Source organism: Erpetoichthys calabaricus, chromosome 12 (genome assembly GCF_900747795.2).
Source record: "Erpetoichthys calabaricus chromosome 12, fErpCal1.3, whole genome shotgun sequence".
In the NCBI taxonomy this organism is placed as follows: domain Eukaryota; kingdom Metazoa; phylum Chordata; class Cladistia; order Polypteriformes; family Polypteridae; genus Erpetoichthys; species Erpetoichthys calabaricus.
This window is the reverse complement of record NC_041405.2, coordinates 15,161,847-15,450,204: the sequence shown is the minus strand read 5'-3', so window position 1 is coordinate 15,450,204 and position 288,358 is coordinate 15,161,847. Positions and strand designations below refer to the sequence as shown.

General features: G+C 38.1%; 6 protein-coding genes and 1 long non-coding RNA gene across 15 annotated transcripts in view; 2 read left to right on the top strand and 5 right to left on the bottom strand.

The window, feature by feature from the left end:
- The window catches only part of LOC114644124 (uncharacterized), a 16,231-nt gene extending 10,625 nt beyond the window's left edge, over positions 1–5,606 (top strand). The window contains exons 2-3 of the mRNA XM_028792363.2: positions 1,134–1,343; positions 4,570–5,606. Coding sequence (XP_028648196.2) covers positions 1,285–1,343; positions 4,570–5,479 — 969 coding nt within the window. The 5' untranslated portion in view covers positions 1,134–1,284 and the 3' untranslated portion in view covers positions 5,480–5,606. The remainder of the gene's footprint in view (positions 1–1,133; positions 1,344–4,569) is intronic.
- A 3,568-nt stretch (positions 5,607–9,174) lies between these two features.
- Positions 9,175–15,999, top strand: LOC114644120 (uncharacterized). Its single transcript, XR_003714892.2, has 4 exons — positions 9,175–9,390; positions 10,142–10,283; positions 14,986–15,068; positions 15,771–15,999. It is a non-coding gene; the product is annotated as an uncharacterized LOC114644120 (long non-coding RNA).
- Positions 16,000–46,500: 30,501 nt separating this feature from the next.
- Positions 46,501–69,730, bottom strand: LOC114644119 (uncharacterized). 2 transcript variants are annotated; one of them, XM_051934422.1, is made up of 9 exons: positions 69,644–69,730; positions 65,964–66,551; positions 64,459–64,554; positions 60,724–60,957; positions 59,929–60,088; positions 55,707–55,751; positions 52,605–53,222; positions 51,845–51,896; positions 46,501–47,899 (listed from the first exon to the last, which is right to left on the bottom strand). In XM_051934422.1, exons 2-9 carry the CDS (start codon positions 66,534–66,536, stop codon positions 46,705–46,707), a joined length of 2,973 nt encoding a protein of 990 aa, XP_051790382.1. In that variant the 5' UTR covers positions 66,537–66,551; positions 69,644–69,730; the 3' UTR covers positions 46,501–46,704. The 2 variants fall into 2 exon arrangements, with proteins under 2 accessions (XP_051790382.1, XP_051790383.1); XM_051934423.1 differs by having other exon boundaries at positions 65,964–66,546; positions 69,644–69,720.
- A 32,100-nt stretch (positions 69,731–101,830) lies between these two features.
- On the bottom strand, positions 101,831–240,301 carry LOC114662955 (interferon-inducible GTPase 5-like). 4 transcript variants are annotated; one of them, XM_051934431.1, is made up of 4 exons: positions 203,681–203,720; positions 195,557–196,163; positions 106,761–107,354; positions 101,831–103,097 (listed from the first exon to the last, which is right to left on the bottom strand). In XM_051934431.1, the coding sequence occupies exons 2-4, from the start codon at positions 196,154–196,156 to the stop codon at positions 101,937–101,939; spliced, it is 2,355 nt and encodes a 784-aa protein (XP_051790391.1). In that variant the 5' UTR covers positions 196,157–196,163; positions 203,681–203,720; the 3' UTR covers positions 101,831–101,936. The 4 variants fall into 4 exon arrangements, with proteins under 4 accessions (XP_051790391.1, XP_051790388.1, XP_051790389.1 ...); XM_051934430.1 differs by lacking the exons at positions 106,761–107,354; positions 195,557–196,163; positions 203,681–203,720 and adding exons at positions 222,332–223,118; positions 227,688–228,897; positions 240,164–240,301 and having other exon boundaries at positions 101,839–102,304; XM_051934428.1 differs by lacking the exons at positions 195,557–196,163; positions 203,681–203,720 and adding an exon at positions 169,441–169,582 and having other exon boundaries at positions 106,761–107,970.
- Positions 134,573–210,022, bottom strand: LOC114663014 (apolipoprotein L2-like). Of its 2 annotated transcripts, XM_051934464.1 has the most exons (5): positions 209,962–210,022; positions 159,365–159,419; positions 158,726–158,815; positions 141,582–141,680; positions 134,573–139,488 (listed from the first exon to the last, which is right to left on the bottom strand). In XM_051934464.1, exons 4-5 carry the CDS (start codon positions 141,638–141,640, stop codon positions 138,528–138,530), a joined length of 1,020 nt encoding a protein of 339 aa, XP_051790424.1. In that variant the 5' UTR covers positions 141,641–141,680; positions 158,726–158,815; positions 159,365–159,419; positions 209,962–210,022; the 3' UTR covers positions 134,573–138,527. The 2 variants fall into 2 exon arrangements, with proteins under 2 accessions (XP_051790424.1, XP_051790425.1); XM_051934465.1 differs by lacking the exons at positions 134,573–139,488; positions 141,582–141,680 and adding an exon at positions 149,213–150,708.
- A 7,131-nt stretch (positions 240,302–247,432) lies between the features above and the next one.
- On the bottom strand, positions 247,433–252,522 carry LOC114662288 (apolipoprotein L3-like). The gene is made up of 2 exons (XM_051934467.1): positions 252,128–252,522; positions 247,433–250,078 (listed from the first exon to the last, which is right to left on the bottom strand). The coding sequence occupies exons 1-2, from the start codon at positions 252,166–252,168 to the stop codon at positions 249,247–249,249; spliced, it is 873 nt and encodes a 290-aa protein (XP_051790427.1). The 5' UTR covers positions 252,169–252,522; the 3' UTR covers positions 247,433–249,246.
- A 29,029-nt stretch (positions 252,523–281,551) lies between these two features.
- LOC114662968 (zinc finger and SCAN domain-containing protein 12-like) overlaps positions 281,552–288,358 on the bottom strand; it is a 25,903-nt gene continuing 19,096 nt past the window's right edge. The window contains exons 2-3 of one of the 4 annotated variants that reach the window (XR_007936342.1): positions 287,402–288,358; positions 281,552–287,200 (exon numbers count right to left, since the gene is read on the bottom strand). The exon at positions 287,402–288,358 is cut by the window's right edge and continues 2,646 nt beyond it. The gene's annotated coding sequence lies outside the window, so the exon portion shown is untranslated. The other 3 variants (XR_007936343.1, XR_007936344.1, XM_028816716.2) reach the window with 3 other exon arrangements.

Genomic DNA, 288,358 nt, shown 5'->3' with positions numbered 1-288,358 from the left:
CCTGCCTAATGTTTGTAAGTAAGCTGTAAGGAATGAGCCTGCCAAATTTCAGCCTTCCACCTACACGGGTAGTTGGAGAATTAGTGATGAGTGAGTGAGTGAGTGAGGGCTTTGCCTTTTATTATATTAGTATAGATAAAAAGTTTTGATTTTAAGTGCAGAAGTATATAAAAATTCTTCAAGCACATCTAAGGGGTACTTCAAGTAAATTATGCATGGCAAGTGGCAATATGTTGTATGTTGGCTGGACACGCATGTAATAATTTACCTGTATTCTGTACATGTACTGTAACTATACTACTATGTTATAAACAGTTCCATAAATATGATCATTTGCAAATAATTACAATCACCTCCATGACTGATTCCTGCCTGGTGCCCTTTGCTGCCAAGTGGAATCAAATTACTGGAAGTACTGAGTTTATGACAATACCATTATTAATGGATTGAATAGAGTGAAATTGTCCTTCCATGAAATATTGAGCTGATCGATACAATGATATGCTAACAAAAGGTGTCGGTATTCTAGATAGTCCCCCATGAGACTTTATGAGCCATAGTACAATAAACATATATTGAAAAATGGGTTTGGATCTGCAAAACAGTAATATTTGATTTTTTACTACTGTACATTAAAGTGAAAATACTGTGCACAAACCATTGAGTCTTCAAGGCAATTGCTATACATTATATTGCATGGAACAGTTGGTGGGGGTTCCACTTGTGTCAAACCAATGACAAATCAAAGAGTAGGGGTGGGATCCCCAAGTGGAGTTTCTTATGAGTCATTTGTATATTATGATTGAGAAAATGCCGCCCATCCTAAACAACTGGCTGCTCTAGTCGATCATCTAGTTTACCTATATTGTACAGCCAGCCCTGCCAGTACACTAAGAAAACTTTCTGGTACTTTAGGTTGAAGCGCTGCTTCCATCTCTCCACACACCTCAACTGAATTAAATGGATTTAAGAATGATGTGTGCTATGATGGTTGCTAACTAACTCTGTTTTCATTAAGAGTGTGTGTGTGTTTTCAAATATACAAACTACTTTTTTATAGCAGGATTATGTTTTTTGATTTTTTTTTGACTCTCTTTAATTTATCTGAATATATACTGTTTATACTATTTTAGGAATTTGCAACCCTGATGAGAGGTTAAAGTAAGAAAATTATTCAAGAGTGGAGAAAGACATTTAATTGGACAGCGGATTGCACCACAGTATATGAATATATCTATCAGATTTTTTTGTCATCAAATTTAAATTTTTAAAAATTACACCATCATGGACAACAGGTACTTTTTTGAAATGTACGATCACCTTCAAAAACTGGAGACAATAAGGTATTATATCAATTTTTACTGGATTAACTAGTTCATATTTTTTCTTTTAATGTTAATACATGGTAATTAATATAATGAACTTAATTAACACTGTCTGTACTTAAATACAGCTTTAAATTCCCATACATAAAATGGAACCAGAAAGAAGCCCTTAGGACAGTACACTTGGGTTAATATTCCAAAGTGGGGCCTTTGATGAGTACAAGTTCATGTTCAGAAGAATCAGAGGCATATTCCTAGGCAGCAGCAGAAGAGGATATCTTCAGTCTGTCTTTTTAAGATGAGCTTAGTTCCAATAACATTGTGACAGCCATTTAAATCCATCCATCCATTATCTAACCTGCTATATCCTAACTACAGGGTCATGGGGGTCTGCTGGAGCCAGTACCAGCCTACACAGGGCGCAAGGCAGGAAACAAACCCCGGGAAGGGCGCCAGCCCACCCCAGAGCTCGCACACACACACACACCAAGCACACACTAGGGACAATTTAGGATCGCCAATACACCTAACCTGCATGTCCTTGGACTATAGGAGGAAACGGAGCACCTGGAGCACTTGCAAACTCCACGCAGGGAGGACCCAGGAAGTGAACCCGGGTCTCCTAACTGTGAGGCAGCAGTGCTAACCACTGCGCCACCATGCCGAGCCATTTAAATTTTCATGACAATTCTTGATTTCAAAAATGTCAATAAAATTAGATTATACTTTCTGCTAAAAATGCTGCATATGGAATTCTTCTCCTAGTGAAAATCATTCTTCAGCCATTTGCTGACCACTGAAAGAGTACTCTTCCTTCTGAGTAGAAATCTACCTGTTAAACACATTAACTTTTTTTGTGACCTCATTTAGTATGTTCTGTATTAAATATAGTTTATTTGCCAATAAGTAATTATGTGTGCACTGTATAAAAGGTAAGCATTTGTGTACTACAACAGCCAAGCTCATACATCACTATGTTACATTGATAACTAGTTTTTTTTAGCTCTAGACTAAACCATATAAGTCTGATATTTGTTATTTTTTACAAAAAAAAAACCTCTTTTTTGAAGGAAAGGGCATTTTACATTTGGCACCCTCTAAATGTACAAAAAGAAACAGTACAGATGAACACAAACAAATTGTGTCCCACTGTTGAAAAATTTACTGCAGCATGCTAAAACAGTTTCTTCTAAATCATTTTAGGAATCACAGCAAAATCCTATAAATTTATATGGATGCAGAAAATGAATGAATGAATGAATGGAAAATGATAATATGTAACTATAAGGAATTTAATATCTGCTTCTCAGTATTTTTGAAAAGCAGTCTAAAAACAAGTTTATTATTAAACATAGTGTGATAGATGGCCGGCAGCTCAGCCCGGCCGGGACGTCCAAAGAATACTTTGAAACACTGCCTCCCCCAGAACGCTAGATGGTGATTTCCCTGCAGCATAGCGGTGCCCTGGATTCCCGCATGACACCATGGGATATGGAGATCTGCTTCACAGCCCTGCTTGGTACCGTGGATGTTGCCAGGAGACGATGCAGGGAGACACGGGGATTTCTGCTTCCCGTATAGCCCGAAAGTACTCCCAAGTCATGGGGACGGAAGCCCCAAATTAGTTCGGGGCTGAAGAAAAAGACAATTCTCCACTGGACCCAGAAGTGCTGACAAGTTTTCGTGGATGGGAGGACAGAAGCACTTCTGGGTCAAGGACTATATAAAGAACTTGTAGAGACCCAGCAAGAGAGCCGGAGTTGGGAGGTGGTTTGACAGAACTTGCTGGGAGGAGAGGAGGAAAGTATTGTGTTTATTTGTATTATTATTATTATTATTATTATTATTTCCTTTGTATTGTGGTAGAGGTGCTTCAAGGCACCACTATTAAAAGAGAAAGAATAAAATATCCTTCTGGTGCTTTTACCTGGTGTCTAGGACGTTTGTCTATTGGGTTTGAGGAGTGCCAGAGCCCTCTAGTGTCACAATAGTCACAGTTGCACGGTGGTGTGGTAATTAGCACTACTCTCTCATGAATCCTGTATGCTAGGTTTGATTCCCATTCCAAGTTACTGTCCTTGCACATTTCCTCATGTTTGTATGCTTTGTTTTCTTCATGTACTCTGGTCTTTCTCCCAAAGATGTCTGTAATAGACAGATAGAACTTTATTTGTCCCCATGGGAAAATTTGGGTTTTTACATAAGCTCTTAAATAAATTATCAAGTAAATAGATAGATAAATGAATATATATACACACACCAGAATAACTAAATTGGAAAAAAGATTTTAAAAGAAAGAAAACATCTGACTTGGAAGTCACAGTCATGGTGAGGTGCTACACAGGCACATCGCTGTTGGTATAAAGGAGCCCCCAGTAGTGTTTCTTCACACACTTCTATTGAATGATTCATTGACTGAACGTCCTCAGTATTAGTGTGTCACAGAGAGGATGTTCCGCATTGTTCATAATGTCACTCAGTTTGTTTTAACTCTCTCCTCCTATATGACCTTTAGGGTGTCCAGAGTGTGTCCTATAACTGTGCTTACCCTTTCAATTAGGTTGTTGATTTGGTGGTCCTTTCTTGAAATTATGTTTCCAACTTGAACACCACAGCATAGAAAATCCCACTGGCCATCAAAGAACTGTTGAAGATGTGAAGGATGTCACTTCCCACATCAAAGAAACACAGTCTCCAAAGGAAGGGAAGCCTGTTCTGCTCTTTCTTATACAGTTTCTCTGTGGTCTGAGATCAGTCCAACCTGTCATTAATATGAACTCCCATGTACTTTTAAGAGTGGATCTCCTCATAATAGTGAGCAGACATAGAGGCTCTTTGGTGCGATGAAACTCAATAAGCAGTTCCTTGGTTTTGCTGATGTTAAGTTACATACAATTCTCTTTGCACCACGAAACAAAGTTCTCCACCTGACTCCTCTCCTCTGTCTCATCTCCTTTATCGATACACCCCACAGGTGCTGAATCATCTGTGAATTTCTGCAAACATTTTAGGCTGTTTAGAAACTCTAAATTCACCCACATTTCAGAGTGCATACTGTATGTCCTGATGAATTTGTGTCCTGTCAAGTGTTGATTCCTGCCATGCACCTAACACTATTGGGATATTCTCTGACTCAGCATGAGCATAAATGGGTTTTGGTAGGTTTGAAATTGTACATAGGTTTGAATCTGTTAATATTTTACACATTAAATTTAATGTTTTGTTATTGATTTTCTCAAAACAGAAACATCAGAGAGCTGAGGACTGGTCTGATTTACCAATGTTTTTCAATCTCCTTTCTGAGCAACTTTTCAGAACATGTGAAAACACTGGAAACCTGCCTTACAGACATAGAGAAGATTGCTTCAGAGATGGACACAGTTAAGAAAAATGTTAGCATCACCAATGTGGCAGGAGGCACTGTTGGTATAGTGAGTGGTGCGCTGTGTATCACTGGCCTGGCCTTGGCACCTGTGACACTTGGAGCCTCCACAGCACTCACTATAGCAGGAGCTGCAGTTGGAGCAGCTGCAGGACTTGGAGGTGCAGCAGCAACCATCACTGAGGTTACTCTCAATAGATCAGATCAGAAAAAAATTCAGGAAATCCTAAACAAGTATAAACATACCATAGCACGTATTGAAGGATGCATTGGAAAAGAAGAATTAGTTTTCAGAGAGGTTTCTGAATTAAATGAAGAAAATTTAATAGAGAATATCCAAGAAAGGAATCAAAATATAGTTCAGAATGAAATTCCATATACCGAATTAAGAGCTGGTGTTCAAATTGCTGGAGCTGGAAGAGCTGTAGTAAACATGGTAGATGACATTGTCTCTTTGAGCAGAATGGGAGATGTAGTGGGTGATGTTGCACGTGTTGGAATGAGAGGAGCAGGGCAAGGAGCATTAAGAATAGCTGGCGGAGTTGGTAGTGGTATTTTTATGGTTGTAGACCTTTACAGCATCTGCAAAAACAGCATTGCTCTGGCAAAAGGAAAAAAGAATGAAACTGCTGAAATCATGAGGAAGATAGTAGAGGAGCTGCGGTGTGAGCTGGAGACATACAAACAACTTTATGATGTCCTGCAAAATGGGATGAAAGATACAATGAAAAATAAGGCAGCCTTAGAAAAGGATTTCATCTTAGAGCGGTAAGCATTTAGTTCTATAAGATGTTGATAGTATTTCCCAGAATTGTCAATGATTATCACTTAATACCCCTTACACCCTGGGGGTATTTTTCAGCAATCTCCACCTAGTGGAAGGTACCCCAAAATAAAGCTTTATAATAAAGCCCTATTATTCAAAAATAAAGCCAGGATAGCCTATTTTCACTAAAACCTTACAGATAAATTCTCAAATGTGATATAATCTATGCTTGTGTGAAATTTAAACATTAGAAAAAAAAAATAAAACAACAGGCACTCACAGTTATATTTTCAAATTTTTGTTTTCTGATATAATATATCTCATGTACAAGTAATTCCAGGGCATTTTTTTTTACCTCTGAAGTGTCCCCAGATATGTCAACTGTACCTTTCTAAAGTTCAATGTTGATAGCTGCACATCGGCGAACTGGAGATAGTAATAACAGTGCTGTGGCCACAGGAGGGAAAAATAAGAAAAGATCAAGGAAAGAAAGCATGAAGGTTAAATCAAACGAGAAGGAAGAGGCAGGTAGCATGGCTGAGCTGGTGCAGCAGCAAGAAGGCAAATGGTCGGGATTGATGTCCCGTGAGGAGCGTGTGGCCAGCACTCAAAAAAGCAGGGTCACTCCTTGCTGAGCATTCTGTGTGGTGGTAATGAATGGAAGAAGGGGCAGGGGCCGTAGGTCCCTGCAGACCCCGAGAATGGCATTGAGGGACATGAGTCAGCCTTTGGGCACCCCGATGGTGATTGAATGAGGTGGCTGAGGTGTAAGCCTGTGTGACGGTTGACTGCGATTGTTGGCAGACGTGTCTGTGAGCTGAGTTGATGTTAACCATTGAGAAGCAGAGACATGGTGGAGAAGGAAGCACTTCAACTTGTGCTGTTTTTTTCCAAAAGACAGCACCTGCCAGTGATTTTAATTCCGTTTTAATGATTTATTATTAATTATGTGTGTTTTTAATCTTCACTTTAGCACTTGTTTTTACTACAGATAGTTTTAATTATGTATTATGGATTAAGACTTTGCACTTCACTAATTGCACTTTGCGTGCTTAATTCTTGAAAAATAAAAGCACAGAGCACCTTTCCACAATACCTTTTGGTTATTTGTGTCTTGATTTGCCTATCCCATCCTTGTCATGTTATCTACTGTTTAGGGTTCCGAATTTGTGGGAGCTGGAGTAACTCTAGACTGTCACACACAGTTAGTTTAGATAAGTAATGGTTAACAGATTGGGACTTTTGTCTCTGCTTTTTGAAATTGTTGTTTATGATGGCACTTTCTTGGTATTCAAAATTTTGTCAATGAAAACTCTTTGGGCCCATTAACACCCAAGCATTTTTGTAACATTTTAGTGCTAGACCAGACTGCCTCTAAACTGTTTGAGAAGTTATTTCCCACTGCTTCTAATGACACTATTCAAACTTAAGCTTTTTAAGCTGTGAGTGATTTAGAAAACTTCTCTATGCAGTATTTTTCAAGCCTTTCCAGACAAACGCTTGTTCCATTGATATCAGTTGTAATGTTTATAAAATAATGATTAAAAAAACAAAATTAGCATTTTTACAACATTTTGAAAAGAATTTGTGGCCTCCTCTGGATGAGCCAGGATTGAAGCAGCACATTAAAACTAAAAAAAGTAAGAATAAAAAATAAATAAAAAATAAAATGTTAGTGTCATCTTACATGCGGGTGCTTTGGTTGTCTAGTGACAACTACTGAGGGAGAAGTCAAGTATACCGGCCATTAGTTGATAATAATTCAACAAAAGTTTTAGGTTTACATTTAGTTTTAATCAGATTAAAGTCTATTACAGATCTTTAAACATATTGAGTGGTAGCACAGAGCTGGCATTCCTTTCTTACAGCTTGAACTCTAAGAAGTTTGCATGTTCCGCCTGCACATTTCTGGATTGATTGGTATTAGTAAGCAAGTTTAACTGAATATTATTACCTGTTTAAACACTAACCACTGGAAATGTGTCAGTAATATGTCTCGATTAAGAAAATAAGTTTAGTCTTCTGTTACGTAAATATCATCCATCCCCTTTTTCTATCCCTAATCTGAACCCCATGTGAATATCGAATGCTGTGCCACCAGAATCCCACTGTGTTAAAATATGTTTTAGCAAATAACCGGATTTAAAGTAAGCATACATTTGACTTATAGGTTTCTGTTGCTAAATTGCATGCAGCACACGTTCTTCGGCTTGGCTGTGCAGTTGAGCACATCATCCATTGTATCTTGCCTCATACCTAGTGCTGCTCCAATAGTCACTGGATCCAAGAGACTCTAAACTGGATAGATTAAAGTTCTTCCTCAGTACATGTCAGATCAAGTGTATATAAATTCAACATATGTTCAACTCTTTTAAATTAATTACCGCTGTGCAAGATAATCCCTTCCTTAACAGCTGTTACTAGACAACTCATTCATACATTTGCATACGGTTGTACCAACAGTATTTTTTGGAGAAATAATGCAAAGTTGTTTTTTTTCTTCACATACCACTACTTACATGTTTATAGACTTATCGATACCTCTGTGTAATCTTGGAATTTCTCAGGATGCTGCCTGAAATCTTCAAAGTGAGTCCAGAATTGTCCTCTTGACTTGCTTTTCTGATGAACAGGATAAACACAATATGTGTCCTTACAGTACATAAGACATCTGCTCTTCTGTACTGTGATCACTAGGATTTAAAGCATAAAGTCATAGAAGACATTCTGAAAACACAACAAACACCTCACACCATGACAAAACCTCACAATGGAAATGATGTCAATCATATTTTCCCTATAAAACACTTTCAAATTATTGAAAACTGCTTGTAAAACACATGAAAATGGGTGATGAACACTTGCAAATAGCCATTAAAAAACTTGCAAAACACTAGATAAATGCTGGAAATGTATAATGCTTGAGTGTGAATGGGCCCTTTAAATTATGCTGTATGGCTGCTGCTACATAATTTTCTGGGTGACATTTATGGATGCTCTCTGGTGACCTGAGAAGAAGACTGGAAACTTTCGGTACACTGTCTCTTTCGAGAATCTTTTGGTACTGCTGGTTTGACTTTGTGTTACTCACGGAGTCTTGAATGAGGCACATTACCTGCATTGTAAAGGAACATCAATTACAGCACTACTGTATGGTCATGTGGCACAATTCCCCGAGGGTGATCCAGTTTGCAGGATCCTCATTGTTGGGGACCCGAGTGGCTGGAGCAGGCCAAGGGGATGCATACATAAGACCTGGCTGCTGCAGATACAGGGTCATTTCCAGAGGGTGGGACTGGACCACATGTCTGCTGGGGGTGTTGCCAACTGGGATCCTGAGCTGTTTCGTCGTGTGGTGGGTGCAGTGCATGCTTCCCAACCTGACTTGACCTGACATTTATAACTTAACCTATTGACAAGTACTTACTTTTCATTTGTGTCCATAATAAACAGGTTCATATATGATGATGTCCTGTCCATTAACATAGTTAACATTCTTATCAGAGGTCTTCATATATTTCATCCCATAGTGAAATCTCAAGTATAGAGCTGAAATAATGAAGTTTAGCTGCAATCCACGCATAACATAAGTTTTAGGTCTTACTGAAAAGGAGCTTATTAGTACATAATAAGGCATATTATTTCACATTTGGGGAAAATTTAACCTTTAACTTCAATTTTACATAATATTATGTTTATAGGATGCATGGAGATGGAACTGAAGGACTCAGATTTATAAGAGAAGTAATATTAATGCCTGATGATATAATGAACCATACACCTTCAGAAAATGTTAGAGCCTGGCTTTCCTCGTGTGGACACATAAAATCAACTGTTCAATTCAACAAGCAATGGGAAGAAGACTCTGTCATTAATGCTATTAAAAAAGCCTTTACACCTCTCATTGATGATATTAAGTAAGTTATATATATGTGGGTGTCTGTTTCCTTGTAATTATATTTTTAACTTGAACTTGAATTTGAACTTTATTGCCAAGATAGGATTTCTCTTGGTGTTACAGCCATACACAAAACAAGGCACATATAATCCAACAATGCAGCATACAATACATGACACCACCATAACATTACATACAGTAAACACAGACATACAAACTATATAGCAAATGAGAATTGCACTCCCACCGAGTAATAAAATAGGTAAGTCCTATATAAAATTAACATAAAATTAACATAATTTAAATTGAATGAAGGAGAATTCAAATCAGAAACAAAAAGATGAATCACATACTGTGTTTAAGCATAGTGTCTGCAGTAAGAAAAAAGCTATTTCTGTACCTTGCAGTTCTTCCCTTTAGTCACATTTCCTTGATGGTAATAACTAAAATATAAGTTTGCCCAGATGAGTGTAGTCTATGCTTATATTTCCATCTTTTTTCCTGACCCATAATGTATATAGTACGTTAATGAAGTCCAGTTGTCCAAATAACATGCTGAAGTTTATGTTTCAAGTGAGCAGATGCATTGCCACCCCAGCCTGTTATAGAGAAATTCGGGATGCTTTCAATGATGGCTCTATTGTACAAGCAGTGATTGGGACAAGTTAAATATTTGAAGTAAATGGAGGAAAAACATCTACTTGTGAGATGATTATTATTTGACTTTATCAATAATGTTGTTAGTCATTATTGTTTTTCTTTTTCTTTAGAGTGGAATTTTTGGTCAAATTCAGTAGAACGCTTGTTCCAGCTTCCAGAACTGTACACAGCCACAGCAAATTGAATGCTACAAAACTTGAAAAATTATATAAACATGGAACAGTGTACTTGCGACCAGATAGACCTTTACTGGTGGGTACAGACAAATCATGTCTATTTGTACATGAAGGAAAAGACTATCCTTTTTTTAAAAAGAGATTAAATCATAAAATTTAGTTTTAACTGGACAGTTCCAATAATGCTGTATTTTAAAAATATACATGCAAATAAATAGTGAACTTTAATCAGACATACATAACCCAAATCTAAGGTCATAAGGTAAGTAAGTAAATAAGTGTGTTTAAATTTCTGAAGTATTAAATATTGTAAGAAAAATGAAATTTACAATGTCTATGCTGGACAGCAAGAAATGTATATACATTTTAATATTTTACAGTAATATTATAAAATTATCCTTTCCTCATCTGGTTATTTTCTTTTATTAACCAGCTTTATTGTTTTCATTTTTTAGATGTTTGTATGTCTGTGAGTGTACTCGTTTATACGGTGTCATTCTGATCTATATCTCTTAGCAGGTTTTGCTTCACTTGCGCTCTCAGTACATTTTACCAAGTGAGACAAAGCAAGCTATGAAATTTACTACGAGGAACATTCAAAAAGTTTCTGCACCTTTTAAATGTATTTATTAAGAATTTCAAAAACAAATTACATCACTTTCCTACATACTCCCCTTCATTTATGATGCAATTTTCCCAGTGTTGTACCAACTTTTTAATGCCCAATTACTACTCTTCACCATTTCCAATGAAAATATAAAAGTGCAGAAACGTTTTGAACGTCCCTCGTATTTTTACACTATATGTGTAGGGGAGGAAATTTATTGGTAACACTTTAATTTTGGTAGTGTATTTATTACTCATTTACTCTAACATAACAATACTTTAAAACAAAGGCTTCTTTTCCTGATTAGTAACATTTACAAGGCATTCACAAAGTGGTTATTCATCTAGGTAATCTATAAAGTTCTATCTATCTATCTATCTATCTATCTATCTATCTATCTATCTATCTATCTATCTATCTATCTATCTATCTATCTATCTATCTATCTATCTATCTATCTATCTGACTAACAAAAAATGCTTTATTTGATAAAGGCTGTTTTAAATCAGTTTTTAGAAGACAATGAAATGTTGACGTATTAAACACACATTTGCCTAGAAAATACATGCAATGTTTAGTAAAATTTCATGTAACTAAAGAAAAATAACTAACTTTTTTAATCGAATTATTGATTTTTTAAGTTAAATACAGCAATTATTCTTTGATTCACTGAATGCAATTGTGTACATTATAAAAAAGGAGCAAGGTATTTAAAATACAGTAATCCCTCGCTATATCGCGCTTCGCCCTTCGCGGCTTCACTCCATCGCGGATTTTATATGTAAGCATATTTAAATATATATCGCGGATTTTTCGCTGCTTCGCGGGTTTTTGAGGACAATGGGTCTTTTAATTTCTGGTACATGCTTCCTCAGTTGGTTTGCCCAGTTGATTTCATACAAGGGATGCTATTGGCAGATGGCTGAGAAGCTACCCAGCTTACTTTTCTCTGTCTCTTGCGCTGACTATCTGTGATCCTGACGTAGGGGGTGTGAGCAGGGGGGCTGTTTGCACACCTAGACGATACGGACGCTCGTCTAAAAATGCTGAAAGATTATCTTCACTTTGCTACCTTCTGTGTGCAGCTTTTAAGTATGCTGCACGGTGCTTCGCATACTTAAAAGCTCAAAGGGCACGTATTGATTTTTTAATCTGTCTCTCTCTATCTCTCTCTAACTCTCTCTCTCTCTCTCTGCTCCTGACGGAGGGGGTGTGAGCTGCCGCCTTCAACAGCTTTGTGCCGCGGTGCTTCGCATACTTAAAAGCCAAACAGCCATATTGATTTATTTGCTCCTTTGAAGAGGAAGATATGTTTGCATTCTTTTAATTGTGAGACTGAACTGTCATCTCTGTCTTGTCATGGAGCACAGTTTAAACTTTTGAAAAAGAGACAAATGTTTGTTTGCAGTGTTTGAATAACGTTCCTGTCTCTCTACAACCTCCTGTGTTTCTGCGCAAATTTGTGACCCAAGCATGACAATATAAAAATAACCATATAAACATATGGTTTCTACTTCGCGGATTTTCTTATTTCGCGGGTGGCTCTGGAACGCAACCCCCGCGATGGAGGAGGGATTACTGTACTAACATAAAGCACATAGCGTTCTATAAACTATGTATTAAACTGGCTGTTGTGTTGTGCCAGAGTCTATTTCAGCAGAACTGAGGAAGGGCACCATTCACATTGATGTTAATCTAGACTCACCATTTAAGCTTACATGTATATGTATTTGGGGAATGAGAAGAAAACTAGACAACACAAAAGTCCATAGAGACACAGAGAGAACATGTAAACTTCACAGAGATAATGGGCATAATAGTTACACCCAGGACACTGGACCATTGAAACCACAATGCAAGCCAATAAATTAAAATTAAAAATATGAAAATGAAGTATCTATAAATGCCTGTTTGTAACAATATACAAGGAATGTTCAAAATATTTCCTCACTTTTTTAAATCTCTACATAGTCACATTCATGTGCAATGCAATTTTTTCAGTGTTGTACCATCTTTTTAATGCCCAATTTCTACTCCTCCTGCCTTTACCGTTTCCAAAGAAAATATAAAAATGCGGAAACTTTTTGAATGTTCCTCGTATATTGTTACTAAGAGGCATTTATAGATACTGCATTTTCATATTTTTAATTTTAATTCATTGGCTTACATTGTGGTTTCATGGATCCAGTGTCCTGGGTATAGCTATCATGCCCCATCCATCCATCCATTTTCCAACCCGCTGAATCCGAACACAGGGTCACGGGGGTCTGCTGGAGCCAATCCCAGTCAACACAGGGCGCAAGGCATGAACCAATCCCAGGCAGGGTGCCACCCACTGCAGTATCATGCCCCTTGTTCCTCATATTTACTACAAAGTAATACATAATCTTCCTCTTATAATTTGAATAATTTCATTCGTATTTGTTTTAAAGAGTTATTTTTTTGCTCATTCTTTATCCACTATTTGTAAAAAAAAAAATCCTCAGAATTGTTTAGTTTTACAAAGAGTTAAGCTTCTTAAGTTAGAATTGCTTTAAAGGAACAAAACGAACTCTATTTCTCTAAATAATATTTCATTGTGGATCTATAATGACAAAATGGTAATACTTAAATAAAAAAATGACCAGTACTAATTGTCTTCTGAAATGTTACGGGTTTATAGGGTCATTACTAAGCATAAAGCGAGAAGAAATAAGCATCATCTAATCATGTGACCATATCTTAAAATAGGGAGTCCCCCTCCCCCTACTCCATTATTTTGTATAAGATTTTTGCCTTTCACCACTCAACTATAAACATTAATATGGGTAAAAAAATCAGACAGCTTCTCATTTTGTATCTATTGCTTTCTTCACTAGTCTTAATCTTTCAATATTCATAATTAATATAAGGATGTCTGCAGATATAAAATTACCAAATGAAAACCTAAAATAATTCTCGGATGCCTTTCAATGTGAAACTAATATATCAAGTAATGTGGCTCTTCAAGTGCTTCCAATTTTGTTTTAAGTGTATATACTGTACAGTAGGTATTCGATACACTGTGAAGTAAGGGGCTCTTATGGCAGTCTTTTACACCCAGAATAAGACCAAGAAAGCCAGAATTTGCAATAATGTCACCTGATTTAATAAACTTAGACAAGATATGGATAAGGACTACAAGAACACAAAGTAAAATAAAAAACAAAATAGCCACTTTGCACCCACTCCAGAGCTGCCTACTGTATATAGGGCATTTGGTTCTCGTTATCAAGCAGATGGCTCACCTCCAAGTTAGCACCATGTCCTCCCTGTCAGAACAACAAATACACATATCTCTTTCTCCAGCCAGTTTCTTTATCACAAAGTTTCTTTCCCACTACAGACACATTAAACCCCTGAGCAGGCATTAAACCTCGCTCCCATGCTACTAGTGCTGTTCATTTTTATCTACAGACTGGCATTGCCTTACTTTTGCAACAGCAACCTCAGGCTTTAACTTCTTTTACTTTTAACTCGGAGCCTTACGTTAACCAAGAAAGGTCACATTTTCTATGCAGCTCCACAGCCGCCCCTTCTACAAGAAGGACAGCATGGTCCATGGTGTGTTGTCCCGTAAGACTTAACTTCTCTTTAAACAAAGGGTCATGCATCCCTGCAAACTGCTGGGTTGCAAGTATTCTGTCATTACATACTGTATTATTAGGGAATCATTACATACTTCATCCTAAGTCACCTCTGCCTGTCTCTTAACACCCTTTCAGGGATACAAGTACATGTATTATGCATATCAGTCCCCAGCGGCCTTCATGTACTGATACTGGGAAATTTAGAACATATCCTGTTGCTAGTGTGGCTGCATCTCTATCATGGGGTTTTCCTTAAGACCTAGCACTGAAATCTTCATTATGTTCACTTTCTTGGCAACATCTTGCCAATAGGACAATCCTTCCCTATATTATTTTAAACATGTAGTACCAAAATAGGATAGACATTAACAAGTGGCATCATTGAGAAGAATGGTTCCTTGATGTTTTTGGTGTTATAGTCATTAATAAAGTAATTTACAACTTTTTAAGTTCAGGTTAATCACATGAAGTATCATGTCCATTCACTAGTCATGTGACACTTCATTTTGAACAGAATTCAGTAACCAATGATCACTATCAAATTGTTCTTTTTTCATGACAAGGACAACATCTATTTGACTATAAATGATGAAGATGATGAATAATGAAACCTCAAATATATCATTGAGGAACTAATGACTAATGAGTAAGTATTTTGTTTTGTCTTAACCTCCTGTAATCCATTATCTTTTTGTTTGCAAATTATATTTTTTGAAAGTATTGAAACCAGGTATATTGCACTGGTTTATTCATATTGAACTTACCAATCTTTCACTTAGAAGAAAATATTTATCTCAGTCTACAGAATTAGGTCTTTTTTAAGGCAGAACAATTCAGAGAATATCCAAACTAATGTTGAGTTCAATATGTAAGTCAATAGTTTCTCGAGTTATCAAGGAAGGATCAGCGTTATGTTTGATTTGGCACTGTGCTAATCACCAAATTAATTTAAGCACCATTAAACATCTAAACTTAAACTTAATTTCAACTTTTCTGTAAAATATAAAATTTTGTTTAAGGTTATATCCATTGATTTTGTGAAGTGTAGAGTGCCCTGTTACCTCAGGGTAATCTGCAAGCTCTTCTATAAGCAGTTGGTTTTTGAGCCTCTTAATTTAATGTAATAATATACTCTCTATATATTCAAAATAAGTCAACATGACTTGAATGTGTTTTACACTTTTATACCTCTTTATTGTTGAAGATTAAAATAAAAAGTAATTTTATGTTCCATCATATTTTCTTTCAATTTAACACACTTCATCTTACCTGCCGCTGTCAAAATTACTAAAAGAAAGATAGTTTAAGGTTTGACTATTTATTTATTTAATGAATTTATTTATTTTAGACTAAGCAGTTAATACTGCTGCCACAAGTATCCCGGATGCTGGACTGAAATCTCACTCAAGCTGTCTGTGTGGACTTCGAACATTTTCTTCATGTCTTTGTGTGTTTTGCTTCCCACTTTTCAAAGACTTACATCTTTAATTTGTGTGGCATTTCTAAATTTCACACATGTGGGTATGTGTGATTGCCCCCCTGTGAATTAGATGAAATGGGCTTGAAAATAATAATAATAATAATATTATTATTATTATTATTATTATTATTATTATTATTATTAAGAAGAAGAAGAAGCTACAGCTACTTTTGGGCATTTACTTTTGCATGTTAACTTTTGCTCTCTTATCAATTTGTAGGCCTAGCTATAACACCTAGCTCTGTTTACATTTTTATGGACATTATATAGCTGTCTTTTCTTCAAGAGTTGTTTTCTTTTTGCCTTATCGTTTCACAGGAAAGATCCATTATTTATCCTGTTTTCATTTTAATAATAAATTGTCCAGCATTTCTTCATATTTCTGATGATTGAGTTTACTCCTTAAAAAATCTGTGTTTTTGAAAATAAATTTAATATATACTGCTGTGGTGGGTTGGCACCCTGCCCGGGATTGGTTCCTGCCTTGTGCCCTGTGTTGGCTGGGATTGGCTCTAGCAGACCCCCGTGACCCTGTGTTCGGATTCAGTGGGTTGGATAATGGATGGATGGATTTAATATATATACACATTTTTCTAAATACTTATCTGAATAGCCAAATCACTTGGACAGTTTAGATTATCCTAATTGTAAACTGATTAATTATTCTCTTTATTCGTGTTTCTTTTGAAGTTATTTTCATCTCCGATCATGAATTTTGTAATACAGGTCTCTGAAATTCTCTAATGCAGAAATTAAGATTATCTAGATTATTTTTGGTTCAAAATATAAATCCTTGCATTCAAGAACACTTGTAGAAACAAGGGGGAACATTTTAGGTGGAAACTAGGAATTTTTTTTAAACAAGAAAACAAATTATTGTCTAATTTAGCTTTGTATTTGCTAATCAAAAAGACTCATCTTTTATTTGCAAACTTTATTTGTATTTAAAATATCATGTAACATGATCACGAGCAAGAGATTGTGGGAAATGAAGTTATCCAACATATTTTTACAAGGGTGGTGGTTTGGTGGGCACTGTATTGATTTCTGCTGATAAAGCTGGAGCTGGAAAGAGACCATGGAGTGGACGCAGTATACATTAAAGAAAGCAGTCCAAATTGAAAGGATTACTTTAGGATTTCTAAAGAGGAGTTGGAATCTGATGGTGAACTAGACAAAAGTTATTCTGGTCTACCCTGCTCATATCCTTGATCACAATGGTCCTCATCAACAAAAGCAGAGTAAAAGTGAATGGTTGGAGTATTTTCTTAATAGTAATTTAACAAAGACACAAAAAAAACCATTTAAAAAGTCTTGAATTAAATTTAAGATTTTTAAAAGTCTAGATTTACCAAAGGGTGGCACGGTGGCGCAGTGGGTAGCGCTGCTGCCTCGCAGTTGGGAGACCTGGGGACCTGGGTTCGCTTCCCGGGCCCTCCCTGCGTGGAGTTTGCATGTTCTCCCCGTGTCTGCATGGGTTTCCTCCGGGTTCTCCGGTTTCCACCCACAGTCCAAAGACATACAGGTTAGGTGCATTGGTGATCCTAAATTGTCCCTAGTGTGTGTGGGTGTGTGTGCGCTCTCTGTGGTGGGCTGGCACCCTGCCTGGGGTTTGTTTCCTGCCCTGTGTTGGCTGGGATTGGCTCCAGCAGACCCCCGTCACCCTGTAGTTAGGATATAGCGGGTTGGATAATGGATAGATGGATGAATTTACCAAAGCCGTAACCACTTGTTCATTTTTTAAAAAAAATAGTGTCTCTTATTAATATTATTTTGAATTTTTCTACTGCATTTCCATCATAATCCTCTTTAATAAAATCCCTGTGTGCGTCCAGGTGTCCGTGTGTGGGTGTCTTCTGGTGAAGTGCACATGCGCGGGGCACGGTGCGACTCGTGATATTACTGTCAGAGAATGTTAGAGGCATTTTACAGAAATACAAACCAGTATTACTGCGAGAGGAAATTAAATGTACACAATACAGTGACGCATATTACAGCCACATACAAGCCAGTATTACTGTCAGAGGAGATTAAAGGCATATTACCGACGCGCACAACTGTATTACCGCCAGAGAAAATTAAAGGTATATTACGGATTTACAAGCCAGCGGACGTACAAGACAGTATTACTGTCACAGAAAATTAAATACACACAATACACGGCGGCAGCCCACGAAGAACGGTCAGCTCAGCAAGTAAACATCAACAAAAGAAAGGCTGAAAGAAAGAAAAATACGACCAACAAAAAGAATGAGGTCAAAGTCCCTTGCCATTGAATATAGACTGTTCCTACTAATGTTTATGCACTACTGTTCTAGCACCCGTTATTAATGACTTAATGACTAGTATAGTAAGAATATCATCTTGCTGTGGTGCAAAAAAACATTGACTTCCTCAGAGCTTTAAATCATACATATTACATTATTTTGGAAGTGGAATATAATTCTCATCAAAATCTGAAGAAAGAGAAACCCAGTTATCATGTATCGCAAGTTATGCAGGATTTGCGTGAATGGGCCTAAAACCAAACATATGTCCCTGACAATGGTGAAATTAATAGTTCTTCACTTTAAAAGGTGGTCACTTGTTATGCAACCAACCTCTTATCATTAGAGATTTTTTCTCTTATCGAGATGTGTACATTTTTCAACATACATAGTGCTGTACATTGTGCAGCATAAAAATTCAGCTCTGCAGCATTCATTCAACTTTAATGATGATAGTCTCAGTTCAAGCAAACCAACGACTGTGAGATTTTTGATACTTATAGAAAAGGATAGCAGCCAAACAATGACTATGTTGTGATTCATATTTATGAAGAGCGGGTTTTTGTAGGATGTTACTGTGTTTGTGTTTTATAATTGAGTGCAAAGCATATGTAGGCTATTGTGTTTTTCCCCAATTGCGAGTTTGTCATACAAAGCACACAAATCCCAACTCAAATTATTAATATGTAAATTATGCAGCATGTGATATCCACCCGACTATAATGAAGTTATCACATTATGTTTGAAGTCTATAAATGCAAATAAATATTAGCGATGGGTTGAACAGCTCACATTTATTTATTGACTCTGCAAGTTGGTTCTAGCTTGTGGAAGGGGTTGGGAGAGGAGAACCATTGTCTTGTCTGGCTTCGAGGCCTATAGATTCATCCCTAATTTGTTTCTACATCATACTAATGCCCACTAGTCTCTATCTATTGATCTTCTACCACTAACTCTTTCCTCTATAGTCTCCATACTTTCCTCACTTACTCTAGTCCCCTTTAGCCCCATGTCTTTCTCTTGCTGGACTTTTCACCTCCAGTGTTGTGATTCAAGATCAGGAGAAGAAAGGAGAAGCTGAAGAAAAGAAACAATAGTTTGTAAAGATAACTAATTATTAGCTTACTTAGGGAAAGAACTGGAATCAGAAGGGTTTAGCTCACATACATTTTATGAACTCAAAATTGTAATTGGGCTTTTTGCAAGGACAAGTTCCTCAAAAATATGTTCCAAATCAAAAGAAATGATAAATGCCTAGTAAAGCATGAAATTAAAAGGTTTAAATTAATTAATTAATTAATTCATTCATTCTCGATATTTTAGAACATAAATTGGAAGAAACCCTTAACCTTTACACAAAATAAGATAAACATAAACCTATAGGCTTTGCCACGAAGGAACTCTAAGTCTAATGTAACTATAAAAACACTAAACATGAAAATGATGAAAATAAATAAAAACAAAAGTCAAGGGTAAAATGGGTCAGTTTCAGTGTAACTGAGATTGTAGCATACTAGGACTATATCAAAATCTGAGAACATAATATGGTACTGCCATGGGATGATCCTCAGGTCTAAGTGTTGTTGCAGTGGACAAAGGAAGGAGATGAGGGTGGAGGGAATTTCATGTAGCAGGCTAAAGCCAATGTAATATAACATACGTTTTTATAGTAGGACATGTCAGATTTAACAATCACAGTCGTTGATCTTGTCACTGAACCATGTCAAATTACAGATGTGAAAATTTCAGCCCATTTCACATTTACCAACCAACTGCCAATCTCCCAGCACAGTCATGCTTGCCCCTTTTCTGACAACCAATTGCATGTCACCTGATCATGTTGCATCCCTTACGTGCAAAATCATTGACTTCATGGAGAATTATAGATACCTTTTTTGGCATATGTGACAATGTGTCTTTAAGGTACACTGACCTGCTTGGTGGTTTCTGCAATATCTTCAGTATCTGTTATTAGCTTTGATCCAAATCAACTATCTCTCCATATTAAGCTTTAAGAAAGTGGACGCATTGAATTAGGTATATTATAATATTAGGGGCCTCTTGTATAATGCCGTGTGCAGAATTCTCACTAAAAAATGGCATACAGACAAAACTAGAAATTTGCATACTCACTAAAAAATCCAGATGCGTTAAACTGTGCGTAAGCCAGCTTCAATGGACTTCCCATTTATAAATCCCAATGAACATGAAATCTGACGCATGTGCATGCGCCTGCTGTCCCGCCCCAACTCCTCCCAGAATTATGCCTCTTTGAATATGCAAATCAATATAAATAGGCCATAAGCTCAGCGTTTTGTGAAAAGGCAATGGCAAAAGCGCAGGGGAAAATAGAAGAGTTTCAGTGAATACAAAGTGGAGGCAAGGAAAAATGTACTATTTGTTGGTTTAAACAGTGGTATAAACAACAAAAGTAACTTGATCGAGTGACATAGAGTGCCAGAGAAACTCGAAACCTCAAGTTCACAAAGTCACACGGTGTCTGAAATAAAAAAGAACTTGTCAGATATCAAAGTCGCCATGAAAAGGCGAGTCATAGCCCACCTTCTGAGTGTCATATGAAAGCTTATTAGGGTACAGAGAAAAGAAGAAAAAATAGGGACACAGTGAGAAAAAAGCTCGAAACTTCAACTTTAATCTCGAAATTTCCACTTTAATCACGTAGTTTATTTTGTCATTAAAGTAGAACATCATAAACATAATCTTTAAATCATTTAATTTACTAGCTTCTCAAATACCATCATAACTAAAGTAGTATGCTAAATACTTTGTTTTGTATGTGTTCTTCTATGTGCAATATGTGTGTGTATCACTATGTGCTTCTTAAACAGGCTTTCTCTTCCTCCGACTGGAAAAATTAAAATACTGAGATGTATACTTGATATCATTTTCATGATGATAGGAGTTAAAGCATGTTATTAAACATGGGAACACGGTGGCACAGTGATAGTGACAAGCTGGCGCCCTGTCCAGAGATTGTTCCTGCCTCCTGCAAGAGGCTTGCTGCGCCATGCGCGACCTTTGATGAAATAATTTATTGCAGCAGTACTGTCTCTTTCAAATGTACTAACCTCCAATTCCTGTCCTTCCTTTTCTTTCTCCAAGTAATCAGTCGCCACACAATCAGCTCTGTAATAGATGTTAAGCCATCTGTAAGCTTAGAATGCCGATTCTTCAAAACGTTTAAGGACCATTGAAATATCTTCATAGTACATGTTTAATTATTCCATCCATCTATCCTTCCAGTGTTGCGCCAGCCCCTGCAAGAATACAGCATGAGGCAGGAACAATACGTGAACAGAGCGCCAGCTCATCGCTAGCGCTGCAACACCGTGTCCTCACATGTTTAATTATTAACAATATAGATTATTTAAATGATATTAACATTTTATTTGTATAATGTAATAAACATATTTTGCTGCATTTCATCTTAAAAATGATATCATCATGATATGTAAATACATGCTTTATAAAGTGGCTCAGGTTGTGCAATATTATAACTATCGCAAGTTTGCAGTGAGGTAATTTTACTAATAAGTACAAACAGTTCTGCAAGGAGCACATGATGGACTGATTGAGTGCGTTTATAGTTCTTGGGATGAAGACTCTGAAGTGTTTGCCGTATGAGAGCAGTTCAATAGACAGCATGGCTGAGGCAGAGTGTGCTAGATGCTGTATACCAATAATTCTCTTTCCGATAAGTCTCTGTAGAGCTGTGATTCCACACTCAGATACAGTGATATAAATACTCCGAGTGGTGCAGTTAGAGTAATATGGAAAAAGATGATCCGCTGTGGCAACCCCTAACGGGAGCAGCTGACAGAAGAAGAAGAAGGTGCAGTGAGAGTAACAACGCTAAAGCAATTATGTTATTTGGAATAGTTTGGCCATTCCGTGGACCATTATATTGTTACAGGTTAATTACAATCAGATGCCTTAAATTAATACACAATATTTGGTTAATTTCAGTATATATGATAAAGCCTCATCAGGGATGTGGATCTAAAAGAGAAAGGGAAACCACACTGGAACAAAAGCACTGCTTTGATGCTGGGTGCCGCCAGTTAGCAAAACCGAGGGTAGAATTTGCGTATGCCAGGGTTTGAGCTACCATGAAAATGTGTGTGGCATTACACCAAGTTTAGGTTTTATACATTGTGATTTGAGTGTAGAAACGGGAGTACGCAACATTTTTGTGCGCATGCACCATTTATACATGAGGCCCCAGGTGAGTAGTGAAGGTGGCAAGAACTCCAAGACACACAAGTCAATTCAGAAATCTCTTCAATACTCTGACGACAATTTTCATAAATTGCATTGCAAACTTTTTCAAGACTTTCATCATTCCTAATTATGGAAAGTCGGCCAGATCTTGGTTGGTCTTCAAGTGACATTTCCCCTCATTAGAAACATGAAAACCACTTGTAGACCTGCATTTTACTTAAAGCTTCCCCTTTAAAAGCAGTTTCAAGCAATACTACAGTTTCAGCAGCTGTTTTCCCTAAGAGAAAACAAAGTTTAATGCAGACTCGCTTTTCTTTATGATCACCCATCACAAAAATCGTAGAACATGTTTAATAAGCACCAAGAAAAACCAACATGGAATACCGTATGAACAATACAGAGCAACACGGCATGGCAGACTGCTACAGAATACTGTAAGTATGCAACACCTAGCGGCGACATTCGCAGCTAAGTCGAGATTGAGCTCCAGGTACAGATTCCTGTTATTTTTGGGTACCCCGTCATATTCTATAAATAGCTATACCCACCTATTGTTTTCATTCAAATGGACACCCAGGCAAACACATTTGCCATATCGCAACTTATTACACTGGGGACAACTAATTAAAAGGTTTGTAGTGAACAGTTATGAAATCCTGTGCTGCAAAGGCCACACCCACAGAGCTTGTTCCTGAAACACTCATCCTCTATTCCTCCAGTCCATGCATTTTAAACCATCTTCAGAGTTCAGAACAGGAAGAGGGTAAAAAAGTGAAAAAAGACTTGACACTGAGATAAAATAATATGCTACAATTACTGTTTTCAATTCATGAGCTCAACAACACAAGGTGACTGAATCTTAATGTTTCATTTGTACATTTTAATGAACACTGAGACAGAAGAGAGAGCTACTTGGCTGCATGCATTTGAGATATGCTTCTGTCTGCTATGATATCTAACAGCAAACAGATTCTCGATAAGCATTGTGGTCTACAGATATAAAATGTGTTAAAACACTGCAGCTATTTTGTCATGCCATGTTTGCATTATCAATTAAACAGTAAATGTTAACTTCTTTTAGTTATTCATTTACACCTGCAGTCAGAGAGTGGATGCTGTGCTGCCTTGCTCATGTTTTGAGTACTGAATTCTTCATCTCCTATGGTTCTTCGTTATCAGCACTCTTAGTGGCAAGTCCTTTTGATGAGATTTGACAGATCATTTCCTTCAAATACATATTTTGCAGTTTATATTTTCATGATTATAACTGATAATTCTTTCAAACTTACATTGACTCCTACACTCCTGGTTCCATCTCCCTGAGCCACATCTTTAGACTTGGTACTCAAGTACTAATGGTGCGGTGAAGGAGATCGATCACATCCTCTTGGGAAAATGTTAGAGGCTCCTACAGAACTGCAGGGCCAACAGATGTGTCAGTTTGTGAATTCTGACCACACACTTGTTGCTACTCTGAAGATCCAGTTTAGGTCCAGTAGGCTACCATCTACTAGGAGAATGAGGCTGGACCTAGCCGGACTCCAAGATCAGGCTGTTTCTAATGAGTTTTCACATTGTGTGAAGAACTTGCAGACTTGGGTGTGACTGATGATCCTAATGTGATGTGGGAGAACTTCCATGACAAAATCCTGAAGAATGCTGAGGGTTGTGTCAGTGTTGCCGGTGTTCCCAGAAGGAGGTGTTTTATCTTGCAGGACTCCCTAGATATCATCGAGAGGAGTTGCAGCGCATGGCTTGGTGGCAGCTATGGTCTGTACCAAAAACTGAGAAGGACAACTGTGAGGGCACCTAGGACAGCAAAACAGGTGTTTGTTAGAGGATTCTGTGAGCAAGTGACACACCATCTATGGTGTAGTGACCCACATCCTACTTACAGAGGAATCAAAGCATTACGCAAATCCAAATCTCTTCCTTGGAGAGTCACAGTCAGGGCGGGTGATGGAACAGTCCTTACGGATTATGCTGCAATTATGACACATTGGGCTGTCTACTTTGAGTTGCTGTTTAAAGCTGATCCTCCGGCTAGGATGTTGGACATTTGTGGGTCCATGGTTCTTGAGGCTGATCCTTCAATTGGCTGTGAACCACCCAGTCTCATTGAGATTGCATAGGTGGTGAACCAGCTGAAGGTAGGGAAGGCTGCAGGGATCTGTGGTTTCCTTCTTCATGTTGGTGGTAAGACTGTTTGCTTCCATTTGGGGAATGGGCGTCATCACAACTGACTAGAAAATGAAACTTGTCATCCATGTCTTTAAAGGGAATTGTGATCACCTGGATTGTGGCAACTACAGGAGGATTACACTGCTCTCAGTGCCAGGTAGTGTCCTTGCTGGGGTCATCCTCAATAGGATCCAAGATCACTTGCTCACCTACCAGCAACCAAAGCAGTCTGGTTTTAACGCCTAAGAAGTCTACCATTGACTGCATCCTGACACTGAGAGATCTCATGGAGCGCAAATGTGAATATCAACAATTTCTTTGCAGACTTTTTCTATTTTCGTAAAGCATTCGACTCAGTTGGTCGACCTTCCACGAGGTTTCTGGATGTCATGGCCGGCCTGTACACTGGTACTAGGAGTGCTGTGCAGAGTGGAGGAAGAACCTCTGCATTTTTCCCAGTTGATTCTGGGGTTTGTCAGCAGTGTGTTCTGCTCCTAGTCTGTTCAGTGCTTGAATTAACTGCGTGTTGGGCAGGGTCGTGGGGTCCAGTGTCTGTGGGACATCTGTTGGTGAAGAAAGATTCGCTGATCTTGACTTTGCCGACAATGCTTTGATCTTTGCGGAGTCAGTAGAGGCACTGTTTGGGGCTGTCGGGAGACTGAGCGAGGAGTCTGAGTGTCTGGGCTTGCAAGTGTCCTGCAAAAAAAACAAAGATCCAGGCCTTTAATGACCTCTTGGGCATGGCCATCAGCAGTGTGTCTGTCTGCGGAGAGAGTGTTGACCTTGTCAAGAGGTTTACTTACCTTGGCAGTGACATTCATGTCTCTGGTGACTCTTCCTATGAAGTCAGTAGCCGGACTGGAAGAGCATGGGAGGTCATGAGGTCGCTGTGAAGGGGTGTGTGGCGCTCCTAATATCTTTACAAAAGGATGAAGGTCTAAGTCTTCAGAGTCCTGGTGTTTCCTGTCTTGCTATATGGTTGCGAGACATGGACGCTATCCAGTGACCTGAGATGAAAATTGGACTCCTATGGTACTGTGTCTCTTCAGAGAATCCTTGGGTACCGCTGGTTTGACTTTGTGTTGCTCATGGAGTCCTGAATGAGGCACATTACTTGCATTGTGATGGAGCTTTACTTACAGCACTATGGCCATGTGACGCGATATCCCGAGGGTGATCCTCCTCACAGGATCCTCATTGGTGAGGACCCAAGCAACTGGACCAGGCCAAGGGGATACCCACATAACACCCTGGCTGCAGCAGATAGAGGGTGGGACTGGACTGCGTGTCTGCCTGGGGTGTTGCTAACCAGGATCCCCAGCTGTTTCGTCATGTGGTGGGTATGGCAACATGCTGTACTAGTGCATGCTCCCCAACATGACCTGACCTGTTTTGTTAATGTTAAGATGCAGACAAATGTCTTAGCACCATGATTTTATACAGATTTTTCTATTGTATTATTTTGGAATTTCCTCTGCACAGCCTTCTCTAGCACTTCTTTTACAAATTCTGAGCAATCCTAATTAAGCCTGTAATTTGTAATAACCTTTCATCTCACATTTTACACCCTTTCAAAAAAATAGCCTAATTATTACTTTTATAAGTATTACTTACATGAAGGCCAATACAAGCATTAACGACCAAGGATTCATTAAACATAATTTTTCTCCAGACATTTCTTATTTCTCAAATTACTGAAACTCAGAAAAAAAATAATATTTTATTTTTTTGCTTCTGAATTCCCAGAAAAATCTTTTTTATACTCATCTTACACCATTCAGTATCTCCCTTTTAAGTCGTGGCATTCTCTGTGCAATGATACACTAATTATTCAGCCTTTGATACCTGCTACTGCATAAAGCTCACCAACTTTACATTTAACAAATTACCATAATTCCAATGCTTAAGATATGCTTGTTTCTATTAACAAAGATAATACATGCACTAATAAATATCACTCTTTCAAGTCATTGCCACATGTATCATATTGTTATTGAATATTTTCATTTCATGATTGGAATTTTATTTTGATTATATTTATATATTTTATTTATATTATGTAACCTGTGGACTTTCTTCCCTGCACCAAAATGTCTGCTAACCATTGGTTCTTTCCCTGTGCTACACAGATTTTCTTTTCTTGCCTGTTACCTTTAAACTCTTTAGGAGTTCTGCAAAATCTCACTGAACTTTCAGGACGTAGAAACTAATTTTTCCAGTAAGTGAATACTTAACAATTCTCTAGACTTCAACTTTGACTGGAAAAATATAGGAACACAAGTCTGACAAAGGTTCTACTGAAATAACTCTTGTTATTTTCACCTTGGCCATTAGATGTCAGTAATGCCCAGTTTTTCCTATCTAAAAGCAAAACATGAAATCCTGTTTTCCTTGAAAATGTCTGTCAACAGACAATTTGTGAACACTTTCAGCAAACACCCAGTTGACTTAAAAAATCGAAGTTCTCCTTGTACTTTAATTTTTAATCACTTAAAGAAATACAAGCAATGCCAATTTTATCAGAAGATACTCTGCCTATCACTTACAGAACGTCCAGCCGTGTTTTTCAGCAGCTCTTCAATTCACTCCACCGGGCTTTGTCTCTTGACTGCACTTCAGTACCTTAAAGACGTAGAAGCTTTCTTTTTCACTTTTTTACAGACGCCCCCAAGTTTATGATATGCAGCAAAAAAATAATTTTATAAGGAAAAGGTTCACTCTCATTTATCAATCAATCAATCAATCTATGCACTTCAACAAGGCACCTTCTAAAGCCAAATATAATTACAATTTAATACTTACAATAATAATAACAGGGCCAGCATGGTGGCGCAGTGGTAGTGCTGCTGCCTCGCAGTAAGTAGACCCGGTTTCCTCCCACAGTCCAAAGACATGCAGGTTAGGTACATTGGTGATCCTAAATTTTGCTGGTGGTGTGTGTGCCCTGCGGTGGGCTGGCGCCCTGCCTGGCGTTTGTTCCTGCCTTGTGCCCTGTGCTGGCTGGGATTGGCTCCAGTAGAACCCCGTGACCCTGTGTTAGGATATAGCGGGTTGGATAATGGATGGATGGATGGATGGATGGATGGATGGATGGATGGATGGATGGATGGATGGATGACACTTTATTTTGAAGTGAAGTTACAACAAACACATGCCTAAACTGAAAAACAAACAAAAAAATTCCTTCTACTTTAACATAAAATATTCAGTTTAGGAGAAAAACATAAACAGATCTTGAGTGAAAAATTCACAAAGTGAAATCCATAGAAAGAAGCTTACAGTATAGCAACCATCTAAGGCAATAAGCAGATCAGTCCAAGGAGATCTAAATTGTCTCACAGTTATACAAGTAGTGAGGAATGGAAGAAGATGTAAGTGTGTACATTGCCTGATTTTTATAATAATTTATCCAGCAGACAGATCATGTGAAAATTGATTGGGTGTACTGTATAGACAAAATCAGACCACTAGAGGCTCTCTGTTCATTTTGTTACAGTGCATCATTAGTTCTGCAAACTTTTTTTTTTTTTCTTTATGGAACAATTTTTAATTTAATGACAAAATATCAGCACCTACACTACTCTTCATAACTCTTTAAATGCTGAATAATTCTTCCATAAGTAGTTTATTTTTATACTACAAACACAAAGTTTTGCATTCATAAAATGAAATAGAGCACTATGAGAAAATGCTTGAACATGTCACTGACAATTTGTTATCTACAGTGGCCCTGGGAATATCACAATGTTATACCACTTCTCTTTATAATACACATTGGACTTATTAAAAAAAAATCTTTAAATTATTATTTAAAATGCTGCTTTCTAATAACTTCAATTGGTCACAATGGTTGTACTCTCGCTTGCTGCTGGAATCAAATCACACACTACTGAAGAGTGCAATTTTGCAGTTTAAATAATTAAGTCTATTAAGCTCTATTAAATGTAAAGCATTGTAAATTACATATTCTTTGACCACTGTGCATCTGTTTATTGCAGTAAGAATTTAACTTTTTCCTACTTACACCTTAGAGAGGGTATCAGTAAAGTTCAATAAGAAATAATGTGTACTGAAGTGTTTTGTTCTTTTCAGATAACATTATCAATACGGATTTTCATTTTTCAAATGCAGTGGTATTTATATTTTATATGGCTAGACGTGTTTTTAAGATTTAGATCTGAATTAGTTTAGCTGCTGCCTCGCAGTTGGGAGATCTGGAGACCTGGGTTCGCTTCCCGGGTCCTCCCTGCGTGGAGTTTGCATGTTCTCCCCGTGTCTGCGTGGGTTTCCTCCGGACGCTCCGGTTTCCTCCCACAGTCCAAAGACATGCAGGTTAGGTGGATTGGCGGTTCTAAATTGGCCCTAGTGTGTGCTTGGTGTGTGTCTGTGTGTGTTTGTGTGTGTCCTGCGGTGGGTTGGCACCCTGCCCAGGATTGGTTCCCTGCCTTGTGCCCTGTGTTGGCTGGGATTGGCTCCAGCAGACCCCCGTGACCCTGTGTTCGGATTCAGCGGGTTGGAAAATGGATGGATGGATGGATGGTGTTTGAATGTGAGTGCTTTAACATGCAATGTGGTCCAGTGATGTCCTTGTTCTTATTTTTGATCAACTTCTCCTAGAATTAGGGTTTGTAATGGCAGCACTAGAAAGGGAGGAAAAAATCAGACGTGCACTGGACAGGGTCTAGAATATAGGTTGCAATTTATTGATTATTTTATTCTTTAAAGGAAATTACATCTGATAAAGAATGTGTGATGATTTAGCTCTTAAATACAACCTGCTCAATGCAATAAACACATACAAACCTCAAGCTGCAGTGTGTTGTGTGTGTGTGCCAAGTAATAAATCCTTGATTCAGACTAATCAATGATTAATGAGCCTCCATAAATTAAATTCAATTCAATAATTACATTAAATTAAATCCTTAAAAGCCTCCATAAATTAATAATCCAAGATTTTTGTTAGATTTAATTTGAATAACATTTCAATTAAAAACTCAGTTGCAACTTGCCATGGAAACAGCAGAATTCCAAAATCCCATATACTGTATTTGGTTTTGGCAGATTTTCTTTAATCTGGTAAAAAAATCCAAGGGTACTTTTTACTTTAACAGTTGTGAGGTGCGTCAGCTGCACAAGTTCAAGGATATGTTTATTATGAATATCATTGATGCTAATCTCATTGTAGACAAAACCTTTATCCTCTAGCTTTCCTGATCCTTACTATGAATGTAATAAAATAAAAAATATACAAAGGAGGACAGTGATCTATTATTTATCACCAGAATTACCAATTACAATGGTTCAACAGACACACCTTGTCTTAATCACTGCCTCTGGATCATTTCTCTATTTGAATATGATAAACAGCTTTCTTAGATTACACTAAGAACTTGCATGAACGCGTGCTACAAAATATGTATACAACATTGTATTTACTTATTGAGCTGAATAGTCTATACTGTATATTGTGCAGTTATGACAACCAATTTAAATGAAAATATTAACATTTACCTTACTTCCATATGAGATTATTATATACATAGTACATTTTTCATGTCTTGATAAACATTATATGATTTCATAAGGTTTATGCAAGTAATTTGGACTTGTTAGTTATCAATGTGCAGTGGGCTATTACCTTTTTAGGCTTGAATTTTTGCCATTTTACTTGTAGAATTGACATAAGAAGCAGAGCTAAAACCAAATGGCTAACATTACAATTTTATACAAAAGTGGTGGTTTCACAGAATGACCTTTGAGTACACTTACAGGGCCTTCCACAAACAAAATACTATGCACATACAATGTAATTATGTTTACTGTCTGTTTAAAAGAGATATTAAACACTAAGGCTTTAAAGAATTGGTTTTCTAATTTTGTGTAAAAGGTACTACCAAAATGTGTGCTGTGTGTATTATATAAGATTTTTGACGTAAATTGGGAAACACAGAAAATAGATGCAGAAAAAGTAATGAGAACTCTGGAAGCATTTATTATTATTTACTCTATGTGTATGCTGTAATGGTTATTACAGAAGATGTGTGGCTCACAATATGACACAAGAAGACATGACTAACAGATATTTTTTGAACTCCAATATATGCTACATGAGAAAACGAAATAAAGTATGTTATATTAAAAGAAGAAAATCACCATGGTTAGCCTTAGATTATCAAATAAAATCCCATATATTTTGAAAGATTTCAACTCTATTGATAGACAGCATATACAATTTCAAACATAAAGTGAAACACACAATGTATACTGTATGTTTATGATAGTTTGCAAAAAGTAATATATGGTGACTATTTTTTTGAAAATGTCCCTTTTATTATAGAGCTCTCTTTACCACACTCATTGCAAATTCTACAAATGCATCAGTCATTGACCCCAGCAACTTGGAAATTAATTGGATGATAAACTGGACTGGACTGCCAAAACTAATTCTCTATGCAAGAGAGGACAGTGCCGGCTATACTTCCTTAGAAGGCTGGCGTCCTTCAACATCTGCAAAAAGATGCTGCAGATGTTCTATCAGACGATTGTGGCGAGCGCCCTTTTCTACGCGGTGGTGTGCTGGGGAGGCAGCATTAAGAGGAAAGACGCCTCACGCCTGGACAAACTGGTGAGGAAGGCAGGCTCTATTGTTGGCATGGAGCTGGACAGCTTGACATCTGTGGCAGAGCGACGGGCGCTGAGCAGACTCCTGTCAGTCATGGAGAATCCACTGCATCCACTGAACAGGATCATCTCCAGACAGAAGAGCAGCTTCAGCGACAGACTGCTGTCACCGTCCTGCTCCACTGACAGACTGAGGAGATCGTTCCTCCCCCAAACTATGCGACTTTTCTATTCTACCCGGGGGGGTAAACGTTAACATTATACAAAGTTATTGTCTGTTTTTACCTGCATTTTTATCACTCTTTAATTTAATATTGTTTTTTGTTTCAGTATGCTGCTGCTGGAGTATGTGAATTTCCCCTTGGGATTAATAAAGTATCTATCTATCTATCTATCTATCTATCTATCTATCTATCTATCTATCTATCTATCTATCTATCTATCTATCTATCTATCTATCTATCTATCTATCTATCTATCTATCTATCTATCTATCTATCTATCTATCTATCTATCTATCTATCTATCTATCTATCTATCTATCTATCTATCTATTACCACAGAAGACTTTGTAAATGAGGTCTCAAGTGACTCTGTATGTTATAAAGAATTAAAGAGGTAGAATAAGTAAGAACATTTTGAACAGAGGTTTTATAGATGGAAAACACAAACGGTTCACTTAATTCTGCCTTATAATCTTCCACACTTTTTCCCACTTTACAGGCAAGTTGGTTAAGGGACTCATCATCAAGACCCATGTAAAATTCAAATCTTGACGCAATGCCATGAAGTCAAAATCATTTCTGCAGTGGCTCGACACATGAAGACATGGGGAGAGTCTATCACAATTTCTTTTCAATGACTAATGCAATAATCTTTAATTTTCTCATACTTGTCATTACTTCTGTATTGATTATCGTTCTGTTCACATTCATCATTTTCATAATCCATTTTACTGAATACAACATAAATATTTTGCTTCGTGTTTTTTATCCTTTTCACACAAAGTTTACTGTTGATCCCAAGTATTCAAACTCATCCACCTTCACCAACTCTACTCCCCTCATCCTCACCATTCCACTGACCTCCCTCTCAATTACACACATATATTCTGTCTTGTTCCTACTGGCCTTCATTCCTCTCCTCTCTAGAGCATATCTCCACCTCTCCAGGGTCTCCTCAACCTGCTCCCTACTCTCGCTACAGATCACAACGTCATCGGCAAACATCATAGTCCACAGGGACTCCTGTCTAATCTCGTCTGTCAGCCTGTCCATCACCATTGCAAATAATAAACAGCTCAGAGCTGATCCCTGATGTAATCCCACCTCCATCACCCCTACTGCAGACCTCACTATGGTCACACATCCCCTGTACATCTCCTGTACAACTCTTACATGCTTCTCTGCCACTCCCGACTTCCTCATACAATACCACAGCTCAGTGTTTGGGATTATTTTTTTTTTTTAAATAAGCCCAAACACTTAAATATTACAAAAAAAATGTCACTATTTGATTTTGAGTGATTGTTAATCTTTGCACATAAAGCAGCTCTAGAGACAAGGAGTATGTTATCATCATTTGAGCTGGCCCTTGGCAAAGGCAAACTAAGCAACTGCTTAGACCCACCACAAAACCAGACGTTGTGTATGGCACCTAGTTGTGGTTTTGTAGAAAGAATGTGATATGTAGAACAGGAGGAACATTTATTGCAGTCACAGCAGGGAAGTGCTTGATTCTTTTAAATGTAACCTTCCTACTGTGAAAAGAGTCATTCTTAAAGTTGGAAGTTGATTAATCAGATTTTGGGTTTGCAAACTAGAGTTCCCATCCCAGAAAAAAAAAGCCCCTCAAAGAGTATGACAGATAAATAAAAGGCACTTGATATGCAATTACTGCAGTAATGGGACTTGATTTACACACAGTTGCACACTGTAACTATCAGATCAATAACAACAACAACATTTAGTAGCTTAATGTGCTATACATGATGAAGAAAAGAGAAAAAAAGAGTAAGAATTAAAATAAGACAACACTAATTAACATAGATTAAGAGTAAGGTCCGATGGCCAGGGAGGACAGAAATACTAGAGTAGCAATCAGCAACATTTAGCTAAATGTCATGTAATGGGGTACAGTATTTCCAGAGTATAACCTTGTCTAGTGTCCCAACAACTCTAGGACTGGCCCTGGTCATCATTATCATCATCATTAGAATAGGAATCCTAGCCTATCTGAAAAAGGAACATGAGGGACATGGTAACACAGTCATGGTGACCATCTTACTTAAGATTAAACTGCATGTTCAGGTATAGTATGATTTTTTTTTTGGTAAAGGAAAGGAATTCCCTATTTCTAGTGGAGAAATGTCTCTTCTCTTATACATTTCTGGTTTTGTTTTACTGCCCACATGCTGATCATTAGTCTTTTCAGAGTTACAACACTGCTGTTTCATAATTCTTTTCCAAATCACCTTGAAATAATCTCCACCATCTTTCCCATATTAATCCTTTTACTAGTTTATGGAAAGAGGTAAATGGTCTTGAAAAGATGAAAACGCACTCAGCAATAGAGAAGAAACTCATCCATGCTCCTATTTTCCTATTGTTATTGAGACTTCGAAACGATATACTGATGTATTGTGAATTAAATACTGTTGAAAACCTCTACTCCAGGACAAACAATACAGAGATTTCATTAAACTTAAAGAGTTTACTTGAAGTTAAAAAAAGAACTAGGAAAAAACAGAGCAAATATAAAGGTTCAAAAAATATTTTTTTTTTTAAAAAAAGAAAGCAATCCATAAAGTAGTACCTTCAAATGTGAGTAGGGGGTCAAAATCCTGAAATAAAACACAGGAATTAAAACAAATCATTGCCAAAGCTTGGATAAGTACTTCAGCTTTGGTTTAAATATTTGCTGGGTTCAGTACTCCAGATTAAGTGGCCCTGCCTCCTTAGGTTCCACATTAAAGAGACAAGACAGAAAACAAATCTATTTATCTTTCTATCTATGCACGATTACTGTATTGTTTTTGTTGTGTATAATTGTACAATGGAAAATGGTAAGGAGCAAAATGCAAATATTTGAGCACTCCAAGATATTTGAGGTCTCTTCAGCTAACTTCATTAGCTTGTTGGGGCTATGGTTAGGAACCCCCCAGTGATGTAAATAGCAAAGCTGTATAAATTATCTGACTCCTCAAACCTTGTCCTAACAATCAGCAGCCATTGGCTCCTCTAAACACTCTAACACTCTGAAAAATAAAATAATTAATGCTTACAAACTAGGAGAAGGCTACAAAAAATATAGTAAAACATTTTCAGGTAGCTGTTTGCTCAGTTCATTATGTTATTAAGAAATGGAAGGTAACAGAATTAAAAGCTGAAGTCTGAAAGACCAAGAAACAAATCTGAAAGAACTGATCATTGGAATGCTAGAATGGCCAATAAAAACATCTTTTTGATCATAAAACCTTCAAAAAGATTTAGCAGACTCTGAAGCGGTGGTGCTCTGTTCTACTGTTCAGCGACACTTGAACAAAGATGACCTTCATGGTAGAGTCCATCCATCCATCCATTTTCCAACGCGCTGAATCCGAACACAGGGTCACGGGGGTCTGCTGGAGCCAATCCCAGCCAACACAGGGCACAAGGCAGGAAACAATCCTGGGCAGGATGCCAACCCACCGCAGGACACACACAAACACACCCACACACCAAGCACACACTAGGGCCAATTTAGAATCGCCAATCCACCTAACCTGCATGTCTTTGGAATGTGGGAGGAAACCGGAGCGCCCGGAGGAAACCCACGCAGACACGGGGAGAACATGCAAACTCCACGCAGGGAGGACCCGGGAATCGAACCCAGGTCCCCAGATCTCCCAACTGCGAGGCAGCAGCGCTACCCACTGCGCCACCGTGCCGCCCCATGGTAGAGTCAATGGAAAAAAACCTTACCTACATCCTAGCCACAAAATTCAGTGCCTAAAGTTTGCAAACATCTAAAGAACATCTAAAGAAGCCTGATGCATTTTGGAAACAAGTCCTGTGGACTGATGAAGTTAAAATAGAGCTGTTTGGCCACAATGTGCAAAGGTATGTTTGGAGAAAAAAGGGTGCAGAATTCCAGGAAAAGAACATGTCTCAAACTATTAAGTATAGCGATGGTTCAATCAGGCTTTTGGCTTGTGTTGCAGCCAGTGGCACATGAAATGTGTCATTCGTAGAGGGAATAATGGATTCAAATAAATACCAGCAAATTCTGGAAACAAACATCACAACATCTGTAAAGTTGTTGAAGATAAAAAGAGGATGGGTCCTACAACAAGATAATGATCTGAAACACACCACAGAATCTACAATTTAATACCTCAAGAGGCGCAAGCTGATGGTTTTGCTATGGCCCTCACAGTCCCCCAACCTAAACATCATTGAAAATCTGTGGAGAGATCTCAGAAGAGTGGTACGTGCAAGACTGCCCAAGCATCTTACAGAATTAGAAGCCTTTTTCAAGGATGCATGGGAGAAAATACACTGGTAAGAACTGAAAGACTATTAGTTGTCTACAAAAAGCAATTATAACCTGTGATACTTGCCAGAGGGAGGTCTTACTTAATACTAACCATGTTGGGTGCCCAAAATTTTGCTTCAGGACCTTTTCATTTTTTTGGTATTTTGTACCCGTGAATGAAGGAAATAAAAAAATAGTCTTGCTTAAAATATTGAAGAAATGTGTCATCTTTAACTTTATGGCTTTTGGTGATCAGTTCAGCTTTTGTTCACTTAACTATTCATTTTAACAGACATTTTAATCAATGGTGCCCAAACATTTTCATACCACTGTATACCACTGGTGTTGTAATAATAATAATAATAATAATAATAATAATGTAGCATCTCAGCTGCGGTGAAGTTGGGAAGAAAAAAAGGGATTGTTGAGTCTAGCGGGAATGGTGGAGAGTGGTGTGGAGGACTGCTGTCGGGATATGATTAGCAATAAAGGAAGAAAAGGAGTGGTGCCCTGACCAGAGTGACTGAGGTATGGAGGTGGGAATTTCTGGTACGGTTAGGGGATTCTGCGAATGGAACCAAAGTTTTCTTCTTCTTCTTCTTCTTCTTCTTCTTCTTCTTCTTTGATACCATCTCTCAGGGCCATGACACTGAGTTGTTTATAGATAATTGTAAATAGTTCTAGTTCTAATTTTGTTCATTTTGTTTTATATTCATGTATTCTTCTTAGACAGTTACCAGTAAATTGTTCTGCAATCACTTCTTTGTTCTATGTATCTTCCTTTTCCAACCTGTTATGTAGAGATCACTACAATAATAATAATAATAATAATAATACATTGTATATATTGTGCTTCCCATGTTAAAAGTGCTTCACAAACATTCAAAGGAATGCAACAGATATTAAGTGAAGATAACATTAATAACATAGGTTATAAACTAAAATCAAACATTAAAAACCAAGTAACAATAAAATACATGACGTTACAGTTCTGAATTAGATTAGAAAAACATCCATCCATCCATTTTCCAACCCGCTGAATCCTAACTACAGGGTCACGGGGGTCTGCTGGAGCCAATCCCAGCCAACACAGGAACCAATCCTGGGCAGGATGCCAACCCACCGCAGGACACACACAAACACACCCACACACCAAGGCCAATTTAGAATCGCCAATCCACCTAACCAGCATGTCTTTGGACTGTGGGAGGAAACCCACACAGACACGGAGAGAACATGCAAACTCCACGGAGGGAGGACCCGGGAAGCGAACCCAGGTCTCCTAACTGCGAGGCAGCAGCGCTACCACTGCGCCACCGTGCCGCCCATTAGAAAAACAATAAAAAGAAAAAAATTATTAAGCATTAACACAATCTGCATATGCTTACATGTAGGTATATAGATGTAGATGTTACAATCACCCACAATGATAATGAACAATGAAAGATAAGATCGGATTTTATTATCAGTTTTAGACCAAACACTTGAAGGACATCAACTATTCAATGGCTATTCGTGTGATGTTCAGTTCAGACTTGACAATTCCAGCCAGATCACTACCCTACATTGAGCTACACACTGCCTCAAAGTAAGCAGACCAGATGGAGTGGCCTCATTTAGTTTTTGGTTTAGTTTGCATTTAACAATGTATTTTATTATTAAAACAATTAATTTTGTCTAAGTGAAATGTGGTACTTTGGTTATAAGCTTAAGAATTATTCATAAAAATGCATTATTTCCTGATTACTAAATACTTTCCTTGATTACTGCAGATTCTGGACAGGCCAACTAACACCAAAATAAAAATAATACCTTAAAAAAATCATCTTTACTGGAGAGAAATCACGTGATTTCTAAGAAGGCCAATGCTCTCCTGTGGTATGCACATCCTGTCTCAGTTTTACAAGCAAAAGGGGCATACTGTAGATATTTGTTAGCAATAGAAAAATGAAAACAAAACAATCTTGTATTACTTAAAAACAGGCTGGTTCAGATTCCCCTAAAAAACTATAGAAGTGATATGATTAGTAAATAATAGTAAGGTATTTAAAAAATGCTGAAAACATTTTCAAGAGGTGAGCTCCTCTAAACCGCACCCTATCACTGAAACATAAAAAGATATTGTGTTTTTACATTTTCAGATTTTTGTTTCATGAAGACAAGATTTCTCCATATGTAAAACTTATATAAAAAGTGACATTTTATCTATACATTTCTGAGTTTTATAAACTATGAATTGTTCTTAGATATTCCTGAAAAATAGAGTACTTGAGAACCTTATGCATGGAATTACAAACAATGCTAGTGAGATGAAATTTTAAAGCCCTTTGCTGATCTTCTGCTACCCTCTGCCTCCAGTGACCAATTAGAGTGCTGTGCAGGTGGTCATCCAGAACTCCAGAATGCATCATGTCAGCTTGATATAGAAAATAATGAAGGTCTACCACTAGATTCACTAGCAATGTCATCATCAGTCCAAGGTCCCATTTTGCAATCAAGAGAGGTAACAGCAATTTAAAAAACAAGACAACATGTAACTGCTCAATACAGGATGAAAAAGAGAAAGATAAATGAACAGAACTTTTCTGGAAGGAACACAGCTTTTCTTGTAATGTTTACAAAGTGTATTTTCACAAAGACACTTTATTCCTTTTACCCTGGACTGAGTCAGCTTCACCCTAACTTTCTACAAAATAAGTGGAGTCCCAAGCCTAGGTCACTTCTCCTTTTTTCACATAACCATCACCAATCAAAACCATGTTGACCCTTTTCGCTTGTCCACCATGCCTATGGCTTGTGGTGATCTATTTATTATTGGAGGATCGATTGTGTGCCTCCTGAGCTTTCAGTTACCTAACCGCCACATTTTTGAGTCTTGTTTCCCTGGTGCATGAATGCAAGATGTTAAAAAATGAACCCCAACAGTCATCAAGAAGCACAAGAATATGGCTATTGGGACAATATGACATTGTTAACAACATTCAATATGAATATGAACATTTTTTCTGAAGACTGACTTTGCATCCCTGATTTACACTACGAAGTAAAAGACAGTAGGTGCAAGAATATTTTTTTTTTCTGGACCACTGATGGTGTTAAGAAAATTGGATGAAGCCTACAGCCAGCTTCTGGCCTTAAACACATAGATGAGAGTCTTCTGCAAGAGGCAAAAAGTCAACTCTGTGAACAACTGGTATCTTCTTTGTGAGTTTGTGTTTTTCTTCAGACATAATGCTCTGCATCTGAATAGATTTGGTCCTCTCAGAAAATATGTCTAAGGTTATACATCATTCATGACCACCTATCTTTAGAGCTAATGTTAGTCATAAACTCATATTAGGATATGATAGTGTTGGGAAGTGTGTTTACATAAAGATGTGAACTATATTAGCACTATAATTACTGATCAAAACTTAGCTAAAAGGTCTGGATGAATTGGCAAAAATGCAAGTAACTTAAGTGCCATCTCAAGCTGCCTGAAAACGGAAATGCAGTTGTGCTCTTCTGTGACCCTAATGTGATCTTACCTAATATCACAGCAGTAACCAGTAATACACTTTATGTTCGTTATAGGAAACAGACCTTCTAATACTAAATGAAACATCGGTGAGCAGTGACTAAACACAATGTTAATTGAAGCAGTACCACTGAATTATAATTTTGTTCATTCACCAAGGTAAGAAAGGCATCAGTTTAGTCATTATTTTCTCAAGCCCCTTAAACTATAAAGATAATTGTTTTAGTACTTTTAAGTATCATGTTGTAGTTATTTATGGAATATCACAGTCTCACAGAGTGATGGATGCTAGGCTGAGAGGAGAGGTGGTGATCTGAGAGCAGCAATATGGTTGCATAAAAGGAAAGTGTATGACAGATGTGATGTTTTCTTTAAGAGTGTTGATAGAGAAGTACAGAGAAGGACAGAAGGAATTGCATTGCGTGTTTGTGGACTTAGAGAAAGCATATGACAGGGTACCAAGAGAGGAGTTATGTTACTGTATGAGGAAGTTGGGAGTAACAGAAACGTACGTGAGAGTGGTGCAGAATATGTATATGGACAGTTTTGCTGTGGTGAGGTGTGTGGTAGGAATGACAGCCTGGTTCAAGGTGAGGGTGTGATTGCATCAAGGATCGGCTCTGAGTCCTTTCCTGTTTGCAATGGTGATGGACAGGTTGAGAGATGAGATTAGAGAGGAGTCTACTTGGACTATGATGTTTGCAAATGACACTGTGAACTGTAGTTGAGAGTAGATAGCAGGTTGAGACAAACATGTAGAGGTTTAGGTACACACTGGAGAGAAGGGGAATGAACGTCAGTAGGAGTAAGATGGAGAATATGTGTATGAATGAGAGGGAAGGTGATGGAAGGATGTGTCTGCAAAAGCAGAGGTAGTGAGGTAAATGAATTTAAATACTTGGGTTCAACAGACCAAATCAATGGAGAGTGCACCAGAGTGGTGAAGAAGAGATTGTAGGTAGAGTGGACTGAGTGGAGAAGAGTGGCAGAAGTGATTTGTGATAGAAGAGTATCTGCAAGAGTGAAAGGGAAGGTCTATAAAATGGTAGTGAGACCAGCTATGCCTTTGGTTTGGAGATGGTGCCACTGACATGGCAAAGCTGGAAGGGGAAGAATTGAAGATGCTGTCATTTTTGCATGGAGTAACAAGGGTAGACAGGATTAGGAATGAGTATATTAGAGTGATAACACAGGTACGACAGTTTGGAAACCAAGTGAGAGAGGCTGGATTGAGATGGTTTGGACACGTGTAGAGGAGAGATGAGGGGTACATTGGGAAAAGAAGGTTGAGAGTGAAACCGCCACGCAAGATGAAAAGAGGAAGTTTACAGATGTAGTGAAGGAGGACATGAAGGCAGTCAGTGTGGCAGAAAATTCTGTTAAAGATAGGGACAGATGGAGACAGGTGATCTACTGTGGCGACCTGTAAATGGAAGCAGCCAAAAGAAGAAGATGAAGAGAGTCTCTTGTGTTAACCATTTATCAATCTCCAAAATATAATGCATTCTTTATTGAGTAATTCTCAGACTTAGCATACATAACAATAACCAGTTATAGCAGGTTTCTAATAGTAGGCAATTTCGATTTTCATATAAATAACCAGTGTAACCACAAAGGAAGATTTTTTTTTCTCTTTGTGGCTATTTGTTTATTTTATTTAGCAAAGTCAAAAGGAAATCAATTTGTCAGAATCAGAAACAATCACAATGTGAAAACAACTTACATGGTTCCTCTCACCCATCCCTCATACACTGTTTCATGTTCCTTACTATACCACCATCTGAAGCACAGCAGATCCAACTGACGAAACCACCACACACAATCAAGGGAATGCATGTATCACAAATGTCTTCACATAAACAATTTAACTGTAGAGTCAGGAGATTCTCTGTTATGAATGCATTCAGTAGATGCTCCATTAATCCATGATGCAGACAACTCCAGAATGATTAGATTGTAAAAGTTAGATAACTCGTTCTTCAGTGTAATTAGACCATGGGTCATCCACAAAGAAACAAGAAGTAGTTTAGCAGCTACAGTACCCAGATATTATATATTATGGTGGTGTACCTGCAGAGAAAAATTTGTTAACTTACTACATTCTTTTCATCTTAGCATGTCAGCCAGCCTACACACAAGAAAGGAGACATGCTTGATTTAGTAATTTCAAAAGGATTTAAAATTGGCATGCAGTAGGTGATAGATATCTGTGTATCTGACCAGTTTTGCATTTTATTTGATGTAGAAATATTGGTGGCTAGAACTAAAGATGAGTATATTGTTAAAAAATATTACTTTGAGGCAACAGCAGGTACTAGGTTTGCTAATATTCTGAATAATACATCTGAATTTAGTGCTCATCTTCATAAAGGAAGCAGTGTTACCAGTCAGTCAGTCAGTCAGTCAGTCAGTCTGTCAGTCAGTCAGTCATTTTCTAACCAGTGTAGTCTGCACAGGGTGGCAAGGGATGTAGGAGCCTATCCCAGCTAGCATAGGGCACAAGGCAGGAACAAACCTTGGACATGCAGCCAGTCCATCGAAGGGCAAAAAACCCACAAAAACCCCAACCACACATTACAGCCAATTTAGAATGGCCAGCTCACCTAACTTGAATGTATTTGGATGGTGGAAGGAAACTGTAGCACCCGGTGGAAACCCATCCAGACACAGGAAAAACTTACAGACTCCACACAGGGAGCACTCAGGATGTGCACCCTGGTTTTTTTACTGTGATTCAACAGAGCTATCACTGCATTAAAACTTTTAAAAAATCTTCAATCAATAAAATACTTTGGAACTCTAATATTGTTACTAAATTTAAGAGAAAATACTACAAGGCTGTGCATGAATTGAGAAAGACTAACTTAATATCCCCCTATGAAATGTTGAAGGCACATTTAGCTGAATATAACAAAAGCAGTCTGTCTTGAGAGGCAGTATATCTATATATAATTATAAATTATAATGCAGAAATTCTGAGTTTTGTTATAAATTATTGATCATCTTCTAAACCAAACTCAGTCAATGTTGAACCTCCTTTAAACTTCTAATGAAAAATTAACAGTATTATTCCAGGCAGCTCATTTAGGTAATCCTAGGGTTTTACTTATGTCTTTAATGCATATCAAGGCACATCTTTTAAATAATATTTAAAAGGCAAGTTTATATGTGGATGTTATAGTCATGGGGGATTTCAACTACCTGAATATTAACTGGGATGATCTTGCAAATTGTGCAGCACAAGAACAGGAGTTTTTAGAAGCAATCGGTTCCTGTTTTTTTAACATAGTATGTTAAAGCACCAACATGGGGTGAAGTCTGTCTGGATTCAGTATTTTTCAAAAATCAGAATAGAACTGAATGTGCAGAGGATTGAAACACTAGGGTCAAGTGACCATAATATAATACAATTCTCAATGTTTTGGAAGAGTGCAGATGCAAAGACCAAAACTGTTAAGTTTAACTTTGGTAAGGCAAATTTTGAGCAGATGCAGCAAGGATAGACTGGGATAAACTGTTAAGTGTGAAGGTACAGTCGAGGATTAGTGGAACAATCAGTCAGTCAGTCATCATACAACCCGCTATATACTAACAGAGGGTCACGGGGGTCTGCTGGAGCCAATCCCAGCCAACACAGGGTGCAAGGTAGGAACAAATCCCAGGGAGGGTGCCAGCCCACCGCGGGATTAGTGGAACACGTTAAAACCATTTTAAATGTAATGCAGGTACATACCTAAATTTAGAACTTGTAGGATATTAAAACAAAAAACAAAAACTCTTCAGTAGGTAAAACAAGAAGTTTGAGAAAAAAAGCTGCAAAGGAGAAAAACAGCTGTATAAGGAGTACAAGATTAGTAACTCCAATGTGAATCATAGGGCATATGAGAACATGAGGGCAACCTTTAAGAAGGATATTGGGGAGGCTAAAAGGCAGTTACAGAGGAATATAGCAGATAAGGAGAATGATGACCCAAAGAGATTATTTCAGTATTTTAGTAGAAAAAGAACATCAAAGGAGGAGGTGAAGTGCATCAGAAATACCAAAAGGGAATTTAAAATACAGACAGTGTAACAGCAGATGCTCTAAAGTCACATTTTTCTAAGGACTTCACAAGTGAGGAAGTAGGTAACCTCCCAACCATAAATGGGACTACTAAGGAGGTACTGAGTGATATGGAAATTGTAGAGGAAGAAGTGTGTCTTAGATTAAGTAAGTTGAAATCAAACGACTCCCCAGAACATATAATACATATATAGGAGAGGAACCATCTTGATGCCAAATGTACTGTTGGAACAACTGTGGGTCAAAGAGCACCTGGAGCACTTCCGAGTGCCTTATAAAAGGACCCAGCAGCCACTACTCGGGGAGCCAGAGATGAGAGGAGGAAGACAAAGCTTGACTGGAAGAGTGGAGGAGAAGAGAAAGAGTAGAAGAGAATTGTTTGTGCTTGAGCTTTAAGACTGTGCTGGGACTTGTGGGATATGGGGAAGGCATTTCCCACGAGGAAAAAGAAAAATATTAATCGTGTGTGCCTTGAACTTGTGTCCCACGCGTGTCTGTGTTGAGTTTTGGTGGTGGTGTCAGCCGGGTGGTCCACAATATATATGTATATAGTTAGGGAGTTAGTATATATATATAGTATGTATATATATATATATATATATATATATATATATATATATATATATATATATATATATATATATATATATATATATATATATATATATATATATATATATATATATATATATATATATATATATATATATATATATATATATATACCTCCTGGAGAGGAGGGTCCGTCGGATAGTCAAACCTTGGATTCAGGAGGAACAGTGTGATTTTCGTCCTGGTCGCGGAACAGTGGACCAGCTCTACACCCTTAGCAGGGTCTTGGAGGGTGCATGGGAGTTCGCCCAACCAGTCTACATGTGTTTTGTGGACTTGGAAAAGGCATTCGACCGTGTCCCTCGGGGAATCCTGTGGGGGGTGCTCTGGGAGTATGGGGTACCGGACCCCCTGATAAGGGCTGTTCGGTCCCTGTACGATCGGTGTCAGAGCTTGGTCCGCATTGCCGGCAGTAAGTCGAACCCGTTTTCAGTAAGAGTTGGACTCCGCCAGAGTTGCCCTTTGTCATCAATTCTCTTCATAACTTTTATGGACAGAATTTCTAGGCGCAGCCAGGGTGTTGAGGATGTCCGGTTTGGTGGACTCAGGATTGGGTCACTGCTTTTTGCAGATGATGTTGTCCTGTTTGCTTCATCAGGCCGTGATCTTCAGCTCTCTCTGGATCGGTTCGCAGCTGAGTGTGAAGCGGCTGGGATGGGAATCAGCACCTCCAAATCTGAGACCATGGTCCTCAGCCGAAAAAGGGTGGAATGCCCTCTCAGGGTTGGTAGCGAGATCCTGCCCCAAGTGGAGGAGTTCAAGTATCTCGGGGTCTTGTTCACGAGTGAGGGAAGAATGGAGCGTGAGATCGACAGGCGGATCGGTGCGGCATCCGCACTAATGCGGGCTCTGCATCGGTCTGTCGTGGTGAAAAAGGAGCTGAGCTGCAAGGCGAAGCTCTCAATTTACCAGTCGATCTATGTTCCTACCCTCACCTATGGTCATGAGCTATGGGTAGTGACCGAAAGAACGAGATCACGAATACAAGCGGCTGAAATGAGTTTCCTCCGCAGGGTGTCTGGGCTTTCCCTTTAAGATAGGGTGAGAAGCTCAGTCATCCGGGAGGGGCTCAGAGTAGAGCCGCTGCTCCTCCGCATCGAGAGGAGTCAGATGAGGTGGCTCGGGCATCTGATCAGGATGCCTCCTGGACGCCTCCCTGGTGAGGTGTTATAGGCACGTCCAACCGGGAGGAGGCCCCGGGGAAGACCCAGGACACGCTGGAGGGACTATGTCTCCCGGCTGGCCTGGGAACGCCTTGGGATTCTCCCGGAAGAGCTAGAAGAAGTGGCCGGGGAGAGGGAAGTCTGGGCATCTCTGCTCAAGCTGCTGCCCCCGCGACCCGACCTCGGATTAGCAGAAGTGGATGGATGGATGGATGGATATATATATATATATATATATATATATATATATATATATATATATATATATATATATATATATATATATATATATATATATATACAGTATCTTTTTGTACCAGATTTGTCTTGTCTGATTATTTCCACCATAGTTACTGAAGAGGTATATATATGGGTTCAAGTTTGTCCTTTATTTAAACAAAGAACTCAATCCCAGGGAGCAAGCATCCCCTGCTGAATCCCCAAGTACTTCTAAAAGTGGACCACCTCTATATCCTCTCTTTGAATAGTGACTGGACATAGAGGCTGTTTGGTGTGGTGAAAGTCAATAACCAGTTTCTTGGTTTTGCTGATGTTAAAGTACATTGCAGACAATTTTCTTTGTACCAAGAAACAATATTCTCCAAATGACTTTTATACACTTCCTTGTCTTCCTCATCCCCCTCATCAATATACCTTGTAAGTGCAGAATCATCTGAGAATGTCTGCAAGTGGCATGACCTGGTGTGATATTTATAGTCATAGGTGCAAACAGTTCCTCCATCTTATTTTACAGTGAATGAACATTGTCTATTACAATGACTGGTAACCAGTTTTAAAATCTTTTAACTTTGCTTTTACTCTTGCACTGACATATTGTCATCTCCATCTGTGGATAAACAGCTCCAACTGTAATGTGAAACTGAGCTGCTTAGCTACACAAGTAGCTGGTCACAGGAGGATTTAATATACCTTTTTATTTTCTCAGTGTTTCTTACATTTTCCAGGTATTACAGATATAAAACAACCTTCTGGTCCTCCTTGCTACTCCATCAAATCGGCACCTGTATTTGTGTGCATTGCAGGTCAATGGTAAATTGAAAATCCATTTATTATCCATTTATTGGATTTCTAGTGGCTACTATCATTGACAAGCCAGAAGCCAAACCAATTCTAATCTTAAATAAGACTAGTAACTAGTAAAACAAGTTCAGAAACAAAAAGAAAATCAGTGACAAATACAGAGCTTCTATAAAAGGCTGCTGCTTGCACAGCAACCAGAAGTGATCACTGAGGCAGAACAAAATTTCTGCAACAATCTGTTCAGAAAATAGGGTTAAAGTAGATTAATTTTGAAACAATTCCAGAGGTTATGTTCTTTTTGAGTAGATATCTCTTCAAAACACAACATACTAAAATACTGTACAATCATCTGACTAATCACACAAATATACACTAAGAAAATGTAAATGATGTTTATTGATCAGTTCAAAGTGAAACAAATAATTTAAAAAAAGATCATGTGCATCGTAGAAATAAAATGTTAAAACAAGAAAGTCCAATCTTTCGAGAAAATGGACTACATCATATATAAAGGAAAAATACACATTTAAGACATTATCTAAAGCTGTGTAAGGATATCATAATTGCAGAACAAAAAACCTTAACAGTCCAGTGCCTTTATCATTACTCTCACCGCTGAATCTGTAAATGCATTAAGTGACTCCTTCAGGATTAAATAATCACTTCGAAAAGACAAAGGCATTGCACAAGTAGAGCCAAAGAAAGGGAATAAGTGAGCAGCTTCATAGGCAATCATTCGAGTAACAGTAGCATTACTTTGAAAGTGTCTAGAAACTGTCTGAAAATTAATGTCAGAGATTAAAGGATCAGTAATTTCAGCTTTCAGCATTTCCAGTGATGTCCCTACTGTATCTGCAAGTCTACTAAGTGATTCATCATTAAGGCCAAAGTTCTCCCGTATATGACTAAGCACTTTTGTTAAAAAAGGAATATTTAGGGAAGGCCCAAAAGCAGGCACTGCTCCAAAAAAAGCTGAAAACGCACCTCCAACAATAAAACTTCCTACTAAAGAAGAATGCTTTTTTCTAATCACAGATGTAAAAAAACTGGGATGAGAGAGAAGAAAAGTATGCCTTTTATTCTCATTTAGCTCTGATTCAAGAGTGCTGCAAAACTTATAAAAATCAAAATCATCTGGACAACTGCTAGACAAAAGGAAGATCTCATTTGACTCAAGGTCATTCTTCTCCAGGTTCTTGATGTGATCTTGTCTAATTTCTTCTAATACTCTATCTCTCCCTTCCTCACGCTGCTGTCTTCTAAGAATATCCATTTCAATATCCATTTTGCTGTGCACAAAGTACAACCGTTTGCGTGCTGTCTTCATCTGCTTTGCCAGATGGAAATCAGTTTCTGTAAACTCATTACCTATTACAATGATAAGTAAATCATACTTAGTAAGGTTAAGTAATTCAGAATATTTATTGGCTTGGAACATCGGTGTGCCAAACCCAGGAAGATCCCAGAAACACACAGTAGGAATCATGGGATGTAAATAGGGTGTTGCAACTTGAGTGTGCTCTCTTGAACGATTGCCCATCTCACTGGCCAATTCAAGTGTGAATCCTTTAATTGCACTGATTAAGGCTGATTTTCCAGTATTGTGTCCTCCTGCAACTGCAATGTTCAAGGTCCGTTTCTCCAAATCATTTTTCATTTCTTTAACTCTGAAAACCAGAGCTTCGATTCCGTTTTCATTATAAAGTGATGCCAGTTCTTCTGCTTCAGTTTTATTACAAAAACTTGAAAAAGCAGGTATTAAACTGTCTGTTTTTCTAAAAACAAGGAAAATATTTTTTTATTAGTTTGGATTGATCACTAGGCATGTAATGGCTATTTATTTCTACAGTAACTTAACATAAGTACTGTAAATAAATAAAACATTTAAATCAGTATAACATGAGAGGGTGGCCAGAGAGAAAACCACTGAGAATGGCAAGTACAGCACAGACTTGTGTTGGGCCAGACTACTGTTGTGCCATATTGAAAATCAGGAAAATGATAATATACTTTTTTCTTTATTATTATTATTGTTGTTTTTTTCCATCATTACCACTTATTAAGAAAATTCTTGATATATACAGCATCTCACAGAAGTGAGTACACCCCTCACATTTTTGTAAATATTTTATTATATCTTTTCATGGGACAACACTGAAGATATGACACTTTGCTCCAATGTAAAGTAGTCAGTGTACAGCCTGACATATAACCTTATAGCCTACGCCATCTTTATGTAGAGCAACAATTCTTGTTTTCAGATCCTCAGAGAGTTCTTTGCCATGAGGTGCCATGTTGAACTTCAAGTGACCAGTATGAGAGAGTGTGAGAGCGATAACACCAGATTTAACACACCTGCTCCCCATTCACACCTGAGACCTTGTAACACTAATGAGTCACATGACACCGGGGAGGGAAAATGGCTAACTGGGCACAATTTGGACATTTTTCACTTAGGGGTGTACTCACTTTTGTTGTTAGTGGTTTAGACATTAATGGCTGTGTGTTGAGTTATTTTGAGGGGACAGCAAATTCACACTGTTATACAAGCTGTACACAGACTACTTTACATTATATCAAAGTGTCATATCTTCAGTGTTGTCCCATGAAAAGATAGAATAAAATATTTACAAAAATGTCAGGGGGGTACTCACTTTTGTTAGATACTGTATAGATGAGTTAATGAACACTGAATTACACTTTAATTATTTAATAAACAGTTACCATTAATGTAGGTGTATCATACCCATATCTGCAGCAGGTTTCTGGCTATACTGCCACAGAGTGAAGTGGTATGACAAATTTGTAAAGGCCAGGAAATGACAGACCGAAGGTTCAAGCCTTTTTAAAGCTTGCCAGATGAAGAGACAACATCATTGAAACCAACCAATCTCCACAACTCAACAATGTGCAAGTGAAACACCTCAGCAAAAGAGGACAAGTTTTCACTAAAAACATTGTCTATCTGGAGGTATTTTCTTGAGACAAAGATTAATAGGACTCATATTCCAGTGATACAGCTAAGATACGGTATCACCAGTGTCTATCTAGTCTACGTGATGTTTAAATATTTAGACTATTTTAAATACATGATCTTTTCATGATCTTTAAAAATTACAAACAGATATTTTGCCATTTCTCTCTAGCAGCACCACTTCACTAAAGCTAATGAACCAGTTGCATTTTATATTGTCACAACCGTACTTTTCCATATTCATAGGCTATCCCAGCGGTTCTCAAACTGTGGGGGTAACAAAAAAGGGGGCGTGAATGTTGCCATACTGTATGTGGCGTAATTTCGCTATTTGTAGGAAAATGTAAAACTTGTAGTGATGTATCGGCAGCAAAAAATATAGGAATAAATTTGATCAGGGTTTCAAAAAACGTTAGAGGGGCATGATTAAAACTGTTATGAAAACCCGGGTCGCAGATACTTAAAGGTTGAGAAACACTGGGCTATCCCAAGTCAAATCATAAATTGTTAGTAAGTTACAATATAACCTAAACAAAATATGTTTAAAACTTTTAAATTTTGAAAAAGTACATAAGTCCCGTTAATAAATTTGTAGTAGCAGAACAATTTTTTTGTCTGTTTATTGTACTTGAGACAACATAAACACGTTCAATTTTTTAAACAAATTAGAAAAATGCATAATGTGTTCTGGGATTGGGCTAACTGTTTTGAAAGACATGCTAGTCAAGTGGATTTGCGATACTAAAGTAGGCAGTGATGTTTGTGTATGTGATTGTGTGTGTGTGTTCTCCCTGTGATGGGCTATCATCCTGTCCACTGATTGTTCCTGTCTTGCGCACAATGAACTTCCCTGCATCCCTGCTCTCTGATTTTAGAAAATGGATGGATTGATGGAAAGCTGAAGAACTTTAATTTTTACATTTTTGCCATCAAAGAGACATTTTTCTTTACTAAATATTTTGCCACAAGGTGTGTGTGATGCCTGGTTGAGGTTTGCTCAGACTGCTTTACCGCTGTTTGTGCCAATAAAATCCAACTGCAGAGCCAGAGCACTGTACATCACTGTAAGTCTACTACAGAAGTTCTAGACCAGCAATTATAGGAGGGAAGCTGAGGTCAGGAGTTAGTATGGTTTGCGTATAGGATAAATGGTTAAAGATAGAGGTTATTTAATGTTAGGGGTTAGTTTTGTTAAGGTTAGGGTTTTGTATGGTTAGCGTGTCAATCAATTTGATTTGTGACAACGTATAAACATTTATTACCAATAAATCTAAGTGGTGTATGGTGCTGGCTCTGCAGGTCAATACATCTATTGCACATGTGGACATATGCATGCGCACCACTTTTCTGCCATTTAAACAACTGCTTGAGGGTCCGTTTTGCCAATAGGAATGGCTATATGACATGCTAAAGATGAAAATACCAAATACAAAGTAACCTCCCTCAAGCTAAATTTGAACAGTAAACTAGTCCACAATTTATGTAGCAGAGAATGTTTCTCTTTATTAAGGATATGTGGGGTGTGGGACATGGCCGGCCTTTTATCCCGGCCAATACCCCCAGGCCGCCAGATGGAGCCCTTCATGCAACATAGAGGTGCCCCGAGTTCCAGCAGGGCATCATGGACAGTGGAGTTTTTCATCACAGCCCTGCTGGATACCAGGGGAACCTCCAGGGGACGCTGCAGGAAGGCCCAGAGACTATTATGTGCCCTATAACCTGGAAGTATGTCATAGTCATAGCGACAGGAAGAATGACGTGCTTCCGGGGTGAAGAAGAAGAGTTTTTATCTGACCCGGAAGTGTTCCAGGTCACGTGGACAGAGAGGGTGAAACACTTCCGGGTCAAGGACTATAAAAGGACTATGGGAAATCCTAGATGTCGAGCTGAGCTGGGTGGAAGGGTGGCAACACGTCTGGGAGTGTGGAGGATTGTATTGATTGATTATTGGTAATTTATGAGTATTGTGGAGTGGAGGGTGCTTTGTGCACGTTATTGTTCAAATAAAAATAATATTTGGACTTTTACCTGGTGTCTGGAGTCAAGTCAGAGGGTTCAAGAGGACGACAGCGCCCTCTATCTGTCACAGGGGTTTAAGTGAAAGATTTATATCCGTTTATTATAAATTAGCTGTGGCATTAATGTGGCATTAATTAATAAAATACAAACTTTTGAGGAAAAAAAAAAACTGTATTGGAAATTTATTTTAGTAACATAGTACATCCGTTTTCATGCCCTACTCCTCCACCCAAGATCCCTATTAAAACTACACCTATGCCTATTTGTTAGTGTAAGTGCAAGTTAAAAGTCTTTAGTAATACCTTACCGTTAGGCCTTTAATCACAATATATTCTGGTTTTGAATTTAGGTTAGGGTTTCTGGCTTGTTGTATTGAAACAGTTTGCTTTCATGGTACTTTGAACCTTGCCTGCAATGACTCAGTTTGGTCAAACCCTTCTTTTGTTCATTTCCTGGTCATACATTTCTCCTTATTCTCACAAAGATCATAACAATAAGATTCTTTGAGAAAAAAAAAAAAAACACCTGGGAGCCCATATATTCTTTGTATGAAAAAAATGTCAGACATGCTATCTTGCTACTGAAACCCTGAGGAAACACACTAACAATATACATGCCATTTATAAAAGAGCACTGCAGAGAGAAGCAATTGGATATACATGCATTACTTAATATTTATTTGTAATAATAAGGATACTGTATTTAGAATAAGAATAATATAACTCACTTCTGACATCTAGGACATTTATTTATCTCTTCCATTGGTAAATTAGCCCCAACTAAAAAAAAAGTACAAGCGTTAAAACAGGGTCACGTCATGTTGCACTTTGCTATACAAACATACGCTGAACATTTGCTAAACACAATCATTAAAGCATCTGTTTAGCAAGAAATCCAAAACGCATGCAGTTAACTATAACTGCTACAATAATGCAGTGCTTCTGATTATCTTGCATTTAGAAGCAAAAGTAGTGTAACCGGTCTTTCAAGAAACATTTTTCACAGTTCTAAAGTAGTCACATCCAAGTAGGAAATTAGTCTTCCACTTCACCTTAACCCCAATTTAACAAACTCCCTTAAAACTGTAACCATTTGGTATTATTTAGTCATGAATCTTCAGGGAGGAACCCACAACACCTGACTGCTGCAGACAAGTTTTTAAAATGTGGACATAGATAAGACTGTACATTACTCACTAAAGTAATTATAAAATCTTTCATTTGCATAGGCCATGTATTACAGAAAACATGGGGCTCACTCCAGCTGCCTGCTTAATGCCTCCGTCATATTGTTGACTGGTGCCGACAAACCTGCATATATCTCACTAGAATGGTGTTAAAATAAAAAAGAAAGACAAAACAAAAAAACGAGTTCATGTAATATTTTCATAATTACAAGTTCATTCAATGATGGTTTAAGATCAATAAGAAAAAAATCCCTTTATCCTACTATATATGATCAGATTAATTTTTTTAAACTGCACTCACAGTCTGAGGGGTCAGGAAGGCTCTTTTCCATTTGTTGTTCCATTTTCACCTCCAAGTCATTTTCCTGGTCTGCTATATAGTATTGACTTTCATTCAGCTGCATCATTTGGTCGATTTTCTCCAAAAGTTCATTCCTCTGTTTCTGGTCTTCTTCCATAGCGTTGTCAAAAATATGATGTCTGTTACTACACAAGTCTAGAAGCTGTCTCAGGTCTTTGTGCCAGTGACTGAAAATTTTAACAGATTTGCTTGACAGTTTATCTCCATGAGTAAACATGACCAGGGTGTTTTTGAAAACTTTCTCACCAAAGATCTCCTGAAGTACTGTCACCATCTGCTTCTCTTCACTTGTAAAATTGTCAAATTGCAGCACCATCAGAAACACATTGGGCCCAGGAAATGTTAACTCAATGCTCTTTTTGACCTGATAGGTTATCTTCTCATTAAATAAGCAGGGTGTATCAATCACAGTAATGTTTCGATCATCAATGATGGCCTCTCTTTTTTCACATTCAGTAGAGCTAAAGTTGCCAACACTGAATTCATCATTGCCCAGAATTTTGTTCCCTACAGAGCTTTTCCCAACACCACATTTTCCAAGCAACACTATCCTTAGATCTAAAACAAAATGAATAATTAAAATGAGAAAAATTATACTAATTTCAGTTTTTTATTCTGTGGTTGTCAATAGCCTTTAACACCCCAATCCACCAACAGCTAGTACATTCTTGCTTTGTTGAGTTGGTGGTATTTGAATTTTAATTTACAATTCATATTGCTTTTCTAGGTAAAGTAAAATATACCATTAGGTATTCTTGTGACCTAAGAAAAAATTGGACATAATAAAAAGAAAAGGGGCTCTCTTATGGCATACCCAAATTCCAAATAAACACTAAAAAGCTATCTTTAGTATACACTGAAAAAGTACACTGAAAAAAGTATAACATTTATCTTGTTCATTTAATGTAAATTTTCTCGTTCAAGCAACTTAAGATTAGTCATTTAGTGTTGTAGCTTGAAATATTTGGTTTTAGATCTCTTATGATGGAGGGAATAAACATAAAAATCCTATTTCAGTTAACCTAATATTTTAGGGTGTTCGTGTGCTGTGTGCGAGGGGCTGTTTGTATATTCGCCTGGTCGAACTTTCCAGCATGTTGGCTTTCCAACTGCCAAAAAAGAACACTTTCCTGAGTGGAGTGGACGTGGCTATACAGGTCTGGTCATTTTCAGAAGCAGACTTTTATAACGGAGGATTTCTGGTAAGTAACCCTGTTTCTCAACTGTTAATTTTAAGTATAAGGACTCTTAATAAAACATACTTTCAAGAAAGCTGTAGAAATGTTTAATAATTTTTGTTGTATATTTAAGATTTACACTGAAAAATGCTTGTGTATTTGCACTAGATTTTTAAATAAATGTAGAAAGTACAGCATTGGATTGTGTTATGTTCATAATATTTCTAATAGCATAAAAACAGGTTATGTTCATAATATTTCTAATAGCATAAAAACAGGTTATGACCAATAAACCATTTTAAATTGTAACAACTTAGAAAATAGAAAACATAAATTCTCTCATTTGTAGAAAGATGTTTCTATTCCTCATTCACACACATGTCTGGAAAATCTCTCTGCTTATGAATGGAAACCTTTTTTCATCATTGTATCTATTATTAAAAATAATGAATTTGGGTGCCTTCAAGCACAATTAGTTTCACCGTTATAAAGTGAGAGGCTAAATATAAAGCTTATGGGCTAAATGTAAATTACAGTCCTGGAACAACAGGAAACTAACTGGCACAAATAATGAAAGATTGATTTTTGCTGAATTTGAGTTCACAGCAAAACTTGAGAATTTCACATCACAAACATTTTGTGAAACTATAGTGCTTTGTCACCAGGGATATTAGCAAAATTGACACAGTAAGAGAGATAGCTCCTGTTTGGGAGCCACCCCAATCTCCCTTGAAAGTGGGGTGATGTTGAAGGCCTCTCCCAGTAGTCAGTCAATATGGTTGAGGTAGATATGGCCACTAACACCCTCTCCCCCCCACTCCCACTACATATGGTGCCTGCTTCACTTGCTAGTATGCTCTTCTGAACAGCTGCAAGGTGAGATCTGCATTGTAGGCAACAATAGTACCATATATTGTTTTGTGCTCTGCTATAGCTTTAAATGCTAGAACCAGTGCCTGATACATTTTGTTCTTTCACAGTTTGGGAGTGACAGATATTTATTACATACAATTTTGTGTTTCATAAACTGTGAACTTACATGCAATTTTAATTTTACCATCAATTTCAAGAAACTGTATGCTGAACAAAACTGGTCTGTTTCATTCATCAATAACTTACAGTCTGATTAGATTAACTTGATAATTGCAGTCTGGGATAACATCTGGAAGCATCCTTTTGATTATTTCTGGGGTCAGCACTAACAACATGAGTTTCTGCGGCTGTCCTCCTAGAATTCACCTTACACACTGTAGATGTTCCAGCAATTCTGCACCAATGCACACACTTAGAAGGCTATAGCCAGCCTGCAAGGTATCCTGTATACTGTAGCAAGATTTACTGCTACTTCTTTACCCAGCAATGGACACATAAAGGGGAATGTGCTTTTTTAGAAATGCAGCTATATTAGAACCATGATTTCCTTCCTAGTCTTAAGATAATGAAATATTATATTAAAGGAAATATATATTTTACTTGATTTAAATGCAGCTTCCACTCCCACATACAAACAGCTGAAACAGCTGAAGGCAGTTCTTCGGTGGGCCTTTCAGTAGTTAGAGGAGTCATAGCCACTAGGCACAGGAAAGGCAGAGAAGGCCATTTGAAGTCCTGCCAATGTGGAGAATCCCACATGTAGTATGGGTTTCCCCTTCAATAACCAAATTAGGTAAGCTATATTTTGCAAACAGATCAGTTTTTGAAAAAGCAATAAATCCTGATTAATGAATTAGATGAGGAAATGGAGCAATCCATGACATGTAACATTACAAATGATGTTTACTAACATTAACATATTCTTGAAGCTTTGGTTAATTACTAGCTAATAACAGCATATCCAACCTTTTTCATAATAAAAAGAACATACCTTTTTTGATCACCGGAGACACATTAAAAGCAATTATTCCATTCACTGCATAAGAAAAGTTAAAATTAATATAAATTAATTCTTATTATAAAACTAGTTGATTTCCAAATGACAATATATGGCAATATAGTTTCTAATTCTCAAATAACATGTACATTATACTTATATAGGATTTTTTTTTTTAATTTAGTCTAACTTTAGTTCTAAAGCAATGACTTCAAAAGTTTTTTTTTTTAATCACAGTAAAGTAGCAAATGTTTCATTCATCCATAGTTTCATTTTTTTTTAACTTTTAAATAAATTGTATGTGCCTGGAACTGCAGGCAAACTTAATTAAGTTGCACAACCCCATCATTCTAATATCATTTTATGTTGCTGAATTTAATACATTATATATATATATATATATATATATATATATATATATATATATATATATATATATATATATATATATATATATATATATATATATATATATATATATATATATATATATATATATATATATATACATACAAAAACCAGTTCCATGACTGACTGACAGACAACGCACAGACCAAACCGCTGGACCTAAAGGGCTGAAATTTTGACAGTGCATTCCTATAATGACATGGATAACAGCTAAGAAAGGATTTTTTGAAATTCCATCCCTAAGGGGGTGAATTGGGAGGCATCAACTATATCCATTCTCTTGCCACTGAGAAGAGGGGCGAATGACACGGCGCGCATGCGTGGAATGAGGAAGGGGATGTTTCTGTTTCTGCCTGACGGTAAAGTGAGTGACAGCCGTGCATCATTTGCGCGAGCGACCTGATGCTATGCACTTCGGTCTATAAATGATAACCCTGTAAAACGACTTAAGTTCACAGCAAATCTTTTGAGTGGTCATTGCCGCCATACTGCTAGAAGGTGGTCGAACTGCACATGCAGCTTTTAAGTTGCCGCTCCACCTAACACGTGTAGAGACCCCCATATGCAACATATCGAAACAAAGCAATCTTGGCAAAGTATTAAAAAATACTAAAATAATTGTCTGGGATGAAATTACAATGACACACAAGGGAGGCGTCGAGGCTATAAATAGGACTCTACAGGACATTTGCGGTAACAAAAACCTGATGGGTGGTGTGACAATGCTGTTGGCAGGAGATTTTCCACCAAACTTTACCTGTAGTACCTACAGGAACCCGAGCTGATGAAATTAAACCCTGTCTGAAAAGATCTGTTTTGTGGCCCTCAATAGAAATCCTCAAACTTACCAAAAATATCAGAGTATATCTGAAAGGTGATGTATCAGCTGCTCAATTTTCAGATATTGTAATGAAAATAGGAAACGGTGATTATCCATCAACAGATGATATAATTGTTGTCCCGGACGAGTTTTGCACATTAGTGACTACCGTCCAGGAACTGATAGATCACATTTATCCAGGCATTGCTCAAATACAGAATAAGCCCATAGAATGGTTTTGTGAACGGGCCATTTTGACTCCAAAAAAACGATCAAGCTGCATTCATTAATGACATGTTGCTGAAGTCCTTTGACGGAGAAGAAATGGTCTACAAGTCGATAGACACTGTCTGTAATGCAGATGAAGCCATTAACTATCCGGTAGAGTTTTTAAATTCCCTTAAACCACCGGGTCTTCCATACCATAGGCTTAGTCTGCGGAAGGGCACACCCGTAATGCTCCTTCAGAATTTAAAACCACCTAAAATGTGTAATGGCACTAGACTGCAAGTCAAAGCCCTGCATAAAAATGTAATCAAAACCATTATTTTGACCGGGTGTGCTCAAGGACAAAAAGTGTTTGTGCCACGCATTCCTCTAATATCCAATGACATCCCCTTTGACTTTAAGAGACTGCAATTTCCCCTCAAAGTATGCTTCGCCATGACAATAAATAAGTCTCAGGGCCAAACTTTGAAATACGCTGGCATAGATTTAAGGGAAGATTGTTTCTCCCACTGTCAGTTTTACGTGGCTTCCTCAGGCGTAAGTTCGCCCACGAGCCTGGTAATATTAGTGCTGCCCAATAAACAAACAAAAAATATTGTTTATAAGGAAATCCTCTAAAAAGCAATTATATATTTACACTCCCACGGCGTCAGAAGTTCCACGCAAAAAAAGTCACGGGCAATATCTATAAATTCATATATATATTTCTAAAAAAAAAGTACTGGTCCCGCACGGACGAAGTCGCAGGTAAAAGCTAGTATATATATATATATATATATATATATATATATATATATATATATATATATATATATATATATATATATATATATATATATATAATTTAGTAGTATGAACTAAATGGACTTACATGGATACATTACAGCATTTTTTTTACTTAGTTGTAGATAGCATTATTTATGAATTACATCTTGTGTAATAAATATTCAAACTTTATTGATACTGTTCGGTTTATTAAGTATTTTGGTATTCACTTATTACTGAATAAGGTAATCAAATTATACTTTGGTTAATTGTATTTCTTGGGTAATTTTAACATTAATTAAAATGCTGTTTTGGAAATAAAGAAAAAGATGCTTTTCTGATGTAGGGTGAGCAATGTAAATCAAAAAAGTTTCATAAATTGGTTTCTAAAGTCACACAAAATCCATAGCATTTATAAAAGAAATCAATTTACCCAAAGTCTGTAACTTTCTTTCTAATTGTACAAAGGGGTGGAGTTCCCTCAGAATGTGTTGTCAACACAAGGGGTGGTCCTTTAGCAAAAAGATCACACTTTATGCAAATATAGAATAGTCATGTACATAACTAATTTAAATGTATAAGGAAAATTTTGAAATCTTTGATCATACCAACAACTCAAAGCTGACATCACAATAGAAAAAATCATCAAAAACAATAATGGCAGTACATTAGCACAGTGGCTGTTGCTGCTGCATTGTAGTTTCTAATGTTCTGTACTTTTCATGCTTTTATGTCGATGAAATATATCTCTCTGTAAGACTATATTGTTCAGGGAAAATCCTACACTGTTTTCATCTTGATCAATGGAAAAAAAGAGAGAAAGAGAGACATGACTCAACCATTGAAAATTTCTGATAGACAAAACCTAGTTCTGGGCTATAAAGGTTGAAGGCCGTTATTAATTGAGTTTTGCTGTGGGTGTCCATCTTTGCTAAGGGATAGTGAGGTGTGCAAACAGGAAAGAACTACATAAAGCAAAACATTCTTCTTAGTAAAGAAGAAAGTTAACTAATTACTGACTTCCCAGCAGACTTTTTTATGATAGCAAAAGAAGACTACAGTGTGTGTGAAATCATAGACTGGAAATTGCAGTACAGTCTACAGCTGCACGGTGTAAGAAGCCAAGACTGACTAAAGCATCTGGACAAAAAAAGCTGAATGTTATTTCCAGAGAAATTCTGCATGGACACTGAAGGAATCAGGACAAATCCAGCTAGTTAGGGTTAGACCAGCCTTGAACTGTTAAGGTGAAAACAAAACAAGTTCATAAATTCAACAGATCTCCTCATAGTTCTGGCATCTTGACTAGAAGATGAACACAGGTCTCCCACAGTAATACTAGGGGTTAAAGCAAAACTTGAATTCTATATTATAAAACTATCCTAAAATTCTAAAATAGATTTATTTTCTTTAGTGAAGAAGCTAAGAGTCATTACCTTCTTAAGTTTAGACAAGAAACACATCTAACCCACATCCTTATATAAAATGGCATCAATTACATCACGAGTGAATATACTGTATGCACAAAAAATAACAGGCAATGGAAAAGGTTTTCCTAGTAGCAAGCCAGTCAACCTAAGAGCATGTGAATAAAACATCAAAGATAATTTGAAGTGAATATAAAAACTAATGAACTAAAAAAATATTTCTTAACTAAACGAACAACCAAAAGGAACACCAAAAACGTTATAAGAAGAAATACAACCTGACAATATGCCCCATGTCTACTCAGGTTTTCCTCTGGGTGATGGAGTTTTCCTCCCTCATCACAAATATGTGAACATAAAATAAATTGACAACTCTAACTTAGTTTCGGTGTATATGTGCCCTGGATTAGATAATAATAATAATAATAATAATAATAATAATAATAATAATAATAATAATAATAATAATAATAATAATAATAAAAGAAGAATGAGGTGTTTTTGAACCAGAAGGCTATTGGTCAATAAGTACTGCATAATAAACTGTGTTTGTTTGTTTTAATCTTACCTATTTGTCCAATTTCTTCAGATTTCTTTTTCCACATTTCATTAATATGATCTTCAATGTCAGCAGCAGGGTTTTTGATGGTTTTAAAGGAGAAGTCCATATTGACAGTAACACATTGTGCATCTTCATTGGCTGGTGGAGAACAGACATTTGGAAATTCCTACAAATAGGAGTTTTGATAAAATATAAATATTTTGTGGACAAAGAAGAGTGATTTTTGGGTGACTGTACCTACTGGAAACAAGCCTGGGCTAAATCTGTACAATTAGCTATCTGTGTTTTGTGTTGAAAAAATACAAATTAGTAATGGTTGCAGTCTACAGAACTGAGAAGAAGTGCAGCTGAAGGAAAGGGTTTGCCTATTTCACTACTACAGTGGCTAAAGCATCTGTAGGATTTACAAAAAAGCCGCACCAAGAATTCATTGAAGATATTACAAGGAATATATATTTTCAAAAATAAATTTCTCTGGATACTACACAGATCTGAGAAAAAGTAAAACTATATAGATTTTGAACTCTCCATATTAAATTTTGAATTGTAATGCATAAAAATTTGACATATTATACCTAATAATTAATTGACAGGAGCAGTTTAGCTTTTCTTTTTTTTGTGTGTGTATTAATAAGACTTAAGTTTTTCAAAAGTTAAAGAATTCTTAATTTATTTCTAGTGTGAACTGTTGCAGAGTTTCATTTTATTCCAGAATTTAGCACTTGCACCTGACTCTGGAAAACCTCAAAAAAGGTATATTTTAATATTTATTATGTTGAAAGTTTGACATTCTAACATTACCTGCAGAAAATGGATATGGTCATCTGCCTTTGAAAGCTCTGCAAGTTCTGTGTTTCTCTTCCTCAACTCCGCTAATTCTGCACGCAGTTGTTTCACAAGATTGTCAGTTTGGCTTATTATTTCCATTGCTTTTCTTTCAATCATTGTGGAAATATCTAAGCCAATTTTGTTGATTGCCTCAGTCCACTTCTGACAAAGCACTACAACATTATCTTTCTCGTCCTTTTGAGAGTTCTGTTTGAGAGACAATAATAATAATGATGATGATGAAAAGAAAAGCACTTCAAATAAAAAAAAAAACATTCACAATAATAAAAAATAGCAAATATATTGTTGTATGGAGGAAAAAAGGAAAATCATCTATCCATCCATTTTATAACTCAGGTTTATCCCATTTTAGGTGGCAGGAAAAGAAATAGCATGAAAGGCAGATGATTTTAGTACACAAGGTGTTTTAAAATGGAACACTGGAAGGATCTCCTGTATATTAAGCGTTTTAATAGCATTTGCTACTGTTGTCATGGAACACCATGCTGCTAGGAGATGCCCTTATAACTTTGCCTTTAACATGCTTGTCTATCATGTTCTTTGTGCTCTCTTCAGACAACTCTCTCCTTTGCTTTCTCTGGTTCTTGTTCAGTGTGGGACACATGATAACACCAAAGAATAAAATTGTTACTTTTCTCCATTTAAATCAGTTGAATGACTGATTGAACGATTGGAGGCATGTGTGATACAAATTTAAGAAAACAGTTAGTTTGAAAAAATCTCTTGAATCCAATTATGTGTGACCTTTTTTTAAGGAGAACCAACAAATGTGGGTATAAAGGGATAAAGGGGACAACTGGTTTTCCTTTAGTCACTTTTCAGGAGGCACACAGTACTTTTAATGATATGCTATAAAACATAGACTTTGTTTTTTGTATAACACCTTTCTATAGAGAACACCACCCCAGGTCATTATACAGAGTAAAGACACATGGTACAATTGTTCACATTCAGTATGATTATTTACATTCAAGGGTAACTGAAAGACTTGCTTATGCCCATGGTCACATAGTGAGTGAATTGCACCAGCAACCAAAGTGTCTTAGAGTCCACTTACTGAACACCTATGTGTCACTGCCTACCTGATTGTGAATTTCCCCTTGGGAATAATAAAGTATCTATCTATCTATCTATCTATCTATCTATCTATCTATCTATCTATCTATCTATCTATCTATCTATCTATCTATCTATCTATCTATCTATCTATCTATCTATCTATCTATCTATCTATCTATCTGATACTACCAATAAAGAAATGAATAAGAAACCAGCTAGAACCGGAAAATATCAGAAAAGTTAAAAATTTAGAGAAAAGAAAAAAAGAATAAACATGGTAATTGTTCCTTACAATATGTGCTAACTTTTATATTTTGTCCTGATATTACAACTACTTTTGTTAGATGATTAAAATAATTTCATTAATATTAGGTTTAGGGTTATATTGTTTAAAGGAAACTAAAAACCAAAAGTGACATATGGCAAATATGTATGTTGCTTCTTTTGAATGGTAATATTCACTCTCATGCTGTAATGAGATCTCTTGATATTCCGTCTCATATAAACAGACATACTGTACCTGAAAATCAGGTTTAACTGATCACTCTGTGTTATGTGTTATGTTAAAGCCAGGATATGTTTCCTGGCTCAAGGACGTTTTTAATTTATTTAATGTTTGTGCTGTCTTTCAATATTATTTTTCATATAGTGTTAATTTTGTTTTGAATGTATTCGCATTGTATGTTATTTGCTTAGTATCATTTGTTCATTCCTTTATTTTTAATGCTGTTTTATGTTAAGATTATATGCATTAATCCCCTTTGTTTTTTGCTCTATCTCGTGTATGTGAACAAGGGCCACCTAATATTACAGCTGGGGTAGTAGCTTTAGTATTGCATTCCTGACAATGACTACTGATTAAAAATATTGGAAAATTAAGACAGTTTCAACATAAGCAAGATTCTGATAAATTAATTAATTACATTTATTTCTAGAATTGATTACTGAAGTGTTATTATTATTATTCAATGGTTGTTCAAACAATTCTATGTGCAGCTTTAAATTGTCTTAAACTAATGCTGCAAGAATACATACTAGAACTGGAAAAGCTGACAGCATAACTTCTGCTCATGTTTTTACATTGACTTCCAGTTCAGTTTAGGGATGATTTAGAAAATTCCAAATATAAAGCTTTAAATGACCAAACATATCATTATATACACACCAGAGTATGCATTAAGATCTGAAGAAGCCAATCTGCTTAGAGTAAGGAATAATAAAACAAAAGGAGAAGGTTAAGCTTTCATCTATAAGCACAAAAGCCATGGAACAACAATGTGCCTAGTTGTATAGAACATTAACCATCAGTCTTAATTTTTAAATCCAGGCTGATCAGAACAGACCATTCAGCCCAATAATCTCACCAGCCCTGTTCACCTGTTTTCTGAAAAATATCATCAGGTCAGCTTTTGAAGATGTCTAAAGTATTACTCTCTATCAGATCACTACGTAACTTATTCCATGTCTATGATTCCCTGTGTTAAGAAAAACTTTCCATCTGTGTCCCTGTGTTCTTGGCAGATAATTTATGTAAAAGAAAATGAAGGAATCTGCTGTACTAATTCCCTTCATAATTTTAAACAATTTAATCATGCTACCTCTTAATCTAAATTTGCTTAAACTGAAAAGGATCAACTCCTTCAATCGGCATAGCTCATACCTGCAGTTTTATAATAAGGACATTAAAACTATACACAATAATTTAGGTGAGACCTTATTAGTGTTATATATGGATTAAGTATGACGTCCCTTGACTTGTATTCCACACATTAGGCAGTGTAATCAAACTTGTATTTAGCCTATATAACCAATTCTGTCCACTTTTCTGGATGTTAAAAGACAGTATTCCAGCATGACTCCAATGTTCTTCACATAATGTATTCTTTCAGATTTTAGACTCCCCATTTTTTATTTAAATGTAACATTTTTACTTTGCATATAGTACTTTACATTTATGTACATTACGGACATATGTCAATATTAAAGGGCATTCAGTGCACAATATTATTACTATCCATCCATCCATCCATTATCCAACCTGCTATATCCTAACTACAGGGTCACGGGGGTCTGCTGGAGCCAATCCCAGCCAACACAGGGCACATGGCAGGAACCAATCCTGGGCAGGGTGCCAGCCCACCGCAGTTATTACTATCCTTATATATTAATTAGTTTGAAATTCATATCACTATGTTCATGTATGAAATATGTATTTTACCTTTCAATTTGATATTACAGCATTCTGAGTCTTTATTCAGTGAAGAACACAATACAAAATAAATAAATAAATAAACTGAAGCTTAAATGCATATTATACTGTAAAAGCAGGTCAAAAAAATAGATTTTGTATTTTGGTGAATGGGCAATGAAGTAAAAACAGGAGAAATATACAAACTTCACACAGACAGCTTTTGAGCTGGAAATCAAACTCATGTTCACGAGTGGTGAGGTGTTAATGGTTGCTGTTGTGATCATAAAAATGAATTTTATATTTTATCATACATCAACATAAAAATGAATTATAACTATAAAGTGAAAATTCAGAAATACCTGAAGACAAGGTTGAATGATATTGATGAACATATACATTACAACAATGCAAACAAAAAAATAAAAAGTTAGTCCCACCTTAACAACTTGAATCATGTCCACGAGGTCCTGTAACTGCTGTTTCCTGTCCTCTATTCTCTGCAGAATTAATTTCTGAGTGGCCTCACATTGATCCTGATTGAAGATACAAGACAAACATTTCAAGACACCTTCAAGTGAATTGATCTAAACTGTTTTTTTTTCAGCACTACCATCTTCATTTTACCAAATCTCTTTCCAGTAGGATTTATATTTATATTTCACTGTGCTACTTATAAAATGGGTTCAGTTCTTAAACTGAAAAAATGTAGACTTTGTATGAAAATTAAAAAAAAATAAAGCTGAGCATTAACTTGTTACAGCTAACTTTTTTTCCAAAAATGAAAGCTAAGTAAATATAAGTATTATCCATCCATCCATTTTCCAACCCGCTGAATCCGAACACAGGGTCATGGGGGTCTGCTGGAGCCAATCCCAGCCAACACAGGGCACAAGGCAGGGAACCAATCCCGGGCAGGGTGCCAACCCACCGCAGGACACACCCAAACACACCCACACACCAAGCACACACTAGGGCCAATTTAGAATCGCCAATCCACCTAACCTGCATGTCTTTGGAGTAAATGAAAAATTGTATACAACTATTAAGGATATTTGAATAACATGAAATTGCAAATTCCACTTGCCACATTTGTGTTCCCTTTGAAATTTAATTATATTTCTCCTTTTATTTCAAAGCTTATATATTAAGAAAGTTCAAAGTTAAGTTTTGTACAGTATGAATGTAGCATTGTATTATTTGAGGACAAAAAAGTTTTTGTGGAGCTTTGTGCCTCCTGCTCTGTCTCCGTTCAGTAAAAGAGGAATGACAAAAAATCCAAACTTAATGGAAAGTGAATGCTTAACTATAACAGGACTGAGAAATTTTTAAATGAATCTAAATTAATTAGATTAATCCAACAATGAACCAGACTATATTTGCTTACACCAATGAAATAACAGGAAACTAATTGCAGTGGGTCAGATCGAATAAAAACAAATCCATTGAGTAATGACTGCTCATGTTCAATTCTTTCTGTTTATCTAAACGTCCATTCATACACCTGTTTCCTCCACTATGGCTTTCATGAGTCAGTGTCTCTCTTGGCTGAATAAGGAGCAAGAAATTTCTCTTAACTGGCTCATAGCACAATCACACTTAATCTCCAAACAAAGTAAAATTAAAGATTCTGATTTTTGGTGGATGGGCAACCAAGTCAAAACAGGAGAAATAAGTATACTTTACACTAAAGGCTTCACAGTTAGGAATAAACTCATGTTCAAGATAGGTGAGGTGTTAATGGTGGCTGTTGTGACCATAAAGGTCAACTTTGTACTTTATCATACAGCAAAATACAAATAAATTATTACTATAAAGTTCTAACCCAAAATGAATGCTTATGATACCTTGCCAAAAAATGGATAACTACGTGATACAGTTTTTAAAATGAATTTTATGGAAGATAAAAGCTTACATTTTTTCAATGGATCCTGTAACTCATTACCTGTTTTCTGTTTCTTTCTTCTCCAAGTGTGGTAGTATTGTGGCCCTTATGTTCTAGGATTAGGCACTGTGAACAAACTAACCTCTGGTCAGTTCTGCAGAAAGCTTCCAAATTCCTTTGGTGTAGAATACAGGTGCTCCTTTCAAGAGGCAAAGAGGAAGTTTGAAGATTGTGGTTCTTCAAAGCCTGAACCTCAAAGTGAGGCTGAATATGCTTCTTACAGTAAGATGTTCTGCATGTCACACATAATATTATAGCTTTCATCTTTTTTTCAGGACATATATCACAAGTTACATCTCCTGGTCCTGCAATTTGACCTGATATGGGCTTCGATTTCATTTCCTTGTATATTTTAATGACTTTTTCAAGTGTGGTATTCTTTTGTAATTTTGGCATCAGGACAAACAATTGTCTGCACTGAGGGCACATATACTTTCCATTAGTGTGTTCCCAGTACGTATTTATACACTTCATGCAGTAATTGTGTCCACATGAAAGTGAAACCGGGTCCTCCATATCCTGCATGCACACAGAACAAGTAAACATGTCGCCTGACAAATTGCTTTCTGCCATGTTTCTTGAACTGCTCTGACAAAATAAAAAAAAATAAAAAAAAAACTAGTTAGGTCACAAAGCTGTCATTTTTAACTTTATGAGGTACAGAAAGAACAATTTTCAGAGAAACAGGTCAAATTATAATTTGTCTGAACTGTTATGTGAAAACAAAGGAAGACTTCGAATAGTCCATCCATCCATTATCCAACCCGCTATATCCTAACTACAGGGTCACAGGGGGTCTGCTGGAGCCAATCCAGGGCGCAAGGCAGGAAATAAACCCCAGGCAGGGCACCAGCCCATCACAGGGTGCACATACACGCGGGACAATTTAGAATCGTCAATGCACCTAACCTGCAAGTCTTTGGACTGTGGAAGGAAACCCGTGTAGACACGGGGAGAACATGCAAACTCCACGCAGGGAGGACCTGGGAAGTGAACCCGGGTCTCCTAACTGCGAGGCAGCAGTGCTAGCCACCGTGCCGCCCGACTTTGCTGTTGACTAATGCTAGTTGGTATATAAATATGTGCGAAAAACGACTTTGTAAAATATTCCTATTAACTGTTAAGTTAGTCTTTTCAAAGTCTGTTATACGTTGCAATGAAGAAAAGATCATCGTGAATGCTGCCAGGGTGTTCATTTTGATGCAAGGCAATTCAATTTGGCTGTTAAGTCAGCAAGAAAATGTAAATATTAAGACAGTGAAAAAAAGTCAAAAGAGTGAATCCTTGGCGGGTGAGTTAACCTAGTGGTGATGGAGACGCATGTACTGTAGAATAGGAGGCAAAGCCCTTTTAAAAATAATGACAGACTAAATTCGAGTAAGTCCTCAGCTAGCGCTGAACACTTTTTCTTTCTTTCTTCCCAGTAAGCGTATTAGGGCCACGGTGAAGAAAAAAAAACGTACGAACACAGTGAAGGAAAAAAAAGTATATGTCAAGAATAAAGTCGACATGTTGACTTTATTCTCGTAGTTTATTTTGTCAGTAGAATGTCGTAAACTAAACTTCATTTTAAAATGAATGTTTTATTTACTAGATTTTCTCCAACCCAGCATAAGTTAATGCAGCACATTAAATGCTTTGTGTTAAGTGTTCTCCGACCCAGTTGTTAATCACTACATGCTTCTTAAACTGACTTCCTCTTGCACTGAGGAGGCGCCGGCAGCGATCGCTGCACACAATCCATTCACTTCATGATATTCCTGCTCTTTGAACATTTAGCATGCCAAGATAAATACTTGATATCATTTTCATGATGAAATGCATTAAAGCAGGTATTAAACATGCACGGTATTATGGCGGTGGTGCTGCTCCCTCACAGTAAGGGTTCCCAAGGTGTGCGTTCAGTGGAGAGAACTTTATGGCAGGCTAGACGAGGCTCCAAAAACTGGATGTATGAAAGGGTATCTCACAGGTTTAATTGAAATATTTTGTAAATGTTGGGTTCGTGATCTGGTGGTCGGAGAAACGAACACAGAATTCAATGGATGTTCTTCTGAGCGGCCTTTCTTAATTGCATGATGAGTGCTGTCTCTATCTGACGTACCAAACCCTCAGCTCCTATCCTTCCTTTTTCTTTCTCCACCTAACCAATCACCACATGATAAACGCCTTTGTGAAATTAAAACTAGTTACAAACTTAGACCACGGAGTGTTCAGAACTTAAAAAAAAAAATCTTCGTTATTCATGTTTAATTATGCCGTCCATTCAGAGTTGCACCCATCCCAGCAAGCATCGTTTACGAGGCAGGAGCAAATCCTGAAAGTGGCGCCGGCACATCGCAGGGTGAATACGAGTGAAACATACACTAGCAGCGTCAATATAGCATAACAAAACCCCACATCCTACAGGACTTTGAAAGGAAACTGAAGCACGCTGAGAAAACCTACCAGAAAAACATGAAAATTCATGCTGGGAACACTCGGGACCCCCTCGCTGCAAGGTAGCAGTGCAACCTCAACGCCACCGTGCTCCCACGTGTTTAATACATGCTTTAATTAATTTCATCATAAAAATGATATCAAGTATTTATGTTAGCATTCTAAATGTTCAGGGAGCTGGAATATCATGAAATTAATATTCTGTATGGTGATCGCAAGTGCAAGAGGAAATCAGTTTAAGAAGAACGTAGCGATTAACATGGCACGGAGAACACAAACACAAAACATTTAATGTGCTACATTAACTTATGACGGGATTTGATAAAATCTAGTAAATTAAATATTCATTTTAAGATGAAGTTTAGTTTACGATGTTCTACTTTAATGACAAAATACGAGAATAGAGTCAACATGTCGACTTTATTCTCGAGATATACTTTTTTTTTCTTCACCGTTTCCGTATTTTTTTTTTTTTCCGTAGCCCCAATACGCTTCCTTATTTCCCAGTAATTATGGAAGCAGACGTGTATTTTATGGTATCCTGCGTGATTTTTCCTTAATGGATGTTCCTGTACATCAGATGGAACAACAATAATAATTTTTGCTGTGAAGATAATAACATAAATCACAGGGTACAAGGCAGGCATTAAGTAGACTTAAACGGACAAGCAAAGTTGTGGGTTTCTTTCCGCTGAAGTATACAAGTCAGCTCCTTAAAATCCATCTATCCATCCATTTTCCAACCCGCTGAATCCGAACACAGGTTCACGAACTCTATACAATGCATAACGTGTGTACTTTTTTCCCCAAGTTCTAGTGTAAAAATACTTAATTTGGCCGATTTCAAGAAATATATTTTTCCTCCCTTCTGATCTCGACGATTTTTTTTTCACTTATCAAGACTACTGAAAACTTAAAACCGCATACCAAATGCTGATAAAGTAAACGAGAGTAATGGAAATATTAACTTTTCAGATTTTCTCGTGGAAAACCCGTAAAGTTTACTTTCTATCGTGTTCTTTACCTTTTAAAAAAGCTCAAAAAGCAGAATAGAGTTTCACATGCACAACGTAGAATGATGCAGGAAAATGTGGTGGCAACCGAAAAGTGTATTTATGCATTTCGTATACTGCGAATATATACATGCACAGGGATACAGGGATTGAAAATTAAATATTTTAAAAAACAACTCAGAGTTACCAGTGTCCTTTAAGTAAAGCATCGATTAGTAAGCGGCTTACCTTATTGTGAAGCCAGGTACAGGTTTTCTTCTCGGAAATGTTAGATGGTTAAGAGACTTCCGTCTGCTTTACAAGAAGAAGAAGAAGAAAAAAAAAGTAAAACGAAACTGGCAGTGGAGGAGCAAAAAAGTACCACTCGCTTCTGCAAATGTAAAGACTGCCCCTTGAAAGAGTTTAAATTGACAAAAATGATGTTGCAAATCAGACTGCACGAATCTATCCATTTAATGTTATATAATACTTTTAAACCTGAAGTAAATGTAATCAGACAGAGGCACCTCATTAATTAGGTGGATTTTTAGTAGTTCAAACACTCACGCCCTTCAAGAGTAAGGGCTTTAGTATATTGCAAGACACACTCATGTGGGTAGAAACTGGTGTGTGAGCGGAAGCTGCAGTCCTCAGACTTGGAGAGAATGTGTAGACTTCACACAGACACATAATGATCAGGCTGAGATTCAAATCTATTTTTTTGTAACTATGTAGAAAAAACAAAAACTATTGCACTTACCAAAACCAGATGAAGGATCATGAAAAATATTCTTTAAGTAAATGTTTTTCTGCCATTTTTCTCATTCAGGAATCAGTCGGAGAACCATTGTTTTTACTGGTTTCAGCTTTAAGTCAAAGGATAAGTAAGGGTCCTGCACTCTAAAAAAATACTGTTTTGGGCCAACACAAAAAATTAATGCAACGCTCTGCATCAAGCTTTTTGAGTTACTACAACTTCTGGTTAAAATTACGTAGAACCAATCCACAACATTGAGTAACTGGAAAAGGTTTTTCCTTCAGATCTTAAATTGCTTTTAAAAGCACCATCAGCTTAAAAAATTATAGGATACACAGAACTTTTTAAATTCACTGCGCATACAAATTAAGTTGTCTCAACTAATTTACATTACATTTTTAAAGACTCTTTTAAGTTCTACGTACTTAATTATGAATATATTTTAAAGCTATATAAATGTAATGAATTATTATTATTATTATTATTATTATTATTAAAGTTGTGATGATGTAAAAAATTAAGTTGGTGTAATTAGCCTATCATTTTCAGCTTTATTAAGTTTAATTGTTTATTAAATTATTAAAACTACAGCCACTTAAAGAATGAAAGTGTTGCAAAATTTACTTTATTGGAAATGTACTGTTGCATTTTTACATTTTTCAACATCTTTCAAAAACTTTGACTAAGAAATAGCCATACTACAGAAGCAAAAATATAGTCTGCAATGTAATATTCAATTGCCAAATTTGTCAAACCTGACTTCTATTGCAAGATGCAAAAACATTTTGAAAAATATAGCAACATCACTATGAAAATACCAAGTGCTTACATAAATCATGAGGTACAAACACACAACAGCACCTACTCTGATCTAAGAATATTCTTGGACAAAAGAGCAACATTCTTTGAATACAAAACCATAATGAACAAGTTTTCAACAGCACATAATTGACAAAAAATTAAAACAAAGCCTGAAAATGTTTACAATTGAAACAGCTGTTTATGGATTAAATAATACCATGGGTTAAAAAAAAATTAGCAGTGGTTTGAAAGAAAAGTGTTCTTAGAAAATACTGTACTTGAGATTCATTACTTTTCCACTGGTTTTTAGTCCATCAAGTTCAAGGTACAGTTTCTGAAATACTTCGTATGTACATTTTAGATCCTTGGGATAGCTCAGATTCAGATCATATATTAAACCCATGAGCAAAGCACAGCACCTTGGGACATCAATACCATCCAGGATTTTGGCTCCCTCTATCAGGATGGTTCCAGTGTTTGGATTCTAGTCTTTGATGATGGCAATGTTCAATACTTGCCTGTCAAGGTTTGCTTCAAACTCTTCAATATCCTGGCAGAACAAATGCAAAAGTATATTAAGAGGTTTAGTAAAACAGAATAGTATTATTACTGCTGACATTATTTTAACCATTCCAACACACAACCATGCACATCTACTTACATGAACTTGCTCAACATCAGCACTGAGTAGCATTACCATCATACAGTAGCTATGGAGACAAATTCAACTTGCTTTTTTTGTTTGTTGGGGTCAAAAGTGCCAATATGAAGTATTACAAGGGCAGTAAAGCTTACTAGAATCTTCATTGTGGCAAAGTTGGTCAGGTGTTAATCCACCAACAAGAAAAGACAGTGCTTGGCAGCCTAATCAGAAACCTGAATATGTCTGGACTAAGCATTTATTCAATACATTCATAATTTTTTTTTTCTCAGTTACAAATGGGACAATGGTCAGATCCATTGCCAGGATTTAGCAAAATGCTGTTGTGGTTATTTCTATTATTTAAAGAAGTCTTTTTGCATATATTTTGTTAAGTTATCCTCTAGCATTATAATGTGTCATTCTTTAGGAAACTGAGAATGTTTCAACTATTTGTGATGTCAAATTTTGCCACAGTGGAACTTACTTTCAACTTTCAGTTCTTTGGTTGAGGTCTACAGGCCTGTTGCTCTGACATCACATGTGATGAAGACCATGGAGAGGCTGCTGCAGCACCACCTGAGGCCACAGGTTCAACACGCCCTCGACCCTCTGCAGTTCGCATACCAGGAGAAGGTGGGAGCGGAGGATGCCATCATCTACTGTACATGCTACACCGATCCCTCTCCCACTTGGACAGAAGCAGTGGTGCTGTAAGAATTCTGTTTCTAGACTTCTCTAGCGCCTTCAACACAATCCAACCTCTGCTCCTTAGAGACAAGCTGACAGAAATGGGAGTAGATTCATACCTGGTGGCATGGATCATGGACTATCTTAAAGATAGACCTCAGCATGTGCGTCTCAGAAACTGCACATCTGACATTGTGGTCAGCAACACAGGAGCGCCACAGGGGACTGTACTTTCTCCGGTCCTGTTCAGCCTATATACATCAGACTTCCAATACAACTCGGAGTCCTGCCATGTGCAAAAGTTCGCTGACGACACTGCTATCGTGGTCTGCATCAGGAGTGGGCAGGAGGAGGAGTATAGGAACATAATCAAGGACTTTGTTAAATGGTGCGACTCAAACCACCCACACCTGAACATCAGAAAAACCAAGGAGCTGATGGTGGATTTTAGGAGGCCCAGACCCCTAATGGACCCCGTGATCATCAGAGGTGACTGTGTGCAGATGATGCAGACCTATAAATACCTGGGAGTGCAGCTGGATGATAAATTAGACTGGACTGCCAATACTGATGCTCTGTGCAAGAAAGGACAGAGCCGGTTATACTTCCTTAGAAGGCTGGAGTCCTTCAACATCTGCAATAAGATGCTGCACATGTTCTATCAGACGGTTGTGGCAAGCACCCTCTTCTACGCGGTGGTGTGCTGGGGAGGCAGCATTAAGAAGAAAGACGCCTCATGCCTGGACAAACTGGTGAGGAAGGCAGGCTCTATTGTTGGCATGGAGCTGGACAGTTTAACATCTGTGGCAGAGCGACGGGCGCTGAACAGACTCCTATCAATTATGGAGAATCCACTGCATCCACTGAACAATGTCATCTACAGACAGAAGAGCAGCTTCAGCGACAGACTGCTGTCAATGTCCTGCTCCACTGACAGACTGAGAAGATCGTTCATCCCCCACACTATACGACTTTTCAATTCCACCTGGGGGGGTAAACGTTAACATTTAACATTATACAAAGTTATTGTCTGTTTTTTTCCTGCATTTTTTTCACTCTTTAATTCAATATTGTTTATTGTATCAGTATGCTGCTGCTGGAGTATGTGAGTTTCCCTTTGGGATTAATAAAGTATCTATCTATCTATCTATCTATCTATCTATCTATCTATCTATCTATCTATCTATCTATCTATCTATCTATCTATCTATCTATCTATCTATCTATCTATCTATCTATCTATCTATCTATCTATCTATCTATCTATCTATCTATCTATCTATCTATCTATCTATCTATCTATCTATCTACAGAGAACAATTTCCTTTTTTAAAATGTCATCTCTTACTTTAGGCGTATCACAGTAAAAGGTATGAAAACAACAAAAATTTTAAAAATAACCTTTATAAGTGAAACAGGATTTCAGTAACAATTACAGCCGTCTATAGCAGGTTTTTGCCTGGAGTATTAAAGTGTAGAATCCACGGTGATAAGTTACTTACATTAAAATCCTTGAAGAGGTCCTGCTCCTTTTCTCCAAGGTAGACAACCACACAACGAATGTCCACCTCTCTCCGTACTTCAATTGCATTGTTCTAATTGAGAAAAGAGAGAAAAAAGAATAAAATTAAATTCCAATATGACTAATCCAAATGGGTGACAAGTCAGCAAGCTGAACTTCAAAGACAAGTCTGATTAGTTCTCATACCTCTAGAAGCTGATTCTTAACATGCCTTATCCTCAATCCTGAAGTTCCTCCCCTCGATGAGACAACATCCATCAATTTGGAGGTGCAAGCATCAGGTTTGGCCCTAAATTTAGATTCAAGACTTACAGTGGTGATTCTTTTGAATTCTTCATTTATCTGTATTTATCTGTAAAGGAACACTTTACAATCCAGTTGAGTCAAAGCACACACATATGATGATGGGGGTGAGTTTAACATACATCCTGATTAAAATGGCTACTTTAAAAAGTTGCAAAAAAGGCACAGAATTTAAAATAGCAAACAGCAATTTTAAGAAAAATGGCTGTACAGCTTTGGAGTATACTCTAAACTTAACAACTGGAAAATAAGTAAAGTCAAAGAAAGATTATTATAATCAATGAAGTATTTTCTCAATATACCATCAGGCTTACCTGCAGTAAGGGCAATATTGCATCTAAAATCCTTAACCAACATAGAAATGCACGTGAGAAATCATTAGCGGCTTGAACAAAAAAAAGCAATGTTGAGAAAATATGGTAAGATGGACGGCACTAAATTTCACTAGAGCTATTCAATCGGTTATACAAAATATGTAAGTAATATGTTAGAACAATGTAAATAATTATTAGCTTGAAATTGCTCCTCTATTACTTAACTTTTACCTGCTCATCTGCCTAATGTTAGTTAGACAGCAATCACGTTAGCCTGCCTGAATCCGTAGCTTAACCTCTACAGACGTAAAGTAACTTTACTAGTCCTCTCAGCATTGCACAAATAATAATGCAGGATTATTGAAAGAAATTAAGTACTATTCATCTTTTACAGCAATTAAAATATCTGCTCTATCACTCACCGTAGTTGTTTGTTTCACTTACAGTATGGCGTTACGATCTTGTCACAGCATGTTAAGAGGGAGGAGTTTCGTGTACACTCATGAAACAGAGAAATTAAGTAGCCATAACGTTAGATTAGGTTAGACGAACTTGAATTTTGTTTTTCAATAAATGAAAATAGGAATTTGAGTTTAGATTACTTACAAGTCTAAGCTAAAGTATGTATGAATATAATTTTTTCACGTCAACACATTAAATAATGTTTTCAAATTAAAATGTTTAATAAAAATTATTGAACTTGAATTTTTAACCTACTAGAATCAATTTGACTAAGTGGTGGTTAGAGGTCCCTTGAATTGCTTTTTAGAGTGTGTTGATGCAATTACTGAAAAAGCACTTTATACTTTGAACAAAGACTGGCTGCTATGGCAGGCTCAAGACTTCATTAACCTTGTATGAATGCATTTTTGGATTTTAGTTTCTTTCTTTCTTTCTTTCTTTCTTTCTTTCTTTCTTTCTTTCTTTCTTTCTTTCTTTCTTTCTTTCTTTCTTTCTTTCTTTCTTTCTTTCTTTCTTTCTTTCTTTCTTTCTGAATTAAAAATTAATGCAATTTGTCTTCTACATTTTATGCCAGACATTGTAACCTATCATCTAACCACCAAGTAAATTGTTACAATTTAAAATAAATAATGACAACTAGCCAACACGCAGTGTAGCATATGCCGCATAATTATGTATTGATGGGTGAACACTTCCTGAAAGGCACAGTTGTCCAAATGGGGTGGGTTTGAGGATACGACTGTAAGTGAATGAAAAGATGGAACTCTGGAGAGAGCAACATATTATTGTCCGTGACTGAAAACTGGAGGACCGCCGCCGCGCCCCCACCTCCCAGAGCGAGGGACGGGGCTGGACGGCGGACGCGCGCAGAGGGCGGAACGGGGTGAGAGGGGAAGAACGCCCAGTAAGGACTCCCTTTCCGCCCCCTCTGCCTCTCCGGAGAAAGGGCGGGGAAGCGGCCCTGAGAGGTTTCGGGTCCAAATCGTCCAACAACAGTTCGGCACAGCCAGTAACGATCCTTCCGCAGGTTCACCTGCGGAAACCTTGTTAGGACATTTACATCTTCTAGATAGGCAAGTTCGATCATCTGATGCCCATTCCGCCCCCTCCGCCATTCTAGTCTGCCAATTTCTTAGTCATCTCTTAGTCATCATTCAGTACGCACTGCCTGCTCATGTGCCCGTCCCCAACTCCTCACCAGAATTGTTTTTGTCTGTTTACAGTCCACATGCACTTGTGAGTCACATTGACTATTCATTTTCCAAACACCACCTCAGTCGCTTTCGTCTGTGCTACAGTTCACATGCAACTGTGAGCCACTTTCGGGACGGGTGAGGTTTCCCGTGTTGAGTCAAATTAAGCCACAGGCTCCACACCTGGTGGTGCCCTTCCGTCAATTCCTTTAAGTTTCAGCTTTGCAACCATACTCCCCCCGGAACCCAAAGACTTTGGTTACCCGGTTGGCTGCGGGTCATGGGAATAACGCCACCGGATCACCAGTCGGCATTGTTTATGGTTGGAACTACGAGGGTATGTGATCTTCTTCAAACCTCCGACTTTCGTTCTTGATTAATGAAAACATTCTTGGCAAATGCTTTCGCTCTCGTACGAATTGTTATCGTGCGTGTGCTGTGGTCGGCTGCTTAGTGAATTATTGGTGGGCGGGACTCGGTCTGGCGTGCGTCTTGCTTGCCATGGACTTATTGGTTCAGTCGTCATGCTTCTCAGAAACCTCATGCCAGCAAGAAGTCTCTGTAAAGGCACTAGAATGACTGTTCTCATCATTCACCGCAATGTACTGGAGTGTAAAACAATCGCAGCTGCTACCTCACAAACTGTCCTTATTCCCCAGATTTGATTGACCCCAGCAGATTCAAATTTGGCTTTTACGTTTACACGCAGACAATTTCCTGTTAGATTGGCCTTTGCAATGACAATTAATAAGGCGCAGGGACAAACTTTCAAAAAGATATGCCTGTAACTGCCAAATCCAGTTTTCAGTCACGGACAATTGTATGTTGCTCTCTCCAGAGTTCCATCTTTTCATTCACTCACAGTTGTATCCTCAAACCCACCCCATTTGGACAACTGTGTCATTCAGGAAAGTATTCAACCATTAATATATAATTATACGGCGTGTGCTATGCTGCGGGTTGGCTAGTTAGTATTAGTACTTTAAAGAAAATGCTTTGTAGTCATTAATGAGGGAAGTTTAGGGAAGTGAGATACAGCATAGTTAAACCTCTAAATTGCATGTAATGCAAAAAAATGTTTTGTTAGAGTTTTGTTTAGAAAAGACTCATTTAAGATATACAAATATAAAGATAAAAGTTTCTAAAAGTATCAATAGCAAGTGTATGTCAAATATTTATAACTAGTATTTTCACACTTAGTATACTACTATCAGACCTTCACCAAAAATTCACAAACATTCAAATTCAAAATATGTTGGAGCATTACAATGCTGATAGTTGGGGGTCCCAAGTTTACACAGTACTACTTTAGATTAGAGTAGGAAACACTTTCCTAGGCATTGACATTGGATGATCATCTGTTGTCAATTAACAAGCTTTAAAGGTACACAAACATATGAGTGCATATTTATTTATTTTGAATTGTTATTTTATTCATTGTCATTTATTTTACATTTATTGTATTGACATCGCAAAATAGTTTGCTGTTTTTTATGTTTCGCTCATCACAATATTTTGACACAATTTTTGTCGAAGCGACCATATTGCTTCTAAGGTGATTATTAGGCATGTAACCTGCATTGGGTATGATGTCAGTATCCTGATGCTATTTGAAATAGTAGCACACGTTGTGTCCAAGGTTTGGAAAAAAAACAAACAAAAAAAATAAATAAATAAATAAATAAAAAACCACTTTCATTGGATTTACTTTGGGAAAGCATCTTTGTCCAGTCTGGACTCTTTGTTTTTGTTTTTGAGTACAAATATTTCCTTGTGTTTTGGTAATCACTTTTTCAAATTCCCTTTTAGTTATGAGACATTTTCAAACTTATGATTATATTCCACATGGTCATTCTTCATTTCTTGGGGAAATACCAAATCGATATGTCCTTTGAGCATTCATTCTTTGACATGCTTGTTTCAAGTAAATTGGGATGTGCTCAAGGGCAATCATTATTTCATTTGGTCACAGTAACATCTAGCCCTACTATAATAGTGAAGCCTTTAAGAAAACTATAAGCTTTCATCCCATGAAGAGCATCATGAACCCATGCCCAATGCCCTACCATAAACAATTTATTTGATCCTCAGGTCCTATAATAGTTTCCCTCTTTTACAAATAGATGATTTTTCCACAAGAGTCCTTTTTCCACACACATCAATAATATCATTTTACTTACTGTTTAACTTAATGATCTAACCACAAAATATCACCGCCCACTCAGCAAAATTACCAGTATTAAATTAATTCCTTCAGTGTTAAAGTAAGAATTTAAACAGTATATATGAAAAGAGTTGTCACATAAATATACAGTAGTACACTTAAAATGTTAATCGAACAGTGGAAATTTTGTATAAATAATTACTCAAGTACTCTGACAGAAGACAAATTGCTACATGTGCACTAACATGGCCATATCTTATCATCCTTGACATTTACTTATCACACGATGGTCATCCAGCCTGTCCAAAAATCTTATTTGCTGTATTTATTTTATATCTTACTCACATTATGAACCAGGCTGAAGCTATTCTTAAATGGGTTGACAGTCTATTGGTAAGCACATTCACTCAACATACCACCTTTACTTATTCTGGGCCTGTTTACAGTTGTTGCACATATCATTAGGAGGTAAAAGAATGGCCTATTAATAGGATATATTGTAATGTCAAATCAAGATTGTTCAACACTTGCAAAGTACTTTCCATTTTTAAGATGTACATCTACAGTGTACTGGGTTTTATCAAATATTTTTAAAACCTCAAAGACATGTTTTATAATTATAAAGCTGGTACACTAGTTTCTTAAACCAGTGATTCCCAACCACTGTGCCGCGGCACATTAGTGTTGCGTGAGAGATCATCAGGTGTACCATAGAAAATTATCCAATTTCACTTAATTGGTCTGAAAATTATTATTTATTTACTGCAAATAATTTGTCTTCATTCATCTATGCGACAGTGACAGGCAGAACAATTAAATACTCTTCCACTAGGTGGCAGCAGATACCTAATTAGATAGATAGATATTGTCATGCACGCGCGCTTAGGGAGCCGCGGAAGGACCCAAGACATAATGTGCAACCTCATGCTAAACGGGAATGGCGGAGCACTAACCTCTCTCTTTGTTTTCCCAGAAAGAAGGAAGCGTCGTCACCCTGAAGCCACAAGTCCATGACCATGCCTACACACTTACTCCTAGTCCTTCCCCCTGATGACATCATGGCTCCCAGCATCCAGTTCCCCGACAATTCCCAGCATTCCTCTGGCACTTCCGGTCCCCCCCTCTATAAATACCCCCATTTTGTTTTTTTCTTTGTCTTGTGTTGAATGTATTATGATTCCCTGGACCTACTTGTACCATATTTTGAAGAGCCTACAGTATACGGGGCCTGAAAACCCCAAACCTTTTTTTGTCTCTCTTGTTCTCATTTTACAATAGATAGATAGATAGATAGATAGATAGATAGATAGATAGATAGATAGATAGATAGATAGATAGATAGATAGATAGATAGATAGATAGATAGATAGATAGATAGATAGATAGATAGATAGATAGATAGATAGATAGATAGATAGATACTTTATTAATCCCAAGGGGAAATTCTAAATTTAAACCCTAATTCATCTGTGTATCTACCTGTTGCCGTTCAAACAATAGAATTAGTGATGCTTCGGCTGTGACAGCAGTGATAGCGATGGATAAATATATGAAAAGAAAAAACACACAATCCGAACTAGGTCCTGGAGAAAACTGTGACCCAGATGAAGGTCCTAGTATGAGTAGTGATCAGAAGAAAGCAAAAAAGGTGAGCTCAAGACAATACAATGAAAGTTATCTTTCTTTTGGATTTACTTTTACCGGGGAACCAACCGGGCCGATTCTGTTATGCTTGGTATGTGGGAAAAAGCTGTCCAACAGTGCCATGGTTCCTAGCAAACTTAAACGCCATCTCAAAACAAAACACCTGTCACTTCAAAACAAGAACACAGGCTATTTTATTCAACTTCTTGAACAGACTGAGAATCAGGCAGCTTTACTGTGGAAAACCACAAAGACGCATGAGAGAGCTCTCAAAGCTAGCTACCAAGTTGCTGAACTCATCGCCAAATCAAAACAGCCACACACGGTGGCAGAGACATTAATACTACCTGCCTGGAAAATCATTGTAAATGAGATGCTCGGCCCTGGTGCTCTTAAAGAAGTAGCCCAAGTCCCTCTCTCAAATAATACAATTGCCAGACGTATTGATGACATGTCTGCAGACATTGAAAGGATCATTTTGGAAAAGTTGCATGTCAGTGGAAAATTTGCATTGCAACTCGAGGAATCTACGGATATCAGTGGACATACACAACTTTTGGCAAATATGCACTTTGTAGACGGAGACACCATCAGAGAAATCTTCCTGTTTTGCAAGGAATTGCCAGAAATAACAACAGGAGAGGCAATTTTTCGAGTTGTATCAAAATACCTTGAACAAGGAGGACTTAAGCGGGGAAAACTGCATAAGTGTTTACACTGATGGAGCAGCCGCCATGTTCGGGCGCACCAAAGGATTTATAAGCAGAGTGAAAGAGCAACATCCAGATGTTATTGCGACGTATTGTTTTCTGCACCATGAGGCACTCATTCCCAAGACATTACCAGCAGAGCTAGCTCCTGTATTGGACGATGTTGTGCTCATGATAAACTTTGTGAAGACAAGACCTGTAAAAAGTTGCATGTTTGCATCATTGTGTGAGGAAATGGGAGCGGAGCATAAAGTGCTATTGCTGCATTCGGAGGTCCGGTGGTTGTCCTGTGGCAAAGTTGTAGCTCGTGTGTATGAGCTGCGGGTGAAACTAAAAGTGTTTTTGACAAATGAGAGGTGTAATGATGCTAAGTTGCTTTCAATTGATGAGTGGTGTGCAAGACTGGCATATCTGGCGGATATATTTCAACATTTGAATGACCTGAACACATGGATGCAAGGCTGAAATGAAAACCTGCTCACAAGTGCAGATAAAATAAATGGATTTCGTTCAAAGGTGCAGATCTGGCAACAACATGTGGAAAGTGCCAACCTTCACATGTTCCCACACACCCAGAAATGGCAAGGTATCAACATTGCTGCACTGTGTGAGACAATAGGCAAGCATTTGAAAACTCTTGAACAGAAGATGTCATTTTATTTCCCTTCAGTTTCCACTGATTGCCTTGACTGGGTTAGGAACCCATATAGCTGCACTGCAGTTGGAAAGGACATGACTTTGCAGGAGAAGGAGGAAATAACTGTACTGAGAGAAAATCGTGGTTTAAAGCTAAGATTTGCTGATCTACCTTTGAACAGTTTTTGGCTGACTGCTGCCAAGGAGTTCCCCATTCTGGCAAGCAGAGCTATTTCAGCCATGCTCCCATTTTCCACAAGCTACCTATGCGAGCTTGGCTTTTCAAGCATGATTGCTATAAAAACTAAAAAAAGAGAGAGACTCAGAGCTGTTGAAGAAGATCTTTGTGTGTGTGTCTTTCTTCAATTCCTGCATGTATATCAACGTTGTGTTTAACTAAACAGGCCCAGGTTTCACACTGAGTAAGTAAATTGTGAGTAAACTGAAACTAGAAGATTGTTATGTTTCATTACATATACTTTTTGTGACATAATTTGTTTGGTTGGTGCGCCGTGGGATTTTTCTAATGTAAAACTAGGGGGCTCCGCCCCCTGCTCGCTTTGCTTGCCAACCCCTGTGTTTGGTTAATCCATCCATCCATCCATCATCCAACCTGCTATATCCTAACTACAGGGTCACTGGGGTCTACTGGAGCCAATCCCAGCCAACACAGGGCGCAAGGCAGGAAACAAACCCCGGGCAGGGCGCTAGCCAATCGTAGGGCTCGCACACACACCAAGGACACACTAGGAACAATTTAGAATCGTCAATCCACCCAACCTGCATGTTTTTGGACTGTGGAAAGAAGCACCCGGAGGAAAGCCATGCAGACACGGGGAGAACATGCACACTCCACGCAGGGAGGACCAGGGAAGCGAACCCGGGTCTCCTAACTGCGAGGCAGCAGCGCTACCCACTGCACCACCATGCTGCTGTTTGGTTAATCGGATATACAATTTTAAAAGCTTTTTTTTCTTTGGAATTGTTTCAGTTTCATCAGGTTTATTAAAAACAATATATGGAATCACCTTTTCTTCAAGATCGCATTGAATTTGGAATCCATTTTTGGAAATACATTGTGTCAACGCAACGTATAATCGCCCGTGAGTGAATATTGTTTCTGTGTCTCTAATAAATAAACCATTTTTTAATGGTTGTCCCTTTGATTTGTTAATTGTCATAGCAAAAGCTATTCTCACGGTAAACTGTAAACATTTTAATATGAATGGCATATCACGATCTCCTTTGGTGTCTAATGTTATTCGCGGAATATATACATCACCTTACTTGTCGCCTGTTAAAATTTGCATTGCTTCTCCGTCATCATAAATATACACCTGACCGAACTGTGTATTCTTTGAAATTAAACTTGTCGTTGCTTTAACTGTTGTGGGACGACCTTGCTTTGTCCTGCTATTTTTTCAATTACACCTGGCTCTGATGATTAATCACCTTTTGTTTGCGCTAATGAGATCTTTACTATCTTTTTTTTTTTGATACTGTAGCGACTGACGTAATAAAGTGTCACAAAAGTTTTACTTGAACAATCGCCGACCCCTCCCTCCCCCGGATCTCGCCTCCCCCTTACCGCATCAATCAGTACCCCGCTATCAGTCTTCCGTGCTGTACTCCACCCCCCTCAATCGGACCTATCAGTCATTTAAAACAAAAAAGGCTTCAACCTGCTGGCGAGCTGCCTGTTCTGCTTGTCTCATGTCGTTGTTTTAAGAGCCGGGAGCACATTGTGCCTGTCTGCCAAAAGCAATCCAACAACTGCTTAGTTAGAGGTCTGTGGACTTGTTTTAAATGATGGCTCACTGACTTATCTTGCGTGACGTAAAAACAATAATTGTCCTTTATTTCCGGCCCAGGTGTTGTTAAATCTCTTTCTTGCAGGACATATAACGCTGCTCCTGTTTATGAAGTTCTAATCTTTAAATTCTGAGCCCTATTGGACGTGCTTTGTTTTCAATTCCGCTTGTTCTGGGCTGATTATCACTTTTCTTATTTTCTAAATTTGCACCTAGATTGTTGTTTTCTTTTTAGCATTTTTTTCTCTCCACCGCATTTGGGTCTCTTTTCTCTGCGCTTTTCTTTCTTCTTCGTTTAGTCATCAACATTTCAGTTTTACCCTATTCATTTCATTTCTACCGTATTGACCTTATACACTTTATATGCACTGAGAGCCATGGAGCTGTGTGTGCTGCGTGACTGCCTTTATACTACTGATTTTTTTTTCTGCCCGTAGTCTTATATTGTAAGTAGGGCGTGTCTTGCACCGTGGCAAGTGTCTTTGGTCTCGCGGGTCTTTAAAATTGTCTTCTGAGAGGATCACGTATCGTAGCCTTGCATTTGCTTTCCATTCCAGAATTTTCTTTTATATATATATAGAGATATGTGGCTCAAAAAAGGTTGGGAAACACTGGCTTAAACAATCAAGTGCACTTTAAATATTTTTTGCTAAATACAAGTTACAAACCCAATAACCACTTCTCAGTTTCTTTTTGAAAAGGATGCTCATTAAATAGTGAAATGAAAATGCCTTCATGGCAGAAAACAGTTCTTCAAACCTTGTTTGCAATCTAAAACACCTGCCTAAGCAGAAATGCTTAACAACAACCACATGTGTATACTGTAATGTAATTCCACTATCAAGTCCACCAATAACTTCCTTTCGTGTATTATTATCGCTTTAATATTTTCCTTTGTTAATTCTGTCTATAAGTCCTTCTGTTCATTCAGCTGTTTTCAATTTCACTTACCTCCAGCTCATGCTCATTGGAACCAGATCCTCTCCTGAAAGCACCCAACCCCGGTAGGAAGACAATCCATTATAGGGCCCTACTCCATCATATACTCACACTCAGCTAAGGCCACCAATTTAGAGTCACTAATTAAGATAACATATGTCTTTGGTATGTGGAAAATGAACACGCCTGTAGGAAAACACATGCAGACATGGAGAGGATGTGTAAAACACAAAAATTTACTTGGCTAAAACTTTAGAGTAATTGGACTACTGTGCTAACCACAATTTATATTTGCCATTTTTTAGTTGTTATTATATTTGTTGGTTTTCACATTTGTCACTGTATTTTAAGCTTGTATGTTTTATACAGCATTTACAGCGTTATGCAAAAAAACAACACCTTCTTTACTTGCCACAACTACCAAGTAGTAACTTAGTCTATTCTCCTTATGGTATTAGCAAAACAATGTGAGAAAATGTTCATGTTACTCATGTGCTGTTTGTGTGGAGCACTTAGGAGGACATTATGTAATTGTTTATATATTTTTTTTTTTTGAGAAACAATCTACTGCTACCCCTATAGTATCTCATGCACACTACATTCTATTTTCTGTTTATCATAACTTTTTCATGCACACCACATACTATTATGAGCTCACCGGATGCTATCTCATGTTCACCACATGCTATCATGAACTCACCATATTAAATAATAGGTAATTCGTCTCTCTTGACTGTCTATTTCTACTCCAAACCCTTTCCGTAATGCTTTGCTAGGATATGATAATTCTTTAACAAAGTCTTCCACAAAAGTGCACTGCATTACTACTCTAATAACTAATCTCAATGCATGTAAAAAATCTAGGCAGTGCGGCATAAACACAAATATTTTAATTACAATTACACCTTTACATGAACAATGCATTAAATCTATAAAAACATATAGATTAAATAAAAAATACGCACAGAGCGGCAAAGATGTCCGTTTTGGTAAATTCAAGTCCTTTGAGTATCTTGCCGTTGTTATTCATGGAGTTTCTCACTTTCTAGTATTATCCATGTATAGACCTCCTAAATATGTGTCTTTCTTTGAGGAATTCTCAGACTTGGTGTCAATTATAATTACAAACTATGACACACTCTTAATAGTCGGCGACTTTAACTTTCATATCGATAATCAGTGTGACCAAAAAGTAAAAGAATTCATGAACCTCCTGGACTGTTTTGATTTGAGACAGCACGTTAATCAGCCTACACATAAAGCAGTTTGACTTAGTAATTACCAAAGGACTAAAAGTTGATGTAAAGCAGGTCATTGATACTGGTCTATCAGACCATTTTCTTTTACTATTTAATATAGAAATATTGATAGAAAACACTCATGAGAAGCATATTGTTAAAAAACGCTTCTTTGATTCATTAGCAGCTTCAAAACTTACAAACATTCTAAGCAAACAGCCTGTTTATAGTGCTAACTACAATAGCGAGGATAATGTAAATAGTAAGGTGGAAAAAATTAATACTAAGGTGAGAGCTGCTGCTGACATAGTTGCACCTGAAAAGACAGTTAAAAAATCTTCTACCATTGTTATACCATGGAAGACCCAAAGAGTGTCTGATTTAAAGAGAACATGCCTGAGAGCTGAGCATAAATGGAGAAAAACTAATCTAACTGTCAGAGGGGGACACTTTTACATTTTTTTATGCACTGGGTGGTTCCATTAGGCACCCACTGTTGGGACTGGGGGGTGAGAGGTTAAAAGGCTGTCTGCAGGATGTAAGTATTTGCTGTATTGCAAAAGAGTCACCACTTTGAAGTTTATGGCTGATTGAGATTACAGACAATACCACGTGTAATAAACGAACTGCTGCTTCCTTGGAGGATCCTGGATAATCCAGTTACTGATTGTGTCAGGGTTGTTGTGTAGGTATTTGCTGTCCTGCAAGGGAGTCACTGCTTTGTAGTCTGGCCTTGGAGGATGTCTGTATTTACCTGGCTTGGAAATATTGGTTTCTAATTCCAACCTCTGCTCCTTAGGGACAAGCTAACAGAGATGGGAGTAGATTCATACCTAGTGGCATGGATCGTGGACTATCTTAAAGACAGACCTCAGTATGTGCGTCTTGGGAACTGCACGTCTGACATTGTGGTCAGCAACACAGGAGCGCCACAGGGGACTGTACTTTCTCCGGTCCTGTTCAGCCTATATACATCGGACTTCCAATACAACTCGGAGTCCTGCCATGTGCAAAAGTTCGCTGATGACACTGCTATCGTGGGCTGCATCAGGAATGGGCTGGAGGAGGAGTATAGGGACCTAATCAATGACTTTGTTAAATGGTGCAACTCAAACCACCTACACCTGAACACCAGCAAAACCAAAGAGCTGGTGGTGGATTTTAGGAGGCCCAAACCCCTCATAGACCCAGTGATCATCAAAGGTGACTGTGTGCAGATGGTGCAGACCTATAAATATCTGGGAGTGCAGCTGGATGATAAATTAGACTGGACTGCCAATACTGATGCACTGTGCAAGAAAGGACAGAGCCGGTTATACTACCTTAGAAGGCTGGCGTCCTTCAACATCTGCAATAAGATGCTGCAGATGTTCTATCAGACAGTTGTGGCGAGCACCCTCTTCTACGCAGTGGTGTGCTGGGGAGGCAGCATTAAGAGGAAAGACGCCTCACGTCTGGACAAACTGGTGAGGAAGGCAGGCTCTATTGTTGGCATGGAGCTGGACAGTTTAACATCTGTGGCAGAGCGAAGGGCGCTGAGCAGGCTCCTATCAATTATGGAGAATCCACTGCATCCACTTAATAGTATCATCTCCAGACAGAAGAGCAGCTTCAGCGACAGACTGCTGTCACTGTCCTGCTCCACTGACAGATTGAGGAGATCGTTTCTCCCCCAAACTATGCGACTCTTTAATTCCACCCAGAGGGGTAAACGTTAACATTCAACATTATACATAGTTATTGTCTGTTTTTCTGTTTTTCACCTGTATTATTATCATTCTTTAATTTAATATTATTTATTGTATCAGTATGCTGCTGCTGAAGAATGTGAATTTCCCATTGGGATTAATAAAGTATCTATCTATCTATCTATCTATCTATCTATCTATCTATCTATCTATCTATCTATCTATCTATCTATCTATCTATCTATCTATCTATCTATCTATCTATCTATCTATCTATCTATCTATCTATCTATCTAATGAGCATATCTGTACTTATTAATGTTTGGTAACAATACATTTTTTTAACTTGTGTTTTCATTAATTGTTAAACCCAGGAAATTTAGATGTGCCATTGATTAAACTGTTTGTCCAGGACTGACAACAGCAGGGACTGAAGTAAATATAAACTCCTGGGCAGCAGAAGGCAGGAAGGACAGTCCACAGAAAACACTGCCAAGGCACTCGGACAGAGAACAGGGGCTTGCAGGCAGACAAGGGTACCTGACTGGCACGACGTGAGGCACAAGGACGGCAACACTTCCAGGGAGGAAGAGACAGTTCCACAAAGAGACTCCGGATGTGGGTTCAGCGAGAGAGGGAATCCGCATGAAAGGACCAAGCGAAGCTGACAGACGAGAAATGAGGCGTGCTTAGGTCCCAGCAACTCAAGGAGCCCAGAGTGGAAGAAAAAGGAACAACGAAGAGACGCTGACAGGGAGTCAACAATTTGACACAACTTCTGTAGGGAAACGAGTGTCCGGGAAACAGAGTGCATCCATGGACAGTTGAACAATTAAGTGTTGGGGTAACACAGTGCACAAACTGGACTCTGCACCACTAAAGGTTGTATCCTCCAATTCTTGTTTTTAACTGACTTTTAGAGTGTGAACTGTGTATTTTCCTTTTTTAAAAAAAGGGAAATTGATTCCTGATATGTTTAGTTTTTGTTATGTTCGTTTATCCTTTTAATGTACCTTATATTGTTTTGTGTAATAGAACTTACTGCTGCTTTTTTCTAAAATTACTGTTGTGTCTTTCATTGTGTGTTTACTCACCGCCCAATTTAAAGAAACCTGTGTGCTATTATTGGTAAATTTCTGGAGTTCCCAGTCTCTTGATAAAACTGGGTGGCGTAGTTGGATATTTTAATGGTGTCTAAGTTAGATTACCTATAAGTGTGACCCGACACCTGTGACATAACTATCCACTATGAGATATTGAGGGTTCAAATAATAGAATACAATAACACAGTCCGTCTTGAGAAGCGCTGCTATTTCTCTAGAATTTTAAATAACAATGCTAGTATTCCCAGAGTCTTATTATCTACGATGGATCGTCTGTTAAACCCAGGTAACTCAAAGGAATGCCTCCAAAATACTTCCAGTGAAACTTGTGAGGCTATTGCTGTATTTTTCAATCAAAAAATTAATTATATTAGAAATAATATAGTATATCTCCCCTACACTGCGGATCCTCTTAAGCCCCAGTACTCCATTATAAACAAATTAAACTCTTTCACCAGGAAAGATTTACCTGATTTACTTAAAATAATTTCTCAACTGAGACCCTCCACCTGCGTCCTTGACCCAATACCAACAAGTTTTTTCAAAGAAGTATCAGGGGTACTAATTGATAGTAGTCTTGACATAGTAAATTCGTCATTAGATACAGGGGTCTTCTCAGACTGTCTTAAGACTGCTGTAGTTAAACCCCTACTTAAGAAAAATAACCTTGACCCCTCTGCTCTTGAAAATTTTAGACCCATCTCTAACCTGCCTTTCTTAAGTAAAATTCTAGAGAAGGCAGTTATTATGCAGTTAAATGACCACCTCAATAAACCTGCTATTCTTGATAAATTTCAGTCGGGTTTCAGAACAAATCAAAGCAGAGAAACTGCACTCGTTAAAGTAGTAAATGACTTGCGGGTAAATGCAGACAGAGGCCGTTTATCTGTTCTCATCATCTTAGATCTGAGTGCCACATTTGACACCATTGATCATAATATTCTTAGAAATCGCTTTAGTCAATGGGTGGACCTCTCTGGCAGTCTCTTAAATTGGTTTGAATCTTACCTGGCAGGGAGAAAATTCTTTGTTAGTTGTGGTAATTATACTTCAAAAACACATGATATTCTATATGGTGTTCCTCAAGGCTCTATCCTGGGTCTGCTGCTCTTTTCGATCTACATGCTTCCGTTTGGTCAAATTATCTCAGGGCACAACGTGAGCTACCACAGCCATGCTGATGACACGCAGCTGTTTTTATCAATAGCACCTGATGACCCCGACTCTGTTGTTTCACTAACACAATGTCTAACTAGTGTTTCTGAGTGGATGAGCAGTAATTTTCTCAAGCTAAGTAAAGAGAAAACAGAAATTTTAGTGATTCGCAATAATGGATATAATGAGGTTATTGGAAATAAACTTGATGCATTAGTGATTAAAAGTCAAGACGGAGTAAAGAATTTAGGGGTAACTGTTGACTGTGACCTGAATTTTAAATCGCATATTAATCAGATCAATAGGACAGCATTTTTTCACTTAAGAAATATAGCAAAAGTTAGACCTCTTATATCATCGAAAGATGCTGAGAAATTAGTTCACGCTTTTGTTTTCAGTCAACTAGATTACTGTAACGCACTCCTCTCAAGACTACCCAAAAAAGACATCAATCATTTGCAACTAGTGCAGAATTCAGCTGCTAACTAGGAAAAGAAAATCGAAAGCACATTTCTCCAGTTTTGATGTCACTACACTGGTTACCTGTGTCATTCAGAATTGACTTCAAAATACTGCTTATGGTTTACAAAGCCTTAAATAATCTCACCCCATCTTATATAATTGGAATGTCTGACATCTTATATTCCAAATTGTAATCTTAGATCCTCAACTGAGTGTCTGCTTAGAAATCCAAGAGCAAAACTTAAAAGAAGTGGTGAGGCGGCCTTCTGCTGTTATGCACCTATAATCTGGAATAGCCTGCCAATAGGAATTCGCCGGGCTAATACAGTGGAGCACTTTAAAAAACTGCTGAAAACACTTTACTTTAACATGGCTTTCTCAAAACTTCATTTTAATTTAATCCTGATACTCTGTATATTCAATTCATTATAATAACTATTCATGGTGGCTCCAAAATCCGTAGTAACCCCTACTCTCTCTTCTGTTTTTTTTTTCACCGGTTTTCTGTGGTTCCACCACCACCAAATCAAAGCACCATGATGTCCTACATTGATGGATTAAAAGCCAGAAGTCTACATGACCATCGTCATCAAGTCCTTCCATGAGAACCCTAAATACAAAGAGGACTGATCATTTATGTTAGGTAGAATGCCTAGAAGGGGCTGGGTGGTCTCGTGGAGTGGAACCCCTGCAGTGCCACAGACTGATCAACTCCATGCCACGCCGCATTGCTGCAGTAATCCAGGCCAAAGGAGCCCCAACTAAATATTGAGTGCTGTACATGCTCATACTTTTCAGTTGGCCAACATTTCTAAAAATCGTTTTTTTGCATTGGTCTTAATTGATATTCTAATTTTCCGAGGTACTGAATTTGGGACTTTCATTAGTTGTCAGTTATAATCATCAACATTAAAAGAAATAAACATTTGATTAAACATCAGTCTGTGTGCAATGAATGAATCTAATATACAAGTTTCACTTTTTGAATGGAATTACTGAAATAAATCAACTTTGTCATGATATTGGATAAGGAAGATGGCGCCGACTGGTGTGACTGGCCGTCTGCTCATCTCTCTAGTCTATGTTTTAACTTTGTTTTTATGTTTTAGTTTATCGCAATGGCCACTGTCCTATGATCGTGAGTCTTTACTAAACATATTTTCTGGCTTGCTTTCCTCTCAATTTTCATCTCCTGGTTGGATTTTTTGTGAACCTCCACCTTTGTTTTATTCATCTCCTGACTTCTTCACCTGGACGCCGGTGTTCACCTGTATCAGTGAATTGAATGCCCCTCGGAGACGCAAACGCATCCGCCACCATCGTGGGAAAAGAGCCGGAATTGCTGTTAAACAACGCCAACTCAAGTCCCAGAGCTTTGATTCCCGATGCCTGCGAGTCGTCTATGACCCATCTTCTCCTGCTCAGGACTCCATTACTGGTTCATGGGCGTTGGACACCAGTTTTAATTTCTCCATTTCAAGACAGCACTGCAATCGAGTAGTAAACACTGCTAATCTTCGCACGCTCACCCGTGCTCATCCTGCAATGAGGTCTTCTACATCTATCAAGGCTGCTCTCTTGAACGTGAGATCAGTGTCTAATAAAACTTTTATTCTGCAAGACTTTATTACCTCAAATAATCTGGATTTCTTCTTCATCACTGAGACTTGGATTTTAAATGGTGACTCTTCTTGTTTTACTGATTTGACTCCACCAGGTTATTCATGTTTAAACTCTCCTCGCCTGACTCATCGTGGGGGGGCATTGCCACTATTTTTAAAAGTATGTTCTTGTGTCGGAGCCTTACAAGGGGTCCGTTTAGCAGCTTTGAACTTCAACTTTTCGAAGTGTGCAGCTCCCCTTCTCTACTGTTTGCCGTGGTTTATAGACCTCCTGTAATTAATGAAACTTTCATCTCTCAATTCTCTGATCTCTTGGCTGATATCACCCTCTCTCATGACAAAGTTCTTATTGTTGGTGATTTCAACATTCATGTTTGTTGTCAATCGAAACCTTTGGTCAATGACTTTTTATCACTTTTGAACTCATTTGATTTCATACAGCATATTAATATGCCAACCCACTCTCTCGGTCACACCCTCGATCTCATTCTTACTCGTGATATTTCAGTGAATAATATTGATTTATGTGATGTTTCTTTTACTGATCATTTTTCTGTAATGATGGATCTGAATATTACTGTCAATGTCCCTACTAATAGCTGTCCCCCACGCTGCTAGCGCTTTTAAAATTCTTCTATTATATCTGATTTTAAAACCATTTTCTCTAGTCTTTATGTGCATGACCAAAATAATGGTATTGATGATTCTGTCGTAAAATTTAATTCTTCCTGTAAAACGATTTTAGATTCAATTGCTCCGCCCAAGATGCGCAGTAATAAGGGTAGACCTGCTCCCTGGCTAAATGAAAATACACGATCACTGTGCCGCGCCTGTCGAACTGCTGAACGGCGTTGGAAAAAAGATGGACTGATTGTCTCTAAACAGATTTTTAGGACTTCTCTTTTCAATTTCCAGGCTGAAGTTAAGATAATGAAACAAAATTTCTTTGCCGATTTAGTATCCCATCATTCAAAGAATCCTAGGGTCTTATTTAATTCAATTAATGCGGCCATTCACCCCCACTCTGCGATGGGATCAAATAGCATTGTTCATTCATGTGACCAGTTTCTATCATTCTTTGTCAGCAAAATCGATACTATCCGCCGTGGCATTGTTCAAACAGGCTATGAACTTTCTACTCTTAATCATGACATTGCCTTAGAATCCTTTGATCTAGTCTCACTTTCACAGCTAAAAAGAACTATTGACACCCTTAAACCAGCCCCCAGTCTGTGTTGGGCCCACCCTTATTAGCCATCATCAATGATTCTATTAGTTCAGAAGTTGTTCCCTCGTTTGTTAAACATGCTGCAGTCCGTCCCTGTCTAAAAAAGGTAGAATTAGATCCTGGAGTTTTAGCTAATTTTGTCCAATTTCCCAACTGCCATTTCTGGCTAAAATTCTAGAAGGAATTATTTATAATCAATTGGTTGATCACCTTAACTCCAACAATTTATTTGAGATCTACCAATCTGGCTTTAGGCGTTATCATAGTGTTGAAACGGCACTCCTGAAAGTATTCAACGACATCTCTCTTATTACTGATTCAGGTGATGCGGCAGTCCTTCTCCTCTTTGACCTGTCTGCTGCCTTTGACACTATTGACCATGAGATATTGCTGATGCGGCTTGAACATCTTGTTGGGATTAAAGGGGCTGCTCTTAACTGGTTCAGGTCATATTTAACTGGTAGACACTTTTCAGTGACTTTTAATTCCTCTTCTTCATCTACTGCTCCTCTTAAATATGGTGTTCCTCAGGGATCCATTTTGGGTCCTATTTTATTCTCTATATACCTTCACCCTATTGGAGCGATTTTTAGGAAATTTAACATTTCTTTTCACTGCTATGCTGATGATACTCAGGTTTATATTCCTGTCTGCAACTCTACAACAAATCAACTCCACAACTGTCTTTCTGAATTAAGATCTTGGATTGCTAATAATTTTCTTGATCTAAATCAAAATAAAACGGAGGTGCTTATAGTAGGTCCATCAGCTAAAGCCCAAATTGGTCTTGGTCTTCTCGGCTCTTTCTCTGTCTTTTCCAAACCTCAAGTCCACAATCTTGGTGTTACCTTTGACAGTAACCTCTCTTTTGAGAAACAAATAAATTCTGTAGTCAAGAGTTGCTTTTTCCAACTTCGTCTATTAGGTAAGATAAAGCCTTTTTTATCTTCTAGGGATCTTGAGATAGCTACTCATGTGTTTATTTTTTCTCGCCTCGATTACTGCAACTCGCTGTATTCTGGGATTAACAAATCCTTGATACACAGGTTACCGTTGGTCCAAAATGCTGCTGCTCGCTTTCTGGTTGGGGCAAGAAAGTATGACTCTGTCTCTCCTATTTTAGCTTCTTTACACTACCTGCCTGTCAGTTTTCAAATTAATTTTAAAATCTTGCTGTTAGTTTTTAAATCTTTACATGGGCTTGCTCCTGCCTATTTATCTGACCTGTGTGTTTTACATCAGCCATCCAGAGTGCTTAGATCTTCTGGTCAGTTGTCTCTGGTTGTCCCTCGTACCAAGTGTAAAACCAAGGGGGACAGGGCTTTTGCAGCTACTGCACCTCGCCTGTGGAACTCTTTACCTTATCACATAAAGGAGTCGTCTACAATTGAACTGTTTAAAACAAGATTAAAGACTCATTTCTACTCACTTGCATTCCATGACCTTCAGTAATACTGATGGCTTCCTCTTTGTGATTATATTACATTACTTCTATTTTTTATGTATATAACATTACTTCTATTTATTATGTATTTTATTTTATGTTCATATATTTTATTTCTATTTATGTTTTATGTTAATTTGTTCTATTTTTGTAAAGCACTTTGGACACAGCATTACTATGTTTGTTTTAAATGTGCTATATAAATAAATTGACATTGACATTAACATATACTAATTTTATGACCAGCACCTACAGTGGTGTGAAAAACTATTTTCCCCCTTCCTGATTTCTTATTCTTTTGCATGTTTGTCACACAAAATGTTTCTGATCATCAAACACATTTAACCATTAGTCAAATATAACACAAGTAAACACAAAATGCAGTTTGTAAATGGTGGTTTTTATTATTTAGGGAGAAAAAAAAATCCAAACCTACATGGCCCTGTGTGAAAAAGTAATTGCCCCCTGAACCTAATAACTGGTTGGGCCACCCTTAGCAGCAATAACTGCAATCAAGCGTTTGCGATAACTTGCAATGAGTCTTTTACAGCGCTCTGGAGGAATTTTGGCCCACTCATCTTTGCAAAATTGTTGTAATTCAGCTTTATTTGAGGGTTTTCTAGCATGAACCACCTTTTTAAGGTCATGCCATAGCATCTCAATTGGATTCAGGTCAGGACTTTGACTAGGCCACTCCAAAGTCTTCATTTTGTTTTTCTTCAGCCATTCAGAGGTGGATTTGCTGGTGTGTTTTGGGTCATTGTCCTGTTGCAGCACCCAAGATCGCTTCAGCTTGAGTTGATGAACAGATGGCCCGACATTCTCCTTCAGGATTTTTTGGTAGACAGTAGAATTCATGGTTCCACCTATCACAGCAAGCCTTCCAGGTCCTGAAGCAGCAAAACAACCCCAGACCATCACACTACCACCACCATATTTTACTGTGTGTATGATGTTCTTTTTCTGAAATGCTGTGTTCCTTTTACGCCAGATGTAACGGGACATTTGCCTTCCAAACAGTTCAACTTTTGACTCATCAGTCCACAAGGTATTTTCCCAAAAGTCTTGGCAATCATTGAGATGTTTCTTAGCAAAATTGAGACGAGCCCTAATGTTCTTTTTGCTTAACAGTGGTTTGCGTCTTGGAAATCTGCCATGCAGGCCGTTTTTGCCCAGTCTCTTTCTTATGGTGGAGTCGTGAACACTGACCTTAATTGAGGCAAGTGAGGCCTGCAGTTCTTTAGACGTTGTCCTGGGGTGTTTTGTGACCTCTCGGATGAGTCGTCTCCGCTCTTGGGGTAATTTTGGTCGGCCGGCCACTCCTGGGAAGGTTCACCACTGTTCCATGTTTTTGCCATTTGTGGATATTGGCTCTCACTCTGGTTCGCTGGAGTCCCAAAGCTTTAGAAATGGCTTTATAACCTTTACCAGACTGATAGATCTCAATTACTTCTGTTCTCATTTGTTCCTGAATTTCTTTGGATCTTGGCATGATGTCTAGCTTTTGAGGTGCTTTTGGTCTACTTCTCTGTGTCAGGCAGCTCCTATCTAAGTGATTTCTTGATTGAAACAGGTGTGGCAGTAATCAGGCCTGGGGGTGGCTACGGAAATTGAACTCAGGTGTGATACACCACAGTTAGGTTATTTTTTAACAAGGGGGCAATTACTTTTTCACAAAGGGCCATGTAGGTTTGGATTTTTTTTCTCCCTAAATAATAAAAACCATCATTTAAAAACTGCATTTTGTGTTTACTTGTGTTATATTTGACTAATGGTTAAATGTGTTTGATGATCAGAAACATTTTTTGTGACAAACATGCAAAAGAATAAGAAATCAGGAAGGGGGCAAATAGTTTTTCACACCACTGTATATATAAACCTAAAACCAAATAATATAAATATATATATATTTTGAAAATGTACTGCCCCAGGGGGCGAAATCAAGAACGACAGTAAAATACTTAGGTTGAGGGACTATCTATCGGAATTAGCCATTCCTGTTTTAGCGAATAAAGATGGTATGTTTTGCTACCTCTATTTTGCTTTACATTTCTTTCAAAGGGATTTCATTTCACACATTTCTTCATTTAATCCTCCTATACTGGACTGTATTGGACTTTGTAGTTAGTGTTAATTGTTTATTGTCCTCACAGGTGGCGCAGTGGTAGTGCTGCTGCTTTGCAGTAAGGAGACTGTGGAAGATTGTGGGTTCACTTCCCGGTTCCTCCCTGTGTGGATAGCGCTTTGAGTAGTGAGAAAAGCACTATATAAATGTAATGAATTATTATTGTGTTGTGTATATAAATATCACCAACGGGGAATTGGGAGGGCTTCTTTTTCCATTATTCAATCATTTTTCATCATGTAATGAATAAATTCATTATTATTTATCATTTTTGAGTGTGTGCATGATGGGTCAAGGCTAGATGTGCTCCTTCTTTGGATGGTGTGAATCTTATCGTCCATGCAACTGCTACACAGTAGTAGTACTGAACAAAGAAAATCAGAATGCATGTTATCATGACTTGTCACAAATGGCATATGGTAAGTAACAGCTTATTCGTGATGCATGTATTTTCTTGAAAATAAATATTCGATTGATTTTGGTTGAGTATATATAGGTCACTACAGTGGCCTCATCTTGCTGTCAGCCCACTTATTAGGATTCAGCCTTCTGTATGAAACTCACTGTATCAAGGCATCCCTACAACCATAACCAATGGCACAAACACACCTCTAAGACTTTCTAACCTGATTAAACCTGTCCATGCACCTCTCATAGTACTCAGGATAAAGCAAAGACAAACCCAAGCTCAAGTATCACTTACCTGTAGACTTATCAAGTATCCAGTGTTCCAGACTAAAACCAAATGAACACTTAAATGTTTAAGGATATTTTCCATTGCACTTACCAGTCTCCCCTTGTTTTAGCTGTTGGGTTGCAGTTTGCTTGGAGGCCGATGGCAGTTAGCTTAATGCTTTGTGAAAGTCCTGTTTAACTTCCATGTAAACAGAAGTTTGGGGATGGGGTCAAAAATTTGCTATCGGGTTATGATCAAATTCTTATTCTACGATGTTTGAAACATAAGAGAAAAGCTGAATTTAGTATGGTGTCTGTATGTGCGTGTGTAAAATTAAAAGTCATTTTCACATTTTAAAAGCACAGTATGTATTGGAAAGTTATGCAGAGCTACTGGATTAATACATCCTAGCAAAGATACAATGCAGATCCATGATCTTGACGGAAAATTAGTCGCATGGTCTCTGGTACAAAATGTGATAAATATTCAGTCCTGCATGAAAAGAAAACACTGTAAATAGCAATAAAAAATAAACACTGAAGCACATGATCTTTATTTTGTGAATCGTGGTAATGCTTAAAATGCATAGTCATTTGTAACATATGTGGTTATTGCTTTAAATGGTATTGTTTCTCTGTTGCTGCTAAAAATGTCATTTGGATGGACACAACTTTGTAGTCTAGCAGATCAATTAATGTCTGTCAGATTACAGCTAAGTACAGAAATGTCAAAGAAATCAAATATATATTTATCAGTCTGCAGAATAATAATAATAATTAATAATAATGCAAACATATATGAAATAAGAAAAAATAAATTAAAATATATTTCAGAAAATATAACACACAGATTCACGAGAGATGATAGCAGTGTGGCCATACTGTATCGGATTTGGCTTTGAAGCAGTGATAAAGTTGTATGACCCAAGACTATGAAAGACTACATCTCCAGCCAGCAGATCCACATGTATATCTTTGAGATAATCTACATAATAATTTGTATGGAAGTCTGATTCACTTTAGGAACTGTGGAGACATTATACACGACTGATCGGTTATTTGTGTAGACCAAAAAATAAACCACATAGAATAAAAATATTTTTATTGTGAAATATACTAAAAAGAACAGGTACCTTGAGTTTATGAAACTTGAGATATTTTTTTTCTACTTTTTACTTGTAAAGCTAAGATCTTTTTTCTGCTAATGTCAGATACAAGTCATGTGAGCCCAGTAGGTACGAGTCAATTCATTTTATTGAACTTTTTAAAATAACATGCATATTGCAGAAGGAAACACTTTATTTAGCAAATAACTCACAGATAATGATTACTGTATATTAATACATTAGCATTGATCAATTTTAGGATAATTAATATGCTAAAATGTAAAAGAAAACATTTATCTGATGCCTCATGCCAATTTAAGTTGGCACACAATCATACAGAATTAGCCCAGACCAGAAATAAAGTAACTGCTTATTAACATGGCACCAATATGACAAGAATCTTTTTATTAATCTTACCTTTTTATTTTAATAATTTTGATCAAAATGCAAAAAATGTAAAGCAATATGACTTGCATAAAGAAACAAGGAAAGAGCATATAAACATGCAAAAAAATTTATGAAAAATCATAGTATATAAATGTTCAATTGTTATTGTTTCCTGCTCATTTCTCGTGGTGAGAGTCAAGGATAGTAAAAGTATGAATCTATTACTGTCAAGACCTTTAGAATTACAGTCCTACATTCACATATATGCAGAAAAACAATTAAATGTTGTTATTTCTCCTTACAGCATGTCGTTAATGAATGAAAGAAATTGGAGTAAATGGAAGAAACGCATGTACAGGTGTAGCAAACATTGCAACACATAGGACTAAAGTTAATATTGTCAGACTTTATATAAAATCGTGCATATGTAATGGGCTAGAATTTAGTATTCTAAAGAAAATGACATTTCGGTGTGTTGCTTAGTGTAATGGGCTATGAACCAGTGTTTTAAAGAAAAGGCAGAATTTCTGGAAAAGTCTGCTACAGGTCATTGTTGATGGCTATCTGCAGGACATAAATATTTACCTGTCTTGCTAAAGAGTCACCTGATTTGAATAGTCAGACTGCTTTGATTTAATCTCTTATCTACACACAATGTGGGGATACAGAACTGCCTGCTTCCTTGGAAAATTAACGAGTTCTGGGGACATTGGTTTCTAATCAAGTACTCAAAGTAAATGTGTTTACACTATTTGTTATACAGAGTAAATTGGCTTGCACCATTGTTTTCACTGATTACCATGTTCATCTATGCAGAAATTGAAGCATATATATATTTCTGGGAAAAGGAGAATAAAGGAAGAAGAGAACAAAGAAGTATGGTCTGAGACTCGGGACTGCTGTCTGTTTCTTTTATGCTTTACACCATATTGCTGTGGCTACACCCTGTAGCAACAGTGACTTGTACCTGGCCCAGGTTCCCCTAGGCCTGAGGTCGGTAACACATACAGCATTAAAGCTAAAGGATAGTTAGCCAATTGTTATATAATATACAGAAAAACTTAAGAAAATAAGAACATGCATTGAGATCAGACTATAAAATGGGTGAGAAATGGGTTATTAATCAATCAATCAATCGATCTTCACTTTTATAATGTATCATTAATGTACAGGACTAAAACAAGGCACCTTATAAAACCAAACATAAATACAATATACTGTCAAAATAATAATTAAAGTAATAATTAAAACAAGTTTAAGAATCAAATATGTGATTTAAGTGACCACTATGATAATAGTAGAAGATCATTATTTTTCTCTAAATTATACAAAAAGAAGATACAATATCTAGGAGAGTAGATGCGATAACATTTTGTGTAGAATGAAGAACAAAAAAAATAATTCTTAAACTTTAACATACAATTTGGAGTTAACAGAACAGCCTGTGCAGATCTTGGTAGAAACTTTCAGTGAGTGAAATCCGTAGAATGAAACTGAGAGGACAGCAAATCTTTCAGACGAGTGGCAGGGCAGTCCCAGGAGGTCTTAGTTGTCTCAAAGTTTACACGTAGCAAGCAGAATAGAATGGATGATTATAAAAGTGTGTATGCTACCTGAGTTGTGTGTTAATAATCAAGTTGTGTAGACATGATTATTCATCTAGAAGTAACTGACTTAAAAATTGACCAGCCGTATAGACAAAATCCAACTACTAGTAAGTTTCCTATTAATTTTGTTCAAGTGCATCATTAGTTCATGAGAAAACAGTTCTCAAGATAAAATTCATTAAGTAAGGGGAAGATGAAATGATTATAAATGACATATGTGGCATGCTAGATTATGACAGGATGGATGATTTCTCAGGATACGATGTTTCATCAAAGACTCTAACTTTGGTAACACTGTGCTAGAGATCCTACAAGATTCTGTTGTGCCTTAATATTTACGACCATTTAGGATATAAGGATTCCTATGGCCGACTTACTCCATTTTATTTGAGTATCAACAAACAAGTGAAAAAATGTCACCACAGTGGTAGATAAGGAATCCACTGGAAGCTTCTAAACACTGAAGATCTTTAATGAGTTTACTAATCTTTTTGGGAAGTTTACCAGAGTAGACTTCCTTTAACTTACACCTTTGAGAAGGTCTTAATAATATTAAACAAGAAATAATGTCTGCTGAAATGTATTCTTTTCCAAAAAGTTATATGATTTTGACTTTCTTTCGTTAATTATAACACTATGCAGAAGTAATTATTTCTTGCTTGGCTTGATGTATTTTCAATGTGAGTGCTTTTCGTGCCTCGTTGTCCAGTGCTAGTTCCATTCCTGTTTTTGTTCAATTTCCGCTAGAATATACGGTATGTCCATCTGTAACTGAAGTTTAGGGTCTGAATGCTTCCTCACAATTCTAGAAGGAAGGCAGAGAAATTCCCCTACACTAGACAGGTTTTAGATTGTAGGTTGCAATTTGTTGATTATTGGGTCACTTTGCACTTTACCAATCAGGTCATTGAAGCCTGTATAATGAGCATTGTACACTCTTATACATTATGCCTCTTCAGACTAATAATCCAAGCAAAAGATTTAATTTTACTAACAGCTCAATTAATTAAAAAACAGCTGCAACATGTTGTTGAAATGGAGAAATTTACAAAATACACATCTTTTTAGTTTTGGCTAAGCTTGCTTCACCTGATAGGGAAATGTCCTGCCTTTACAGTTGTGAGGTGTGTGTCATTAAACAGAATGGTGAGTGCTGTGTTTACAATGAATATCATTCACACTAATCTAATTGCAAACAATAACAACATTGTCTTCTCACTTGTCTAATTAATTTTATCTTTTCTGTTTTATCTGTGACAGTCTCATTTTTATGTATCACTTCCCATTTTATTAATTGTGCACTGGAAATTAAACAAAATGTCCCATTTGTCCCATAATGTCTATTTTTTACCTGGCTGAAATGCATGTACTTTTTTGCAAGGTGCACAAAACTCAGTGAGGGTCCCACACTCTATGATTTAAATTGGGTCTAGCACACTCACTGAATTATTGAGTTTGTGACCCATTTTAGAAGCAAAAAAAATTGGTCAGCCTAACTAAAGGTGTAATAAAGCAAAAAATATGCAAAGAGAACAACCATGTTTTATTTCCAGATATGCCAAGAAAATGGCTCAACATACACAAATGAAACATATGAACATTTATCTAATTTTCATCTAATATTATTGTATACCCAATATATTTTCCTTGTCTTATCATTGTAAAATTTCATAATGTGCAAGATGGACTTGCTTTTAATTAGGAATGTACTGTAGACCATTAGCTTTTTGGGCTTTAATTTTGCCATTTTACTGACAGAGCTGATTTAATAAGCAGATGTCTAACATTACAATTGAATACGAAAGTGGTGACTTCACATCATGACCTCTGAATACAATTACAGTGTTTTCCATAAATAAAATATATCGCACAAAGAATATAGATATATTTACTGTCTGTCATAAAGATATACTAAAATCTCAAGTTTATTTGCTGTTTGGCTTTAAAGACTTGATTTCCTAATTTTGCATGAGAGGTACTCCATTATAGTAACTGAAAGTATAGACAATTATTGTCACAAGGTGAAAACCACTGGAGGTCCACAGTATACTTTATGATAGCTTGCAAATATTAATAGGTGGTGAGGATGTTTTAGGACTTTAGGTAGAAATCCACATTATTTTGCGGCTTTCTTTGCCAAACTCATTGCAGATTCCGCAAATACATCAATCATCAATTCCAACAACTTGGAAATTACCTGAGAAGACTTTGGAACACTTGTGAGAGGTTTCAAGAAGCTTTGTAAGTTAAAAAGAATTAAAGAGGTAGAAGAAAAAAGAACATTTTGAACAGAAATTGAATTAATAGAAAACACAAAAGGATCACTCACTTCTACCTTAAGATCTTCCACACTTTTCCCTACTTTATATGCAAGTTGGTTAATGGACTCATCATCAAGACCCATGTACCAACGATAGAACAGAAGAATTTCCACAACAGCATCGCAGTTATATGCACAAGTGGTTCCAGGTATAAAAGTCTTACCTTCACCTTCATCTGTTGCATATGAAATTAACTGTGAGATTGTTCCCTTCAGCTGTGTCTTTTTCTTTTCAACAAAGCATTTGACCATTTCAGTAATTTCACGTGAGCACAAATCTTTCTTCTTCTCTTCTACTTTAAGCTTCAAGTCTTCACACAGTTTCATGAAATCAAAATCTGTTGTGCAGCGGCTTGACACAAGGAAGACATGAGGAGAGTCCACTCCATTTTTTTTTAAATGACTAATACAATAATTTTTAATTGTCTCATATCGTTCATTCCTGCTGTACTGATCATTGTTCTGTTCATGCTTATCCATTTTGCTGCGTACAACATAGAAATCTTGTTTCATTTTTCTTATCTTTTCCACAAACAGTTTGTCATTCTCTGTATACCTGTTTCCAACAATTAATATGATTAAGTGATATTCTGTAAATTTGACTATCTTAAAATATTTTGCAATTTCAAATTTTGGCGTTCCAGCACCAGGAAGATCCCATAGAAAGACAGAAGGAAGACTTGGATGTTTATATTTTGTCATTTCCATGGTTTGTTCAGTAAAGCCCTCTTTAGCTGCTTCAGGGTCCCCAGGTTTCAGACCACACATAGCATTGATGAAGGCTGATTTCCCTTTTCCTGCTTCTCCTGTTACAGCGATGTGAAATTCTCTTTGGTCAAGCATATGTTGTTTCTCAGTAATTATGTCTTCTAATCCATTGTCAGTAAATGGTGAGGAGAGTTTTGGTTGAATCTTAGCAACTACAAGTTCCAGTCTTTTATTTTCAGTTACTTCTGGCTGTTTAGAAAATAAACCACAGATATTTTTAATATTTATATATTGTAGATTAACTGTTCTGTGTGTGTGGTGTGTGTGTGTGTGTGTGTGTGTGATTTCTTTTTTAAAGTTTTTCTAAACAAAGTCAAAACTTTTTTTTCTTATTCTATATTTTTTCATCTTATAACGTGTTTATGACATACAAGTATTTTCAACAGATATGGAAAAACATTATGTTCAGGCACAATAGGTTTCAAAATGTTTAAGGAGAAAATACATTTTCTGCAAAACTTTAAAATGGTAGGTTTCAGAAAACATCTGTTATTTGAATTTTAGATGTCTAATAAAGAAATAAACTGACCAACACCAATCTCAGTTAGACTCAATGGCTCACACTAAGTACCACTCACTATCACACACATGCGCTTGGGAAACAACTTTAAGGCTCATATAAATGTAATTACACTCCCAACCAGGGGTTGGCACTGTTGCCCGATGCCTTTTCTCATCCTACCTCTGCAGAAGCAGTGGTTGACTGTTGTGTCCCTAATGACATCACTTCCAGTTCTGATGAGCTGAACCCACCTCTTTCTGTCCTCTCAAGCGAAAACAGGCTCCATCACCAACAACCTGAACATCTCATGACTTTACAACGCATTTATTTTAATTTTGTATTTGATTTACACACTTCCAATTATACAGGTATCACCACTGTACCCAAGCACTTTATCTGTTTTTTCTTGTTTTTACAACACATTTTATCAGATATTTTTTGTACTGTGGTATCTCCATTCATAGCCCTGACCAACAAGACATAATCCTTTAGGCTACTGATGCACAGTGTTATTCACTACAATACCAGGTTTAGGGTGGTTTTTTTGTCCTTATAGATTGAGTTGGAAGTGGAAATAGAGACAATACTGTACTTTCACAGAGATTTCCTTGTTCAGGTAAATTACATTCCTATGACTGTTCTATTAAGGTTAAATGTAGTAGAACAAATTCAGAATATTCAAAACACAAAGATTCTAAGAATACAATTGGAAAATGGATGGACATTATTTTTGCAAAGAACCCACTTTGTCAAACTGCAGCTAGAGGGTGCATAAACTTAGTAATTACACAAGTAAAGGTGCTACTCCCCTAAGTGATATAAATGTAGCATGTCTTCAGTTAATCTGTGAGCACAAGATCAGAGCTGCTGGGCTACAACAAGGACTGCATTGTGGTTTGTAGTTTCCACAGTGCAAGAAAAGGCTCATTGTGCTGCAAATAGCAAGGACAGGGCAAGATAAACGGATACATGTACTGAAAGAGTTGATTAGCAGTATAACGTACAAAAGAATGAGCATAGTTTATCATTTCTAAGTACCAAAAAAGCTGATTTTGCTTCCATGTATCTTCTGACTGGAGTTAAAATCTTAAAGATTGTTACCTTTGGTATTCCGGTTTTACAATAAATTAGTTCCTTTTTAAGCTCTTAGTTATTTATATAATAATTTTAATGAATCACTGGGTATTAATTAATTCTAGCTGTATTACACCGCTTTACTCAGGAAATTTGGTAAGTCAATGAGTGTCAATTTTGGTTAATTGGGTGTATCAGAAGCACTACTCTATGTAACTAAATAAGTGCTTTGATGTGTACAATATTTGTAATTTCTTTTTTTTTTTTTTTTTTGCAAAGGCCAAATATTATCAGTAGTCAGGGTGGTGTAGTGGTTAAGGCTTTGGACCCAGGGCTCAAACCCTGAGGTTGTAGGTTCACATCCTGCAGCTAATGCTGTGAGCAGTTCATTTCACCTGCCTCTGCTCCAGTTGGAAAAACAAAACAAAAGAAACTAATTGTATAACAAATGTTCTAAGTTACCTTGGATAAAGGCATCAGTCAAATAATAATATTATTTGGTCTGATTATTGGTCTATATTATTAGGCTGCTCAGATTGATCTTTATACAGCTTTCACTTAATTCAAAATTGTTCTGCAAGAATTATAACAACAACAAAAAAATACAAACACATAACTGCAGATCTTACAGCTGAAGTCTGAAGTTTACATAAACTCAGTACGAAAAATAAACATTATCATAATGTTGATAAATATCGAGAAAAAAGTGCATTGACAAAAGAACTTGTTGGTTTTTTTTCTTTTTTTTTTTTTTATGTCACCAAATTTCAATCAAATCTGTCAAATCATTTTTGAGATTTTAGGATATTTAGTTTTGTAATTGGGATAATTACCCCTAAATACAGATATATTAAAATGTCTTTTCTTAGAGGATACCTACTGCATTAGATGTACCATCCCGCCAAATTTCTGTGTTTTAACTAAACGTGAAAGTACTTTTGTTAATGAGTGAGCGTGTGCAATGCCCCAGGGCTAGAAGTGGAACCAAGTTATTGGTAGTACTCTGTTGAGTTGGCGTGTTGATCCTTATTGCCTTTCTTTTTTTACTTTTAGATGTCCTTTCATTGGATTGGCTGGCCCAGCACAGTTTCAGCCGTGGAATGGCCAAATGGGGGAGGCAGCTTGAAGGATGAGGTCTCCAGGACTCTACACAAATCCAAATCTTATTATGGGATATATCATCTACTGTTAAATTCTGCTCTGTACTTCTAAAATTTATATTTTTTATTTCTTACTATTTTGAGTAATTGTTCTGTTCTGTGAACTGCATTGTATTGTATTGACCCCCTTCTTTTGACACCCACTACACGCCCAACCTACCTGGAAAGGGGTCTCTCTTTGAACTGCCTTTCCCAAGGTTTCTTCCATTTTTTCCCTACTAGGTTTTTTTTTGGGAGTTTTTCCTTGTCTTCTTAGAGAGTCAAGGCTGGGGGGCTGTCAAGAGGCAGGGCCTGTTAAAGCCCATTGCAGCACTTCCTGTGTGATTTTGGGCTTTACAAAAATAAACTGTATTGTATTGTATTGTATGTCCGATACATGATACATAAAAAAAAAAAAACAACTCTATACCTTGTTACACACATGCAAATGGGAGGGAGCTAAAGGGCTTGAATGAGAGTAATTCCATACCAGACCAGAGGAGGGTGGAGTGCATCATCTCTTTCTTTTTTTCTCCTGCAGACCAGTAAACAAGAACTTTTCTTTTCTTTGATAAATCAATTATTTCTCTATTTTTGTGTGAACTGTTTTACTTTGAATTTTTACTAAAGTTTTTTAAAACAAAAATATTTTGTCTGTGGAATCATTTCAATGTGTCACATTATTGCCGAATCTCATTTGTAAACTGGAGCAGCTGAATTTTGATCATTTTTGGTAGACACAGCAACACCTACTATATCAAATGATAGTATCGACAAACTTACCCAAGACTTCAACAAGTGTCTTTCAGCTTCTCAAGTATTAAAATAACTTTTGAGCATGGCTCAAATCTAAACATTGCAATAAAAAAGGGAAGCATACCATAAAAAAGGAATTTTCTGTATGATTAAAGAAAACTTTAAAATAATTTAAAGGAGTTATTAAAAGCAGAAAAGAGGTACTAAATTATCTAAAATAAAGAAAAGTTTAAACTATGCATACAATAAGACTGTAAAGGGTATGCCCTGTAGTTTTTGATACTGAACTTATTAGTACTCACACTATCATTGTTAGCAGTAAAGTATTAATTCTAGCAGACAATTTAGACATTTAATTTTGAAATTGAAATGTTAAAGTACCTTTGAATTGTCTTCAATAGCCTTTTTCAACACCTGCAATGCAGACTTTGCAAAATCATTCAGTGCGCTATTTAACAAAAAGCAGGTTGCAGTAAAAGAGACGGTAGCTCCAATAATAGACCCAATCACAGGTATTATCAGAAGGGCCTCATCAGCAATCATTACAGCACCAGAAACAGTCGATGTGATAAATTTTATCACAGATGAAGGGGTGATATTAAGCACAAATGGACTTGTTATTTCTGCTTTCAACTCTTGAACAGGTTTGTTAACTCTACAGGCAAGTCTGCAGAGAGACTTGTCATCAAGTCCCAAGTAGCTTCGCATATGCAGAAGTGTGGCTACTAGGATACCGATATCACAAGCAACAGATAAGCCAGGAATGGGAATTGCTCCAATTCCACCTGAAACTACAGCTGCCAGAGCAATTTTTGCTCGTAGAACCTTTTTTTTCTTTTCAATTACAGCTTCTGTAACATTGGGAAGTGAGAGCACAAACACATTCTTCTTCTTCTCTGGTAGCTCAGACTCTAAACGATCACAAAATTGCATGAAGTCATAACGATCTGGATATCTACTGGAAACAAGGAAAACCTGTGAAGTGGGTAATCTACTTTCCTCTAGGCTGTTTTTATAGTAACTTCTTATGTTATCAAATTCTTCTTCAAGTCTGTCACGTTGCCCTCTTTCATTAAGGTTTTCCTCAACTACATCCATCTGGCTGCGAACAAAATAGAACTCTTTGCCCATTTTCTTAATCTCTTTAGCCAATTTTACATCATTCTCCTTGAATCTTTCTCCAGTTATTAAGACAAACAAGTCATATATCTTAAAGTTAACTTTATCCAGGTACTGGCGAGCAGAAAATCTTGGTGTTCCAATTCCTGGCAGATCCCATAGGCAGACAGAAGGAAGTGTTGGGTGTTGATAAGGTGTTGGTTCTGAGGTTTGCTCAATTATATTTTCTTTAGCTGCTCCTTCATCATTGGGTCCCAGGCCTCTCATGGCATTAATGAAGGCGGATTTGCCCACACCTGATTCTCCTGTCACTGCAATTGAGACTTTTTCATTGTCCAAATTGTCACATTTGTCTTTAATCAATGGAAATACTGCATCCAACCCATCTTTGTTATAGACTTCGGCAATCTTCTTAATTTCTTGATCATTAAAAAACTGTTTGGGTTTAGACTCTGATTTTCCCATTGTATTTCTGGAACAGAATGATAAAAACAATTTTAATAGATATACAGTACAGGAAAGGAATGAAATGCATTAAAAACATGATAAATGACCATTTTTGAACTCATTTTTCATTTAAATGAAACAGTGGCTAGCTCTGGTTCTTCAGTGCTTCAGAAGATAAGGTTGAAGTCCAGACCTGGTTGCTTTCTGTGTGCATTTGACAAAGTATTCATATTTCCCTTCATTCTCTTCTAAGCACTACATATAAGCATAAATTCTCTGTCTCCTGTACCTTTTTTAACTTTCTTGCTCCTCTCACCTTCACTAGTTCATCCTTTATCCTGCTCACCTTCTGACTCCAAAGTAAAGCTACGACCAGGGTCTCCTTCTTTTGTTACTTCCATAGCCATGATTATAGTATTACAATACAATTACTGGGACCACCCTAAATCTGCCCACCCCCAATATAAGCTACAGGTATCTCTGCAGTTCAGCATCCCAAAATATTTTGAAAGTGTTAGGTAACTCCTACAGTAAGTATCCTGACCACCTTAAGAAATTGTAGAATGTCATGTGTTCTGTGATACAACTCCACAGTGCCAGCTGTTGACTCAACAGCCTTCACTTAATATGTTCAATCCTCCATGGCCTTCTCCCTGTCTCTTTGCCCATAGAGTAATTTTTTTCATGGTGTTTTTCATAAACATATGTCCTTTCTTTTCTGATGGTATTATAACTAAACTTATGGTTAAGCAACACAGAGCCCTGTTCCTACTGTCTGCACTTCACAGCTGACATAAAATGGCAAGAGTTGAATGAAAGACTGCAAATTCTGTAAAAAGATATGCCAAATAGTTTCTGTAAGACATAATTTTTTATTGCTGTAATGTAGTTCATCTACTATCATTAGAAGATTAAAATTTAATAGCTCAAATGACATTAACTTACCTGAATTAAATGACATTATTTAGGGAACTGCCTATGAATATTTGGAACATGCATTACTGTTCAAGTCGATTTTGGAGAATTGGTCAGAACTCAATTCAAAACAAGGTTTATACCAGAAGTAGCATTATATCTCTCTATTATATAAAAAAAATCTTTGGACAAGATGACACTTTTTCAGAGAGACGAGGTGAGATATTTTCAGAGAGATAATATCAAGTCCCACGAGACGAGACTTTGTGCCAAGAGATGAATTGAAAACCTTACAGGTCCAAGTGGGGGCGGAAATAAAAGACAAACAGTAGAAGGAGAAAAGACAAAGAGTAGAAGACAAAGTAGAACGTCGTAAAGAGGTTCAAAAACAGCACTACACACATGCAGAGCAGGTTAGAGATTATGAACTAAAATTCGAAAGAGTCAAAAAACTGATAGTAAAGATCGCATTAGCGCTAACAAACGGAAATTATTACTCAGTGAAATAATGGAACAGCGAAAAGAGATCAAATATATGGACATAGGTGATATGACAGAAGTATGTAGATATTGTTCAGTTTTAAAGTTTAACTTCTGATTTGTGTTGCCATCAGGGAAAGGTAATGTTTCTTCAATCTGTGTGGACTGAGCTACTGCTGCAAGTTATTCTCACTAGGCTTCTAGGATGCAAAGTTGGGTTGTCTATTTCAGGTGAAGTAATAAAAAAATGCAGCCATCTCAGTTAATCAAGTAAAAGGAAAAGTTTTTTGGCTCAAATAACTAATCAGAATTTTGACAGGCTCTCTTTTTTCCAAAGCAGACTCAATCCATTTGAGCTCTGCTATCATACAGCGGGGAATATAAGTATTGAACGCGTCAACGTTTTCTCAGTAAATATATTTCTACTTAGGTTATTGACATGAAATTTTCACCAGATGTCAGTAACAACCCAAGTAATCCACACATAAAAAGAAATCAAAACAAATAAGTCCATAAATTAAGTTATGTGTAATAAAGTGGAATGACACAGGAAATAAGTATGGACTATGCTTGCTGAAATTTATTTAATACTTAGTAGAAAAGCCTTTGTTGGTAATGACAGCTTCAAGTCGCCTCCTGTATGGGGAAATGAGTCGCATGCATTCCTCAGGTGTGATTTTGGCTCATTCTTCCACACAAACTGTTTTCAAATCTTGGAGGATTCGGGGGCCTCTTCTATGAACTCTGATCTTAAGTTCTTTCCACAGATTTTCAATTGGATTGAAGTCAAATGTTTGATTGGGCCATTCTAGCAGATTTATTTTCTTTCTCTGAAACTAACTGAGAGTTTCCTTGGTTGTGTGTTTGGGATCATTGTCTGCTTAAATGTCCTCCCTTGTTTCATCTTCAGCATCTTGCTTGATTATAGTAGATTCTTATTAAAAATGTTCCGGTATATTTCTCCATTGATCCTTCCTTCAGTCATATGAAGTTGGTTCACTGCTGGTGTGGTGTTTTTGGAGTGATGTGCAGTGCTATTTCTCCTCCAAACATGGTGTATGCAATAACATTAAAAGAGTTCAATTTTGGTCTCGTCTGACCAGACTCTATTCTCCCAGTATTTCATTGGCTTGTCTAAATGTTGTGCAGCAAACTTTAAATGAGCTTCAACAGGCTTTTTCTTCAGCAGTGGAGCGTGCATAGAGGCCATGGTGGTTGTGTGCATTACTTATTGTTTTCTTTGAAACAACTGTGCCTGCTAATTCCATGTCTTTCTTAAGCTCTTTGCGAGTGGTCCTTCACTCTTGGACAACACTTCTGATTATCCTTTTGACTCTTCTATCAGAAATCTTGCGAGGAACACCTGGTCGTGGCTGGTTTATGGTGAAATGATGTTCTTTCCACTTCCGGATTACGGCCCCAACGGTGTTCATTGGAACATTCAGAACTTTAGAAATACGTTAGTAACCAATGCCATGAGTATGGTTTGCAACAATAAGGTTTGCAAAGGTCTTGAGAGAGCTCTTTGCTTTTACCCATCATGACATGCTTCTTATGTGACATCTTGGTAACAAGAAACCTTTTTATAGGCCATCAATTAGGACTAAACCAGCTGATATGCATTTGCACTGATAGGGGGCAGCATTGTTTTCTAAATAATGACAGATTTCAGCTGGTTTGTTGGCTTTCAATGCCTTTTGGCACCTCCTTTTCTTCATGTGTTTAATACGTAATTCCCTGTGTCATTCCACTTTATTACACATAACTTAATGTATGAACTTAGTTGTTTTGATTTCTTTGTATGTGTGGACTACTTGGGTTGTTACCGACATCTGGTGAAAATTTCATGTCAATAGCCTCATTAGAATTATATTTATTGAGAAAAACGTTGACACATTCAATACTTATTTTCACCCACTGTAGTTCTCAAATAAATTAAATCCTAGATACACTAGAGAGGTAATCTTTATATAGTCATGCCGATAATGATATAATTGCAGTGTTGTCATGTGTTTTGTCTTACTAGGGCCCTAGGTGACCCTGTTGTCCCTTTCTATACTCATCATTGTATGGACTTTAGCAAAAAGCCTCAAATCAAAGCCTTTAGCCATCATATGGCACACTACCGTTTATACCTATGCCTTCAAGCAGCAAAATAGAGCAGTAGAACAAACAGGAGAGAAAGTTGCACTTTTAACTAATTATCTATTATTGATAATATTCCCAAATTTTAAAGAACGAGAGTACCACGAGTGCTAGTTACAAACCAATTGAACCTGATAATACTAGATGTGCAGTTTCAGGTGGAGTAATAAGATGTTGTGACATTTCATTCTTCCTGGTCAGCTCATCATTTGCATTGGCCCAGACAGCCTGACTGTCTAAATATGGGTGTTGAGACAGAGTTGTCTTGTCTTTTCTGGGAGGAATGACACGAGATGAGAGAGAGAAAGAGAGATGGAGAGACTGAGGAGAACGGTGAGCCTTGTCTTATGCTGGTCCAACTTCTTCTGATATATCATTGGACCAATGGGTGCAGACAACTAACTTGATTCATCCAGTACCATTTCTGCCAGAATTCAATTCCAATCACCAATAGAATAAGTCTTCTTGTCCTTACCTGGGCTATTCACCAACGGCTCAACCAATGGCTCAGGTACAGCCCATCACTCAGTTGCTTTGTTCAGTTGTAGCTTTTCCTGCCAAAAGTTTCTCCCATTTAAAAGAAATGCATAAATGAAACTTCAAACAAACTACTGGGTCATAAACAACTAGCCTTTTCTGTCAAAGGTGGCAAGTTATAAAGTCATAAAACCGGCATTCCTAAAGCTTTGGGGAAAGGAGATTACAATGACTTATTTTCAGGAAGCTGCTTCTTTCTTTAAGTCACTAATAATTTTTAAATTACATTTTTAAATGACAATTTGCAAACAAATTTCAATATATCAAATATTAATCTACATGAACTCCAAGGAGGTAGAGGACAAGGGCCCACACAAATGCCTATCCGATTGAAGGCCTGTGACAACGTTGAGGCTTACCTCCTCATTTTTGAGCACATGGCCACCTAGCAATGCGGGCTGTACTAAAGTCACCTACTAGCTCCATTCCTAATGGGCGAATCACAGCGGGCCTATAATGGATGAAGAGATGGCTGCAGACACTCCCATCCTGAACATGGAGATCCTGGCTCAGTATGAGCCCACCACTCCTTGCCAGGTCCAGTGTTTTCCAGGACTGGAAATTTGCCCCACAGCTGTTATGTCCCATCAGAACAATAAAACTGTAAATGGGCCAGTCTGACCTGCATTCATGGTGAGGCTAGGAGGTACACCACCACAGTCTGCTGGCTGCTTGTGGAGGGGAAACTTAGATGACTGCATGTGGTGGTAGTTCCAAAGCCACCATATCCTGTGATCCTGAGAAGAGACTGGATCTGCCAGGCTGACCAGGATCTGCCAGGCCTGACGAGCCTCAAGATGGGTGAAGACTAAACACCCAGCCATACAAGAGGACATATAAGGGGGCATCCACCCAGTATGATCTTGTGGACCTCCACATCAGAAGGACAACGCTAGTACTTCAACAGAGCATTACCCCTTGGCAAGGTGAGTGGTTGGAGAGAGAGAGAAAGAGAAAGAGAGAAAGGGACAGAGACAGAGATAAAGAAAGAGATGATCAGTGCATGTTGAGATTCAATGTAGTTATGGCTCTAGGAAAGAATCTTTCCCTGAATCTGTTTGTCATTACTTTGATAGACGTGTAGAGCCTACCAGAGGGCAACAAACATTTTTTGTCCTGTCATGGCAGCAGGAAATAGACAAGTCTTATAGTGAGGGCAGAAAGCAGCCAACAGTATTCTTAGCCGCACTGATAACATGTTGAAGCCCCCTGCAGTGCAGCTTCTGTACTAAACTGTGTTACAGTATATCACCATGATCTATATGGAGGAGCGGTAAATATTCACCAGCAGCTTTTGACTCAGATTATTCTCTCTAAGCAGTCTCAGGAAGTGAAGTCACTGCTGTGCCTTTTTAATGACCGCTTTGATGTTTGCAGTCCAAGACAGGTCAGCAGAGATGAAGGTACACAAGAATTTGAAAGTTGGGACCCTCTCCACACAATCACCACTGATGTAGAGGGGTGCCAGGTCTACGTGATTTTTCCTGAAGTCATAGATGATTTCCTGTGTTTTCATGGTGTTCAGTGTCAGATTATTTACTGATCTCCAAGATGACATTTTCAGGATTTGTTCTCTGTAGTCAGACTCATTCCCCTTTGAGATGAGTCCAACCACTATATTATCATCGGCACATCTGATGATGATGTTTTTAGGGTGGGCTGGACTGCAGTCATGAATGTAGAAGGCAAACAGCAGTGGGCTAAGCATGTAGCCTTGTGGAGAGCCGATGCTAAGTAAGTGAGTTGAGGAAAAGTGGGGGCCGAGTTTAACTGTCTGAATGTGTTTGATAAGAAAGTCCTTAATCCAGGTACAGAAGAGTCGGGGAAGATGTAGGTTAGACAATTTACTGACTAGAATATCTGAAATAATATAATTAAAAGGTGAGCTGTAGTCAATAAACAGCATCCTCACATAGCTTCTCCAGTGTTTCAAATGGCTGAGTGCAGTGCGGAGGGCGATGAGTATGGCATCCTCAGTGGACCGGGTTACTCTGTAAACAAACTGGTGTGTGTCAAAAGTGGGAAGGAGACAGACGTTGATGTAGTATGAAACCAACCTCTCAAAGCTCTTCATGATGAGAGATGTAAGTGAAATTGAGCGATAGTTATTGAGAATGTCAGTGGCTGATTTCCTGGGTACAGGAATGATGGTAGGTGACTTTCAGACAGGATGGGATGAAGGCTTGTCTCAGGAAGTGATTGAAGATGTAGGTTAAAACATGTGAGTGCTATTCAGCACATGCTTTAGCACCTTCCCAGGTATCCAATCACAACCAGCAGTCTTCCTCGGGTTCATTGACCTGAGCACTCGCCTCACTTGATACTTTTGTAAAGTGAGTATCTGGGTACTAGAGTCTGAAAGGGGTTGAGAGAATGAGGCTGGGTGCTGATGTATGTAGAACTTGAATTTGAACCATCGGTTCAATGTGCATCTGGCATGTAATACAGGTGTGCTGACAAGACAAGAAAAACCAGCTGCATTGCTTACTGGGTTTATGCTGAGTCTCTACTCTTCTGAACCTAAGTTTAAAGATTAAAGTTGATATTAGTTTAAGCAATATATACATTTTAAAAGCATTAACACACAATTAAATGTCACAGAGAAATATGTCCAAAAAACTGCTTCAAAAATGGTAACCTATAGCAGGAAGCATGTATCAAGTCTTTAGCTAAGAATAAACTGCAAATGCTCTTGTGCTCAAGTTAGCTGACTGCCATTCTGTCAGTTCTAATCAGGAACTTGTAGTAAGCAGAGGAAGACATGGTGCCATTTGTAAGAAGGAAACTGCAACATCTTAGTAAGCGCACTTTTGCACGTACTAACCAACCTTGCAATTAAAAATGGACTGCTGAGAAATAAGGTGCACAAGTCACTGACCAGGGTCAGTTTAAGACCATCTAAGGTATGATTGTTGTGCCATATCCCATTTGTAACTGAATGTAACCAATAATGTTAAAGGTCTCTTGCTTATGTAATGAATTCCTTGGAACTGTAATGTAAATGAAGAGCGTATAAACGAGTGTGGCACTAAATTCCTCTTTCTAACACTTTCCTTTTACTGCTTTGCTCATTTCTGTCTTAGTGAGTGTCACCTCTTGCAAGACTTTGAAAATAAAAGAAGATTGATTAACACTTCCTCCTACCTGTACTTATGTTCCTCAACATAGACAAGGAGAACAGGGTACCCCAGGGGTGACCAGTGCAGTTCTTCCATGTGTACCATATCAAAATGTGCAAAGAAGCAGTTCAGCTCCTCTGTCAGCGAGGCCCCCAAATCTGCAGATGTTGTATTGCAACACCTGTAGCTGGTGATGTCCTGTATCCCCTGTCACCCATACCGAGGGGCTTTTTCTGAGAGGTAGACTTCTCTCCTCCTCTTGTACCTTGCCTTAGTTTCCTTTATTCTTATCTTCAGCTTGGCTCTAGAATCACTATACAGAGCACTGTCATGTAATCTGAAGGCTGAGTCACAGTTTTTGAGGAGGGACCTGACCTTGCTGGTCATCCAGGATTTCTGCTCGAGGAAGGCACAGATACTCTTCTCTACAGTGATGTTATCAGCACACTACTTTAGGACAGAACCGAGTCTGTGTATACAGCTAAGCTCTGATGTTCAAATATGTTCCAACAGTCTGTGCACGCCAGTCCTGTAGTTGAGAGAGTGTATCCACCAGCCAGGTTTTAACAGAATTTATGTAAGGCTTTGACTTTCTCCTAAGAGAAGTATATGTGGGAATGAGGAGGAGCAGGAAGTGGTCTGACTGGTCTATGTTGGGGAGGGTGTTGCTCTATATGCATGTTTAATATTGGAGTAAACATGATTAAATGTATTTTTGCCCCTCGCCGGACACTTCACATATTGAAAAATTTTTAAAAAGTATCATCTCCAGGTTTGCCTGATTAAATCCTCAGCTATAACATGAAAGCAATCAAGATAAGCCCACTAATGCTTGTTTATGGGATTTAACAGGATATCGAGAGTTATACTAACATTGGCATCGGGTTGTAAATAGACAACAGTTATAATCACTAATGATAGCTCTCTTGGAAGAAAGAATGATTGGCATTTAACTGAAATAAATTCTAGGTCAGGAGAACAATGGTTGTCTATGATTATACTGAAATTTAATCAGTCATTATGCACGTAAATACAAAGACCCCCTCTTCTGCTTTTACGGGAGTCTTTGTGTCTGTCCTTGCAGTGGACTGTGCAGCTTGCTAGCCGCACTACTGCATCTAAAGTAATTGGGTGAACCCAGATGTCAATTATTATCATAACACAGCAGTCACAAATGTAATGATTTCAAGCAATTAATAGTTCCAGTTCATTCATTTTCTGAGTCATGGGTTTTGTTTTGGTGAGAAACATACTCGGGAGAGAAGGCTTATGTGGTTGATTCCTTAGCATTGCTAGTAGCCCAGAACGGCATCCCGTCTTCTGTTTCCTCTCCCTGTGTTGTCTGCAGCTTCTGCCACACCCAATAAAAATCGACAGTGGTCTCGCTAGGTCAATGGGAATGTTGTGAATACTATGAGAGTCATATGTAATGGAAACTTTTAGCCAAAAATCAATATCCATTAAATATTGGCAACTGTATTCAGACATACTAAACCAGCATACTGTGCAAAACAAAATATAAAATCACCGACAGAGAGAGTTGCAAGTCGCTGCATCCATGCTCACTGCCTCCAGTCAATGTTTGTTTTTAAACAATGTAATGACACTTGATAAAAAAGGTAATTGATTTATATCAAAAGCAAACTTTTCAATGCTAGTGTATAGCTCAACAAATTAAAAGTATACAGTAATCCCTCGCTACTTCGCGGTTCACTTTTCACGGATTCACGACTTAGCGGATTTTATATGTAAGCATATCTAAATATATAACGCGGATTTTTACTTCTGGTACTTGCTTCCTCAGTTGGTTTGCCCAGTTGATTTCATACAAGGGACGCTATTGGCGGATGACTGAGAAGCTACCCAATCAGAGCACGTAGTTAAGTTCCTGTGTGCTGCTGATTGGCTCAGCGACGGAGTGTTGCATTAACCAGGAAGTCTCATCTCACTCATTCAGCATTAACATGCTACTGGTTCAGGGGCCATGTCCAAGCGCCAACAGAAGATGCAAATGATTGCAGAAAAGGTAAAAGTTTCAATGAGTCCACGATTCTTTTTATTTAAAAAGGAGGAAAAGCATATAAGATCTACGGCCGCAGTGTCCTTTAACCACGGCGCAAAACGAGTTGCAAGTGGACGTGATAAGGCAGTAGTGTGGATGGAATCTGCTTTAGGAATCTTTGCAACAAGGTCGACGACGTCATGACCGCCTACAAGCTGCAACGTGTACTTACAGTAAGTGTAAACTTATCTACCGATTTCATATTGCTTAGCAGTTGTCCCTGTTATTAATAGAGTAAAGGGTGGGTTGTAAACAATACAGGGAGGGTTTAAAAACGTCCAAATACACGTTAAATAATTAAATAAATATGGTGTCCCTACTTCGCGGAAATTCAGTTATCGCGGTCGGCCTTGGAACCTATCTCCTGCGATAAGTGAGGGATTACTGTATATGTTATATATTAACAACCCAGACATGCATTTTAGACATCCCTGAACATGACTTGACTACTTTCAGAAACATATCTATATATCAGTATATAAGTCAGCCTGCAGGCATATATTTGTAGCATATGTAGGTATTTCAACTTTGTCAAAAATAAATGGCAAACACCATTGCTAAAAATTAAATCTAATTCTCCACGGCATTTGGCAGAAACATACTATCTTCTTCTTTTGGCTGCTCCCATTAGGGGGCGTCACAGTGGATCATCTTCTTCCATATCTTTCCGTCCTCTGTATCTTGCTCTTTTACACCCATCACCTGCATGTCTTCTCTCACCACATCCATAAACCTTCTCTTAGGCCTTCCTCTTTTTCTCTTCCCTGGCAGTTCTATCCTTAGCATCCTTCTCCCAATATACCCAGCATCTCTCCTCTGCACATGTCCAAACCAACACAATCTCACCTCTCTGACTTTGTCTCCAAACCGTCTGTCACGACCTATTCTAGACTTTTGTTTTTATACTCTAATTTGGTGTTTACTTTAATTGAGTCCTGCCCTAATTACCTACTTAAGTTGCTTATCAATCAAGTCACCTGGGCTATGGATGGGGTGTAGGTTTATAAATTAAGCTTTTTTGGGTTTTAGGTCAGAGAGAGAGAGTGTGTGAGAGGAAAAGGGGAGAGCAAGGTATGGAGAGTTAGGGTTGGATGGTCTGGCTTTCTGTTTTTGGTTGCTTATTAAAGAAATGTAATTGTAAGCTAGCCATCTAAGTAATAAATGCAGATAGTTTGTATCTAGCTGTAAACTTTGTGAAGTTAGACAGCTATGTTAGTGTGGTTCTCCTGCCTTGCTTGTTTTGTGTTTAATTTCTCCATATTTTATGTGTTGTGTTTTTTTGACAATAAATGAAGCCTGTTTTTATTTAGCAGGTTTAGTTTTTTTGTGTTTTGTCTCCCTCTTGTGTGTGGCCTATTTATATATCCCTAGACTTTTTGGTAGGCTGTAACACCGTCCAACTTGAGCTGACCCTCTAATGTCCTCATTTCTAATCCTGTCCATCCTCATCACGCCCAGTGCAAATCGTAGCATCTTTAACTCTGCCACCTCCAGCTCTGTCTCCTGCTTTCTGGTCAGTGCCACCATCTCTAACCCATCCACCGTTTGTAACCCATGGAAGCAACATAATATAAATTTAATAATTAAAAGAGATTGAATTGGTAGAAACATTCTTCAAATTCTTCACCTTCTTTTAAGTTACTTCTGAGGAGCTTATGCCTGATCAAATATGTAGTGAAACAGGTAAAGGAAAATAAAACATGTAAACATAAAAGAGAAAATAAATTGCCATTTTACCTTGATTTAAATCATACTCTTGCACAGTGAAAACACATTTCTAATTAGTTATATTTTATTTTTGGACATATAAAAATTTTACAGCTAAAACCTAATTAAAATACATTATTTATTTCCTACAACCTGCACAGTCCTAGTATTCATTGTTTGAAACTTTATGTCAATTGATAAAACTACTGGATTTTTTTAATCCTTGTGGTAAGTTTAGGTGACATTGCAAAGAAAACAGCACACTGTATCATCAACTACAAGAGTAGAAAGTAAAATAACTGGGTTTTTTATGTTGTCTTTTTGTCAAATGTTTTATTTTATTCATCTTCAAAGGCCATGTGCATAACTGTGGCTAACAACAGATTGGCAGGGCATCCAAGTTGATTTTTTGCCTTGCCCCTGATTCTTTCAGATTTCACTTTGGAGTTGGGAAGAGAAAGTGGTAGAGAGCAAAAACCTACAGTGGAAAATGTCATAGTGAAAAACATATCAAGTTCCCACTACCTGGAATTTCTATACACAGTTATTATTCAAAAGTCAGCAGCAAAAATAAATACTGTAGCACTGCAAATGTATCAGTTTTAAAAGTATTTGTTCTCTATTAAATAGCATTTCCATGTTTACTAAATTAAAATATGAAAGTATTACTTTCCCCTGTCAAGACTAAACAACTCTCTTTCTCTATGTCTCCTTCTGTCAGTGTAACAGATGATTCCTGAGTTTACCCAGGATGGCTGTCTTACCATCTCAAGAAGGGTATTTGAGCAGATATGTTTCTGTCCAGATGGCCTTCCTCATGCCAACTTCCTTCAGTCATATTTCATGACAAGCAATAGGAACAGTAACCTTACTCTAAGTTAAAGTCACATGGATTAAAGAATACTAAACCAAAATTAATACATCTAAATATATTAAAACTTACCCCTAAAAACGTCTCTTGGAGTTTGGAGTGTAGATTAAATTTTCCAAACAGTTTTTATAAACTGACACTAAAGCTGACAAGAAAACAACGCAGAAGTGCTGTGCATCACAATTTATATGATCCAAGTCACCTTTTTCTCCAGGTGCCTACACAACTCCTCCCATCTTATCTTGCAGTGAACACAAACAATTTGCTAACTTTGTTTTAAACATGCAAAGCAGCCTAAACCGCTTCAGAGGCAGCATTCTGATTGGTCATCAGCAGGGAAACAAGGCAGACAGTCATCAAAAGCCTCTAGAATTGTACATGTCTAACATTGTTTCTTTATTTATGTATATGGAGAATCTTTAAAATTACAGACTTACGTAAAATAACACTTTTTTCTATACTTTTCATTTTATGCTCAACTTATATTTCACACTCATCAATAATATTTCAGCAGAACAAAATCTTATATCTTTGTCATTTGCATTGACAACAGTTATTAACGCCACTCTTTAATGCTGGAAACTCAACAGACTTGTTAGTAATAAACCCAGGTTACTATGCTTTTATTTTCTAAATCCTGCCAAGAAAACAAATAACTACCATAAGGAATGCATGAGATCCCTTTTGTTTGTAAAACTAGGATAGAATTTCAACGTCTTTCAGTTGTGTTTGTCTTCTTAGAAAGCACGTGATTTCTCTCCATTAAGAGCAAATGTTTTTTGAACAGTTTCCTGCTTTCCATTGGGGTCATACAAGCCAACAACACCATTTCAATTAGACAAACATTCTATTTTTTAAATAAAAAGCATAGAAATGTTACAAAAACAGAGGAATGTAATGAAGACGTATCACTGAATGCATTAATAAAATCATCTCCAAAGTTCCATTCTGAAAACAGGAGAGATTTTGGTTAAAATAGGAATACAACCAAATCCAATGCCTTGACACAGAAACAAAAATGGAAAACAGTAGTAACAACCAATTAAAACAGTTTTTAAAAATGTTAAAAAGCCATATTGACAGGTTTGGAAAGAGACTTCAAGAGTAAACTATGATAAAGTAATGAGAGTTGAGCCCTACTGAATATTGGCAGGTTGATCACTCCAACAATCAAGGCTCTGGTACCATCACCATTGGATACGATGTTGAACTATATGTGATAAAATGTGTATTTTAAACATGCTCAAAATTTAACTGAACAATAGTGAAGAGATCATTTGAAACAGTTAAGTGTCTTAGTCCTGTTCATGACAGCCACTGGCTAGTTCTGAATTACCTTTAGAGTGGTGTGACCAGGTGCAGCAATGACAGGTCATGAAAAATTGAAGCTGGAATGACAACCAGGTTGTCCTGTTTAATTAACTGAAAATGTCCAACAAAAATAACACCTCTTGACGCTTATGCTCTTTACTCTCAGACTCAAATTAAACAGACAGGTTTGGCTCTATCCGCAGATTCAAGGTCTATGTGACAGGAGTTTCATCCGGCGGGTCACACTGGTCACAAAAGACACTTCCTACCGGACAGTCGGTTTTCTTATACCTGGGCAGCTAGAAAGGGCGGGGCTATCTGCCCTCACTTGGTGGTTTCTTGGTGTTGTTGGGAGAGAAAGAGAAGACAATGTTAGCAACAGTGCTCCCTGTCATCCTAGTGGGTTATTACATACCTTGATCGAGCCCAGGAGCATCGTCTAGTGTGCATGTGTGAATGTGGTAATAAAACAAAAAACTAAAGAATTTAACAAAGCATTACCTTGGTCTATCCAGCAGGGGGCTGTTACATAACCCGAAACTATATAGATATAATATTAAAAGGTGATACCCCTCCCTTAGTGATACGGCGGTAAGAAATCACATAGGAAAAATAACTTAACTTTCTTTAATGACGATTTACGCAGCATAAATGATGAGGACGCCATAGCAAGACTATTAACGAAGTGGGAGCTCGATGTGTACAGTCTGCCATTTTTGTCGCTGTGCTGGAAGGGTTTTCAGGATCGGATGACATTACTCCCATCCGTCCATTGGCATCACAAAGATGTGCCGGGCAATGTTCCAAGGCTTTATACTCTTTCTTCATGTGCAGGGCCCCACTTAGGTGAATGATACAATTCCAAATAAGGAAAAGAGAGGATTTGCAGGTGTTCTTAACTTGTCTTGTCTTAAAATGCTTGCCTAGCAGTTCTAAATGATGAGCCCCAGCGTGCTAAATCTGGCTTTGTGTTAACTGTACATGAGAGAAGAAGCAGATTTATAAAATATTTTTGTACAGAGCACAGTGACATATTAAACATATAAACCTACTACAGACCACCCTTTGTCACTGTGTCTGTGACAAAAACAAACCCTGAGGGTCTTGTCCACAAACCAAAAGGTACTTTATCCCCCATCACAGTGTAGACAGTTCCTCAAGAACATTTGTGGAAATGTGGGGTGTTGTGCTGATTTAGCTCCTGTTTCGTCCATCTAATATACCAGTGTAAATAAATATTTAACAATGACAAGTTATAATACAAATGAGCGAACAATCACATTTAACATGGTGTTACTAAATAGTGATCACTGTATCCCACCGGTGCTGTAGATGGAGATCTACTTAATTTCTTTTGCAGAGTTGAATATATTCTTTTTCCTGTAGTGTCTTTCATTACTTACATAGTCAGTGTTGCAACTGAATATCACTGGGTCCGTGCAGTGGGTAGCATAGCCTCAGATTACATTATGAATCTATATAGCATCTTGGTGGACTTTACTATTTTTTTGGCGCTTATAATATTTAAAATTACAGTATGTTGATATATGTGCCCAGCCTTTTGGTGTCTGATCTCTTTAAATGAGTTACAATAGTTGTAACATAAATCAGATGCTATTCCATATCTATTGCTATGATTATTAATAATTGTTCTTAACCAGTATTATTGAATAATTGTACACCATCCTTTATCCTCCCCAACTTCACTATGGGATGTTCTATTCCCGTTCAGTTTACAATTTTAACATCGTTGATGGTAAATTATGCATATCCTCATACCCTTGAGACCCTCTTATAACACCTTCAAGTATATTCCTAAACTTACTATATACATGCCTTGTCCAACCCAGTGGTTTATAGACAAAGTCTTTTGCTTGGTGGCTTTGCAGATCCCTCTGAACAAATGTGTGGCTGGTACAGGAACTAAATAGTCTTTGCCATTACTGGAACAGAAACGGTCTGATTCCCATTAGGAAGCTAATGAGATGCACACATGGTGACGTTCCATTCAGCAGAGGAACACTTCACTTCAGGCCTGCACTGGATACAGCAGTCAATCATGGGAGTCCTTGCATTCAACAGCTGTCATCTCATCTCTTTACTTCAGTGGCATTTCACAGTCTGTTTGTGTTAAAGTCCATAAAAACTTTGTTTCTGCAAGAATGCCTGCCCAACCATATCATGGCATCATATTTACTTAGCTGGATTTACAATCTTTGTTTGATTTCGTACTCCTTCCATAAACGAGTCGTACTCCTGGATAAGCCAGTCGTTTCTTCACCAACTGTTATCAGGTATGTGCAGCAGACCAAGAGTCATTAGTACAGCACAGTCACTTTAAATATTCATTCTTAGAACACCACCTTTTCTTCATTGATAAAGCACCACCACTGAGTTGGAGAGGTCTGAACAACCACTAAATTGAGTAGCTAAACTAAAATACTTACTATGCTAAATAAAGAAGGGTGAAGGGTAAAGCAAATACATAACATAAACCAATGCTTTATCAAACATATGTATTATACAATACATAGCACAATTAATGGAAATCCTAGACTCTCAGTTCCCAGTCTCATATCATATATAATAAATAACAGTTAGAGATAAATTAATATGGCAAGTTATTAAATTTTAACAAGGCTAGTGAAAATGTTTCTTTAGTAGGATAATACACTAAACAAAATAAACACATTGCATCAGTTATCCATCACAGGTGTCTTCAATTATAACAAGAAGTTACATATTTGAACTTATGAGTGTTTTCATTTTTGTCTAAAACAATATCTTATAACATCTATACCTATGCTTCACCACCTGAGGCCACAGGTCCGCCATGCCCTCGACCCTCTGCAGTGCTCATACAGGGAGAAGGTGGGAAAGAGGAGAGGAGAAGAGGATGCCATCATCTAGATGCTACACCGATCCCTCTCCCACTTGGACAGAGGCAGTGGTGCTGTAAGAATTATGTTTCTGGACTTCTCTAGCACGTTCAACACCATCCAACCTCTACTCCTTAGGGACAAGCTGACAGAGATGGAACTAAATTCATACCTGACGGCATGGATCGTGGACTATCTTACAGACAGACCTCAGTATGTGCGTCTCGGGAACTGCAGGTCTCACATTGTGGTCAGCAACACAGGAGTGCCGCAGGGGACTGTACTTTCTCCGGTCCTGTTCAGCCTATATACATTGGACTTCCAATACAACTCAGAGTCCAGCCACGTGCAACAGTTTGCTGACGACACTGTTATCATGGGCTGCATCAGGAGTGGGCAGGAGGAAGAGTATAGGAACCTAATCAAGAACTTTGTTAAATGGTGCGACTCAACCCACCTACAAATGAACACCAGCAAAACCAAGGAGCTGGTGGTGGATTTTAGGAGGACCAGACCCCTCATGGACCCCGTGATCATCAGAGGTGACTGTGTGCAGAGGGTACAGACCTATACATACCTGGGAGTGCAGCTGGATGATAAATTGGACTGGATTGCCAATACTGATGCTCTGTGCAAGAGATGACAGAGCCGACTATACTTCCTTAGAAGTCTGGCATCCTTCAACATCTGCAATAAAATGCTGCAGATGTTCTATCAGACGGTTGTGGCGAGCGCCAGCTTCTACGCGGTGGTGTGCTGGGGAGGCAGCATAAAGAAGAAGGACGCTTCACGCCTGGACAAACTGGTGAGGAAGGCAGGCTCTATTGTAGGCACGGAGCTGGACAATTTGACATCCGTGGCAGAGCTCTTAAGGGGGCTACTCAGAAATGAAGCTGGACAGATGTGAGCTCTTAGTCAATTGCTCTTATTTGCTCAAACCAGACTTCCTAAATCTTTGATCAAGGTTCCTTGTAGTGAGACCTGGCATCCCAGCAAAGGATCTTAAAAAGGATGACTGGATCACCGGTAGTAAAAGCCAAATTCAGACCTTCTCCACATTCATCTTATTCTGTTAAATTCATTGATATTTACCTGAACCATAGTATAATATATAATACTCAGACAAGTGCTGGAAGACTGGCTGGTTATTTGCATTTTATTAAAGTAGTATATTAATGCCTAAGTATTTTGTTACAGTAATTGCTTTAAAAATATAAGCAAAATGTTTTTTGGCTATATACTGTACTAATATTTTTAGACATCTGTGTGAATACTACCTACTATAGTGTTCATCTGATTTTTGTTTTTGTATTTTATTATTTGTTTATCTGTGTTTAATTTAAATTCCATCCATTTTCCAACCCACTGAATCCAAATTCTGGGTCATGGGGGTCTGCTGGAGCCAATCCCAGCCAACACAGAGCGCAAGGCAGAAACCAATCCTGGGCAGGGTGCCAACCCACCACAGGACACACACACACACACACACACTAGGGCCAATTTAGAATCACCAATCCACCTAACCTGCATGTCTTTGGACTGTGGGAGGAAACCAACGCTGACATGGGGAGAACATGCAAACTCCACGCAGGGAGGACCCGGGAAGCGAACCTGGGTCTCCCTACTGCAAGGCAGCAAAGCTACCACTTCGCCACCATGCTATACAATTTAAATTTCATGATACTTGTAAATACAGTAATCCCTCACTTCGACTTTCACAGCTTCACTCTATCACGGATTTTATATGTAAGCATATTTAAATAAATATCGCAGATTTTTTGCTGGTTCGTGGGTTTCAGTGGAAAATGGGTCTTTTAATTTCTGGTACATGCTTTCTCAGTTGGTTTGCCCAGTTGATTTCATACAAGGGACGCTATTGGCAGATGGTTGAGAAGCTACCCAATCAGAGCACGTATTACGTATTAAATAAAACTCCTCAAATATATTGTGATCAGGGGGGCTGTTCGCACCCCTAGAGGATACGAACGCTCCTCAAAAAACATTGAAAGACTACCTTCACATTACTCTCTTCCTTGCTGTGCTTACTTGTGGCTGCTATTTTGCGCAATATGCTTCCTACATGGTGCTTCGCATACTTAAAAGCCCAAACAGCACCTATTGATTTTTGATTGTTTGCTTTTCTCTCTCTCTCTTGCTCTGACATTCTCTGCTCCTGACGTAGGGGGTGTGAGCAGGGGGGGCTGTTCGCACCCCTAGAGGATATGGACGCTCGTCTAAAAAATGATGAAAGACTACCTTCACATTGCTACCTTCCTTGCTGGGCTAACTTGTGGCTGCTTTCTCAAGCGATATGCTTCCCGCATGGTGCTTCACATACTTAAAAGCTCGAACAGCACCAATCGGTTTTTGATTGTTTGCTTTTCTCTTTCTCTCTCTCTCTCTCTCTGACATTCATACTTAAAAGCCCAAACATCCCTATTGATTTTTGATTGTTTGCTTTTTTCTCTCTATCTCTCTGACATTCTCTGCTCCTGACGCGCACTCCTTTGAAGAGGAAGATATGTTTGCATTCTTTTAATTGTGAGACGGAACTGTCATCTCTGTCTTGTCATGGAGCACAGTTTAAACTTTTGAAAAAGAGACAAATGTTTGTTTGCAGTGTTTGAATAAAGTTCCCATTTCTCTACAACCTCCTGTGTTTCTGTACAAAACTGTGACCCAAGCGTGACAATATAAAAATAACCATATAAACATATGGTTTCTACTTCGTGGATTTTCACCTGGCTCTGGAACGCAACCCCCGCGATGGAGGAGGGATCACTGTATATGTGCAATACTCTGTAAATGAAAGTGTTCTGAATAAAGATAAATAATAAATTAATCTTGATAAATCTCATGATAGCATGACTTCCTGGGCTGGTGTCTGCCTTGTTCCTGTTGCTGGCAACATGCACTGATTTAATGGCATCGGTCATGAAAATTAAGTTAATATGCCCTATGATGGATTACCGCCATGTCAAAGGACAATACTTTTCTTAGTCTGATAGACTTTGGTTCTCGCCGACTCTGTATTAGAAAAAGCAAGTTTTGCAAATGAATGAATGAATGGATTTATACAACATCCTGAGTCCACATTCCCAGCACGACCTCTGCAACATAAAAAGAAAGAACCAGTGGGAACATTCAATGTCCAGTTTAGTCCCCAAAGTGGTCCCCACACACAGGAGTACCATGTGGGATAATGTCAACATCAATGTCCCCTTTACCTACAATAAAAACACCATCCACGCTGTTTCTTAAAACAGGTAGGAATCGATTGGACCCCACCACTTCCTGTTCAACATACTCACATGAGTCTCCCTGATTGGACAGAGTGTCCCCTGACGTATACAACAGGGGCAGGGACCCAAACTCATGAGGCAGGGGCTGGCAGCTCTGATTGGCTGTCCCCATTTTGTCTTGAGCATCATTCCCACTTGAGGGGCCTCCCAGTTTCATATGTGGCCATTGGATGATCTGGGACACTGTTGATGAATGAGTGGCCCCTCACTGTCTGTGTGGCCTTGATCACCTTGGATGTATATTTTTCTTTTTCTTTTTTGTGTTTGTTGGAGCACATCCTACTCGACATCCAATCACGTAATTGTATTACAGTCTTTGTTTTCAGTTGGTGTTCCAAACTTGTCAAACAACTTGCATTTTTCTATAAAATAGAGTACAATGAGATTGGAACACAATGAGCAATATGAAATATTATCCTAAAATGCATATCTGTGTTCTTAGCTATTGCCCACCCTATGCAGCATTTTTGTAATTATATTATTTCAGTTACTGTATATACTTTAGAGTTTGCTAGTTAATACATTTTTAATTACCGTAATTAACTGTAATTACTGTAAATAATGTGTGATCTTTGACTCTACTATTGAGAGCATTAATATATATTGTGATCGCTGCCGCACCCTTCAGAAATCCCCTCTTAAACATTTTTTTAATGGAAAAGAAACACACTCTTTCAGTACCTCTTTGTGGGAGCAGCTGCTGGCTTGCCGGGGGACGTGCTCCTCATGCGGGGCTATGAACATTTCAAAGTTCACACCACGGCCATCCTGAGGTCTCTCACTTTCCTATATCTCTTCCCCCAGACTCCCTCCACTCTGGGTGCTGCTACTGGCCCACTAGATCCCCTTGATGAAGAAGACTTTGTGTTCTTTTGACCAGGAGTCAGGGCCAAGGCGTCAGGTGTTCCTTGTGAGGCCAGATCACCTCTGTAAGGGACCTGTGTTTGTAACTTGCAGAACAGCAACAAAGTTTCTATTCCTTGGAAAACCTGCTGAACTCTCCTGTGCAACTTTGTGACCCAAGCTTGACAATATATATAAGGTATAATAACTCTTTTTCCTGTGGGCCTATGCTGGAACCTGAGACTTTGAGGTTTACAGTCTGAATAATCTATATATATATAATCCCTATGTGCGTCCAGGTGTCCGTGTGTGGGTGTCTTCTGGTGAAGTGCGCATGCGCAGGGCACGGTGCGATGCGCGATATTACTGTCAGAGAAAGTTAGAGGCGTTTTACGGAAATACAAACCAGTATTACTGCGAGAGGAAATTAAAGGTACACAATACAGCGATGCATATTACAGCCACATACAAGCCAGTATTACTGTCAGAGGAGATTAAAGGCATATTACCGACGCGCACGCCTGTATTACTGCCAGAGAAAATTAAAGGTATATTACGTATGTACAAGCCAGCGGACATACAAGACGGTATCCTTCAATAAGGCCGCGCACAGGCATCCTTCAATAAGGGCGTGCACAAAAAGGCGAGCCTCAAAAGGGCGACCTCAATTGGGTGCAGCGAATAAAGGCGCGCATAAATAAAGATCTGCACCTTTGTTGCTCTTCACATATTCCAGAGCCATTTGAACTAAATTATCTACGAACGCCTTTATTCGCCGCGCTCAATTGAGGTCGCCCTTTTGAAGCTCGCCTTTTTGTGTGCGCCCTTATTAAATAGAGCTGTACAAGACAGTATTACTGTCACAGAAAATTAAAGACACACAATACACGGCGGCAGCCCACGAAGAACGGTCAGCTCAGCGAGTAACCATCAACAAAAGAAAGGCTGAAAGAAAGAAAAATACGACCAACAAAAAGAATGAGGTCAAAGTCCCTTGCCATTTAATATAGACTGTTCCTACTAATGTTTATGCACTACTGTTCTAGCGCCCGTTATTTTAACGGGCTAAATGACTAGTTTATAATAACTGATTATTTTTAGTTATAGGCTTTGAATGAAATGTAACAAATTTTAAGTGAAGCTACCTATCTTCTTTGGTTTTATTCTGAAACATACACCTCTGAGGATACATGAGAAATATCATTCACGTAACACACGCTAAGTATGCTACTTAGCCCCTGAGGTTTCATTATTGGCCCAAGCCTGAATATTTTTGCCAAACAACTCAGTTTTCTGAAAATCGCACAAAGCAATGGTATTACACATAGATCAACATAAAATATTAAATTATGACAAATGTCCTTGTGTTTTATGTTCTGTGAGCCTCTACACTAAATTAATTCATATAGCTATTACAAAGCATAATCCTTCAAGGTATTGTAATGTTAGAAGCATCCAATGGTGTGAATTGCCACATTACACTGCTTGCAGTATGTGTTACACTGGTGCCACTTTTTCAGGTGTCTGCTGCTGCATTCTGTGACCGCTGTCACCACTGACTCCTCAGCTGCTGTCCATCACCAGCAATGACAGCAGTCACAGTATTCAGCAACAGACACCTGAAACAGCGGCACCATACTGCATACTGCTAGCAAATAGAGCCAAACTATAAGGTAACAGTGGGTTTTGTCAATGTTTACAGCTGATTACCACCCTCTTCCCCTGGATGTCCACTAATGTTGACATCTGCCTCAATTCTATGTGTCGACATAAGTCTACACCCGCTCTGAAAGAGTTAAGCAGCATTTAGCTCTGAGGTTACATATAAAAGGCAACTATTAGCCATAGTCATATTTCTTTCTAAGGGTATATAACATAAAGCTTTGCAAATGATAGTTAGTCAATGCCCAGATATTACAGAAACTTATCAATGAATGTCAGTACAGCCGAATTTATAACTTAAGTGAAAGTAATTTTTAAATATTAATAATAAGTTGGAGTCAGATTATGCATCAAATAATAGCCAGCTAAAAAGGTCTGCTTAAACATCAAAATCACTATATGAAGACATTACATCAGACAAAATATCACAAACTTCTAGATGTTATAAATACACAGCAACAAAGTCAAACAATAAGTAAGAGAAATTGTTTCCTGTGTAGTCCTTTAGCAGTAATAATTTCTCTTTGTTTCTAAGCATAACCAGAATCCTCATTTCATCTAGACTGAATAGAAAAGCTGAGTACCCTGGATCACTTGCTGTGCTCCTAGATATCTGTAGTAATAAAGGGATTTAAAAGGGAACCTTTGCTGAGCCTCGACTGATTTGTTACAATAAATTTCGCAACACTCTACTTTACTTATTAAGAATCCTATAAGGAAAGATATAAACGTTTGCAGTGTTACGCAGCAGGTCCAACGTCCTTAAAAGATATTATTGATTTATGTGTGAATACAGTTAAGCACAGCCCAAACAGCCATTAAATGGATTGAGTTTATTTAATCTCTTCTGTGATATGAAAGTCCATGAATTATACTGAAGCCACAATGGAGTTTGCCGTTCCCTTTCATTTCTTTCCTCATTCCATGAATCAACAGTACATAATATGACAGCCTGCACTGGCAGACGGTAGAAATGAAACTTTCTACAGTTAAGTAATACAGATCTGTCAACAAGAAATAGTGGAAAAGATACTAAAACATGTACTGTATAAATTGTGAGATGTTGTATTTGTATTTTAAGTTTCAGTAATAAATATTTAATATTTGGAACAGAATTGTTTAAAGAAGGTGGTGAAACAAACATAAACTGACTTACAAAAGCACACTGCAAAGGTAAAAATGAACATTGTGCTTATTTAATAATAATGCATGTGAAGTGACACTTGTGCCACATGTTCAGTGAGGGTTGATATGACTTAGAGATTTATGTTACGTTTAGCTGTGTAAGCCCATGCTGTAAAAAGCCTGGGCTCCTAGAAACCATGGATTCTGGCACTTCAATCAATCAATCACATCGGTTGTGGATTAGCGGCTCCTCGGCTGTTTCATTTTGCTGTCATGCTCACCTCCGTTGTCTATCAGCGGCTAAGCACATTTTTCTCTCCTCGGAGGTTTCATGTTGCTGATGTGCTCGCCTCACTTGTGTATTAGTGACAGCAGTTTCTTTCTTTCTTTGAGCTTCATGCTCTAGCCTCTGACTTCCAGGGCCAGACAAACACACACACTTCCACCCGTAGACATTTATATATAAGATGGTTTGGTTTGAGACTTGGGACACTCATCTTTTGAATATGTTTTCAGGCAGGTCATTATTTTTCCCTAAGACGTGTTATTTTTTGGTTCCTGCAATTTGTCCCAGTATTTCTGAAAGTCATCTTCTGCATGAAATGTATAGAAGTGGACAAGTGTAAAATTCAGGCTTGGTTCTCAATTCACAACTTTTGTTGCAAGAAAAGTTTTCAGGCTTCCTTTAAGGCTGCAATGGGGAAAGTGAGTACAGTCCAGCGTTTTTCAACCTTTAAGTTTTTGTGACCCGAGTTTTCATAAGAGTTTTAATCACGCCTCCCTAATGTTTTTTAGAAACCATAATAAAATTTATTCCTATATTTTTTGCTGCCGATACACCACTACAAGTTTAAAATTTCCCTATGAATAGCGAAATTACGCCACATATGGCAACATTCGTGCCCCATTTTTTGTTAGGGGGGCGCGCCCCACAGATTGAGAACCGCTGGTATAGGCAATGAATGAATTTAAAATTTACACCATAAACCAGTAATGCTCAATTCCATTTCTGATCAGTCATATTGGCTGCAGGTTTGACTGAAATCTCTCATTTCATTTGAGGGTGATTTGTATCTTATGTAGAAGTATATATACAGTATTTTTATTTCAGTAGAAGCAGGCTATAATTCTAACCTATTCATACTCTTAATGAAACTTAACTGTCATTTAAGTAGTCTGCTATTTCCTAGTTTACATTCTATAATTCTTGTACTAATCACAAAGCAGATATTGATGAAAATGACAACAGAGAGCAGTGTCACACACATGCGCATGGGAGGCAGCTAGAAGGACCAAAAGAAGGTAATTCAACACCAGGCCAGGGGATGGCGGCGTGATGTAAACCTTTCTTTTTTATCTCTGCAGACCAAACATGGGAGTTTCTGATGCCGCCATTTCCGATTCTGTCCCGAGGACATCACTTCCAGTTCCCTCCTGATGACGTCACTTCCACCGACCTGCTTTAAAAGCATGACAACCTTCATTTTTATTCATTTCTGTTTTGGATTCAACTCCTGTACACAACTGTACAACATATTTGCCTTTTTGCAGCCAGGATTAAGTATATGGGTGGCTGCCCCAAACCTTTTTGTGTGTCAAGGCTATTCATTTCACAGTAGCTACCTCTGTTTTTATGCATGTGTGCTTATTATAAAGCATCAGTTTAAAACATAAAGGCTGATCAAAATAAATCATAGCACAAATGTTAACTTGTAAATTCTGAAAATGTAATCACACTTTGTTAAATATAAAGAGTTCTAAAATGGTCAACAAATTCTTCGAATAATGTTTGAATTGACACAGAGAAGGCATACACTAAAGAATGATGCACTCTCTCACAGCCTGTGTATCTTTATGTGATGCTGAGTTGGAAATATGACATTTATTTGTGTAGCTTCACTTACTTGTAACAGGGCAATTTAAAGTTTGTAATTAACCTTATTGTCATGTCTTAGCCAGCACGTCTCCACTGGCTGGGGTTTAAAGTGATGTTTCATGTTTGTTTCATGTTATTTTATGCCATTTATTTGTATTAATGTGTTCTTTGTGTTCATTTATAAGCAATTGTGGCCTTGATTATATTCCTTGTTTTTTGTGGGTGGTTCCCCAAGGGGCAAGGCTACCTGCCAATCACTGCCAGGAATGGCCCTCCATCTTATTTAAGAGAGGGCTTCCCATAGTTCCTCTTGGTTCATTGAATGCACTAGGAGTGGAGTGTTTTCTTACGTTTCTGTGCTTTGTGATTGCTTTGTGATTTTCTGGATTTTCAGCCCTTGCTCTGTTTTTTGACCTTACCTATGGATTCATATTGGGACTGTGTTATTGTTATTTTGAACCTCTGATCTCTTTTTTGACCACAATTTTTGGATTCTGCTTTGGAACTTTGTTTACTGTGTATCACCTTGCCTTTTCAGGCATCTCCTTGTGCTCTTCAGAGCTTTCAAGCTTGTATTGTCTTTTGGTGAAAATAAACCTTTTATTGTATTAAGAATCGTCTTGGCCCTTTTTTGTTTCTAGTCAGGGTGTTTTGACAGTGTTCTAGTGGGCAACCTTGGAATTGTTTTTGTAGCTGTGCTTTTTTGAACTCATGCATCTTCATGACCCTAATGTTATATTAAACTATAAGGTTAGTTAAGAATATGTTTTTATTTTACATTTTTAAACCATCTTATTTTATTCAAGATCTCAGGGGGCTACAGCCTATCCCAACAGTACTGGGCAGGCAAGGCAGAAAACAGTCTTGGACAGGACCAGAACTACAAACACAGGTAGAACAAAAAGATAAATCCACACATCCAGTAGTCCTTCAGGTATGGAATAGCCTACCCCAGGTCTAAATCGTGGATTCAATTTGTAATTTATCCCTATCAAATATCAATTTTGTGATTTCCTGGAATACCATTTTTCCCTTTAGCTCTGAAGTTGGATAAATGTGACATTCATTCATCTAAACCATCTGTACTGTTTCAATTAACAAATATGAGGTGAGACACAAAAATAACTGGACTGCGCTTGGGGCTTTACCTGGAAAACCGTCTGGAGGTCAGCCGATTTTGAATCATAGACCTATATCTCCTCCTACACGCCCTCTCAAACCGTCGACCGGCTAGGTATATCCTGCGAATAGCCCAGTCAGCACATGAGTTGTCGCAATAATGTCAGGTGAAAAAATCAAACAGCAAGTCAGCATCAAATTTCTCACAAATTTTCTCTTTTTCTGTAAAGCAGTTTTTGACTAACTAAAACATTCCTGTCCTCAATCATCCTTCCTATTCGCCCGATAAAGTGCCCTGTGATTTTTACTTGTTCCCGAAAATCAAAAGTGACCTGAAGGGAACACATTTTTCTTCAATGGATGACTTGAAGACAGAAGCAGCAAGACTGTTGAAGAGCCTCAAGCAAGAATCTTCCAGCACTGTTTCATTCAATGGAAGACACGTATGGAGCGGTGTAGAGATCGGGAGGGGGAGTATATAGAAGGTGACAATGTTTAGAATACTGTAATTCATTAATACATATTGGTTTTTTTTTTACCAATCTGGTTATTTTTGTGTCTCACCTCGTATGCTTAGAATGAGAGAAAGAAAGTGCTCAACACTAATCATTGAAATACCTCATTTTACTTAAATGTTGTTTCTCACAATTCAATTAAAAATGAAACAGTTACTCTGCCATTCAAAGTTTATTTCATATAGCAGTTTTTACAGCAGTCACAATGAAAAACTAACAATTTGAGCATTGTAAAAGAAGGATTTTAAGAAGTTTCGTTTAAGGTTATAGTAACAAGAGCATTGTTAGTCAACTGCTTTCTTGTTTGAGTGGACACTTTATGGAACCAAACAACTTGCACATTTGTATAAAATATCACTACCTTATTAAACTAAACAATTCCTAATGGACAGGCAAATTGAAGACATTCACTTGTGCTTTGCCTAGAAAAATGCCACCAAGTCCTCTGCAGATGGACATACAATTGTGAAATACCCAACTGTGGAACTGCAAGAAGACTATACAATAGGCTTCCTTCAGTTGTTTTCTATAGGAGTGAAAATCTTTTTTGTAAGGGAGTTACATATATCCGTTCTTTAGCACTGTGTCTCTTTGTCTGAATATCTCCACTATTAGGAGGAAGGATATAGCAGGTTGAATAATGACTGACTGACTGATAAATGATAAGTAGTAGTATAGCAGTAATTTAGAAGGAACATATCACCATGGAGCATGTTCTTTCTACTCCTTACAATATTACAAGTGTGTGGGCATTATTGATAAACACAAGCAAGAAGTCCCAGAAGACATATCTCACCAGGTCAGCTATCCAGTGTTTTTTTAGACTGCTTATAGCAGTACAAGGTGAAAAGAATTATGCCATCTAGTATTGTGGTATTGGGCGCAAGCAGCAACAATCTCTGTAAGGGTAGTTTGAAGACTGGCATCATAAGACTATGAGCCAGACTATGTGAGTAGTGGGCTGCAATCCATGGTGTTTTCCCAACTGATGTAATAGAATTAAAACATAGTTGTCATCATTTGTCATCAGTTTTTTATATTTTTTATGTGTCCATTTTGAATATGATCTGGATTGAAGTTACCTCCCCAGATATCAGATGTCTCTCAAACTTGTTGTACTTTAAGATGTAATGTCAATGATTCTGGCATTCCTAGATATAATGGCTTGTAAGCCAGTTACAGTATTGTAAAGATTATTCAGTAACTGGCAAGAAATGTAGTAGATCCTGTGCCAGAGTGCGAAGAATTTAGTAAAATAATGTTTAAAATAGTTTTTCTGACTTTTTCTTATGACCTCTTCATATTCTTACCGAAGCTGATTGTCAAAATTAGGAAAATGATGCTTATAGTAAAGTCTAACTAATAATAAAAAGTATAAGCAAGAATTAACACAGAAATTAATAACATTGCATACATTAAAGTTATATATTTAAAGTAGATTAAAAAAATGCAGAACATACAAAAAGTGTACGGCAATCAGAATCCATTAAAGTAAACATGTATGAACATAGTAAGTTATAAGCAAAATAATACAATAATATATAATAATAAAAAATAAAAAACACGCTGTCACTGTCCTGCTCCACTGACCGACTGAGGAGATCGTTCCTCCCCCAAACTAGGCAACTCTTCAGTTCCACCCGGGAGGGATAAACGTTAACATTATTCAAAGTTATTGTCTGTTTTTACCTGCATTTTTATTACCCTTGTGGGACATGGCCGGCTTTTTATCCTGGCCAATACCCCAGGCTGCCAGGTGGAGCCCTGCCTGCAACATAGAGGTGCCCAGAGTTCCAGCAGGGCATCATGGACAGTGGCGTAGTCGGCAGGATACTCTAGCGTCTTTTGCAGAGGACCTGTTTATAAATTTTCTGTGGGCAGAGAACCCCAAGAGGACAGACGTGCTTCCGGGGTGAAGAAGAAGAGTTTTTATCTGACCCGGAAGTGTTCCAGGTCAAGTGGACAGAGAGGGCGAAACACTTCCGGGTCAAGGACTATAAAAGGACTGTGGGAAAGCCCAGACGCTGAGCTGAGCTGGGTGGAAGGGTGGCAACGCCTCTGGGAGTGTGGAGGATTGTATTGATTGATTATTGGTAATTTATGAGTATCGTGGAGTGGAGTGTGCTTTGTGCACGTTATTGTTCAAATAAAAATAGTATTTGGACTTTTACCTGGTGTCTGGAGTCAGGTCAGAGGGTTCAAGAGGACGACAGCGACCTCTATCTGTCACACCCTTTAATTTAATATTGTTTTTTTGTATCCGTATGCTGCTGCTGGAGTATGTGAATTTCCCCTTGGGATTAATAAAGTATCTATCTATCTATCTATCTATCTATCTACTACAGTAATCCCTCATTTATCGCGGGGGTTACGTTCCAGAGCCCCCCGCGATAGGTGAAAATCCACGAAGTAGCGACCTATATTTATTTTATTATTTATACATATTTTAAGGCTTTATAAACCCTTCCCACACTCTTATAAACCTTTCTCACTCTCTTGTTAACCTTTCCCACACTCTTATAAACACTTCCTATGCTCTTAAACACTTTCTGCATTCTTAAACACCGCAGACCAACACTGCACACTGCACGCAGCGATCAAACGTCGATGTGTCTGCACTTGCTTTGTGAAGGGGGGCAGCTGAACTCTCAGCAGAGCAGAAATGGACTTGGTGCTGCTTCTGCCAAAATGCCTGCTTGTCGCTCTGCGCGTTCGGAAGGAGGAGGAGGAATGGGGGTGTGTGAGGGCTGAACGCACGTTCGCTCAAACCCCCCCTCCGCGGAGGCGCACGCTCCTGCCACTTCACATTGTCAAGGGGGTGGGGAGCAGAATGAACGCTAAGGAGAAGTGGACTTTGTGCTGGCTTTGTGCTGCTTGTCGCTCTGCGTGTCAATAATTTAAAAGCCTGTACATCACCTATTTTCCTGTCTCACTGTCTTGTCTTGCGTGAAGTTAAAATGTTTTATAATAGTGAGATGTTACTCATATCCTTAGCCCGACATCCACATATCATATGTGTTAACAAAGTGTGTTTTATAAGTTTACATGTGTTTGAAGCATGTGGGATGGGTATTTTAAGGCTTAAACTATAAAAATGTTTATTTATATGGTCTTTCTATATCGTGGATTTTCTCCTGTTGCTGATGGGTCTGGAACATAACTTCCGCGATAGGCGGGCAATCACTTGTATTTAAAAACCCGCGAAGTCGTGAATCCGCGAAAAGTGAACCGCAAAGTAGCGAGGGAATACTGTATACCAAAACAAGTTTATTTTTTTGTTATCTACTTTAAACATATAACTTTGTTATATAGATTATTCTTACTTTCTTTATTAATTCCTTATTAATTACTCATTGTTATTAGTTAACATCATCATATTTCCATTTTCTTTGCCTTTTTTCCATAGGCATTCCCATTTTGGTTGTTGGTTTGTATGGGTTCCTTCTTATTGTTTACACCTTGTAGCTAATGACACGCATTGTGACCTATAATATCATTTTACATAGCCTAGCATCCAAACTTTAAAATTATTACCATAAACACTTCAGAAAGTAAAGCAATCAGTAAAGGAAAGGTTAACAGGAATTTTGATTTTGATCTTGTCTGGTTTTTGGCTTCTGCGTTATATTTTGGCTTAAAATACTCCATGCACTGACCTAAACATTCACTGACTTATCTCTTGTTCTTAGGCCTCTTTATGTGTCTCTTTTATGCACCATTATATTAAATACAAACATATTCGTAGGGGAATGTCTCTATGCTGCTTGACCTGAAACAACAATAACATTTATTTCTATAGCACATTTTCATACAAAAAAATGTAGCTCAAAGCGCTTTACAAGACATCAAAGGGAACTACAGGTTTGTGCCATGGTTACACTTGTTAACTCGCAATTGTTGGCACCAAAGTTTGATTTCTGAATGGGTCAGTGTGGAGTCTGCACATTTCATTAAATTCTTGTGTAACTGAAACATCCTATAATTTTATTCTCAGCAACTAAGAAATTGAATTTTATGTGATAATTCTGATTACACCGTTTGTTTGACCTGCTCCTTCCTGCTGACCTAATTTCGTAAGTACAGCTAATTCTTGGCATTTTGATTACTGCCATGACTAAAATAAAATATAAATGATAAAACAGAGCACAACTAACAGAATTCCAAGTAAAGTATCTGAAGAAGAAAATGAAGTTGAAGGCATGATTTGCTTTTTATCCAAAGTTTGTTTATATAGAATGGCTAACTCCCTACTCTTTTTAAAGTCCTCATAAAGGCCTCTATACGAATCCAGCTCACTCCTCCACTCGCCCGCTATCTTCCTTATTGCTTTTGCAAATACATTTTTTTGACCTTTAGCAAGGTCATAACCATTTGAGCAGATGTTGATAATATCTACCCCAATAAAAACGCCACTTAAAACTCCGCCAGCTATTGCAGCAGACCGTGATGCAATAGCTGCTGCATCTGCAGCGCCATCCACAGCTCTGCCTATAGCTGCGGCACCGTCACTTGCTGCATCTGCCATTCTGGCTATGTCATCAACAATCAGAGGAGCCCGTGAAGCTATTTTTACAGTAACAGAAGCTACCTTTATAGCAGCATCAGATTTATCTGAATCTTTGTTTAAATCATCATTACCTGCATTGTCTGTTAAACGTTCAATTCCTAAAAAATCTCGTATTTCATTCAAAGCTGTGGTATATTTCTCAAGGAGTTTCTTGACCTTTTCCTTGTCTTTTCGATTAAGGACTGTCTCAGTAATCCCTGTACCTAACCCTGCAGCTCCAGCTGCTACTCCCACCCCAGTTCCGACAGCAGTGAGGATAGTAGATGCCCCAAAAGTGACTGGAGCCAATGCCAGACCAATGATGCACAACACACCGCTAATCACACCTGCGGTGCTCCCTGCCACACTGACAATGGCAGCATTCTTCTTCACTGTGTCCATCTCATCTGCAGTTTTCTCAATTTCTCCTAAACAGCAGTGTAGTTCCTCCTCTGTTGCTTCAAATAGCATCCTGAAGACATCAGAAATGTCTGAATATATGATATTGCACCTGATTGTGGGATCTTCCCTGTAATGAGATAAAAATGCAGAAGTCTTATGAAAATTTAAAGCATTAAAGTACAAAATATCATGTGCTGATTAAGTGAATTACTGAAAATTTTGCTTTCTTGCATTCCCCACCAGCCATTTGTTGCAGAACACCAGTTTAATTCAGTTGTAGGGGTTGCAGTGTTTCTGGAAACACTAGACACAAGGCAAAACAGGACATGAAACCAGTCCACCCCATGGCACACTCACTCATATACTCACTCAAAAATCACAGATTATAAGTCAGTTTACATCCACCAGTTCAGTTAACATGCACAAATTTAGGTGTGGGTGGAAACCGAACACCTAATTAAAAGGTTTTTAGAATTTTGCATAGTGATCTTGTTTAAAGTTTATTAAAGTACAATCAGATGCCACTTTATGATGTTCACCTACAATTTCCATGTATTTGTTTAGCTATCTGGAATTATATGTAGCTTTGCACAACTTTGACATAATAGGACTAACAGAAACCTATCTAAATAACAGAGATGGGAAGGAGTATAACACTGTAGTATGGTAACAGATTATTTAGGAAGACAGGAAAAACAGAAAAGTCACTATATATGTTAAACAGGCTCTAGCCCCTTGTGAACCTGCTCAGGATTGAGCTGTCTTTAAAAATTGTATGGTATCATCAATCAATTAGATGATGAGCTCCATCATTGAGAGGCTGTTTAGACATGACTAGACAGCACTAGGGATCAAGACCTTGTATTAGGGGAGGGTTATGAAATGTACATCTTTTAATAATGCTAAAAAGGCAAGTTTAGAGGGTGATATTATAGTCATAGGGGCTAACCGTACAAAACGTGGAGCACAAAAACAGTTTTTTGATGTAAGTAACTTATATTTAAAATCACCAATCAGAGGGAGACCTGTCTAGATTTAGTAATTTGCAATAAGAAGAGGAGGAAGTTAGGAGCACACGCTGATACAGCCCGTTGCCACACCATCCACATGACAAATCAACTCAATATCCCAGATTAGGACCCGAGTGCAGCCATGCAATCGTCGACACCTCAGCACCACACCAGTTCAGGTGGAGTGAAACAGTGTCGAGGTTTTGTTATGGTAGCTGGAGTGCTAATTCTGCCACCAATCTCCAGATTTTTCCCTGCAGGTCAGAGGGCCTACATGCAGGGCTTGATGCAGATTAACGTCATACCCAGGACGGAGAAATTACAGGTTAAGGACCTTGCTCAGGGGCCCAGTGAAGTAGAGTCACTTTTGGCGTTTACAGGATTTGCAATAGTCAGGATAGAAATGAAAGTGTAAAGGTGATTGAGCCATTATGATCTAGTGACGATAATATAATAGATTTAACAGTGTTTTGGCAAAGTGCATATTCTAAAAAAAACAGTTAAATTTAATTTTTAAAAGGCAAACTTTGAGCAGTGTGGTGGATGGCCGGGACCCTTGCCTGGCCAAAATGCCAAACTATGGAAGGACCCAGGGAAAAAGGATTGCCGGGACAGTTTCTTGCCTGGGCCGATAGAAGGCAGCCCCCTTGGTTTTCAGTGAGGCCATGGGTTATAAGCATGGAGGCTCAACCCTGTTGGAACCCGTGGTAACCGCCAGGAGGCGCATGGACCTTTCCAGGGCCTTATTTGGTCACACCTGGAAGTGTGGCTGGAAGAAGCTCGTTAGACACCTGGAGTCCATCCAGGTGCCTTATAAAAAGGAGCAGCCTCACTCCATGAGGGGCCAGAGTTGGCAGGAGAGGACAAAACCTGAACAGGAGTTGAGGGAGAAGGACTGGCAAGAAGGGACTGAATGGTGTTGGTGTGGTGTGGTGCTGTGCCTTGCGTTGTATAGGTAGATGCTGTAAATAAACGTGTGGTGTGTGGCAAACATGTCTCCTGCCTGTCTGTGCCTGGGTTGTGGTGGCAGAGCACCCCCTAGTGGCTACAACAGATTCAACAAAGCCTCAGTTAAGCTGTGTTTCCCAACAGTTTGTAATTCCAAAAATAATCAATACAACTGAATGCATTATTTATAGATATAAGTACCTAATGGGGCTGTTTACATTTATTATGTGCCCCTTGTTAAAACATAGTGATTGAATCTTACCTGATAATTTGCAGGATCTGAAAATCCAAGAGAATAGTTTGTATACTTTCTTCATCCATTTCTTTTTCCTTTTCTTGTTATAACTATATTTTTCAGTTCCTGGAAGTAAGAAAAAGAATACTGATAGATAGGGAGCTACGATGATGAACATTAACCAAACTAATTTGTGAATGACTTTTTGAAAGAAGGAAAAGCTGATAACATCACAAAAGGTCAATGATATAGCATATTAGCTCCCATTTCGAACTAAACAAAATAATAATAATAATATTTAAAAAAAATATCTTTATGAGATATTGGAATAATTGCTATTAGTGCAAAGAATGACAAATGGTTGTGTTCCTGTACTTTTTTCAATAAAACAATTATTTGTTAACTATGCTGAAGTTCAGATTCCTATCTTTTAATACCACATTTGTTTTGCAAATAATAAAAAAATCAAAGTGTGGCTGACCACATCCATCAATCCATTATCTAACCCACTATACAGGGTCACGGGGGTCTGCTGGAGCCAATCCCAGCCAACACAGGGTGCAAGGCAGGGAACAAACCCCAGGCAGGGTGCCAGCCCACCAAAGGGCTAGGGACAATTTAGAATTGCCAATGCACCTAACCTGCATGTCTTTGGACTGTGGGAGGAAACCGGAGTACCCGGATAAAACCCACGCAGACACGGGGAGAACAAACTCCACACAGGGAGGACCTCGGAAGCGAACCTGGGTCTCCAAACTGCGAGGCAGCAGCGCTTCCACTGCGCCACCATGCCGCCTGGCTGACCACAATTATTATGAGATCAAAAGATTATTTTCTCTCTTTCAAATAACATTATTTCATAAGTGAAAAGCTATAAACTTTTTGTGCCACCTCTGAAAAACACAAGACCCACCCTAAACAACCCACCTTAATTATCTTATGTATATTGTCACACACGTGCGCATGGAAAGCAGCTAAAGGGCTTGAGTAAGGGCAGTTCCGAAGCATACCGGGATGTGGCAGAGTGCACTGACTCTTTTTCTCCCTTTCCTGTAGACCATTCCTGGAAAATTCCACATGGCTCTCTTGATGTCACTTCCGGGACCGAGCCTATGGAAGGAGACCTTGCCGGCTCCGGCCCCTGTGATGTCACGTCCGGCCTCAAACCAATGGCTGAAGACCTTCATGAGCCCAACCCCTATAATCTCACTTCCTGTCTTCCCCTTTAAAAGCCTGCACCTTTTCCCTATTCCCTCAGTTCTGTTTTGGACTCGGTTATGTGCACCTCAGTGCCGTATTCATTTAAACAACTTTTGCAGCCAGGAAACCAATTATACGGGTGGCTGCCCCAAACCTTTCTATGACTCTGTGTTGAGTTTGTGACAATACCTAAATTAAAGAACTGATAATTTCAATACAAATCAACAAATAGGACTCCCACTCTTAAGAAGGAAATTCTAGTATCTTATTATAGAGCAAGAGTAACTCTCACTGTGAAGAAGAGGCTATGAACTAGTGATCTAGATGGTCAATTAAATATACTTGAAGAAAAAGCTTCAATTTAACTTTGATTGTATAGACCAGTGGGTGATGTGGAGGCTATTTTCTTTTTTACTTAACTTGATATTCACAGGCCAATTCAAACCAGTAATTCATTATTTTGTGCATTTAGTTGATTTGTTTCTCAGGTCCTGTATTATTCTCCAGAAATTTGCAAGACCAAGAACACAAACTAGATATACTGTATATATTGTCACACATATAATAATAATAATACCTCTATTGTACTGGCAAGCATAAAATAAGGAAATTTGAACAGTGTTGTATGGTAAGACAAACGCTATTTGAAAATTTTAAACAAAAAGGACTCCACTTTAGTACCTTAAAAGAAATAGTTTTTATATAAGTAGGCTTAGTAGTCATTTATGCTTTTATTAAATACTAGCCAACCCGCGGCGTAGCATACACCGCATAATTATTTATTGATGAGTGAACACTTCCTGAACGACACAGTTGTCCAAATGGGGTGGGTTTGAGGATATAACTGTGAGTGAATGAAAAGATGGAACTCTGGAGAGAGCAACATACAATTGTCCGTGACTGAAAACTGGTTTTGGCAGATACAGGCATATCATTTTGAAAGTTTGTCCCTGCTCCTTATTAATTGTCATTGCAAAGGCCAATCTAACAGGAAATTGTCTGCGTGTAAAAGTAAAAGGCAAATTTGAATCTGATGGGGTCAGGGAAATCCGGGGAATAAGGACAGTTTGTGAGGTAGCAGCTGCGATTGTTTTACACTCCAGTACATTGCGGTGAATGCTGAGAACAGTCAGTCTAGTGCCATTACAGACACTTCTTACTGGCATGAGGTTTCTGAGAAGAATGACGAGTGAACCAATTTTAAGTTTGACTTTATGCGGAGGCATGCCAGTGGGAGTAATGGCTGCCCGGCGGGTCATGGGAATAACGCAGCTGGATCACCAGTCGGCATCGTTTATGGTCGGAACTACGACGGTATGTGATCTTCTTCGAACCTCCGACTTTCGTTCTTGATTAATTAACTTAATTAACTCTTTCAGGGACTGATGTCTTTTGTCGAAATTCAGGGGTAGAGGACGGTAATCCGCTGTAAACTGCGACAAAACTCGCCCTTACATTTAAGCTTGACTCTCTTTGCTAGAAGTAAAGTTAAGTAGCTTTGTTGATTTAATCTCAAGTCCCTGCGTGAGTAGCAAAGAGCAAACAACTTCTAAAACGGCATTGACAGCTGGTGAAAGACTAAATACACCATGGATGTTTCACATATTATCGCTGAATCAGACTGACTTGTCGGACTTGGAAATGGACATTGAATACGAAAGTGAGGTACCAGCATTAGCTGATCGTGGTGCTGAACACGTCTGTGTAGCTGATACGCCTACAGCAGCGTTCACCAGGAAGGACCACCACTTATGATGACAAGAGGTACAAACCATATTGCGTCACACTGTGACTGCCACCACCGCCCAGCTGCTGTGTGAAGGTAGCCAGCCCACCGTGCATTCCTTCTGGCCATTGAGGTGCCCCCACGCAGCCACTGCCTCCAGAAATACCGAACATGTGCCAACAGCAACCACAACACATAGCAACAGACGTTTTATGTTGATTTATGTGTGAAACCATTGCTTTGTGTACTTTCAGAAAACTGAGTTATTTGGAAAAAATATTCAGCCCTAAAAGAGTTAAAACATTCTTGGCAAATGCTTTCGCTCTCGTACGAATTGTTGTCATGCGTGTGCCATGGTCAGCTGCTTAGTGAATTGTTGATGGGCGGGGCTCGGTCTTGCGTGCGTCTTGCTTGCCATGGACTTAGTGAATTATGTATATAGATGTTAAAGATTCAGAAATGCATCATAAATTTTATAAATGTAAGTAATGATAATTGTTAAAGGTAGAACAACTATCCAAAAGATGGTAGTAATGGATCATTATTCATGATCCCAATCTGCCATTACCTGGAAGAAGAAGAAGAAGAAGAAATAATTCATTTGGAACCTGACTTAAGACCAGCATGGACTGACTGTGATATTAAAAGTCATTAGCAGGCTACCAGAGTCCTTTGAATGTCCACTGAAAACTGTGTTTACAATTTTTCTTTCTAAATTTTAGTTACTCACAGTGACACTCACTTTGATGCTTGCCATCTTTTTTTTATAATTACAGACTAAAAGCTGAACAACTTAAATTAAGGTTCAGGATTGCTGGATTGCTGAAGGTTATCCCTAATTAAAGTTGCATCATGCAGCAAAGCATTATTATACCTAAGTTGATATATAGACCTCAGTAGTCCTATTCCACAGCTATCACAACTGGAGTTTAACTTTCTCCACATGTTATGCTCCTCAGATATTCCAGAGATATGAAAATAACATCAATTACAAATTCTAAATTAAAGTGTGATTGTGGTTGTGTTTCTTCATTTTCACCTGTTCATAGAAAAGAGTGACTTAATTTGAGCATGGACTGAATAGATTGCAGTACGTATGGCACATTGATGTCGGGACATGATGACACCATTGTCTTCCACAGTTTTCTCAAGTGAGCTGGTGTTGAGTCTCTCTCTGAATCAGGTGTTTTTTTCTGCTCCACAAATGCTCATTTAGAATGAGATCTTGTGGCTAGCGAGTCACTACGTTAAGATAAACTCAGTTTGATAACTAAGCATGGATCACCATCCATTTGCAACAGACCATTCATTGACATGTACTCCACTACAATGAAGGGAGACACTTTATTTTTGGTGATGCTCAAATCTCCTTATTTATTTGTTTCCCTACTCATACTCAACAATCTGATGTCTCCATAAAAGCACACCATTCACCATTATACTGCCACTAAATTGAAGAAATCGTTCAGGAAAATCCATGTGCTCATAGGCCTTCCATCACTTTCTGGTCATCAGAAACCAGCATATGTAAGCTGAGGAAATGTTGTCCAAATTCCTCTCTGTCAAGTATTCTTATCCTTTTTGATATTTGCTGACAATAGTGGATTTAGGTTCACTCATTAGTAACTATACTCCATTTATGAAGAAATGTAACTTTGTAATTTTTTTATTATACTTTATTTTCCCGAAGGAAATTACTTGGTTTTTCGCATACCCCTTGGGTCAGAGCGCAGGGTCAGCCATTGTACAGCGCCCCTGGAGCAATTGAAGGTTAAGGGCCTTGCTTAAGGGCCCAGCAGAGTAGCATCTCTTTTGGCAGTGATGGAGATTCGAACTGGCAACCTTCAGGATGCCAGTGCAGATCCTTAGCCTCAGAGCCACCACTCCGCCCAAATTATCCTGCGCTTCTTTGGGCACTAGTCTCAAACTGTATTCCTGCTCTTTTAGAATGCATATCTGTGGTTAACTGAATATATTTTAAATGATGGCCTCCTGCAAACACATCAGTACAGTATTCATGTTTACCACATTAAAATCTTCAGTATTACTTATTCTCCCACTCACTTAAACATATAAACAGACATGCACAAGCGATTGACACCTGCATGCTCTATTTAAAATAGCTTTGCCTGCACATATTATGATGTGATTGATTTTTCAGTTACTTATTGGAGAAGGGCAGGTCAACCTGAAAAAGTGCACACTAAGGTAAAATATGTATATAAGTCTGACACGGTTGTCAGTAAGTGCTTGATGTTTATGCCAAAAAACGTCATGTCATACTTTCTTTAAAGCAATATTTGGTATGTCTTGCTGGTCTCTTTCTGTTGGTGAGTTCTTCATAAAGAATCATTTGTAGGATTTTACTGTCTTTAAAAGATTGAACATCCCAAATACATCAGAGGTAATTTCTCCTTAACAAGCTGTACATACTTGGTATCCATATTACTAACCGAGAATGGTAAACCGGATGGCATGGACGATGGGACCATGAGATGTACTGCGCAGGCGCGTACAGCGCGCGTCTCATAAACCACAAGCGAAGCCTTATCCACCGCGCACGAAGGAGTCACGGCCCAAAAACGAAAGAGCTCAAATGACGTGAATGAGTAATGAAGCAACAACGCGCCCATGGCTAACGACTACCGACACAGCCACACAAATAAGAGGACTCTGCGCTGCAGCCCAGATTCAAACGGAAGAGGCTACGGAGGCCCCACGGGTCCATAAAGTACGGAAGGCACAGGCTTCACTGCCATATTGTGAGTGGCACTACTGCGGAGTGAAGGCACAGGCGTCACCGCCATATTGTGAGTGGGACCACTGCGGAGCGACGTAAACGCGCATCTAAAACTGCGGAAGCAAAGCAGGCACGGGTTCAAAATGAACAAGCTCGACTGACGGATATACAAACAATGTATTTCAGGATACCCAACTCCGGGGGTAGGTGAGTGAAGCAAGCAGGGGGCGGAGCCCCCTTGTACTCACATATTAGGAATCCTCAGTATTACAAACTTCTTTAGACCAGGAAATGCCAATAGTTCATTAAAGGTACTACAGGTGAAATCCAGGATTCACTACCATGCAGAAGACAGCTGACTAACACAAACGTTATAAACATTTGTCTTGGCCTGGTTTGTAAGCCTGCTGTTATGCCACATGTAGATAAAGAGATAAGGTGAAGGCAGCTTTTCCTATGTGCAAATTTATGTTAGTCCATGAAGAAAATATTACATAAGCTGGGTACAACATTGGTAAATAATTTTCAACTTGTATTAATCAATGGTAATAGCTGAAGGCATACCAACATCCTTTCCCATCACACTGGTCTTTCTGAAGCCGAAGTATCTACAGATGCTGTGCTGTATGAGTTGTGACAGCAGCATCATCCATGAATAGCAAATCTCTGATCAGCGTTACACAAACTCTGGTCCTAGCTTTCAGACAGGACAGACTGAACAGCTGTCTGTCAAACTTTGTACAGAGGTAGATACCCTCAGTTGATCGTCTAAATGTTTGTTTCAGAAAAAAGAACATCACAAAGGATGAGTACAAGTATACAACCCTATATATCATTAAAGCATCTGAAATACTAGCATCACACTCAAACATTCTCCTCATATTTTAATGAAAGATGATGAAGCTGTGAGGAAGACCCTGTCTTTGCCAACACTTTGAAAAAAAAAAACTTTCCTGCCTACAAAGTCAAAGGCTTAAATAGGCTCAATAAATACAATATAGAGGGCCTTCTGCTGCTTTATTCCAAAGATAATGTCATAGCCACTGGAGATACTGAAGCTCTAAAGCCACACTGTGTCTCAAGGTAATTTCATTCACATTAGTGGGAAGGGGGTGGGGCTGAGGGGAGGGGGCGGGCCCTCCTAACTCATGCGCTAGCCTCTGGGCGTATGTTACATCTGCTTAGCTAGCAAATGAGAGGACTACTTAATGGATTTAGATTGGGTTTTTTTCTATAATTTGCTTGAACATTCCGGTTGATTTTGCGACTTCTCTCATTGTACTATGTATCATGGTTTGCTTGCCATACTGATTTATTTGCGCTAATCCGAGACATGGGCTTTTGCCCGGGGGGGTTGGGGGGGTGGCCCTCCTTACTCACGCACCAGCCTTGGGCGTACCTTACATCCACTTTGCTAGCGAACTAGAGAACTACTTAACAGATTTAGATCTGTTTTTTTTCTAGAATTTGCTTGAACATTCTGGTTGATTTTGTGACTTCTCTCATCATGCTAAGAACCAGAGTTCACTTGCAAGAGTGATTTATTTGTGCTAACACATGACAGAGGCTGCAGGCTGAGGGGAGGGGGAAGTATGACGTCAGGAGTGGGAAGTCGGTCTACCTCTGCGTTTCGGAGGGTACCTTGCCTCTGCTTAGCTAGCGACACCTTTTTGTTTATTGATTTTTAAAGTTTGTTCCGTTTCACTACTACGCAGGCGGAGCCATAAGGACCAGCTAGTTGTTATATAAAATCACAAACAATAATAATAATAATAATCAATATTAGGGTGAAACTTCCAGTTATACAGAAACTGCATGTCTCGAAGAATTTCAATCTTAACTAATGTTTATGGGGTAAGCACAGTTCAATTAAACACTGTTATGGCACCACACAGTATTAGGTGCATACCATTATGTTGCAAATACGCAGAAAAAGAGAGCATCATAAAGACACACACAAAAGTTATATCTAAAAGGCAAATTTTATTTTATTTACTAAGAAAGTTCACAAAGTGAGGAGAAGGCAGGGGGAAGGTGGTGCTATACAAAAGAAAATGATAAATCATAAGCAAACTAAATATATAACCCATACCCAGTGATGAACAAAGTGATTCATGCAAATCTGAATTTTTAGTAAAATAAAGAGATTTGCTTCATTAAAAAAAAAAAGAAAAAAAAATTGTTTCATTCAATACATGCATTTTCATCTCATCTGCACCTTTTATTTTCATTGTGGGCAAAAGCAAGGCATTATTTATTATGGTCCAGAGCACTGAAATTTGGGCATGTGGCTTGACAGCACGTACCTGCATACACGTTTCTGCTGCTAAAATATTAATATATGTCTAAAAACACATTAATAAGTATATACAGTATATGGCTTTAATCAAAAATGTAGCATTTTCTTATTAGTTTTACACCTGTGTGTTTACAAAAAATGTAATTTTCTATGTATAAAATATAATGTAAGTATGCTTGTAGTATCCAATTTCTTTCAGAAACATTTGATTAGGCAGCAAAAAATCTTTTACACAATTGAGCTTGCTGATAACATTTTGACAATCGGTTATTATTGTTCCAGAAAGAAATGGGAAAGAACCCACACAAGGACAGAGATCACCAAAAAACCCCAAATAAAACTACACTTTGACTCAGAAGCTACTTGCAGGTCTGTAATTCCAGGGTTTACAAAATGCTTTTCAGAAGCTACTTGCAGGTCTGTAATTCCAGGGTTTACAAAATGCTTTTCAGAAGCTACTTGCATGTCTGTAATTCCAGGGTTTACAAAATGCTTTTCAGAATGCATGATCTTGAAGACTGCATAAACGCAGATACACATAAAAACAAGTAAATAAATATAATGAGAAGATCTGACAAAATGATAATCAGTTTGAAGAGCACATTTTGATAAGATTCTACAATGTAGCTCACGGTGTGACTGCACATAGAGGGAATGTTGATAAGCGAGGTTCTCCACATTTTCAAGGTCATCTTTGAAAAGCTCCTCGACATCCCTGCGGAAGTTCACCATATAAGGGGCCACCTCTTTTGCCATTCTAATGAACAGATGGACTTTCTTTTCATTCATTCCTTCAGGGTACTTCAGTAACTTGTTTGCCTTACAAAAGACTGCAGGACATGTTACAGACAGCTTCTCAATGGCCTCGGGTACCTCTCTGACCCCTGGCATGCTGTTTAAGATGTTGCCTAAAACTCTTTGAAGCTTCTTCTTTAACTCCTTTTCTGTGTAACACTTTAGGTTGGGTGTCAGCTTGTATTTCATGAAGGTCTTCATTGACTTTGCCTGCATTGCATCTGCCAGTGTTCTGTTCAGATTTCTCACACCTTCCAAAATGTCTTGAATCTCAGTCTTTTCCCTTTCTTGTAAATTACACCATTCAGAAAAGTTTTTTTCATATTTTTCTATCAGTGTAATATAATTGAAAGTATCATCTACATAGCTTCTCACAGCCTGAGCCAACTCCACCCTGTTAGGAGACAGAAGAGGAAGTCATGTTGGGTTTATAATAAGACGGCACATTTCTGTTCTATGTCTGATGGAAGACACCTCAAGACTGAAAATATGGGTGCCACACTTGGGACAGTGGAGCTCAGTGGCTGCAGGTTGTTAGACATGAACGTTGTGGAGTTTGTTTTACAGATTTATGGGTGCTTGTTTTTAAATGTAATCTAAATTGAACACTTACACATTTTAGATGGATACATTTAGTTTATTTGTTTTTGTAAGTTATGCCATATAACAGCGTTTCTCAACCTTTAAGTATTTGCGACCCGAGTTTTCATAACAGTTTTAATCGCGCCTCCCTAACGTTTTTTTGAAAGGAGCCCACTAATACCACTTTGTTCTTTTTTAATTAATGATATATCATAGATGCATATTTTATTATACCTACTTAACTTTTATCGACATTTATCTAACTCTATATTTATTTTTCTAGTATCAGAATGTAGTTTAAGTTAATTTGTTTTTTCATATTTTCGATTCTTGTTTTCTTTTCTTGGCGTAAGGACAAAAGTGGAAATGTGCGTATGCACAAAAAAATCCAGATGCATAAATCTGTGCAAATGCCAACTTCCATGTTCTTCCACTCCATAAATCCCGGTCAGCGTGTAAAGTAAAGCATGTGCATGCGCCTGTTGTCCCGCTCCATCTCCTCCCAGAATTATGCCTCCTTGAATAGGCAAATCAATATAAATAGTCCTTAAGCTCAGCGTTCTGTGAAAAGACAATGGCAAAAGCATGGGGCAAAATAGAAGAATTTCAGCAAATACCAAGTGGAGGCAAGGAAAAACGTACTATTTGTTGGTTTAAACAGTGGTATAAACAACAAAAGGAAGTTGATCGAGTGACATAGAGTGTCGGAGTAACTCGAAAGCTCAAGTTCACAAAGTCGCACAGTGCCCGAAATAAAAAAGAAGTTGTCAGATATCAAAGTCGCCGTGAAAAGGCGAGTTGTAGCCCACTGTCTGAGTTTCATATAAAAGCTTATTAGTGTACAGATAAAAGAAAAAAAATAGGGACACTGAGAAAAAAGCTTGAAATGTCAACTTTAATCTCAAAATTTCCACTTTAATCATATAGTTTATTTTGTCATTAAAGTAGAACATCATAAACTTCATCTTTAAATCGTTTAATTTACTAGTTTCTCAAATACCATCGTAACTATAGTAGCACATTAAATGCTTTTTTTTGTATTTGATCTTCTATGTGCTCTGCGAGTGTGAATCACTACGTGCTTTTTAAATGGGCTTTCTCTTCCTCCGACTGGACACAGAATCCATTACATTCATGATATTACAGTTCTCTGAATAATTAAAATACTGAGATGTATACGTGATATAATTTTCATGATGAAAGGAGTTAAAGCATGTTATTAAACATGGGAACGCGGTGGTGCAGTGATAGTGACTAGCTGACGCCCAGTCCAGAGACTGCCTCACGCAAGATGCTTGCTGCACCGTTATTGCAGCAGTATTGTCTCTTTTAAATGTACTAACTCCCAATTCCTGTCCTTCCTTTTCTTTCTCCAACTAACCAATCACCACACAATTAGCTTTGTAATAGACGTTAAGCCATCTGTAAGCTTAACACAGATTCTTCAAAAAATTTAAGGAACATTGAAATATCTTCATAGTACATGTTTAATTATTCTATCCATCTATCCTTCCAGTGTCACGCCAACCCCAGCAAGAATACAGCGTGAGGCAGGAACAATCCCTCAACTAGCTAGCGCTGCACCACCATGTCCTCACATGTTTAATTATTTACAATATAGATTATTTAAATGATGTTAACATTGTATCTATATAATGTAATAAACATATTTTGCTGCATTTCATCTTAAAAATGATATTGTCATCATATGTAAATACGCGCTTTATAAAGTGGCTTATGTTGTGCAATATTATAACTATCGCAAGTTTACAGTGAGGTGATTGTACTTATAAGTACAAACAGTTCTACAAGGCGCACTTGATGGACTGATTGAGTGTATTTATAGTTCTTGGGATGAAACTGTTTCTGAACCGCGATGTCCCGACAAGAAAGGCTCTGAAGCATTTGTTGTATGAGAGCAGTTCAAACAGTGCATGGCTGAGGCAGCGTGTGCTTGATACTGTATACTGATAATTCTCTTTCCAATCAGCTGCTGTACAGCTGTGATTCCACACTCAGATACAGTGGGATAAATAGTCTGAGTGGTGCATTGAGAGGAACAATGCTATAGCAGCTATTGTATTTAGAATAGTTTTCCATTCTGTGAACCATTATATTGTTACAGGTTAATTACAATCAGATGCGGTCAATTTCAGTGTATTTATAAAGCCGTGTCTGGGATGTGCATTTAAAAAAGAAAGGGAAACCATACTGGGACAGCAGCACTGCTTTGACGCTGGGTGTCCCCAGTTTGCAAAACCGAGCAGAGAACTTATGTACACCAGTGTTTTAGCTAGTGAAAATATGCGTGGCTTTACGCCAAGTTTAGGTTTTATACATCGCGATTTGAGTGTGGAAACAGGAGTGCGCAACATTTTTGTGCGTACGCACCATTTATACATGAGGCCTCTGGTCCTTTCTTAAGTCTGTCCATCCACTGCCTAATTTCCATCCTGCCAGAAGAGTGACAGACTAGGATTCTGTCAGGGTTGATCCTTTTCTTGAATTTAACACTGTTTAGGTTCTGATTATTCACTACCTTGCAGTGAGAAAAGGGAACTGGAAAAATGAATTGATAGACATTTAAGAGTGGTTATATTTTTCTTTTTGATTACTGTGTTCCATTGGTTATAATAATATTTGTTTAATTTTCCTTCTGTTATCCCTGTTTTTTCCTGTGTTGTGACACACAGGGTGTTGAGGATTACTACAACGAATAGGATGAGGAGATTATAACCTGAAACCGATAACGCTTCTAGATTTATAAGTGGTGTCATGTGACATCACAAGTGTGACATCATGGTCATGTGACCAGTCCTAAGACATCACGTAAATAATGAAAATTGAGACTGTAGAAATAGTGACTTTATTATTTCCTATTCAATACATAAAAGAAACATAAGAATTAAATCCTCTATATGCAAAAATCTTTATTAAAGCAAAAATACATGCGTATTTACTACATTCTGTTACAGATGGCATGAAGAGTCACATTTGTTTTTAGAAAGGTGGTGGGCCTTTGAACATGACCTTTAGAACTACATTTCTGAAGGAAACGGAGACTTGCAGGTGAAGATTTGTAAAATATAATGACATATTTCATGAGCATCACAAGCCAAAAGTGTAAGGCCAATTTGGGAAAGCAGACACTTAAAGTGCAGCCATGGCAGGCAACATAAAAATGTCTAGATTATACAGAAATCCACTATCAAAAAGAATTAACCAAAAAAAAATCAAGTAGGAGTTTAGGATTTGGAAAATAATGCATAAACAAGCAAAAATAGTCAAAACACAACACAGAAAAAGCTCTGCGTTTTAAATAAAAAAACATTTAGTACACCAATAAATAGTGCTACATTCAGATAAGATCAAGCACCAGGACTGATCAGACACTCTTTATATTGAAAGCAGTAGAGATGTGCAGAAGATTCTTTAAATGGTCAGGTATACAGAGTCACTGTGGAGGCCTTTTACATGGAAGGTTGTTACATCAATTACCAAAACCAAACTAAAATAGTAGTCAAAAACAAACTAAAGGCTAAATCAGAAGTTGATCCTAATGAATACAAATTAATCATGGGTGTTCTGCGGTGGGCTGGCGCCATACCCGGGGTTTGTTTCCTGTCTTGCTCCCTGTGTTGGCTGGGGTTGGCTCCAGCAGACCCCCGTGACCCTGAATTTAGGAAATAGCGGGTTGGATAATGGATGGATGGATTAATCATGGGTGTTTCTTTTAAGGGTCTTAACATTCATATTTTACCATTTTTTCCAAGTGTATCTGTGATGACCAGCCAGAGAACCATTACTGGTAAAAAGCAGTGTCCCTTACAATAAAATGGCAGCTTTCTTGAGTAAAACTTCAAGAATGGAGGTGTCCATTGAAAAGTCAACACACAAAGTTGTCATACAATTACAGTACCGCATGTTACTATAAAATGCATCAAATGTAAATGAAATTGAGAAACTACTAAAGCATTCTGGACATGTTATTAGAACACTAATGAAAGCCTGCGCTTACTGTTTTTCTCCCCTTTCTCTTCCCAATAAGTGATTCGTGCTGAGGAACATATCTAGATGTGTGTAACCAAGAGTAAACACTGCATGAAATGCAAAGACCAGAGCCCAGAATCCTTTGTAATACAAATGCACCATGGTGACTATCCACCAGTCGGAAAATAAATTGCTACTCCAAATATTTGAGAGTAACAAGCTTTAAATCTTCAAGAATGCATGTTATTATAAAATACATCAAATGTAAATAAAATAGAGAAACTACTAATGCATTCCTGACGTGTTATCGGAACACTTTAGCTTCTTTTATTTCCCATTCCTCCCATGTTTGTTTTAGCTACTTTGAAGTTTTGGTGTTTTCTTTTGCTTAGCGTGAAGGTATTTTTTGCACTTTCAATTCTGTGTTGCTTAGTACTGAGTCACAAAGCACTACAAAAACAAGACAGAACTCCAAATTTGGGAAGTTTTTCAATCCAGATGTCATAAGGTTAATGAATAGTCACTCATACTAACCAACAGATGATTTTTTCCTCGAATATGATGAATTCAGTGTCAGAAAAATGCATCCATTGTCATTTTTATTTGTTGTAGCTGTTGTAATACTATCACTTATCTTTAAGAGACATGCAAGTAAAGCTCAACTTGGAAATAGGTATGGGATTGTTTCACAAGTAGGATTTAGACAATTCAACTGAATTAACTGGGGTGGCATAGTGGTGCAGAGGTTAACAATGCTGTGCACAATCTATAGCTTGACTCTAGACTTTCCAGTTTACCTTCAAAATACTGGTGGATTATGTTATTGATGATTGATAATTGTCAAATATGAGTGTTGTTGTGTCTGTAAGTGAGACTCCAATGGACTGGCATCATGTCCAGTGTCTGTACCTGCCTTTTACTACCTTCTGAGGCGAAGGCACCACCTCTCAAAATCTTTTAATGGAATAAATAGGTTTTGAAAATTAAAGAATGAATGAAACAAGCAGGGTCGGCACGGTGGCACAGTGGGTAGCACTGCTGCCTCGCAGTTGGGAGACCAGGGGACCTGGGTTCGCTTCCCGGGTCCTCCCTGCGTGGAGTTTGCATGTTCTCCCCGTGTCTGCGTGGGTTTCCTCCGGGTGCTCCGGCTTCCTCCCACAGTCCAAAGACATGCAGGTTAGGTGCATTGGTGATCCTAAATTGGGCTTGTTGTGTTTGTGTGTGTCCTGCGGTGGGTTGTCACCCTGCCCAGGATTGGTTCATGCCCTGTGTTGGCTGGGATTGGCTCCAGCTGACCCTGTGTTTGGATTCAGTGGGTTGGAAAATGGATGGATGGATGAAACAAGCAAGTGATTTTAACAGAAGCATCGTTGTATGAAGCCTTTACGAAGTTGTTGTATTGTCAATTGGTTTGCATGGTGTCCCCCAGAGACACTAGGTTGGTCCCACAGCTTACAAATACAGTGTTACACATGTGCGCATAGAAGGCAGCTAAATGGACCAAACAAAGGTAATTCCATGCCAGGCCAGGGAGTAGTGGGGTGCACTAAACCTTCCTCTTTTATCACTGCAGACCAGATATGGGAAATTCTGCCTGGTTCAGCCCCGACGACATCACTTCTGGTTCTGGGCCCCAAGAACATCACTTCCACCTTTCTTCCTTAAATACAAGACAACTTTCCTGTAACCTCAGTTCTGTTTTGGACTCGACTCTGTACACATCTGTGCTACTTATTTGCCTTTTTTGCAGCCAGGCTTCAAGTATACGGGTGGCTTCCCCAAACCTTTTTTGTGTGTCAAGGCTTTTTATTTCACAAGAGTCAGATTTATTGTCAGTTTTCAAGTGTCTTTATGTTGGTTCTGCATTTGTTACTGGCACTCCTCACAAGACTCACCATGACAAAGTGCTTCACAAAGCAAAAAAAATTAATCCACAAAATACACTGGCCAATTCATCATAAATTGCAAGGAATCTAACAAAAAATTAGACTTCTAAGAAGACATTTTGTGAATGTAGAAATGGAAGGATGGCTAGCTTTTAAACAATTTGTTTAGGAAATTGATGGCAGGATACACCTGTGCACTTATATTAGAAAGATGGCTCCCCCTAGTCACACTATTGGCTTTGATGTTTATGAAATTGCTGATTCTTTGTATGCCTGCTTAATAGCATATTTGTCATTTCTTGGCAGCTGAACTCTTAGCACGGTTCAATGACAATTCTATTTGGAAGTCTCTCACAGACTAGATCAGAACAAATACAAGAATAATAGACAATTAACTTCACCTAGGCATTGGATACAACAATGTGTTTTAATTATTGTACATTATGAGATGATTTACTTTATACAAGAAGCCCTCAAGTAGTTGTTAGTATGACTGACTATATCCCAGTCTTAACAACAAGTTTCTTTAAAATAATTTCTTCCACTTCTAAAGCAGCTGTTTCAGTTTATGTTTGACTCGGTGCAGTCAATGGTATTCTTTTCAGACATGGCATTACAGAGAACTGATGCTGTTCTTTTGGAAGTATAAACTGCAAAATCTCAACAATTACAGCAATCATGGCAGAGATAAGCTCCACTATCCTAACCTGCTTGAGTAAAGATTTTGAGTTTTCATTAAAGTATCATCAGATAAGTATTATAAAAAATGTAATATAATATTCTCAGACACAGGCAATCTTGTTCATGGTTTCGTGGAACTTTAGTAGCATTCTAGCATCCTTAGACAAAAGAAACCAATCCTGGACGTAGCGGCAGTTATAAAGTACATTCATGTAAACACATGCAAAGGGCTAATTTAGACTGAAATTCTGTGATGACCAAAAACGCACAGGGGGAAATTTTAGACATCACGGAGACAGAGTCAAGGGTCATGATTTAAACCCAAGATGCTTGTTCCATGAGGCTGTAATATAGATCACCGCTACACTTTTTTCCCCATACAGGATTATTAATAGTGATGTATTAACAGGTACAAAATGTGATACACACTAAAATGGGAAAAAGGTTCTTATAGATTGAACAGTGCAACTTACAGACAAGCACATGGACACGTGAAGATGCCACACTGATTTAAAACTTATCAGATAAATATTACACAATCACATACACAACTCCTATAAAAGTACTCACCCCCTTAGAAATGTCAAAGTCAGATTCATTAAACCTGTTCATGGTGGGAAGAATACCTTTATTAATACATGTGTGGAGCAGCTCAGTGCATGGAAGGAAATAGTTCAATTACAGCTGTTGATTACGCTTCTTAAATACACTATTAATTTAAGAAAAAAGTGATTATGTTCATTCCTCTTGTCCTTGCAATTTACTGATAAATGGACACTCAACATCAGAATTCTGCTACACTGGTTCTCTTATCAATATTTACTGTAACTTTTTGCAAATGTAACAGTGGGATTGGGTCACAGATCAATAGGCTTTCATTAAAATGCCTTCTGTGAATGCGAAAGACAAAGGGTAATAGTTAACAGCTACAGCTAACAAAGTTATTCAGTGTGATCAATATATAATTAAATACTGAAATTCATATTTAACAGTAAAAATCAACTCTCACAGAAGTGTTCACATTTTATGATTTTACAGCTTTTAATCATAGTGAATTTAATTTGGATTTTTTGACAACATGAAAATGCACTTTATTTCCAATGCCAATGTGAAAAATCAGTGCAGATGGATCAGAAAAGTCAAATGCAAACCATTGTAATTCAACATTGTATTACAATATAATGCAAAAACTTTCATAGGGGTGAATACTTTTTATAGGCAGTGTACGAGACATTTTAAATTTAAATAAACAGAGAAAAAATAAAGTCTTACTCTGCTTCCTTGTTTGTCGAGTTAACTGCAGATCTTAGTGCTTCACTTCTGCGTTGCGCACACATTTCCAAACATTACAGATGAGTTCACCTAAAATAAACAGTTCATTAAATACAAGCTAAAAGGTGAACATGAAAATTGTATTAAATAACAAAAAGATAAACTCTGCTAAAAAAGCCTGAAAAAGTGGAGTTTATTTCTGATTCAAAATCAAGTTTAAGTGAAAGATAATAATAATAATAATAATAATACCACTATTATTCTATTATATTATTATTACTATTACCAAAATAGTGGTAGATAAATGAAGTATTAGTTGTAGGTAGACTCCATTTTCTGAAATGCTGCCAGTTGTCAGCACAGTGTGCAGCTTACCAGGGGCAAGAGGTTCTCAATTCATCCAAATAGCAGAACAGTTACTGGTGAGGGCAGGTGCAGGGCATCATGTTGGAAGAAATAAAATTGGAGACCCTACTGCATATTTCTTACACAAAAAAATTCAGGGAACTTAAAAACAAGTTGAATCAATTATTTCTTATGAGACTCCTCTAGAACCAGAAAAAATGATTGCACCATCAGAACTTAATACTCTTGTCAGAATGTGTGGATGAAGGTGTGGTGCGAACAACAAAGTATTACTTTTCACGGTCGCAGGAAGGTCTTTCAACTGAAACACTTCCAAGATGGACTACATCTACAAGAAAATGGGAAAAATATTTGAGGAACAATGATCTTCAGAATTTTTTACTGCACAAACATTTAAACTCTGACCAAAGTACATTAAGTAACTTTGCATTTATAAAATGCTTACTTCTTCAAGCGAGAAGCCTTAGGAACAAAATGCATGAACCAGGGGCAACAGTTTTGGTGTAAGACTATAATATTATAGGAATATTGTAGGACCGTGATATTGAAAAGTCATGGATAAATAAGAGCGATGTAGAGAGTAATGATGTGACGATGTGGGTTCTGCTCCATGCTCTCACTTCCTTTTTGGGAGCTCTTGAACCCAACACCGTCGGTAATGTAACCGGATGAGCTGGACAATGAGGACACCAAACTAAGTAAGGGGAAGGTGCAAAGTGCAAAAGTGATTTTATTTCAAAACAATCAAAACCAAAAAGTATTCAAATAAAGTGCAGCGCTCAAAGTCAATAAATATATAATCCAATAATTCAGGTGTAATGTGAAGGATAAAATAATCCAATAAATAATTCCACTTAAAAATGAGGTTAAAAACAATGGCTGGAAGCAGTCCTTTAAAAACCCAGTGCCTTCTTTAGCTGGCGGCTCCCCTGCTTCTCCCATCCGGGCCCTGCAACAGGGGAGTCGCCCTACCTGCAGGTGCAGCTGCCTTCCACACTGGTCCGGTAGCCTTCTGTCCCCTGGCTGCATAGAGGCTCATCCCTCCGGACCGAGAATTGAGTTCCCCAATGGCCAGAGCACTCATGCTGAGGCTCACCCTCCCATGCCTCCTCGACTCCTGCTGCCTTCCGCAGCAAGTCCTCCATACTGGCCAATGCCTAAAAACCACTCAGCTGGAGCGACCGCTCTTTTCAGCCCCCCCGTGTGTTTTGGCCAAACACCCATTTCAGGGGATCTCTTCCCAGCTGCCTCCCATACCTAGCAAGACTGCTGTCTCTCGCTCCCGCACCAACTCCTTCACCTCCTGCCTTCTTCTCTCACTCTTAACATCCATTCTCTCTTTTCCTCTCTTTCTTTTGCCTCCCTTCCACAGTTACACTTCTACTATTTATAATAGGGACATGGCACAAGTGCGGCAATTAGCAGCGCCTGGCATCAGTTACGGACATGGATGATCCCTCACCTGTGCACTTAAGTGAGGAAACGTCTGCGCCAAATCCCATCCGAGAACAGTTTCGGCCACACTACCACTCCCCCTCTTTAAGCCGCGAGTGTGGCGATTATTTATTTTAAAATTACCATTCTTTTTGATTTTCTGTATAAAGCTAAAGTTGTGTTTTTAAGGTTGCTGAATCAATTTTTAGTGTTACTAGTTTAATTTAAGGTTAAATATCTTAAAATAATTTGCGTCTTATTGACGTCATCTCTGTTTTCATGGCATTTTCAGGAGAGGTTGCCATTGTGTTATTATAGAATTAGTATAATATGCATGTCATGTGATAGCATTGTTGTGAGAGCACAATAGGTCACCCAGAATGTTCCGTGTCACCCAAGATAAGGATATTGATAGTGCTTTTTGCATGTCCCTCTGCTTTTCTGGCTTGTTCTGACTAAACACAAATTGGCATGAACTTTGACTGTGATTTAGAGTTTTGTTTTGTGATGTGGTAAAAAATTATCTAGATTCACATTAATACATTTTTGACACGTTATAATCTTCTACCTGTCCCTTAAGATATTCTTTACCCATTTTCATTGTGACAACAAGTAGTCTGCTATTTGACTGCTTGCTGACTTACGTGATTCCTCCTTCTATTTCCTGTACGTGATATAAGAAAGATTTCTAAATTGCTTAGTAACCACAAGGTATTCAAAAGACTCATATGGTAGGGAACAATAAATACAATTGTAACGATAGGTTCATATTGATTTTTCTGTAGGCGCGGTTTTGTTTTCTTATACCTCCTAAAAAATTTCTTGTTTAATTTGTTTTGTGACTCATAACTGGTCTAGCGTTAGTATCTTTGTCCATGGATGTGCTTGGCACTGTGTGAAAAGTTGGTTTCTGCCTTTCACCTGATTCTTCCCGTTTTTATGAGCCATTTTGAGCAAGAAAAGGTGTAAATACTAAGAATCTTAATTTCACAATCTTTGATAAGTAAAGCAAATGCTCATTATCAAGAAACTCTATAAACAGTAATCAGGATCTATATCCTAGTCTTTAAAAACATTTTTATTATTATTAGATTCAAAATCAAACTCTTACTGTTGGTGTTGAGAATTTTGATTAATAAAGTTCATTGATCCCTAGTTTTGTGCTCTTAGCTATGAAAAGTTTAAGCCTGAAAAAACTTTGTTTTCGAGTTTCTGCAAGGCAAGCTGTGAAACGAGGTCATCATGCTCTCTAAGGAAGCAAGCAGGCAAACTTTGTTTTGAACGTTGCAGGAAAAGAGCTTTTTTCCAGGACTAAGCAAACTGCATGTAAAGACTTTGCCGGTGTGAGTAAAGGGTACGCGCTTAAGCTAGCGTATAAAATATATAAGTAATTGAATGGCATTTAGAAGAGAAGCATTAGAGTTCATTAATAGCTTAGGCAATAAAATTAAACACAATGTGTTATGATATTCGTTAGTTTTGAACATTATAGGGACTTAAGAGTTGATTATTGAAAGCTAGGGGACTTTTTCCTGAAAAAGTAAGCAGCAGGTTAGCCTCTGTCAGACCACTGGGCAGCTGTGTGCCATGACTTAACAGTACTGCTGTATGCGTTCATGGGCTTTTTATATTAGCATGCACATATATATTTTACAGAAGCATTTGCAATATTTCTTTATATAGCTTAGTGATAATAGATAATAAGATATAGTAGCACATATGAGTGAACTTAAAGAAGCAATTTTTAAAGGCTTGTCTGTTTTCTTTTCTCTCAAGCGTGAAGCACTGTGTCATGTCTAGGTTGTTTTGCAGTTTAGCTCTTATCAGTGCAGCTGTGCGCTACTGCTCACTGGCACAGCCGCTTACTATGTTACCCTTAGCATTACAGGATGCTAGTGTAACAAGTAATAATTTACTGAAGTAATCAGCTATTGAATTATTAATTAGGCAGTCCAGTCTAGTTAGTTTTTATCTATGGGTCCCCCTCATCTTAATTTAATTGTTCCTCAACTTAATTGTTAAGTTGGGAGCTGATTAACAACTGAAAGGCCATTGACCTTAACAGCCCAGGATTAGGCCTTAAAAATAGAGGAAGGGGATCAGGTGATGCTTATCGCCAGATGGCAAATATGTCCTGCCAGCAAAAATATTGTTATGAAAAGAACACTGTTATGGGGTGTCTCCAGGGGCAAGAATATTGTTATAAGAAGGTCTGGGGCACCAGGGGCCCCATGTATAAATGGTGCGTACACACAGAAATGTTGCGTGTGAACGTTTCCACGCTCAAATCGCGATATAAACTTGCCATAAAGCCACGCACATTTCCACGGTACCTCATACCCTGGTGTACGCAAGTTCTCCGCTCGGTTTTGTAGACTGGCAGCACCCAGCGTCAAAGCAGTGCTACTGTTCCTGTGTGGTTACCCTTTCTTTTTCAGATCCACATCCCTGACGCGGCTTTATAAATACACTGAAATTAACCGCATATTGTTTATTAGTTTAATGCATCTAATTGTAATTAACCAGTAACAATATAATGGTCCACGGAATGGTCAAACTATTGCAAATACCTTAACTGCTTTAGCGTTGTTACTCTCACTACACCTTTTACTTCTTTCAGCTGCTCCCGTTAGGGGTTTCCACAGCAGATCATATTTTTCCATATTACTCTCACTGTACCACTCGGAGCAGCTGATCGGAAAGAGAATTATCGGTATACAGCATCAAGCACACGCTGCCTCAGTCATGCTTCTTATTTGAACTGCTTCTCACACGGCAAATGCTTCAAAACCTTTCCTGTATGGACCTCGCGGTTCAGAAAGAGCTCTAAACGCAATTAATCAGTTCATCAAATGTTCCTTATAGAACTGTTTGTACTTATAAGTACAATCACCTCAGTATAAACTTGCACAACAGTTATAATATTGCACAACCTGAGCCACTTTATAAAGAGCGTATTTACATATGATGACGATATCATTTTTAAGATGAAATGCAGCAAAATATGACTGTCAACTTCCTTTTCTTGTTTATACAACTGTTTAAACCAACAAATAGTACGTTTTTCTTTGCCTCCACTTAGTATTCGCTGAAATTCTTATATTTTCCCCCATACTTTTTCCATTGTCTTTTCACAGAAGGCTGAGCTTAAGGGCTATTTATATTGATTTGCATATTCAAAGAGGCGTGATTCTGGGAGGAGTTGGGGCGGAACTGCACGTTTCACGCTGATCGGGATTTATGTAGCGGAAGAACGTGCAAGTTTGCGTACGTACAGATTCCTGCATCTGAATTTTTCTGTGTGTACGCACATTCCCGCTTTTATGCTTATGTCATGTTATATTGTGAGTTCTACTCACGGTGTTATACATGAGGCCCCAGGTGATTGTTATGGGTAAAGGTGCTGAGTGGGGAAAACATCATGGGAACCTCTGTATACAGTAGATGCTGGGAACCTAGTCTGGAAGGGGGGCATTGTGTGGTAAGAATTGTAATATATTTGGGGCGCTCCGGACATGCGGGCTCACTTCATGAATTGAGACAGGCTTTATGTGCTCCGCAATTGTTTTCTATGCTGTGCAATAAAGTCTTAAATTCTGACTGCCTTTCTGAAGACTCAGCTTGTTTTTTCTAAGATTTCTCCACAACATTGGCACTGCTAAGCAGTAACTGATAAGTGTAAATCTATGTGAACTTTCCACTAAAATTAGCTTTTGGAATTTAGACGAAAGCTTTTGGGAAGAATTTTATGAACAGAAACTAAAGCTGGAAAGAAAATAAGAAAGAAGAATTATGCCTCAGATTTTATAAAACACGAAGCAGCTTTTTCTTTGCCTGCCTGCACAACTCCTCCCATCATGTGTTTATATAATAACATGAACATAATAACATTACATAATGTTTTCATAACATACAGGGCAAAGTACACAGCTACAGGTGCAGCCCTCTAAGTGATCACAGGAGGTGGATGGCATCAGAGAATCATCAAGGCATTCCTGTAATTTTGTTTGGTTTTTGATGAATTTCAGGATTCTTTAACATTCTAATTTTTTTAATTTTCCAAGAACTTGTAATAGCATTGCACAGGTTTTATAACATATTATTTTAGAGAGAGTTGCGGTGTTCTATAAAGTGTCAAATTTTACTTTCTTCTTATTATTTCATAGATGGAGGAAGTATGATTTTCATGAAAAACGTTGACTGTGGAAGAACACATTTTGAGATCTATAGAACATCTCTGAGGATTTTTAGTTTAAAAATGTAAGTTTTGTGAGGTATTTTTTATGTCAAAGAAAAGGGTGAGCAAACAAGAAGTGTCTGAAAGCACGCCTCTGACCAAAAGGCCATGTAAATAAGGTCTTTCCTATTTGTTTTGATTCACCTCTTTATCTAGATCTCCAAACACCTCCATGCAAACTAGATTATATTTACTTTTATGGACTTAATACTTAATACGCTGGATGAATGCAACATTGTCATTTGGTTCGTGCAGGTTTTTTTATTTGGTACTCTAGCACCGTTTGCTCCGCTTGTATATAAGGCTGTGAGGATTTAATATGTTGTGCTGTCTGGAAAAAAAAAGATCAAGTTCAAGCTGAATAAATATTGAAAGGGATAGAAAAACAAACATTAATGATAACGTAGAGAAATAGAAGCATCACACTTTTAGTAGGTGCCAACGCCCATCATGCTTTATCATTTACACTGAGCAACAATCAGTACATAATACACCTTGACCATATACAGTTTAAAAACATTTCTCTTTTCCTTTTTTGTTCATTTTCACTATCTCGTTCTTGCACCATGACACAACTACATTTGAAGACTTTTGGCAACTGCTTATTTTAGTGGAAACTTGTACTGTTTTGTAAAACACATGCTATTACGCAGTATGTTCAAATATTATGAACACGGGAACAGTAATAGTTTATAGTTATAAAATCTACTATCTTATATTTAAACGTCTATGCATGGAAGTGTGTGTGTGTCTGTCTGTTCGGCCCGGAACTGCGAAGCATCAGCATGAAACTCAAAGAGCTGGCAAGGCAGGTCCAAGTTAACAAGTCGGAAGAAACTAAAAGAAAGCTACTCTGTTGCCAAAGTGAAACTTCCGACGAAAGACAAACTCGCTTAGCCGTTAATACACAAGCGAGGTAAGCACATCAGCAAAATGAAACATCCGAGGAGAGAGAAGCTCGCTTAGCTGCTGATAGACAGCAGGGGCAAGCACATCGGTAAAACGAAACCGCCGACACTGCATTTCAATTTTTTTTCTGATGATTTCAATAGTTTCTAGGAGCACAGGCTTTTTACAGAATGGGCTTACACAGCTAGTATAATAATGTGTGTGTGTGTGTGTGTCTGGTCCCTCCAAGAAATTGTATTGGTCATGTTTGACTTGTTTGTTTTGGTTGCTCAGTCAAATGTAGTTAAGACAAGACATGCTGAGCAAGAGAGGTCTACACACCTAAGAAAACCAAGGAAAGATGCAGATGGAATGATGAATATATTGTTCTCCAGTATGTCTAGCAATGTCTAACTCTAAAGATGTTCCAAATCAAATTCAGATGACTGAAATTCCAAAGTATGAATTTATTGGCTAAGGCCAGTAAGCCTGAGCATGACCAAGCCACAGATGAACAAAGGAATTACGGGGAGAGATTGTGCCTGAGCCGTTTTGTGGATGTGTGTGTGTCAGGAGTTGCAGAGGGATAATAGGAAGATGTCTTGCCATTTTCCATCCTGAAGAGAGCAGACCAAAGTGATGATCTGAAGAGCGCTGACAAGAAAGAACTGAGTGTACCTTGTCACACCCGTGCGCATGGGAGGCAGCTAAAGGGCTTGAGTAAGGGCAATTTCGAATCCGCTTTGGATGTGGCAGAGTGCACTAATTCTTTTTCTCCCTTTCCTGCAGACCATTCACGGGAGATTCCACCTAGCCCTGTTGACGTCACTTCCGGGTCCGAGCCTATAGAGGAAGACCTTGCTGGCTCCAGGCCCTTTGATGTCACGAGCCTATAGCTGAAGACCCTTATGAGCCCGACCTCTTTGACCTCACTTCCTGTATTCCCCTTTAAAAAGCCTCCACCTTTCCCCTACTCTCCCAGTTCTGTTTTGGACTCTGATTTGTGCTCACCAGTGCTATCTTTTGTTTGCAATTTTGCAGCCAGGAAACCAAGTATATGGGTGACTGCCCCAAACCTTGCTATGACTTGTGGTCAAGTTTGTGACAACCTACAAGTGTAGTGCTGCCTGAGATTACATATTTAGCATTATCAGATTGAGTGGTTTGGTATAAAAAGCCACATTCTATTTACTTTATATGGCAATTGCTATAACAAAAATATTATATGTATACCTAATTAAAAGTGTAGCTGTTTCTCCTGCCTTTTCTTTTACTCTATCAAGTTGCCTGGGGAACTCGATCAAGAGATGAAGTGCCGGGGAAGAGAGGGTATTAACCATTGGTGATAGTCAAGAAATAGACAGAAAGTGCCTCAAAATGACAGAGACTGAGAAGCAGGCTTCACAGGAATTTAATCAAAAGAGGAAGCACTGGGCAAGAGAGATCAGAACACACAAGAATAATGAAAAAAAAAAAGGTCAAACAATGACATTGCGTTTAAGGCAAGAGATTAAATATTTTAAAATTTATTCTATGACCTGTCTGTGAGAGTTAGCCTAGGAAGTAGATAAATGAAACCACAGTTTGAAATCAATAATAAATACAGTATTTCATTGCAGTATAAATGGAAACCACACATTGTTGGTGTGTACCTTGCAATGTAACCTGACATTAAACAAATGATATAAACACATAATGCTCAAGATGTGTCAAAAATTCAAAGATGCATTTTCTTAATCTGCAAATAATCAGAACAATGAAATAATATCCATCCATCTATCCATTATCCAGCCCACTATATCCTAACTACAGGGTCATGGGGGTCTGCTGGAGCCAATCCCAGCCAACACAGGGTGCAAGGCAGGAAACAAACCCCGGGCAGGGCGCCAGCCCACCGAAGTAATTTATGAGAACTTAATATGTGGTTAAGTGAAGATGAAATAATATATACCTTTTAATTATTACGTTACACATGTAGTGCAATGCTGTATCTCATTGAATTATTATATCAGAGAAAGTTTGAATAATTATATAACTTACAATTTACATTGGGTAGACAATAAAAGTTGACTTATTGCTTTACCTAGAAATTTGATTCAGCTTATACTATGAAACAAACTTGCACATTCAAATAAGGTTAAGTTTAACATTGAGAACTTTATCTGTATTCTTTTGTAGGATTTTGTTAATGGTATGGGTCCAGAGATGAAAGACTCTAAAAAGTTGGAAGTTTCTGGTGTGGAATGCACAGATCTACGTTAGATGTACATGTTCCTTAGATGTAGGGCTAAATAGAACTAAAATTCACAATGGTCATGAGAAATTAACAAGAATTACTGACCTTATGAGGGGCATAACAACAGAGGAGGCAAAAGCTTGTATGCTCCAAAGTGTCTAAGATGCCCCAAATCATTTGAGGCCACAAACAGCTCTGTCTGCAGCTGAGTACTTCTCGAGATCCAAAGGAAATTCAAGGCAGTGCATATGCAGGACAACTGGTACAAGCAATCAAATTCCTCATCTTTTATTAAGTAATTTATCCATCCATCCATCCATCCATCCATCCATCCATCCATCCATCCATCCATCCATTATCCAACCCGCTATATCCTAACTACAGGGTCACGGGGGTCTGCTGGAGCCAATCCCAGCCAACACAGGGCGCAAGGCAGGAAACCAACTCCAGGCAGGGCGCCAGCCCACCAAAGTAATTTATGAGAACTTAATATGTGGTTAAAACAAAGCATATATAAAATACAAATTAAAGAAAAAAATGAATTCCCTCATCTTTTTATTTTGAAATAAAATACTACTTTTATACAACAAAAAAAAGTTTTATAGCAAACTGTACATTTTATTTACAACACATAGCAATCTGAGAGCTAGGCTTCAATGAAAATAAATTCATATTTCTATAAACTACATGGTCATGGTCAAAGTTACTTGAAACAATCCGTTAATTACTTACATTAATTGATTTTTTTATTCTTTTCAGAGATTTATCTGAAATTGTGAAATCCAAAGCAGACTGTAAGATCAAACGCAAAAATAGAACGTAAAGCAGCGCTAATCTGACTGTGCTTTACAGTTGTTTTTCATGCAAAATGTAACAGTTTATGCACCTTCAGAACATTCCTTAACCATAAATATAGTGTGAAGGACTTGTTAATGGGTATCTGTCACTGCATGTACAGTCAGCACACCATTTTAAAGAGTCAAGTGGCAAAGAAACTCCACAGAATTCCAGGCCTGATGTATAGTCTTCAGGTGATCCGATTGCAACTTCAGAACAACTTGTTTCTGTTTCTTTATGGAGTGTGACATTTGACAAATGCCCATGAGGAGTTTCCTCTCTATCATGTTGCTGTTTTATTCTCATATATGCTAAAGTAAAGTACTTGCTAAATTGTTTTGCAACTTGAAATTATCCCCGTATGACTGTCTTTAAGTGTACTTGGTGATATACTGTACTGTACTAGCGTTCCACTTAAGCCTGATTTCTGCCCTGCACCTGATGCTTCCAGATTCCATGATCTATTTGGAAAGCAGTAGATGCCAAGGATCTGAACTAGACTTTCATAGTCAAAAAGACTGAGAACGACTCACTACTAGGAAACTTTGTATACAGAGTTATCATTTAAAACTGAGAAGCCATAATAATAATTATTATGATAAACATCCTCTCCTTAAAAATATTTTTCCCTAATAAAAAGCAATTATTCTTACCATTGAATTAATAATCAAAGCTTTACTTTCAGCTCTGCTAAGCAGTAAATCTTTTAGAACTTACCACAGTGTAGAGCTCTTGAAGTTTAGGTTTATGTTTCCAGGAAGAGTTGTATTAACTGGAACTAAAGCTAACATGAAAATGAAACAGCATAATATGCTATGAAATACAAAGCCGCTTTTGTCCGTGTGAGACTCCACCTCTGCCTCCTCTTCCTCTCATTGTGTATTTACACTTATTATTTACTGTCATGTGACCTGTAGGGAAAAAGAAACCTATTCAATAAAAAATTCCCTTACTAAAGAAATATCACGTGATTTCAAAGAAGGTGAACACTCTCCAATAACCTCTGTATCCTATTTCACTTTGCAAATAAAAGGGACATATTGTAGATCTCAGGTTTCATTTTGGAAAATGAAAGTAAAGACTTATTGTAATGCATAAAAATAAGCTGTGTCACACACGTGCGATTAGGAGGCAGTCAAAGAGCCTAAAGGTGAGTGAATTATTGCGAGATAAAGGGTCATCACGTGGTACTTACCTGGATCTCTTTTGTCAACAGAAAAACAGAAGAAAAATAATTGCCTCCACTTCCGGTACCAAAATTGTCGCGATGACAACACTTCCGGTGAGCTGCGATGACGTCACTTCCGGCTCCCTCAAAATTATGTCAATACCGTCTCATCCTGATGACGTTGGTTCCGGTTCCTGTCTCAAACGTCACACCATGCCAACCATTTCCTGTCCCCATAATCCTTTGTTATAAAAATGCCATTTTGACATCAGTAAAGTGTTCATTGTACTGTAAAGACTTTGTTTATTTCTTTATTGTCTGGACAACAATATATGGTGATGGTCCCCAAAACTTTGTTTTATTGTGAAGTTTTTTTCCTACAAGAATAATCTCCACAGCTGGAAACGGTAGAACTGAAAAGTGTAAATACAAAAAATGTGTCAAATACCAATATTACACTCCTAAAATGCTCAAAACAACTTGTAGGGATATCAGAATAGGCTTTTTCCATTTTCAGATTTTTTTTCATGAAAACAAGACTCTCTCCATACATGAAATATGGAAAAGTGATATTTTATAGAAGCCTGCAATTATCCCACTCATAGGCCTTGTCTGGTCACATCAGGTTGGGGGCATTGCCGCTCCCACCACACGACGAAACACCTTGAGATCCTGGTTGTCAACCCCCCAGGCACACACGCGATCCAGTTCCACCCTCCAGAAATGACAATCTATGTGCTGCAGCCAGGTGTTAGGTGGGTGTCCTCTTGGCCTGGTCCAGCCACTCGGGTCCTCAATAATGAAATTCCTGTATGCCAGATCACCCTCGGGGAATCACGGCACATGGCTGTAGTGCCGTAACTGATGCTCCCTCACAATAATAATAATAATTTTTTGCATTTACATAGCACTTTTCTCACTACTCAGAGCGCTCAGCAATTGCAGGTTAAGGGCCTTGATCAAGGGCACAAAAGAGCAGAGTCCCCCATTGGCATTTATGGAATTCAAACTAGCAACCTTCAGATTGCCAATGCAGATCCTTAGCCTCAGAGCCATCACTCCGCCTATGCAGGTAATGTGCCTCATTCGGGACTCCATGAAGAACACAAAGTCAAACCAGCAGTACTCTCCAAAGAGACATAGTAACAAAGGAGTCCAGTCTTCATCTCAAGTCACTGGATAGCGTCCATGTCTCACAACCATATAGCAAGACAGGAAGCACCAGGACTCTAAAGACTTGGACCTTCGTCCTTTTGCATAGATATCAGGAGTGCCACACACCCCTTTCCAGCGATCTCATGACCCCCCCATGCTCTCCCAATCCGTCTACTGACTTCATAGGAAGAGTCACCAGAGACATGAATGTCACTGCCGAGGTAAGTAAACCTCTCAATGAGGTCGACACTCAAACCTGAATTTTAAATCGCATATTCATCAGACCACTAGGACAACATTTTTTCACTTAAGAAACATAGCAAAAGTTAGACCTCTTACATCACTGAAAGATGCTGAAAATTTAGTTCATGCGTTTGTTTTCAGACGGTTAGATTACTGTAACGCACTCCTCTCAGGACTACCCAAAAAAAACATCAATCGTTTGCAACAAGTGCAGAATGCAGCTGCTAGAATCCTAACCAGGAAAAGAAAATCCGAGCACATTTCTCCAGTTTTGATGTCACTACACTGGTTACCTGTGTCATTCAGGATTGACTTTAAAATTCTGCTTATGGTTTATAAAGCCTTAAATAATCTCGCTCCATCTTATTTATTGGAATGTCTGACATCTTATATTCCAAATCGGAACCTCAGATCTTCAAATGAGTGTCTGCTTAGAATTCCAAGAGCAAAACTTAAAAGAAGTGGTGAGGTGACCTTCTGCTGTTATGCACCTAAAATCTGGAATAGCCTGCCAGTAGGAATTTGCCAGGCTAATACAGAGGAGCACTTTAAAAAACTGCTGAAAACACATTACTTTAACATGGCCTTCTCATAACATCAGTTTAATTTAATCCTGATACTCTGTATATTCAATTCATTATAATAACTATTCATGGTGGCTCTAAAATCCGTACTAACCCCTACTCTCTCTTCTGTTTCTTTTTCCGTTTTTTTGTGGTGGCGACTTGCACCACCACCATTTACTCCAAGCATCATGATGTTCCAACAGTGATGGATTAAAAGCCAGAAGTCTGCATGACCATCATCATCAAGTCCTTCCGTGAGAACCCTAAATACAAAGAGGACTGTTTCATTCGTGTAAGGTAGAATGCCCAAAGGGGGCTAGGTGGTCTCATGGTCTGGAACCCCTGCAGATTTTATTTTTTCTCCAGCCGTCTGAATTTTTTTTGTTTTTTCTGTCCTACCTGGCCATCAGACCTTACTCTTATTCTATGTTAATTAATGTTGCTTTATTTTAATTCTTACTTTGTCTTTTATTTTTCTTCTCTTCATTATGTAAAGCACTTTGAGCTACATTTTTTGTATGAAAATGTGCTATATAAAGTAAATGTTGTTGTTGTTATTGTAGAGGGTCCCCTGCAGAAGTGACTTTAGTCCACATTGCTTAGAAAGTGAGGTGTTTACTGTATGAGAAGGGTTTTAAAAATAATAATATTAACAATATAGAGTAATTCATTACAGCAATTTAATCCTAAGCAGAGATGTAGTGGTTAAATTAAAAAAAAAAAAAAAAGTTTGTGGTGGTCTATCATGGAATAACCATTGAAGACAATAACAGTGGTTGCTGGTTTCCAAGGGGTCCCTATAACAGTTCAAGTCTTAGGACCCCTAAAGGGTAGGTTCACCACTAGATCTGAGTGGTGGATATTGTGGGCCATGATCAGAGTGGATGTTTCATTAGTCACTTTTATGAGATTGTTTAATCCCATCGGGATTAATAAAGTATCTATCTATCTATCTATCTCTATCTATCCATCCATCCATTATCCAACCCGCTATATCCTAACTACAGGGTCACAGGGGTCTGCTGTAGCCAATCCCAGCCAACACAGGGCGCAAGGCAGGAAACAAACCCCGGGCAGGGAGCTAGCCCACACACCAAGCACACACTAGGGACAATTTAGGACCGCCAATGCACCTAACCTGCATGTCTTTGGACTGTGGGAGGAAAAATATACAGACACAGGGAGAACATGCAAACTCCATGCAGGGAGGACCCGGGAAGCGGACTTGGGTAGCGAACCCAGGTCTCCTAACTGCAAGGCAGCAGCGCTACCCACTGCACCACTGTGCTGCCATGAGATTGCTCATTTGGTAAAAAAATAAATAATGTCAAAACAGATGGTAATTCAGGTGAGTGCCCTGTAAAAATTAAAGGGGAAGCAAAATATATTATTTTGCTAAAAGCTGATCCTGACTTTGGTTGGCAGCTCTTTCAAACAAATAATTGAGGAGATCGTTCCTCCCCACAAACTATGCGACTCTTTAATTCCACCCGGGAGGGTAAACGTTAATATTTAACATTATACATAGTTATTGTCTGTTTTTTCACCTGCATTATTATCATTCTTTAATTTAATATTATTTATTGTATCAGTATGCTGCTGCTGAAGAATGTGAATTTCCCATTGGGATTAATAAAGTATCTATCTATCTATCTATCTATAAATACAGCAGTACATTTTGAACTTCGATTCCCTGCGTCCGGTAGTCCTTATCTGGCCTTTATTGAAATACTTCATTTTTGTTAAGTTGCAATTGCAGTTTAAAACACGTCATTAATGCGCATTAGAGAATTCTGCCTTTGTTGTCAAAATGTAATGATTATCTCTATTTAAATGCTTCAAGGATGTGGCCTTCAGTTTCTAGGTTCCAGTCCGAATGAAATTACAGACAGCAGCCCTCATTCTGAATAGTATGCAGATATCGATATATGCAGCTCAAAATTAATCAAGTTAAAATGTAAATACCAGAAATTGGAATTATCACACAACATTAAATGTTTAAACTAACCATTCGCCTTGGACTTAAATCAATCATTCAATAAATATCCCAGGAACCGGCCTAAGAATCTTTACTAATACATCGAAATGTGCATCAGCCACTCGCACTGCGTTAGTCCGCTTAAATGATTTGCACAGTTATTTTTTACAGACGCGCGACTGAAGGCTGTTATCAAAATACACAACCTCTCGTCAACCATTCCAGTAGCGCTGTATTTTTTCAAAGCACAACATTGCAATACACTGGAGACATACATCAAAAAGGAACAGTATTCCGTTGTCATGATGGAATGAGAAGAATAGGACCCCATATCAGTCACCTTCCATGACTAAAGGACAAAAACGAGCATCCGCAAAACAAATTCAGACACACGCAGCTATCAATTATTTACTTGCCAAGATTAAACAGCAGGAAGTGGAAAACTCCTAAGCGACACTTTTGAAGCAGGTCTAGAGACACTGACGCTTTAAATCGTGCAAAACTTGCTCTTTATCTATTGAAAAAAATTTTTCCCCAAGAAAATAAAAGATTACCTTCATTTATTGATTCTTTTCTAGTCAGACCAGGAGAATAAACCTTACAAGCCAACGAGCTTCAAATCACATTTCCAAAGTAATAAAACCAGACACCGTTATGGAGTCGAAGTTTATTCAGGACAAACTAATGGAACGTACAGACATAAGCAAGGAAAGTTTGATGTTCTTGTGCTCTATTTGTATATCAATATTTTGTCAGTCCGTCAGTCAGTCTCCAACCTTCTAAAGAAAAGGCAGGGTACGGTCGTGGACTGGGAGCTACTCAATCGCATGCTCACCTGCACGTCTTTGGGTATGCGTTTGGAAAATCCACACAGACAGTGGAAATGTGCAGCCTCCACAGGGACAACGTTTGGATGTGTGATTCAAAACCAGGATGCAAGATTTGTGAAAATCCAGATTTGCCCCTTGTGACAAATAAAGGCGTTCCATCTTAGCCAGGGGTCCTCAATCACAGTCCTGGAGGCCCGCAGTGGCTGCAGATTTTTGTTCCAACCCAGTTGCTTAATAAGAAGCATTTATTGCTCAAGTAACTCTTCTGCTTCACTTTAGTTGTCTCGCTCGTTAAGATTTTGAACCCTCATTGCTTATTTTAGTCTTAAACAGCTGTATTCTTGGTTTTTAATTGGTTTTAATAGCTCCTAATTAGCAATAACATGCAAATGACAAAAAAGACCAGCATTTATCCATTTAGCTTGTTACTATTTACACCTGTGTGTATTTATCATGCACTACTAGGTTTAATTAAATACTTGGAAGGAAAGTGAAGAGAATAAAGTGAAGGACTGAGAATTACTCATCCATTTTAGGCTTCATATCCTTTGGATGATATCCTTAGAAAAGGGAAGAAAATCTAGCATATGAGAATGACCTGACATAGCAGAGTTAAAGCACTAACGTGCCATTAAATTAAATTATTGGCAAGAATTGCTTTCTAATTAAGCAAGCGGGTTAGAATAAAAACCTGTAGCCACTGCGGCCCTCCAGGACTGTGACTGAGGACCCCTCATCTAAGCTGCGGCACTTGTCACTGAGCTACCATTCCACCCTTAGAAACAGCTTCCAAAAGAAATTTCGTAGTGCAACTAAATGTATTGCACGTGACCATTTTATGATCCTTTATTATCTGAGACACTCGTCCTACAATCCAGGAGTTTCTAAGTGCTATACTGTTCAATCAGAATGTTCCCAAAAACTTGACTTCCTTTTTAGATTCAACCATGTTTGCTTCTGAAATCCTTCAAAATGCAAGAGGGCTTCCAAAATAACTCATGAATTAAACTTGTCATCTGCATCTATATAAATAAAATTAAGAAAGTCTGTCTGTCTGTCCGTATGCCCTGGCATCACTCGAGAACGGTTTAACCGATTTACTTGAAATGTGCCATTCATCTCAGAACCAACTACTGAATAGGCTCTTTTTGTGCTGTTACTTTGAGAAATCTTGCTATGCAACTTTTTTTTTTTCTACATATACAATGGACGTTCAAAAAGTTTCCGCAATTTTATATTTTGGTTGGAAATGGTGAAGGCAGGAGGAGTAGAAATTGGGCATTAAAAAGTTGGTATGACACTTGGAAAATTGCATAAAAGAAGGTGACTATGTAGAAAAGTGATGTAATTTGTTTTTGAAATTCTTCATAAATAGAGTTTAAAAAAAAGTGCGAAAACTTTTTGAACGTCCCTTGTATATAACCCTAACCCTAACCTAATAATATAAATATATAGATATTTTGAAAAAGCGCTTGAAAAAGTGTTTGCACCACCTCAGTACTGCCCCTGGGGGCGAAATCAAGAATGACAGTAAAATACTTAGATTGAGGGTCAATCTGTCGGAATTAGCCATTCCCTTTTTAGCAAATAAAGATGGAATGTTTCGCTACCTCTATTTCGCTTTACGTTTCTTTAACTGGGATTTAATTTCACACATTTCTTCATCTGATCCTCCTATACTGGACTGTGTTGAACTTTGTGGTTAGTGTTAATTGTTTATTGTGTTGTGTATATAAATATCACCAATGGGGAATTGGGGAGGGCTTCTTTTTCCATTATTCAATCCTTTTTCATCATTTAATGAATATATTCATTATTATTTATCGTGTTTGAGTGTGTGCATGATGAATCAAGGCTAGATGTGCACCTTGGGTCCCCGCAATAAAATAAATAAATCACCATCTTCGGATGGTGTGAATCTTATCGTCCATGCAACCACTACACAGTAGTAGTACTGAACGAAGAAAATCAGAATGTATGTTATCATGACTTGTCACAAATGGCATATGGTAAGTAACAGCTTATTCAAGGTGCATGTATTTTCTTGAAAATAAATATTCTATTGATTTTGGACGAGTATATATAGGTCACTGCAGTGGCCTCATCTTGCTGTCAGCCCAACTTATTAGGATTCAGCCTTCTGTATGAAACTCGCTGCATCAAGGCATCTCTACACCCATATCCAATGGCACAAACACACCTCTAAGACTTCCTAACCTGATTAAACCTGTCCATGCACCTCTCATAGTACTCAGGAAAAAGCAAAAACAAACCAAAGATCAAGTATCACTTACCTGTAGACTTATCAAGTATCCAGTGTTCCAAACTGCAACCAAATGAACACTTAAATGTTTAAGGATATTTTCTATTGCACTTACCAGTCTCCCCTTGTTTTAGCTGTTGGCTTGCAGTTTGCTTGGAGGCCGATGGAGGTTACCTTGTTGAAGCCACATCAGCAGGTGTTCACTTAATGCTTTGTGAGAGTCCTGTTTTACTTCCATGTAAACAGAAGTTTGGGGATGGGGTCAAAATTTGCTATGGGGTTACAATCAAATTCTTATTCTACGATGTTTGAAACATAAGAGAAAAGCTGAATTTAGTATGGTGTCTGTGTGTGCGTGTGTAAAATTAAAAGTGATTTTCACATTTTAAAAGCACAGTATGTATTGGAAAGTTATGCAGAGCTACTGGATTAATACATCCTAGCAAAGATACAATGCAGATCCATGATCTTGATGGAAAATTAGTCGCATGGTCTCTGGTACAAAATTTGATAAACATTCAGTCCTGCATTAAAAGAAAACACTGTAAATACCAATTAAAAAAAAAAACACTGAAGCATATGATCTTTATTTTGTAACATATGTGGTTATTGCTTTAAGTGGTATTGTTTCTCTCTCTGAGGGCGGCACGGTGGCACAGTGGGTAGCGCTGCTGCCTCGCAGTTGGGAGACCTGGGGACCCGGGTTCGCTTCCCGGGTTCTCCCTGCGTGGAGTTTGCATGTTCTCCCCGTGTCTGCGTGGGTTTCCTCCGGGCGCTCCGGTTTCCTCCCACAGTCCAAAGACATGCAGGCTAGGTGGATTGGCGATTCTAAATTGGCCCTAGTGTGTGCTTGGTGTGTGGGTGTGTTTGTGTGTGTCCTGCGGTGGGTTGGCACCCTGCCCAGGATTGGTTCCTGCCTTGTGCCCTGTGTTGGCTGGGATTGGCTCCAGCAGACCCCCGTGACCCTGTGTTCGGATTCAGCAGGTTGGAAAATGGATGGATGGATGGATGTTTCTCTCTCTGGTGCTGCTAAAAATGTCATTTGGATGGACATAACTTTGTAGTCTAGCAGGTCGGTTATTGTCTGTCAGATTACAGCTAAGTACAAAAATGTCGAAGAAATCAAATATATATTTATCAGTCTGCAGAAAAATAATAATAATTCATAATAATGCAAACATACATGAAATAAGCAAAAAATAAATTAGAATATATTTCAGAAAATATAACACACAGATTAAAGACAGATAATAGCAGTGTGCCCATACAGTATCGAATTTGGCTTTGAAGAAGTGATAAAGTTGTATGACCCAAGACTAAAGTCCTGGGGCCTCATGTATAAATGGTGTGTACACACAGAAATGTTGTGTATGAACCTTCCCACGCTCAAATCGCGATGTATAAAACCTAAACTTGGCGTAAAGCCACGCATATTTCCACGGTACCTCATACTCTGGCATACGCAATTTCTCCGCTCGGTTTTGCAGATTGGCGGCACCCAGCGTCAAAGTAGTGCTACTGTTCCTGTGTGGTTACTCTTTCTTTCTTAGATCCACATTCCTGACACGGCTTTATAAATACACTGAAACTAACTGCATATTGTTTATTAGTGTAATGCATCTGATTGTAATTAACCTGCAGCAATATAATGGTCCAGGGAATAGCCATAGTATTCCAAATACCATAACTGCTTTAGCGTTGTAACTCTCACTGCATCTTCTTCTTCTTTCAGCTGCTCCTATTAAGGGTTGCCACAGCAGATCATCTTTTTCCATATTACTCTCACTGCACCACTCAGAGTATTTATATCACTGTATCTGAGTGGGGAATCACAGCAGCAGCTGATTGGAAAGAGAATTATCGGTACACAGCATGAAGCAGATGCTGCCTCAGCCACGGCAAAACGCTTCAGAGACTTTCCTGTACGGACTTCACGGTTTCAGAAAAAGTTTCATCCCAAGAACTATAAACGCACTCAATCAGTCCATCAAGTGCTCCTTGTAGAACTGTTTGTACTTATAAGTTCAATCACCTCACTGTAAACTTGCACTACAGTTATAATATTGCACAACCTGTGCCACTTTATAAAGCGCATATTTACATATGATGACAATACCATTTTTAAGATGAAATGCAGCAAAATATGTTGATTATATTATACAGATAAAACTTTAACTTCATTTAAATAAACTGTATTGTTAATAATTAAACATGTGAGGACACCGTGCCGCAGCACTAGCTAGTTCAGGGATTGTTCCTGCATTGCGTTGTATTCTTGCTGGTGCTGATGCGACACTGGAAGGATAGACGTATAGAATAATTAAACATGTACTACGAAGATATTTCAATGTTCCTTAAAAGTTTTGAAAAATCGGCGTTCTAAGCTTACAGATGGCTTCACGTCTATTACAGAGCTGATTGTATGGCGATTGGATATTTGGAGAAAGAAAAGTAAGGACAGGAATTGGAGGTTAGTACGTTTGAAAGAGACAGTACTTCTGTAATAAATTATTTCATCGAAGGTCGCGCATGGCGCAGCAAGCCTCTTGCGTGAGATATGAACAAGCACTGCGCCACCGTGTTCCCATGTTTAATAACATGCTTTCATTCCTATCATCATGAAAAAGATATCACGTATACATCTCAGTATTTAAATTATTCAGAGAGATGTAATATCACGAATGTAATGGATTATGTGTCCTGTCGGAGAAAGAGAAAGCCCGTTCAAGAAGGAGGGAGTGATTCACACACATGGAGCACATAGAAGATCAAATACAGAACAAAGCATTTAACATGCCACTTTAGTTACAATGGGATTTGAGAAACTAGTAAATTAAACGATTTTAAGATGAAGTTTATGATGTTCTACTTTAATGGCAAAATAAACTACATGATTAAAGTGGAATTTCAAGATTAAAGTTGACATTTCGTGCTTTTTTCCCACTGTGTGCCTATTTTTTTTTAAGCTTTCATATGACACTCAGACGGTGGGCTACGACTCGCCTTTTCACAGCGACTTTGATATGTGATTTCTTTTTTATTGCGGGCACTGTGCGACTTTGTGAACTTGAGCTTTCGAGTTTCTCTGACACTCTGTCACTCGATCAACTTCCTTTTGTTGATTATACCACTGTTTAAAACAACAAATAGTACGTTTTTCCTTTGCCTCCACTTGGTATTTGCTGAAATTCTTATATTTTCCCCCATGCTTTTCCCATTGTCTTTTCACAGAAGGCTATTTATATTGATTTGCATATTCAAAGAGGCGTAATTCTGGGAGGAGTTGAGGCGGGACAGAAGGCGCATGCACGTGTGTTACTTTTCACGCTGATCGGGATTTATGTAGCGGAAGAACATGGAAGTCTGCGTACGTACAGATTCCTGCATTTGGATATTTCTGTGCGTACGCACATTCCCACTTTTGTGCTTACGCCATGTTATAGTGTGAGTTCTACGCACAGAGTTATACATGAGGCCCCAGATATGTTTCACAAACCAGACAATAAATTCAGCCCAATATACTGACATCTCCAGCCAGCAGATCCACATATATATCTTTGAGATAATCTACATTATAATTTGTATGGAAGTCTGATTCACTTTAGAGACTGTGGAGACATTATACCCGACTTATCGGTTATTTGTGTAGACTAAAAAATAAACTACATAGAATAAAAATATTTTTATTGTGAAATATACTAAAAAAGAAGAGGTACCTTGAGTTGATGAAACTAGAGATATTTTGTTTCTACTTTTTAATTGTAAAGCTAAGATCTTTTTTCTGCTAATGTCGGATACAAGTGAAGTGAGTCCAATAGGTGCGAGTCAATTCATTTTATTGAACTTGTTAAAATAACATGCATATTGCAGAAGGAAAAACTTTATTTAGCAAATAACTCACAAATAATGATTACTGCATATTAATACATTAGCATTCATCAATTTTAGGATAATTAATATACTAAAATGTAAAAGAAAACATTTATTTGATAGCCTCATGCCAATTTAAGTTGGCAGACAATCATACAAAATTAGCCCAGACCAGAAATAAAGTAACTACTTAACAAAGTGACACCAATATGACAAGAATCTTTTTATTAATTGAATATATTCTTACATTTTTATTTTAATAATTGTGATCAAAATGCAAACAATGTAAAGCAATATGACTTGAACAAAGAAACAAGGAAAGAGTATGTAAACATGTACAAAATGTATGAAATATCATTGTATATAAATGTTCAACTGTTATTGTTTCCTGCTCATTTCTCGTGGTGAGAATCAAGGGTAGTATATCTATCTCACTGGCAGCAGGAGAAAGGTATGAATCTATTACTGTCAAGACCTTTAGAATTACAGTCCTACATTCACATATATGCAGAAAAGCAATTAAATGTTGTTATTTCTCCTTACAGCATGTCTTTAATGAATGAAAGAAATTGGAGTAAATGGAAGAAACGCATGTAAAGGTGTAGCTAACATTCCAACACATAGGACTAAAGTTTATATTGTCAGACTTTAGATAAAATCATGCAACCAGCAAAACAGCATTAAAATGAAATTAAGTTAAGTACTTATATGATATACAGAAAAACCTAAGACAATAAGAACATGTATTGAGATCAGACTGTAAAATGTGTGAAAAGAAATATTGCAATAACAGCAGGTTGATTCTTATCAATCAATCAGTCTTCATTTTTATAATGTATCATTATCACTAAAACAAGGCACCATATAAAACCAAACACAAATAAAATATATTGTCAAAATAATAATTAAAGTAATAATAAAAGCAAGTTTAAGAAACAAACATTCAATTTTAGTAATGACTATGATAATAATAGATGATCATTATTTTTTTCCTATAAATAAAACTAAAAGAAGACACAATATCTAGGAGAGCAGATGCGATAATATTTTGTGTAGAATGAAAACCAAAAAAAGTAATTCTTAAACTTTAACATACAGTTTGGAGTTAACAGAACAGCCTGTGCAGATGTTGGTAGAATCTTTCAGTGAGTGAAATCTATAGAATGAAACTGAGAGGGCAGCAACTCTTTTAGACGAGCAGCAGGCCAGTTCCAGGAGATCTTAGTTGTCTCAAAGTTTTACACGTAGCAAGCAACATGGATGATTATAAAAGTGTGTACGCTACCTGACTTGTATGTTAATAATCAAGTAACTGACTTAAAAATTGAGCCATATGGACAAAATCAAACCACTAGTAGGTTTCCTTATCATTTTGTTTAAGTACATCATTAGTTCATGAAAAAACAGTTCTCAAGATAAAATTCAGTAAGTAAGAGGAAGACGAAATGATGACAAAAGACATCTGTGGCTTGCCAGAATATGACAGGATGGATGATTTGTCATGATACAATGTTTCATCAACAACTGTAACTTTGGTTACACTGTGCTAGAAATTCTACAAGATGCAGTTGTGCCTTAATATTTACAACCATTTAGGATATGAGGATTCCTATGGCTAACTTACTTCATTCTACTTAAATGTCAACAAAAAAGTGGAAAAAATGTTGCCACATTGTTAGATAAGGAATAAGTTCAAAGCGTCCAAACAATGAAGATCTTTAATGAGCTTACAAATCTTTTTGGAAACAATATTGAACTTACTGACAAAATATTAGTGCATAAATTACATTTAATTCTATCACAATGTTATGCTCTTCTCTTTTTATGTGATACATGTTGGATTTATTTTTACAAATTACTTTAAAATTATTATTTAAAATTCTGCATCCAATAACTTCTAATAACTCTCTCATGTTGCCGGAATCACTTCACACCCTACTGAAGAGTGAAATTTGAATGTTTTATTTAAAAATGTTAAGGTTTTTATTCTCTATTTAATTTATATTATATACTCTCTGTCTACTGTGCACCAGTTTATTACAGCTAGAAGGGTAACGATTTAGTTTTGGTACTGCAAAAACAACGTGCCTACTCCATTTTCATTTAAATGACTAATATAGTAATCTTTGTTTTTTCATATCCTTAATTCTGCTGTACTGCTTATCATTCTGATCATGCTCAACCATTTTGCTGTGTACAATGTAAAAATCTCTTTTAAATTTTCTTATCTTTTCCATAAAACTTTTGTCATTCTCTGTACATCTGTTTCCAACAATTAAATGATAAAATGATAGTTTGTAAATGTGACTTTCTTAAAAAATTTTGCAATTTCAGCCCCAGGAAAATCCCATAGAAACACAGAAGGAAGACTTTTTTCAGTTCCATGGCTTTTTCAGTAAAGCCCTCTTTAGCTGCTTCAGGGTCCCCAGGTTTCAGATCACAAACAGCATTGATGAAGGCTGATTTCCTTTTCCTGATTCTCCTGTTACAGCGATGTGAAATTCTCTTTGATCAAGCACATGATGTATCTCAGTAATTATGTCTTCTAATCCATTGTCAGTACAGGGTGAGGAGAGTTTTGGTTGAATCTTAGCAACTACAAGTTCCAGTCTTTTATTTTCAGTTACTTCTGGCTGTTTAGGAAATAAACCACAGATATTTTTAATATTTGTATATTGTAGATTAACACTTAAACTATATATATACCTGTAGATATACATACTATATATATATATATATATATATATATATATATATATATACATGAGTGTGTGCAGTGAGTTTATGTGTGTGAGGGTGTATATATTTTTTAAAGTTTTTCTAAATAAAGTAAAACTTTTTTTTCTTATTCTAGATCTGTTTTATCTTATGATGTGTTTAGAACATAGAAATATCTTCACAAGATATGGATAAATATTATAGTCAGGCACATTAGATTTCAAGATGACTAAGGAAAAAATACACTTTCTGCAAAACCTTAAAATGGTGGGTTTCAGAAAACATCTGTTTTTTTGTATCGTAGATGTCTAATAAAAAAATAAATTATCCAACTCCGATTTCAGTTACTCTCAAAGGTTCACACTATTATTATTCACTGTAGCTGTTATAAATTACCTTAGTTAGTGGGTGGGCCTCTCTGGCAGTGTCTTATATTGGTTTGAGTCTTATTTAACAGGTAGCAAATTCTTTGTTAGTTGTGGTAATGATACTTCAGAGACCCATGATATTTTATATTGTATTCCACAAGGATCTATCCTGGGTCCACTGCTCTTTTTGATCTCCATACTTTCATTGGGTCAGATTATCTCAAGGCATAACGTGAGCTATGCTGATGACACACAACTGTATTTATTAATAGCACCTGATGACCCCAACTCTCTTGGTTCACTGACTTACTTGTTTTTCTGAGTGGATGAGTTGTAAATAAGTAGAAAACAGAAATCTTAGTTACTGGCAAAAATGGATAAGGCTTAAAAGTCAAGACAGAGTTAAAGAATTTAGGGGTACAGTAATCCCTCCTCCATCGCGGGGGTTGCGTTCCAGAGCCACCCGCGAAATAAGAAAATCCGCGAAATAGAAACCATATGTTTATATGGTTATTTTTATATTGTCATGCTTGGGTCACAGATTTGTGCAGAAACACAGGAGGTTGTAGAGAGACAGGAACGTTATTCAAACACTGCAAACAAACATTTGTCTCTTTTTCAAAAGTTTAAACTGTGTTCCATGACAAGACAGAGATGACAGTTCAGTCTCACAATTAAAAGAATGCAAACATATCTTCCTCTTCAAAGGAGCAAACAAATCAATAGAGCTGTTTGGCTTTTAAATATGCGAAGCACCGCAGCACAAAGCTGTTAAAGGTGGCAGCTCACACTCCCTCCGTCAGGAGCAGAGAGAGAGAGAGAGATAGAGAGAGAGAGATAAAAAAATCAATACGTGCCCTTCATGCTTTTAAGTATGCGAAGCACCGTTCAGCATGTCATTTCAGGAAGCAGCTGCACAAAAGATAGCAACGTGAAGATAATCTTTCAGCATTTTTAGATGAGCGTCCGTATCGTCTAGGTGTGCGAACAGCCCCCCTGCTCAATCCCCCTACGTCAGGATCAGAGAAAGTCAGTGCAAGAGACAGAGAAAAGTAAGCTGGGTAGCTTCTCAGCCATCTGCCAATAGCGTCCCTTGTATGAAATCAACTGGGCAAACCAATTGAGGAAGCATGTACCAGAAATTAAAAGAAATTAAAAGGACCCATGCTTACATATAAAATCCGCGATGGAGTGAAGCCACGAAAGGCGAAGCGCGATATAGCGAGGGATTACTGTAATTATTGACTCTGATGTAAATTTTAAATCACATAGTAATAAGATCAGTAGGACAGCATTTTTTCACTTAAGAAATATGATGCTGAAAAAGGAGTTCACACTTTTTTTTTTAGTCGACTAGATTACTGTAATGCACTCTTCTCAGGATGACCCAAAAAAAAGACATCAATCGATTACAATGAGTGAAGAATGCAGCAGCAAGAATCTGAACTAGGAAAAGAAAATCTGAGCACATCTCTCTCTATAGGCGGAGTGGTGGCTCTGAGGCTAAGGATCTGCGCTGGTATCCCGAAGGTTGCCGGTTCGAATCCCCGTCAGTGCCAAAAGAGATCCTACTCTGCTGGGCCCTTGAGCAAGGCCCTTAACCTGTAATTGCTCCAGGGGGCACTGTACAATGGCTGACCCTGCGCTCTGATCCCAAGGGGTATGCGGAAAAAACTAACAAACACTGTTGTAAGTCGCTCTGGATAAGAGCGTCTGCTAAATGATGTAAAATGTAAATCTCTCCAGTTTTGATGTCACTACACTGGTTATCCATGTCATTCAGAATTGACTTTAAAAAACTGCTTATGGTTTACAAAGCCTTAAATACTCTCACTCCATCCTATATTTCAGAAGGCTTTTTTTCTTACACTCCAAATCGTAACCTTAGATCTTCAAATAAGTGTCTGCTTATTATTCCAAGAGCTAAACTTAAAAGTGGTGAGGTGGTCTTCTGCTGTTATGCACCTAAAATCTGGAACAGTTTACCAATAGAAATTTGCCAGGCTAATACAGTGGGCCACTTTAAAAAAACTGCTAAAAACACATTATTGTAACATGGCTTTATCAGGTGTACATTTTAATGTAACCCTGATAAACTATATATACGTTGAATTATCATTTTTAGCATGGCTCTACAGTCTGTATTAATTCCTACTTTCTCTGTTGTTCTTTTTCCGGTTCTCTGTGGTGCTGATCTGCACCCCCACCACCTGATCAGGGCACCATGAGCTCCCTACATTGATGAACTGAAGGCCAGAGGTCCACACGACCATCATCAAATTCTTTCACATGAAGCCTGAAAACCATGAGGACCGATTGAGTTCATTTATGTTAGGTAGAATACTCAGATGGGTTATCTGGTCTCATAGACTGCAGATTTTTTTTTCTCTAGCCCTCTGGAGTTTTATTTTTTTGTTTTGTTTTTTCTGTCCTTCCAGCCGTCGAACCTTATGTTATTCTTTGTTATTTAGTATTACCTAATCTTATTTTTTATAAGCTTTTCTTTCTTCACCTTGTAAAGCACTTTGAGCTATTGCATCAAAATGTGCTATATAAATACATGTTGTTGTTGCCACAGATGTGAGCTTAGGAAGATAATTTAAAGGCTCATATAAATGTAATTACATTCCCAACCAAGGGTTGGCACTGTTGCCTAATGCCATTTCTCATCCTCCCTCTGCAGTGGTTATCGGTCATGTCCCTGATGATGTCACTTTCAGTTCCTGACCAGCTGAACTTGCCTTTGCATATAATGCATGAAGCACCTACTCAGATGGCCAAATGTGTCTGTCTTTCTGCATGAAATAACTTGACACCCTGTGTACCAATATTGTTAAATCAGGCATGCTTATTCTTCAAGGAAATTCATGAGAACTGTTCAATTGAGATATCTCTAATAGATTGTGCTGTACAAAATTTTGAAATTTCAACATTTCCCACTGAACAGCGTAGGCAAATCTAAAAACTTGTCTCTCCTAAAGCAGGGAAACATTCTGTTGAACTTTAGCTAAAAATTACTTTACTGGTTAAATTTTGCCTTGACAGTGGTTACACAAACTATTTACCTCTTTTATTTGCCCACCTGCCACTTGGATCCCCACAATGCAAAGGAAAATGCATGTGCAAGCAACTCATACAATAGCAGCTCACTTAATGGCAAGTTATAATAATAAAACAACTCACTTTTCTGGAAATGAATGGGAGAGGAAAGCAATTATGTAAGGTTATATAAGACTAAATTGACTGTATTAATATTACTTGTATATTATTTTTGCAAAGAACCCACAATTTCAAACTGCAGCCAGAGGGTGTTTAAACTTAGTAATTACACAGGAAAGGTGCGGCTCTCCTAGCTGATATAAATATATCATTAGTTTAGAAAGGGAAGTGCAGTTGATCTGTGAGCACAAGAACAGAGCTGCTGTGACTACAGCAAGGACTACATTGTGCTTTGCAGTTTCTACAGTCCACAAAGAGGCTGAATTCACTGCAAATAGCAAGGACAGAGCAGGATAAAAGGGTACACATGTTGAAAGAGTTCTTTACCAGTATAACATACAACAGACTGAGCATGGGTTATCATTTATCAGTACCCACAAAGCCACTTTTGCTTCCATGTATCTTCAGACTGGAGTTTAAACCTTAAAGATTGTTACCTTTGGTATTTTCATCATAAAATAAATCAGTTTCTTTCTAGGCTCTTACTTATTTATAGAGTTTTAATGAATTACTAGATATTAGTTAATTAATGCTAGGTGATATTACATGATTTTACCCAGGAAGGTTTGTAAGTGTTAGTAATAATACCATTGGTTAATTGGGAGTTTAAGAAGCACTGCTGTGTGTAACTAAATAAGTGATTTTATGTGTACAATATTTGTAGTTTTTTTTTTTGCAATAGCCCAATAGTATTGGTGGGTAATGTGGTGTAGTGGTTAAGGCTTTGTACCCAGGACTTCAAACCTTAAGGTTGTAAGTTCAAATCTTGCTACTGACACTGTAAGCAAGTCTCTTCACAGTCCTCTGCTCCATATGAGTAAGCTATTAAAAAGATGTATGGTACTGGGAAGAAAGGAATTTCTGGAGATTCCTCCCTGACTAAGTGAAGTTAAGTTCTGTGTATAGTGGGTGTCTGTCAGTTGAGATGATTTCCAGAACTGTTCTCTGACCCACACTTACTTAATTATCTATGTCAACACCAGTAACTTGAACTGATGTTTGGTAATTTCCTGCAGCTTTTTTAAATGTTGGTCTGTCAGACTACTAAACCAGGCAATGAAGCTGAAAGTGATGCCAGACCGAATTACACTGTGATAAAAGGTCCTTCTCCACTTTAAATAGTCTTAGTTTATGGAGGATAAATAAGCACTGATAGCATTCAGAAAATATTTTTTAGTATTTTTATTCCTTTTAAGATTGTTGCCTGGGGTAGTACCTAAGTATTTATATTCAGTCAATACTTCTACCCAAAGAACAATAATGGGTGAACATACAGATTTCTGTCTTTTAATGTCAAATAACATTTCTTTGGTATTTTTGACATTCAGGGTAAGATGTTTTTCATTTTACCAGTTTACCAAACAGTCCACTTGATTTAAGTAATGGCTTACATCTTCCCCTGATATGTATACTATGAGCATGGTGTCATTAGCATACTTGACTTGATAATGGAGCAGTGGTGGTCATTGCTCTGTCTCAGGTCATTATATACAAAGTAAACAGTAAAGGAGATAAGACACATCTCTGAACACAGCCTGTGATTGAGTGAATGACTTTTGAAAAAGTGTCCTGTATTTCAGCTGTCTGTAATAATTTTAAAGTAAGTCCTGAATCCATAATGTGAGAAATGGGTTAACATTCATAGTATTAAATTTCTCAATCAGTATGTTAGGCCGAATTGTATTGAATCAAGAAAAATCCAGAAATATTGCTCTGACATACATTACAAACCAGGCTTATCGAGAAAAGTGCAGATCTGATGTAGTATAACCAAGCAGAGCATCTCCCACTCTTCTTGAAATGACAATAAAATGTTTTTCACCAAATGTTCAAAGCTTTTCATTGTAATGGAAGAGAATGCCATGAGTCTATGGTCATTCAGACTGCTTGGCCAGGAGACCTAAGGATCCCAGGTAATGACTGACTGTTTCCACAGCTCAGGTACAATTCCACCGATCAGGGAACAGTGAAGAAGTAAATTGAAAACTGGAGAGAGCAACTTAAAGCAGGACTTTAGGAGCCAACCTGATATGCTGACTGGCTCCATTGCCCTGTTGGTTTTTACCTGCGACAAACCTTTCTCCCCTTTCGTCCCAGCAGTAATTTTAATAGTTTTACAAAGCATCTCCCTTTCTTCTGCATGTTGTATATTGAAGTCATTGGTTTCGAATCTTGTGAAAAAATCCTTAAATTCATTCGCTAAAAGCTTGTGGTCCTTATCTATTGGAAAGTTTGCACTTTTTTAGAGTCTAGTCTTGTGATTATATCCAGGCCTTTCCAAATCTGCTTTGGTTTGTTATCATTAAACCACCTCTTGATTTTTGTAAATCTTTGTATTTTATTTAATTAATCTGTTAATCCTTTGCAGTAAAACATACTTGTCTTCTACCTTATTTTGCGGATGAACATGTTGTTTATCCAGTAGTAGTGCTTTAAGCTCTTTAGCGATCCATGGCTTACTATTTGAGTCCATCTTGACGGTTCTTTCCTTAATTGTCATAGACTCACAGAATTTAATGTATTCACTGGCAGTGTAAGTGGCCTCAGTGTTTGTGAGAATGTCAGCACATCCCAGTTAATACAGGAGAAACATTCCTGTAGTTTGTCTACACTGTCATTGCACCAGTCTTGCATTTTCTGTATGGCTATTTTTCTTGTTTCTGTTTCTTTTTATACCTAAGTAGTAAATGAATAACAACAAGAGTTTATCACTCCCAACATAAGTGCAATTAACAATCCACACGGAACCATCAACTCTTTGAATTTTTATATTTTGTATAATGCCTTGTGAGGAGCAAGAAGAAGTTGACAAAATAAAAAGTACTGCCTGTACCCAAGGGGGCAACTTGCTAAGCTTGTCTACTTTTGAGTTTTGTGGAACTTTCATCCTTCCCTTTTACTTCTTGTAATGACCTTCATTTGTGTAAAGAGGCAGCCCCATTTTTCTGGGCAATTCCTTCTAGTGCTGAGTAGATAAGAGGACGCAGTCCCTAGGAATAGAACCTTGAAAAGCATTATTACTGACAAATATGGACAAATGTTGACTAATTTTTCCGTATGTCATTAAATTTCAACATAATACATCATAGCATTTTTTAAGATTTGGGTGTATTTAGTTTTTAAATTTTTAATTGTGTTATTTTATTTTATTGATTTAACAATATGTCTTTTTTTAATGGATACCAAATGGCCTAGATGTACAAACTTGCCAAATTTCAGCTTTTCAGCTAAACAGGAAATAGTGTTATTGTTGATGAATGAGTGAGTCAGTCAGTTTTGCATTTTATATATATATATATATATATATATATATATATATATATATATATATATATATATATATATATTAGTGCTGGACAGGAATTAAAATTTTTAATTGCAATTAATCGCTGACAATCACAACAATCATATTTTTACATGCAAAATTCAATAATGACCTCAAAAGTTGTGTGTATTTGGTTTGCAAATACTTTCAACAAATAAGGTGCTTTTTAACAGCAGTATTCCCTTTACATAGTAGCAGTTAAAATATTTCTTGTAAATCTCAACTTCAATATTAAAATCAAATCAATATTAATATTCAAATCAGATATAAAACCAAAACTATTTGCCACTGCCAGAACATTGAACGTTTTATCCAGTTTGTTATAGAAAAACAAGCTACCCTCAACAGTCCAAGGCCACAATTACAACATTTTAACAGGCACCTCCCGAGGAAAAGCAAGTTAACATTTCTAAATTGGTTCTCTTTTTTTACCTGACCAGGTACCAGCAGAAACATTTTCTTTTATCCGGGAGCAGCATAAGTAGTTTATGTTCAGTAGCAACTCTTTGAGGGCTAATATTTTTTCCAAAAAACTCAGTTTTCTGAAAATCACACAAAGCAATGATTTCACACATAAATCAACATAAAATGTCTGTTGCTGCATGTTGTGCCTGCTATTGGCGCCTGTTTGCAGTTTGCGGCTGCGTGGGGGGCAGCTCGATCACTAGCAGGAATGCACGGTAGGCTGGCTGCCTGGCTGTCTTTGTGAGACAGGTGCTTGGGGGTGGCAGTTGCAGTGAGATGCAATATGGTTTGTACCTCCTGTCATCGTAAGTGTCTGTCCTCCCAGGAGAATGTTACCATCAGCGCATCAGCTACACGAACGTGTTCAGCACCACGATCAGCTGGGGACCGATCAGCTGATACCGGTACCTCACTTTCGTTTTCGATCTACTTCTCCAGATCACTTGCATCAAAATCGGAGTCCAACAAATTAGAGTCTGATTCAGCAGTAATCCAAAAAATGTAATCCATGGATTATTTTGCTTTGAGCATTCACTTTGGTATCTCTCCACTTGCCATTTTAGAAGCTGTTTGCTCTTCGCTACTCACGCACGCGCAGGGAATCAAGGTCAAATCAACAAAGTTAACTTTCCTTCTAGCAAAAGCGTATCGAAAAACACTGTAACAAGAAGATCACTGATCACTATGGATTGCTAGCAAGACTGAGGCTTTCAAAATAATAATAATAATAACAAAAACTGCGTTAACGTTAGATGAAATAATTGTCGCCTTTAATTAATTAATATGTTAATGCGATAATAACGTGTTAACTTGCCTAGTCCTATATACATATATATAACCAGGCCACAGTGCTTCAAAGTTATACTATGAGGAACACTTACAAATCAAGAATAGCATCAAGTCCTTCAATAATAGAGTCAAAACTGTGATCAGAATCTGGCTCAAGGTCTTCATATTCCATATTCCAAGCATTCTGTAAATTTTCGAAGATTTACTCAACCGTGTTTTTCTTCTTTTGAAGATAAAGAAGACATTTCCATTGTATCCAATGGTAAAGAGCTATTCACTGTATGTATCTCATTGCAGGTGAGATCTCTGATAAAAGCAGGTTCAGTTAGCTATGATGTGCTGCTCTCCTTGGGGTATACGTGTACAAATGGCATATTTTAGGAATGAAAGGGATTTATTTGAATGAAGACACCCTCTGGAGTGTAAAAATGCCATTTTTGAATTTGAATTGACTCGTGGATTTATTGTATCATATGCAACTTTGAAATTTTGTAGTGTCCCATCAATGCCTCACCTCATGCTTAAGTGGCTAAAAAGATACAAAGGCCTTTTAATTAATAATAAATCTTCCCTTATTATTATTAAGGGGTTTAAGGTTTGTTGGCCATACATTTGGCACCACTTCTTCTGCTATGTGGACCCAGTGAATGGGTGACAAGCAGGCTGAAACACTGACCACCAGGACTCAAAGATCCGTTTGCAATAACTGCTTTGTGGCATGGCCAGTCAGTGTCTGTGAGCTCAATGGGTGGGTATGCATGCATTTTTTTTGTTGTTTCTTGTCTTTTTTTTAATTTATTTCCAGTTAGTGGCCTTTTGTTGTATTTTGTTGTTGGTTAACATTCTTGGTCTAGTGGTTAGTACTATGGTCTCAGCTCAGGTCACATTTTTGGCCACAGTAATCACACCTGCATAGTTGGTAGATGCTTCCCTAGCACTTAGGGATGCTTAAGAGACCACTGCACTGTTGTAATCCACTTAAAACTAGTTCAGATTCTCCTTCCTTATTGACTTTAATGCATTTTGCTGACTTTGGCAAAGTTTCTGAGCATTTCCATGATTTTTGAGAGCTCACGTCAATATTAACTCCATGGGGTTTGTTTATCATTATAGATGAATTATCTTAGAGACAATGGAAAAGGGATAAAAGTTGAGTGCATCAACCTGTCTACTGGCAGAGTTTTTCATTGTGACACAAAGATGAATTATTTTTTTATACATCTTCATTAATTCTGGAGCTCCTGTAGCCCATGCAGTTGCCCATGCAGAAGTCCAGCCATGTTCATGAGGTAAGTAGGAAGGCAGAGGAATGAAAAAAGACAAACAACTACTGACTAAAAGAGCATTCAGCTGGACCCAGAAAAAAGATTGTTTTCAGATGACTGAATTAATAGGTTGCATACATAAGACAAACATAACGCAAATAACGTATAGCTAAAAATGACATCCATGCAGACAAATCTGAAAATAATACCTGGTGTTAAGTTGTGATTCAGAAAGCCGACAAAACAAACCAGAAGAGATGGCTGCAGTTTAGATGGTTGGTCATACAGTTGCATAGAAAAGAAAGAGATTAGGCTGTGACAGTAAGTTGCTACTAGTCCTGAGGGCCAGTAGATTGTACTGACAAACAGAAGCAGAGAGACTTTCTGTTCAGTTGGCTTGACAGAAATGCAAGACAAACTTTGTGTCACTTGCTGAACACCTATTCAAAATAAAAATTGCAGTCTGAGTATTTGCTGGCTGGCTGTGAAGTACTGGACAGTTACATGGAAAGCTACTAAAATGAGAGACAAACACCTACAAAATGGATCCCTACATGATATAAAGAAAACAGGAAACAGCCAAGTGTTGGTGAAAATAGCAAACTGAACAGGATATCAACATAGCAAAACAAGACTGGAATAAAAATTTTCTCTTGGAATCCTACTCAGTTGAGAGTTTTGGTATGTAACACTAAATGGTGAAATCAAAAATAGTTTTGGGAAATTTAAAAAAAAATCAATTTCAGAAATAAAAGGTGTCTTACCACTAAATCAATGGTCTTGTTTCTTTTGTTCCTGAACAAGTCTTCATTTCTTTTCTTATCACAACGAAGCTGTCATACTACATACAGTATTTTTGGAGATTTTATTTGATATTCTTCACTTAAGAGTGGTTTCTGGAACTTTCTAACAGTTTAGGATATTACTAAGTCTAAAAAGTGTTTTGTTTTGTCCTTTCCTTGGTTTTACTCACCACAGTAGATAAGTAATGTGACTGAGACCATTGAGTTTGTGATGTTACCGGGCTTCTGGTATAAAGATTCCATTCAAAATGATTCCTCAGTTGGATAAACAACAAATCTTTTGTAATAGTCAGCTTTGATTTAATTAGATCAAGTGCTAGGTTTTATTTTAGTATTGAAATCCTTTTTGAATTTTGGTTTCTTCCTGTACTTTGGTTGCTCAGTTCCTGTTTTGACTTACTGTATGTCTGGCCTGCAGTACAAATTTGGTTTTGAGTTTTTAACTTCCGGTGGTTTTATTTACTCACAATAATCCCTGGAAGGACTGTTTCATAACAGTGTGATATAGCGGGTTTGCGGATCAGAAGGAAAGGCCAGTTTTTAAATAAATAATCACTGCACTCGCGGCTTAAAGAGGGGGAGTGGTAGTGTGGCCGGAGTGGTTCCCGGGCGTGATACGAACTTGAGCGTTTCCACACTGGAGTGCACAGCTGTAGAGCACAGAATAAATCATTGTTATAGTCCATACACACAAATTCTATTTTGTGTTTGTTTTTTTTTCCTTATCTCCAGGCAAAATTAAATCTCTTAAAATTTCAATTGTACAGAACTAAGAAGTGTCTACTCTATCAATCAATTGTCTTGTGAAACTTAATCAAGACTTCAAGAAATGTCTTTCAGTGTCACACGTATTAAAATAACATTTGAGCATGGCTCATATAAGTCAAATCTGGACATTGCAATGAAAAAGGGAAACACACCATAATACTTTTCTGTATAAATAAAGAAAACTTGGAAATAATTTAAATTTATTAACGGAGGAAAGAGGTCCTAAATGATCGAAAGTAGGGAAAGGGAAAGAAAGACCTTATAAAGAGTTTAAACTACACATACATGAGTGACAATAAGACAGTAATGGGTATGCCATGTTGCTCTTGGTACTAGACTCGATAGTAATTACACTAAGATTGATCTGGGGGCTGTAAGAAATTTTTTAACATAACAATTACTTTTAAAAGATCCATTTAGAAGTTTAAAATTAAAATATTAAAGTACCTCTAATTGGCTTCAATCGCTTTTTTCAACACCTTTGCTGCAGACTCTGTATAATCATTCAGTGCACTTTTCAGCAGATAGGAAGTTGCGATAAAAGAGACGGTATCTCCAATAACAGACCCAATCACAGGTATTATCAGAAGGGCATCATCAGCAATCATTACAACACCAGAAACGGTCGATGTGAGAAATTTTATGACAGATGAAGGGGTGATATTAAACATAAATGGGCTTGTTATTTCTGCTTTCAGCTCTTGAACAGGTTTGTTAACTCTACAGGCAAGTCTGCAGAGAGACTCGTCATCGAGTTCCAAGTACCTTCGCATATGCAGAATTGAGGCTACTAGGATACCGATATCACAGGCAATAGATAAGCCAGGGATTGGAACTGCTCCTAATCCAGCAGAAACTGTTGCTACCAGAGCAATATGTGTTTATAGAACTTTTTTCTTCTTTTCAATTATAGCTTCAGTAAGATTGGGAAGTGAAAGCACAAAGACATGCTTCTTATTATCTGGCAGCTCAGACTCCAAACAGTCACAAAACTGCATGTAGTCATAACGATCTGGATATTTGCCAGAAACAAGGAAAACCTGTGAAGTGGGTAATCCACTTTCCTCTAGGTTGTTTTTACAGTAAATTCTTATTTTATCAAGTTCTTCTCCAAGTTGCCTCATTGGGGGAAGGTTTTCTTCAACTATATCTGTCTTGCTGCGAAGAAAATAGAACTCTTTTCCCATTTTCTTAATCTCTTTAGCCAGTTTTACATCATTCTCCTTGATTCTGTCTCCAGTTATTAAGATAAAAAGGTCATATGTTTCAAACTTAACTTTATCCAGGTATTCGTGAGCAGAAAATGCTGGTGTTCCAATTCCTGGGAGATCCCATAGGCAGACAGATGGAAGTGTTGGGTGTTGATAAGGTGTTGGTTCTGAAGTTTGCTCTGTTGAACCTTCTTTAGCTGCTCCTTCATCATTGGGTCCCAGGCCTCTCATGGCATTAATGAAGACAGATTTGCCCACACCGGCTTCTCCTGTCAATGCAATTGAGAGTTTTTCATTTTCCATATTATCACATTTTTCTTTAATTAATGGAAATACTGCATGCAACCCATCTTTGTTATAGGCTTCAGCGATCTTCTTAACTTCTTCATCATCGAAAAAACAATTGGGTTTAGACTGTGATTTTCCCATTGTATTTCTGGAACAGAAAGAAAAAAAACACTTTTAGTAGGTTTGCAGTACAGGTACCTAATGAAATGCATGAGAAACATGTTAAATGACTATTGTTTTGTTCTTTAAATTTCTAACGACACTTCACCTCATTTAAAATTACAAGGAACAGTGGTTATTGCTTTTTTAGAGCTTCACTAGGTAAGGTTCAAACCAAGGCCTGGAAGCTTTCTATGTGGATTTAACTAATTATTTCTACTTTTCTCCTTCTCAGCTAAGCAACACATGGAAGCAATATTTCCCTTTTTCTTGTATCTCTCTTTTTTGACTTTCTCTCTCCTTTCACCCTCAATACTTCATCCTTTATCCTGCTCAGCTTCTGACTCTAATGTAAAACCACAGCCAGAGAACTTCTTTAGTTTGCTACTTTCATAACCATTGATGAAAGAATTACTAAGAACACCCTACTTCAACCCCCATATAAGACAGAGACATCTTGCTATTTTTAACTGAGAATACTGTATGGGCTTATTGTGTCCTGAATAAACAGCATGCAATCATTTATAATAGTTTTAAAAAAGTAAGTCTTATCCTATTACAGAGATACCATGAGTATACAAGAAAGAAAACAGCGTAACAGGAATTCTGACCCATTGACACTAGTCATTACAGTTTTTCTTGATCACTTTGATGCAGTACTCACATCAGAAACATCATTCTCATTACTCTTAATGCATTTCTCAAATCAGTAGCATCATTTCCTCACCCACTGTGGCCATTCTCATTGTGTTTATACAAAATGCCTTTGTGTCTACACACATTTCGCTACTAAGGAAGGTTTGTCATTGTGTTGATGCATTTCTCATCTGACTCTGACAACTCATCAAAACAGTTTGTACTTTTGTCAGTTAGAACTACAGATCTCTCACTCACCTTAATGCCGTCCAGCATTGTATTAGTGTTTTCAATCAAATCACTTTAAATGTTTTTTCAAATATGTATGAAAGAGCAAAGCCAGTTACACACTGCCAGTGTTAGTAGTAAATTGCCCTTCAATTGAAAGCAAATAGAAGTATGGAAGATGTTCTCAGAAGAGGTTTAGTTAAAACAAATAGAAACATCTTGCTCTAAATCTTGTATCCCAAGTGCATGTCATGGAACTGTAGTAAATACACAAAAGCGTGTATGATTCTTGTGTTTAACACATTGAGTAGTGCTGAAAATGGAGCAGGAATTAGGTGTCATGCAGGTACAAGAACCAGACTTTCTGAATGGATGTGGTGTCAGAATGCGATGTATGGCAAGAGGGAGAGGAGCACAGAGAAGACAAGGAAGAGTCAGGGGCAGGTGTAGAAGGAGCGAAGTGAATTGATACCATATGACACCTGACACCTTATTTCATATGGTGTCTAATGAAATAAGGGCAACAATTGTAGACCATGTTGTCAATCATGGCCTAAGTTTGACTGAAGTTGGTTGATGGGTACAGCCTCAGTTGCCACAGTCTACAGTGACTTCTGTAATATGGACATTCAGGAATGAGAACAAGTATCTGATCCTACATTTACTGTATTTCGGTATCATATGCAACATTACATTTCCGCAGTATATTGTAAATAGTTGAATCTGTGACCTCTGTATAACAATTGATAAATTGATGACCTTAGTATTGTCAGAATAGTACCACTGCCTCATTCTGATGGGAGTGGGCCACTCTTGACACATGAACAGCAGATGGCATTTGTGGACATGGTGAGAGAAAACAATAACATTAGGCTAAATGAGATCCAGTGAGCTGTTGTGGAGGATAATGGGATTTTTCACCACATTGCCTGTGTGAGTCTCTCTACCTTAGAAAGAGTCCTGAAAAGACATGCTGTTTCTACAAATAGCTGTACAAGGTTCCATTTGAGAGGAACAGTGAGAGAGTAAAAGAGCTTAGCCATCTGTGTCTTCAGGTAAGGATATAGAGACGTTTTCTCTTTTTTCTAAGCTACACTGTTTCAGATATTTCTAATGTGAACAATACTTTTGGATTTTACAGAGAATACTTGAGTTGGAGGCCAACGAGACACCACAAAACTTTGTGTATGTGGATGAGACTGAATTTGACCTGAATAAAGTAAGGAGACATGGCTGAAACATCATAGGTCAGAGGGCCACAGTGGATGTACCAGGCCAGCGTGGCAACATCACAATGTGTTCTGCTATTGCTGAACATGGGGTAATTCATATGCAACACAGACCAGCTTCTTCAATTCATAGATGGGTTCTACAATGCCCTCATTCCCGAAAATGAAAGGCCACCATATTCACCATTCCTTAACCCAACTGAGGAATTCTTATCTGCTTGGAGGTGGAAGGTGTATGATTGGTAGCCTTATAATCAGATTTCCTTAATGGAAGCAATGGATGCTGGCCATGAGGATATCACACCTGAGGCTTGTCAAGGCTGAGTGCGGCATGCAAAAAAGATTTTACCCTCTGTGTTTCAGAAGGGAAGACATCAGGTGTGATGTAGACACAATGTGGCCTAATAGAGAGGAGAAATTGGATGCCCCTTAAGACATTTCATACTTTGCACTTTATAGCAATTTTAGATTTATATATTCATATTGTATATATAGTGTCACTTTACTATGCTATGCAGTAGTTGGTGCTATGTTCTAAGTTTGTATATTTATGCTTTGTTTTTTGATTCATACAGTTTCTTGTGTATCATTTTGCTTTTCCACATTTCAGCATTAATATTGTGTAAAGTTTTAAAAAATCCTTCACATTTCATTTTTGCTTGTTTGAACATTTTTTACTTTGCATTAGGCCTAAATTTTTTGCAGTAAGGGTTTGATCAAAGTATAAAAAACATTTGGTGTCTAAGTCTTAAAACAATGCAATACAATTTATTTTTGTATAGGTCAAAATCACACAAGGAGTGTCGCAATTAGCTTTAACAGGCCCTGCCTTTTGTCAGCCCCCCAGCCTTGACTCTTTAAGAAGATGAGGAAAAACTCCCAAAAAACCCTTCTAGGTAAAAAATGGATGAAACCTTGGGAATGGCAATTCAGAGAGAGACCCCTCTCCAGGTAGATTGAGGGTGCAGTGGGTGTCAAAAAAAGGAGGTAAATACAACACAATACAAAAACAGTGGTGAACGGTTTTTATTCATTGGTCACAATGTTGAAGTGATTGACTGACTTTGCATGTTTGGACTCACGTGAAAAAGGTTTTGACTGTTTAAGTGTATTTTGCACAGGTGAGTCTTTGTTATGAGAAATGCCTGAACTGTTTTGAGAACTGCTTTAAGAGTGGTAAGAATGAAGTTCCTGATTTGCGTATTGCACAAAAGCAATTGAGAAAAACTGTAAATGGATGAAAACCACAAACATTACAGGTGATCAAATGACAGAACATGCCAAAGGGGATATTGTGGTGCACTCTATTCAAATTTCTCTCAGTATGTCCATGGAACAGCATTCATTGAAACTGTTAAGTTTGGTACATCCTGAGAAAGAAAGCAAGCACTGGTGAACTCAGCAACGCAAAAAGACCTGGACATCCACGGAAGTCAACAGTGGTGGATGATCACAGAATCATTTCCATGGTGAAGAGAAACCCCTTCACAACAGCCAAACAAGTGAACAACACTCTCCAGGGGGTAGGCGGGCGTATCGATATCCAAGTCTACCATAAAGAGAAGACTGCATGAAAGTAAATCCAGAGGGTGCACTGCAAGGTGCAAGCCACTCATAAGCCTCAAGAATAGAAAGGCTAGATTGGACTTTGCTAAAGAACATCTAAAAAAGCCAGCACAGTTCTGGAAAAACATTCTTTGGACAGATGAAACCAAGATCAACCTCTACCAGAATGATGGCAAGAAAAAAAGTATGGAGAAGACGTGGAACAGCTCATTATCCAAAGCATAGCACATCATCTGTAAAACACGGTGGAGGTAGTGTGATGGCTTGGGCGTGCATGGCTGCCAGTGGCACTGGGACACTAGTGTTTATTGATGATGTGACACAGGACAGAAGCAGCCGAATGAATTCTGAGGTGTTCAGAGACATACTGTCTGCTCAAATCCAGCTAAATGCAGTCAAATTGATTGGGAGGCATTTCATGATACAGATGGACAATGACCCAAAACATACAGCCAAAGCAACCCAGGAGTTTATTAAAGCAAAGAAGTGGAAAATTCTTGAATGGCCAAGTCAGTCATCTGATCTTAACCCAATTGAGCATGCATTTCACTTGTTGAAGACTAAACTTCAGACAGAAAGGCCCACAAACAAACAGCAACTGAAAGCCGCTGCAGTAAAGGCCTGGCAGAGCATTAAAAATGAGGAAACCCAACATCTGGTGATGTCCATGAGTTCAAGACTTCAGGCTGTCATTGCCAGCAAAGGGTTTTTAACCAAATATTAGAAATGAACATTTTATTTCCAGTTATTTAATTTGTCCAATTACTTTTGAGCCCCTGAAATGAAGAGATTGTGTTAAAAAAATGCTTTAGTTGCCTCACATTTTTATGCAATCATTTTGTTCACCCCACTGAATTAAAGCTGAAAGTCTGCACTTCAACTGCATCTGAGTTGTTTCATTTAAAATTCATTGTGGTAATGTACGGAACCAAAATTAGAAAAAAGTTGTCTCTGTCCAAATATTTATGGACCTAACTGTATGTCTCAGACAGGGTTCCTCTTGTTGCTTGGGCTCAAATTAATTTTTTAATGCCTTTTTTGTTCTTGTTTGATTTAAGTAATGTACTGCATTCTTTATTTTCGGTTCTGTCTGTGTATGAATGCTGCCTTGGCTATGTTCCATGTGATTTGTGGGAGGTCCCCAAAAGGTGTGGCATCCTGCCAATCACTGCCAGGAACTGCCCTCCACCTGATAAATTCAGAGTGTCTTCTGCAGTTCATGGCAATTTCTTTTGTAAATGCTCTTTGGGAGTGTTGTGGGGTACAAAATCTGTACATTTTGTTTATATTTCCATTATATTTTGTTCAAGACAAGACAACAGATGAACTACATTCAGGACAAATCAAAGCATGTCTTCTTCCCAGTTATACCTCACTTTTAAAACAGCTGTTCCAACAAAGAAAGTAAGACATGCTGGTGGCTCAGGTTATCAATTACTTTATAACCTGAGAAAGCGAGGACATCTAATTATTTTACAGCCTGGGAAAGAAAGACATAGTGACACCTCAGAGAACTTAAAAAAGTTGTATTGTTTGGGAAAACGGACAGTGAATTCATTCATCATATTGACAGCCAGCCAATCAGAATATCTAACAATCACATCTTACAAAACCCCCAGTAGAATCTTAGCATAAATATTCCTCGTCTGAGGAGCGATATAGAAAGGAAGGAGAAAGAGAACAGAGCGATGTCAACGTGAAGCCATTTCCATCTGGTCATCAGAAAAGCATCATGAGCAACTACGAGTGCTAGATCACAAGCCACCTGTGACATTCATCCTTGTCATCTTTACTTTTTCGTAAGCATTTTCTAAAGACTATATATATCCAGACTTTACTTTGTATTATTCTTTATTCTACTGGTATTATTATTTTTCCTGTAATTAATACCATGTTGCTTTTAACATTCTATGCTTTGTCTTAATTTCAAGAGTGATTGAAGTAGTAAGATAGATTTCTTTGAGCACCTGGTGCGGCCGGAGGTTTGCCATTACCTGTGTGCTGCGAGGTTTATTAAGGGCTGAGGGTGTGAGCTCCACTCAAAAGTAGGGAACAGGAAGTAAGGTATTCTTGGCCTATTAAATGGCCTATAGTCAAGAGTGCTGAGCCTTTGTATGTTTAAATGTATTCTTGTAGACCAAAACTAATATTTAGGTCTGAGATATCATTAAAACATCGTATGTTGTTCGTGCCGATAATAAGTAAGTCTCTTGAAGTGCTGAGAGTGTGACAGGCTGCATTATGCACTTGTGTGGTTTAAAATGTCACAGGTTATTCAGAGTGTGTGTGTGTCATTCATAGGGCACTGCCGAGTTTCTGTATGTATGTGTATAGTGATGTATGCATGTGTTAATCTTAAGGTGCAACAGTAGACCAACCTGCTAATGAATCTGATGAGTACACTTATCCCTAGGTAAAGGGTAAGTAGAGGGGAATACTACAATAATACAGGGAGTTTTGCTGAATTCTTGTAACTTAACTGTGCTTTTTGAATTATTGGGATTTTTTAACCATTTTGTTCTGTTTTTTGACTTTGTTTCCGGATTGTGCTTTGGGACTGTTGATTCCTAATCCTAAGGTTATACCGATGTTTTTATCCTATGTTGTCTTTTCTTCATGGACATACGATTACCACTCGTTACTGACAATCAAATCTACAATGGAAGAGTTCCAGTTTCAGTGAAATGGTGTTATTTTTCCATTGCCAATACAGCATGATGCAATTTTCGGCGTACCTTTACTGTTGCCGGTTAGGATCCTGCCTACACAACAGAGATCCTGCCAGAGGAAGCGTGGAAAGAGGGCCGGATTCTTTCTGCTGCTTCATCGGCTTCAGAAAAATTGTGGGGCTGTGGATTCCAATCTACCAATTCATGTTCACAGGCATCTGATTATTTCTATGATTGTGAACAAGTTCTAGCCCAGAGGTGATCATTAAGGTCTGAGATCTTGGTAAAAGTTATCTGAGATCTCAGATGTCATGAGGTGCTCTAAGTTTTATATGGTGCCCCTTTCTTTTTTTCACCGTACAATCATACAAAGCAAAACTAATACACTAACATTACTTAAAATGCTGGAAAGAAATGTTTTATCTTTAACTTTATTCCTTTTAGATATCAGTTAATTTTCTACTTGTTTCAGTATTCACAGTTCAGAACTATTGACGGGGGAGACCAAACTGGTGCATATACTGTATATGTTATTTACTGTTATAAAGTTTGCAAATTTGTTTAATTTTTAACCAGTCAATGATAGTATGATGAAATTCAGTGTATGACACACAAATTTAAATTTGATATGTTTCATTCAATGACAGAATACCCTGGAAAAAAATTCAAGGTAAGTTAAGACAAAACATTTCACTGAATGTATGAAAAAGGAGGGCTTTCATTGAAAACATGTAGCAATCAGGGTAAAATAAATAATTCATAACAGTATTGAGAGTTAGGTGTCTGTAAAAATTAATTGAAGATTGAAGTCATGCCAGATATTGTTCGATGTTAAATATTTGGATGAGTTGACAAGAATTTTCTGAATTCAAGCCACTAAGAAACTAAATGTGCAAAGAAACTCTTTTCTTCTGCATTCACTCTCGTCAATAATCTAAGATAGACTATTTCAAAGTGAACAATAAAGAGGATGGCTCACTACCAAGAAACTTTCTACACAGCATTATTATTTAAAAGTGAACAGAAAGAAATAATAATCATAATATACAGTACATACCATCCTTAAAAATAATGTATTGTCCATGAAATAGAAATTATTATTGCTGTTATTTAATTAATAATCTTTCATTATTTACTTCTAAGCAGTAACTAATAAATGTAATTTTAGGAGAACTTACCACTAAAAAGAGCCCTTAGAATTTAGATGAAAGTTTTCTGGAACAGCTGTAGTAACAGAAATTGAAGCTGACAAGAAAATAAGAAATTTGCTTCAGATTATAAGCAGGTTTTTCTCCACCTACCTGCATCACTCCTCTCATCATATCTTTGCACAATGCATTGAAAATGAAACATATCTTATAAGATCAAAATAAACACCTGTTGGTGCAGAGGGATGACAGAGATCTTTTCTGTCATTAACATGCTCTCAGACTGTACTTTTAGAAAATTACAAAAGCTTGTATAAATATTTTTGTTTGTGTATGTTTGTGATTTTCAATGTACATATTATATCAGAGTGTCAAACATTAACCCTGGAGGGCTGCAGTGAAAGTAGACTTTTTCCTTTCTGCCACTTTCTTAGTCAGTGACCGATTTCTTCTGTTAACTGACCTCTTTCTCTTTCATTGTAATTGCCTTGTTTTTTAGGACTCTGTCCTCTGAACTGTGAGGCAATAAATGACCAAATAAATCTTGGTCTTAAACTACAACTAATTTTACTCCAACCACTTTCTTAAATAGAAGTCAATTCGTGTTAATTAAACATGTTATTTAATTACATTACTTGTTGGTGCTCTCATTCTACCACAGCAGACAATTCCAAAATTCTTGATTTTGTGTTTATAAGAGTTACTTATGAATGCTTTGAATTTGGTTCAGGGTTTTTGTTTTTTTTGTCTGGCACATCCTGACACAACAGTATAAGAAAGCCCCCTAATACGATATATACTGTGTGACTTATTTTGGTACTTGTGCAGAACATCAAACATTTTTGGTGTTCCACCATATTTATGGTCTTCTAGTTCCCAGATCCCCTAATTTATTGACCATTTTTGAGGACATATTTTGTACAGGAAATTACACACTTATGGTAAAGAGTAAACCAATAAGTGCCTTCACAAAAATTATGTGAAGGACTTGAACTTGTATATCAGTTGACCCCAGGAGTGTTGCTTTATGGCTATTTCAAGGTTGCTGGTCATGAATAAGATAATATGTTTGATATTTAATTCTTTACCAGTGATCCCAGAAGGATAAAAATGGCACATTTCAAACATTATCCCGTGGGATATTGTTTTAAACAATTTCAAGTTCAGTGATTACAAATTTAACTTTAGTTTTGAGTTTTGATCTTTTGGTAGGGAACTAGCCATCTATGAACCTCTATCAGAGTGAAAAATGACATTTTTGTATTACAAACAAAACTATTTAGACTTTAAACAGTTAAATTCAATATTTCAAATATCTGACACAATTATTCTTGTTCATTATATACTTTTATCTGAAGAAGTAAATCAGTACATTTCTTTTGAACACACTGAATTAGGGTGATTTACACAAGCTCAGACTTTTTCTTTTTTCTAAGAACATCAGTTTTGTGGACCTGAGCAGATCTACATTACTGAGGCCTTCACATTTTTTTATTTCCACATATTGTATGATGATTTTGTACCTCTTTTTGCTTTGACTGCTAATTAAGGAAAAAAGAAACAATTAAGGGATCAGTGTCATAAACTAAGAAAAAAGAGATAGATAGATAGATAGATAGATAGATAGATAGATAGATAGATAGATAGATAGATAGATAGATAGATAGATAGATAGATAGATAGATAGATAGATAGATAGATAGATAGATAGATAGATAGATAGATAGATAGATAGATAGATAGATAGATAGATAGATAGATAGATAGATACTTTATTAATCCCAAGGGGAAATTCACAATACAATAAAAGATGTTACTTAGAAGGACAAACCGGTGACTAATGAAGAAAGTGGTTAGAATGAAAACCTGCAGCCACTGCAGCCCTCCGGAATCAGAGCTGAACACCCCTATTATATGATGGTGGTGAAATAATAATAATACATTATGCTTATATAGTGGCTTTCCAATACTCAAAGTGCTTCACAAATATTCAAGAAAATACAGTAGGAATAAAACCAAAGGTTACATTAATAACATATGATGCAAGCTAATATTAAACATTAAATACAAAATAATAGATAAATACATAAAGTCAAAATTCTGAATTAGATTAAAAAATAATGATAAAAAAAGAGAGAGAGGGAGCCATGAACAATTAACACAACTTGTGTTTGCTTCCATGTAGAAATACAGTATGTATGTAGATGTTGTAGTTACCAACAGTGTTAAGGAACAATGAAGGATAAGACCAGATTTTGTTATCAGTTTTAGAGCCAAACGCTCGAAAGACATCAATGTTTCAATGGCTTTTCATTTGATATTCACTTTAGATGTAATAATTCTAGCCAGATCACCGCCCTGACCTGAGGTACACCTCTACAAAATAAATAGACAGGACTGAGTCGCTTAATACAGTGGTGCAAACTTCTGAAGTTTTTGGCTTTGTTGACAATTTGTAGTGTGTTTTATTGTAAAAATAATGTATTTGTTTAAGTGAAATGTAGCACTTAGTTTGTATGTTTAAGGATTCTTTTTTTTTGTTTTAATTATTTAATTAATACTGTTCTTGATTAATTCTGATGCCGGTGACACCACATGACACTGAACCACAAATGATAAATAATAAAAAAAAATTCCAACGTTACTGAAAAGAGATCACATGATTTCTAAGAAGGTCAACACTCTCTGGTGATATTTGCATCCTGTCACAGTTTGCAAACAGAAGAGATATAGATCCCTGATTGCATTTAAAAAATGAGAACAAGACCATCTTCTGTTACTTACAAACAAGCTGGTTCAGTATCCCATATGAAACAGCAGAACTGATAAGCTATAAATGTCAAATATAATGTGGCATTCAAAATCATATTAAAAAAATCTCACATTATGTTTTTCAATTTTCCAATTCTTTTTGTAAGAAGACAGCAATCCCTCCATATAAGAAATATGGAGAAAGCAGAAAGTGACATTTCATCCACAGTATAGCATTATGTCATGCTATTAATGTAGTGAAAAAATTACATTTTACTGAAAAATGGAATACTTGAGAACATTAAAGATTCCCATTACAAATAAAAAGGATGATCTTCTGCTGCCCTGTGCCTCCTGCAACCAATTTAAAGGCTGCACAGCTGGGACCTTATGTATAACATTATGCAAAGAATTCACACTGAAACATGGCATATGGACAAAAACAGAAATGTACGTACGCAATTTCGTGGACCATTATATTGTTACAGGTACCGCTTTCACACTGGGTGCCACCAGTTTCCAAAACCGAGCTAAAAACTTGCATACGCAATCGTTTGAGCTGGTGTGAGAATGTGCATGACTTTACACCAGTTTAGTTTTTATACATCATGATGTGAGCGTGGGAACAGGCTTACGCAATATTTTTGTGCATACACACCATTTATACATGAGGCCCCTGGTCAGCCAGAACTCCAGAATGCCTCATGTCAAAGGACAGTGGAAAATAATGAAAGTCTACCAATGGATTCATTAGCAATATTATAATCATTCTAAAGTACCATTTTTGAGATTGAGAGGTAACAAAACAGAAATGAGAATGCAAAATTGTAATAGATAGAAACTTTCCTGGAAGGAGCACAATTTTTATTTGTAATGTTTGAAAAGTGTATTTTATGTTTTATTACTGGTCAATGCTAAAACAAATTATGTTAGTTGGTGGATGAAAATTTTGATTTTTATTTTCTTAAGAATTACTTGAATATTTTGATAATTAGTTTAAGTAGAATGTGTAAAAAACAAGCATTGAAAAAAGTCTTTTTCTTTTAAAATTCAGCTTTGGGAAGGTGCTTGGTTCTACATGATTTTTTGGAAAAAGATCAGAACAGGTTTAAATGAAAAGTATGCAGACCTGCCACATTTGGTAAATGTTGCTTATTTATAATGTTTTGGGGCTTTCATAAAGCTTGAAAAATTAGCTATATATTTTTTTTCTGATTCAGAGAGCATTTTGTTTTCATTATTTAAATGTTTATAATTTTATTCAGATGCCATTTTGTTTTTCAAACAGGTCCCCCCATTTTCAGAATTTCGTGTAGCCGTGGCAACATATCCCACAGTGCACTAGGACAATATTATGATGTCATTATCATCATAAATATGTAAAGTTCACGAGCAAGATTGAGAATTGAATTTATTTACAAACTACGTGGTTTCTTTTCTGAAATTTTGGAATGAGTTTTGTGGTGTACTTTGATTTATGGTTAGCATCTCTGATTTTGTTGTTTCTCTCTTTGATCTCTGTTTTTGACCTTTGCTACATTAGTTTGTACTTACTCATAAGAATAATTCTGGCTTTCATTTCAAAGTCAAAACACTACCATATATGCATTTGTCATACTTCTGTAAACCTTGTGTTTATTGATAAATTGCATTACTCTGTTTTTAAAAATGAGTGTGCTCCAGTTACCTTGATATAAATCTAAAGGCCGGAGACCACCACCTACAACAGAGAAAGGTAAGTAAAGTAGGAGCCTTGCTGAATTATTGGATCAATTACCAGTATTGCCAAAGGTGAAATTAATAATTAATTAATCAATTTAAAATGTGTTCTTTAAAGCCCACATTATTATTAAAATGTTGAAATTGTTATCTTATTTTTGCCTAGAAAGACCTTTCTGCTTGTAGTCTCATTTAGGAAATCTTTTTTATGTATTAGATCATATATTTTGGTAAAATATACATAGGCACATAAACTTGGTGGATTAAAAACAAGAAGGCACACAGATCACAGCATCATATTGAGTAATTGTTGTTTTTAAACTGTCTAAAAAATGTTCATATAAAGTTTCAAAATACTTCATGTTTGGAGCACTCACAATTTAATAATTTCATAATTAAGCTTTGTTTTTTGATTTTTTAAAGATTCTCTGATGTTGAATCTGCTGTCCTGTTGATCAGTTATCTTGTTTATTTTGCTCATTGTGTTTTATTCTGATTTATGTATTCTTAACAATATTTTACTAGGTCTCATTGGTTTAGCTTGCTTTGGAATTTTCATGAAAATTGATTTCACTGCAGTCATAGACTCTTTGATTATTAATTGTTGCTTTTAGATGTATTTTTGATTTAGTACTCAAACATCTTTTTCATTTTAATTGCTGGAAAATCTGCAATGTGAAAGAAACATTGAATTATTAATAATTGTTTCTATTTTAGTGAATTGAAAGAAACAATGTCCTATTGAAAAGGTGTATTGCAAAGGTTAGTGTTAAGCATTTTCTCCATGTTTGCATTAAGCTTTCTCTGAATTCCACACACATTACAAACATATTTGTTAAATGACATGGTATAGCTAGGTCTAGATGAAAGAATGTCACATTCAGTTAAAGTGAAAAATAGTCCTTCAAGAAATCACATTTTGATATTTGGCAAGAAAAAATACAAATTGGATCTATTGTGTAAAGATGTGATCAGCTGTTCAATGCTTGGAGGCCACTGTGGATGCAATTGGATTACAATTTACATTTGGCAGACAATGTCCATGAGGAGTTTCCACTCTATCCTGTTGTTTTATTTTCATCCATCCATCCATTATCCAACCCGCTGAATCCGAACACAGGGTCACGGGGGTCTGCTGGAACCAATCCCAACCAACACAGGGCACAAGGCAGGAACCAATCCCGGGCAGGGTGCCAACCCACCGCAGGACACACACAAACACACACTAGGGCCAATTTAGAATCGCCAATTCACCTAACCTGCATGTCTTTGGACTGTGGGAGGAAACCGGAGCACCCGGAGGAAACCCATGCAGACACGGGGAGAACATGCAAACTCCACACAGGGAGGACCCGGGAAGCGAACCCAGGTCCCCAGGTCTCCCAACTGCGAGGCAGCAGCGCTACCCACTGCGCCACCATGCAACCCTGTTTTATTTTCATATATGCTAAAATAAAGTACTTGCTAAATTGTTTTGCAACTTGAAATTATCCCAGTATGACTGTCCTTAAATGTGCTTGGTGATATACAGTACTAGCATTCCAACCAAGCCTGGTTTCTGCCCTGCACCTGATGCTTCCAGATTCCATGATCTATTTGGAAAGCAGTAGATACCAAGGACCTGAACAAGACACTTTCATAGTCAAAAACGAATCACTACCAGGAAATTTTGTATACAGAGTTATCATTTAAAACTGAGAAGCCAGCAATAATTATTATGATAAACATCCTCTCCTTAAAAATAATTTGTTTCCTAATAAAAAGCAATTATTCTTACCATTGAATTAATAATCAAAGCTTTACTTTCAGCTCTGCTAAGCAGTAAATCTTTTAGAACTTACCACTGTGTAGAGCTCTTGAAGTTTAGGTTTATGTTTCCAGAAAGAGTTGTATTAACGGGAACTAAAGCTAACATGAAAATGAAACAGCGTAGTATGCTATGAAATACAAAGCCGCTTTTTTCCATGTCCGCCTCCGCCTCCGCTTCCTCTCATTGTGTATTTACACTTATTATTTACTGTCATGTGACCTGTAGGGAAAAAGAAACCTATTCAATAAAAAATTCCCTTACTAAAGAAATATCACGTGATTTCAAAGAAAGTGAACACTCTCCAATAACCTTTGTATGCTATTTCACTTTGCAAATAAAAGGGACATATTGTAGATCTCAGGTTTCATTTTGGAAAATGAAAGTAAAGAATTATTGTAATGCATAAAAATAAGCTGGAAACAGTAGAACTGAAAAGTGTAAATACAAAAAATGTGTCAAATACCAATATTACACTCCTAAAATGCTCAAAACAACTTGCAGGGATATCAGAATAGGCTTTTTCCATTTTCAGATTTTTTTTCATGAAAACAAGACTCTCTCCATACATGAAATATGGAAAAAGTGATATTTTCTAGAAGCCTGTTATCCCACTCATAGGCCTGGTCTGGTCACATCAGGTTGGGGGCATTGCTGCTCCCACCACACGACGAAATACCTTGAGATCCTGGTTGTCAACCTTCTAGGCAGACACGCGATCCAGTTCCACCCTCCAGAAATGACAATCTATGTGCTGCAGCCAGGTGTTAGGTGAGCATCCTCTTGGCCTGGTCCAGCCACTCGGGTCCTCAATAATGAAATTCCTGTATGCCAGATCACCCTCGGGGAATCACGGCACATGGCTATAGTGCCGTAACTGACGGTCCCTCACTATAATGATAATAATTCTTTGCATTTATATAGTGCTTTTCTCACTACTCAAAGCGCTCAGCAATTGCAGGTTAAGGGCCTTGCTCAAGGGCACAAAAGAGCAGAGTCCCCCATTGGCATTTATGGAATTCGAACTGGCAACCTTCAGATTGCCAGTGCAGATCCCTAAGCTCAGAGCCACCACTCCGCCTATGCAGGTAATGTGCCTCATTCGGGACTCCATGAGGAACACAAAGTCAAACCAGCGGTACTCTCCAAAGAGACATAGTAACAAAGGAGTCCAGTCTTCATCTCAAGTCACTGGATAGCGTCCATGTCTCACAACCATATAGCAAGACAGGAAGCACCAGGACTCTAAAGACTTGGACCTTTGTCCCTTTGCATAGATATCAGGAGTGCCACACAACTCTCTCCAGAGACCTCATGACCCCCCATGCTCTCCCAATCTGTCTACTGACTTCATAGGAAGAGTCACCAGAGACATGAATGTCACTGCCGAGGTAAGTAAATCTCTCGATGAGGTCGACACTCTCTCCACAGACAGACACACTTCCTGATGGCCGTGCTCAAGAGGTCATTAAAGGCCTGGATCTTTGGTTTTTATCAGGACACTCGCAAGCCCAGACACTCAGACACCTCGCTCAGTCTCTCGAGAGCCCTGATCAGAGCCTCCGTTGACTCAGCAAAGATCATAGCATTGTCAGCAAAGTTAAGATCAGTGAATCTTTCTTCACCAACAGATGCCCCACTGTTGCTAGACCCCAGACCCTGCCCAACACCCAGTCCATATAAGCATTTGAAGAGAGTAGTTTTTCGTCAGTTGTTTATTTTCTCCAGGGATGTTTCTGACTGGAGTTTTTGTTTTCCTCTCCTCCTTTGTCATCTGGTGATAGTTGAATGATAATGCTAATGGACATATAATGTTAGGTTTCATTTATGTTAATAGGTTTGGAATGGCTTTAGTATACTTTGTGTTTAAACTTCTTCTTTTGACAGCTCTGTCCTCTGTATCTTGTTCTGTTACACCCATCACCTGCATGTCCTCTCTCACCACATCCATAAACCTTCTCTTGGGCCTTCCTCTTTTTCTCTTGCTGGCAGTTCTATCCTTAGCACCCTTTTCCCAATATACTCAGCATCTCTCCTCTGCACATGTCCAAACCAGCGCAATCTCACCTCTCTGACTTTGTCTCCCAACCGTCCAACTTGAGCTGACCCTCTAATGTCCTCATTTCTAATCCTGTCCATCCTCATCACACCCAGTGCAAATCTTAGCATCTTTAACTCTGCTACCTCCAGCTCTGTCTCCTGCTTTCTGGTCAGTGCCACCGTCTCCAACCCATGTAACATAGCTGGTCTCACTACCGTCCTGTAGACCTTCCCTTTCACTCTTGCTGATATCCTTCTGTCACAAATCACTCCTGACACTCTTCTCCACCCATTTCACCCTGCCTGCACTCTCTTTCTCACCTCTCTTCCACAATCCCCATTACTCTGTACTGTTGATCCCAAGTATTTAAACTCATCCACCTTCGTCAACTCTACTCCCTGCATCCTCACCATTCCACTGACCTCCCTCTCATTCACACACATGTATTCTGTCTTGTTCCTACTGATCTTCATTCCTCTCCTCTCTAGAGCATATTTCCACCACTCCAGGCTCTCCTCAACCTGCTCCCTACTATTGCTACAGATCACAATGTCATCAGCAAACATCACAGTCCATGGGGACGCCTGTCTAATCTCATCTGTCAACCTGTCCATCACCATTGCAAATAAGAAAGGGCTCAGAGCCGATCCCTGATGTAATCCCACCTCCATGTTGAATGCATCCATCGCTCCTACCGCAGTTCTCACCACTGTCACACTTCCCTCATACATATCCTGTGCAACTCTTACATACTCATCTGCCAATCCTGACTTTTTCATACAATACCACAGCTCCTCCCAAGGCACCCTGTCATATGCTTTCTCCAGGTCCACAAAGACGCAATGCAACTCCTTCTGGCTTTTTTTATATTTCTCCATCAACACCCTCAGAGCAAACGTCACATCTGTGGTGCTCTTTCTTGGCATGAAACCATACTGCTGCTCACTAATCATCACTTCACTTCTTAACCGAACTTTCACTACTCTTTCCCATAACTTCATGCTGTGGCTCATCAATTTTATCCCCCTGTAGTTACTGCAGTCCTTCACATCCCCCTTATTCTTAAATATCGGCACCAGTACACTTCTTCTCCACTCCTCAGGTATCCTCTCACTTTCCAAGATTCCATTAACAATCTGGTTAAAAACTCCACTGCCATCTCTCCTAAACACCTCCATGCTTCTACAGGTATGTCATCTGGACCAACAGCTTTTCCATTTTTCATCCTCTTCATAGCTGTCCTTACTTCCTCCTTGCTAATCCGTTGCACTTCCTGATTCACTATCTGCACATCATCCAATCTCTTCTCTTACTCTCGTTCTCTTCATTCATCAGCCTCTCAAAGTACTCTTTCCATCTGCTCAACACACTGTCCTCGCTTCTGAGTACGTTTCCATCTTTATCCTTTCTTACCCTAACCTGCTGCACATCTTTCCCAGCTTGGTCCCTCTGTCTAGCCAATTGGTACAGGTCCTTTTCTCCCTCCTAAGTGTCCAACCTCTCACACAACTCATCATACGCCTTTTCTTTATCCTTCACCACCTCTCTCTTCACCTTGTGCCTTATCTCCTTGTACTCTTGTCTACTTTCTGCATCACTTCTTCTTTGCCATCCTCTTCCTCTGTACAGTATATTCTCTTCTACTTCCCCATTCCACTACCAGGTTTCCTTTTCTTCCTTTTTCTGTCCAGATGTCATTCCAAGCACCCTTCTTGCTATCACCCTAACTACATCTTCTGTATTTTCCCAACTGTCTGGTAACTCTTCACTCCCACCCAGTGCCTGTCTCACCATCTCCCTAAACTCAACATTTTTCAACTTCCACCATTTGATCCTTGGCTCTGCCCTCACTCTCTTCCTCTTCTTGATCTCTAATATCATCCTACAGACCACCCTCCTATGCTGCTTAACTACACTTTCCCCTTCCACCACTTTGAAGTCTTCAATATCCTTCAGATTGACTCTTCTGCAAAGGATGTAATCTACCTGTGTGCATCTTCCTCCACTCTTGTATGTCACCATATGTTCCTCCCTCTTCTTAAAATATGTATTCACCACAGCCATGTCCATCCTTTTGGCAAAATCCACTATCCTCTGACCTTCTTCCTTCCTTTCCTTGACACCTTACCTACCCATCACTTCCTTGTCTCCTGTGTTCCCTACACCAACATGTCCACTGAAATCCACTCCAATCACCACTTTCTGTCCCTTGGGTACACTGTTCATCACTTCATCCATCTCACTCCAAAAATCTTCTTTCTCCTTCATCGTACACCCAACTTGCAGGGCATATGTACTAATAACCTTCATCATCACACCTCCAATTTCGAGCTTCATAATCATTACTCTGCCTGACACTCTTTTCACCTCCAAAACACTCTTGACATACTGTTCCTTCAGAATAACCCCTACTCCATTTCTCCTCCCATTCACACCATGATGGAACAATTTGAATCCACCTCAGGTCCACTTGGCCTTACTCCTCTTCCATTTAGTCTCTTGCATGCACAATATATCAATCTTCCTCCTCTCCATCACATCTACTCTTTCCCCTTACCAGTCATACCACCAACATTCAAAGTTCCTACCATCAATTCCACTCTCTTTACCTTCCTCCTCTCCTCCTGCCTCTGGACATGTCTCCCTCCTCTTCTTTTCCTTCTTCGTCCAACAGTAGCCCAATTTCTTGTAGCATCCTGTTGGCTAACAGTATTAATAGTGGCCACTGTTAACCCAGGCCCCGACCGATCTGGTATGAAAATTTGTATTGTTGTCTGTATGTTGATTTTTCAAAATTTTACACCGGTTGCCCTTCCTGACATAACCTTCCCCATTTATCCGGGCTTGGGACAGGAAAGAAGAAACATACTGGGTTGTGCATCCCCTGTGGCTGGGTTGCTCCAAGCTACAACAGTGCTAACAGTTAAATGTTTTGGGATACTTTCCATTGCACTTACACTCTCTACTTGCTTTAGCCCACAGCTTGCAGTTTGCTTGGAGGCCAATGGCTGTTACCTTGTTGAAGCTGTATCAGCAGGTGTTTGCTTAATGTGTTGTGACATCCCTGTTTTACTTCCATGTAAATAGAACTTTGGTGATGGGTTCAAAAATGTGCAATTTAATTAAGATTAAATCAGATCTGTGTGCTAAAATTAAAAGTGTTTTTCACATCTTAAAATCAGAATATTCATTTTAAAGTTATGCTTTTTTTTTGAGTAAGGCAGAGTTTCTGGATTACTATATCTGAGCAAAGATACAATGCAGATCCAACATCTTAATGAAAAATTAGTTTCATGGTCTCTGGTGAAAAATGTGATAAAGAACAGTCAGTCATATATGAAAAGACTAAACTGTAAACAGCAAAAAAAAAAAAACACACTGAAGCCTAAGACAAGACTTTGTGCCAAGAGACTTAACCACGCCTGGGGCTGGAAATAAAAGACAAAGAGTAGATGACAAAGTAGAATGTCATAAAGAATTCAAAAACATTGGTGTGATACACATGCAGAGCAGGTTAGAAATAATGGAAGTACGAAATTTGAAAGTCTCAAAAAATGATAGTAAAGATCACATTAGCGCAAACAAATGGAAATTATTATTTGGTGAAATAACGGGTACAGCGAAAAGAGATCGAATATATTGTTTGGATTTAAACCTTAAGTCGGAGACTTGTAGATCGTGTATTTCATGTTGCCATCAGGGAAAAGTAGTGTTTCTTCCCAATGAAGAGGCCTATCCGCGAGAATTAAAATATTTGTTATTTGGTGAAAGTGAAATCCACATAAGCGAGAGAAAATTTCAAGCCCCACGAGACAAGACTTTATTCAAAGAGATTTGGAAAAGTTCTGCCCACATCTAGAACATTTACAACCATGCATATGGTTCAATCATTTCTTATTTGTGTGAATGCTATTGTCAGACATAGTTCATGTAGAGAGAACGAAACGATATTCACTCACGGGCAGTTATAAGTTGCATTGTCACGATGTAATTCCAAACATGGAATCAAAATTCAATGCGATATTGACGAAAAGGTAATAGCGTAAAGAGATCAAATATATGGACATAGGTGATATGACAGAAGTATTTAGATATTGTTTGGCTTTAAACTTTAAGTCAGAGACTTGTACATCATCTAATTCATGTTGCCATCAGAGAAAAGTAGTGTTTCTTTCCAATGAAGAGGCCTTTCCGCTAGAATTACAAGTTTTGTTGTTTGGTGAAAGTAAAATCCACAAATATTAGTGGCAGAAATGTGAAGTTGCTGGTGTGTAGCACAGGCAAGGGGGCTGGCGAGTGTAGCAAGCAGGGAACGAAGCCCCCTAGTAATCTTTATTTTGTAAATCAATGTAAGGCTTAAAATACATAGTCATTTGTAACATATTTGTAATTATTGCTTTAAATGGTATGGTTTCAGTTTCAAGTGTCTACTAAAAGAGTTACATATATATATATACATTCACACACGGGCATATACCTCCTGACAACCTACTGCTTTTGGTAAAAAAAAAAAAAGGTGAGAGTGTCTAAGAAACAGAAACACCGGACCCCTCAAGAAAGGACTGTAAAACGTGATTTCGTCAGCTGAATTTGGATTTCTCCTAACAAGCATTAACAAAATGACCTGGGTGTAAGTCAATGGATTTATCCTGCTGGGTATCAATGAGGGCTGCTTGTGACAAAATAAATGTATATAGTATGTTTCAAGGTTTTTAAATACAAGTAGAACAAAATTAAAAACATACAGGTGATCTAACGATCATTGCCTTCAAAATGTTATCAGACAAAAAGACCTACATGATAGGTAACAAACATAGTGACCATAAACGGTAATGCCATAATAATACAAAAACTGATACACATTGGCATCAACAGACATTTTATGAAATGTCATCATCAGAGTAATAATAAAAATGAATAATAATGCAAACATATATGAAATAAGCAAAATATGTGTTTCGGAAAATATGAAGCACAGATTCATGACACATAATGGCAGTGTGCCCATAGAGGATTTGGCTTTGAAGCAGTAATAAAGATGAATGAATGAATTCATGAGTTCAGCCTAATACACCAATATCTCCAGCCAGCAGATCCAAATCTGTATCTGTGAGATAATCTGCATAATGATTTATATAGAATTCTGATTTTCTTTAGAAAATTTGGAGATGTTGCAACTGATTGGTTATTTGTACAGACCAAAAAGTAACCATGTAGAATAACAAATTGAACGCAGGTTGAGTGAGGCCACAGAAGCAATTAATTGTTTAAAAAGAACATTGGACTGTTTCAGTTTGAATGAAAATCACAGATGCTGACACGAGGTTAAAAAATAAAAAAACGTATCTCAAGTTAAAGATGCAGACTACTTTAACTCGTAAAACTAAGATCTTTTTCTAGCTAATGTTGGATACAAATGACGTGAGTCCAATAGGTGCCAGTCAGTTAATTTTATTGAACTTGCTGAAATAACATGCTTATCATAGAAGGAAACAGTTTATTTAGCAAATAAAGAACAAACAATTATTATATTAACATATTAGCATTGATCAACTTTAGGTTAATTAATATGCTAAAATGTAAAAAAAAAAACATTTATTTGAAAGCCTCATGCTAATTTAAGTATGCACACAATCATACAGAATTAGCCCAGAACAGAAATAAAATTATTATTTATCAACATGACACCAATATGACAATGACCACTTTTAAATTAAACATTTTCTTACATTTTTTTTAATAATTGTGAAAAAATGCGGTAAAGTAATATAAATTGCACAAAGACACAAGGACAGAGTATATAAATCAGCACAAAATTAATGAAATATCATCATATATAAACAATCAATAATGAATGTTTTCTATTATTGACAAGATTTGAAGAAATACAATCCTACATTCACATACTTGCAGAAAAACAATTTAAAGTTGTCATCTCTCTATAAAGGTTATCATTAATGAATGAGAGAAAATTTGATTAAACTCATATAAAGATGTAGGGAACATTCCAACACATAAGACTAAACATAATTTTGTAAAGCATTAGATAAATCTGTGCATACAGTATGAAAACTAAATAATAATTAAGCATTTGTTATATGTTTTTTGCAGTAAAAAATAAGAGCATACATTGAGATGAGACTGTAAAATGGGTGAGAAGAAATATTGCATTAACAGTAATTTAATTCTTATTAATCTTCATTTTATAATATATTCTAAATGTATAACACTAAAACAAGGTACCTTATAAAACCAAACATAATTACAATATATTGTCAAAATATTAACTAAAGTAATAATAAAACATGTTTAAGAAACAAACATCTGATTTCAATAACCACTAAGATAATAATGGATCATAATTTTTTTTTCCTTAATTATACAAAAAGAAGATACAACATCTGAGTAGATTCAATAACATTTTGTGTAGAATGAAAATCAAAAACGATAAGCCTTAAACTTTAACATACAATTTGCATTTAACAGAACAACCTGTAGCCTACAGGTTTTGGTAGAAACATTCAGTGAGTGAAATCCATAGAATGAAACCAAGAGGGCAGCAACTCTTTTGGACGAGTAGCAGGCCAATCCCAGGAGGTCTTAATTGTCTCACAGTTTTGTACGTAGCAGCATGGATGATTACAAAGTGTGTACGTTATCTTACTTTTGTGTTAATAATCGAGTTATGTATGTATGATTATTTATCTGGAAGCCAGCTGACTCGAACATTGACCAGGTGAATGGACAAAATCAAACCACTAATAGGCTCCATGTCCATCTTGTTTAATACATTATTATCATGAAAAACAGTTCTCAAGATAAAATTCCTTAAGTGAGTGGAAGATGAAATGATCTCCAAATGACATCTGTGGCCTGCTAGAATATGACAGGATGGATGATTTGTCAGGATACGATGTTAATTCAAAGACTGTAACTTTGGTTACACTGTGCTAGACATTGTACAAGATGCAGTTGTGCCTTAATGTTTAACGTACTTCATTGTACTTGAGTATCAACAAACAAGTGAAACAATGTCGCCACATTGGTAGATAAGGAATAAATTCAAAGTGTCCAAACAATGAAGTTCTTCAACAAGCATACTAATCTTTTTATGGAACAATATGAAATTTAATGACAAAATATCATTGACTACACTTGTGCAGAACGATTCTTCCATGAATAGTTTATTTTTATACTACAAACATAGAAAATGTTTAACATTCATAACATGAAGTAGAGCACTATGGGAAATTTCCTGGACATGCCACTGATAATATGTTATCTACAGTGGCTCTGGGGATATCACAATGTTATGGTACTTCTCTTTTTATGTATTATGAGGGACGTTCAAAAAGTTCACACATTTTTATATTTTCCATTGGAAACAGTCAAGGCAGGAGGAGTAGTAATTGGACATGAAAAAAGTTGGTATGACGCTGGGAAAATTGCATCGCAAACGAAGGTGACTATGTAGAAAAGTGTTGTCATTTATTTTTGAAGCTCTTAATAAATAGAGTTAAAAAACAGTGTCCCTCATAAATATTGGATTTATTTACAAAAGTACTTTATAATGATTATTTAAATTTCTGCATCCAATAACTTCAATAGACCTGAATAGATGCACCCTTGCATGTTGCTGGATTCAAATCACACAGTACTGAAAAATGCTATTTTACAGTTTTATATAAAAATATTAAGAGCATTATTCTCTTTTAAATTTTGTATATTCTCTGTCCACTGTACACCTGTTTATTGCAGTTAGAAGTAAGCTTCCTTCTACTTACACCTTAGAGAGGGTATCAGTAATGTTAAATAAGAAATAATATCTTCTTTTCAATAAGGCTATATAATGTTGATTTTCTTTTTTTTAATTATAATATAACATTATGCAGTATTAGTTACACTGCCTGTCAAAAGTTTTAGAACACCAAAGCTTTACTAGTCAATCAGTCATTTTCCAACCCGCTACATCCTAACTACAGGGTCATGGGAGTCTCCATCCATCCATCCATTTTCCAACCCGCTGAATCCGAACACAGGGTCACGGGGGTCTGCTGGAGCCAATCCCAGCCAACACAAGGCGCAAGGCAGGAACAAATCCCGGGCAGGGTGCCAGCCCACCGCAGGACACACATACACACACACCCACACACCAAGCACACACTAGGGACAATTTAGGATCGCCAATGCACCTAACCTGCATGTCTTTGGACTGTGGGAGAAAACCTGAGCCAAAGCTTTACCAGTTTTTCTTCAAATTTAATCAGTTGAAATGCAATGAATGACCTAAAATGATGAAAAGGTAATCAGTAAACTGACAGATGTTTAAATTTAAACTTTAGGTTATCAAAAACTGAAAAAAATGGAATTTCAAAATATTAAAAATGGGCCTTCTTCAGGGAAAAACTAATAGGTTACAACCTACAAATATTCTGCAGCAATTAAAATAAATTAAGCCTGGCAAGTTGAAGCAAACAATTTGCACAGGTGTCCCAACTTCTGCTGATTACTTAAAAACCCTCCGTCTGTCTTAAAGCAGAATTGGAACAGACTCTCAAACTAATTACAACTAAGTAGGAAGGCAGAACCATTCCTACACTGGACAGGTTCTAGAATATGCAGTAGGTCACAATTACAGGTAGTTGATTATTGGCTCACTTGTGCTTTACAAATCAGGTCATTGAAGCCTGTATAATGAGCACAGTACACCCTTATGCATTGTGCCTCCTCAGACTCGTAATCCAAGTAAAAAGTTTAATTTTATTAACAGCTCATTTACTTAAAAACCATTTGCAACATGTGGAAACAGAATTTCTAAAGTTCCATATATTTATTTTTGGCTAAGTTTGTTTCATCTCATAGGGGAACTTCCTGCCTTTACAGTTGTGAGGTGTGTGTCTTTAAAAAAAACGATCAATGATGTGTTTTCTATGACTATCATTCATGCTAATCTAAATGCAATCAACAAAAACATTGTCCTTTAGCTTGTCTAATTCATTCTATTCTTTCTGGTTTTTTTTTCTGCCAGTCCTGTTTTCATGTATCACTCCCCATTTTATTAATTTTATCCCAGAAATTAAACAAAATGTCCCATTTGTCCCATAATGTGTCATTTTAAGCCACCTGAAATGCACCTACATTTTTACCAAGTACACAAAACCCCATGGGAGTGCCATGCTCTATGATTTAAATTGGGTCTAGCGCACTCGGTGAATTAATGAGCTGTTTTGGAAGCAGGAAAATCTGTCCAGCCAACCTAAAGGTGTAATGAAGCAAAAATAACAAGATTCTAAAAACCCTAGTTTTTTTTTTGTACAAAATTTTTTAACGCTGTAAAAACTGGGTTTCATAATTTTGTATGAGGGGTACTACCATAATATATGTTGTGTGTATTACATGAGACTTTTGGCACAAATTGGTAAATGCAGAAGAAGTAATAGATACTCTAGAATCATTGATTATTATATACTGCGAGGGACATTCAAAAAGTTTCTGCACTTTTATATTTTCGTTGGAAATGGTGAAGGTACATGGGAGGAGTAGTAATTGGGCCTTAAAAAGTTGGGTACGATGCTGGGAAAATTGCATTGCAAATGAAGGTGACTATGTAGAAAGTGATGGAAGTGAGTAAAAAAAAGTGCAGACACTTTTTGAACATCCCTCGTATATAAAGTATATGTTATATTCTGCATTAAATTGAGTTTTAACCAAAAAAATATTTTATGTGTCTGCTGTAATGAATGTTACAGAATATATGTGGCTCACTTAATGACACAGCAAGACACGACTAGCAGATGTTCTGTGTTTCTTGTTTTAACATAACATACAGTACTTTGGTGTCTAAGGTAAGCTTAATTGAAAAAGTAAATCACTATGGTTTAAGCTCAATTACAGTAACTGAAAGCATAGAAATTTTTGTCACAAGGGGAAAACCACTGGAGATCCATAGTATACTTTATGATAGTTTGCAAATATTCATATGTGGTGGTCACACTTTTTTACATAGCTTTCTTTGCCAAACTCATTGCAGATTCTGCAAATATATCAATCTTCGATTCCAGCAACTTGGAAATTACCTCAGAAGACTTTGGAACACCTAAGAGGGGACTCAAGAGGCTCTGCAAGTTATAAAAAATTAAAGACATTGAAGAAGAAAAAATATTGTGAACAGAATTTGGATTAATATAAAACACAAAAGGATCACTCACTTCTGCCTTAAGATCTTCCACACTTGCCCCTACTTTATCTGCAAGTTGGTTAATGGACTCATCATCAAGACCCATGTACCAACGATAGAACAAAAGAATTTCCACTATAGCATCGCAATTATAGGCACAAGTGGTTCCAGGTATAAAACTCGTACCTTCATCTGTTGCATATGAAATTAACTGTGAGATTGTTTGCTTCAGCTTTGTCTTTTTCTTCTCAACCAGTAGTTTCATCATTTCAGTAATTTGACGTGAGCACAAATCTTTCTTCTTCTCTTCTACTTTAAGCTTCAAGTCTTGACACAGTTCTGTGAAATCGAAATCTGTTGTGCAGTGGCCTGACACAAGGAAGACATGGGGAGAGTCCACTCCATTTTTATTTAAATGACTAATATAATAATCTTTTATTTTCTCGTATCCTTCATTCCTGCTGTACTGATCATCATTCTGCTCATGCTCATCCATTTTGCTCCGTACAACATAGAAATCTCTTTTTATTTCTCTTATCTTTTCCACAAAAATTTCATTATTTTCTGTAAAGGTGTTTCCAACAATTAAAATGACGAAGTGATACATTGTAAATTTGATGTACTTAAAATATTTTGCAATTTGATATTTTGCTGTTCCAACCCCAGGAAGATCCCATAGAAAGACAGAAGGAAGACTTGGATGTTTATATTTTTTCAGTTTCATTGTTTGTTCTGTAAAGCCCTCTTTAGCTGCTTTAGGGTGTCCAGGTTTCAGACCACAAACAGCATTGATGAAGGCTGATTTGCCTGTTCCTACTTCTCCTGTTACAGCGATGTGAAATTCTCTTTGATCAAGCACATGTTGTATTTCATTAATTATGTCTTCTAATCCATTGTCAGTACATGGTGAGGAGAGTTTTGGTTGAATCTTAGCAATTGCATGTTCCAGGCTACTATTGTCAGTTGCTTCTTGCTGTTTAGGAAATAAACCATATATATTGTTAATATTTTTCTTATTCTAGATCTTTTCATCTTATGATGTGCTTATGACATACAAATATTTTCACCAGATATGGAAAAACATGATATTTAGGCACATGAGATTTCAAGATGTTTAAGAAAAACATTTTCTGTAAAACTTTAAAATAGTAGATTTCAGAAAACATCTGTTATTTGTGTTGAAGATGTCTGATAAAGAAGTAAACTGACCAACACCAATCTCATTTAGACTTCATGGTTCACAGGTTTTGCTTTAAAGCTCATATAAATGTTATTACACTCCCAAACAGGGGTTGGCACTGTTGCCTGATGCCTTTTCTTTTCCTCCCTTTGCAGTGATTGATGGCCATGTCCATAATGACCTCACTTCCAGTTCCTGACCAGCTGAACCCACCTCTTCCTGTCCTCTCAAGAAAAAAAGCAGATTTATGGACTGCCAATTACACGGGGAGGTTCCAACATTTAATCTGTGTTTCGTCTCATTCTTACAAACTCATTTTATCAGATATTTTTGTACTGTGGTATCTCCATTCATAGTCCTAACTGAGAAGATCTAAAAAAAAGTCATCTACGCTATTGATGCACAAGAAGTCTTTTGGACCACTGACAGTGTTATTCACTAGAGTAATAGGTTTAGGGCATTTTATTTGTCCTTACAATTTCAGTTGGAATTCGAAATAGAGGCAATAATGTACTTTCACAGCAATCTTCTTGTTCAGGTAATCTACATTCCTTTCAATTGTCTGTGAAGATTAAATGTAGTAGAACAGGGCCACAATATTCAAAACACAGAGTTTCTAGGAATACAATTGGCATTGGAAGAATGGATAAACAGATTAGAAGGGATTTAATACCATTTTAGGCAAATTTACATAGGATGCAAGAAGCACCTACTCCGATGGCCATATCTGTCTGTCTGCATGAAGCAACATGACACCCTGTGTACCGATTTTGTTAAATTTGACATGCTTATTCTTCAAGGAAATTTGACAAGACAGTTTAGTATTCATTGAGATATCTCAACTGATTGTACTATACAAAGTTTTGAAATTTCAAAGTTTCCCACTGAAGAGCGTAGGCGATTCTGAAAACTTGAATCTCCTAAAGTACAGAAACATTCTGTGCAGTTTTGACCTTGCATTATTTTACTATTTAAATTGTACCTTGACAGGGGTCACACCAACTTGTATATATTGTATTTGTATCTCTTATTTGTCCACCTGCCACTTGGATCCCCACAATGCCAGGGAAAATGCATGTACACGTGCAAGCAGCTCACACAACAACACTCTTCTCCTAATTCTTTAGGTAAGTTAACCATAACAATAATAAAACAGAAACCACCCAGTGATGCCACTTGACACCCCATTTGGTTTGCGCAATGTAAGAAGCCTGGCTGTCTGGAAGGAGGCATCTTTTGCAATCTGTCTGATCCACTGGACAAAGCTCCAGTAATTGACCCTGATTTCTGAATTCCTTTTGTTGATTATTTGCCCAAGGGGGTTGCTTTACAGATGCCAACAGGCGCATTTTTATTAGGCTTTCTTTAATTAAATGGGGTGACCTGGTTGGTGTCCCAACTATTCACCCTTTCTCTGACCTGCCATTCCTGCACCCGACTACCCAGGGTTAATTTTATTAATTCACTAAAGCTCCTTATTTTTGAGCATGGTATATACAATTGCACAGGAATGAAACATTTGTGCTGTAGGTCAATTTTTGCTTTTTCCAGTGACTGACCTTGGAGTTTGTTGGTGGTCATTGGAAAAATACAATTTTTTTTTTAATCCAAACAGTAGGAATAATGAAAACGTGAAGTATAAATATAATTTCAACCTGTAACACATCCTGTAAAAAAGGTAGCTCCAATCAGATTTGGATGTACCATCACAACATTTTGGAGGGTTTAAATCAAAAGCAATATGAACTGAATTATGGTTTACTTTACTTTTTGACATATAACATTGACTTTTACAAGCTGAACACTTATGTGGGATGTACAATGAATTGAACATTTAAATCACTGCACAGAAAAAATGATGAAAAGAAATAGTGATTTAAGTGGAACCATGACACTGGCAGTAGTCTGTTTAGTTGGCGACTTGCTTCTTACTGCCTTTCATTATTACTTTTAGATGACAACATGTTAGTCAAATGGGGTTGTTGTCGGAGGTACACTAAAAAGCACTGAAATATCCACATCCTGTATGTTCTGTCCATAGGGGACTCCTTTACTGAGCTGAGGAAGCATTTATACTAACCAAGGCATGCTATTGCTTCTAGCATGTTTTGTACCCAGGGCTTAAATTGGATTAGTATATTGTACAGGCATTTCTCTGTTTCTGGTTTGTAAACTGGGACATAGCAGCACATCACAGTGTGACTTCCAAGGGGACATCCCGGCTCTCCGCAGTAAAGCACCACCAAAGCTCAAGGTTTTATATTTTGTCATATTTACACAAGAAAGAAAAAATTTGCCATCTCATTTGCATCCAATAACAGAAAGAAAGAAATTAAACAAATAAATAGAGAGAATACAGTGATCCCTCGCTATATCGCGCTTCGACTTTCGCGGCTTCACTCCATCGCGGATTTTATATGTAAGCATATTTAAATATATATCGCAGATTTTTTGCTGGTTCGCGGATTTCTGCAGACAATGGGTCTTTTAATTTCTGGTACATGCTTCCTCAGTTGGTTTGCCCAGTTGATTACATACAAGGGACGCTATTGACAGATGGCTGAGAAGCTACCCAACCACAGCGTGTATTATGTATTAAATAAAACTCCTCAAATATATTGTGAGCACGGAGGCTGTTTGCACCCCCAGAGGACACGGCCGCTCCTCAAAAAACGCTGAAAGATTACCTTCACACTGCTCCCTTCTTTTCTGGGCTTACATGTGGCTGCTTTGCAAGCGATATGCTTCCCGCATGGTGCTTCGCATACTTAAAAGATCAAACAGCACATATTGATTTTTCATTGTTTGCTTTCCGCTCTCTCTCTCTCTCGCTCGCTCTGACATTCTCTGCTCCTGACGGAGGGGGTGTGAGCAGAGGGGCTGTTTGCACACTGGCCTAGAGGATACGGACGCTCCTCTAAAAAATGCTGAAAAATGCTTGCTCCCTTCCTTGCAGCTACAGTACTTTGTCCGGCGGTGCTTCGCATACTTAAAAGCCAAACAGCCCCATTGATATTTGACTGTTTGCTTTTCTCTCTCTCTCTCTCTCTGACGCGCACTCCTTTGAAGAGGAAGATATGTTTGCATTCTTTTAATTGTGAGACGGAACTGTCATCTCTGTCTTGTCATGGAGCACAGTTTAAACTTTTGAAAAAGAGACAAATGTTTGTTTGCAGTGTTTGAATAACGTTCCTGTCTCTCTACAACCTCCTGTGTTTCTGTGCAAATCTGTGACCCAAGCATGACAATATAAAAATAACCATATAAACATATGGTTTCTACTTCGGGGATTTTCTTATTTCGCGGGTGACTCTGGAACGCAACCCCCGCGATGGAGGAGGGATTACTGTATAGGTTAAAAATGCACACTGAAATTCTAAAAAATGTTTACATCATTTGAGAAAAATGTATTAGCTCGTGGTACTCCAAAGCACAAACAAGGAAGTGCTGATAGAGAGTAATACACACTGATCTTTGAGTCCTGATGGCCAGAACCACAGGCAACTCTCTGTTCGTGTCCATGTTATGGAAGGGGGCATAAGTTAAATATGAATGCACTTAGCCATGCTGCGTGGCACCAAGTCAGAACAAACCAAATGAATTGAATGTTCCCCCTCTCCCATTACACACACATCTCTCTGTGCAGATGCTTCACATTTTTTTTTCTTCTATTAAACCTTATTCTATTAACAACAAAAATGTTATAATTGCCTCAGGCATTTTTAAGAATGGGGCCTATTTCTTTAAATACAATTCCAAAGCAGAACCAAAATTATGAGGAATGTGTAAAAACTCTTACAAAACCTTTAAATATTGACAATGTGCTGGTATGGTAAATTTTTGAAAGAGCACAGAATAAATCATTGTTATTGTCCATATATACAAATTCTATTTTGTGTTTGTCTTTCTTTCTGTTATGTCCAGGCAGAATTATTAATTGTACAGACCTAGGAAAGGTCTACTGTTACAATCAATTGTATTGTCAAACTTACTCAAGACTTCAAGAAATGTCTTTCGGTGTATTGAAATAACATTTGAGCATGGCTCATGTAAGTCAAATCTAAACACTGCAATAAAAGAATTGAATTTTCCATATGATTACAGAAAACCTTAAAAGAATTTAAAGAAGTTGTTAAAAGGAGACAAGAAGTCCTAAATTATCTAAAATAAGAAAAGCGAAAGAAAGACCTTTAAAAGAGTTTACACCACATGTACATTAATGTTAATAAGACCGTAAAGCGTATGCCATGTAGCTTTTGGTACTGGATTTATTAGTACTCACCCTGTCACTGTTACTAGTAAAATATTACTTTTAACAGATCCATTTAGAAATTTAATTTTAGAATTAAAATATTAAAGTACCTCTGAATAGTCTTCAGTTGCTTTTCTTAAAACATTAACTGCAGACTTGGTAAAATCATCCAATGCGCTATTCAAGAAAAATGAAGTTGCAGTAAAAGAGACGGTAGCTCCAATAATAGACCCAATCACAGGTATTAGTAGAAAGGCATCATCAGCAGCCATTGCTGCACCAGAAACAGTCGATGTGAGCAATTTTGTGACAGATGAAGGGGTGATATTAAGCACAAATGGACTTATAATCTCTGCTTTCAACTCTTGAACAGGTTTGTTAACTCTACAGGCAAGTCTGCAGAGAGACTTGTCATCAAGTCCCAAGTAGCTTCGCATATGCAGAAGTGTGGCTACTAGGATACCGATATCACAAGCAAAAGATAAGCCAGGAACTGGAACTGCTCCAATTCCAGCAGAAACAGTTGCTGCCAGAACAATTTTTGTTCGTAGAATTTGTTTCTTCTTTTCAATTACAGCTTCAGTAATACTGGGAAGTGAGAGCACAAACACATTCTTCTTCTTATCTGGCAGCTCAGACTCCAAACAATCACAAAATTGCATGAAGTCATATTGATCCGGATATCTACTGGAAACAAGGAAAACCTGTGAAGTGGGTGATCCACTTTCTTTTAGGCTGTTTTTATAGTAACTTCTTATTTTATCAAATTCTTCTTCAAGTCTGTCACGTTGCCCTCTTTTGGAAAGGTTTTCCTCAACTACATCCATCTTGCTACGAACAAAATAGAACTCTTTCCCCATTTTCTTTATCTCTTTAGCCAACTTTGCATCATTTTCCTTGAATCTTTCTCCAGCTATTAAGACAAACAAGTCATATGTGTTAAAGTTAATTTTATCCAGGTATTGGCGAGCAGAAAATCTTGTTGTTCCAATTCCTGGCAGATCCCATAGGCAGACAGAAGGAAGTGCTGGGTGTTGATAAGGTGTTGGTTCTGAGGTTTGCTCAATTAAACCTTCTTCAGCTGCTCCTTCATCATTGGGTTCCAGGCCTCTCATGGCATTAATGAAGGCAGATTTGCCCACACCTGATTCTCCTGTCACTGCAATTGTGACTTTTTCATTGTCCAAATTATTCCATTTGCCATTAATCAATGGAAATACTGCATCCAACCCATCTTTGTTATAGACATCGGCAATCTTCTTAATTTCTTCATCATTAAAAAAGTGATTGGGTTTAGACTCTGATTTTCCCATTTTATTTCTGGAACAGAAAAAAAGCACACTTTTAGTACATATATAGTTCAGGTAGCTAATGAAATGAATGGAGAACACATTAAATGACTATTACTTTGAAATTTAAATTCTTAAGGACTCCAACTCATTTTACATTCGTGAAACAGTGACTACCATTGCTTCTTCAGAGCTTCAGAAGATGAGATTCAAGACCAGGCCTGGTTGCTTTCTGTGCGTATTTAACAAATTATCCATATTTTTCTTCATTCTCATCTAAGCATTGCATATAAGTATTCCTTCCCTGTCTCCTGTACTTTTCTTTTTTCACTTCCTGGCCCCTCTCACACTCACTTGCTCATCCTTTATCCACCTAACCTTCTGACTGCAAAATAAAACCACAGCCCGGGACTTCTGTTGTTACTTACACAGCCACTTTAAGATACAATTATTGAGACAACCCTAACCCACCAATCAGCCACAAGTAAAAATATGATTAACTAGTAAATCCCAGCATGCCTGTTGAATACTGCACATGTACAGTGCAAGTGTTTAGAGACTACTGTATGCTGATGCGACAATGGCTTTTTTATATACAAAATAATATTTAATAATTCATCAAATTACTAATTTAGAATATAGCACGTTGATTTAAACATTGTGATCATACATAGCTCCTAAATTAAGGATAATCTGCATAAAACTGTAATTAAAATATAACTAGTGCTTTCATCTACTCTCCATTATGGACCATACTTTATCAAGTTTCAGTGTTGGCTGGAGCTGGAGCCTCACTGTTACACTCACAGTCCCACTCAGTCTATCTTGTATGGTACGCATAAGTCAACCCGAGATCTAGAATTGTTCATAATGAAAAGGAGAATTAAAGACACTATTAAACACCTTTCTGTATGACTTGTGTGGAAGAATAATTTTGGGGTAGCATAGCATTCATCTTAAAGAAATAGCATAAAGGGTTAATAAATGTGGGAAACCAAATAAAGGTCATGTGAACAGCAAAATGTACACTGAAATATAAGATTTGGTTTAGGAGAAATACTGAGATGGTCAAGTAAATAAAGAATGTACCAGAAGAAAGGTTGATGTAATATACAAAATGTACTGAAGGATGACTAAGAGATGACTAAGAAATCAGCAGATGTCCTATAAACAATGAGAATGAACAGTTGTTATAAGCACAGAAATTTCAAGGGTGGTCATCTCAAAAGGTATAAGAAGAACCCGAATATAATTTGATAGACTTTTATTTTATATAATAATTTTTTAATAATAATTCTTTATTTGTTACATGCATAGTTATATATAAATCATTTGGGTGTAAACCAACGAACCAACCAGAGTAAAATGTACGCATTGATTGACACTGTATGTAAATTCAACAGTTTTTAAAATGAACCTCTATTTTTTGTTTCTCTGACCATTCTGACCAGGCTGTAACAGACTGCTTTTGAAGAATACTCCCTTCAAGGCATTTTGCCAAGGAGTAATTAAAAGATGCAATGAACAGCTTTTCTCCTACCTGATTACTAAATTGTCCTGTTAGAGGATGTTTCTTTCTTTAATTAGATGTTAAATTTCGACCACACTTGCTTTCATGTACACTTTTGTTTGAGTCTGCCTTTAGCAGATGAAAATATATTTTGGTGTTATTCTACCTAGAATGGCGTGGCATGGTGGCATGGATCGTGGACTATCTCAGTATATGCGTCTCGGGAACTGCAGGTCTGACATTGTGGTCAGCAGCACAGGAGCGCCGCAGGGGACTGTACTTTCTCCGGTCGTGTTCAGCCTATATACATTGGACTTCCAATACAACTCAGAGTCCTGCCATGTGCAAAAGTTCGCTGATGACACTGCTATCATGAGCTGCATCAGGAGTGGGCAGGAGGAGGAGTATAGGGACCTAATCAAGGACTTTGTTAAATGGTGCGACTCAAACCACCTACAACTGAACACCAGCAAAACCAAGGAGCTGGTGGTGGATTTTAGGAGGACCAGGCCCCTTATGGACCCCGTGATCATCAGAGGTGACTGTGTGCAGATGGTGCAGACCTATAAATACCTGGGAGTGCAGCTGGATGATAAATTGGACTGGACTGCCAATACTGATGCTCTGTGTAAGAAAGGACAGAGCCAACTATACTTCCTTAGAAGGCTGGCGTCCTTCAAAATCTGCAATAAGATGCTTCAGATGTTCTATCAGACGGTTGTGGCGAGCGCCCTCTTCTATGCGGTGGTGTGCTGGGGAGGCAGCATAAAGAAGAGGGACGCCTCACGCCTGGACAAACTGGTGAGGAAGGCAGGCTCTATTGTAGGCACGGAGCTGGACAGTGAATTTCCACTTGGGATTAATAAAGTATCTATCTATCTATCTATCTATCTATCTATCTATCTATCTATCTATCTATCTATCTATCTATCTATCTATCTATCTATCTATCTATCTATCTATCTAGAAAAAAAAACACACTGAATTATCAAACTCTTCGCACTCAACGCACCCATCAGTCCGTATCATTCTGTTATTTATAACTATAATATCCTCGGTAGGTTTTCATTTTAAAGCAAACAAGACTGTTTCGCTATTTATTCATTTTAATTCTACTGATTTGGTGTGTGTGTGTGTGTGTGTGTATGTGTAGGGTGTTGCCTGTTGGGGGTTTTGCACACCTCCACGACTCAGGAGCTCCACTGGACAGCCAACTGAATTGTATGTTTTTGTCACTTGGTTTACTTGAATTGAGTCAGATAAGTCCCCCCCACAACTATATTCTTAACCATAGTGCAACCAGGTGTATTGTGTAACATCACTGGTGTATAATGCAAAGCAACAACCTTCTGAAAAGAGCAGACTTCTGGAGGTCAACACTTTGACTGCATTTGAAATATTGCTGTATTATAAATGATCAAATTAACACTGTTGACAGTCACCTGTTGTGATACTTTTTCCATTAACAAGCAGATAGTTGGCTTAATGTCAATACCAGGAGAACAGAAAAGAAAAAAAAAACTAAAGCATGAAGAAATGGCTTGTGCTGCATTTGCAGGTATGCTAAGAAATCTAAATGTGTCCAGCTTCCAGTAAGTTAGCTAACATCACATTAATAAAACTAGCGGCTTACTGGAGTAACAATGGAGTAGCATTATCCATAAAAGTTTTGATATCAAGTGTTTAACAGATTTTATCTGATGTTACAGTAATTAGCTGACACATATTGTTGAGGATTATTTATTACCGACATACAGACATCAGGACCTACATGTTGTTAAAGGCTGCTAATGTTAGTTGACATATGAAGTGCTCAGAGAGATTGTTACACTGAGGACACATTTGTAAATTTCAGCAACACACACAGACTCTCTGGCTTACTAGTTAGTTACTGGTTGGATTATGAAAAAGCACCACGCAAGCAAATGTGTTTGAAATGTGTTTGAAAGATATGCTGCTCTTTCAACTGGCCTCTGCAAGACAGAGCTCACATGTTTGCAAGTTTTTAACTGTAAGAACTTATTAGGATCTACCTGAATGAGAAGAATGCAAGCAATTGCAATATCCTAAAAAATAAATTTTAGCACATTATGGAGATACCCTGAATATATGAGCAAGAAAACAGAATGACTGGAAATTTGATCCATTGAAGCTGGTCCATAAAGGTTGAAAGCCAGAAAAAATAGAAGTGATCAAAGTGGGGTTTGTAGTACACTTGTTTCCTGTTTCCCTCAGTAGGTCCTTGTGAAAGCATTCATCAAAATCAATAGAAGAACTTAATAAACTGACAGATCAACATCTGGACATGCTCAAAGTAGGGAAAAGAGCACAACTGTGAATAAAGAGGTCAGGAACATCATTTTTCTTGGTAAAACCATAACAACAAGATAAGACTTGACTCACAGCACCAGCTTAGTTTGGACCAATGATGTCATGTGACACAACATCTGAGGGCATGCATCTTAGAAACAGGAACACAAAATGGCATGTCAGAGACAAATATACAAGTATTATACATATATATTGTACTAGCCGTACCCTGTGGCTCCACCCATGTAGCAGTGAAACAGGACAGACTTTAAAAATCAATAAACAAACAGGTATCACTAGCTAAGTGGAGGCAAGGTCCTCTCCAAATCGTGGCCAGAGGTACACCATTTCGAACGGAGGCTAGCGTGTGAATGAGGAGGGCCCTGCTTAGCTCCCCACTCCTGACGTCACGCTTCCCCATCCCCTCGGTCTGTAGCTTCAGTCTTGGATTAGCATGAATATATCACTCCTGCAAGTGAACTATGATACTTAGTGCGATTAGAGAAGTCGCAAAATCAACCAGAATGTTCAAACAAATTATAGAAAAAAACTCCATCTAAATCCATTAAGTAGTTCTCTCGTGAAAAACGGACAGACTAACAGACAGATAGAAGACATTAGATAGAGATATACATGAAAGTCAAATCAATTCATAAAATTAAGCACATAGTTCTCAAATAAATTAAAGCTCATATAAACTAGAAAGATATTCTTTATATAGTCACACCGTTGATGATATCTTCACAGTGCATTGTTGGATGTGTTATCACGTGTTTCTCTTGGTAGGGTCCTAGGTGATCCTATTGTCCCCTTTTATGCTCTTTATTGTGTAGACTTTAATCAAATGCATCAAACCACAGCTTTTAGCAAACTATCCTTTATTCCTGTGCCCTCAGGTAGAAAGTTAGAGCAATAGAACTAACAGGAGAGATCATTGCACTTTTAACTAATTATTTATTATGGATAAAATGCCCAAATTATCAAGAAAGAGAGTATCATGAGTGCTGGTTACAAACCAATATGACCTGATAAGTCTAGATGTATAGTTTCCAGTGGCTCAATAACTTGTAGTTACATTTGATTCTTCCTGGTCAGCTCATCATCTGCAGAGGCGGGGGCAGAGGTCTGTCTAAATATGGCTGCTGAGACAGAGTTGAGAAAGAGAGAGAGAAAAACTGAGGAGGAGGGTGAGTCTTGTCTTATGCTGGTCCAACTTCTTTTGATATACTTTGGAACAATGGGTGCAGGCAATTTACTTGGTTCATCTAATCCTATTTTAGCCACAATCCAATTCCAATGACCAACAGAATAAGTCTACTTTTCCCTTCCTGGGCAATTCACAAATGAAATGGTTCAGGTACAACCCATCACATTGTTGCTTTGTTCAATGTAGCCTTTCCTGCTAACATTTTCTTCCAATACACAAATGAAACTTCAAACAAACTTATGGGTCATAAACAATTAATCTTTTCTGTCATAGATGGCCAGTTATAAAGTCATAAAAGTACCATTCCTAAAGCTTTGGGGAAGGAAATTACAATGGCTTATTTTCAGACTGCTGTTTTTTTTCTTTAAGTAAGTAATAATTCTTAAATGTGAATTTACAAACAATTATCTATACATATTAATAAAAGGCAAAGCCCTCACTGACTGACTGACTGACTGACTGACTGACTGACTGACTTCCCGTGTAGGTGGAAGGCTGAAATTTGGCAGGCTCATTCCTTACAGCTTACTTACAAAAGTTAGGCAGGTTTCATTTCGAAATTCTACACGTAATGGTCATAACTGGAACCTGTTATTTGTCCATATACTGTAATGGAGGAGGCGGAGTCACCTATCGCGTCATCACACCTCCTACGTAATCACATGAACTAAAAACAAGGAAGAGATTTACAGCACGAGTCAAACGCGGTAACGAAGGTAAATGACGTTAATTTTTGAGTGTCTTTTAATACTGTGTAAGCATACATATTAACACATGTGCAATTAAACGTGTGCATTTACGGGGTGATTTCTCAGGCTTAAAAGCTTGCCTTTTACTAAAAAGGTAAATGGAAACTGTTTTCATTCTGAAGGGCACAAACCACGTTAGATTTCAGACGTTAAACGCGCAAAAATGTCGGTACACCAGATAAATAAGCGCAACATATTATCAGTTGTATTGTATGCTTACAATACATATAGAAATGTGTTAATCGTTAACTAATATTATGGGATGGTGTTTTTCGACTCGCGCCTTGATTTAAACGATTGCATTTCTTGGTGCGTTTGCGTAGCTTATTGTCAATATCTTTACACCTCTTTTTAAGACTTAATTTAAAAAGGTTTTCTTTTCTTCTTAATTAAAATTTAAAAGCAATACTTCACCGCTGCGAAGCCCCTCTAGCGCTGACATCCGAGGTTCGATTACCATAAGCGAGTGCAGTGAGTGTGTACGCCTGATGAGCCAAGAATAAGGGGGAAAAACGTGTCGCGTACTCTTTGCATTATTTGACAGTAAACTATTTTCAATCATTCTATGATCTGCTTCTCACAACTGAAGGCACCGTGGCTGATGTTACCTCACTTGCTGGCCAACCATAAGCGTTACCTGGTAGGTAACCAGCCACTCACTTCACTGCCTTACGGGAATCGAACCTCAGCGCTACAGGCAAAGCCCCTAAAATTGCGCCACGGCGTGTGGTTCGTTTATTTGACAACATGTAGATCGGGGTAATTACATTCACGACATTCGTAGTCTGATTCACAATCTGATTGTATGGGTGGTTACCTACCAGGTAACGCTTATAGTTGGCCAGCAAGTCAGGTCGAAGTGATCACTCGAGTGAAGGCAGCTTCACAAAAAAACAGATCCTTAACAAACTGTTATTAGTATATTTTCCCTCAATTTAAAAAGGTTTTCTTTTCTTCTTAATAAAAATTTAAAAGCGGTACTTCGCCGGTGCGAAGCGCGTGGATTTGACCGACTGACACATACAGACATATTCATGAGTGCAGGTACTTCGGAAAGAAAGCACCGTGTAAACCTAAAGTTTAAATTAAGTTCATAGACCTACAAAAGGTTGCCATTCATTTGAGGCAAGATTGCTTTTCTTCTGTACAACTATATGTTGCATTCTCAAGAGTGTGCTTGCACGGCTTCGGATATAGATATATATATATATATATATATATATATATATATATATATATATATATATATATATATATATGTATTTCTATATATAAATATGTAAGCTTATAAGTACTGCCTTACTTCTCTTTAAGAAAGGAAGATGTAATGATACTTGATTTAAACGATTCCATGTCCTCCTGGGTTTGCTTAGCTTATTGTCAATATCTTTACACGTTTTTTTAAGACTTATTGACTGAAATGGGCTTTCACGAAAAAAGTTAGGGCTTTGCTACAGGATACACCCTCCACAAGTTAAGCAAGTAAAAATAAAATATATATTTCTGTTTTATTTAAACCTTTTAAGTTCGTATGCATAGCCCCATTAAGCTGTTTTATTTTTTTTTTCTTCAGTAATATTTAATCTCCTTAAAGAAAAAGAACATATCCATTTTACTTTTTTTGTATCTCTTTAGTAATATTTTAGTGTAAAAGGATAACCAGTATTTAAACCTTTTATGTTACTTTATAAATTTATTTTACACAATGTTGAAAAATTAATAAGAAAGCTACATATTTTGGCAGCTGCTGCTTTAATTTTCAATTAAATGAAAAAACCTCTCCAAGAGAAAACGTCAATGAAGAAGAAACAGTTTGCACTATCTAAAAATGAGAAACCCTCATTTATAAAAGTTTGCTGTAGATGACTTAACTGAAAATAAATGAATAGTTCCTATGTGTATAATACATATTTATCTATTTTACTTATGCCTTTATTCCAGCAACTTGCAACATTGGAGGTACAATTTGTTACATTACTTTTGTTTTTTGCAGCACAGGCAGGTGAAGTGACTTCCTCAGGGTCACACAGTGGTGTCAGTACCACGATTTGAACTGACAAGCTCCGGGTTTACTGAAATATTACTGAAGAAAGAAAAAAAACGAAAACAGGCAAGTAGGGCTATGCATACAGATGTCCATCCATCCATTATCCAACCAGCTATATCCTAAATACAGGAGCCAATAAGTACATATGTATATATACAGTATATATATATATATATATATATATATATATATATATATATATATATATATATATATATATATATGTGAATGTATGTATGTATATATGTATGTCTATATTTATATCTATATATATATATATATGTAGATATGTCAATTTGTATATGTATATATATATGTATATGTGGATGTGTATATGTACTGTATATATATGTATATGTAGATATGTGTATATGTAGATATGTATATATATGTATATATGTTTATGTATATATATGGTTACATAACCTCTTTAACACACTACTTCTCCGCTGCGAAGCGCGGGTATTTTGCTATATGTAGATATCTGTATATGTAGATATGTATATATATGTATATGTATATATATATGTTTACATAACCTGTTTAACACACTACTTCGCCGCTACGAACCGCTGGTATTTTGCTATATATATATATATATATATATATATATATATATATATATATATATATATATATATATATGACAGCAACACTCATAACAATGACAACACAATTACATATATATATATGTAGATATGTATATATATATGTGTCAATCTATCTATGTATGTCTAGATATATATATATATATATATATATATATATATATATATATATATATATATATATATATATATGTAGATATGTATATATATGTGTATATATATATGTGTATATATATGTAGATGTGTATATATGTAGATATGTAAATATTTATGTATATATATGTGTCTGTATATATATATATATATGTGTGTGTATGTATGTATGTATGTGTATATGTATATGTGTGTGTTTATGTATGTGTGTATATATATGTTGATATGTGTATATATATATGTATATATATGTGGATGTGTATATGTATATATATATGTAGATATGTGTATATGTAGATATGTATATATATATGTATATATGTATATGTATATATATGTTTATGTGTGTGTGTGTGTGTGTGTGTATTATATATATAAAAGACAGCAACACTCATAACAATGACAACACAATTACATTGACAATCATGTTACGTTATTTTTAAAATGTTTCCTTTGCTTTTTCATAACCTCTTTAACACACTACTTCTCCGCTGCGAAGCGCGGGTATTTTGCTAGTCAATATATATTATACATACTAGCCATCCTCCGCGGCTTCGCCCGCATATTAGTGAAACAGGACAATGAGGAGGGCACTGCCCGGCTCTCTACTCCTGACGTCACTCTTCCCCCTCCCCTCAGCCCACATTCTCTGTCTCAGATTAGCGTGAATATATCGCTCCTGCAAGTAAACTATGATTCTTAGTGCAATGAGAGAAGTCACAAAATGTTCAAGCAAATTACAGAAAAAAAAAGATTTAAATCCGTTAAGTAGTTCACTCGTTCATTAACTAAGCGGAGTTAAAGTTACGTCCCGAGGCAGATGCGTGAGTGAGGATGGCCCGCCCCCCCTCAGCCCGATGAGTCTCTCTTGGATTCCAATTAATCGGTACCGCAAGTGAACTATGTTATTTAGCGTGATGAGAAAGTCGCAAAATCAACGAATGATCAAGCAAATTATAAAAAAAACCCGATCTAAATCCGTTAAGTAGTTCTCTCATGAAAAGCAGACAGACATACAGTACAAACTGGTCTAAAAAACTATATGAAATTTCGCGCTTGGACCACAAAATTTTTTAAACCATTTCTTAGCGAGCACCTATGGGCAAAGGGTAACCTACAGTACGTTCCAAATTTCAACTCCCAAGTCATCATGGTTCAGGGGATTTCGTGATGAGTGAGTCAGTAGTATTTGGCTTTTATATATATAGATTACCGTACATAACACATGGTAACGAGCAAACTCCTCCAAATAGTGACAGCTGCTGGAAAAACAAAATTGAATTGAAAATAAGTTTTAAAAAATTGCAAATGTTTTAAATAAGGTCTCTAAACAAATTTGATTTTCTGGGTCAGAAAACTCCAGAAAACATGCATATCTCATTTCTAAAGGTTCAAGAAAGCTCAAGAAAAAAGCAATATAAATGTGAACTATAACATCTATGAGATAGTATTGAAAAGCAGAAACCGTGTTCAGTGACTTACAGTTTGATCTGAGGACTTCTCCTATGTTAAACTGTCCTAACTGTTCCCCTTCTTTCCTCTGCCATGTAGACATAACTGACACCGACCACAGTGCCATGTTAAGTCAGATTGTCAACAGCAGAAAACCCAGTAATGTAACTCAGCCAGAAACCACTGGATCAAGAGAGACAGCATGCAACAGTTGGGACAGAGGCCATGGCCAATAAATGAGCTGTTTCCTGCCTAAATTGTTACTGTTTGGGGTAGGAATTCACTTTGCTCACTTATCATTCTGCTTTAAAATGGATAGAAGAGCATAAAGAAGAGAACCGCCACATAAATTCAACAGCATACATTTATGGTGAAACTTTCCATGCCAATTCCGGATGCATTTTATCTTTCCCAAGACCACACAGTTACCAATGCTCTGACCCTCCATAGGAATGAAAACAAAGACCACCCTTGACTGTTGACTGCACCCTTTTGCCCCTTTGCTAGACAAATGAATATCAGTAAGTTAGCATTTGTTTTGTGTCCAGCAGTCATCATAGACACTGGATAGTGACACATAAAGGTATACATCTACAAATAGTTCATATTCATCTAACTTTTAAACCCTGATTTAATTTGTCTGCCCAACACTGCTTCTCATTTCCTTTCACAAATATAAATTTGTAAGACATCTCTCATAATGAAAGTTCTTCAGATTAATCAGTCGGATGCTTTCACTCTATTTTTCATGTAGCAGTTTTGAGAAGCTGATGATGCCATTTCTTCAATTTTAGTCCAAATTCCTAGGAAACTGTAAGAGGCAGGAATCTGAAGCACTGCCAGACACATTTCTAGTGGTGTCTATTGAATATAAAATCATACACTTGCACAGTGAACATGTATTTTTAATTTATTATATTTTATTTTGGGCATATGGAAATCTTACAGCTGAAATCTAATTAAAATACAGATTTCCTACAAACGACATAGTCCTAGTTTAAGTTATTTTAAACTTTGTTAATCCATAAAAGTAATGTTTTTTTTTTGTAATATTTGTGATACGTTTAGGTGACATTGTAAAGTCAACAGCAATGTAACATAAAATGCAAGAGTAGAAAGTAAAATATCATAACTTTGTGTTTTTTCTGTTATCTTTTTGTCAAACGTGGTATGTTACCTATTGACTTTACTCTAACTTACAGTTACAGAGGTAAAAGAATAGTAAACCATAACTAATAAATGTAAATATATTACAGCTTACCCTTAAAAACAGCTTTTGGAGTTTGGAGTATAGGTTCAATTTTCAGGAGAGCTTTTATGAACTGAAACTAAAGCTGACAAGAAAACAACACAGAAGGACTTTGCACCACAATTTATTTGATTCAAGCCAACATTTTCCTCCATTTGCATGAATAACTCCTCCCATCTTATCTTGCAGTGAACACAAACAATTCATGAACTCTTTTTAAATATGCAGAGCAGCCTAAACCGCTTCAGAGGCAGCACTTTAATTGGTCATCAGCAGGGTAATAAGGCAGAGAATCATCAAACGCCTCTAGAATTGTATCTGTCTAATTTTGTTCCTTTATTTATGGAGAATCTTTAAACTTGCAGACTTCTATAAAATATCACTTTTTTTTAAAAAAGTTTCCATTTTATGCTTGACTTATATTTCACACTCATCAGTAATACTTCAGCTCTTTGTCATTTGATTTTGACAACAGTTATTAATTCCACTTACATCTTGCCTGAAGTTTTCTGAGTTGCCTCGGAAGCTTGCATATTGTAATCTTTTTAGTTAGCCAATAAAAGGTGTCATTTTGCTCGACTTCTCACTATATTCATAATGGCTAACACGGTACAACACTATAGTAATACAAACAGACTTGTTTGTAATGAATCCAGATGGCTTTGCTTTTATATTCCAAATACTGCAAAGGAAACATATAACTACCATTGAGGAATACATGAGATCCCTGTTGTTTGCAAAATTGCGTTGGAATTTCAACATCTCATGTGTGTTTGTCTTAGAAAGTACACGATTTCTCTCCATTAAGAGTGGATGTTTATATTGAACAGTTTCCTGTTTTCCATTGGGGTCATACAAGCCAATAACACCATTTAATTTATACAAATATGCTGTTTTTTAATAAAAATAATATGAATGTAAACAAAACCAAAAAAAAAACCATAATACTGACCTCACCACCATCATGTAATACATCCATATGAATTAATTCACATACACACACACACTCACAAACAATACATAGACATTTCTTTTTTCTTTTTATATTTTCTGTGACTTAGTATCTTAAAACATTCAAATGGCAAAGAAGCTCACTGTATTCCTTGTTCAAACAGTGACCTGAAATAACTAAAGGAACCCTACACTGCACCATGGCTCAAGGAAATATTACAAGAAAAAAACAATTTAATGAAGGCCTATAACTCAATGCATTAATAAGATCCTCTCCAAAGTCCCATTCTGAGAACAGGAGAGATATTGATTATAATAACAATAAAACCAAGTCCAATCCCTTGAGACAGAAATAAACATGGAGATGAGTAGTAAACGATTTTAAAAATGTTAATTAGCCATATTGACAGGTTCAGCAACAGAGAGTAAGAGTGAACTGTAATAAAGTGATGAGCCCTGACTTAGTTACTGAGGCCGGTGAGCACTACTAAATATTAGAAGGTAGATCACTCCAACAATCAGTGCTCTGCTACCATATCAGTAGTTTTATTCATCCTCACAATTTCAAGCAGTCCTGTACTTTTTAACTGTCATGTATCCTCTACATTGGAGGTGAGTTTGAATTATATATGCTAAATCATGAATTTTAAACATGCTCAAAATTTAATTGGACAATAGTGCAAAGATCTCAAGACCATCAGTTAAAGCAGTTTTGTGTCTTAGTCATGTTTATGACAGTCAATGGTTACTTTTCAATTACCTTTAGAGTTGTATGAATGACAGGTCACAAGAAATAAAAGCTGGGACGCCAACCAGGTCATCCCATCTAATTAGCTGGAAACATCCAATAAAAATATGTTCCCACTCTCAGGTTCAAGTTAAGCAAATGGGTTCATCTCTAAATGTAGATTCAGGGTCTATCTAACTGGAGTTCTGTTGGGCGGGTCACTCTAATCACAAATGACGCCTCCTTCCAGGCAGCCAAGTTTTTTATACCTGGGGAACCAAAAGGGGTAGGGCTACATGCCCTTACCGGGCAGTTTCTTGGTGCTGAAGGGAGAGAAGGAGAAGAGAATGTTAGTGACAGTGCCCCCTCTTGCCTTAGCGGGTTATTACATACCTCGGTCGAGCCCATGAGCAGATCCTCTGACGTGCATGCGTGACTTCTTCTTCTTTCGGCTGTTCCTGTTAGAGGTTGCCACAGTGGATCATCTTCTTCCATATCTTTGTCCTCTGCATCTTGTTCTGTTACACCCATCACCTGCATGTCCTCTCTCACCACATCCATAAACCATCTCTTAGGCCTTCCTCTTCTCCTCTTCCCTGGCAGCTCTATCTTTAACATCCTTCTCCCAATATACCCAGCATCTCTCCCCTGCACATGTCCAAATCAACACAATCTCACCTCTCTGACCTTGTCTCCCAACCGTCCCACCTGAGCTGACCCTCTAATGTCCTCATTTCTAATCCTGTCCATCCTCGTCACACCCAATGCAAATCGTAGCATCTTTAACTCTGCCACCTCCAGCTCTGTCTCCTGCTTTCTGGTCAGTGCCACCGTCTCCAACCCATATAACATAGCTGGTCTCTCTACCGTCCTGTAGACCTTCCCTTTCACTCTGATACCCGTCTGTCACAAACCACTCCTGACACTCTTCTCCACCCACTCCACCCTACCTGCACTCTCTTTTTCACCTCTCTTCCACAATCCCCGTGACAGTGGCAATAAAACAAATTGAAAAGTCTGACAAAAAGCATTACCTTGGTCAGTTTTCCTGAATGCAAAATAATACACTAGCTGTTCAATTTATTTAATATTTTAAGAATACTTTATTTTTACAACATTTTAAGTACATACAAAATTTACAATGTACATAAAAGTAACAATGGGTAAGCTTAAACTGTTTATTTTTTTCCCAGATTCAAGTACAAATTATTTACATTTTCTGAAGTTTCATCTCAGAAAAGAAGTAAAATAAATTTGAAAAGTAAACATTGATGAAAATCAGAAAGACACCAAGGTCAAAACCAAAATAAAAGACATGGAAAATAAAATATGGAATGATAGCATATAGTAAATCACAGGAAAAAATGCAAGGAACTTCAGATGTTTGAGAGTAAGCTCTTCTCTTTTCTCCAGAAACATCACAAGAACACATGCCCAAGAATGACACTGAAGCTGTTTTGAAATGGTGCTGAAAGGATTTAGTAATGTTTGGACACTTCAGTTTGATAATGCTTTGAATTGGTACCACAATTATATCGGGGCTGCCATCCAGCGTTCCTGGGGGAGGTAACTTTCTGACCACACTTGCTCCCCTGCTCCTCCAAGCATGGAGGTGTCATGGCTGGGTGTCCTCCACAGTGTGAAATTTGATAACATACACTTTCATCTCGCTATGACATATTTAATAAAATAATGATGTGCATAAATATAATAAGAAAAATAATACACAATAAATCCATATTCAGTGTTATGGATGCTGTTGCTCATGGTGCCTTATGTGACAGAACTGCACAGTTTGCTTATGTTATATCAAAGAACGAGAATCTGTTTACATGAAAATAGGTAAGAATATGTGAAGAAAAAATGTGCGCCTGTGTATCATCTTATGTGCGACAGTATGAGGGGTTGCATTTCAGCACAGGCAAAGACTTTGGAATTGTGCTGAGGTAGTTGTCTATTGGTCAGTCTCATGGGGTTAATTTTATAAACAAGATAAAATCTTATGAATTTGCATATGTAAATGATTAAACACATAGATACTGTAATAGATATCATGGGTTTGCTGGCATCCTGGCTGGGATGTATGCTTCCTTACCAGGTCGCGAGGTCTTTCTAATGGAAGGAAGTAGGTGGATGGGAATTCCTACCAGGTTTTTTACTGGTAATTTCTTTGTCGGGAGAGTGTTAAAATGGATGGACAAATGGAGACTGCTTCTCAGTGCCATGTGCTTCCCCATATAATTGGGTGATGACGTCCCATCTCTCTGGCATGCATCCCATTCGGACACCAACAGGGCTGCATGGGAGTTGTAGTTTTGGTGTGCTAGGAGAAGCTTCTGGAGGGAGACTTTCCTATCACCGGGAGGTTCCACTTGACGTGAAAGTGCTTCCTGGAAGCAATGTGACAGCACCAGAAGTACTCCTGGGTCCAGTCGAAAGGACGCTGCTCCACTCCACCTGGGAGTCAGAGTAGGGAGAGTAGCTGGACATCACTCGACTGAGAGGAATGGAGAAGGGAAGAGTCATATGATTGGATTTGTAGAAGGTGTATATGGTATTTGTGGCAATAAACCTGTTTTTTGGCATCTGAAACTAGATCTGTGCTTTTGTGTCTGGGGGTTAGGATGCTGCCATACCATATAGTGGTTCACAATACATATTAAAGCTAGACAGTCCACAGAGGCATATTTAAAATGCCAAAGACAAACCTTTACAAATGAATCTATTTCTTTATAACAAAAAGAATTTAAGCTGTGGCCCTCCCAGAACCCCAAATCAGAGAAAGCAGATTTGGAAAGTACCAAACTAAGTTTGGTTCTCAATCTGCTTCCATGTAATTAATTCATCAGAAGAGCAGGTTCCCTACTGTACCATAGGATCATTTTGTAAAAGCTTGTTGGAAAGATTTTCTTTTCACATTAAAAAAAGCCTTTCAAGGCTAAGAGCTTGTGATGTTTCAAACTGTTGATTTTGCATCAGAAAGAATACCTTTATTCACACATCATGTGAGTTTTTTATACTGTGCAGAACCCCCCTACACTATAGGCAGGATGCTCAAGGCACCAATGTCATGCACAGTTTAATGAAGAAGTAGATATATTTTCAGTGCAGTTTAGTGATTAGAGCATGGAGGGGCATTGACATAGTACCACCTTGTTGCTTCACTGATCTATAAAACCACGCTTACTGGGTCTGGTAGTATGATCTCAAAATACAGTACTAAGATCTCCAGTGAGCACAAGAGATACAGTAGGTATACTGTATAAAATTACATGCATCTGCACAAGGAACTATTAACAAGGGGGAATTTGCTGAATATGGTGTGGTGGTGAATCACATTGTAAACTGAGGCAACTATGAACAAAACCAAGGAAAGACAAGCAAATAATTAAGAAGTGAATATGCCTTGGGCAAAAGGATGGTGAAGGAGTTACGTTTACTGCATCACACCTCAAGAGAACTGGGTTTGACATGATGGTCACTTCTTCTGCGCAGCTTGCACATTATTCCTATAACAGTGATGATTTTTCTCCAGTTGTTCCTGTTTTCCTCAGATACTCCAAACACTTCCTTGTTAGGTTGATTATCAGCTGTAAAGAGCTTTTCACATATCACAAATCAGAATAAATGAAATATGCATGAAGCTTCAATTCCTGAAATGCACAAATCTTATATTAGTATAACCCCCAACATTTGCTTATTCTGACCACTAAGGGGCATGTCAGAACCCCCAAACCCCAGACACAAATATACAGACTAATTCACAAATGTTTATTTCTCAACAATACCTGAATGTGTGGTGTGGTGTATGCATGAGTGTCTCCCGATTAGCTGGAATCCAATAGGGCTTACAAAGGTTTCCCTGAGACTCTGAATGTGGATGTAAAAAGTTGGGTAAAATGACAAATGACTCCAAACTATTCTACAAAGAAACCTTAGCTTATTCTTTGAAGTCTTTTACTTTTCTACTGTCTGAGATAACATGAAATTAAGAAATAAATAGTCATTTGGTCAATTTAATTTATTAAAGCATTTAATATAATTATTCATTTATTTATACTTTTCTAAAATGTATTTTTACCACATTTTTAACTGGGAAATTGTACAGGGTGGTCCAGATCTAATTATGCAACTGTTTGACTGACAATCTCCTCCCTCCGCCATTTTGGAATGCAGGGCAGGTGCTGCCATCTATTGGTAACAAAAAGAATTTTAAGTGAAATCTCTATGTGCAGGGCAGGTGCTGTGAATTCTCTATTCAGGGGTCCCCAACCCCCGGTCTTTGGCCCACTACCGGTCCGCAGCCGTCTGACAGCCGGGCCGTGAGAGAATTGCCGGCAACGGCGACTCACTCAGACTTTTCAGAACACTTGGTGGACGGGGCTTTGCAGCGGTGCAGAGAGAGGAGAGAGACCGAGGTGAGAGACCTATTACAACAAAGTATTTTTATGGTCCCGACAGTTTCCCCATATGACATGAGTCTATAGAAATCACGTTACTACGAAGTACATTCAACAGATGCTTTCATTACAACGAAGTGACCTTGAAATGCCTGAATGAATCATCCACAGAGCAGTTAGATCTGTGGTCGCAGCTCAGATGTGCACGTTTGCACAACGATCCCCAAACAGAAACATTGTAAAAAAATCTCTTTCTTCGTACTTTCTTCGTACTGTTTTTTTTTTGTTGCTGTTTTTGTTTTCTGTGGTTTTCAGTGATTCCTTTTGCTTATTGCTTGTCAACATTTGAAAAACATCCACTGGAATTTAACTCATTGTCACCCTCCTATAGAAACGAAAGACACGAAAAAAGATAGCAGTAGTAATGTTTGTGATGTGCAATCTGTAGGATTGGCAAATGTAAAGCATATGTCTTTGTTATATGCAAAAAAAGAAGAAAAATCTCAGATTGCAAAAGTATGCGAACTGCTTAATAACTTAATAGACTGCTTAATAATAATAGAAATGTTATGTAAATTGTGTATAAAACTGCCCCCCCCCCCAACCAACCAAATCCCCAGACCCCCCCCCCGGCCGGTCCGTGGAAAAATTTGCATCTAATAAAGTGGTCCTTGCTGTCAAAAAGGTTGGGGACCACTGCTCTATGTAATAAACTTAATAAGTTATAGCATAATGAAAATTGCTTAATTAGTTCTGGACCACCCTATATTTATTTCCACATATATTCCAAGTGATAATACTACAATCAAACAAAATATGAAAAATCAGACCAATCAAAAATGAAATCCTTTCACAAAAATCACAGAAAGAGCTCCATGTAAAGAAATCAGAACATTGTCTTATTTTAGTTGTATATAATTTTCCCATTTTGTTATTGAGGGAGCATTACTAGTCTTCCAGTTAATAATTTAAGGGTTGGAAGTCAAAAGGAATATTTCAGTAGATAGTCTAACCCCTATTATATATAATTCCAACCAATTTTTTAAAAGAATTTGTGGTTCTTGTATATCTAGTGCTTTTTGACACATAGAAAAATATTCTCTCCACTGCAGCATGGTATTGTTAAAAATTAGTGAACGATCTCTGACATGTTTAATTTTAATCTGGAGAGATGCGCCCCATGTACAATCTAAAATTGAAAAGATTGGTGAAAAATAAATGTCAACAATGAGTAAATTCCACCATTACCTGAGATACTGAGAGAGATGTCTCTATCCCAACATTGCCAGTGATTATGTAGATATAAAGCCTGGAAAGACTACCAATATTCTCCTCATTACTAGCTAAAATGGATGCTTTTGAGTCTGAACATTAACAAAGGATTTCTTGGATGTTTACATAGAATGGTGGTAGATCACCGAAGTTTGAAAAATCAAATGACTTCTATGAGTTAAATACAGTGCATTGGAGAGGGGGCTGGAATACAAAATTATCTGGTAATGAAACAACAGACAACAGAGTCTCCGACTTAAAGCATTTTCTACATTGGTTCAGTGTTTTGAGTAAATGGAGTACAATCTAACGCTGTGGTTCATTTACCACAGAAGTTAGATGTCGGACCTGGGAATGACGTCACAGCTGTGTTGACTGTGTGCCAGTAAAACATTCAGAAAACCAATACGGACACTTCAAGGAAAACCTTTCTTGTGTTTGCTCCATTGGAATAAATACCAGTTGATAACAATGCACTACATGGAATTTTGCATATACAAACATTGTAGCAACACGTCCACGGATAGAATTTGGACAGTACTGTGTGCACGACTGATTTAATGAGACACAACAGACGGAAAAGCCAATAAACAGTATGATACTATGGCTTTCACTAAAGTTCATGGTGTATGTCATAATTTTGGATTGACGTCATGATCCGAAGTCAGACAAATTCAGACATGGCAGACCAGCCCTGAGTTTCCAAGTTAGAAATCTGACTTTCCAGTTGAAAATTCTTACTAGGAACTCCAGAAATTCCACTTTTCCACTTCAAATGGAATGCAGTATAATTACTTGTAAATTGTCAAATATTACTGATAACCAATGCACAGATAAAGGCATACAAGTAACAGTTCATACACAATTTTCTTTAAAGAACCAACCGAGCAGGTACAACTTCAGCACTTCCATCTTCCTTCCATTGTCTCAAAATAAAAATACTTGCAACCAAGTCATAAATTTGGAAGTCAAGTAGCATCATGCCATCCTCTGCTTTCAGTCTTTATAATTTCATCCTTGTAATATTTGTCCTTCCATATAAAATTTCTAGACGACTCTTACAATATGTCTGGGATTATAATTAATTTGGACTAAAGTGTGCTTTTTTGAGTACTTGGGAATATGCTCAGTTAATAAAAACAGTCAAGACTCACCATTAACAACTGAATCCAAGATGGACAGTCAAGTGCAGTTAATCAGTTCACTGTGACCATACAATATTACACCACTTTCTTAAAACACTTCTTATGTATTTGGGAGTTACAGTTACAAGGAAATTCAAGATATTTTTAAACTGAATTTTTGGCATTATGATAGAAGCGTTAAATGAGATGTGAATAAATGGTGAATTCTTTATTGATGCCTAGGAAGAAGATTTCATAGAGTTAAAAAGAATATCCTTCCAACTCTTTGCAGAGCATTCTCGTTTTTATGAAAACTCTTTTGGTTTCTAAAACTTGATTCTGTTATTAGAGGTTTTTTTTTTTTTTACATTAGTAATAAGGAAAACAAAGTTAGCTCAGATCTCAACTTGTCAGCATCTTCTCAGAATTTCAGTTCTTGAAGACATTAGTAGACCCAGCCACAGATGGGCTTCATTGTAGATTTTCACTATGGGCTAGTATTTGCTTAAACAGAATTGAACAGGATCACAAGAATTATACAATTTCTTTTTAATTTTCATGAGTCGATGGTCATCAATAACACCTAACTTTTTTGATTTTAAGTTTGAACTTTTTAATTGATTACCAGTTATGCTGTAGAATGAGCAGGCACTCATCTAGTTCTTCCCTCAGAATCTCCACTCTCTCCCTAATAATCTGAGCAGCTTCACTCCTGCTGCCATTTGACAGATCAATGCTGTCTTGATAAATAGATTGGATTTCCATTCCAATAAATGCTGCACTCGTCACGCCATTCATTATCCTGGTGGTCCTTGAGAGGGTTACAGGTGTTCCCTTTAACATCTTCCTTACCCTGTTTGCCTGTCTTGTTTTCCGAACAGTACCGTTGACCTTACACAAGCGTTCTGCCGTTTTTCCCAGACTTGGCTTTGCTTTGATGGCCTTATAAGCCTTGACACAGTTACCTATCTCTTCAAAGCTTTTCCCGTGGTTTTTAAATGTGCTAATCCTTGATTTTAAAATGTCCTCAATTTCTTGCTGATCAAAAAGATCTGTGCATGTAGTCGTATCCTCTCCTTTAGCCAGCAGGATAACAGGATGGGCGGCTGTTAGATATTTCTTCAATATGTCATTGACCATCTTTTCTTCATTGGAATGGAGAACAGACTTTGCTAAGCCAATAAGGAGCCCTCCAACTCCACTGGTTGTCCCTAGTCCTGTTCCCATTGCAGCAAGTAATGTGGATCCACCTGCAGCGAAAGGAGCCAGGGCCAGCCCAGCAATGGTCAAAACGCCGCTTAGCACACCAACGGAGCTGCTGACTATGTTCCCAATGGTGGTGTTCTTCTGGACCTCATCCATGCCATCTGCAATCTTTTCCATCTGGCTCAAGTATTCATACAGCTCTGTTGAAAGCCTAGGTAGATCTTCCATGAATAAGTCATAATGTTCTCTGTTTATAAGAAAACAATGAAGAAAGCAAGATTTACTTTGAAAGAAGTGAAGATAAATAAATAAATAAATAAATAAATAAATAAATAAATAAATAAATATCAGTGACAAGCTTCCATAGCATTGAGTTTTCAAGTTCGTTTTTCATCAACACTTAACACTTTCCTCTGAGAAATTATATTGAGACATGATTATCACAGGTATATGGATACATGATGAATGCATAACTAAGAATGTGACAGAGCAAGCTGTTTTAAGACTCGAAGAGTTGAAAAATAAAAAAATATTAAAACCAGATGTGGCTTATGATAAGAGAGCAATCACAATGATGAATTTTGCAGGCATATTGCCGAAGACATAAAGAGGCCACAGTTGTGTTTCTTAACACACTTCTGCTAAACAGAATTTCTCAGTGGTAGTAAGTCAGAGAGAAGATGAGCAGCAATGTTCAGTGCAATCATTTTTGTCCTCTGTTTCTTCCCACAGCAGGTCCAGGGTGTCTTTTATAACCAGGTCTGCCTTCTTAATCAACTGTCAATTCGGTGGGCTTCCATTGAAGTCATTCTACTGGCCTATCAAACCACAGGGTAGAATATCATATTGGCCATCACAGTATTAAGGAACATGTAAAGGGATGTCACTATTCACATGCGGGGATGTGCAGTCAGGGGAGGCATTAAGAAAAGTGAAAAAAAAAACTAATAATGATAACATAAAATAAATGTGTCCACTGGTCTGTGCTATAAATTTGTATTCTGTATGATTCCAATAATTTTGATTATTTTTATAGTCAAAAATAGCTGAATTTTTGCATGTCCTGTTCAAATACAGGGGAGAAACACGAGGTGTGGCAGCAACGAGCGTCACCTCACCTCAGACTGCGCTCTCCCTCACACACAGGGTTGATGTGTGCAATTGGCAGTGCCTCTTGCTGTCTCTCTGTATATCGCCAAGATAAGGTTTGCAGACATGTTTATTATACACCCTGACTTTCCACAGTCTGGCTAATATCTTTAATGAATGTGTGTGACATATTTACTGTTGCTGATCGGACATAAAACCGCATTGAAAAGGCAGAAGGTGAGGCAGACAGTACCACGCCTCACTGAAGGGGGCGCATGTGAGCCCAACAGGTGCTTGTTGCTGCTGTTCTTCTACACAGAGGTGCCAATAAGTTAGCGATATAAGAAAGTCAAGTGCACTGCAGCAGTCCGTTTATTTTAATTTTTTGTTTCGACTGACTGCTGAAAATGGAAGATTATGTATCTAAGCGTAAACATTTCTCAAAAGTAGACTTTCAGTCAAAACAGGAAGTGATAAATAATGAAAGACCAACACCAGTGCTAAAAGGTTTTCTTCAAAGTAACAGACAAAAGACAACTCACTCTCTTCAAATGGAGTGGTACATCCAAAAAGACTGGCTGTGGGGCTGTCCTACAACATACCACCTTTACTGCTTTCCGTGCCTTTTGTTCTTAACTTGTGACAATGTCTGGACTAACATGGGATATTGCGGCATGAAAAATTTACCAAGACGCCTGCAGTCAGTGAATAAGCTACTCTTTTGGGTTCATATATTTGTAAATCAGACAAGAAGGAGTCAGTGCCTCACCAGCCATGAACCTCACCGCACGTCACTGCCCACATGAAAGGAACTCTGTCTCTTAAGAAAGAAAAAGTCTGCTCATCCACTTCCAGTAGATTTGCTTGGTTCAGATATTCACCTAATAAGTACTCAGTGCTTGAAGTAGAACAAAATTACTGGCGGCACTCCTTTTATGCCGATACATGGAACTCTTTAATCAAATGCTAGTGTATATTCTGACTAAATAAAAGGTGGCGGTACTCTGGGTAGAAATTGGAAAAGGTGCTGGTACTGCATACCTGTGAGTACCTGCACACTGCAAGCACTGTTACAATTATTTTCTTTTTGTTTCTAAAGGACCACACCTGACATTTTTAGATATAACATGAATGTCACAAAAACAATCTAGGAATTCCTCAGCTTTTTATATTGTTCACTCAATTAATATAATATTAAAACATTTACCCATATTCTTGCAGCAAAAGATCCATCTCTTCTGGGGACATATTCAAAACCTAGTAAAAGAAAAAAATCAGAAAGTCATTAACCAACTATACAACTAAGAGAATAGGAATGCATCTAAAACTAGTTGGGAAATGAGCTCCCCGAGTAATCCTGATTAGGATTTTGTCATTTTCAGTGTAGGGTTTACAGTTTTTACCAGGAAGCATGTGATTTGTCCCTATAAAATTGTCTTCCCCTTGACTGAATAAAACCGAATGTCTGCCTTGTCTGTATGTTCCCTATACAACCCTACACCAGACCCTTTGACCAATCCGGACCTTATTTTGCTTATAGTTGCTTTCTAGGATCTAATGGACAAGACAGACTTCTTTGCAACCCAAAATTTTAACCCTGGCAGTCCTATTTTTTTTCTTTCATTTTTTTTCCCCATGTCTACAATTTACACACTAGTGCCACCTGTTGGCCGAGAGCAAGTAAAATCTCCAAGCCAGACTAGCAGACAAAATAACCAGGGCTTAAAATTACTTACCTGGGCAACACTGTATGCTGCTTCTATCTACTGTAATATAAAAGAAGTACCATGTGTAATTGCGATGAGGCCTGATGTCAATCCAGCTGACAGTTTATTTTCGTTTCCTTTGATGTGTTTTACCATGTGAATGTTCTCCCAAGTCTCATGGTTGTAGGCACTTTGCTAATTTTGTAACATAAATGAGTGCACTTTACAGTTCTGTCATGAATTTAAAAGAACTTTAATTGACTACAGTAACACAGGCTAAGGCCGGGTTTATTTATGGTGTATGCACACTAGACATGTTTGTTCCGTATACCAACGGTTCTCAAACTGTGAGGCGTGCCCCCTAGTAACAAAAAAGGGGGTGCTAATGTTGCCAATATGTGGCATAATTTCGCTATTCATAGGGAAATTTTAAACTTTTTACCGTGTATCGGCAGCAAAAAATATAGGAATACATTTTATTAGGCTTTCAAAAAAATGTTAGGGTGGCGCGATTAAAACTGTTATGAAAACTCGGGTCGCAAATACTTAAAGGTTGAGAAACACTGCTGTATACCGTGCCCAAGTGCAATTGTCCCATCAAACCCCCAATCCCTTCCACCCACTTTGCCCTGCACTCACACTGTGCTTAACATTCTGGGCCTGCATGACCATGTGACTTCATGTAAAACCAAAACAAGATCTGAATATGGAGTGAGAGCATGCATGTCAAAGTGAGTTTACTTATTTTGTGGTTGTTTTGGAGTCATGTATAGGGCACGATTATGGAGTGTGTAGCACAGCATTTTGCTGTTAACCGCGCTGCACTTAAAAGAAGATTTTTACAGTGACAAATGATGTTAAGGGAGGAATTTGCAGCTTTTCTTGTCAACTACAATTGACGTTCATGTTTAAGGTGAGAATAAAAACCTGTAATCAAAAGATATTGAAAGAAATGAGAATTGCACTATTGGACTTTAATGACCTCTTGGGCACAGCCATCAACAGTGTGTCTGTCTGTAGAGAGAGTGTCGACCTCGTTGAGAGGTTTACTTACCTCTACAGTGACATTCATGTCTCTGGTGACTCTTCCTATGAAGTCAGTAAGCGGATTGGGAGAGCATGGGGGGTCATGAGGTTACTGGAAAGGGGTGTGTGGCGCTCCCGATATCTATGCAAAAGGATGAAGGTCCAAGTCTTTAGAGTCCTGGTGCTTCCTGTCTTGCTATATGGTTGTGAGACATGGACGCTATCCAGTGACCTGATCCGAAGACTGGACTCCTTCGGTACTGTGTGTGTCCGGAAAATCCTTGGGCACCGTTGGTTTGACTTTGTGTTGCTCATGGAGTTCTGAATGAGGCACATTACCTGCATTGTGAAGGAGCGTCAGTTGCGGCACTACGGCCATGTGGCGTGTTTCCCCGAGGGTGATCCAGCTCATAAGATCCTTATTGTTGGGGACCTGAGTGGCTGGACCAGGCCAAGGGGTCGCCCACATAACACCTGGCTGTGGCAGATAGAGGGTCATTTCTGGAGGGTGGGACTGGACCGCGTGTCTGCCTGAGGGGTTGCCAACCGGGATCCCGAGTTGTTTCATCAGGTGGTGGGTGCAGCAACACACTGTACCAGTGCATGCTCCCCAACTTGACTAGACTCGTTGCATCATTGATGTCATGTCTGTTTTCAGTGCTCGGGCACGTTTAGCGATCACACTGTTCCTGAATGTCCATGAACCCTGCTCTGGACCACTTCTTCCAAGTGGGTCAGGGGTCGGAGAGATCACATTAGACAAACGAGCTAGACTTTGTGGGGTCACATGCGGACAAACATGCTCGGGCATGGAACAAATTGCCAATATGAGTACACCCTGCTGCAGCCCACCATACATTAAAAATTTTGGATTTTTTTTCTACATATTAAGAAGTTCAAAGCACAAAGAACCTCTTCCAGTATGAAATGATGTTTTATCAAGTAATAGAGCTACAAGAAACCGCTCAACACAGTAAAGAATCATATAATGCCACCAAAGAACCAGAGTGTAATAAACAATTAAAATTCTTTCAGTAATGTTGTATTAAACTATTTGAACTATTGCATTCTCTATATAAAGTGTAATTTACAGCTATTTCAGAATAAAGGACTACAAAATAATTGTGCATTGTTTTTCCATTACTCCTTTATAGACCCATTCCTAGAAATATGACAAAAAAATTAAGAAAGCATGTGTGCTGCAATATTTTCATATTATAGAACATATTTTATATAGTGTTTTACAACAGAGTTAATATGGCAAAAAAAAATTGCCTATAAATATTCTTTCATATCAAAATAATTATAATAACAACTAAAACACTGCTTGAATGTAAATTTACACGCATTTATCTGTTTAAAATTATTTTGCACAGTTAACTGTATTTCTTTTTCGGTGGAAATGAGCAGCTACTTTAAAATATTTTTATGGGAAAATTTTGTGCGTATTCAGAAACAGTTGCCTATTAATTGGGGGTGGGGGGGGGTGGGGGTATTTTTATGTGCACCATTTTGGTGAGGTAAATTTAATAAGGAAAACTCATAATTTAAGTTTCAATCAGTTTTGCCCTAATTTAACGATTAACGATAACAATAATAATTTAACAATTAAGCGACAGGCAGCTAAACTTGTTATTATTTAACCAATGTGTTGTTGACATCCGTAAAATGAAAGCAGTAAACAGTTAAAATTTGATGATCAATATGATTAGATTGAACTTTTCCAAATAAATATCATGTAATTTACGTAGGGCAGCACGGTGGCACAGTGGGTAGCGCTGCTGCCTCGCAGTTAGGAGACCTGCGGTTCACTTCCCGGGTCCTCCCTGCATGGAGTTTGCATGTTCTCCCCGTGTCTGCGTGGGTTTCCTCCGGGCGCTCCGGTTTCCTCCCACAGTCCAAAGACATGCAGGTTAGGTGGATTGGCGATTCTAAATTGTGTGTGTGTGCTTGGTGTGTCCTGTGGTGGGCTGGCACCCTGCCCGGGATTTGTTTCCTGCTTGCGCCCTGTGTTGGCTGGGATTGGCTCCAGCAGACCCCCGTGACCCTGTAGTTAGGATATAGCGGGTTGCATAATGGATGGATGGATAATTTACGTAATCTGCTAACTGGCTTGGTGGTCATTTAATTTATCTACAAAAAGTCAATAAACGGTTCACAGCATTGTTCAATTATTCATTAAAATATGTTTTAAAAAGTGTTCAGTGGTAGGATTTTTTGTTTTAATAAAATATGAGAAAAAGCTAAAGAAAGATGGATATTTACAGAAAAATGTGGGCATTCCAAAATTTTCAAACTGTTTACAATATAACTTTTTATTTTAATACAATATGGGTCTACGACTATATAACAGTTATCCATAAAATTTTCTTGCACACTGAAATACTCATTTGATATTTTAAGCTAAAAGATTATTTAAATGCAAACATTAACTGTGAAGATGTTCGGCTAATTTAAGGGGATTTTTTAAAGAGTGCAGTTTAATATTATGGAGCAGGTTCTTTCATATACCTGTATACAGTTTGTTTATTGTGTAAATTTAAGTCTGCTGTTCTATCTTTGGAATTTAATTAAAGTAATTTCTTATTTCTTTTCAATGACCGATTAGTAAAACAATGAATGCGCCGTCTGTTTCGCACGCCAGGGAGATATCAGGTCTGCTTTACTGTCATGTGCCTCACGGATATTAGCTAATTATTAATCTTAAAAGAAATTATTTACAAGTAATTTAGAGGGCAACACTGGAGAAACGAAACTGGCCGGTGCCCAACTACGGCACACACCCCGTTGGCAAATAAATCAATTTACTAATGCGCATGTGCAGGATTGTGAGCAGAAATGAAGCACTCGCCTTTTAGTAAAGCTGAAGGAAAATAACATGCATAAGAAGGGGACATAATCTTACCAAAATGAGCCGACTTTGTGGAAAACGTTGCCATTTGACACGCTGAACTGCACGACGCCAACCAAAAAATGCTGATGTGACTCCATGTCATTACTGAAATGCGTAATGTATATCAAGGATATTGATAATGTCGTACCTTACTGTGACCAATCATTATGTGGCTAAAACGTGATCATGCGATTTTGACTTGTCAGAATTGGTATACTCTCAAACATCAATATACCAGAGTGGTTCTTCAAAGAGATGCCATAGGGGACCCATTTTTGGTCCTCCAGAGACCCATCCTCATAAAGGTCCCAAAGAGAACCCCTTTTTTATTTAGATCCGTAACAGGCTCCATACAGTAAATAACCATAAACAGATGGAAACAGATCTGTGAAATGTCAATGGGACATGATTTTAGAAGAACTCTTGCTGCATAATAATAACACAGGTGTCCTGCAGCCTACCATACGTTAAAGATTTCCGTTAAGAATTTTTTCAAAGCACAAAGAAGCAACTTCATATGTAAAGAATCGTTTCCAGAATTAAATGGCGGTTTGTCAAACGAATTTGTGAATTTCCCATTGGGATTAATAAAGTATCTATCTATCTATCTATCTATCTATCTATCTATCTATCTATCTATCTATCTATCTATCTATCTATCTATCTATCTATAATAAAATTCAAATCTATCTATCTATCTATCTATCTATCTATCTATCTATCTATCTATCTATCTATCTATCTATCTATCTATCTATCTAGCCTACTATACTAAAATTCAAGTCTATCTATCTATCTATCTATCTATCTATCTATCTATCTATCTATCTATCTATCTATCTATCATATCCTGCCTACTATACTAAAATTCAAATCTATCTATCTATCTATCTATCTATCTATCTATCTATCTATCTATCTATCTATCTATCTATCTATCTATCAAACAAAAGATGCATGAGAAACTACACAACCCATTAAAGAACCAGCATTTGCAAGATTGTATGTATGTGAGATATTACTAATCTATGAGAGAATAATCAGCATAAGTGAAGTAACAAAAGAATGGCTAACAGATATCAAATCTGTGCCCTACTGCTAATGGCAGATACAATTCACTTTTAAATATTCCCGTAACTATTCAGAATATGAACTGGATATCCCATTGACTTCTACCGAGACTTCAATTCCGCCTTATATTTTGACTAGTCGAAATTCAAATTACAAACATCACTAAACACAGTAATTACTTCTACAAGCCCAAAGACGCACCTGATTAGTTTATATGGCGACCCTAATGTGATCCTGAGTGCCTGGGGATTTTTGGAACTCTGTGATGGAATGGCGCCCCCGCTTAGGGCCGTTTGCGATCAGCAACTCTGAAATGATTTAAGCAGGTTCTCAAAGTCTTTTCAAGGAAAAATGTTTGGACTAATCAAAATTATAGTTGCTGAAATTTGTAATTATGTTTTGACTGAAAAAAATTACAGAGACGATTACTCTTTTTCTTTTTTCAAATTAAAATTGCGTTGTCTATGTACTTCATTCTCACACACTACAAATACTGATTAAAATGAAATGACAACTTCACTGAAATAAACGTTTACTTTATGCTCCTAATGTAAGGTTATGTAAATTAAAACAGTCATGTTTGTTGGTATTACGTTGCTTTTTCTTGCACTGACAAAAATCTATCACATATTAAATTAACTCATTTAATTGATGTTGAAACAATGTCACTAACTTTATTTTTCTTTTGACAGCAGCGTAATGAGCCTCGAAGACTGTTTGTAAGTACTCACATGGTTGTATGTTAATCTTAGTGAAAAATAACACTTTTAAATTCTCAAAACGTCAAACACAAAGTCAATTTCCCCGCCAGGATTAATAAAGAGTATTAAATCAAACTCAAATCAAAAATAATTAGTTCAGTTTTTCCGATATACAGTTGAATTGATCGATTAAACTTCAAATAAACACGCGCTATGCACAGGACTGTCCTGCTTTTGCATCAAGTGTGCTTTTTTTGCATAAAGCTTCGCCCCTTTGTGACAAATGATCCCGGCATCTTTGTGCAGTTGGAAAAAAAAGTTAAAGATTTTCAATAAGTTGATGCTTATGTGAGGAACGTTCACAACGTTTCCGCACTTTTATATTTTTGTTGGAAACTGTGAAGGCGGCAGGCGTAGTTATTGGGAATTAAAAAGTTCGTACGACGCTGGGAAAATTGCATCGCAAACGAAGATGACTGTGTAGAAAAGTGATGTAATTTGTTTTTGAAATTCTGAAGAAACAGTGTTTAAACAAGCGCGGAAACTTTTTTGAAAGACCATCTATCTATCTATCTATCTATCTATCTATCTATCTATCTATCTATCTATCTATATGCGTGTGTGTGTCTGTCTATCTATACAGTATATATATATATATATATATATATATATATATATATATATATATATATATATATATATATATATATATATATATATATATATATATGTGTGTGTGTGTGTGTGTGTGTGTGTGTGTGTGTGTGTGTGTATATCTATCATTTATTCATTTTTTACATGACCCTTTAGAGCAGTGGTTCCCAAACTCGATGCTGAAGACCCCCTGTGGCTGCAGGTTTTTTGTCCCCACCAGATTCACAATCGGTGATAATAATCGATAACAACTGATCTAATTTAATTAGCTGGTCTTTATTACTCTTCTCTTATTCTGCATTCAGAAAAACACAACAGTATGTTTTTTACATTTATAAGACATTTAGAAATATTTCTATTTTTTATAAAGCTATAAATGCTTAACTCTCTTTTGTTGTTTTCCTGTGTAGTTTGCTTCCTTCATTTAACCCTAATAGTGACAATTAACAACCAGCACAGCAGACACCCGGGATGATGAAAGCAGTAATGACTTCAGTGTCAGACCTGCTAATTAGTAAGTAATGAATTAGAATGAAAATTAGGTTGAAAATACGGTTAACGACTTAAAAAATACATATTCCCCAAAAAACTGCTTATTACATTTTATTAAAAATCTACCAAACTTAGTTGGTAATTTCTACATTGACTCCAAAACATAAATAATGACTCACTTAATTAGGCTAAGAGTCCAATGAAAAACGGAAGTTGGTTGGAACAAAAACCTGCTGCCACAGTGGGACCCCAGGATCGAGTTTGGGAAACATTGCTTTAGAGGTAGAAAGCCGTTTGTTCTAATTCGAATGATCGAAATGAGTAAACACATCAATTTGGGATTATATGTGAGGCATTAAATGCCTCATTGTTAAAACGGCTTGCTCTTTGTGTTCAACACTTTTCTGATTACCCCGCGAAGATATAAATGTGTGACAGCAAATCAGCAAAAACAACAACAAACGGGAATCCCCTAAAACTTGGAACACATCACACTGCAGAACGCTACCGACTTACAATACGTGTCACACGCATCGCTTTAGCCAGATTAAGACCAATTGTGCATTTTCCGTTTTTAATTTTACTACATATCTCCTCTCAAATAAATCCACTAGTTTTGCATTTTTCAGAAGTGCACCATCGGAGAGAATGAAAGAATTAAGAAAATGTGTTACTCAGGTTGAAATCCCATTTCGTAATTATGAAAAAAAAATCAAAATAATCAAATTATCCAACTTTCACAACTAAAGGACAAAACTGAGAAGCATCCAAAGGCACCCAGCCAGCTTCACACATAAGCAGCCGTTAAAGATTTACCTGCAGGCGCTGAACTCTTTGGAGTGGAGAACTTCGGATCAGCGACACATCCAGCAGAACTGAAGAGTCCGCCGCTTTTCGCTCCGTATAGCAGAAGAGCAGTTATTACAGTAACCTGAACAAAAAACAGGCGTCTCCTAGCTAGAATGGACAGAGTGTACGTGAATAATTAAATGTCACAATCTGTTGATAAGAAACTGCTGTGCCACGTCTTGCTTCCACGGTAAAGACTGTGCAGGACTCCTTGTTGAACACATACGTGCTGTACTTTAAAGAAGATGAACCAGTGAAGAAAACGTCATATTTCCATGCAATTTAAAACTATTAACATTCGAAATTCCAGTCGTTACTATATTAAAAACTGTATAAGTTATTTTATTATATTTGTACAAAGTCCATTTCAAACAGCAAATGTAATGCAATAAATGTTATCTTATAGCAAATGGTTCTTATATGCCAGCTCCCAATTGTTCTTGAGGGCAATAGGACAGAAACGTATTCAATTTGAAGACATATTCCAAGAGAAAAAAAAAAAAGGAGTGAAATCTTCGAAATCGGTGACTGTAATAATCTAACAAATTGTGAAAATGTTTAATCATGTTTACATTCAAAAACTTTCACATTTGCTTCCAGTAATAAGTAGGGCATAGTGGGAGGTCCAAAGCAGAATTTTGTGAGAGATACAGCCTCTCTCAGCATCAGGAAACCGCCCTAGAAAAATGGCACCAGTCCATCGCATGGCACATCTGCACCCACATTGGGACCAGTTTGCAAATGCCAATCTACTTACCCTGCATGTGCTTGTGGAAGTGACAGAGGAACCAACCCAGAAAGACAAGGAAGAACTGGGAAACACCACATTGACAACTTCAAGGTATGGGCTTGAAGCCCAAAAAGTGAGACCCATGAAGCAGCAGCACTAACCAATGTGCTGCCATGATACACTCTTAAAAATAAAAGTTCTGTAATGCCACTTTGTAGGGTTGTGTGGCTCCTCCTACACTCATAAAAATATCAGTTCTTTAGTGGCACTTTGTGTGGTTATTTGGTGGATTGTGTGGTTGTCCTCATTAAACTGCTGCTTGACAAACAACCATTTCATTTTGGGAAGGGTTTGTTGCTCATAAAGTTGGCTATTTGTACATGATGTCATATGTTAGGCTTTTCTTTTAATATTGAAATTAGTATTTTTACTCTGGTTTATGATCTTTTATTCTATTTAATGCTTTGTATATCCCATATCTATCTGTTTTAGTGTTCTATCCAGGAAATATTTGTACCCAATGTCACATATACCTTGCTGTTTGTTTCTGAGACTCTGTGAAGAGCCTTGAGCATGGGAAAGGGGATATTGAAATAAAATGTATTATTATGATTGTAAAAAACTTCCTAATATGTTGAAAGTATGCTGACATCTTTAATGTTTGGTTGACTGCAGCACACCAGAAAACCTGAACTTTGCCTTTTGTTACTGGACCTACATAGCAGGAGTTATTTCACAAATCTGTTACCATCTTTTCATGGTTATTTACCCTGTGGAGTCTGTTGTGGATCAAAATAAATAAAGAGTTTTTTCTGGAACTTTCATGTGATGGGTCTCTTTGCAACCAAAAATGGTTCCCCTGTCACAGGGGTCCTCAATCATGGTGCTGGAGGGGCACAGTGGCTGCAGGTTTTTGCTCCAACCATTTATCCATCCATCCTCTTCCGCTTATCCGAGGTCGGGTCGCGGGGGCAGCAGCTTGAGCAGAGATACCCAGACTTCCCTCTCCCCGGCCACTTCTTCTAGCTCTTCTGGGGGAATCCCAAGGCGTTCCCAGGCCAGCCGGGAGACATAGTCCCTCCAGCGTGTCCTGGGTCTTCCCCGGGGCCTCCTCCCGGTTGAACGTGCTCGGGAACACCTCACCAGGGAGGCGTCCAGGAGGCATCCTGATCAGATGCCCGAGCCACCTCATCTGACTCCTCTCGATGCGGAGGAGCAGCGGCTCTACTCTGAGCCCCTCCCGGATGACTGAGCTTCTCACCCTATCTTTAAGGGAGAGCCCAGACACCCTGCGGAGGAAACTCATTTCAGCCGCTTGTATTCGCGATCTCGTTCTTTCGGTCACTACCCATAGCTCATGACCATAGGTGAGGGTAGGAACATAGATCCACTGGTAAATTGAGAGCTTCGCCTTGCCGCTCAGCTCCTTTTTCACCACGACAGACCGATGCAGTGCCCACATCACTGTGGACGCCGCACCAATCCGCCTGTCGATCTCATGCTCCATTCTTCCCTCACTCGTGAACAAGACCCAGAGATACTTGAACTCCTCCACTTGGGGCAGGATCTCGCTCCCAACCCTGAGAGGGCACTCCACCCTTTTCCGGCTGAGGACCATGGTCTCAGATTTGGAGGTGCTGATTCCCATCCCAGCCGCTTCACACTCAGCTGCGAACCGATCCAGAGAGAGCTGAAGATCACGGCCTGATGAAGCAAACAGGACAACATCATCTGCAAAAAGCAGTGACCCAATCCTGAGTCCACCAAGCCGGACCCCCTCAACACCCTGGCTGCGCCTAGAAATTCTGTCCATAAAAGTTATGAACAGAATCGGTGACAAGGGCAGTCTTGGCGGAGTCCAACTCTCACTGGAAACGGGTTCAACTTACTGCCGGCAATGCGGACCAAGCTCTGACACCGATCGTACAGGGACCGAACAGCCCTTATCAGGGGGTCCGGTACCCCATACTCTCGGAGCACCCCCCACAGGATTCCCCGAGGGACACGGTCGAACGCCTTTTCCAAGTCCACAAAACACATGTAGACTGGTTGGGCGAACTCCCATGCACCCTCCAGGACCCTGCTAAGGGTGTAGAGCTGGTCCACTGTTCCGCGACCAGGACGAAAACCACACTGTTCCTCCTGAATCCGAGGTTCGACTATCCGACGGACCCTCCTCTCCAGAACCCCCGAATAGACTTTTCCAGGGAGGCTAAGGAGTGTGATCCCTCTGTAGTTGGAACACACCCTCCGGTCCCCTTTCTTAAAGTGGGGGACCACCACCTCAGTCTGCCAATCCAGAGGCACTGTCCCTGATGTCCATGCGATGTTGCAGAGACGTGTCAACCAAGACAGCCCTACAACATCCAGAGCCTTGAGGAACTCCGGGCGTATCTCATCCACCCCCGGGGCCCTGCCACCAAGGAGTTTTTTGACCATTTCGGTGACCTCAGTCCCAGAGATGGGGGAGCCCACCTCTGAGTCCCCAGGCTCTGCTTCCTCATTGGAAGGCATGTTAGTGGGATTGAGGAGGTCTTCGAAGTACTCCCCCCACCGACTCACAACGTCCCGAGTCGAGGTCAGCAGCGCACCATCCCCACCATACACAGTGTGGACACTGCACTGCTTCCCCCTCCTGAGACGCCGGTGGACGGTGGACCAGAATCTCCTCGACCAGAATCTCCTCGAAGCTGTCCGAAAGTCGTTCTCCATGGCCTCCCCAAACTCCTCCCATGCCCGAGTTTTTGCCTCAGCAACCACCGAAGCCCCATTCCGCTTGGCCTGCCGGTACCTATCAGCTGCATCCAGAGTCCCACAGGACAAAAGGGACCGGTAGGACTCCTTCTTCAGCTTGACGGCATCCTTCACCGCTGGTGTCCACCAACGGGTTTGGGGATTGCCACCACGACAGGCACCGACTACCTTATGGCCACAGCTCCGGTCAGCCGCTTCAACAATAGAGGCACAGAACATGGCCCATTCGGACTCAATGTCCCCCACCTCCCTCGGGACATGGACGAAGTTCTGCCGGAGGTGGGAGTTGAAGCTACTTCTGACAGGGGGCTCTGCCAGACGTTCCCAGCAGACCCTCACAACACGTCTGGGCCTACCAGGACTGACCGGCATCCCCCCCCACCATTGGAGCCAACTCACCACCAGGTGGTGATCAGTTGACAGCTCTGCCCCTCTCTTCACCCAAGTGTCCAAGACATGTGGCCGCAAGTCCGACAACACGACCACAAAGTCGATCATCGAACTGAGGCCTAGGGTGTCCTGGTGACAAGTGCACATATGAACACCCCTATGCTTGAACATGGTGTTCGTTATGGACAATCCGTGACGAGCACAGAAGTCCAATAACAAAACACCGCTCGAGTTCAGATCGGGGGGGCCATTCCTCCTACTCACGCCCTTCCAGGTCTCACTGTCATTGCCCACGTGAGCATTGAAGTCTCCCAGCAGTACGAGGGAGTCCCCAGAAGGTATGCCCTCCAGCACCCCCTCCAGGGACTCCAAAAAGGGTGGGTACTCTGAACTGCTGTTTGGTGCATACACACAAACAACAGTTAGGACCCGTCACCCCACCCGAAGGTGGAGAGAGGCTACCCTCTCGCCCACCGGGGTAAACCCCAATGTACAGGCTCCAAGTCGGGGGGCAATAAGTATGCCCACACCTGCTCGGCGCCTCTCACCGGGGGCAACTCCAGAGTGGTAGAGAGTCCAGCCCCTCTCAAGGAGATTGGTTTCAGAGTCCAAGCTGTGCGTCGAGGTGAGCCCGACTATATCTAGCCGGAACCTCTCAACCTCGCGCACTAGCTCAGGCTCCTTCCCCTTCAGAGAGGTGACATTGCACGTCCCAAGAGCCAGCTTCTGTAGCCGAGTATCGGACCGCCAACCTCCCCGCCTTCGGTCACCACCCAACTCACACTGCACCCGACCTCCTTGGCCCCTCCCATAGATGGTGAGCCCATGGGAAGGGGGACCCACGTTGCCTCTTCGGGCTGTGCCCGGCCACCAGGCGCTCGCCATCGAGCCCCACCTCCAGGCCTGGCTCCAGAGGGGGGCCCCGGTGACCTGCGTCCGGGTGAGGGAAAACGCTGTCCAAATTTTGTATTCATCATGGAGGTTTTATTGAACCACACTTTGTCTCATCCCTCACCTAGGACCAGTTTGCCTTGGGTGGCCCTACCAGGGGCATAAAGCCCCGGACAACAGAGCTCCTAGGATCATTGGGACACGCAAACCCCTCCACCACGATAAGGTGGCGGTTCGAGGAGGGGTTTTTTGCTCCAACCCAATTGCTTAATAAGAAGCACTTATTGCTCAAGTAACACATCTGATTCACTTTAGTGGTCTCGCTCATTACGATTTTGAACCCTTATTGCTTATTTTAATCTTAAGCTGTATTCTCGGTTTTTAATTGCTCCTAATTAGCAATAACAAGCAAATGACAAAAGAGACCAGCATTTCTCCATTTAGCTTGTTACCATTTACACCCGTGTGTATTTATCATGCACTATTGGGTTTAATTAAATACTTGGAAGGAAAGTGAAGAGAAAAAAGTGAAGGACTGAGAATTACTCCTCCATTTTGGATGATATCCTTAGAAAGGGGAAGAACATCCAGGATATGAGAATGACCTGACATAGCAGAGTTAAAGCACCAACATGCCATGAAATTAAATAATTGGGAAGAATTGCTTTCTGATTAAGCAACCGGGTTAGAACAAAAAAACCTGCAGCCACGGTGGCCTCCCAGGACTGGGATTGAGGACCCCTGCCCTATGGCATCACTCTGAAGAACCCCTCTGGCACCTTAATTTTCAAGAGTGTAGACCCATTACTGGACAAAGAATCATTTCATTCCAGGAAGGGTTCTTTGCATATCAAGTCGGTTCTTTGGGCTTTGAAAAGGTTCCTACACTCTTAAATGCAGAAGGGTCAGAGTGGTTCCTCAGAACGATGACATAGGGAACCCATTTTTGGTTCCCAAAAGACCCATCCACTTGAAGGATTCAAAAAGAACCTTTATTTATTTAGATAGATAGATAGATAGATAGATCTGTAACAGGTTCCATACACTAAATAACCACGAAAAGATTGAAACAGATTTGCGAAATACCAATGGCTCGTGATTTTTAAAAGGACTTGTGCTAAATTTGTCCAGTAACACAGGCTACGTTCAGGTTTTCATAATCCATTGATGTCCTGCAGCCTACCATCCATGAAAGATTTCAGAGGCTTTTCAACAAATTAAGATATTTTTCAAAGCACAAAGAATCAACTTCATATGCAAGGAATCCCTTCCCAGAATTAAATGGCGGTTGGTCAAGCTTAGTTTCTATGAGGAATCACCCAGCACTAAAGAACCCTATAGTGCCATTAAAGAACTGTTAATTTTTAACATGCACATGCATAGCTACAGCGTAGGCTCAGTGTATAAATCATCAGAAGTATAAATAATCCTTTGTTCTTAATACTACCCGGACACACTCCAAGTCTTCACAACTCTGACTTGCACTCTTCAAAGTAACAGTTCTTAATGGCAGTTTGCTGGACTTTGTGGGTCTTCATCAAGACCAGCACTGCATTCTGGGAAGGGTTCTTTGGGATTTCGAAATTTTCTTAATATGAGGATGAAACAGAAAAACTTACAAGCTACATATGGATAGCAACATCTCTCTCTCTATATAAAGTCCAACGTCTGTCTGTCCGTCTGTATGTCTGTCCGCTTTTCACAAGAGAACTACTTCACGAATTTAGATTGGGTTTTTTTTTCTATAATTTTCTTGAACATTCTGGATGATTTTGTGACTTCTCTCATCACGCTAAGTATCATAGTTTGCTTGCAGGAACAATTTATTCATGCTAATCCGACAGAAATTTGTGTGAATTTCCCCCTGGGATTAATAAAGTATCTATCTATCTATCTATCTATCTATCTATCTATCTATCTATCTATCTATCTATCTATCTATCTATCTATCTATCTATCTATCTATCTATCTATCTATCTATCTATCTATCTATCTATCTATCTATCTATCTATCTAGAAAGGCTGCAGGCCAGGGGAGTGGGAAGCGGGACCTCAGGAGTGGGGAGCTGGGCAGGGCGTTAGCCTCAGTTCGAGTCGGTCTACCTCTGGCCATGTTTTGGAAGGTAGCTTGCCTCTGCTTAGCTAGCGATACCGGTTTGTTTATTGATTTTTAAAATTTGTCCTTTTTCTCTACACGCAGGCAGAGCCACAGGGGATGGCTAGTATGAAATAAAAACTAACCTCAGCCTGTGTTGTTGTGTGCAGACAACGGACCTTTTGATATCACAAATCTGTTATAATCTAATCATGGTTATTTTTGAAAACTGTTATGGACCTTCATGTGAATGGTTCTTTTGGGAACCAAAAAATGGTTTGTGTGACATCATTGTGAAGAACCACCTATAGAAGTAGTGAGTTTAGACAAAGGACAGATGCAATTTTAAGAGTCGGTCGTGTGCTTTGAGAAGTACAAACAGGTTACTTGGATTCATGAAATGGTCTACTCACCTGACCACAGTCCACTAACCCTGAGACAGTCTTGGAACTTGAAAATTTAATGGCATTTTATGGTTCTTTCTAGGTTGTGTGGTTCCACATAGAACTATCACTTGACAAAGCACCATTTCATTCTTTGTGCTTTGAAAAGCCTCCTAATACTGTATATAGAAAGAAAAAAAGAGAGAGAGATAAAGAAATGGATGGTAGGCTACCTCTCAGGACACTAACAGATCGAGGAAGCCTGGACATATTGGTACTTCACAAATCTTTTACCATCGATTCATGGTTATTGACTATACTGTTATGGATCTAAATAAATAAAAGGGTCTTTCAGGAACCGCCATGTTGGGGCAAAAAACGCTTCCCCTGCGGCATGGCTCTGAATATCTACTGTTGCATCTTTATTTTACGAATCTATCTATCCATCTATCTTTTAGATCCCAGTTTTATTTATTTATTAATTCATTTTCAGTTATCGTAGACTGCAGTCTGAGGTATATCAGAATCTTACTTTGAGTTGTCCTAGGAAAGAGCACTTCTGTAACCACTCAATCAAAATCTGTGGATGCGTGGAAGGAGAGAGCACATATCATGAAGTCAACAGCTGAAATCTTTGTAGAGATGCAAGTTACTGACATCACGTGCAACAAGGGGGTCGAATCAATTGGTGGAGACATTCACCAATGCCTACAGCAGCGTTTCTCAACCTTTAAGTATTTGCGACCCGAGTTTTCATAACAGTTTTAATCGCGCCCCCTTAATGTTTTTTTAAAAGAAGCCCACTAATACCAATTTGTTCTTTATTAATTAATGATATATAATAGATGGATATTTTATTATACCTACTTAACTTTTATCGACATTTATCTAACTCTATATTTATTTTTCTAGTATCAGAGTGTAGTTTAAGTTAATTTGTTTTGGTTTCAATAGATGTATTTTTCCTATTTTCGATTCTTGTTTTCTTTTTTTCACATCTTCGCGCCCCAGGGGGGCCCCGGGGGGGGGCCCGCCCCCCGCCCCGCCCCGCCCCACAGTTTGAGAACCACTGGCCTACAGCATAACTGATCCACCCTGGACACACTGGAACGTACGGCGACTTCTTGTGTTTAGCTGCCATCTACTGGCCACTGAAATACATTACACAGAATTTTCCAACAAAGATTTTTCTCGGGTACAAAAGCGTAAACAATGGCAGGAAATTAAATGTTTCCAATTGTTTAGTAACTGTCATCATCTAAAGCTTAAATTTAAATCGGCTAAATGCGATAGAGTCGGATTCTGCAGGAGGTAACATTCCCCTAAACTCAGAATGGACATTACTGGTAGGAATCTGCTTTGACGTGTTTCAGTAAACACCATTCTGTACTCTAAGATTCAGAATTTCCTGGTTTGTATGTAGAGAAAAGCCAAGCAAAATGACACCTTTTATTGGCTAACTAGAAAGATTACATCTTGCCTGAAGAAGGGGCCTGAGTTGCCTCGAAAGCTTGCATATTGTAATCTTTCTAGTTAGCCAATAAAAGGTGTCATTTTGCTTGGCTTTTCTCTACATTCATAATGGCTAACACGGTACAACACCCTAGTACTACTGGTTTGTATGGGAAGATAGAAGCAAACCCAACAAGTATTTATAACATAACCATATGGACTGCTTTTCTTTAGAACACATTTTAGATTTATGTATTAACAGTCCCCTTCTCCACAACCCCACATTACTTTCCTTTCACTTTTGTCAGGTCTGAAGTTTGAGTCCTCTGAACCATGGTGTGCATTGTTTATTTTTTCACCTTTCCTTGGTATTTTTATTATTATTACTAGGGGGCTCTGCCTTCTGCTTGCTTTGCTCGCCCACCCCCGGGTTTGTTTAACCGGATATACAATTTAAAGAGACTGTTATCCATCCATCCATCCATTTTCCAACCCGCTGAATCCAAACACAGGGTCACGGGGGTCTGCTGGAGCCAATCCCAGCCAACACAGGGCACAAGGCAGGAACCAAACAAACCCCGGGCAGGGTGCCAACCCACCGCAGGACAGAGACTGTTATTTTCATTATATTCATTTTTGATTTCTTGATATTTGCCAGTAATAAAGCTGTAGTGTATGAGTTATTCAACCCCGGGCACGCTACACACCAGCCACTTTGCATCTCTGTATCTCACGTTGTGAAGAGGGTGGCTGAACGCACACTAAGGAGATGCGGTCGCTCCTCGGAAACCCCGTCTTAAACGGTGATACATTGGGAAACAAATACGTTTTTATTTACCTCCTCTATGCTCGATCAGCTGGTTTGCTGCTGCTGCTGCTACCGAGCTGTGTGATCTGCATGTCAATCATTTAAAAGCCTGTACAGCAGCTGTCCTTTTGTTTCACTTCCTTATCTTGCAGGATGTTAAAGCGTCTCTGAGAAAATCACGTCTTGACTCAAGATATTTTTTTATTATAATAGAGAGATTTGTTATTTTGGTATCACAGTTTACAATATAGCATCTACAACCATCACAAATACAGGGAAAGTCAGAGACTGGAGTCTGCAGAACTCAAACTATACACCAGAGAAGTCACATTGGAAGAAAAGCTCAATAATTGCATGTCTTGAAGTATCGGTAGGAGCAGAACTATACCATACTATCTTCTAAGCTCAAGTGATCCCGAGTAGGGTCATGGGACCTCACCCCAGCAGTGATAAGGGCACAAGGCAGGAACAACCCCTGGACAGGGTGCCAGTCTATTGCAGGGTGAACTCACACACGAGATCAATTTAGCATGACTTATATCTGCATGTCTGTGGACTGCGGTAAGAAACTGGAGCATCTGAAGGAAACCCACACAGATATGAGGAGAACATGCAGGGAGGACCCGGTATAAAAACCCTAGTGTCCTTACCGTAAGGCTGTAGAACTAGTAGTTTTGGTATGTATACATTGTACTATCAAATTCTGACTTGCAAAACATCGCCTTAGTATAGAGACATTCTTACTTGTATGAACAACCAAACATCACCACTCTCTGACACCAAAAAATGACATTGGGGTTATGTCAGATGAGAAAAAAAAAATCTTACTTGTTAGAGTGGTGGTGGGATCCATCAAAAACTTCCACAGCCATCTCAATTCCCTAATAATTTCCATTAACCCCCATTAAAAATTTACTAATTAATTAATTTAAAAAAAAATGCACGTAGAACACATTACCGTAAACATTTCTGATAGCCCGCGGTGGACTGGCGCCCTGCTCGGGATTTGTTCCTTCCTTGTGCCCTGTGCTGGCTGGGATTGGCTCCAGCAGACCCCCCCGTGACCCTGTGTTAGGATAATGGATGGATGGATAAAGACTGACTAATTTCTGATAGCCCGAAAAAAAAAGTGAATTCAAGCGTAAAATGACTTTACTTTCTATATAATGTTGAGAGTTGAAGTACTTAAGAAAGCGAGAATGCATAGCTAAGACATTCTTCAAAACGCTTATTTTACATATAAATAACCAGCACAGCGAAATGCTCGTTTATTACACACAAATGTATGCCGCAAGGTTTATAAATTCTCGTGCTGGCTACATGCCTTTGTTCATCGGACTTTTGCGCCCTCTTGTGGATATTGGGCGAAATTACTAATTGGCGTTGCACGGACTCCGGACAAACGGACGTCTTCTTTCTTTATTATGGTGGCCTTGAAGGGCAATCGAGAAAAAAAAAATGTGACGTGCACAATTAAATGTGAGTCTGTTACTGAAGTTCAGTAAGGAACGCCGATCCAAAGCTCTTGAGCAGAACGTCTAGGTTTAGTACACTAACCTGAGTTAAATTGTTAAGTTTTGCTCGCTGGGTGTTGTGTTGAGTGATGATGAAATAGCCACAGCAGTTCTTTTCGATTGTTTAAGCAAGTTTACTTCATAATTTGTATTAAATACGCACATTAAGGGTTCAGTGCTACGTCAAAATATGCTTGAATGATACAGTATGATTGCATTTCTAGGCCAGGTTTGTCCAAATTAAACAAAAGGAGCACAGAACATTTTGATTTGTACAAAGGATGCTCTTGAAGGGTTAAACATGGTCTCTCGACATAGATCAAAATTAATAATCAGTAACTTATACAAAGAAAAATTGGAAACTGATTTTTGATCATGTCTGATGCCATTCCAAAGACACACTTGATAAATATGAATGCAAACCCTTCTGCAGCTGAACTTTTCATACATGTGCTGTGTTTAGCCCATCCACAAAGAGCAGTGGTGGTCTCCTTCCTGGGCTTCCTACGAATGCTCTGCTTTTATTCCTTTGTCTTAAAGACATTTGTGTTTGGTTATACTTGCCGATTCCAAATTGGCCCCATGGAAGTGTGGTTGTGTGCATTTGTGGGCCCGGTGGTGGACTGGTATCCAGAACATTTGGTTTCTGCTTGCAGGTGAAGTTACTGGGACAATTCGTGGACCACCAACCCTATTTTGGACTAGAGGGGCTTTGGAAAGCTTTCTTTGTCTGCTTTATATTTGTGAAGGTTACTCATTGCCAGGTTTAGTATTCTTTTCTGCTTCAAACAGAACTTAAAAAGCTTTCTGTAAAAGTGACAGGTTAGACTGAAAGTTATATCTCTCAGAACTGTTTTGACACAATGATTACGTTTAAAATAAAGAATGGATTTTAGTGTGTAAACATTTCATACATTTTTATTGGATAAGGAAATATTTGTTTATTCTGTAAAGAAGCGGCGTTTATTTAAAATAAAGTACTTGCTCTGCCTCTTATGAAAAGAAACACATCAACTGAATAATAAACGCTAAGGTCTGTGCGTGTGCGCATGCGCGTGTGTCTGGTCCCTTACAGCAATCCGACTCGTCAGTGTGGCTTTGGTGACACGATCAAATGAGAGATTTTCAAGTGTGAGATAGAGAAGAGGGAGGACAGGCGTAGGATGCATGTTGATGATAACCTTCGAGCTTTAAAGTTTGGGTGTATAAAAGTCGACTTCTGAGACGGACTCCGAGAAGAAGGCTTGACAAGAACGCACACGAGCGAGAGGGGCACTGCCGGTCAAGAGAGGTTCAGACACACGCGAACGACGACGAAAGGCGTTGAAGGGACACGTAGGGAAAGAGAAATCAAATACTTTTAAATGTATTCTTTTTACCTATTACTAGTTAATCACGATTTTCGTATGACCATTATGCAATAGCTTGCGGTTATAATTGCAGAATTCATTTTACGCGGCAGGTGGCAGTAGTGCACCTTCTAAAGTAATTAAGCCGGCCGTTTTAACAGCACGAAATAAAAACTGCGTGAAGATAGATAGATAGATAGATAGATAGATAGATAGATAGATAGATAGATAGATAGATAGATAGATAGATAGATAGATAGATAGATAGATAGATACTTTATTAATCCCAGGGGGAAATTCACATTAAAAGATGGTTCTTTTAATTCGTGTTCGTTCTTCAAGTTCGGGATAAACTGGCGACTAGTAATTTTAACAAAGATGACTAACACGTGGAGAAAAAGATCAGATATTTTAAATCGATTCTTTCACCTGTCTTGGTCAGGTACTAGTTAATCAGAATTTTCGTTGCCAAGTATGCAACAGCTTACACATACACTCGCCTTATTCATTTTACTCGGCAGGTGGCAGTAGTGCACCTTCTAAAGAGCGGGTGGCGAACTCCGGGCCTGGAGGGCCGCAGTGGCTGCAGGTTTTCATTCTAACCCTTTTCCTAATCAGTGACCAGTTTTCACAGCTAATTAACTCCTTTTCATCTCATTCATTCATTTTAATAGCCCATTTTTTTCCTCTGAACTGATTCTTTTCTTCATTAAATGACAGCCAAACAGAAATGAGACGTGAAACAAACTGACAGATGACCAACTATACTGGGGCTTCAAACTCTAACCAATTTCACTCCAACCAGTTACTTAATGAGAAGCCAATTCTTGTTGTTAATTAAACCCGTCATTTCTTAAAAATTTTTTATTGATTTTATTGGAATCACACAATATTCCATACAAATAGATCAATTTTACAAGAATAGGATTCAAAACAAATCAACACCCACCCCTGATAAAGAAATCATGGGCAGTAGAATAAAACTTAAACCTAGTAAAAATAAGCAAATAGATAAATTAATAAGTGAATATAGATAATTGGAGAAAAAAAAAGAACAGGGAGAGAATCTTCTTCCTCAGTGCTTTAAAAGCTTATTTTAAAATGTTATTGATTAGATCCTGCCAGGTTTGGAAAGATTTCTGCGCAGATCCTCTAAGTGAGAATTTTATTTTTTCCAATTTCAAATATATAACATCAGTTAGCCACTCACTTTAGGCTGAGGGTTAGGATTCTTCCAGCTGAGCAAGTCTACGTGCCAATAGTGTAGTAAAGGCAGTTTGTCATTTAATTCCACGGCTCATTGATGCTCTCCTTCTGCCACAGCTGGCATTTCCAAAACTGTTGGTTTTCTGTTTTTTCTAAGAACACCATCAAAATGTTTTGGTGACCTCGGAGATTAACCTTACTGAGACCCTCACCTTTCTTTATGTTCAAAGAATGTGGCAGCTTGTTTTGTGTCTCATTATTGTTTGGCTGCTAATTAAGGAAAAAGAAAGAAACAACTAAGGGGTCTGAGTCAAGTTCATTAAAACAAAGTTAATTAGCAGCAAAAACTGGTCAACAATGAAGAAGACGGTTAGAATGAAAATCTGCAGCCATTGCGTCCCATCCGGGACTGGAGTTCGACACCCCTGTTCTAAAGTATTCAGTCAGTCGTTTGAAAGATAAAACATGTACGGGTAAAGGAAGCAAATTATATTAATTGTAGTAATATATCGTAATAATCCATAGACACTGATGTATTTTCATTTAGTAATCTTGCACCATCCCAGGTTTTGCATTCTCCCTTTAATAACGCTGGTTATTTTACAGACGGAATTGATGCATAAACACAAAGTTTCCAAACAAGAGTTCTGGGTCGCATTTGGTGGGGGCAGTAGTCCGATCTATTCTGTTAAGCCCCCGATCTTTTACTATATATCTACTGTATGATAAAACTCCGCGTGCATCTGCGCAACCTGATTGGTCAGTTTGGCTTTCTTGGCGTAATGAAAAAGAGTGCGATTGTGTGAGACGCACGTCACGTGGTAGAGAAAAGGCATACGAGCCACAGAGCGAGCGAGAGCGCGATAGATAGATAGATAGATAGATAGATAGATAGATAGATAGATAGATAGATAGATAGATAGATAGATAGATACGACTGAGACTGCAAATATAAAACCGGGCAGAACTTGAAAAGGTGCCTGAGATGAAAGGCTTACAGGAGCAATCAAGAGAGGGACCGCCAGTCACGAGAGGTTCAGACACACACAAACACACACAGGGTGCTGAAGATTCACGTACTGTATAGGGAAAGAGATCGTATACTTAAAAATACAGTACTTGCTATTACCCGTCTGTGACAGGCATCGTGACTATATAAATAAAAGGAGAAGAATTTTGATTCAAACGGAACAAATTCCACAGTTTTGTACTCTGCGCTTGAAGTGGAAACAAATCACTGTCAGTACTCCGTGTATTGGCTATACACTCGCATTCGATCAAACAGCGGGTTTGAGGCCCCTAAGGAAACATCGAGCTCTGTGATAGTTACATGCGATTGAAGAACATCCCCGGATCCATTAAACATCGAGCACCAAAATAAAATTACTGCTGTGGGCTGCCCGTTAATAAATGGTACCAGTAGGTCTGTGGTTCCCAAACTGTGGCTGCAGGTTTTTTATTTCAGCCAAATTCACAATTAGTGAGAATAATTGATCTCATTTATTTAGATGGTCTTTTTTCCCTCCTTCTCTTATTCCGCCTTTAGAAAAACACAATAGTATGATTTTTACATGTATAAGACATTTAGAAATATTTCCACTTTTGCTTTAAACGCTTACCTCTCTTTTGTTGTTGTCCTATTGTTTTGTTATTTATTTGCGCAGTTTGCACCCTCCTTTGTATCCTAATAATGATAATTAAAGCAACTGACAACAGAACTGACAGCCAGGTAAACAACACTGAATGATGAAAGGCTGCAATAATTTTAGCATCAGACCCACTAATTATTAGATAATAAATAAACAATCAGAACACCTGGAAAAACAGAATGAAAATCAGGCTAAAAATTGTAAAAAAAAAAAAATCCCCTAATAAGTACTTTAATAAAAATGTACCACTTAGTTTTGTTATTTCTCCATTGACTCCAAAACACAGAAACTGGGAAATAACAGTTCACGTAATTAGCCCAGTTAAAAACAAAAGTTGGTTGGAACAAAAACCTGCAGCCACAGGAGTGTCCTCAGGACTGAGTTTGAGAAACACTGCTGGAAGATGTGCCAGTATTGAATATTGATGAACATCTGCACCCTTCAAACACTGTCTGTACTTAAACTTTGTACTTGTGTGTGTGTGTGTGTTCAAGAATCCAAATAAATAAATGACAAATGGCTGAGTCACATTGGACGGAAGATGGGAACCATCTTAGGACCCCCTCACACATGTGGAGTACACTTACAATAACCAGTCATTTTAGCTTAGGGGTAAGTCTCAGACACAGGGGGGGCAATTTATAATAATTAATCAACCCATCAAATTAGGACTGCTCACTTAGGAGGGCCGGTTAAAACATAACAAGGCCTTTTTCTTTTAATTCAGAGTCCGATAACTCCACAGGCTTGGTTTTATGTTTCTTTTTTGAAGTAGTGTCCTTTACATTAAACAGATTCTCTTTTATCAACGTTTCAAAAATGATTCAAAGACAAGTAACAGACTGTTTTTGTGACCTCCCCTTTAGCGATGTATCCGTGGCATTTTTCACTTCATCATCTGAGAAGAGCTACTTTCCATGTAGTTGTATTCTCAGTGTTGGGAATGCCCAGAAATCACACGGCGCTAAATTTCCAGTCTTGAAGCAACATTCAAACACACACCTCTGCCGTATTCTCACAGGAACTTCTTCTTATCCACCAAGACGACACGTACGAGGTGCTTCCAGTCGCTGTGACAGAACGCTGAAGAATACGGAGGTCTAACTGCAGGTTCACACACGTCGACGTACTGTACGCCATTCACAAACACCCACACTGCGCTCACATATGAACCTCCATGCAAAGGAAATGGGGACCGTCGCATTACTTTTTAGACCGCCAATTTAGAATACCTAATCAATCCACAACAAGTCAAATCAAATTAATATATTGAACAATTATTATAATAGTAAAGTTGGACTGTACAGCTGCATGAATAAAAAGTATCAGTTCTGATTAGCGGAAATAGCTTAAAAGTAGATAGAAATCCACGTTTTGTACCTCATACTTGTATGCAAAAGTTGGTTGACGTAAGTGAAAGCGTACTCAAGTTATCATGTTTACATACACACAGACAAACAGAATTCCAAAACTGGAACTCAGGGAGGTCTAAAACGTCAAGTTTAATCAAAATCTCGACATCGAATCTTTGGACGATTACTATACTTTCCCTATACTTCGTATGTCAGAAAGTAAAAATAGCGGCCAATTTTGAATAACCAACCAAATACGTACACAAGGATCACTTGAAATAAAGTCATGTTGAATTTTTAGGAACAAATTTCCTATATATTGTGAACAGCGGCCTCGACCACGAACAGACAAGTTTATTGTGCTCTCCTTGTTTAACACAGCACACAATGCAGAAGTTACTCACAGTCCTCATTATTACCTCCTCCTCTCCTCTCCACTAATTCCTAACTCCTGCTCCCGGAATGGAGGGAGGCGGCGCCTTTTACGCAGTACCCGGATGTGCTGCAGGCGCTTACTGACGAACGTCCTGCAGCACTTCTGGTTTTGGTGGAAGTGCTGCAGTCCACGTATCCTGGGTCATCTGGGCGCCCCCTGGCGTTGGCCACGTGCCTCAACAAGGTGGAGCATCCCAGCTCCGATCCTGTGGCTCCCATGCACACCAGGGAGGTAGTCCTCTCCTGTCCCAGGGGTAATATTGGCGCTCTCCCGGTCCTTCCACACCCCAGGCAACCCGACTGTGCAGCCGTCTATCACACACACACACACACACACACACACATATATATCTCTAGGCTTTGGAAAACATCTTGCATCACCCCAGTCCCAAAGGTATCACGTCCTAGTGAGCTGAGTGACTTCCAGCCTGTTGCTCTGACATCACATGTGATGAAGACCATGGAGAGGCTGCTGCTTCACCACCTGAGGCCACAGGGTTCAACACGCCCTCGACCATCTGCAGTTTGCATATCAGGAGAAGGTGGGAGCGGAGGATGCCATCATCTATATGCTACATCAATCCCTCTCCCACTTGGACAGAGGCAGTGGTGCTGTAAGAATTATGTTTCTAGACTTCTCTAGCGCCTTCAACACAATCCAACCTCTGCTCCTTAGGGACAAGCTGACAGAGATGGGAGTAGATTCATACCTAGTGGCATGGATCGTGGACTATCTTAAAGACAGACCTCAGTATGTGCGTCTTGGGAACTGCACGTCTGACATTGTGGTCAGCAACACAGGAGCACCACAAGGGACTGTACTTTCTCCGGTCCTGTTCAGCCTATATACATCGGACTTCCAATACAACTCAGAGTCCTGCCACGTGCAAAAGTTCGCTGATGACACTGCTATCATGAGCTGCATCAGGAGTGGGCAGGAGGAGGAGTATAGGGACCTAATCAAGGACTTTGTTAAATGGTGCGATTCAAACCACCTACACCTGAACACCAGCAAAACCAAGGAGCTGGTGGTGGATTTTAGGAGGCCCAGACCCCTCATGGACCCAGTGATCATCAAAGGTGACTGTGTGCAGATGGTGCAGACCTATAAATACCTGGGAGTGCAGCTGGATGATAAATTAGACTGGACTGCCAATACTGATACGCTGTGCAAGAAAGGACAGAGCCAGTTATACTTCCTTAGGAGGCTGGTGTCCTTCAACATCTGCAATAAGATGCTGCAGATGTTCTATCAGACGGTTGTGGCGAGCGCCCTCTTCTACGCGGTGGTGGGCTGGGGAAGCAGCATAAAGAAGAGGGACGCCTCACGCCTGGACAAACTTCACGCCTGGACAAACTAGTGAGGAAGGCAGGCTCTATTGTTGGCATGGAGCTGGACAGTTTGACATCCGTGGCAGAGCGACGGGCGCTGAGCAGACTCCTGTCAATCATGGAGAATCCACTATATCCACTAAATAGTGTTATCTCCAGACAGAGGAGCAGCTTCAGCGACAGACTGCTGTCACCGTCCTGCTCCACTGACAGACTGAGAAGATCGTTCCTCCCCCAAACTATGTGACTCTTCAATTCCAACCCGGGGGGTAAACGTTAACATTATACAGTTATTTTTATCTGCATTACTATCAATCTTTAATATTGTTTTTTGTATCAGTAAGGTGCTGCTGGAGTACGTGAATTTCCCCTTGGGATTAATAAAGTATCTATCTATCTATCTATCTATACTGGCTTCCTTCCACCTGTGATCAGTTGTAATCCGTGTGATTAGTGAAGCTGTTCCTGGAGCATCCATTCTCTTGCTTGGTAGTGCAACTGACAGCAAACAACTGACTATGGGTAGCAAGCCACTTTCAAAAGATCTCAGGGATAGAGTTGTGGACAGACATAAGGCAGGAGATGGAGACCAAAACATCTCAAAGGCTTTATCAATCCCAAGGAGCACAACAAAGTCCATCATAAAGAAGTGACAAGTGTTTGGTACTACTAGGACCCTCCAAACTGGATGGAAGAGCAAGGAGGAAACTGACAAGAGAGCCTACCAAAATGCCAATGGCCACTTTGAAGGAGTTACAGGAGTTTATGGCAAAGAGTGGTCATTGTGTGCGTGTGACAACAATTTCACAAGCGCTCCACAATTGTGGCTTGTTCGGGAGGGTCGCACTTCTCAAGAAAGGCCACATGAAGGCTCGTTTCAGCTTTGCCAGAATATACCTTGAAGATTCTGATGCCAAGTGGAAAAAGGTCTTATGGTCAGATGAGACCAAAATCAAACTATTGGGCCTCAATACCAAATGGTCCACCAATGCAGCTCACCATTCACAACACACCATACCTACATAGTAAAGCACGTAGGTGGCAGCATCCTGTTGTGGGGGGGCCTGGGGCTCTCGTTAGGGTAGAAGGAAAAATGGATGGGGCAAAATGCTGTCAAATTCTGAGGAAAACCTGATACCCTCTGCCAGAAAGTTGAAGATGGGCAGAATGTTCACCTTTCAACACGACAAGCACACAGCAAAATTGACCACACAGTGGCTGAAGGAGAAAAAAGTGAATGTCCTGGTGTGGCCCAGTCAGAGCCCAGACCTAAATCACACTGAAAATCTGTGGAAAGATTTGAAGATAGCAGACCACCAACACTCACCATCCAATCTGACCGAACTTGAACAGTTCTGTAAACGAGAGTGGGCAAATATTACTCAATCTAGGTGTGCAAAGCTGATAGCGAAGAATCCCAGCAGACTCAAGGCTGTCATTAAAGCAAACGGTGGGTCAACAAAATATTGACATTTGATCTTTTATTAATCTCAGTTATTTCTTGTTTTTGATTTTTTATAATTTTTCTGAACTGTAGCTGTGATACCTTTCACTTGGACGTTAGAGGTTGCATTGAGTAACTAAAGCTGGGAAGAAAAAAAAAGGAATGTTTCGGATTATTTACACACACACACACACACACACACACACACACACACACAGGGGCAATCAGGAATAACCAATCAAGCACATACACAAGGCAGGAGGCAGGCTGGGCCCATGCGCTGCTACTCCCACAAACACAAGGACCACTTAAAATAACCAGTCACCATGACTTTTTAGGGATAAATTTCCATTAAAAAAATAATAATTAATAGTTATAAAAATAATAATAGTTCCAGCACCGCCAAGAGTGGCAGCCTTTTCAGCAGCTCTGTGTATGACTGTATGTGTACTTTTCTACTTTTATTTTTCTATTTTTATTTATTGATCACTTTGTGAATTTCCCCTTAGATAGATAGATAGATAGATAGATAGATAGATAGATAGATAGATAGATAGATAGATAGAATTAATAAAGTATCTATCTATCTATCTATCTATCTAATAGTAATATCTATTCAATTACACACACAAGGAACATTTAACTAATTGCCTTGACTTTCAAAGGACAAATTCACATTTAAAAAAAATAATAATTTCAAAGAACCAATCAACCCGACCACTTAAAGGCACTCCCACCACACACAGGGACACATTTAGAGAACACTAATAATCACTTTAACATACTCGCTTTGGGATTATAATTCTTCTTTTAATAACTCTTTGCATTTATATAGCGCTTTTTCTCACTACTCAAAGCGCTCAGCAATTGTAGGTTAAGGGCCTTGCTTAAGGGCCCAACAGAGCAGAGTCTCTTTTGGCATTTACGAGATTCGAACCGGCAACCTTCCGATTGGCAGTGCAGACAGATCCCTAGCCTCAGAGCCACCACTCTTGTGGAAGAGACCCCCCCACAGCTGCCTTCAGGCAGGCAGACAGGACAAGTGGACACACAACAATGGGGTTCTGGTCACGAAGGCTTTTTCATTGATATTTCGCTACACACTCAAATTAAAGACTGGCACAGTAGAATTGTGAATACTCATTTAATAAAATGTTCATTCTTACTTTAAGATACACAGGGTGTTAATCATAAACATGCAAAGGATCAAGAGTGTCACACTTTAGCAATTTTGTCATATATAACAACCATAAACAATTACAGCATAACACTTTAGGGAGTACAAGATAAGCAGTACAAATAGGCTTATTACACTGAAAGAAAAAGTTACCAAATTATTAGTCAAATGTCAAAACCAAGATAGATAAATGCTATACCTTACTGGCTTGTGTTCACCTATATGCGCCACCTTCAAGCTGTTTTATATTAAAACAATATGTATTAAGCACTAAGCATCTTTTTATGCAAACCTTAAAATACTTTCACAGATTCCCACTTAACTCTACTAATTAATCGTCATGCTACAAGTATTCCTAGATATGTACTGGCTCATTTTTATTTAATTTTTTTAAACTTGTAAAAGAGCATTTTCAGACTGCAGTCGAGTCTCTGTTATTTTTTAACAAATACTGCACTCTGAACGTACATCCTTATCGCCCAACCACTAGGGGGCTCCACATTGCAGCCTTTCAGCTAGTTTGGTTCATGGAGTATTTTGATTGTAATTAAACACTTAAAAACAAAAAAAGTGTCAATTTCTGTATCTTCTTATAGTTCAGTGCATCCTTAAAATAAGAAATAAAATAAACTAATGCTTGTTAAAGTAAAAAATAAACTAATGCTTGTTAACTAAAACACATTTAAAGCTATGCAGCAAAGACTTCTTGACACAATGAAAACAATAAAGCAACGTCTTGAGAGTTTGCGAACGTGAAGAATGAGAAAGTAGTGTATCTTAAAGTTTGTAAAGAACATTAAAGACAGATTAAAACCTAAAAAGAAGGGGGAAAGGCAGCTTTAACAACTACATGGCTGGCAACATCCCCATTGGAAAGCTGCACACCCAAAAAAAAAATGGAAAAGAGAAGCCCAAGTGCAGTTTTGAGATCTTCGAAGACTCGTTCAGAAAGGAGAGCGCCTGACTGTGACGGAACAACTTCTGTCAACGGACCTCGAGTAGAACAATAACGCTACCTCAGTGACAAGAGAAAAACAAAATAAAAAAACAAATCAAAATCAAGGAAGCGTCCATCCTGTTGTTCTGCACACCACTGGACTTGACTCATTAAACTTGTAAGTTTTTATACCAGCTTCTTTCAAGATGACCTTCCAATCTCAAAGAAAAGGCTTAGAAGCACCTGGCCATCTTCTTTTGAAAACTGCATTGGAAATTGCATACGTAGTAGAACTTGAAACTTCAATAAATTCCAAGTGTGAAACATTTCAATGCTTTTTTTTTTTTTTTATAAAATTGTTAAGATGAATAAATAACGAAAATGATTGAACTCAATGATTCTGATTTTGTGCTGAGGGACCCATGGTTGCAGATCGTTGTTTTCAGAGCAAAATTCTGAATCCAAGTTCCAACTGTAACTTTGCTGGACTCCAGACACAGTTAAAGTTAATTGAGCTAAGAAATACCAACCAGAGTCCGGTTTTTGTTTTTGAAGAAAAAAAAAAAATTAAATAAATAAACCATACTTTTGCTTATTTTATTTTCTTTCACTGGGACTTTTCCCATCTTCTAAATACTCCTTTAAAAAAAAAAAATGAAACCAGAACTTTTCAAAGAAAATGACGACCCGCTCGTCACCCAAGTATTTTTAGGTCGCGCATCTATCTGTAAATAAAAGAGCCATCGGATAGCCGTCTAGATAACTCCTCCCACCACAACGTCTTCTGCACGTCCCACACCCTACTGGTCCGTCTACATAGCGGGTTGTCCAGAATGACTGGCACATGCGCGTGCGCACACACAGGCGCAGGTCCAATTCAATGTGCTACTTACTCACGCGCTCGCTCCCGTGTCTACTCTTCTAAAGGAAATAATTGTAAAAATAAGGGGAAACAAAGAGGATATGAACATTTCAAAAAGGAAAATAAAATCAACTTATTAATAAACTCTAATCTAAAAGCTAGGACAACAATGTATAGCTGAAATTTATTAATTAAAAAAAAAAAAGACAATGCGCATTTCTTTCTGACTCTACAGAACAAGAGCAAAACAATTATCCAACTAAATACCCCAGGCATTCAGTTAAATGCAAAGACTATTTGCTGGTTGAGGAACCATCTGGAGCAAACAAAAAAATAATACTAATAAGAGAGACCACTGTAATAACTCCCAGTTTACTTTATAAAAGCCCTGCATTTTGCAAATAAATTTTGTTGTCCAACTTTTTCTAGCAGGCCACTGAAAATTTAAAGACAAGTCCTATAGGAATACAGGAGCAAAACTCCTGGATGAACTCTCTTTCGTTCACCACATTACACCAGACCACTGTTATGTCAGAAGCATATGGAAGAAAACCAGGATCTCAAGAAGAAACCCTTGAGAAGAAAAGGAGAACATGTCAACACCTTAAAGAAGGTGCATTGCCAAGATTTGAAAGTGGGACTAAGTGCTCCGTGGAAGCAACCCTAACCCATGTTACCCTGCGTAATGAAGAGTTTTAAATTATTAAAAATAAAATCCTGCAAATCAACAGCAAAAGAAAAAAACGATAGACTTGCATTGGGATGCTATTATTTGGGCAGCTTTTCACTCTTTTCTGAGCTCTTGGGCAGCATGTCAGCCCCATTGACTTGTAACCTTTATGAAACATCTACAGTTCATTCTGGGTCTTTGGTGCGGTGCGGTTTAAAATGTAACATCACATCCTATATGCTGTGGAACATATTTTACAAGTCTTTGATCATCCCTTGTATGCCAGAGTTGAAACACATTGCCATCTGCAACAGAGGAACTAAGTTGATCCCTATGTCTACTCTGGTGCAAGAGCATTGGAAACCTCACATTACGAGATCAGTTCAGAGTGTAGTTTATGATGCCCCCTTCTGCCATACTGACCATCAAGGGGCTTCGACATTTGGGTGAATGGATGATTAAGTGAAAAAAATCACTGAAACAAACCAGCTTCAAAATTCAACTTGGATAAGAGATGTAAAGAACTTTTTATTTCAGGAATAGTTTAGGAACACCATGCACTGCCAAGGGTCAACTAGTTAAATTAAATAGGGCTGGGACCGGTGCACTTAAATGGTCGAGAGATTAAAAAAAAATCAACTTTGCATTTGCTTGTGTATTACAGTATTACTCAGCGATTGGCAGCAACAGTCAAAACTTCTCTGCATTCCATTTTAAGTGAGAAGTCAGAAATGTGAGTTCCTAGCCTTGAATTTTCAAATGGAACAACACTCTTAGTTTGGGTGGCTTGTCTGTCAAGTCTGAGTTTGTCTGACTTGAGATCATGAGAGCAATCCAAAATGGCGACGCATGCAGTTAACATTCGTGAAAGCTGTAGTAATTATACTGTTTATTAACACTTCAGTTTATTTGTGTACACAACAGTTAACTGTCCAACCTCTATCTGTGGACATGTTGCGACAAAAAAATGCATTGTTATTATGGAAAATAAAAAGTTATTATAAATAGATATGAAAACTTATAAATATTAAACAGTGTAAGCAGTGACACAAATTAGGTATGCCAATCAAATAGTTAAATAAAGGCACACGCCGTATTTCTTTTTTAATTAAAACTTGGCTGAAACTACCAATATCTTATCAAGTCAAAGAACAGAAGGATAGATACGGACAGCCCGAGATCGGAGCAAGGGGGGCACCCTCAAATTGAAAGCTGGCCAGAAAATAAACGAAGCAAGAGGCGGAGGTGAATCTCAAAGCTCAGAGCATATTGGTGGTCTCCATAAAAAACGTGAAAGGGCCAAAAATAAAATAAGCAGCAAATGAGCTGACTTGAACGAGGTCAGGATGATAAGAAATGATTAAATAAACTAACTTTTGGCTTGTTTGGGGCTCGGCTCAGTTTGACTTAATCGGGTTGAGTCTGTGTGAATGTTTATTGCAATAAACTAATTACTCTGTTTGCCTATATCCTTCGACTCCTAGGGCCTTCTTTCAAGCTGAGAGTCTTTGGCATATTTTACGCTTCTACATTATCAACTGCTATTTATTCCAATTGGAGTATAAGGTTTTCCTGGACACATCCATATTGGTGTCCCAAATTTTTTACTGGAACGCTGTCAACTTAGTCGTGACGTCATTCCCAGTTCTGACATCTGAATTCCGAGGTAAATTCAGGTAAAACACAGCAAAAGTCCACACTGCTAAACCAACACAATCTCCCTCGATGGTAGCATTTCAACATCGTTTACGAAAGTTATCTCCGTACACACACACACACAAATGAAAGAAAATGCACATGACGTTGATGTTTTCCTACACTGGGCACATCGGTGGAATAACCCTTGAAGAGATAGTAATGCCACCAGTCACAGGATTTATGGCAAAACTGGTAAATTATTTGCCTTTTGCGCATGAATGCACATTCAAACTGTATAAAACACAACTTAGATGCATACTGGTAAGCAACACAACAAGCGCCATGGACAGCAGCTCTTCCAGGTCCACTATGTTGGGATTGGGTGCTCTTCGGTGAAGGGAGACCAACCAGAGAAAGAAATGTAACACACACAATCCAATCAGAGTGCGGTTAGAGTCTGTGGTGAATAACAACGAAGCTGCGTTTTCAGAAGAACACAGCTCTGGAGAGCGGTTTCAAAACTCTGTTTTTGGGGTTTGACAACGCTGGGGTAGTGCCGACAAAAGGTGAAAATGGAAACTACGGTCTGTGTTTTAGTGTGGACGTAGCCTTAAAAGTGGTGACGCCACCAATCCATACACAAACGCAACCGACAGCAGGAATTGTAACGTTGTCTCATAAAGCAGGCTGCAGCAACATAGCAACCCGCTTAAACAATACAGGACATACAATTAGGACACCATATTAACAAATTATTCAGCAGAAGTGTGTCGAGAAATGCTACTTGAGCATCCGCATACCTGTTGCATAAATGCTTTTATAATGCCTCACTGTGACTGCTTTCCTATTTATAGCCAAATCAAAAGTTTTCTTCTTTGCGATTCTTGAGTGCGTTTGAGGGCGGTTGTTGACGTTGTAATATTAATCTTGAGATTCTCAACAAAGCTAAACTCCCCTATTGGGACAAATAAAAGTACTAGCTATAAAATCCGGCATGGTGGCAAGTGCTGTTGCATCACAGATCCGACATACTGGTTTCGAACACGACACCCATTCCTTGACTCTGCCAATCGTTCCTTACTCTGCCAGGTTTTTCCCTCCCACTTCCGAGGACGTCTGTTTAATTAATTGAAGCTCTCAATTAGTTGCGTGTGTATGTCGTGCCTACTGCCCAATACTGTCAGGATAGTTTTTAGCTCCCCCTAACACTATAGGTTACGCACTTTTGAGGATGAAGAAAAACAAAACTCGAGTCTCTTATAACATGAATGGATTATGAATTGTCAAAATGACAGTAGAACCATACAATGCACTATACATTTTTTAAACACAAAAATCACCTGGACATAATGTGCTTTTCGATGTGTGCCTTTGTGGCCACTGGCAGGCATTTAGCGGTTTCTAAAGAATGCTGACTGTACGCTTGCCATTCATTGCTCCCCTTTTTCTCAGCAAAATGTTCAGTGGGGATGCACCTAGCGAAACATCACTCGATACATGTTGGATCCTTGAGATTGCATTTTTGACAAGCAACCCATATTTTAAATAGAATATTAATTCTTCTAGCATCTATTCAAGGCCATGTCACTTTATGTAACTTGTCCAGTAATTTTCAGTCTTAGATTTCATCTATAAAATCTTTGCAAGTCGGGAGCAGTTGCAGCACACTCCTGTAGCCACCGAACATGTAAAGCGACATACCCAGCACCTCAAAGCCAGCTAGTATGCAACTCACCCTAACAAAATAAAAACAGGTTTGATTTTGCCTTAAGTCATCGAGGAGGGTTCTGTGTGCACGAGTGCTGACAACCAATGAACACTCACCATTAAGTGTGCAAAAGAGCCGACAACCAATGAACGCTCACCATTAACTGTGCAAAAGAGCCGACAACTAATGAACGCTCACCATCAAGGGTGCAGGAGAGCTGACAACCAATAAACACTCACCCTTTGAGAGCTGACAACCAATGAATGCTCACCCTTAAGTGTGCATGAGAACTGACGATCAATGAATGCTCACAGTCTGCACGAGAGCCGACAACCAATGAACGCTCACCATTAAGTGTGCATGAGAGCCGACAACAGATAAGCGCTCACCATCAAGTGTGCATGTGAGATGACACTAATGAACACTCACCATTTGAGAGCTGACAACCAATGAACGCTCACCATCAAGTGTGCATGAGAACCGACGATCAATGAACGCTCACAGTCTGCACGAGAGCCGACAACCAATGAACGCTCACCATTAAGTGTGCTTGAGAGCCGACAACAGATGAGTGCTCACCGTCAAGTGTGCATGAGAGCTGACAACCAATGAACAATCACCCTTTGAGAGTTGACAACCAATGAACACTCACCCTTAAGTGTGCATGAGAACTGACAATCAATGAACGTTCACAGTCTGCACGAGAACCGACAACCAATAAATGCTCACCATTAAGTGTGCATGACAGCCGACAACAGATAAGCGCTCACCATCAAGTGTGCATGTGAGATGACAACCAATGAACACTCACCATTTGAGAGCTGACAACCAATGAACACTCACCATTTGAGAGCTGACAACCAATGAACGCTCACCATTAAGTGTGCATGAGAACCGACGATCAATGAACGCTCACAGTCTGCACGAGAGCCGACAACCAATGAACGGTCACCATTAACTGTGCTTGAGAGCCGACAACAGATGAGTGCTCACCGTCAAGTGTGCATGAGAGCTGACAACCAATGAACAATCACCCTTTGAGAGCTGACAACCAATGAACACTCACCCTTAAGTGTGCATGAGAACTGACAATCAATGAATGTTCACAGTCTGCATGAGAGCCAACAACCAATGAGCGTTAACCTTCAAATGTGCACGAGAGCTGACAACCAATGAATGCTCACCCTGAAGTGTGCACGAGAGCCGACAACCAATGAACGCTCACCTTCAAGTACAATGCAGTTATCAGGAATAAGGAACATTACAATC

What these genes read in the sequence shown, in the direction of transcription:
- LOC114663014 (XM_051934464.1), bottom strand. Translation starts at nt 141,640, where the DNA reads ATGGATGAAGAAAGTATACAAACTATTCTCTTGGATTTTCAGATCCTG. An exon ending in CAGATCCTGCAAATTATCAG is followed by an intron (nt 139,489 to 141,581) that starts GTAAGATTCAAT and finishes ATCTCATTACAG; the next exon opens with GGAAGATCCCACAATCAGGT.
- LOC114662955 (XM_051934428.1), bottom strand. Translation starts at nt 107,963, where the DNA reads ATGGGAAAATCAGAGTCTAAACCCAAACAGTTTTTTAATGATCAAGAA. An exon ending in CTATTGAAGACAATTCAAAG is followed by an intron (nt 103,098 to 106,760) that starts GTACTTTAACAT and finishes TTTTCTAAACAG; the next exon opens with CCAGAAGTAACTGAAAATAA.
- LOC114662288 (XM_051934467.1), bottom strand. Translation starts at nt 252,168, where the DNA reads ATGTCCCCAGAAGAGATGGATCTTTTGCTGCAAGAATATGG. An exon ending in CTTTTGCTGCAAGAATATGG is followed by an intron (nt 250,079 to 252,127) that starts GTAAATGTTTTA and finishes TCTTATAAACAG; the next exon opens with AGAACATTATGACTTATTCA.
- LOC114644119 (XM_051934422.1), bottom strand. Translation starts at nt 66,536, where the DNA reads ATGGCAGAAAGCAATTTGTCAGGCGACATGTTTACTTGTTCTGTGTGC. An exon ending in ACCATATCCATTTTCTGCAG is followed by an intron (nt 60,089 to 60,723) that starts GTAATGTTAGAA and finishes TCCTATTTGTAG; the next exon opens with GAATTTCCAAATGTCTGTTC. An exon ending in AAATGTCCTAGATGTCAGAA is followed by an intron (nt 47,900 to 51,844) that starts GTGAGTTATATT and finishes CCTTGTTTTTAG; the next exon opens with AAAAACAGACAGTTTAATAC.